At 45.1% G+C, this 288358-nt stretch overlaps 2 protein-coding genes across 2 annotated transcripts in view; both read left to right on the top strand.

Annotated features, from left to right (window-relative positions):
* Positions 1-154840, top strand: part of LOC148474693 (cytochrome P450 4B1-like) — a 358486-nt gene extending 203646 nt beyond the window's left edge. The window contains exons 4-12 of the mRNA XM_088458234.1: positions 365-492; positions 4562-4686; positions 81196-81347; positions 94492-94598; positions 114221-114411; positions 118310-118443; positions 123196-123260; positions 125116-125198; positions 154615-154840. Coding sequence (XP_088314360.1) covers positions 365-492; positions 4562-4686; positions 81196-81347; positions 94492-94598; positions 114221-114411; positions 118310-118443; positions 123196-123260; positions 125116-125198; positions 154615-154792 — 1163 coding nt within the window. The 3' untranslated portion in view covers positions 154793-154840. The remainder of the gene's footprint in view (positions 1-364; positions 493-4561; positions 4687-81195; positions 81348-94491; positions 94599-114220; positions 114412-118309; positions 118444-123195; positions 123261-125115; positions 125199-154614) is intronic.
* A 10545-nt stretch (positions 154841-165385) lies between these two features.
* On the top strand, positions 165386-285400 carry LOC148474692 (cytochrome P450 4B1-like). Its single transcript, XM_088458235.1, has 12 exons — positions 165386-165580; positions 181994-182138; positions 187035-187079; positions 194972-195099; positions 200597-200721; positions 213366-213517; positions 214885-214991; positions 222974-223164; positions 235441-235574; positions 241790-241854; positions 246289-246371; positions 284015-285400. The coding sequence occupies exons 1-12, from the start codon at positions 165386-165388 to the stop codon at positions 284190-284192; spliced, it is 1548 nt and encodes a 515-aa protein (XP_088314361.1). The 3' UTR covers positions 284193-285400.
* The last annotated feature ends 2958 nt before the right edge of the window (positions 285401-288358 follow it).

Below are 288358 nucleotides of genomic sequence, written 5' to 3'. Positions count from 1 at the left end.
TCCTAACACTGCTTAGTAAATAGACCCCTAAAATACAATGTAGTGCACATCACAGATGTTCCCCCACCCCCAGGGTGTAATAACTTACCTATCCCTCACCTGAGGGGTCACCTGGAGCTGTGTTACTAGGACTCAGGGGGACGATATATTTATAATACATGTTACTATACACAGCCTGTACATGCCCGCCTCGATTCTTCTCTAACAGCACAAAGACATAAATGCAAGTTACACTCATCTGTAATTCTATTACATAAAGCAAATGGACGGTCTTCTGACTGTTTATCAAACCATGCGTCTTATTTTACCCCAGTTCTGCTGGTTGTATATCTACGCAGTCTAACTACTACGTCTGTGTCCTCAGGGAAAGGGTTACTGGTGTTATCGGGACAGAAATGGTTCCAGCACCGCAAACTGCTGACTCCGGCCTTCCACTACGATGTCCTGAAGCCGTATGTCAGGCTAATGTCAGACTGTGCCAACACCATGCTGGTAAGGAGATGACTGGACTGACTATAATTTATTGATAATGTAATAGCTGAGGCAGTCTGGCACATGGACCCAGCAGTGTGATAGAGACTTTGCTATATGATGTGTCCTCCACCCAGAGAGACTACTGACAGGTGATACTTACCTTGGCGGAATGTGTGCACATGTTACTCTCCTTCGGTTCATGTCGGCAGCTAGGAGAATGGGTGGAGGCTCCTGTGCTGGTGGTTCTGATTCTCTTAAAGGTGTCCAGAGTAAAGTGGGGGAACTAGTTCCTGTGTCCTGGTAATCGTGGTTGACCATTACCCAGAGACCAGGTCCTACTTGTTTACCCTCAGCACCACTCGAACATAGGGCCCGATTCAGACCTGCTCGCTAGGCTGTGGTCGCACGCAGCCAGACAATTTTTGCAATCTGCGCATGCGTATACATCGCAGTGCATGAACTAGTCCATGCGATCGGGAAGTGTTCGCTCGCTGCGCATAGACAGCTCGCTAGCTAGAGTGACAGGAGAAGCCGTTTGTGGGTGGTGACAGGGGATGGTTCATGAAAACGGGGGAGTGGTGGTGCGAACACAGGCGTGCCAGAGGGTCTCAACGCTGTTTTAGAGGTGTGCATAATGAAGACGCAGCGTCATAGTACACTTCACCTGGCTGAATATTACACTGAAGCACTCGCAGTGCTTGTGGTAGGGTATGGTCAGCCACAACTGCTGCGATCACTTCCGACGGTACTCGATGGTACCGATGATTGCATACACTTCCTGAACATGACGTGGGAAAGTGGGTATCATAAGACAGGCTGGTGGGTGTCTGCATACACAGAGCGATCGCACGCTAAGACATAGTAGACATGCTATTGCCTTGCCGTACGATCGCGGATTTGCATACTTTCGCTGCGTGTGAACGCATCTAGCGAGTGGGTCTGAATGGAGCCCATAGGCCAGAAGATCAGGATTTACCTTTACAACACTTTCCCCTTTCCTGAAGATCTACAACCAAAGTGTCACAAAACGCATTGATCCAACCCAACACTCCAGCACAACAACATGCTAAATATATCCATGCATGTTGTGTGGGTACCGGGTGTTAGAGCAGTAGTTTGCTAGGTGTGCCCACTGCCGGGATCCTTAGGTTCAGCAATCACACAGGAAAGGAGGAGAGGAACGGTACAATGGCACCATTATTGCATAATAATGTATAACACGTGCAATAAAATAGTCTCAATAAACACTAAAACTGCAACACATTAAATAACTTGCCAGGGTATTACCAGTCTCATTAACATCTCCAAGTAAGTCCAGAGGCAAGCCAGCATGTAGCAGGGAGAGTCCAGAGGATATAAGGATAAACCTGTGGATGGGATCACTGCTGCCCTCCTGTGCTGACTCCTGTTCCAGTCTTTGGGGGAGGGTTACGGCCACTTGGCCAAGTTCTCAACCAGTGTGGTGGGGCTCTGGGTCTCAGTCACCCTGCTCCAGCAGGCACACCAAATACCACAGAGCCAGCGAGCTACTCCAAATGGAGCGATGCCAGTACAGCTCCTCAATGGTGACACAGCTTTACCAGTAATACAGCAGAATGTCTCCCATGTATGTCCTACATGCTGGTGACAATCAACATCTCAACACCAGACTGGATCTTCACTTCCCACATGTATGTGAGTGTGTGTGTGTGGGGGGGGTAAACCTGCCTTCTAGCACAGTCCTAGGGTGGTGGTCACTGCTGATTGGAGCTGCAGGATTTGGGGCTGGAGATGGGAGGGAGGAAGGCCAGGTTCTGTCACAACTCTCGGGTAGATAATGAATTCAACCCATATTTGGGGATTGGCGTAACCTATTTCTGAGGTGCAGAGTCTAATGTGCCGGCGGTGTTCACCAGGTAGCCTCACAGGTAGGTATGGACATGGCTGCATTTGACACACAGGTTGCATCCCTCAGAATAGGTTCCCCTATACTGGTGAAACTCTGGATGGACGGAGAAGACTTTCAGCGTAGTCAACGGGCCGGGTCAGAACCCAATGGACAAGACGGTACCAGGGAGCAGACATTTGCCGGTCACAAGGAATAGCCGAGGTCAGGAACCAGATATCAAAACGCGGTACCAGGGATCAAACAAAAATGGGTCAGGAACAAGCCAATGTCAGGAAAGGATAGCAAATATACACAGGAATGCTGGAGTAAGGTAATGGAGCCTATACTCTGGCACCTGTCTGTTGCCAGAGACTCCCTCTTATAGGGAGGGGTTCAACTCTCACGCCAAATGTGAAGTCAATTTGGTGCGTCTGTCCCTTTAAATTTTCCTGCAGGTCGGTGCACGCGCTCCTAGGGGATCCGCGGCCATCTGCACTGCAGCCGCACAGCGAGGGGGACCAGGAGCAGACGCCTCAGCTGTTGACGCTGGGGACTCCCTGTCTGCTGGCTGGGTTTAAAGTGCTGCCCGGCCCGGTAAGTAATAGCCGGTGTCCGGCGCACTGTGACATTATTCCCTCTTAGGGGTGGGCACTGAACACCCCACAAATGGCTTGTTAGGAAACTTCCAGTGCAACTTCTGAAGGAGCTGAGGCGCATGCATATCTGAGGCCTTTACCCAGCAGTGTTCCTCAGGTCCGTACCCCCCCCAATCCACCAAGAACTGGACAGCTCCTCTAGAAACCCTGGAGTCCAAAATCTGATTCACTTCATATTCCTCCTGGTGGTCTACCGGAATCGCAGGAGGAGGGCTGCAAGGTGTTGAGAAATGATTAAGTACCAGGAGTTTGAGAAGGGAAACATGAAACACATTTGGTATTCTGAGAGTGCCTTGAAGCTTCAAATGATATGCCACTGGGTTGATCACTTATAGAAGCAGGGACCAATGAATCTGGGAGCGAATTTCATGGTAGGAACTTTCAATCGCAAGTGCTTGGTTGACAGCCAGACTTTATCACCAGGACTCAGTACCAGACCCCTCGTCCTCTTTCTGTCCGCAAACCAATTATACCTTGAAGAGGCTTTACATAAATTCCTCTTTGCCTTCTTCCAAATCTTAAAGAACGAAGACCTGGTAACTCCGGTAAAATAGGATGCAAACTGTACTGAGTAAAAAATTTAGCATGCCCCAACGTCTCATGATACAGATTATTGTGGGCAAATTCAGCCCATGGCAGCAGAGAGACTGTCATCCTGATTGGCTGAAACATACATCCGAATGAACTTCTCCAAATCCTGGTTTACTTAGGGGTTGGAGATGGGAGGGAGGAAGGCCAAGAATAAAATAAAATAATCATAATATACCCCTTCAGCGGTCCTGCACCATCTCTCCACATGCTTCCATACAGTGAATGACTGTCAGCACTCTGATTGGTTGATTACGTCCAGCCATCCACCAATCAGCATGCTGTCAGCCATTCCCCATCTGGCTACACAAAGCTGCCCCCGGCCGCTCTGACGGTGATTACACACAATCAGGGCAGCACATGTTACCTTATGGAAAGTCTGATGGGAGTTATACAAGCTATGCACGCCCCAGCACTTTATCAGTATAGTGTTCCCTGTTTTCCCGCAGTTACACGAGGGCTTGGTCCAGAGCAGGTGATTGGGGGAGTGGGGCATATTGAAGGGGCAGGGGTATCTCTCATTGGCACTTCTGGGCATACACCAACTTCCCTGCATACTACAAGGGGATCTCGCTGCTGCCCAGCACAGCACAGCGGAGGTGACCAGCATTTCCACAGACCCTTCCAGCACATCTTCAAAGACCCCCGTAATCATGAGTCCCAGTGTGCCCATATATTAAGCTGGCTCTGGTCCTGCATAATCCTACAATGTGTCACTATTATCCCAAAGCAGCTGTTAGGCCAAAGGCTGGTGATAGCGGAGCACACAGAATACTGTAACAGCTGTTACTCTCAGTGTACACTTATTAACTTCAGCTGTTGTGTTAATATATAGTATATTATAGTGTGTGTGTGTGTGTGTGTGTGTGTGTGTGTGTGTGTGTGTGTGTGTGTGTGTGTGTGTGTGTGTGTGTGTGTGTGTGTGTGTGTGTGTGTGTGTGTGTAATCTATTTATTGATATTGGCTTTTGTTTCAGGATAAATGGGAGAAGTTGGTCCCAGACCAGAAGCCGGTGGAGCTCTTCCATCATGTCAGTCTCATGACCCTGGACTCCATCATGAAATGCGCCTTCAGTTACCACAGCGACTGCCAGAATGACAGGTTGGTACATGGTATTTAGGGGTCTAGTTACTAAGCCTTGGATGGAGATAAAAGTCCTCACACAATATTCTGTCAGCAGTGTGATGCTCTAGGACGGGGATAGGCAATGTCTGGCACTACCGCTGCCGTGGAACTACACATACCAGCATGCGCTGCCACAGTTTTGTTGTTAGGGCATGCTGGAGGGTGTAGTTCTACAGCAGCTGCCTTTATGAATTTTTGTTATTTAAATCTCGCAGCTATTGTATATTTGCCAAAATCTCAGCCATTGCCCCACTGGTGGGCTCGGTTCTGGGGCTACTTTACAGAAATCTTGCTGCATTGACAAAATCCTTCTCATCTGCAGTCAGGCTTCTGCCCCCTACAGGCCATGGAGACTTTCCTCCCTAAAGTGGCCATTGCACCTGCTCACCGCTAATTATAGGGGGTCACTTCTCCCTACTCATCCTATCTGGCACATCCCCTCCTCCTCTCCTGCATCCTTTGGGGACCCTCAAACTCTGCTCCTGGCCTCTGCTGGCCTCTTTCCTTTGGTGAACTAATACATTTTCATGGCCTCTGCTACCATGTCTGTGCACAGATGTCTCCTCCGCTGACCTCCCTCGTTTTATTTTATTACTTCATTTAAACTTTTTCTCCTCCTTATCCAGTTGGTTGTTCCAATACTACCTAAATCATGTCCAGATCCAATCTCATCCTCATCCCAATGTGATTCCCCCGTCTTTTATTCTATCTCTCACTGGGGCCTCGCACCCAGTCCTCCATGCCAGCTTAATAGGTGTCATCATTAACCCTGGCTTCTGCTAGTTTCACACATGTGCTCGCTTGCTCTGTCATGTTGCTACTTTACAACATTAGCCATAACATGCCCCTTTCTCACACAGCTACTGGGTAGTAATAGCCTCTGGATTTGAAACAGGTATCCACAATTTTAAGCCATGCAAAACCGTCCTCATTTTTATTTAATGTTTTGACTAGTAACCACCCGATGTAGTAATTGCCCCCGGCCAGCATAATAACTGCAAAAAAATTAGCTATATTTTTAAGAAACTGTTGAACTGGGGCATGAAGGGCCCCCGGGGATGGGCAATGGTAGGGGCCCCGGGATTGGCAATGGTAGGGGCCCCCGGGGATGGGCAATGGTAGGGGCCCCCAGGGATGGGCAATGGTAGAGGCCCCCGGGGATGGGCAATGGTAGGGGCCCATTCTTAAAGAGGCTTGGCCAACCATTATAGAGGATGTAGCCTGCATGGATACTACATTGCCTGGTCTGTTCATCCATGTTCCTGCTCTACCAGGTAACTGACCCTGTAACAGTGTATTTACAGTAAGTGCACTGTCTGAAAGCTGACATTAGAAGAGGAGGTGGGGCCCACCAGGGATTTCCCCTGTATCCCTGTGGGCCAGTCCGAACTTGTCCCCACACCAAAAGCTATATAGAACTAGTGCCCAATACCCAATGCTAATAGCTGCAAAATCAGGAGAACAAACAGCGTAGTCCCCCAGAAGACAACACTATCAGCTCTAGGCCTTGACAGACTGGGCTTTAGAAGTCATAGTTTGAGGTCCCCCTGCCATGATGTCCAGCAGTCCCAGACTGTTCAGTTCAGGGTTGAACATCGTAGGACAGTGGTTCCAAAACTTTCTTGACTCACAGCGCTCTATAGGATCAATATTTATTTCACTGCACCCCTAAGCCCAAAGTAAATTGTACTTACCTGTCGCCCTTAGGGTCAGATATGTGATGGGGTCAGGGTTTAAATTCTGTTTCTTCCTGTATTTTATGATTGGCAGCCACCAGCACTGTCCTGCACCACCAATCCCTGGCACCTCTGCAAGTGCCCTGCGGCACCCCAGGGTTCCTCGGGACCCAGTTTGGAAACCACTGCCGTATAACCAGCCCTGTGCTGACAACACTAAGACTCCTCCCTTACTCGGGTAACAATAGGTGCAGGGCAATGAAAGAGTCAAAATACAGATTTTTATAAGTTCTTATAAATGTTATTTTTCCTGAATAGCTTCTGATGTCTCCAGCAGGTAGAGGCTTTGCCATCTGTGTTATATTTGTATTTACACGTCCATTTGCAGCCTATGGAGCCTGTGTGAGTGTAGAGGTTTGGTTGTTCCAATGCGTTTGTCCATCTCTTCTCTTCCCTTTCTGGAAGCTGAGTCCTGTTGTTAGTTCTTGTAAAGTAATTATACTTGTCTTTGTATGAGAGGTGTACAGGTGGTTTACCTTTGTTTTCCCTTGGTAAATACCCACCAGGTCTTGGCTTTGTACTCTCATCCATAGTGCCCAACCCTACGATGAATGTTTGTTCAGCAGATTTATTGTTGTATCTCTTCTGTTGCTCAGTTTAGCAGATGTATTGTTGTATCTCTTCTGTTGCTCAGTTTAGCAGATGTATTGTTGTATCTCTTCTGTTGCTCAGTTTAGCAGATGTATTGTTGTATCTCTTCTGTTGCTCAGTTTAGCAGATGTATTGTATCTCTTCTGTTGCTCAGTTTAGCAGATGTATTGTTGTATTTCTTCTGTTGCTCAGTTTAGCAGATGTATTGTTGTATGACTTCTATTGCTCAGTTTAGCAGATGTATTATAGTATCTCTTCTGTTGCTCAGTTTAGGAGATGTATTGTTGTATCTCTTCTGTTGCTCAGTTTAGCAGATGTATTGTTGTATTTCTTCTGTTGCTCAGTTTAGGAGATGTATTGTTGTATTTCTTCTGTTACTCAGTTTAGCAGATGTATTGTTGTATCTCTTCTGTTGCTCAGTTTAGCAGATGTATTGTTGTATCCCTTCTGTTGCTCAGTTTAGCAGATGTATTGTATCTCTTCTGTTGCTCAGTTTAGCAGATGTATTGTTGTATTTCTTCTGTTGCTCAGTTTAGCAGATGTATTGTTGTATGTCTTCTATTGCTCAGTTTAGCAGATGTATTGTTGTATCTCTTCTGTTGCTCAGTTTAGGAGATGTATTGTTGTATCTCTTCTGTTGCTCAGTTTAGCAGATGTATTGTTGTATTTCTTCTGTTGCTCAGTTTAGGAGATGTATTGTTGTATTTCTTCTGTTACTCAGTTTAGCAGATGTATTGTTGTATCTCTTCTGTTGCTCAGTTTAGCAGATGTATTGTTGTATCCCTTCTGTTGCTCAGTTTAGCAGATGTATTGTTGTATCTCTTCTGTTGCTCAGTTTAGCAGATGTATTGTTGTATCTCTTCTGTTGCTCGGTTAGGAGATGTATTGTTGTATCTCTTCTGTTGCTCAGTTTAGCAGATGTATTGTTGTATCTCTTCTGTTGCTCAGTTTAGCAGATGTATTGTTGTATCTCTTCTGTTGCTCAGTTTAGCAGATGTATTGTTGTATCTCTTCTGTTGCTCAGTTTAGCAGATGTATTGTTGTATCTCTTCTGTTGCTCGGTTAGGAGATGTATTGTTGTATCTCTTCTGTTGCTCAGTTTAGCAGATGTATTGTTGTATCTCTTCTATTGCTCAGTTTAGCAGATGTATTGTTGTATCTCTTCTGTTGCTTGGTTAGCAGATGTATTGTTGTATCTCTTCTGTTGCTCAGTTTAGCAGATGTATTGTTGTATCTCTTCTGTTGCTCAGTTTAGCAGATGTATTGTTGTATCCCTTCTGTTGCTCAGTTTAGCAGATGTATTGTTGTATCTCTTCTGTTGCTCAGTTTAGCAGATGTATTGTTGTATCTCTTCTGTTGCTCGGCTAGGAGATGTATTGTTGTATCTCTTCTGTTGCTCAGTTTAGCAGATGTATTGTTGTATCTCTTCTGTTGCTCAGTTTAGCAGATGTATTGTTGTATCTCTTCTGTTGCTCAGTTTAGCAGATGTATTGTTGTATCTCTTCTGTTGCTTGGTTAGCAGATGTATTGTTGTATCTCTTCTGTTGCTCAGTTTAGCAGATGTATTGTTGTATCTCTTCTGTTGCTCAGTTTAGCAGATGTATTGTTGTATCCCTTCTGTTGCTCAGTTTAGCAGATGTATTGTTGTATCTCTTCTGTTGCTCAGTTTAGCAGATGTATTGTTGTATCTCTTCTGTTGCTCGGTTAGGAGATGTATTGTTGTATCTCTTCTGTTGCTCAGTTTAGCAGATGTATTGTTGTATCTCTTCTGTTGCTCAGTTTAGCAGATGTATTGTTGTATCTCTTCTGTTGCTCAGTTTAGCAGATGTATTGTTGTATCTCTTCTGTTGCTCAGTTTAGCAGATGTATTGTTGTATCTCTTCTGTTGCTCGGTTAGGAGATGTATTGTTGTATCTCTTCTGTTGCTCAGTTTAGCAGATGTATTGTTGTATCTCTTCTATTGCTCAGTTTAGCAGATGTATTGTTGTATCTCTTCTGTTGCTTGGTTAGCAGATGTATTGTTGTATCTCTTCTGTTGCTCAGTTTAGCAGATGTATTGTTGTATCTCTTCTGTTGCTCAGTTTAGCAGATGTATTGTTGTATCCCTTCTGTTGCTCAGTTTAGCAGATGTATTGTTGTATCTCTTCTGTTGCTCAGTTTAGCAGATGTATTGTTGTATCTCTTCTGTTGCTCGGCTAGGAGATGTATTGTTGTATCTCTTCTGTTGCTCAGTTTAGCAGATGTATTGTTGTATCTCTTCTGTTGCTCAGTTTAGCAGATGTATTGTTGTATCTCTTCTGTTGCTCAGTTTAGCAGATGTATTGTTGTATCTCTTCTGTTGCTCAGTTTAGCAGATGTATTGTTGTATCTCTTCTGTTGCTCAGTTTAGCAGATGTATTGTTGTATCTCTTCTGTTGCTCAGTTTAGCAGATGTATTGTTGTATCTCTTCTGTTGCTCGGTTAGGAGATGTATTGTTGTATCTCTTCTGTTGCTCGGTTAGGAGATGTATTGTTGTATCTCTTCTGTTGCTCGGTTAGGAGATGTATTGTTGTATCTCTTCTGTTGCTCGGTTAGGAGATGTATTGTTGTATCTCTTCTGTTGCTCAGTTTAGCAGATGTATTGTTGTATCTCTTCTATTGCTCAGTTTAGCAGATGTAATGTTGTATCTCTTCTGTTGCTTGGTTAGCAGATGTATTGTTGTATCTCTTCTGTTGCTCGGTTAGGAGATGTATTGTTGTATCTCTTCTGTTGCTCAGTTTAGCAGATGTATTGTTGTATCTCTTCTATTGCTCAGTTTAGCAACATCCTGGGGGTTTCCCCTCCGGCATCCTGCGGGTTTCCCCTCCGGCTACATCTTCCGGCTACGTCCTCCGGCTCCGTCCTCCGGCTCCGTCCTCCGGCTCCGTCCTCTGGCTCCATCCTCCAGCAGGATACTGCGGGTTTCCCCTCCGGCTCCATCCTCCAGCAGGATCCTGCGGATTTCCCCTCTGGCTCCGTCCTCCGGCAGCATCCTCCGGGTCTCCCCTGCGGCTGTATCCTGCGGGTCTCCCCTCTGGCTCCATCCTCCGGCTGCATCCTGTGGGTCTCCCCTCCGGCTTCGTCCTCCGGCTGCATTCTCCGGGTCTCCCCTCTGACTCCATCCTCCGGCTGCATCCTCCAGATCTCCCATCCGGCTCCATCCTCTGGCTACGTCCTCCGGGTCTCCCATCCAGCTCTGTCCTCTGGCTGCATCCTGCGAGTCTCCCCTCCAGCTCCGTCCTCCGGCTGCATCCTGCGGGTTTCCACTCTGACTCCATCGTCCGGCTGCATCCTCCAGGTCTCCCATCCAGCTCCATCCTCTGGCTACGTCCTCTGGGTCTCCCATCCAGCTCTGTCCTCTGGCTGCATCCTGCGGGTCTCCCCTCTGGCTTCGTCCTCCAGCTGCACCCTCCAGGTCTCCCATCCGGCTCCATCCTCTGGCTACGTCCTCTGGGTCTCCCATCCAGCTCTGTCCTCTGGCTGCATCCTGCGGGTCTCCCCTCCAGCTCCGTCCTCCGGCTGCATCCTGCGGGTTTTCCCTCCGGCTCCATTCTCCGGCTACGTCCTCTGGGTCTCCCATCCGGCTCCGTCCTCCGGCTTCATCCTGCGGGTTTCTCCTCCGGCTCCATTCTCCAGCTACGTCCTCCGGGTCTCCCATCTGGCTCTGTCCTCTGGCCGCATCCTGCGGGTTTCCCCTCCGGCTCCATTCTCCGGCTACGTCCTCTGGGTCTCCCATCCGGCTCCGTCCTCCGGCTGCATCCTGCGGGTCTTCCCTCCGGCTCCGTCCTCGGGAAGTTCTGTTTTTAGAATTCCTATTTTAACTGATTGTTTAATAAAGAACAGTATAAATTGTATAAATAGAGGCAATAAACAGCCCCATCCCTATCCTTGACAAAGGACCCAGCGAGGTCCGAAGCGCGTTGGTGCAGGAGAGCTTGAAGTCACGCTGAGCAGTCCTCACTGGTAAGCCCGCACGATACCCGGCGGCTGACGTCACATCTACAGCACCGCAAGCAGAGTTGTGATCCGGACGGAGAAGGCACCCCGTGTAAGGGAGAAGATTGCCGCTACCACCGGACACTCTCAGGTATAGTAAGGGACAGTTAGGAGAGGAACGGGCACATGGACTTATCATTCACAGGAGCACTGGGAAGTTACCAGCAAGCCTCAACTCTCACACTTAGTCTCAAAAGACTATAAACATATATTTGTTGTTTGTTTGTCCGCTCAGTCTATTACAAGCGCTTAAATATTATTTTATACTGATAACAAGCGCCATTAGATGACGCTTGTTCTCGTATACCCACTCTTTCCTATGGGAAGGAGTTCCAGGGATGCAAAGAGGGATCTGAGCGGATCCCTCCACCGCCTCCTCAACATTTTCATGACAGCTTTGCGCATGCGCGACCTTAGGTTACGCATCCGCAGAAGCTGGCCACCGGGACAGGTAAGAAATGCAGCTACTTCTGTAGCTGCACTAATAGCGGAGACAGCGGCTTTTTGGAACAGTTGTCTCTGCACCGGAGCAATGATGAATCGCTAGAGTGTTAAGTATTCCCCGCAGCCCCCATTGAAGAATAGACCCCTAAGAGAGAATTGTATGAAATATTAGAGAGAGAAAGCGATGGTTGCTTTGGGCAAATTCACTCAGCTTCTGTCATGTTATAGACTGTACACAGAAGAAAAGAGATTTGCCCTACAGCACACTGCAGCAAAAACAATACTTAAATCCTACATGATAATAGAGATTTAGAGGTATTGGTTACACATATTTGCAAATATATGAATAAGCGCCAGGCCAATCATCAAGGCTCCTCTATACTGGCATCCCTAACATTAAGGGGCTCACGTCCGTGAAGCAAGGCACCCCAAAAAAATTCCAGTTAAGGGCCATCCCCAGGGCATCACACGAAAAAGGGGAAAAAGGTGATAGTGAAGTATAAAGAAAAGATGTGTAAGGATAAATCAATAAGTGTTAATGAAATGATAAAGAATTAAAATGACATAAATAATGTACAAAAGTGATAAAAGTATTATCTGTGAATTAAGTGGTGATGCCATGAGAAAGGTCCAGCCAGAACAACCCTGGGGGCCCCACTCCCAAATGCTCACCCCAAAATAATAATGGTACTACTCCCTCCTGCCTCAGCGGTGATACTACTCCCTTTTGCCTCAGTGGTGGTACTACTCCCTTTTGCCTCAGCGGTGGTACTACTCCCTTCTGCCTCAGTGGTGATACTACTCCCTTTTGCCTCAGTGGTGGTACTACTCCCTTTTGCCTCAGCGGTGGTACTACTCCCTTCTGCCTCAGTGGTGGTACTTCTTCCTTTTGCCTCAGTGGTGATACTACTCTCTTCTGCCTCAGCGGTGGTACTACTCCCTTTTGCCTCAGTGGTGCTACTACTCCCTCCTGCCTCAGCGGTGGTACTACTCTCTTCTGCCTCAGCGGTGGTACTACTCCCTTCTGCCTCTGCAGTGATTATCTCTTTCTGTCACTCATCATGTGACTTGTTTCTCCTGAAGCTCTGTGCCAGCAAAAATATAGGTGACCTCCTGCTGCATTAAAAGCAAGGCCTTCCCAGTAGGTAGTCATAGCACAAACCAGAGTAGTGAGCAGTGTAATAATGAACTAGCATGACAGAGTGGCAGATCCAGCATGGCAACGCTACATTCCACCACCCACAAGATGAAGCGAGCAGCCACATGACTGATAAAGTGCGATTGGTAAATAGACTTGGGATTTGTGCATGAGTCAGTGACTATGGTTTTAACTCAGAGCAATGTACAAATCAGTTAGAGTGCACAGAGATATGGCTACCATGTGGTTACATCCACCACTACTAATTGTCATTATTCTTTTTAGCCGTTACTGGTATAAACTCTAATATGCTGGCTATTTACTTTAGCTTTCCTTCTTTTCTCCCTTTGAAATACAGTGCCTAGTTACTCACATGAACTCTGCAGGTTTCACTGGAATATTTATTGTAGTATTTTTATTGTGCTGTACAGTATCTATACCCATTGCAGAATATGATATTTTGTCTAAACATTAATCTGCAAGAAAGATTGTGGGATGAAACTTTACTTTGACCATTACATGTAGTCTTCATAACATGTACTGTAGGATTAATAAAACAAGATTCTTAGAAGAGTTAACACAGTTATAACAAGGAATAACTACAATAGTGATGACTTCGGGCATAATGTCACCTGCTGTCCCTCTAGTACACTTTGCCTGAAGCTATTACTATTCTCTAACACTACCATCCCAGTGCTGGTTTCTCAGATTCCCTCTCCCTTTAGATTGTAAAGTCATTAACAGGCATCTCACAACTATCTGTTCAATATTCACACATTCCCCATCCACCTTGTACATTCTTGTCCTCTTTCCGTGTGTAGTGTGATTAGTTACTTCATACTGACTGTCAGTGTTTGGTGGCACCTTATAAATAATGATTTCCCACCACTGTGCTGCAGTGGTGTCTATAAAGCAACATGGCAGCTACTGACGTCACTGCTCCATTGACCATATTACTGACTTTGGCACCTGACGTCCCTAACATAGCGCTGTGCTGCTTCCTTTGTGTCTCTGTGCAGTAATAGTAACATAGCGCTGTGCTGCTTCATTTGTGTCTTTGTGCAGTAATAGTAACATAGCGCTGTGCTACTTCCTTTGTGTCTCTGTGCAGTAATAGTAACATAGCGCTGTGCTGCTTCCTTTGTGTCTCTGTGCAGTAATAGTAACATAGCGCTGTGCTGCTTCATTTGTGTCTTTCTGCAGTAATAGTAACATAGCGCTGTGCTGCTTCCTTTGTGTCTCTGTGCAGTAATAGTAACATTGCGCTGTGCTGCTTCCTGTGTGTCTCTGTGCAGTAATAGTAACATAGCGCTGTGCTGCTTCCTGTGTGTCTTTGTGTAGTAATAGTAACATAGCGCTGTGCTGCTTCCTTTGTGTCTCTGTGCAGTAATAGTAACATAGCACTGTGCTGCTTCCTGTGTGTCTTTGTGCAGTAATAGTAACATAGCACTGTGCTGCTTCCTCTGTGTCTCTGTGCAGTAATAGTAACATAGCGCTGTGCTGCTTCCTGTGTGTCTTTGTGCAGTAATAGTAACATAGCGCTGTGCTGCTTCCTTTGTGTCTCTGTGCAGTAATAGTAACATAGCGCTGTGCTGCTTCCTCTGTGTCTCTGTGCAGTAATAGTAAGATAGCGCTGTGCTGCTTCCTCTGTGTCTCTGTGCAGTAATAGTAACATAGAGCTGTGCTGCTTCCTTTGTGTCTCTGTGCAGTAATAGTAACATAGCACTGTGCTGCTTCCTGTGTGTCTTTGTGCAGTAATAGTAACATAGCACTGTGCTGCTTCCTCTGTGTCTCTGTGCAGTAATAGTAACATAGCGCTGTGCCGCTTCCTGTGTGTCTTTGTGCAGTAATAGTAACATAGCGCTGTGCTGCTTCCTTTGTGTCTCTGTGCAGTAATAGTAACATAGCGCTGTGCTGCTTCCTTTGTGTCTCTGTGCAGTAATAGTAACATAGCGCTGTGCTGCTTCCTTTGTGTCTCTGTGCAGTAATAGTAACATAGTGCTGTGCTGCTTCCTTTGTGTCTCTGTGCAGTAATAGTAAGATAGCGCTGTGCTGCTTCCTCTGTGTCTCTGTGCAGTAATAGTAACATAGCGCTGTGCTGCTTCCTTTGTGTCTCTGTGCAGTAATAGTAACATAGCTCTGTGCTGCTTCCTCTGTGTCTCTGTGCAGTGATAGTAACATAGCGCTGTGCTGCTTCCTTTGCGTCTCTGTGCAGTCATAGTAACATAGCTCTGTGCTGCTTCCTTTGTGCAGTAATAGTAACATAGCTCTGTGCTGCTTCCTTTGTGTCTCTGTGCAGTAATAGTAACATAGCGCTGTGCTGCTTCCTTTGTGTCTCTGTGCAGTAATAGTGACATAGCGCTGTGCTGCTTCCTTTGTGCAGTAATAGTAACATAGCGCTGTGCTGTTTCCTTTGTGTCTCTGTGCAGTAATAGTAACATAGCGCTGTGCTGCTTCCTTTGTGTCTTTGTGTAGTAATAGTAACATAGCGCTGGGCAGCTTCCTGTGTGTCTCTGTGCAGTAATAGTAAAATAGCGCTGTGCTGCTTCCTTTGTTTCTTTGTGCAGTAATAGTAACATAGCGCTGTGCTGCTTCCTTTGTGTCTCTGTGCAGTAATAGTAACATAGCTCTGTGCTGCTTCCTCTGTGTCTCTGTGCAGTAATAGTAACATAGCGCTGTGCTGCTTCCTTTGTGTCTCTGTGCAGTAATAGTAACATAGCGCTGTGCTGCTTCCTCTGTGTCTCTGTGCAGTAATAGTAACATAGCGCTGTGCTGCTTCCTGTGTGACTTTGTGCAGTAATAGTAACATAGCTCTGTGTTGCTTCCTTTGTGTCTTTGTGCAGTAATAGTAACATAGCTCTGTGCTGCTTCCTGTGTGTCTTTGTGCAGTAATAGTAACATAGCGTTGTGCTGCTTCCTGTGTGACTTTGTGCAGTAACAGTAACATAGCGCTGTGCTGCTTCCTGTGTGACTTTGTGCAGTAATAGTAACATAGCGCTGTGCTGCTTCCTGTGTGACTTTGTGCAGTAATAGTAACATAGCTCTGTGATGCTTCCTTTGTGTCTTTGTGCAGTAATAGTAACATAGCTCTGTGCTGCTTCCTGTGTGTCTTTGTGCAGTAACAGTAACATAGCGCTGTGCTGCTTCCTGTGTGACTTTGTGCAGTAATAGTAACATAGCTCTGTGTTGCTTCCTTTGTGTCTTTGGGCAGTAACAGTAACATAGCGCTGTTCTGCTTCCTGTGTGACTTTGTGCAGTAATAGTAACATAGCTCTGTGTTGCTTCCTTTGTGTCTTTGTGCAGTAAAAGTAACATAGCGCTGTGCTGCTTCCTTTGTTTCTTTGTGGAGTAATAGCAACATAGCTCTGTGCTGCTTCCTTTGTGCAGTAATAGTAACATAGCGCTGTGCTGCTTCCTGTGTGTCTTTGTGTAGTAATAGTAACATAGCGCTGTGCAGCTTCCTTTGTGCAGTAATAGTAACATAGCGCTGTGCTGCTTCCTCTGTGTCTCTGTGCAGTAATAGTAACATAGCGCTGTGCTGCTTCCTTTGTGTCTCTGTGCAGTAATAGTAAAATAGCTCTGTGCTGCTTCCTTTGTGTCTCTGTGCAGTAATAGTAAAATAGCTCTGTGCTGCTTCCTTTGTGTCTTTTGTGCAGTAATAGCAGACCCTTCAACATGACCCGTTCCATTAGGTACAAAATGCTCTGCTCCTGTACTTCCTTATTAATTGATGATTGCAACCACGTGTGTAGAAACACTTGTCTCATCAATCACCTACCTCACCACAGGTGACTGCAATCATTAATTATGTGGGAAGTCCAGGAACAGAGCATTTTGTACCTAATGGATCGGGTCATGTTGGAGGGTAGGCAATAGTAACATAGCGCTGTGCTGCTTCCTGTGTGACTCTGTGCAGTAATAGTAACATAGCGCTGTGCTGCTTCCTGTGTGACTCTGTGCAGTAATAGTAACATAGCGCTGTGCTGCTTCCTTTGTGTCTCTGTGCAGTAATAGTAAAATAGCTCTGTGCTGCTTCCTTTGTGTCTCTGTGCAGTAATAGTAAAATAGCTCTGTGCTGCTTCCTTTGTGTCTTTTGTGCAGTAATAGCAGACCCTTCAACATGACCCGTTCCATTAGGTACAAAATGCTCTGCTCCTGTACTTCCTTATTAATTGATGATTGCAACCACGTGTGTAGAAACACTTGTCTCATCAATCACCTACCTCACCACAGGTGACTGCAATCATTAATTATGTGGGAAGTCCAGGAACAGAGCATTTTGTACCTAATGGATCGGGTCATGTTGGAGGGTAGGCAATAGTAACATAGCGCTGTGCTGCTTCCTGTGTGACTCTGTGCAGTAATAGTAACATAGCGCTGTGTTGCTTCCTGTGTGACTCTGTGCAGTAATAGTAACATAGCGCTGTGCTGCTTCCTTTGTGTCTCTGTGCAGTAATAGTAACATAGCGCTGTGCTGCTTCCTATGTGTCTCTGTGCAGTAATAGTAACATAGCGCTGTGCTGCTTGCTTTGTGTCTCTGTGCAGTAATAGTAACATAGCGCTGTGCTGCTTGCTTTGTGCAGTAATAGTAAAATAGCGCTATGCTGCTTGCTTTGTGCATTAATAGTAACATAGCGCTGTGCTGCTTCCTTTGTGTCTCTGTGCAGTAATAGTAACATAGCTCTGTGCTGCTTCCTGTGTGTCTTTGTGCAGTAACAGTAACATAGCGCTGTGCTGCTTCCTGTGTGACTTTGTGCAGTAATAGTAACATAGCTCTGTGTTGCTTCCTTTGTGTCTTTGGGCAGTAACAGTAACATAGCGCTGTTCTGCTTCCTGTGTGACTTTGTGCAGTAATAGTAACATAGCTCTGTGTTGCTTCCTTTGTGTCTTTGTGCAGTAAAAGTAACATAGCGCTGTGCTGCTTCCTTTGTTTCTTTGTGGAGTAATAGCAACATAGCTCTGTGCTGCTTCCTTTGTGCAGTAATAGTAACATAGCGCTGTGCTGCTTCCTGTGTGTCTTTGTGTAGTAATAGTAACATAGCACTGTGCAGCTTCCTTTGTGCAGTAATAGTAACATAGCGCTGTGCTGCTTCCTCTGTGTCTCTGTGCAGTAATAGTAACATAGCGCTGTGCTGCTTCCTTTGTGTCTCTGTGCAGTAATAGTAAAATAGCTCTGTGCTGCTTCCTTTGTGTCTTTTGTGCAGTAATAGCAGACCCTTCAACATGACCCGTTCCATTAGGTACAAAATGCTCTGCTCCTGTACTTCCTTATTAATTGATGATTGCAACCACGTGTGTAGAAACACTTGTCTCATCAATCACCTACCTCACCACAGGTGACTGCAATCATTAATTATGTGGGAAGTCCAGGAACAGAGCATTTTGTACCTAATGGATCGGGTCATGTTGGAGGGTAGGCAATAGTAACATAGCGCTGTGCTGCTTCCTGTGTGACTCTGTGCAGTAATAGTAACATAGCGCTGTGCTGCTTCCTGTGTGACTCTGTGCAGTAATAGTAACATAGCGCTGTGCTGCTTCCTTTGTGTCTCTGTGCAGTAATAGTAAAATAGCTCTGTGCTGCTTCCTTTGTGTCTCTGTGCAGTAATAGTAAAATAGCTCTGTGCTGCTTCCTTTGTGTCTTTTGTGCAGTAATAGCAGACCCTTCAACATGACCCGTTCCATTAGGTACAAAATGCTCTGCTCCTGTACTTCCTTATTAATTGATGATTGCAACCACGTGTGTAGAAACACTTGTCTCATCAATCACCTACCTCACAACAGGTGACTGCAATCATTAATTATGTGGGAAGTCCAGGAACAGAGCATTTTGTACCTAATGGATCGGGTCATGTTGGAGGGTAGGCAATAGTAACATAGCGCTGTGCTGCTTCCTGTGTGACTCTGTGCAGTAATAGTAACATAGCGCTGTGTTGCTTCCTGTGTGACTCTGTGCAGTAATAGTAACATAGCGCTGTGCTGCTTCCTTTGTGTCTCTGTGCAGTAATAGTAACATAGCGCTGTGCTGCTTCCTATGTGTCTCTGTGCAGTAATAGTAACATAGCGCTGTGCTGCTTGCTTTGTGTCTCTGTGCAGTAATAGTAACATAGCGCTGTGCTGCTTGCTTTGTGCAGTAATAGTAAAATAGCGCTATGCTGCTTGCTTTGTGCATTAATAGTAACATAGCGCTGTGCTGCTTCCTTTGTGTCTCTGTGCAGTAATAGTAACATAGCTCTGTGCTGCTTCCTTTGTGACTCTGTGCAGTAATAGTAACAAAGCTCTGTGCTGCTTCCTTTGTGTCTCTGTGCAGTAATAGTAACATAGGACTGTGCTGCTTCCTGTGTGTCTCTGTGCAGTAATAGTAACATAGCTCTGTGCTGCTTCCTCTGTGTCTCTGTGCAGTAATAATAACAGCGCTGTGCTGCTTCCTTTGTGCAGTAATAGTAACATAGCGCTGTGCTGCTTCCTTTGTGTCTCTGTGCAGTAATAGTAACATAGCGCTGTGCTGCTTCCTTTGTGACTCTGTGCAGTAATAGTAACATAGCGCTGTGCTGATTCCTTTGAGTCTCTGTGCAGTAATAGTAACATAGCCCTGTGCTGCTTCCTTTGTGACTCTGTGCAGTAATAGTAACATAGCGCTGTGCTGCTTCCTTTGTGTCTCTGTACAGTAATAGTAACATAGCTCTGTGCTGCTTCCTGTGTGACTTTGTGCAGTAATAGTAACATAGCCCTGTGCTGCTTCCTTTGTGACTCTGTGCAGTAATAGTAACATAGCCCTGTGCTGCTTCCTTTGTGACTCTGTGCAGTAATAGTAACATAGCCCTGTGCTGCTTCCTTTGTGACTCTGTGCAGTAATAGTAACATAGCGCTGTGCTGCTTCCTGTGTGTCTCTGTGCAGTAATAGTAACATAGCGCTGTGCTGCTTCCTGTGTGACTTTGTGCAGTAATAGTAACATAGCGCTGTGCTGCTTCCTTTGGGACTTTGTGCAATAATAGTAACATAGCTCTGTGTTGCTTCCTTTGTGTCTTTGTGCAGTAAAAGTAACATAGCGCTGTGCTGCTTCCTGTGTGTCTTTGTGTAGTAATAGTAACATAGCGCCGTGCTGCTTCCTTTGTGCAGTAATAGTAACATAGCGCTGTGCTGCTTCCATTGTGTCTCTGTGCAGTAATAGTAACATAGCGCTGTGCTGCTTCCTTTGTGCAGTAATAGTAACATAGCACTGTGCTGTTTCCTTTGAGTCTCTGTGCAGTAATAGTAACATAGCGCTGTGATGCTTCCTATGTGTCTTGTGCAGTAACAGTAACATAGCGCTGTGCTGCTTCCTTTGTGTCTCTGTGCAGTAATAGTAACATAGCGCTGTGCTGCTTCCTCTGTGTCTTTGTGCAGTAATAGTAACATAGCACTGTGCTGCTTCCTCTGTGTCTCTGTGCAGTAATAGTAACATAGCGTTGTGCTGCTTCCGTTGTGTCTCTGTGCTGTAATAGAAACATAGCGCTGTGCTGCTTCCTTTGTGTCTTTGTGCAGTAATAGTAACACAGCACTGTGCTGCTTCCTGTGTGTCTTTGTGCAGTAATAGTAACATAGCTCTGTGCTGCTTCCTGTGTGTCTCTGTGCAGTAATAGTAACATAGCGCTGTGCTGCTTCCTTTGTGTCTCTGTGCAGTAATAGTAACATTACGCTGTGCTGCTTACTTTGTGTCTCTGTGCAGTAATAGTAACATAGCGCTGTGCTGCTTCCTTTGTGTCTCTGTGCAGTAATAGTAACATAGCCCTGTGCTGCTTCCTTTGTGACTCTGTGCAGTAATAGTAACATAGCCCTGTGCTGCTTCCTTTGTGACTCTGTGCAGTAATAGTAACATAGCGCTGTGCTGCTTCCTGTGTGTCTCTGTGCAGTAATAGTAACATAGCGCTGTGCTGCTTCCTGTGTGACTTTGTGCAGTAATAGTAACATAGCGCTGTGCTGCTTCCTTTGGGACTTTGTGCAATAATAGTAACATAGCTCTGTGTTGCTTCCTTTGTGTCTTTGTGCAGTAAAAGTAACATAGCGCTGTGCTGCTTCCTGTGTGTCTTTGTGTAGTAATAGTAACATAGCGCCGTGCTGCTTCCTTTGTGCAGTAATAGTAACATAGCGCTGTGCTGCTTCCATTGTGTCTCTGTGCAGTAATAGTAACATAGCGCTGTGCTGCTTCCTTTGTGCAGTAATAGTAACATAGCACTGTGCTGTTTCCTTTGAGTCTCTGTGCAGTAATAGTAACATAGCGCTGTGATGCTTCCTATGTGTCTTGTGCAGTAACAGTAACATAGCGCTGTGCTGCTTCCTTTGTGTCTCTGTGCAGTAATAGTAACATAGCGCTGTGCTGCTTCCTCTGTGTCTTTGTGCAGTAATAGTAACATAGCACTGTGCTGCTTCCTCTGTGTCTCTGTGCAGTAATAGTAACATAGCGTTGTGCTGCTTCCGTTGTGTCTCTGTGCTGTAATAGAAACATAGCGCTGTGCTGCTTCCTTTGTGTCTTTGTGCAGTAATAGTAACACAGCACTGTGCTGCTTCCTGTGTGTCTTTGTGCAGTAATAGTAACATAGCTCTGTGCTGCTTCCTGTGTGTCTCTGTGCAGTAATAGTAACATAGCGCTGTGCTGCTTCCTTTGTGTCTCTGTGCAGTAATAGTAACATTACGCTGTGCTGCTTACTTTGTGTCTCTGTGCAGTAATAGTAACATAGCGCTGTGCTGCTTCCTTTGTGTCTCTGTGCAGTAATAGTAACAGCGCTGTGCTGCTTCCTTTGTGTCTCTGTGCAGTAATAGTAACATAGCGCTGTGCTGCTTCCTCTGTGTCTCTGTGCAGTAATAGTAACATAGCGCTGTGCTGCTTCCTGTGTGTCTTTGTGCAGTAATAGTAACATAGCGCTGCGCTGCTTCCTTTGTGTCTTTGTGCAGTAATAGTAACATAGCACTGTGCTGCTTCCTCTGTGTCTCTGTGCAGTAATAGTAACATAGCGCTGTGCTGCTTCCTTTGTTTCTTTGTGCAGTAATATTAACATAGCGCTGTGCTGCTTCCTTTGTGTCTCTGTGCAGTAATAGTAACATAGCGCTGTGCTGCTTCCTTTGTGTCTCTGTGCAGTAATAGTAACATAGCGCTGTGCTGCTTCCTCTGTGTCTCTGTTCAGTAATAGTAACATAGCGCTGTGCTGCTTCCTTTGTGTCTTTGAGCTGTAATTGTAACATAGCGCTGTGCTGCTTCCTTTGTGTCTATGTGCAGTAATAGTAACATAGCGCTGTGCTGCTTCCTGTGTGACTTTGTGCAGTAATAGTAACATAGCGCTGTGTTGCTTCCTTTGTGTCTTTGTGCAGTAATAGTAACATAGTGCTGTACTGCTTCCTTTGTGTCTATGTGCAGTAATAGTAACATAGCGCTGTGCTGCTTCCTTTGTGACTTTGTGCAGTAATAGTAACATAGCGCTGTGCTGCTTCCTGTGTGACTTTGTGCAGTAATAGTAACATAGCGCTGTGTTGCTTCCTTTGTGTCTTTGTGCAGTAATAGTAACATAGTGCTGTACTGCTTCCTTTGTGTCTTTGTGCAGTAATAGTAACATAGTGCTGTGCTGCTTCCTCTGTGTCTTTGTGCAGTAATAGTAACATAGATCTGTGCTGCTTCCTGTGTGTCTCTGTGCAGTAATAGTAACATAGCGCTGTGCTGCTTCCTTTGTGACTTTGTGCAGTAATAGTAACATAGCACTGTGCTGCTTCCTGTGTGACTTTGTGCAGTACTAGTAACATAGCGCTGTGCTGCTTCCTTTGTGACTTTGTGCAGTACTAGTAACATAGCGCTGTGCTGCTTCCTTTGTGACTTTGTGCAGTAATAGTAACATAGCACTGTGCTGCTTCCTGTGTGACTTTGTGCAGTACTAGTAACATAGCGCTGTGCTGCTTCCTGTGTGACTTTGTGCAGTAATAGTAACATAGCCCTGTGCTGCTTCCTTTGTGACTCTGTGCAGTAATAGTAACATAGCGCTGTGCTGCTTCCTTTGTGTCTCTGTACAGTAATAGTAACATAGCTCTGTGCTGCTTCCTGTGTGACATTGTGCAGTAATAGTAACATAGCCCTGTGCTGCTTCCTTTGTGACTCTGTGCAGTAATAGTAACATAGCCCTGTGCTGCTTCCTTTGTGACTCTGTGCAGTAATAGTAACATAGCCCTGTGCTGCTTCCTTTGTGACTCTGTGCAGTAATAGTAACATAGCGCTGTGCTGCTTCCTGTGTGTCTCTGTGCAGTAATAGTAACATAGCGCTGTGCTGCTTCCTGTGTGACTTTGTGCAGTAATAGTAACATAGCGCTGTGCTGCTTCCTTTGGGACTTTGTGCAATAATAGTAACATAGCTCAGTGTTGCTTCCTTTGTGTCTTTGTGCAGTAAAAGTAACATAGCGCTGTGCTGCTTCCTGTGTGTCTTTGTGTAGTAATAGTAACATAGCGCCGTGCTGCTTCCTTTGTGCAGTAATAGTAACATAGCGCTGTGCTGCTTCCATTGTGTCTCTGTGCAGTAATAGTAACATAGCGCTGTGCTGCTTCCTTTGTGCAGTAATAGTAACATAGCACTGTGCTGTTTCCTTTGAGTCTCTGTGCAGTAATAGTAACATAGCGCTGTGATGCTTCCTATGTGTCTTGTGCAGTAACAGTAACATAGCGCTGTGCTGCTTCCTATGTGTCTCTGTGCAGTAATAGTAACATAGCGCTGTGCTGCTTCCTCTGTGTCTTTGTGCAGTAATAGTAACATAGCACTGTGCTGCTTCCTCTGTGTCTCTGTGCAGTAATAGTAACATAGCGCTGTGCTGCTTCCGTTGTGTCTCTGTGCCGTAATAGTAACATAGCGCTGTGCTGCTTCCTGTGTGTCTTTGTGCAGTAATAGTAACACAGCACTGTGCTGCTTCCTGTGTGTCTTTGTGCAGTAATAGTAACATAGCTCTGTGCTGCTTCCTGTGTGTCTCTGTGCAGTAATAGTAACATAGCGCTGTGCTGCTTCCTTTGTGTCTCTGTGCAGTAATAGTAACATTACGCTGTGCTGCTTACTTTGTGTCTCTGTGCAGTAATAGTAACATAGCGCTGTGCTGCTTCCTTTGTGTCTCTGTGCAGTAATAGTAACAGCGCTGTGCTGCTTCCTTTGTGTCTCTGTGCAGTAATAGTAACATAGCGCTGTGCTGCTTCCTCTGTGTCTCTGTGCAGTAATAGTAACATAGCGCTGTGCTGCTTCCTGTGTGTCTTTGTGCAGTAATAGTAACATAGCGCTGCGCTGCTTCCTTTGTGTCTTTGTGCAGTAATAGTAACATAGCACTGTGCTGCTTCCTCTGTGTCTCTGTGCAGTAATAGTAACATAGCGCTGTGCTGCTTCCTTTGTTTCTTTGTGCAGTAATATTAACATAGCGCTGTGCTGCTTCCTTTGTGTCTCTGTGCAGTAATAGTAACATAGCGCTGTGCTGCTTCCTTTGTGTCTCTGTGCAGTAATAGTAACATAGCGCTGTGCTGCTTCCTCTGTGTCTCTGTTCAGTAATAGTAACATAGCGCTGTGCTGCTTCCTTTGTGTCTTTGAGCTGTAATTGTAACATAGCGCTGTGCTGCTTCCTTTGTGTCTATGTGCAGTAATAGTAACATAGCGCTGTGCTGCTTCCTTTGTGACTTTGTGCAGTAATAGTAACATAGCGCTGTGCTGCTTCCTGTGTGACTTTGTGCAGTAATAGTAACATAGCGCTGTGTTGCTTCCTTTGTGTCTTTGTGCAGTAATAGTAACATAGTGCTGTACTGCTTCCTTTGTGTCTTTGTGCAGTAATAGTAACATAGTGCTGTGCTGCTTCCTCTGTGTCTTTGTGCAGTAATAGTAACATAGATCTGTGCTGCTTCCTGTGTGTCTCTGTGCAGTAATAGTAACATAGCGCTGTGCTGCTTCCTTTGTGACTTTGTGCAGTAATAGTAACATAGCACTGTGCTGCTTCCTGTGTGACTTTGTGCAGTACTAGTAACATAGCGCTGTGCTGCTTCCTTTGTGACTTTGTGCAGTACTAGTAACATAGCGCTGTGCTGCTTCCTTTGTGACTTTGTGCAGTAATAGTAACATAGCACTGTGCTGCTTCCTGTGTGACTTTGTGCAGTACTAGTAACATAGCGCTGTGCTGCTTCCTGTGTGACTTTGTGCAGTAATAGTAACATAGCTCTGTGTTGCTTCCTTTGTGTCTCTGTGCAGTAATAGTAACATAGCTCTGTGTTGCTTAGTGTGTGTCTCTGTGCAGTAATAGTAACATAGCGCTGTGCTGTTTCCTTTGTGTCTCTGTGCAGTAATAGTAATATAGCGCTGTGCTGCTTCCTTTGTGTCTCTGTGCAGCAATAGTAACATAGCGCTGTGCTGCTTCCTCTGTGTCTCTGTGCAGTAATAGTAACATAGCGCTGTGCTGCTTCCTGTGTGTCTTTGTGCAGTAATAGTAACATAGCGCTGTGCTGCTTCCTTTGTGTAGTAATAGTAACATAGCGCTGTACTGCTTCCTGTGTGTCTTTGTGCAGTAATAGTAACATAGCGCTGTGCTGCTTCCTGTGTGTCTTTGTGCAGTAATAGTAACATAGCGCTGTACTGCTTCCTGTGTGACTTTGTACAGTAATAGTAACATAGCTCTGTGCTGCTTCCTGTGTGTCTTTGTGCAGTAATAGTAACATAGTGCTGTACTGCTTCCTGTGTGACTTTGTACAGTAATAGTAACATAGCTCTGTGCTGCTTCCTGTGTGTCTCTGTGCAGTAATAGTAACATAGCGCTGTGCTGCTTCCTTTGTGTCTCTGTGCAGTAATAGTAACATAGCGCTGTGCTGCTTCCTTTATGTCTCTGTGCAGTAATAGTAACATAGCTCTGTGCTGCTTCCTTTGTGTCTCTGTGCAGTAATAGTAACATAGCGCTGTGCTGCTTCCTTTATGTCTCTGTGCAGTAATAGTAACATAGCTCTGTGCTGCTTCCTTTATGTCTCTGTGCAGTAATAGTAACATAGCGCTGTGCTGCTTTCTCTGTGTCTTTGTGCAGTAATAGTAACATAGCTCTGTGATGCTTCCTTTGTGTCTCTGTGCAGTAATAGTAACATAGCGCTGTGCTGCTTCCTCTGTTTCTCTGTGCAGTAATAGTAACATAGCGCTGTGCTGCTTCCTGTGTGTCTCTGTGCAGTAATAGTAACATAGCGCTGTGCTGCTTCCTGTGTGTCTCTGTGCAGTAATAGTAACATAGCTCTGTGCTGCTTCCTGTGTGTCTCTGTGCGGTAATAGTGACATAGCGCTGTGCTGCTTCCTTTGTGTCTTTGTGTAGTAATAGTAACATAGCTCTGTGCTGCTTCCTTTGTGCAGTAATAGTAACATAGCGCTGTGCTACTTCCTTTGTGTCTTTGTGCAGTAATAGTAACATAGCGCTGTGCTACTTCCTTTATGTCTCTGTGCAGTAATAGTAACATAGCTCTGTGCTGCTTCCTTTGTGTCTCTGTGCAGTAATAGTAACATAGCTCTGTGCTGCTTCCTGTGTGTCTCTGTGCAGTAATAGTAACATAGCTCTGTGCTGCTTCCTTTGTGACTCTGTGCAGTAATAGTAACAAAGCGCTGTGCTGCTTCCTTTGTGTCTCTGTGCAGTAATAGTAACATAGGACTGTCCTGCTTCCTGTGTGTCTCTGTGCAGTAATAGTAACATAGCTCTGTGCTGCTTCCACTGTGTCTCTGTGCAGTAATAATAACATAGCGCTGTGCTGCTTCCTTTGTGCAGTAATATTAACATAGCGCTGTGCTGCTTCCTTTGTGTCTCTGTGCAGTAATAGTAACATAGCGCTGTGCTGCTTCCTTTGTGACTCTGTGCAGTAATAGTAACATAGCGCTGTGCTGATTCCTTTGAGTCTCTGTGCAGTAATAGTAACATAGCCCTGTGCTGCTTCCTTTGTGACTCTGTGCAGTAATAGTAACATAGCGCTGTGCTGCTTCCTTTTTGTCTCTGTGCAGTAATAGTGACATAGCGCTGTACTGCTTCCTTTGTGTCCCTGTGCAGTAATAGTAACATAGCTCGGTGCTGCTTCCTGTGTGTCTCTGTGCAGTAATAGTAACATAGCGCTGTGCTGCTTCCTGTGTGACTTTGTGCAGTAATAGTAACATAGCGCTGTGCTGCTTCCTTTGTGACTTTGTGCAATAATAGTAACATAGCTCTGTTTTGCTTCCTTTGTGTCTTTGTGCAGTAAAAGTAACATAGCGCTGTGCTGCTTCCTGTGTGTCTCTGTGCAGTAATAGTAACATAGCGCTGTGCTGCTTCCTGTGTGACTTTGTGCAGTAATAGTAACATAGCGCTGTGCTGCTTCCTTTGTGACTTTGTGCAATAATAGTAACATAGCGCTGTGCTGCTTCCTGTGTGTCTTTGTGTAGTAATAGTAACATAGCGCTGTGCTGCTTCCTTTGTGCAGTAATAGTAACATAGCGCTGTGCTGCTTCCTTTGTGTCTCTGTGCAGTAATAGTAAAATAGCGCTGTGCTGCTTCCTTTGTGCAGTAAGAGTAACATAGCACTGTGCTGTTTCCTTTGAGTCTCTGTGCAGTAATAGTAACATAGCGCTGTGATGCTTCCTATGTGTCTTGTGCAGTAACAGTAACATAGCGCTGTGCTGCTTCCTTTGTGTCTCTGTGCAGTAATAGTAACATAGCGCTGTGCTGCTTCCTCTGTGTCTTTGTGCAGTAATAGTAACATAGCGCTGTGCTGCTTCCTCTGTGTCTCTGTGCAGTAATAGTAACATAGCCATGTGCTGCTTCCGTTGTGTCTCTGTGCTGTAATAGTAACATAGCTCTGTGCTGCTTCCTGTGTGTCTTTGTGCAGTAATAGTAACACAGCACTGTGCTGCTTCCTGTGTGTCTTTGTGCAGTAATAGTTACATAGCTCTGTGCTGCTTCCAGTGTGTCTCTGTGCAGTAATAGTAACATTACGCTATGCTGCTTACTTTGTGTCTCTGTGCAGTAATAGTAACATAGCGCTGTGCTGCTTCCTTTGTGTCTCTGTGCAGTAATAGTAACAGCGCTGTGCTGCTTCCTTTGTGTCTCTGTGCAGTAATAGTAACATAGCGCTGTGCTGCTTCCTCTGTGTCTCTGTGCAGTAATAGTAACATAGCGCTGTGCTGCTTCCTGTGTGTCTTTGTGCAGTAATAGTAACATAGCGCTGTGCTGCTTCCTTTGTGTCTTTGTGCAGTAATAGTAACATAGCACTGTGCTGCTTCCTCTGTGTCTTTGTGCAGTAATAGTAACATAGCGCTGTGCTGCTTCCTTTGTTTCTTTGTGCAGTAATATTAACATAGCGCTGTGCTGCTTCCTTTGTGTCTCTGTGCAGTAATAGTAACATAGCGCTGTGCTGCTTCCTTTGTGTCTCTGTGCAGTAATAGTAACATAGCGCTGTGATGCTTCCTCTGTGTCTCTGTTCAGTAATAGTAACATAGCGCTGTGCTGCTTCCTTTGTGTCTTTGTGCTGTAATAGTAACATAGCGCAGTGCTGCTTCCTTTGTGTCTATGTGCAGTAATAGTAACATAGCGCTCTGCTGCTTCCTTTGTGACTTTGTGCAGTAATAGTAACATAGCGCTGTGCTGCTTCCTGTGTGACTTTGTGCAGTAATAGTAAAATAGCGCTGTGTTGCTTCCTTTGTGTCTTTGTGCAGTAATAGTAACATAGAGCTGTACTGCTTCCTTTGTGTCTTTGTGCAGTAATAGTAACATAGTGCTGTGCTGCTTCCTCTGTGTCTTTGTGCAGTAATAGTAACATAGCTCTGTGCTGCTTCCTGTGTGTCTCTGTGCAGTAATAGTAACATAGCGCTGTGCTGCTTCCTTTGTGACTTTGTGCAGTAATAGTAACATAGCACTGTGCTGCTTCCTGTGTGACTTTGTGCAGTACTAGTAACATAGCGCTGTGCTGCTTCCTTTGTGACTTTGTGCAGTAATAGTAACATAGCGCTGTACTGCTTCCTGTGTGACTTTGTGCAGTAATAGTAACATAGCTCTGTGTTGCTTCCTTTGTGTCTCTGTGCAGTAATAGTAACATAGCTCTGTGTTGCTTAGTGTGTGTCTCTGTGCAGTAATAGTAACATAGCGCTGTGCTGCTTCCTTTGTGTCTCTGTGCAGTAATAGTAATATAGCGCTGTGCTGCTTCCTTTGTGTCTCTGTGCAGCAATAGTAACATAGCGCTGTGCTGCTTCCTCTGTGTCTCTGTGCAGTAATAGTAACATAGCACTGTGCTGCTTCCTGTGTGTCTTTGTGCAGTAATAGTAACATAGCGCTGTGCTGCTTCCTTTGTGTAGTAATAGTAACATAGCGCTGTACTGCTTCCTGTGTGTCTTTGTGCAGTAATAGTAACATAGCGCTGTGCTGCTTCCTGTGTGTCTTTGTGCAGTAATAGTAACATAGCGCTGTACTGCTTCCTGTGTGACTTTGTACAGTAATAGTAACATAGCTCTGTGCTGCTTCCTGTGTGTCTTTGTGCAGTAATAGTAACATAGCGCTGTGCTGCTTCCTTTGTGTCTCTGTGCAGTAATAGTAACATAGCGCTGTGCTGCTTCCTTTATGTCTCTGTGCAGTAATAGTAACATAGCTCTGTGCTGCTTCCTCTGTGTCTCTGTGCAGTAATAGTAACATAGCTCTGTGCTGCTTCCTTTGTGTCTCTGTGCAGTAATAGTAACATAGCGCTGTGCTACTTCCTTTATGTCTCTGTGCAGTAATAGTAACATAGCGCTGTGCTGCTTCCTGTGTGTCTCTGTGCAGTAATAGTAACATAGCTCTGTGCTGCTTCCTGTGTGTCTCTGTGCAGTAATAGTGACATAGCTCTGTGCTGCTTCCTTTGTGTCTCTGTGCAGTAACAGTAACATAGCTCTGTGCTGCTTCCTTTGTGACTCTGTGCAGTAATAGTAAGAAAGCGCTGTGCTGCTTCCTTTGTGTCTCTGTGCAGTAATAGTAACATAGGACTGTGCTGCTTCCTGTGTGTCTCTGTGCAGTAATAGTAACATAGCTCTGTGCTGCTTCCTCTGTGTCTCTGTGCAGTAATAGTAACATAGCGCTGTGCTGATTCCTTTGAGTTTCTGTGCAGTAATAGTAACATAGCGCTGTGCTACTTCCTCTGTGTCTCTGTGCAGTAATAGTAACATAGTGCTGTGCTGCTTTCTCTGTGTCTTTGTGCAGTAATAGTAACATAGCTCTGTGATGCTTCCTTTGTGTCTCTGTGCAGTAATAGTAACATAGCGCTGTGCTGCTTCCTCTGTTTCTCTGTGCAGTAATAGTAACATAGCTCTGTGCTGCTTCCTGTGTGTCTCTGTGCAGTAATAGTAACATAGCGCTGTGTTGCTTCCTTTGTGACTTTGTGCAGTAATAGTAACATAGCACTGTGCTGCTTCCTGTGTGACTTTGTGCAGTACTAGTAACATAGCGCTGTGCTGCTTCCTTTGTGACTTTGTGCAGTAATAGTAACATAGCGCTGTACTGCTTCCTGTGTGACTTTGTGCAGTAATAGTAACATAGCTCTGTGTTGCTTCCTTTGTGTCTCTGTGCAGTAATAGTAACATAGCTCTGTGTTGCTTAGTGTGTGTCTCTGTGCAGTAATAGTAACATAGCGCTGTGCTGCTTCCTTTGTGTCTCTGTGCAGTAATAGTAATATAGCGCTGTGCTGCTTCCTTTGTGTCTCTGTGCAGCAATAGTAACATAGCGCTGTGCTGCTTCCTCTGTGTCTCTGTGCAGTAATAGTAACATAGCGCTGTGCTGCTTCCTGTGTGTCTTTGTGCAGTAATAGTAACATAGCGCTGTGCTGCTTCCTTTGTGTAGTAATAGTAACATAGCGCTGTACTGCTTCCTGTGTGTCTTTGTGCAGTAATAGTAACATAGCGCTGTGCTGCTTCCTGTGTGTCTTTGTGCAGTAATAGTAACATAGTGCTGTACTGCTTCCTGTGTGACTTTGTACAGTAATAGTAACATAGCTCTGTGCTGCTTCCTGTGTGTCTTTGTGCAGTAATAGTAACATAGCGCTGTGCTGCTTCCTTTGTGTCTCTGTGCAGTAATAGTAACATAGCGCTGTGCTGCTTCCTTTATGTCTCTGTGCAGTAATAGTAACATAGCTCTGTGCTGCTTCCTTTGTGTCTCTGTGCAGTAATAGTAACATAGCGCTGTGCTGCTTCCTTTATGTCTCTGTGCAGTAATAGTAACATAGCGCTGTGCTACTTCCTTTATGTCTCTGTGCAGTAATAGTAACATAGTGCTGTGCTGCTTCCTGTGTGTCTCTGTGCAGTAATAGTAACATAGCTCTGTGCTGCTTCCTGTGTGTCTCTGTGCAGTAATAGTGACATAGCTCTGTGCTGCTTCCTTTGTGTCTCTGTGCAGTAACAGTAACATAGCTCTGTGCTGCTTCCTTTGTGACTCTGTGCAGTAATAGTAAGAAAGCGCTGTGCTGCTTCCTTTGTGTCTCTGTGCATTAATAGTAACATAGGACTGTGCTGCTTCCTTTGTGTCTCTGTGCATTAATAGTAACATAGCTCTGTGCTGCTTCCTGTGTGTCTCTGTGCAGTAATAGTAACATAGCCCTGTGCTGCTTCCTTTGTGACTCTGTGCAGTAATAGTAACATAGCGCTGTGCTGCTTCCTTTTTGTCTCTGTGCAGTAATAGTGACATAGCGCTGTACTGCTTCCTTTGTGTCTCTGTGCAGTAATAGTAACATAGCGCTGTGCTGCTTCCTGTTTGTCTTTGTGCAGTAATAGTAACATAGCGCTGTGCTGCTTCCTTTGTGACTCTGTGCAGTAATAGTAACATAGCGCTGTGCTGCTTCCTGTGTGTCTCTGTGCAGTAATAGTAACATAGCTCTGTGCTGCTTCCTGTGTGTCTCTGTGCAGTAATAGTGACATAGCGCTGTGCTGCTTCCTTTGTGCAGTAATAGTAACATAGCGCTGTGCTACTTCCTTTGTGACTCTGTGCAGTAATAGTAACATAGCGCTGTGCTGCTTCCTGTGTGTCTCTGTGCAGTAATAGTAACATAGCTCTGTGCTGCTTCCTTTGTGTCTCTGTGCAGTAATAGTAACATAGGACTGTGCTGCTTCCTTTGTGTCTCTGTGCAGTAATAGTAAAATAGCTCTGTGCTGCTTCCTTTGTGTCTTTTGTGCAGTTATAGCAGACCCTTCAACATGACCCATTCCATTAGGTACAAAATGCTCTGCTCCTGTACTTCCTTATTAATTGATGATTGCAACCACGAGTGTAGAAACACTTGTCTCATCAATCACCTACCTCACCACAGGTGACTGCAATCATTAATTATGTGGGGAGTCCAGGAACAGAGCATTTTGTACCTAATGGATCGGGTCATGTTGGAGGGTAGGCAATAGCAACATAGCGCTGTGCTGCTTCCTGTGTGACTCTGTGCAGTAATAGTAACAAAGTGCTGTGCTGCTTCCTGTGTGACTCTGTGCAGTAATAGTAACATAGCGCTGTGCTGCTTCCTTTGTGTCTCTGTGCAGTAATAGTAACATAGCGCTGTGCTGCTTCCTTTGTGTCTCTGTGCAGTAATAGTAACATAGCGCTGTGCTGCTTCCTGTGTGTCTCTGTGCAGTAATAGTAACATAGCTCTGTGCTGCTTCCTGTGTGTCTCTGTGCAGTAATAGTGACATAGCGCTGTGCTGCTTCCTTTGTGTCTTTGTGTAGTAATAGTAACATAGCTCTGTGCAGCTTCCTTTGTGCAGTAATAGTAACATAGGACTGTGCTGCTTCCTGTGTGTCTCTATGCAGTAATAGCAGCATAGCGCTGTACTGCTTCCTTTGTGTCTCTGTGCAGTAATAGCAGCATAGCGCTCTACTGCTTCCTTTGTGTCTTTGTGCAGTAATAGTAACATAGCGCTGTGCTACTTCCATTATGTCTCTGTGCAGTAATAGTAACATAGCTCTGTGCTGCTTCCTTTGTGTCTCTGTGCAGTAATAGTAACATAGCTCTGTGCTGCTTCCTTTATGTCTCTGTGCAGTAATAGTAACATAGCGCTGTGCTGCTTCCTCTGTGTCTCTGTGCAGTAATAGTAACATAGCACTGTGCTGCTTCCTGTGTGACTTTGTGCAGTAATAGTAACATAGCGCTGTGCTACTTCCTTTATGTCTCTGTGCAGTAATAGTAACATAGTGCTGTGCTGCTTCCTTTGTGTCTTTGTGCAGTAATAGTAACATAGCGCTGTGCTACTTCCTTTATGTCTCTGTGCAGTAATAGTAACATAGCTCTGTGCTGCTTCCTTTGTGTCTCTGTGCAGTAATAGTAACATAGCTCTGTGCTGCTTCCTTTATGTCTCTGTGCAGTAATAGTAACATAGCGCTGTGCTGCTTCCTCTGTGTCTCTGTGCAGTAATAGTAACATAGCACTGTGCTGCTTCCTGTGTGACTTTGTGCAGTAATAGTAACATAGCGCTGTGCTGCTTCCTTTGTGACTTTGTGCAGTAATAGTAACATAGCTCTGTGCTGCTTTCTGTGTGTCTTTGTGCAGTAATAGTAACATAGCGCTGTGCTGCTTCCTGTGTGACTTTGTGCAGTAATAGTAACATAGCGCTGGGCTGCTTCCTGTGTGACTTTGTGCAGTAATAGTAACATAGCTCTGTGCTGCTTCCTGTGTGTCTTTGTGCAGTAATAGTAACATAGCGCTGGGCTGCTTCCTGTGTGACTTTGTGCAGTAATAGTAACATAGCTCTGTGCTGCTTCCTGTGTGTCTTTGTGCAGTAATAGTAACATAGCGCTGGGCTGCTTCCTTTGTGTCTTTGTCCAGTAAAAGTAACATAGCGCTGTGCTGCTTCCTGTGTGTCTTTGTGCAGTAATAGTAACATAGCGCTGTGCTGCTTCCTGTGTGTCTTTGTGTAGTAATAGTAACATAGCGCTGTGCTGCTTCCTCTGTGTCTGTGCAGTAATAGTAACATAGCGCTGTGCTGCTTCCTTTGTGTCTCTGTGCAGTAATAGTAACATAGCGCTGTGCTGCTTCCTTTGTGTCTCTGTGCAGTAATAGTAACATAGCTCTGTGCTGCTTCCTTTGTGTCTCTGTGCAGTAATAGTAACATAGGACTGTGCTGCTTCCTGTGTGTCTCTATGCAGTAATAGCAGCATAGCGCTGTACTGCTTCCTTTGTGTCTCTGTGCAGTAATAGCAGCATAGCGCTCTACTGCTTCCTTTGTGTCTTTGTGCAGTAATAGTAACATAGCGCTGTACTACTTCCATTATGTCTCTGTGCAGTAATAGTAACATAGCTCTGTGCAGCTTCCTTTGTGTCTCTGTGCAGTAATAGTAACATAGCGCTGTGCTGCTTCCTTTATGTCTCTGTGCAGTAATAGTAACATAGCGCTGTGCTGCTTCCTCTGTGTCTCTGTGCAGTAATAGTAACATAGCACTGTGCTGCTTCCTGTGTGACTTTGTGCAGTAATAGTAACATAGCGCTGTGCTGTTTCCTTTGTGACTTTGTGCAGTAATAGTAACATAGCTCTGTGCTGCTTTCTGTGTGTCTTTGTGCAGTAATAGTAACATAGCGCTGTGCAGCTTCCTGTGTGACTTTGTGCAGTAATAGTAACATAGCTCTGTGCTGCTTCCTGTGTGTCTTTGTGCAGTAATAGTAACATAGCGCTGTGCTGCTTCCTGTGTGACTTTGTGCAGTAATAGTAACATAGCTCTGTGTTGCTTCCTTTGTGTCTTTCTGCAGTAAAAGTAACATAGCGCTGTGCTGCTTCCTGTGTGTCTTAGTGCAGTAATAGTAACATAGCGCTGTGCTGCTTCCTTTGTGTCTTTTGTGCAGTAATAGCAGACCCTCCAACATGACCCGTTCCATTAGGTACAAAATGCTCTGCTCCTGTACTTCCTTATTAATTGATGATTGCAACCACGTGTGTAGAAACACTTGTCTCATCAATCACCTACCTCACCACAGGTGACTGCAATCATTAATTATGTGGGAAGTCCAGGAACAGAGCATTTTGTACCTAATGGATCGGGTCATGTTGGAGTGTAGGCAATAGCAACATAGCGCTGTGCTGCTTCCTGTGTGACTCTGTGCAGTAATAGTAACATAGCGCTGTGCTGCTTCCTGTGTGACTATGTGCAGTAATAGTAACATAGCGCTGTGCTGCTTCCTTTGTGTCTCTGTGCAGTAATAGTAACATAGCGCTGTGCTGCTTCCTTTGTGTCTCTGTGCAGTAATAGTAACATAGCGCTGTGCTGCTTCCTTTGTGTCTCTGTGCAGTAATTGTAACATAGCGCTGTGCTGCTTCCTTTGTGCAGTAATAGTAACATAGCGCTGTTCTGCTTCCTTTGTGTCTCTGTGCAGTAACAGTAACATAGCTCTGTGCTGCTTCCTTTGTGACTCTGTGCAGTAATAGTAAGAAAGCGCTGTGCTGCTTCCTTTGTGTCTCTGTGCAGTAATAGTAACATAGGACTGTGCTGCTTCCTGTGTGTCTCTGTGCAGTAATAGTAACATAGCTCTGTGCTGCTTCCTCTGTGTCTCTGTGCAGTAATAGTAACATAGCGCTGTGCTGATTTCTTTGAGTTTCTGTGCAGTAATAGTAACATAGCCCTGTGCTGCTTCCTTTGTGACTCTGTGCAGTAATAGTAACATAGCGCTGTGCTGCTTCCTTTTTGTCTCTGTGCAGTAATAGTGACATAGCGCTGTACTGCTTCCTTTTTGTCTCTGTGCAGTAATAGTAACATAGCGCTGTGCTGCTTCCTGTGTGTCTTTGTGCAGTAATAGTAACATAGCGCTGTGCTTCTTCCTTTGTGACTCTGTGCAGTAATAGTAACATAGCGCTGTGCTGCTTCCTGTGTGTCTCTGTGCAGTAATAGTAACATAGCTCTGTGCTGCTTCCTGTGTGTCTCTGTGCAGTAATAGTGACATAGCGCTGTGCTGCTTCCTTTGTGACTCTGTGCAGTAATAGTAACATAGCACTGTGCTGCTTCCTGTGTGTCTCTGTGCAGTAATAGTAACATAGCTCTGTGCTGCTTCCTTTGTGTCTCTGTGCAGTAATAGTAACATAGGACTGTGCTGCTTCCTTTGTGTCTCTGTGCAGTGATAGTAAAATAGCTCTGTGCTGCTTCCTTTGTGTCTTTTGTGCAGTAATAGCAGACCCTTCAACATGACCCGTTCCATTAGGTACAAAATGCTCTGCTCCTGTACTTCCTTATTAATTGATGATTGCAACCACGTGTGTAGAAACACTTGTCTCATCAATCACCTACCTCACCACAGGTGACTGCAATCATTAATTATGTGGGAAGTCCAGGAACAGAGCATTTTGTACCTAATGGATCGGGTCATGTTGGAGGGTAGGCAATAGCAACATAGCGCTGTGCTGCTTCCTGTGTGACTCTGTGCAGTAATAGTAACATAGTGCTGTGCTGCTTCCTGTGTGACTCTGTGCAGTAATAGTAACATAGCGCTGTGCTGCTTCCTTTGTGTCTCTGTGCAGTAATAGTAACATAGCGCTGTGCTGCTTCCTATGTGTCTCTGTGCAGTAATAGTAACATAGCGCTGTGCTGCTTCCTTTGTGTCTCTGTGCAGTAATAGTAACATAGCTCTGTGCTGTTTGCTTTGTGCAGTAATAGTAAAATAGCGCTGTGCTGCTTGCTTTGTGCATTAATAGTAACATAGCGCTGTGCTGCTTCCTTTGTGTCTCTGTGCAGTAATAGTAACATAGCTCTGTGCTGCTTCCTTTGTGACTCTGTGCAGTAATAGTAACAAAGCGCTGTGCTGCTTCCTTTGTGTCTCTGTGCAGTAATAGTAACATAGGACTGTGCTGCTTCCTGTGTGTCTCTGTGCAGTAATAGTAACATAGCTCTGTGCTGCTTCCTCTGTGTCTCTGTGCAATAATAATAACATAGCGCTGTGATGCTTCCTTTGTGCAGTAATAGTAACATAGCGCTGTGCTGCTTCCTTTGTGTCTCTGTGCAGTAATAGTAACATAGCGCTGTGCTGCTTCCTTTGAGACTCTGTGCAGTAATAGTAACATAGCGCTGTGCTGATTCCTTTGAGTCTCTGTGCAGTAATAGTAACATAGCCCTGTGCTGCTTCCTTTGTGACTCTGTGCAGTAATAGTAACATAGCGCTGTGCTGCTTCCTTTTTGTCTCTGTGCAGTAATAGTGACATAGCGCTGTACTGCTTCCTTTGTGTCTCTGTGCAGTAATAGTAACATAGCTCGGTGCTGCTTCCTGTGTGTCTCTGTGCAGTAATAGTAACATAGCGCTGTGCTTCTTCCTGTGTGACTTTGTGCAGTAATAGTAACATAGCGCTGTGCTGCTTCCTTTGTGACTTTGTGCAGTAATAGTAACATAGCTCTGTGTTGCTTCCTTTGTGTCTTTGTGCAGTAAAAGTAACATAGCGCTGTGCTACTTCCTGTGTGTCTTTGTGCAGTAATAGTAACATAGCTGTGTACTGCTTCCTGTGTGTCTTTGTGTAGTAATAGTAACATAGCGCTGTGCTGCTTCCTTTGTGCAGTAATAGTAACATAGCGCTGTGCTGCTTCCTTTGTGTCTCTGTGCAGTAATAGTAACATAGCACTGTGCTGCTTCCTTTGTGTCTTGTGCAGTAACAGTAACATAGTGCTGTGCTGCTTCCTTTGTGTCTCTGTGCAGTAATAGTAACATAGCGCTGTGCTGCTTCCTCTGTGTCTTTGTGCAGTAATAGTAACATAGCGCTGTACTGCTTCCTTTGTGTCTTTGTGCAGTAATAGTAACATAGTGCTGTGCTGCTTCCTATGTGTCTTTGTGCAGTAATAGTAACATAGCTCTGTGCTGCTTCCTGTGTGTCTCTGTGCAGTAATAGTAACATAGCGCTGTGCTGTTTCCTTTGAGTCTTTGTGTTGTAATAGTAACATAGCGCTGTGATGCTTCCTATGTGTCTTGTGCAGTAACAGTAACATAGCGCTGTGCTGCTTCCTTTGTGTCTCTGTGCAGTAATAGTAACATAGCGCTGTGCTGCTTCCTCTGTGTCTTTGTGCAGTAATAGTAACATAGCGCTGTACTGCTTCCTTTGTGTCTTTGTGCAGTAATAGTAACATAGTGCTGTGCTGCTTCCTATGTGTCTTTGTGCAGTAATAGTAACATAGCTCTGTGCTGCTTCCTGTGTGTCTCTGTGCAGTAATAGTAACATAGCGCTGTGCTGCTTCCTTTGTGCCTTTGTGCAGTAATAGTAACATAGCACTGTGCTGCTTCCTGTGTGACTTTGTGCAGTAATAGTAACATAGCGCTGTGCTGCTTCCTTTGTGACTTTGTGCAGTAATAGTAACATAGCGCTGTACTGCTTCCTGTGTGACTTTGTGCAGTAATTGTAACATAGCTCTGTGTTGCTTCCTTTGTGTCTCTGTGCAGTAATAGTAACATAGCTCTGTGTTGCTTAGTGTGTGTCTCTGTGCAGTAATAGTAACATAGCGCTGTGCTGCTTCCTTTGTGTCTCTGTGCAGTAATAGTAATATAGCGCTGTGCTGCTTCCTTTGTGTCTCTGTGCAGTAATAGTAACATAGCGCTGTGCTGCTTCCTCTGTGTCTTTGTGCAGTAATAGTAACATAGCGCTGTGCTGCTTCCTCTGTGTCTCTGTGCAGTAATAGTAACATAGCGCTGTGCTGCTTCCGTTGTGTCTCTGTGCTGTAATAGTAACATAGCGCTGTGCTGCTTCCTGTGTGTCTTTGTGCAGTAATAGTAACACAGCACTGTGCTGCTTCCTGTGTGTCTTTGTGCAGTAATAGTAACATAGCTCTGTGCTGCTTCCTGTGTGTCTCTGTGCAGTAATAGTAACATAGCGCTGTGCTGCTTCCTTTGTGTCTCTGTGCAGTAATAGTAACATTACGCTGTGCTGCTTCCTTTGTGTCTCTGTGCAGTAATAGTAACATAGCGCTGTGCTGCTTCCTTTGTGTCTCTGTGCAGTAGTAGTAACAGCGCTGTGCTGCTTCCTTTGTGTCTCTGTGCAGTAATAGTAACATAGCGCTGTGCTGCTTCCTCTGTGTCTCTGTGCAGTAATAGTAACATAGCGCTGTGCTGCTTCCTGTGTGTCTTTGTGCAGTAATAGTAACATAGCGCTGTGCTGCTTCCTTTGTGTCTTTGTGCAGTAATTGTAACATAGCGCTGTGCTGCTTCCTCTGTGTCTCTGTGCAGTAATAGTAACATAGCGCTGTGCTGCTTCCTTTGTTTCTTTGTGCAGTAATATTAACATAGCGCTGTGCTGCTTCCTTTGTGTCTCTGTGCAGTAATAGTAGCATAGCGCTGTGCTGCTTCCTTTGTGTCTCTGTGCAGTAATAGTAACATAGCGCTGTGCTGCTTCCTCTGTGTCTCTGTGCAGTAATAGTAACATAGCGCTGTGCTGCTTCCTTTGTGTCTTTGTGCTGTAATAGTAACATAGCGCTGTGCTGCTTCCTTTGTGTCTATGTGCAGTAATAGTAACATAGCGCTGTGCTGCTTCCTTTGTGACTTTGTGCAGTAATAGCAACATAGCGCTGTGCTGCTTCCTGTGTGACTTTGTGCAGTAATAGTAACATAGCGCTGTGTTGCTTCCTTTGTGTCTTTGTGCAGTAATAGTAACATAGCGCTGTACTGCTTCCTTTGTGTCTTTGTGCAGTAATAGCAAGATAGTGCTGTGCTGCTTCCTCTGTGTCTTTGTGCAGTAATAGTAACATAGCTCTGTGCTGCTTCCTGTGTGTCTCTGTGCAGTAATAGTAACATAGCGCTGTGCTGCTTCCTTTGTGCAGTAATAGTAACATAGCACTGTGCTGCTTCCTGTGTGACTTTGTGCAGTAATAGTAACATAGCGCTGTGCTGCTTCCTTTGTGACTTTGTGCAGTAATAGTAACATAGCGCTGTACTGCTTCCTGTGTGACTTTGTGCAGTAATTGTAACATAGCTCTGTGTTGCTTCCTTTGTGTCTCTGTGCAGTAATAGTAACATAGCTCTGTGTTGCTTAGTGTGTGTCTCTGTGCAGTAATAGTAACATAGCGCTGTGCTGCTTCCTTTGTGTCTCTGTGCAGTAATAGTAATATAGCGCTGTGCTGCTTCCTTTGTGTCTCTGTGCAGTAATAGTAACATAGCGCTGTGCTGCTTCCTCTGTGTCTTTGTGCAGTAATAGTAACATAGCGCTGTGCTGCTTCCTCTGTGTCTCTGTGCAGTAATAGTAACATAGCGCTGTGCTGCTTCCGTTGTGTCTCTGTGCTGTAATAGTAACATAGCGCTGTGCTGCTTCCTGTGTGTCTTTGTGCAGTAATAGTAACACAGCACTGTGCTGCTTCCTGTGTGTCTTTGTGCAGTAATAGTAACATAGCTCTGTGCTGCTTCCTGTGTGTCTCTGTGCAGTAATAGTAACATAGCGCTGTGCTGCTTCCTTTGTGTCTCTGTGCAGTAATAGTAACATTACGCTGTGCTGCTTCCTTTGTGTCTCTGTGCAGTAATAGTAACATAGCGCTGTGCTGCTTCCTTTGTGTCTCTGTGCAGTAGTAGTAACAGCGCTGTGCTGCTTCCTTTGTGTCTCTGTGCAGTAATAGTAACATAGCGCTGTGCTGCTTCCTCTGTGTCTCTGTGCAGTAATAGTAACATAGCGCTGTGCTGCTTCCTGTGTGTCTTTGTGCAGTAATAGTAACATAGCGCTGTGCTGCTTCCTTTGTGTCTTTGTGCAGTAATTGTAACATAGCGCTGTGCTGCTTCCTCTGTGTCTCTGTGCAGTAATAGTAACATAGCGCTGTGCTGCTTCCTTTGTTTCTTTGTGCAGTAATATTAACATAGCGCTGTGCTGCTTCCTTTGTGTCTCTGTGCAGTAATAGTAGCATAGCGCTGTGCTGCTTCCTTTGTGTCTCTGTGCAGTAATAGTAACATAGCGCTGTGCTGCTTCCTCTGTGTCTCTGTGCAGTAATAGTAACATAGCGCTGTGCTGCTTCCTTTGTGTCTTTGTGCTGTAATAGTAACATAGCGCTGTGCTGCTTCCTTTGTGTCTATGTGCAGTAATAGTAACATAGCGCTGTGCTGCTTCCTTTGTGACTTTGTGCAGTAATAGCAACATAGCGCTGTGCTGCTTCCTGTGTGACTTTGTGCAGTAATAGTAACATAGCGCTGTGTTGCTTCCTTTGTGTCTTTGTGCAGTAATAGTAACATAGCGCTGTACTGCTTCCTTTGTGTCTTTGTGCAGTAATAGCAAGATAGTGCTGTGCTGCTTCCTCTGTGTCTTTGTGCAGTAATAGTAACATAGCTCTGTGCTGCTTCCTGTGTGTCTCTGTGCAGTAATAGTAACATAGCGCTGTGCTGCTTCCTTTGTGACTTTGTGCAGTAATAGTAACATAGCACTGTGCTGCTTCCTGTGTGACTTTGTGCAGTAATAGTAACATAGCGCTGTGCTGCTTCCTTTGTGACTTTGTGCAGTAATAGTAACATAGCGCTGTACTGCTTCCTGTGTGACTTTGTGCAGTAATTGTAACATAGCTCTGTGTTGCTTCCTTTGTGTCTCTGTGCAGTAATAGTAACATAGCTCTGTGTTGCTTAGTGTGTGTCTCTGTGCAGTAATAGTAACATAGCGCTGTGCTGCTTCCTTTTTGTCTCTGTGCAGTAATAGTAATATAGCGCTGTGCTGCTTCCTTTGTGTCTCTGTGCAGTAATAGTAACATAGCGCTGTGCTGCTTCCTCTGTGTCTCTGTGCAGTAATAGTAACATAGCGCTGTGCTGCTTCCTGTGTGTCTTTGTGCAGTAATAGTAACATAGCGCTGTGCTGCTTCCTTTGTGCAGTAATAGTAACATAGCGCTGTGCTGCTTCCTGTGTGTCTTTGTGCAGTAATAGTAACATAGCGCTGTACTGCTTCCTGTGTGACTTTGTACAGTAATAGTAACATAGCGCTGTGCTGCTTCCTTTGTGTCTCTGTGCAGTAATAGTAACATAGCGCTGTGCTGCTTCCTTTATGTCTCTGTGCAGTAATAGTAACATAGCTCTGTGCTGCTTCCTTTGTGTCTCTGTGCAGTAATAGTAACATAGCGCTGTGCTGCTTCCTTTATGTCTCTGTGCAGTAATAGTAACATAGCTCTGTGCTGCTTCCTTTGTGTCTCTGTGCAGTAATAGTAACATAGCTCTGTGCTGCTTCCTTTGTGTCTCTGTGCAGTAATAGTAACATAGCGCTGTGCTGCTTCCTCTGTGTCTCTGTGCAGTAATAGTAACATAGCGCTGTGCTGCTTCCTGTGTGTCTCTGTGCAGTAATAGTAACATAGCTCTGTGCTGCTTCCTGTGTGTCTCTGTGCAGTAATAGTAACATAGCACTGTGCTGCTTCCTGTGTGTCTCTGTGCAGTAATAGTGACATAGCGCTGTGCTGCTTCCTTTGTGTCTTTGTGTAGTAATAGTAACATAGCTCTGTGTTGCTTCCTTTGTGCAGTAATAGTAACATAGCGCCGTGCTACTTCCTTTGTGTCTTTGTGCAGTAATAGTAACATAGCGCTGTGCTACTTCCTTTATGTCTCTGTGCAGTAATAGTAACATAGCTCTGTGCTGCTTCCTTTGTGTCTCTGTGCAGTAATAGTAACATAGCTCTGTGCTGCTTCCTTTATGTCTCTGTGCAGTAATAGTAACATAGCGCTGTGCTGCTTCCTCTGTGTCTCTGTGCAGTAATAGTAACATAGCACTGTGCTGCTTCCTGTGTGACTTTGTGCAGTAATAGTAACATAGCGCTGTGCTGCTTCCTTTGTGACTTTGTGCAGTAATAGTAACATAGCTCTGTGCTGCTTTCTGTGTGTCTTTGTGCAGTAATAGTAACATAGCGCTGTGCTGCTTCCTGTGTGTCTCTGTGCAGTAATAGTAACATAGCTCTGTGCTGCTTCCTTTGTGTCTCTGTGCAGTAATAGTAACATAGGACTGTGCTGCTTCCTTTGTGTCTCTGTGCAGTAATAGTAAAATAGCTCTGTGCTGCTTCCTTTATGTCTTTTGTGCAGTAATAGCAGACCCTTCAACATGACCCGTTCCATTAGGTACAAAATGCTCTGCTCCTGTACTTCCTTATTAATTGATGATTGCAACCACGTGTGTAGAAACACTTGTCTCATCAATCACCTACCTCACCACAGGTGACTGCAATCATTAATTATGTGGGAAGTCCAGGAACAGAGCATTTTGTACCTAATGGATCGGGTCATGTTGGAGGGTAGGCAATAGCAACATAGCGCTGTGCTGCTTCCTGTGTGACTCTGTGCAGTAATAGTAACATAGTGCTGTGCTGCTTGCTGTGTGACTCTGTGCAGTAATAGTAACATAGCGCTGTGCTGCTTCCTTTGTGTCTCTGTGCAGTAATAGTAACATAGCGCTGTGCTGCTTCCTATGTGTCTTTGTGCAGTAATAGTAACATAGCGCTGTGCTGCTTCCTTTGTGTCTCTGTGCAGTAGTAGTAACAGCGCTGTGCTGCTTCCTTTGTGTCTCTGTGCAGTAATAGTAACATAGCGCTGTGCTGCTTCCTCTGTGTCTCTGTGCAGTAATAGTAACATAGCGCTGTGCTGCTTCCTGTGTGTCTTTGTGCAGTAATAGTAACATAGCGCTGTGCTGCTTCCTTTGTGTCTTTGTGCAGTAATTGTAACATAGCGCTGTGCTGCTTCCTCTGTGTCTTTGTGCAGTAATAGTAACATAGCGCTGTGCTGCTTCCTTTGTTTCTTTGTGCAGTAATATTAACATAGCGCTGTGCTGCTTCCTTTGTGTCTCTGTGCAGTAATAGTAGCATAGCGCTGTGCTGCTTCCTTTGTGTCTCTGTGCAGTAATAGTAACATAGCGCTGTGCTGCTTCCTCTGTGTCTCTGTGCAGTAATAGTAACATAGCGCTGTGCTGCTTCCTTTGTGTCTTTGTGCTGTAATAGTAACATAGCGCTGTGCTGCTTCCTTTGTGTCTATGTGCAGTAATAGTAACATAGCGCTGTGCTGCTTCCTTTGTGACTTTGTGCAGTAATAGCAACATAGCGCTGTGCTGCTTCCTGTGTGACTTTGTGCAGTAATAGTAACATAGCGCTGTGTTGCTTCCTTTGTGTCTTTGTGCAGTAATAGTAACATAGCGCTGTACTGCTTCCTTTGTGTCTTTGTGCAGTAATAGCAAGATAGTGCTGTGCTGCTTCCTCTGTCTTTGTGCAGTAATAGTAACATAGCTCTGTGCTGCTTCCTGTGTGTCTCTGTGCAGTAATAGTAACATAGCGCTGTGCTGCTTCCTTTGTGACTTTGTGCAGTAATAGTAACATAGCACTGTGCTGCTTCCTGTGTGACTTTGTGCAGTAATAGTAACATAGCGCTGTGCTGCTTCCTTTGTGACTTTGTGCAGTAATAGTAACATAGCGCTGTACTGCTTCCTGTGTGACTTTGTGCAGTAATTGTAACATAGCTCTGTGTTGCTTCCTTTGTGTCTCTGTGCAGTAATAGTAACATAGCTCTGTGTTGCTTAGTGTGTGTCTCTGTGCAGTAATAGTAACATAGCGCTGTGCTGCTTCCTTTTTGTCTCTGTGCAGTAATAGTAATATAGCGCTGTGCTGCTTCCTTTGTGTCTCTGTGCAGTAATAGTAACATAGCGCTGTGCTGCTTCCTCTGTGTCTCTGTGCAGTAATAGTAACATAGCGCTGTGCTGCTTCCTGTGTGTCTTTGTGCAGTAATAGTAACATAGCGCTGTGCTGCTTCCTTTGTGCAGTAATAGTAACATAGCGCTGTGCTGCTTCCTGTGTGTCTTTGTGCAGTAATAGTAACATAGCGCTGTACTGCTTCCTGTGTGACTTTGTACAGTAATAGTAACATAGCGCTGTGCTGCTTCCTTTGTGTCTCTGTGCAGTAATAGTAACATAGCGCTGTGCTGCTTCCTTTATGTCTCTGTGCAGTAATAGTAACATAGCTCTGTGCTGCTTCCTTTGTGTCTCTGTGCAGTAATAGTAACATAGCGCTGTGCTGCTTCCTTTATGTCTCTGTGCAGTAATAGTAACATAGCTCTGTGCTGCTTCCTTTGTGTCTCTGTGCAGTAATAGTAACATAGCTCTGTGCTGCTTCCTTTGTGTCTCTGTGCAGTAATAGTAACATAGTGCTGTGCTGCTTCCTCTGTGTCTCTGTGCAGTAATAGTAACATAGCGCTGTGCTGCTTCCTGTGTGTCTCTGTGCAGTAATAGTAACATAGCTCTGTGCTGCTTCCTGTGTGTCTCTGTGCAGTAATAGTAACATAGCACTGTGCTGCTTCCTGTGTGTCTCTGTGCAGTAATAGTGACATAGCGCTGTGCTGCTTCCTTTGTGTCTTTGTGTAGTAATAGTAACATAGCTCTGTGTTGCTTCCTTTGTGCAGTAATAGTAACATAGCGCCGTGCTACTTCCTTTGTGTCTTTGTGCAGTAATAGTAACATAGCGCTGTGCTACTTCCTTTATGTCTCTGTGCAGTAATAGTAACATAGCTCTGTGCTGCTTCCTTTGTGTCTCTGTGCAGTAATAGTAACATAGCTCTGTGCTGCTTCCTTTATGTCTCTGTGCAGTAATAGTAACATAGCGCTGTGCTGCTTCCTCTGTGTCTCTGTGCAGTAATAGTAACATAGCACTGTGCTGCTTCCTGTGTGACTTTGTGCAGTAATAGTAACATAGCGCTGTGCTGCTTCCTTTGTGACTTTGTGCAGTAATAGTAACATAGCTCTGTGCTGCTTTCTGTGTGTCTTTGTGCAGTAATAGTAACATAGCGCTGTGCTGCTTCCTGTGTGTCTCTGTGCAGTAATAGTAACATAGCTCTGTGCTGCTTCCTTTGTGTCTCTGTGCAGTAATAGTAACATAGGACTGTGCTGCTTCCTTTGTGTCTCTGTGCAGTAATAGTAAAATAGCTCTGTGCTGCTTCCTTTGTGTCTTTTGTGCAGTAATAGCAGACCCTTCAACATGACCCGTTCCATTAGGTACAAAATGCTCTGCTCCTGTACTTCCTTATTAATTGATGATTGCAACCACGTGTGTAGAAACACTTGTCTCATCAATCACCTACCTCACCACAGGTGACTGCAATCATTAATTATGTGGGAAGTCCAGGAACAGAGCATTTTGTACCTAATGGATCGGGTCATGTTGGAGGGTAGGCAATAGCAACATAGCGCTGTGCTGCTTCCTGTGTGACTCTGTGCAGTAATAGTAACATAGTGCTGTGCTGCTTGCTGTGTGACTCTGTGCAGTAATAGTAACATAGCGCTGTGCTGCTTCCTTTGTGTCTCTGTGCAGTAATAGTAACATAGCGCTGTGCTGCTTCCTATGTGTCTTTGTGCAGTAATAGTAACATAGCGCTGTGCTGCTTGCTTTGTGTCTCTGTGCAGTAATAGTAACATAGCTCTGTGCTGCTTGCTTTGTGCAGTAATAGTAAAATAGCGCTGTGCTGCTTGCTTTGTGCATTAATAGTAACATAGCGCTGTGCTGCTTCCTTTGTGTCTCTGTGCAGTAATAGTAACATAGCTCTGTGCTGCTTCCTTTGTGACTCTGTGCAGTAATAGTAACAAAGCGCTGTGCTGCTTCCTTTGTGTCTCTGTGCAGTAATAGTAACATAGGACTGTGCTGCTTCCTGTGTGTCTCTGTGCAGTAATAGTAACATAGCTCTGTGCTGCTTCCTCTGTGTCTCTGTGCAGTAATAATAACATAGCGCTGTGCTGCTTCCTTTGTGCAGTAATAGTAACATAGCTCTGTGCTGCTTCCTCTGTGTCTCTGTGCAGTAATAATAACATAGCGCTGTGCTGCTTCCTTTGTGTCTCTGTGCAGTAATAGTAACATAGCGCTGTGCTGCTTCCTTTGAGACTCTGTGCAGTAATAGTAACATAGCGCTGTGCTGATTCCTTTGAGTCTCTGTGCAGTAATAGTAACATAGCCCTGTGCTGCTTCCTTTGTGACTCTGTGCAGTAATAGTAACATAGCGCTGTGCTGCTTCCTTTTTGTCTCTGTGCAGTAATAGTGACATAGCGCTGTACTGCTTCCTTTGTGTCTCTGTGCAGTAATAGTAACATAGCTCGGTGCTGCTTCCTGTGTGTCTCTGTGCAGTAATAGTAACATAGCGCTGTGCTGCTTCCTGTGTGACTTTGTGCAGTAATAGTAACATAGCGCTGTGCTGCTTCCTTTGTGACTTTGTGCAGTAATAGTAACATAGCTCTGTGTTGCTTCCTTTTTGTCTTTGTGCAGTAAAAGTAACATAGCGCTGTGCTGCTTCCTGTGTGTCTTTGTGCAGTAATAGTAACATAGCTCTGTACTGCTTCCTGTGTGTCTTTGTGTAGTAATAGTAACATAGCGCTGTGCTGCTTCCTTTGTGCAGTAATAGTGACATAGCGCTGTACTGCTTCCTTTGTGTCTCTGTGCAGTAATAGTAACATAGCACTGTGCTGTTTCCTTTGAGTCTCTGTGCAGTAATAGTAACATAGCGCTGTGCTGCTTCCTCTGTGTCTCTGTGCAGTAATAGTAACATAGCGCTGTGCTGCTTCCGTTGTGTCTCTGTGCTGTAATAGTAACATAGCGCTGTGCTGCTTCCTGTGTGTCTTTGTGCAGTAATAGTAACACAGCACTGTGCTGCTTCCTGTGTGTCTTTGTGCAGTAATAGTAACATAGCTCTGTGCTGCTTCCTGTGTGTCTCTGTGCAGTAATAGTAACATAGCGCTGTGCTGCTTCCTTTGTGTCTCTGTGCCGTAATAGTAACATTACGCTGTGCTGCTTCCTTTGTGTCTCTGTGCAGTAATAGTAACATAGCGCTGTGCTGCTTCCTTTGTGTCTCTGTGCAGTAATAGTAACAGCGCTGTGCTGCTTCCTTTGTGTCTCTGTGCAGTAATAGTAACATAGCGCTGTGCTGCTTCCTCTGTGTCTCTGTGCAGTAATAGTAACATAGCGCTGTGCTGCTTCCTGTGTGTCTTTGTGCAGTAATAGTAACATAGCGCTGTGCTGCTTCCTTTGTGTCTTTGTGCAGTAATAGTAACATAGCGCTGTGCTGCTTCCTCTGTGTCTCTGTGCAGTAATAGTAACATAGCGCTGTGCTGCTTCCTTTGTTTCTTTGTGCAGTAATATTAACATAGCGCTGTGCTGCTTCCTTTGTGTCTCTGTGCAGTAATAGTAGCATAGCGCTGTGCTGCTTCCTTTGTGTCTCTGTGCAGTAATAGTAATATAGCGCTGTGCTGCTTCCTCTGTGTCTCTGTTCAGTAATAGTAACATAGCGCTGTGCTGCTTCCTTTGTGTCTTTGTGCTGTAATAGTAACATAGCGCTGTGCTGCTTCCTTTGTGTCTATGTGCAGTAATAGTAACATAGCGCTGTGCTGCTTCCTTTGTGACTTTGTGCAGTAATAGTAACATAGCGCTGTGCTGCTTCCTGTGTGACTTTGTGCAGTAATAGTAATATAGCGCTGTGTTTCTTCCTTTGTGTCTTTCTGCAGTAATAGTAACATAGCGCTGTACTGCTTCCTTTGTGTCTTTGTGCAGTAATAGTAACATAGTGCTGTGCTGCTTCCTCTGTGTCTTTGTGCAGTAATAGTAACATAGCTCTGTGCTGCTTCCTGTGTGTCTCTGTGCAGTAATAGTAACATAGCGCTGTGCTGCTTCCTTTGTGACTTTGTGCAGTAATAGTAACATAGCACTGTGCTGCTTCCTGTGTGACTTTGTGCAGAAATAGTAACATAGCGCTGTGCTGCTTCCTTTGTGACTTTGTGCAGTAATAGTAACATAGCGCTGTACTGCTTCCTGTGTGACTTTGTGCAGTAATTGTAACATAGCTCTGTGTTGCTTCCTTTGTGTCTCTGTGCAGTAATAGTAACATAGCTCTGTGTTGCTTAGTGTGTGTCTCTGTGCAGTAATAGTAACATAGCGCTGTGCTGCTTCCTTTGTGTCTCTGTGCAGTAATAGTAATATAGCGCTGTGCTGCTTCCTTTGTGTCTCTGTGCAGTAATAGTAACATAGCGCTGTGCTGCTTCCTCTGTGTCTCTGTGCAGTAATAGTAACATAGCGCTGTGCTGCTTCCTGTGTGTCTTTGTGCAGTAATAGTAACATAGCGCTGTGCTTCTTCCTTTGTGTAGTAAAAGTAACATAGCGCTGTACTGCTTCCTGTGTGTCTTTGTGCAGTAATAGTAACATAGCGCTGTGCTGCTTCCTGTGTGTCTTTGTGCAGTAATAGTAACATAGCGCTGTGCTTCTTCCTTTGTGTAGTAAAAGTAACATAGCGCTGTACTGCTTCCTGTGTGACTTTGTACAGTAATAGTAACATAGCTCTGTGCTGCTTCCTGTGTGTCTTTGTGCAGTAATAGTAACATAGCGCTGTGCTGCTTCCTTTGTGTCTCTGTGCAGTAATAGTAACATAGCGCTGTGCTGCTTCCTTTATGTCTCTGTGCAGTAATAGTAACATAGCGCTGTGCTACTTCCTTTATGTCTCTGTGCAGTAATAGTAACTTAGCGCTGTGCTGCTTCCTCTGTTTCTCTGTGCAGTAATAGTAACATAGCTCTGTGCTGCTTCCTTTGTGTCTCTGTGCAGTAATAGTAACATAGCGCTGTGCTGCTTCCTCTGTGTCTCTGTGCAGTAATAGTAACATAGCGCTGTGCTGCTTCCTGTGTGTCTCTGTGCAGTAATAGTAACATAGCGCTGTGCTGCTTACTTTGTGTCTCTGTGCAGTAATAGTAACATAGCGCTGTGCTGCTTCCTTTGTGTCTCTGTGCAGTAATAGTAACAGCGCTGTGCTGCTTCCTTTGTGTCTCTGTGCAGTAATAGTAACATAGCTCTGTGCTGCTTCCTGTGTGTCTCTGTGCAGTAATAGTGACATAGCGCTGTGCTGCTTCCTTTGTGTCTTTGTGTAGTAATAGTAACATAGCTCTGTGCTGCTTCCTTTGTGCAGTAATAGTAACATAGCGCTGTGCTACTTCCTTTGTGTCTTTGTGCAGTAATAGTAACATAGCGCTGTGCTACTTCCTTTATGTCTCTGTGCAGTAATAGTAACATAGCTCTGTGCTGCTTCCTTTATGTCTCTGTGCAGTAATAGTAACATAGCGCTGTGCTGCTTCCTCTGTGTCTCTGTGCAGTAATAGTAACATAGCACTGTGCTGCTTCCTGTGTGACTTTGTGCAGTAATAGTAACATAGCGCTGTGCTGCTTCCTTTGTTACTTTGTGCAGTAATAGTAACATAGCTCTGTGCTGCTTTCTGTGTGTCTTTGTGCAGTAATAGTAACATAGCGCTGTGCTGCTTCCTGTGTGACTTTGTGCAGTAATAGTAACATAGCTCTGTGCTGCTTCCTGTGTGTCTTTGTGCAGTAATAGTAACATAGCGCTGGGCTGCTTCCTGTGTGACTTTGTGCAGTAATAGTAACATAGCTCTGTGTTGCTTCCTTTGTGTCTTTGTGCAGTAAAAGTAACATAGCGCTGTGCTGCTTCCTGTGTGTCTTTGTGCAGTAATAGTAACATAGCGCTGTGCTGCTTCCTTTGTGTCTTTGTGCAGTAATAGTAACATAGCTCTGTACTGCTTCCTGTGTGTCTTTGTGTAGTAATAGTAACATAGCGCTGTGCTGCTTCCTTTGTGCAGTAATAGTAACATAGCGCTGTGCTGCTTCCTCTGTGTCTGTGCAGTAATAGTAACATAGCGCTGTGCTGCTTCCTTTGTGTCTCTGTGCAGTAATAGTAACATAGCGCTGTGCTGCTTCCTTTGTGTCTATGTGCAGTAATAGTAACATTGCGCTGTGCTGCTTCCTTTGTGTCTCTGTGCAGTAATAGTAACATAGGACTGTGCTGCTTCCTGTGTGTCTCTATGCAGTAATAGCAGCATAGCGCTGTACTGCTTCCTTTGTGTCTCTGTTCAGTAATAGCAGCATAGCGCTCTACTGCTTCCTTTGTGTCTTTGTGCAGTAATAGTAACATAGCGCTGTGCTACTTCCATTATGTCTCTGTGCAGTAATAGTAACATATCTCTGTGCTGCTTCCTTTATGTCTCTGTGCAGTAATAGTAACATAGCGCTGTGCTGCTTCCTCTGTGTCTCTGTGCAGTAATAGTAACATAGCACTGTGCTGCTTCCTGTGTGACTTTGTGCAGTAATAGTAACATAGCGCTGTGCTGTTTCCTTTGTGACTTTGTGCAGTAATAGTAACATAGCTCTGTGCTGCTTTCTGTGTGTCTTTGTGCAGTAATAGTAACATAGCGCTGTGCTGCTTCCTGTGTGACTTTGTGCAGTAATAGTAACATAGCTCTGTGCTGCTTCCTGTGTGTCTTTGTGCAGTAATAGTAACATAGCTCTGTGTTGCTTCCTTTGTGTCTTTCTGCAGTAAAAGTAACATAGCGCTGTGCTGCTTCCGGTGTGTCTTTGTGCAGTAATAGTAACATAGCTCTGTGCTGCTTCCTTTGTGTCTCTGTGCAGTAATAGTAACATAGCGCTGTGCTGCTTCCTTTATGTCTCTGTGCAGTAATAGTAACATAGCGCTGTGCTACTTCCTTTATGTCTCTGTGCAGTAATAGTAACATAGAGCTGTGCTGCTTCCTCTGTGTCTCTGTGCAGTAATAGTAACATAGCGCTGTGCTGCTTCCTGTGTGTCTCTGTGCAGTAATAGTAATATAGCTCTGTGCTGCTTCCTGTGTGTCTCTGTGCAGTAATAGTGACATAGCGCTGTGCTGCTTCCTTTGTGTCTTTGTGTAGTAATAGTAACATAGCTCTGTGCTGCTTCCTTTGTGCAGTAATAGTAACATAGCGCTGTGCTACTTCCTTTGTGTCTTTGTGCAGTAATAGTAACATAGCGCTGTGCTACTTCCTTTATGTCTCTGTGCAGTAATAGTAACATAGCTCTGTGCTGCTTCCTTTGTGTCTCTTTGCAGTAATAGTAACATAGCTCTGTGCTGCTTCCTTTATGTCTCTGTGCAGTAATAGTAACATAGCGCTGTGCTGCTTCCTCTGTGTCTCTGTGCAGTAATAGTAACATAGCGCTGTGCTGCTTCCTCTGTGTCTCTGTGCAGTAATAGTAACATAGCTCTGTGCTGCTTCCTGTGTGTCTCTGTGCAGTAATAGTAAAATAGCTCTGTGCTGCTTCCTCTGTGTCTCTGTGCAGTAATAGTAACATAGCGCTGTGCTGCTTCCTGTGTGACTTTGTGCAGTAATAGTAACATTGCGCTGTGCTGCTTCCTTTGTGACTTTGTGCAGTAATAGTAACATAGCTCTGTGCTGCTTTCTGTGTGTCTTTGTGCAGTAATAGTAACATAGCGCTGTGCTGCTTCTTGTGTGACTTTGTGCAGTAATAGTAACATAGCTCTGTGCTGCTTCCTGTGTGTCTTTGTGCAGTAATAGTAACATAGCGCTGGGCTGCTTCCTGTGTGACTTTGTGCAGTAATAGTAACATAGCTCTGTGTTGCTTCCTTTGTGTCTTTGTGCAGTAAAAGTAACATAGCGCTGTGCTGCTTCCTGTGTGTCTTTGTGCAGTAATAGTAACATAGCGCTGTGCTGCTTCCTTTGTGTCTTTGTGCAGTAATAGTAACATAGCTCTGTACTGCTTCCTGTGTGTCTTTGTGTAGTAATAGTAACATAGCGCTGTGCTGCTTCCTTTGTGCAGTAATAGTAACATAGCGCTGTGCTGCTTCCTCTGTGTCTGTGCAGTAATAGTAACATAGCGCTGTGCTGCTTCCTTTGTGTCTCTGTGCAGTAATAGTAACATAGCGCTGTGCTGCTTCCTTTGTATCTCTGTGCAGTAATAGTAACATTGTGCTGTGCTGCTTCCTTTGTGTCTCTGTGCAGTAATAGTAACATAGGACTGTGCTGCTTCCTGTGTGTCTCTATGCAGTAATAGCAGCATAGCGCTGTACTGCTTCCTTTGTGTCTCTGTGCAGTAATAGCAGCATAGCGCTCTACTGCTTCCTTTGTGTCTTTGTGCAGTAATAGTAACATAGCGCTGTGCTACTTCCATTATGTCTCTGTGCAGTAATAGTAACATAGCTCTGTGCTGCTTCCTTTATGTCTCTGTGCAGTAATAGTAACATAGCGCTGTGCTGCTTCCTCTGTGTCTCTGTGCAGTAATAGTAACATAGCACTGTGCTGCTTCCTGTGTGACTTTGTGCAGTAATAGTAACATAGCGCTGTGCTGTTTCCTTTGTGACTTTGTGCAGTAATAGTAACATAGCTCTGTGCTGCTTTCTGTGTGTCTTTGTGCAGTAATAGTAACATAGCGCTGTGCTGCTTCCTGTGTGACTTTGTGCAGTAATAGTAACATAGCTCTGTGCTGCTTCCTGTGTGTCTTTGTGCAGTAATAGTAACATAGCGCTGTGCTGCTTCCTGTGTGACTTTGTGCAGTAATAGTAACATAGCTCTGTGTTGCTTCCTTTGTGTCTTTCTGCAGTAAAAGTAACATAGCGCTGTGCTGCTTCCGGTGTGTCTTTGTGCAGTAATGGTAACATAGCTCTGTGCTTCTTCCTGTGTGTCTTTGTGCAGTAATAGTAACATAGCGCTGTGCTGCTTCCTTTATGTCTCTGTGCAGTAATAGTAACATAGCTCTGTGCTGCTTCCTTTGTGTCTCTGTGCAGTAATAGTAACATAGCGCTGTGCTGCTTCCTTTATGTCTCTGTGCAGTAATAGTAACATAGCTCTGTGCTGCTTCCTTTGTGTCTCTGTGCAGTAATAGTAACATAGCGCTGTGCTGCTTCCTTTATGTCTCTGTGCAGTAATAGTAACATAGCGCTGTGCTACTTCCTTTATGTCTCTGTGCAGTAATAGTAACATAGAGCTGTGCTGCTTCCTCTGTGTCTCTGTGCAGTAATAGTAGCATAGCTCTGTGCTGCTTCCTTTGTGTCTCTGTGCAGTAATAGTAACATAGCGCTGTGCTGCTTCCTCTGTGTCTCTGTGCAGTAATAGTAACATAGCGCTGTGCTGCTTCCTGTGTGTCTCTGTGCAGTAATAGTAATATAGCTCTGTGCTGCTTCCTGTGTGTCTCTGTGCAGTAATAGTGACATAGCGCTGTGCTGCTTCCTTTGTGTCTTTGTGTAGTAATAGTAACATAGCTCTGTGCTGCTTCCTTTGTGCAGTAATAGTAACATAGCGCTGTGCTACTTCCTTTGTGTCTTTGTGCAGTAATAGTAACATAGCGCTGTGCTGCTTCCTTTATGTCTCTGTGCAGTAATAGTAACATAGCTCTGTGCTGCTTCCTTTGTGTCTCTGTGCAGTAATAGTAACATAGCTCTGTGCTGCTTCCTGTGTGACTCTGTGCAGTAATAGTAACATAGCTCTGTGCTGCTTCCTTTATGTCTCTGTGCAGTAATAGTAACATAGCGCTGTGCTGCTTCCTCTGTGTCTCTGTGCAGTAATAGTAACATAGCACTGTGCTGCTTCCTGTGTGACTTTGTGCAGTAATAGTAACATAGCGCTGTGCTGTTTCCTTTGTGACTTTGTGCAGTAATAGTAACATAGCTCTGTGCTGCTTTCTGTGTGTCTTTGTGCAGTAATAGTAACATAGCGCTGTGCTGCTTCCTGTGTGACTTTTGCAGTAATAGTAACATAGCTCTGTGCTGCATCCTGTGTGTCTTTGTGCAGTAATAGTAACATAGCGCTGTGCTGCTTCCTGTGTGACTTTGTGCAGTAATAGTAACATAGCTCTGTGTTGCTTCCTTTGTGTCTTTCTGCAGTAAAAGTAACATAGCGCTGTGCTGCTTCCTGTGTGCCTTTGTGCAGTAATAGTAACATAGCTCTGTGCTGCTTCCTGTGTGTCTTTGTGCAGTAATAGTAACATAGCGCTGTGCTGCTTCCTTTGTGTCTCTGTGCAGTAATAGTAACATAGCGCTGTGCTGCTTCCTTTATGTCTCTGTGCAGTAATAGTAACATAGCTCTGTGCTGCTTCCTTTGTGTCTCTGTGCAGTAATAGTAACATAGCGCTGTGCTGCTTCCTTTATGTCTCTGTGCAGTAATAGTAACATAGCGCTGTGCTACTTCCTTTATGTCTCTGTGCAGTAATAGTAACATAGCTCTGTACTGCTTCCTGTGTGTCTTTGTGTAGTAATAGTAACATAGCGCTGTGCTGCTTCCTTTATGTCTCTGTGCAGTAATAGTAACATAGCGCTGTGCTGCTTCCTTTATGTCTCTGTGCAGTAATAGTAACATAGCGCTGTGCTGCTTCCTTTGTGTCTTTGTGCAGTAATAGTAACATAGCTCTGTACTGCTTCCTGTGTGTCTTTGTGTAGTAATAGTAACATAGCGCTGTGCTGCTTCCTTTGTGCAGTAATAGTAACATAGCGCTGTGCTGCTTCCTCTGTGTCTGTGCAGTAATAGTAACATAGCGCTGTGCTGCTTCCTTTGTGTCTCTGTGCAGTAATAGTAACATAGCGCTGTGCTGCTTCCTTTGTGTCTATGTGCAGTAATAGTAACATTGCGCTGTGCTGCTTCCTTTGTGTCTCTGTGCAGTAATAGTAACATAGGACTGTGCTGCTTCCTGTGTGTCTCTATGCAGTAATAGCAGCATAGCGCTGTACTGCTTCCTTTGTGTCTCTGTTCAGTAATAGCAGCATAGCGCTCTACTGCTTCCTTTGTGTCTTTGTGCAGTAATAGTAACATAGCGCTGTGCTACTTCCATTATGTCTCTGTGCAGTAATAGTAACATATCTCTGTGCTGCTTCCTTTATGTCTCTGTGCAGTAATAGTAACATAGCGCTGTGCTGCTTCCTCTGTGTCTCTGTGCAGTAATAGTAACATAGCACTGTGCTGCTTCCTGTGTGACTTTGTGCAGTAATAGTAACATAGCGCTGTGCTGTTTCCTTTGTGACTTTGTGCAGTAATAGTAACATAGCTCTGTGCTGCTTTCTGTGTGTCTTTGTGCAGTAATAGTAACATAGCGCTGTGCTGCTTCCTGTGTGACTTTGTGCAGTAATAGTAACATAGCTCTGTGCTGCTTCCTGAGTGTCTTTGTGCAGTAATAGTAACATAGCTCTGTGTTGCTTCCTTTGTGTCTTTCTGCAGTAAAAGTAACATAGCGCTGTGCTGCTTCCGGTGTGTCTTTGTGCAGTAATAGTAACATAGCTCTGTGCTGCTTCCTTTGTGTCTCTGTGCAGTAATAGTAACATAGCGCTGTGCTGCTTCCTTTATGTCTCTGTGCAGTAATAGTAACATAGCGCTGTGCTACTTCCTTTATGTCTCTGTGCAGTAATAGTAACATAGAGCTGTGCTGCTTCCTCTGTGTCTCTGTGCAGTAATAGTAACATAGCGCTGTGCTGCTTCCTGTGTGTCTCTGTGCAGTAATAGTAATATAGCTCTGTGCTGCTTCCTGTGTGTCTCTGTGCAGTAATAGTGACATAGCGCTGTGCTGCTTCCTTTGTGTCTTTGTGTAGTAATAGTAACATAGCTCTGTGCTGCTTCCTTTGTGCAGTAATAGTAACATAGCGCTGTGCTACTTCCTTTGTGTCTTTGTGCAGTAATAGTAACATAGCGCTGTGCTACTTCCTTTATGTCTCTGTGCAGTAATAGTAACATAGCTCTGTGCTGCTTCCTTTGTGTCTCTTTGCAGTAATAGTAACATAGCTCTGTGCTGCTTCCTTTATGTCTCTGTGCAGTAATAGTAACATAGCGCTGTGCTGCTTCCTCTGTGTCTCTGTGCAGTAATAGTAACATAGCACTGTGCTGCTTCCTGTGTGTCTCTGTGCAGTAATAGTAAAATAGCTCTGTGCTGCTTCCTCTGTGTCTCTGTGCAGTAATAGTAACATAGCGCTGTGCTGCTTCCTGTGTGACTTTGTGCAGTAATAGTAACATTGCGCTGTGCTGCTTCCTTTGTGACTTTGTGCAGTAATAGTAACATAGCTCTGTGCTGCTTTCTGTGTGTCTTTGTGCAGTAATAGTAACATAGCGCTGTGCTGCTTCTTGTGTGACTTTGTGCAGTAATAGTAACATAGCTCTGTGCTGCTTCCTGTGTGTCTTTGTGCAGTAATAGTAACATAGCGCTGGGCTGCTTCCTGTGTGACTTTGTGCAGTAATAGTAACATAGCTCTGTGTTGCTTCCTTTGTGTCTTTGTGCAGTAAAAGTAACATAGCGCTGTGCTGCTTCCTGTGTGTCTTTGTGCAGTAATAGTAACATAGCGCTGTGCTGCTTCCTTTGTGTCTTTGTGCAGTAATAGTAACATAGCTCTGTACTGCTTCCTGTGTGTCTTTGTGTAGTAATAGTAACATAGCGCTGTGCTGCTTCCTTTGTGCAGTAATAGTAACATAGCGCTGTGCTGCTTCCTCTGTGTCTGTGCAGTAATAGTAACATAGCGCTGTGCTGCTTCCTTTGTGTCTCTGTGCAGTAATAGTAACATAGCGCTGTGCTGCTTCCTTTGTATCTCTGTGCAGTAATAGTAACATTGTGCTGTGCTGCTTCCTTTGTGTCTCTGTGCAGTAATAGTAACATAGGACTGTGCTGCTTCCTGTGTGTCTCTATGCAGTAATAGCAGCATAGCGCTGTACTGCTTCCTTTGTGTCTCTGTGCAGTAATAGCAGCATAGCGCTCTACTGCTTCCTTTGTGTCTTTGTGCAGTAATAGTAACATAGCGCTGTGCTACTTCCATTATGTCTCTGTGCAGTAATAGTAACATAGCTCTGTGCTGCTTCCTTTATGTCTCTGTGCAGTAATAGTAACATAGCGCTGTGCTGCTTCCTCTGTGTCTCTGTGCAGTAATAGTAACATAGCACTGTGCTGCTTCCTGTGTGACTTTGTGCAGTAATAGTAACATAGCGCTGTGCTGTTTCCTTTGTGACTTTGTGCAGTAATAGTAACATAGCTCTGTGCTGCTTTCTGTGTGTCTTTGTGCAGTAATAGTAACATAGCGCTGTGCTGCTTCCTGTGTGACTTTGTGCAGTAATAGTAACATAGCTCTGTGCTGCTTCCTGTGTGTCTTTGTGCAGTAATAGTAACATAGCGCTGTGCTGCTTCCTGTGTGACTTTGTGCAGTAATAGTAACATAGCTCTGTGTTGCTTCCTTTGTGTCTTTCTGCAGTAAAAGTAACATAGCGCTGTGCTGCTTCCGGTGTGTCTTTGTGCAGTAATGGTAACATAGCTCTGTGCTTCTTCCTGTGTGTCTTTGTGCAGTAATAGTAACATAGCGCTGTGCTGCTTCCTTTATGTCTCTGTGCAGTAATAGTAACATAGCTCTGTGCTGCTTCCTTTGTGTCTCTGTGCAGTAATAGTAACATAGCGCTGTGCTGCTTCCTTTATGTCTCTGTGCAGTAATAGTAACATAGCTCTGTGCTGCTTCCTTTGTGTCTCTGTGCAGTAATAGTAACATAGCGCTGTGCTGCTTCCTTTATGTCTCTGTGCAGTAATAGTAACATAGCGCTGTGCTACTTCCTTTATGTCTCTGTGCAGTAATAGTAACATAGAGCTGTGCTGCTTCCTCTGTGTCTCTGTGCAGTAATAGTAGCATAGCTCTGTGCTGCTTCCTTTGTGTCTCTGTGCAGTAATAGTAACATAGCGCTGTGCTGCTTCCTCTGTGTCTCTGTGCAGTAATAGTAACATAGCGCTGTGCTGCTTCCTGTGTGTCTCTGTGCAGTAATAGTAATATAGCTCTGTGCTGCTTCCTGTGTGTCTCTGTGCAGTAATAGTGACATAGCGCTGTGCTGCTTCCTTTGTGTCTTTGTGTAGTAATAGTAACATAGCTCTGTGCTGCTTCCTTTGTGCAGTAATAGTAACATAGCGCTGTGCTACTTCCTTTGTGTCTTTGTGCAGTAATAGTAACATAGCGCTGTGCTGCTTCCTTTATGTCTCTGTGCAGTAATAGTAACATAGCTCTGTGCTGCTTCCTTTGTGTCTCTGTGCAGTAATAGTAACATAGCTCTGTGCTGCTTCCTGTGTGACTCTGTGCAGTAATAGTAACATAGCTCTGTGCTGCTTCCTTTATGTCTCTGTGCAGTAATAGTAACATAGCGCTGTGCTGCTTCCTCTGTGTCTCTGTGCAGTAATAGTAACATAGCACTGTGCTGCTTCCTGTGTGACTTTGTGCAGTAATAGTAACATAGCGCTGTGCTGTTTCCTTTGTGACTTTGTGCAGTAATAGTAACATAGCTCTGTGCTGCTTTCTGTGTGTCTTTGTGCAGTAATAGTAACATAGCGCTGTGCTGCTTCCTGTGTGACTTTTGCAGTAATAGTAACATAGCTCTGTGCTGCATCCTGTATGTCTTTGTGCAGTAATAGTAACATAGCGCTGTGCTGCTTCCTGTGTGACTTTGTGCAGTAATAGTAACATAGCTCTGTGTTGCTTCCTTTGTGTCTTTCTGCAGTAAAAGTAACATAGCGCTGTGCTGCTTCCTGTGTGTCTTTGTGCAGTAATAGTAACATAGCTCTGTGCTGCTTCCTGTGTGTCTTTGTGCAGTAATAGTAACATAGCGCTGTGCTGCTTCCTTTGTGTCTCTGTGCAGTAATAGTAACATAGCGCTGTGCTGCTTCCTTTATGTCTCTGTGCAGTAATAGTAACATAGCTCTGTGCTGCTTCCTTTGTGTCTCTGTGCAGTAATAGTAACATAGCGCTGTGCTGCTTCCTTTATGTCTCTGTGCAGTAATAGTAACATAGCGCTGTGCTACTTCCTTTATGTCTCTGTGCAGTAATAGTAACATAGCGCTGTGCTGCTTCCTCTGTGTCTCTGTGCGGTAATAGTAACATAGCTCTGTGCTGCTTCCTTTGTGTCTCTGTGCAGTAATAGTAACATAGCGCTGTGCTACTTCCTTTGTGTCTTTGTGCAGTAATAGTAACATAGCGCTGTGCTACTTCCTTTATGTCTCTGTGCAGTAATAGTAACATAGCTCTGTGCTGCTTCCTTTGTGTCTCTGTGCAGTAATAGTAACATAGCTCTGTGCTGCTTCCTTTATGTCTCTGTGCAGTAATAGTAACATAGCACTGTGCTGCTTCCTCTGTGTCTCTGTGCAGTAATAGTAACATAGCACTGTGCTGCTTCCTGTGTGACTTTGTGCAGTAATAGTAACATAGCGCTGTGCTGCTTCCTTTGTGACTTTGTGCAGTAATAGTAACATAGCTCTGTGCTGCTTCCTTTATGTCTCTGTGCAGTAATAGTAACATAGCGCTGTGCTGCTTCCTCTGTGTCTCTGTGCAGTAATAGTAACATAGCACTGTGCTGCTTCCTGTGTGACTTTGTGCAGTAATAGTAACATAGCGTTGTGCTGCTTCCTTTGTGTCTTTGTGCAGTAATAGTAACATAGCGCTGTGCTGCTTTCTGTGTGTCTTTGTGCAGTAATAGTAACATAGCGCTGTGCTGCTTCCTGTGTGACTTTGTGCAGTAATAGTAACATAGCTCTGTGCTGCTTCCTGTGTGTCTTTGTGTAGTAATAGTAACATAGCGCTGGGCTGCTTCCTGTGTGACTTTGTGCAGTAATAGTAACATAGCTCTGTGTTGCTTCCTTTGTGTCTTTGTGCAGTAAAAGTAACATAGCGCTGTGCTGCTTCCTGTGTGTCTTTGTGCAGTAATAGTAACATAGCGCTGTGCTGCTTCCTTTGTGTCTTTGTGCAGTAATAGTAACACAGCTCTGTACTGCTTCCTGTGTGTCTTTGTGTAGTAATAGTAACATAGCGCTGTGCTGCTTCCTTTGTGCAGTAATAGTAACATAGCGCTGTGCTGCTTCCTCTGTGTCTGTGCAGTAATAGTAACATAGTGCTGTGCTGCTTCCTTTGTGTCTCTGTGCAGTAATAGTAACATAGCGCTGTGCTGCTTCCTTTGTGTCTCTGTGCAGTAATAGTAACATTGCGCTGTGCTGCTTCCTTTGTGTCTCTGTGCAGTAATAGGAACATAGGACTGTGCTGCTTCCTGTGTGTCTCTATGCAGTAATAGCAGCATAGCGCTGTACTGCTTCCTTTGTGTCTCTGTGCAGTAATAGCAGCATAGCGCTCTACTGCTTCCTTTGTGTCTTTGTGCAATAATAGTAACATAGCGCTGTGCTACTTCCATTATGTCTCTGTGCAGTAATAGTAACATAGCTCTGTGCTGCTTCCTTTGTGTCTCTGTGCAGTAATAGTAACATAGCTCTGTGCTGCTTCCTTTATGTCTCTGTGCAGTAATAGTAACATAGCGCTGTGCTGCTTCCTCTGTGTCTCTGTGCAGTAATAGTAACATAGCACTGTGCTGCTTCCTGTGTGACTTTGTGCAGTAATAGTAACATAGCGCTGTGCTGTTTCCTTTGTGACTTTGTGCAGTAATAGTAAAATAGCTCTGTGCTGCTTTCTGTGTGTCTTTGTCCAGTAATAGTAACATAGCGCTGTGCTGCTTCCTGTGTGACTTTGTGCAGTAATAGTAACATAGCTCTGTGCTGCTTCCTGTGTGTCTTTGTGCAGTAATAGTAACATAGCTCTGTGTTGCTTCCTTTGTGTCTTTCTGCAGTAAAAGTAACATAGCGCTGTGCTGCTTCCTGTGTGACTTTGTGCAGTAATAGTAACATAGCGCTGTGCTGCTTCCTGTGTGACTTTGTGCAGTAATAGTAACATAGCTCTGTGTTGCTTCCTTTGTGTCTTTCTGCAGTAAAAGTAACATAGCGCTGTGCTGCTTCCTGTGTGTCTTTGTGCAGTAATAGTAACATAGCGCTGTGCTGCTTCCTTTGTGTCTTTTGTGCAGTAATAGCAGACCCTCCAACATGACCCGTTCCATTAGGTACAAAATGCTCTGCTCCTGTACTTCCTTATTAATTGATGATTGCAACCACGTGTGTAGAAACACTTGTCTCATCAATCACCTACCTCACCACAGGTGACTGCAATCATTAATTATGTGGGAAGTCCAGGAACAGAGCATTTTGTACCTAATGGATCGGGTCATGTTGGAGGGTAGGCAATAGCAACATAGCGCTGTGCTGCTTCCTGTGTGACTATGTGCAGTAATAGTAACATAGCGCTGTGCTGCTTCCTTTGTGTCTCTGTGCAGTAATAGTAACATAGCGCTGTGCGGCTTCCTTTGTGTCTCTGTGCAGTAATAGTAACATAGCGCTGTGCTGCTTCCTTTGTGTCTCTGTGCAGTAATTGTAACATAGCGCTGTGCTGCTTCCTTTGTGCAGTAATAGTAACATAGCGCTGTGCTGCTTCCTTTGTGTCTCTGTGCAGTAACAGTAACATAGCTCTGTGCTGCTTCCTTTGTGACTCTGTGCAGTAATAGTAAGAAAGCGCTGTGCTGCTTACTTTGTGTCTCTGTGCAGTAATAGTAACATAGGACTGTGCTGCTTCCTGTGTGTCTCTGTGCAGTAATAGTAACATAGCTCTGTGCTGCTTCCTCTGTGTCTCTGTGCAGTAATAGTAACATAGCGCTGTGCTGCTTCCTTTGAGTTTCTGTGCAGTAATAGTAACATAGCCCTGTGCTGCTTCCTTTTTGACTCTGTGCAGTAATAGTAACATAGCGCTGTGCTGCTTCCTTTTTGTCTCTGTGCAGTAATAGTGACATAGCGCTGTACTGCTTCCTTTGTGTCTCTGTGCAGTAATAGTGACATAGCGCTGTGCTGCTTCCTGTGTGTCTTTGTGCAGTAATAGTAACATAGCGCTGTGCTGCTTCCTTTGTGACTCTGTGCAGTAATAGTAACATAACGCTGTGCTGCTTCCTGTGTGTCTCTGTGCAGTAATAATAACATAGCTCTGTGCTGCTTCCTGTGTGTCTCTGTGCAGTAATAGTGACATAGCGCTGTGCTGCTTCCTTTGTGCAGTAATAGTAACATAGCGCTGTGCTACTTCCTTTGTGACTCTGTGCAGTAATAGTAACATAGCGCTGTGCTGCTTCCTGTGTGTCTCTGTGCAGTAATAGTAACATAGCTCTGTGCTGCTTCCTTTGTGTCTCTGTGCAGTAATAGTAACATAGGATTGTGCTGCTTCCTTTGTGTCTCTGTGCAGTAATAGTAAAATAGCTCTGTGCTGCTTCCTTTGTGTCTTTTGTGCAGTAATAGCAGACCCTTCAACATGACCCGTTCCATTAGGTACAAAATGCTCTGCTCCTGTACTTCCTTATTAATTGATGATTGCAACCACATGTGTAGAAACACTTGTCTCATCAATCACCTACCTCACCACAGGTGACTGCAATCATTAATTCCAGGAACAGACCATTTTGTACCTAATGGATCGGGTCATGTTGCAGGGTAGGCAATAGCAACATAGCGCTGTGCTGCTTCCTGTGTGACTCTGTGCAGTAATAGTATCATAGCGCTGTGCTGCTTCCTGTGTGACTCTGTGCAGTAATAGTAACATAGCGCTGTGCTGCTTCGTTTGTGTCTCTGGGCAGTAATAGTAACATAGCGCTGTGCTGCTTCCTATGTGTCTCTGTGCAGTAATAGTAACATAGCGCTGTGCTGCTTGCTTTGTGTCTCTGTGCAGTAATAGTAACATAGCTCTGTGCTGCTTCCTTTGTGCAGTAATAGTAAAATAGCGCTGTGCTGCTTGCTTTGTGCAGTAATAGTAACTTAGCTCTGTGCTGCTTCCTTTGTGACTCTGTGCAGTAATAGTAACAAAGCGCTGTGCTGCTTCCTTTGTGTCTCTGTGCAGTAATAGTAACATAGCGCTGTGCTGCTTCCTGTGTGTCTCTGTGCAGTAATAGTAACATAGCTCTGTGCTGCTTCCTCTGTGTCTCTGTGCAGTAATAGTAACATAGCGCTGTGCTGATTCCTTTGAGTTTCTGTGCAGTAATAGTAACATAGCCCTGTGCTGCTTCCTTTGTGACTCTGTGCAGTAATAGTAACATAGCGCTGTGCTGCTTCCTTTTTGTCTCTGTGCAGTAATAGTGACATAGCGCTGTACTGCTTCCTTTGTGTCTCTGTGCAGTAATAGTAACATAGCACTGTGCTGCTTCCTGTGTGTCTTTGTGCAGTAATAGTAACATAGCGCTGTGCTGCTTCCTTTGTGACTCTGTGCAGTAATAGTAACATAGCGCTGTGCTGCTTCCTGTGTGTCTCTGTGCAGTAATAGTAACATAGCTCTGTGCTGCTTCCTGTGTGTCTCTGTGCAGTAATAGTGACATAGCGCTGTGCTGCTTCCTTTGTGCAGTAATAGTAACATAGCGCTGTGCTACTTCCTTTGTGACTCTGTGCAGTAATAGTAACATAGCGCTGTGCTGCTTCCTGTGTGTCTCTGTGCAGTAATAGTAACATAGCTCTGTGCTGCTTCCTGTGTGTCTCTGTGCAGTAATAGTAACATAGCTCTGTGCGGCTTCCTTTGTGTCTTTGTGCAGTAATAGTAACATAGCGCTGTGCTGCTTCCTTTACGTCTCTGTGCAGTAATAGTAACATAGCGCTGTGCTGCTTCCTCTGTGTCTCTGTGCAGTAATAGTAACATAGCTCTGTGCTGCTTCCTTTGTGTCTCTGTGCAGTAATAGTAACATAGCTCTGTGCTTCTTCCTTTATGTCTCTGTGCAGTAATAGTAACATAGTGCTGTGCTGCTTCCTCTGTGTCTCTGTGCAGTATAGTAACATAGCACTGTGCTGCTTCCTGTGTGACTTTGTGCAGTAATAATAACATAGCGCTGTGCTGCTTCCTTTATGACTTTGTGCAGTAATAGTAACATAGCTCTGTACTGCTTCCTGTGTGTCTTTGTGCAGTAATAGTAACATAGCACTGTGCTGCTTCCTTTGTGTCTTTGTGCAGTAATAGTAACATAGCTCTGTGCTGTTTCCTGTGTGACTTTGTGCAGTAATAGTAACATAGCTCTGTGCTGCTTCCTGTGTGTCATGGTGCAGTAATAGTAACATAGCGCTGTGCTGCTTCCTGTGTGACTTTGTGCAGTAATAGTAACATAGCTCTGTGTTGCTTCCTTTGTGCAGTAAAAGTAACATAGCGCTGTGCTGCTTCCTGTGTGTCTTTGTGCATTAATAGTAACATAGCTCTGTACTGCTTCCTGTGTGTCTTTGTGTAGTAATAGTAACATAGCGCTGTGCTGCTTCCTTTGTGCAGTAATAGTAACATAGCGCTGTGCTGCTTCCTCTGTGTCTCTGTGCAGTAATAGTAACATAGCGCTGTGCTGCTTCCTTTGTGTCTCTGTGCAGTAATAGTAACATAGCGCTGTGCTGCTTCCTTTGTGTCTCTGTGCAGTAATAGTAACATAGCGCTGTGCTGCTTCCTCTGTGTCTCTGTGCAGTAATAGTATCATAGCGCTGTGCTGCTTCCTTTGTGTCTCTGTGCAGTAATAGTAACATAGCGCTGTGCTGCTTCCTCTGTGTCTCTGTGCAGTAATAGTAACATAGGACTGTGCTGCTTCCTTTGTGTCTCTGTGCAGTAATAGTAACATAGCGCTGTGCTGCTTCCTTTGTGTCTCTGTGCAGTAATAGTAACATAGCGCTGTGCTGCTTCCTTTGTGTCTCTGTGCAGTAATAGTAACATAGCGCTGTGCTGCTTCCTTTGTGTCTCTGTGCTGTAATAGTAACATAGCTCTGTGCTGCTTCCTTTATGTCTCTGTGCAGTAATAGTAACATAGCGCTGTGCTGCTTCCTCTGTGTCTCTGTGCAGTAATAGTAACATAGCACTGTGCTGCTTCCTGTGTGACTTTGTGCAGTAATTGTAACATAGCGCTGTGCTGCTTCCTTTATGACTTTGTGCAGTAATAGTAACATAGCTCTGTGCTGCTTCCTGTGTGTGTGTCTTTGTGCAGTAATAGTAACATAGCGCTGTGCTGCTTCCTTTGTGTCTTTGTGCAGTAATAGTAACATAGCTCTGTGCTGCTTCCTGTGTGACTTTGTGCAGTAATAGTAACATAGCTCTATGCTGCTTCCTGTGTGTCTTTGTGCAGTAATAGTAACATAGTGCTGTGCTGCTTCCTGTGTGACTTTGTGCAGTAATAGTAACATAGCTCTGTGTTGCTTCCTTTGTGCAGTAAAAGTATCATAGCGCTGTGCTGCTTCCTGTGTGTCTTTGTGCATTAATAGTAACATAGCTCTGTACTGCTTCCTGTGTGTCTTTGTGTAGTAATAGTAACATAGCGCTGTGCTGCTTCCTTTGTGCAGTAATAGTAACATAGTGCTGTACTGCTTCCTCTGTGTCTCTGTGCAGTAATAGTAACATAGCGCTGTGCTGCTTCCTTTGTGTCTCTGTGCAGTAATAGTAACATAGCGCTGTGCTGCTTCCTTTGTGTCTCTGTGCAGTAATAGTAACATAGCGCTGTGCTGCTTCCTCTGTGTCTCTGTGCAGTAATAGTAACATAGCGCTGTGCTGCTTCCTTTGTGTCTCTGTGCAGTAATAGTAACATAGCGCTGTGCTGCTTCCTCTGTGTCTTTGTGCAGTAATAGTAACATAGGACTGTGCTGCTTCCTTTGTGTCTCTGTGCAGTAATAGTAACATAGCGCTGTGCTGCTTCCTTTGTGTCTCTGTGCAGTAATAGTAACATAGCGCTGTGCTGCTTCTTCTGTGTCTCTGTGCAGTAATAGTAACATAGGACTGTGCTGCTTCCTTTGTGTCTCTGTGCAGTATTAGTAACATAGCGCTGTGCTGCTTCCTTTGTGTCTCTGTGCAGTAATAGTAACATAGCGCTGTGCTGCTTCCTTTGTGTCTCTGTGCAGTAATAGTAAAATAGCTCTGTGCTGCTTCCTTTGTGTCTCTGTGCAGTAATAGTAAAATAGCTCTGTGCTGCTTCCTTTGTGTCTCTGTGCAGTAATAGTAAAATAGCTCTGTGCTGCTTCCTTTGTGTCTCTGTGCAGTAATAGTAAAATAGCTCTGTGCTGCTTCCTTTGTATCTCTGTGCAGTAATAGTAAAATGGCTCTGTGCTGCTTCCTTTGTGTCTTTCTGCAGTAATAGCAGACCCTCCAACATGACCCATTCCATTAGGTACAAAATGCTCTGCTCCTGTACTTCCTTATTATTTGATGATTGCAACCACCTGTGTAGAAACACTTGTCTCATCAATCACCTACCTCACCACAGGTGACTGCAATAATTAATTATGTGGGAAGTCCAGGAACAGAGCATTTTGTACCTAATGGATCGGGTCATGTTGGAGGGTAGGCAATAGCAACATAGCGCTGTGCTGCTTCCTGTGTGACTCTGTGCAGTAATAGTAACATAGCGCTGTGCTGCTTCCTGTGTGACTCTGTGCAGTAATAGTAACATAACGCTGTGCTGCTTCCTTTGTGTCTCTGTGCAGTAATAGTAACATAGCGCTGTGCTGCTTCCTTTGTGTCAATGTGCAGTAATAGTAACATAGCGCTGTGCTGATTCCTTTGAGTTTCTGTGCAGTAATAGTAACATAGCCCTGTGCTGCTTCCTTTTTGACTCTGTGCAGTAATAGTAACATAGCGCTGTGCTGCTTCCTTTTTGTCTCTGTGCAGTAATAGTGACATAGCGCTGTACTGCTTCCTTTGTGTCTCTGTGCAGTAATAGTAACATAGCGCTGTGCTGCTTCCTTTGTGTCTCTGTGCAGTAATAGTAACATAGCGCTGTGCTGCTTCCTTTGTGTCTCTGTGCAGTAATAGTAACATAGCGCTGTGCTGCATCCTGTGTGTCTCTGTGCAGTAATAGTAACATAGCTCTGTGCTGCTTCCTGTGTGTCTCTGTGCAGTAATAGTAACATAGCTCTGTGCGGCTTCCTTTGTGTCTTTGTGCAGTAATAGTAACATAGCGCTGTGCTGCTTCCTTTACGTCTCTGTGCAGTAATAGTAACATAGCGCTGTGCTGCTTCCTCTGTGTCTCTGTGCAGTAATAGTAACATAGCTCTGTGCTGCTTCCTTTGTGTCTCTGTGCAGTAATAGTAACATAGCTCTGTGCTGCTTCCTTTATGTCTCTGTGCAGTAATAGCAACATAGTGCTGTGCTGCTTCCTCTGTGTCTCTGTGCAGTAATAGTAACATAGCACTGTGCTGCTTCCTGTGTGACTTTGTGCAGTAATAATAACATAGCGCTGTGCTGCTTCCTTTATGACTTTGTGCAGTAATAGTAACATAGCTCTGTACTGCTTCCTGTGTGTCTTTGTGCAGTAATAGTAACATAGCGCTGTGCTGCTTCCTTTGTGTCTTTGTGCAGTAATAGTAACATAGCTCTGTGCTGTTTCCTGTGTGACTTTGTGCAGTAATAGTAACATAGCTCTGTGCTGCTTCCTGTGTGTCATGGTGCAGTAATAGTAACATAGCGCTGTGCTGCTTCCTGTGTGACTTTGTGCAGTAATAGTAACATAGCTCTGTGTTGCTTCCTTTGTGCAGTAAAAGTAACATAGCGCTGTGCTGCTTCCTGTGTGTCTTTGTGCATTAATAGTAACATAGCTCTGTACTGCTTCCTGTGTGTCTTTGTGTAGTAATAGTAACATAGCGCTGTGCTGCTTCCTTTGTGCAGTAATAGTAACATAGCGCTGTGCTGCTTCCTCTGTTTCTCTGTGCAGTAATAGTAACATAGCGCTGTGCTGCTTCCTTTGTGTCTCTGTGCAGTAATAGTAACATAGCGCTGTGCTGCTTCCTTTGTGTCTCTGTGCAGTAATAGTAACATAGCGCTGTGCTGCTTCCTCTGTGTCTCTGTGCAGTAATAGTATCATAGCGCTGTGCTGCTTCCTTTGTGTCTCTGTGCAGTAATAGTAACATAGCGCTGTGCTGCTTCCTCTGTGTCTCTGTGCAGTAATAGTAACATAGGACTGTGCTGCTTTCTTTGTGTCTCTGTGCAGTAATAGTAACATAGCGCTGTGCTGCTTCCTTTGTGTCTCTGTGCAGTAATAGTAACATAGCGCTGTGCTGCTTCCTTTGTGTCTCTGTGCAGTAATAGTAACATAGCGCTGTGCTGCTTCCTTTGTGTCTCTGTGCTGTAATAGTAACATAGCTCTGTGCTGCTTCCTTTATGTCTCTGTGCAGTAATAGTAACATAGCGCTGTGCTGCTTCCTCTGTGTCTCTGTGCAGTAATAGTAACATAGCACTGTGCTGCTTCCTGTGTGACTTTGTGCAGTAATTGTAACATAGCGCTGTGCTGCTTCCTTTATGACTTTGTGCAGTAATAGTAACATAGCTCTGTGCTGCTTCCTGTGTGTCTTTGTGCAGTAATAGTAACATAGCGCTGTGCTGCTTCCTTTGTGTCTTTGTGCAGTAATAGTAACATAGCTCTGTGCTGCTTCCTGTGTGACTTTGTGCAGTAATAGTAACATAGCTCTATGCTGCTTCCTGTGTGTCTTTGTGCAGTAATAGTAACATAGTGCTGTGCTGCTTCCTGTGTGACTTTGTGCAGTAATAGTAACATAGCTCTGTGTTGCTTCCTTTGTGCAGTAAAAGTAACATAGCGCTGTGCTGCTTCCTGTGTGTCTTTGTGCATTAATAGTAACATAGCTCTGTACTGCTTCCTGTGTGTCTTTGTGTAGTAATAGTAACATAGCGCTGTGCTGCTTCCTTTGTGCAGTAATAGTAACATAGCGCTGTGCTGCTTCCTCTGTGTCTCTGTGCAGTAATAGTAACATAGCGCTGTGCTGATTCCTTTGAGTTTCTGTGCAGTAATAGTAACATAGCCCTGTGCTGCTTCCTTTTTGACTCTGTGCAGTAATAGTAACATAGCGCTGTGCTGCTTCCTTTTTGTCTCTGTGCAGTAATAGTGACATAGCGCTGTACTGCTTCCTTTGTGTCTCTGTGCAGTAATAGTAACATAGCGCTGTGCTGCTTCCTTTGTGTCTCTGTGCAGTAATAGTAACATAGCGCTGTGCTGCTTCCTTTGTGTCTCTGTGCAGTAATAGTAACATAGCGCTGTGCTGCATCCTGTGTGTCTCTGTGCAGTAATAGTAACATAGCTCTGTGCTGCTTCCTGTGTGTCTCTGTGCAGTAATAGTAACATAGCTCTGTGCGGCTTCCTTTGTGTCTTTGTGCAGTAATAGTAACATAGCGCTGTGCTGCTTCCTTTACGTCTCTGTGCAGTAATAGTAACATAGCGCTGTGCTGCTTCCTCTGTGTCTCTGTGCAGTAATAGTAACATAGCTCTGTGCTGCTTCCTTTGTGTCTCTGTGCAGTAATAGTAACATAGCTCTGTGCTGCTTCCTTTATGTCTCTGTGCAGTAATAGTAACATAGTGCTGTGCTGCTTCCTCTGTGTCTCTGTGCAGTAATAGTAACATAGCACTGTGCTGCTTCCTGTGTGACTTTGTGCAGTAATAATAACATAGCGCTGTGCTGCTTCCTTTATGACTTTGTGCAGTAATAGTAACATAGCTCTGTACTGCTTCCTGTGTGTCTTTGTGCAGTAATAGTAACATAGCGCTGTGCTGCTTCCTTTGTGTCTTTGTGCAGTAATAGTAACATAGCTCTGTGCTGTTTCCTGTGTGACTTTGTGCAGTAATAGTAACATAGCTCTGTGCTGCTTCCTGTGTGTCATGGTGCAGTAATAGTAACATAGCGCTGTGCTGCTTCCTGTGTGACTTTGTGCAGTAATAGTAACATAGCTCTGTGTTGCTTCCTTTGTGCAGTAAAAGTAACATAGCGCTGTGCTGCTTCCAGTGTGTCTTTGTGCATTAATAGTAACATAGCTCTGTACTGCTTCCTGTGTGTCTTTGTGTAGTAATAGTAACATAGCGCTGTGCTGCTTCCTTTGTGCAGTAATAGTAACATAGCGCTGTGCTGCTTCCTCTGTGTCTCTGTGCAGTAATAGTAACATAGCGCTGTGCTGCTTCCTTTGTGTCTCTGTGCAGTAATAGTAACATAGCGCTGTGCTGCTTCCTTTGTGTCTCTGTGCAGTAATAGTAACATAGCGCTGTGCTGCTTCCTCTGTGTCTCTGTGCAGTAATAGTATCATAGCGCTGTGCTGCTTCCTTTGTGTCTCTGTGCAGTAATAGTAACATAGCGCTGTGCTGCTTCCTCTGTGTCTCTGTGCAGTAATAGTAACATAGGACTGTGCTGCTTTCTTTGTGTCTCTGTGCAGTAATAGTAACATAGCGCTGTGCTGCTTCCTTTGTGTCTCTGTGCAGTAATAGTAACATAGCGCTGTGCTGCTTCCTTTGTGTCTCTGTGCAGTAATAGTAACATAGCGCTGTGCTGCTTCCTTTGTGTCTCTGTGCTGTAATAGTAATATAGCTCTGTGCTGCTTCCTTTATGTCTCTGTGCAGTAATAGTAACATAGCGCTGTGCTGCTTCCTCTGTGTCTCTGTGCAGTAATAGTAACATAGCACTGTGCTGCTTCCTGTGTGACTTTGTGCAGTAATTGTAACATAGCGCTGTGCTGCTTCCTTTATGACTTTGTGCAGTAATAGTAACATAGCTCTGTGCTGCTTCCTGTGTGTCTTTGTGCAGTAATAGTAACATAGCGCTGTGCTGCTTCCTTTGTGTCTTTGTGCAGTAATAGTAACATAGCTCTGTGCTGCTTCCTGTGTGACTTTGTGCAGTAATAGTAACATAGCTCTATGCTGCTTCCTGTGTGTCTTTGTGCAGTAATAGTAACATAGTGCTGTGCTGCTTCCTGTGTGACTTTGTGCAGTAATAGTAACATAGCTCTGTGTTGCTTCCTTTGTGCAGTAAAAGTAACATAGCGCTGTGCTGCTTCCTGTGTGTCTTTGTGCATTAATAGTAACATAGCTCTGTACTGCTTCCTGTGTGTCTTTGTGTAGTAATAGTAACATAGCGCTGTGCTGCTTCCTTTGTGCAGTAATAGTAACATAGTGCTGTACTGCTTCCTCTGTGTCTCTGTGCAGTAATAGTAACATAGCGCTGTGCTGCTTCCTTTGTGTCTCTGTGCAGTAATAGTAACATAGCGCTGTGCTGCTTCCTTTGTGTCTCTGTGCAGTAATAGTAACATAGCGCTGTGCTGCTTCCTCTGTGTCTCTGTGCAGTAATAGTAACATAGCGCTGTGCTGCTTCCTTTGTGTCTCTGTGCAGTAATAGTAACATAGCGCTGTGCTGCTTCCTCTGTGTCTTTGTGCAGTAATAGTAACATAGGACTGTGCTGCTTCCTTTGTGTCTCTGTGCAGTAATAGTAACATAGCGCTGTGCTGCTTCCTTTGTGTCTCTGTGCAGTAATAGTAACATAGCGCTGTGCTGCTTCCTCTGTGTCTCTGTGCAGTAATAGTAACATAGGACTGTGCTGCTTCCTTTGTGTCTCTGTGCAGTATTAGTAACATAGCGCTGTGCTGCTTCCTTTGTGTCTCTGTGCAGTAATAGTAACATAGCGCTGTGCTGCTTCCTTTGTGTCTCTGTGCAGTAATAGTAAAATAGTACTGTGCTGCTTCCTTTGTGTCTCTGTGCAGTAATAGTAAAATAGCTCTGTGCTGCTTCCTTTGTGTCTCTGTGCAGTAATAGTAAAATAGCTCTGTGCTGCTTCCTTTGTGTCTCTGTGCAGTAATAGTAAAATAGCTCTGTGCTGCTTCCTTTGTATCTCTGTGCAGTAATAGTAAAATGGCTCTGTGCTGCTTCCTTTGTGTCTTTCTGCAGTAATAGCAGACCCTCCAACATGACCCATTCCATTAGGTACAAAATGCTCTGCTCCTGTACTTCCTTATTATTTGATGATTGCAACCACCTGTGTAGAAACACTTGTCTCATCAATCACCTACCTCACCACAGGTGACTGCAATCATTAATTATGTGGGAAGTCCAGGAACAGAGCATTTTGTACCTAATGGATCGGGTCATGTTGGAGGGTAGGCAATAGCAACATAGCGCTGTGCTGCTTCCTGTGTGACTCTGTGCAGTAATAGTAACATAGCGCTGTGCTGCTTCCTGTGTGACTCTGTGCAGTAATAGTAACATAACGCTGTGCTGCTTCCTTTGTGTCTCTGTGCAGTAATAGTAACATAGCGCTGTGCTGATTCCTTTGAGTTTCTGTGCAGTAATAGTAACATAGCCCTGTGCTGCTTCCTTTGTGACTCTGTGCAGTAATAGTAACATAGCGCTGTGCTGCTTCCTTTTTGTCTCTGTGCAGTAATAGTGACATAGCGCTGTACTGCTTCCTTTGTGTCTCTGTGCAGTAATAGTAACATAGCGCTGTGCTGCTTCCTTTGTGTCTCTGTGCAGTAATAGTAACATAGCGCTGTGCTGCTTCCTTTGTGTCTCTGTGCAGTAATAGTAACATAGCGCTGTGCTGCTTCCTTTGTGCAGTAATAGTAACATAGCGCTGTGCTGCTTCCTTTGTGACTCTGTGCAGTAATAGAAAGAAAGCGCTGTGCTGCTTCCTTTGTGTCTCTGTGCAGTAATAGTAAAATAGCTCTGTGCTGCTTCCTTTGTGTCTCTGTGCAGTAATAGTAAAATAGCTCTGTGCTGCTTCCTTTGTGTCTCTGTGCAGTAATAGTAAAATAGCTCTGTGCTGCTTCCTTTGTGTCTCTGTGCAGTAATAGTAAAATAGCTCTGTGCTGCTTCCTTTGTATCTCTGTGCAGTAATAGTAAAATGGCTCTGTGCTGCTTCCTTTGTGTCTTTCTGCAGTAATAGCAGACCCTCCAACATGACCCATTCCATTAGGTACAAAATGCTCTGCTCCTGTACTTCCTTATTATTTGATGATTGCAACCACCTGTGTAGAAACACTTGTCTCATCAATCACCTACCTCACCACAGGTGACTGCAATAATTAATTATGTGGGAAGTCCAGGAACAGAGCATTTTGTACCTAATGGATCGGGTCATGTTGGAGGGTAGGCAATAGCAACATAGCGCTGTGCTGCTTCCTGTGTGACTCTGTGCAGTAATAGTAACATAGCGCTGTGCTGCTTCCTGTGTGACTGTGCAGTAATAGTAACATAGCGCTTTGCTGCTTCCTTTGTGTCTCTGTGCAGTAATAGTAACATAGCGCTGTGCTGCTTCCTTTGTGTCTCTGTGCAGTAATAGTAACATAGCGCTGTGCTGATTCCTTTGAGTTTCTGTGCAGTAATAGTAACATAGCCCTGTGCTGCTTCCTTTGTGACTGTGCAGTAATAGTAACATAGCGCTGTGCTGCTTCCTTTGTGACTGTGCAGTAATAGTAACATAGCGCTGTGCTGCTTCCTTTTTGTCTCTGTGCAGTAATAGTGACATAGCGCTGTACTGCTTCCTTTGTGTCTCTGTGCAGTAATAGTAACATAGCGCTGTGCTGCTTCCTTTGTGTCTCTGTGCAGTAATAGTAACATAGCGCTGTGCTGCTTCCTTTGTGTCTCTGTGCAGTAATAGTAACATAGCGCTGTGCTGCTTCCTTTGTGCAGTAATAGTAACATAGCGCTGTGCTGCTTCCTTTGTGTCTCTGTGCAGTAATAGTAACATAGCTCTGTGCTACTTCCTTTGTGACTCTGTGCAGTAATAGTAAGAAAGCGCTGTGCTGCTTCCTTTGTGTCTCTGTGCAGTAATAGTAACATAGGACTGTGCTGCTTCCTCTGTGTCTCTGTGCAGTAATAGTAACATAGCGCTGTGCTGATTCCTTTGAGTTTCTGTGCAGTAATAGTAACATAGCCCTGTGCTGCTTCCTTTGTGACTCTGTGCAGTAATAGTAACATAGCGCTGTGCTGCTTCCTTTTTGTCTCTGTGCAGTAATAGTGACATAGCGCTGTACTGCTTCCTTTGTGTCTCTGTGCAGTAATAGTAACATAGCGCTGTGCTGCTTCCTGTGTGTCTTTGTGCAGTAATAGTAACATAGCACTGTGCTGCTTCCTTTGTGACTCTGTGCAGTAATAGTAACATAGCGCTGTGCTGCTTCCTGTGTGTCTCTGTGCAGTAATAGTAACATAGCTCTGTGCTGCTTCCTGTGTGTCTCTGTGCAGTAATAGTGACATAGCGCTGTGCTGCTTCCTTTGAGCAGTAATAGTAACATAGCGCTGTGCTACTTCCTTTGTGTCTTTGTGCAGTAATAGTAACATAGCGCTGTGCTGCTTCCTTTATGTCTCTGTGCAGTAATAGTAACATAGCGCTGTGCTGCTTCCAATGTGTCTCTGTGCAGTAATAGTAACATAGCTCTGTGCTGCTTCCTTTGTGTCTCTGTGCAGTAATAGTAACATAGCTCTGTGCTGCTTCCTTTATGTCTCTGTGCAGTAATAGTAACATAGTGCTGTGCTGCTTCCTCTGTGTCTCTGTGCAGTAATAGTAACATAGCACTGTGCTGCTTCCTGTGTGACTTTGTGCAGTAATAGTAACATAGCGCTGTGCTGCTTCCTTTATGACTTTGTGCAGTAATAGTAACATAGCTCTGTGCTGCTTCCTGTGTGTCTTTGTGCAGTAATAGTAACATAGCGCTGTGCTGCTTCCTTTGTGTCTTTGTGCAGTAATAGTAACAAAGCTCTGTGCTGCTTCCTGTGTGACTTTGTGCAGTAATAGTAACATAGCTCTGTGCTGCTTCCTGTGTGTCTTTGTGCACTAATAGTAACATAGCGTTGTGCTGCTTCCTGTGTGACTTTGTGCAGTAATAGTAACATAGCTCTGTGTTGCTTCCTTTGTGCAGTAAAAATAACATAGCGCTGTGCTGCTTCCTGTGTGTCTTTGTGCATTAATAGTAACATAGCTCTGTACTGCTTCCTGTGTGTCTTTGTGTAGTAATAGTAACATAGCGCTGTGCTGCTTCCTTTGTGCAGTAATAGTAACATAGCGCTGTGCTGCTTCCTCTGTGTCTCTGTGCAGTAATAGTAACATAGCGCTGTGCTGCTTCCTTTGTGTCTCTGTGCAGTAATAGTAACATAGCACTGTGCTGCCTCCTTTGTGTCTCTGTGCAGTAATAGTAACATAGCGCTGTGCTGCTTCCTCTGTGTCTCTGTGCAGTAATAGTAACATAGCGCTGTGCTGCTTCCTTTGTGTCTCTGTGCAGTAATAGTAACATAGCGCTGTGCTGCTTCCTCTGTGTCTCTGTGAAGTAATAGTAACATAGGACTGTGCTGCTTCCTTTGTGTCTCTGTGCAGTAATAGTAACATAGCGCTGTGCTGCTTCCTTTGTGTCTCTGTGCAGTAATAGTAACATAGCGCTGTGCTGCTTCGTTTGTGTCTCTGTGCAGTAATAGTAACATAGCGCTGTGCTGCTTCCTTTGTGTCTCTGTGCAGTAATAGTAACATAGCTCTGTGCTGCTTCCTTTATGTCTCTGTGCAGTAATAGTAACATAGCGCTGTGCTGCTTCCTGTGTGTCTCTGTGCAGTAATAGTAACATAGCGCTGTGCTGCTTCCTTTATGACTTTGTGCAGTAATAGTAACATAGCTCTGTGCAGCTTCCTGTGTGTCTTTGTGCAGTAATAGTAACATAGCGCTGTGCTGCTTCCTTTGTGTCTTTGTGCAGTAATAGTAACATAGCTCTGTGCTGCTTCCTGTGTGACTTTGTGCAGTAATAGTAACATAGCTCTGTGCTGCTTCCTGTGTGACTTTGTGCAGTAATAGTAACATAGCTCTGTGTTGCTTCCTTTGTGCAGTAAAAGTAACATAGCGATGTGCTGCTTCCTGTGTGTCTTTGTGCATTAATAGTAACATAGCTCTGTACTGCTTCCTGTGTGTCTTTGTGTAGTAATAGTAACATAGAGCTGTGCTGCTTCCTTTGTGCAGTAATAGTAACATAGCGCTGTGCTGCTTCCTCTGTGTCTCTGTGCAGTAATAGTAACATAGCGCTGTGCTGCTTCCTTTGTGTCTCTGTGCAGTAATAGTAACATAGCGCTGTGCTGCTTCCTTTGTGTCTCTGTACAGTAATAGTAACATAGCACTGTGCTGCTTCCTCTGTGTCTCTGTGCAGTAATAGTAACATAGCGCTGTGCTGCTTCCTTTGTGTCTCTGTGCAGTAATAGTAACATAGCGCTGTGCTGCTTCCTCTGTGTCTCTGTGCAGTAATAGTAACATAGGACTGTGCTGCTTCCTTTGTGTCTCTGTGCAGTAATAGTAACATAGCGCTGTGCTGCTTACTTTGTGTCTCTGTGCAGTAATAGTAACATAGCGCTGTGCCGCTTCCTTTGTGTCTCTGTGCAGTAATAGTAACATAGCGCTGTGCTGCTTCCTTTGTGTCTCTGTGCAGTAATAGTAAAATAGCTCTGTGCTGCTTCCTTTGTGTCTCTGTGCAGTAATAGTAAAATAGCTCTGTGCTGCTTCCTTTGTGTCTCTGTGCAGTAATAGTAAAATAGCTCTGTGCTGCTTCCTTTGTGTCTCTGTGCAGTAATAGTAAAATAGCTCTGTGCTGCTTCCTTTGTGTCTTAGTGCAGTAATAGTAACATAGCGCTGTGCTGCTTCCTTTGTGTCTTTCTGCAGTAACAGCAGACCCTCCAACATGACCCGTTCCATTAGGTACAATATGCTCTGCTCCTGTACTTCCTTATTAATTGATGATTGCAACCACCTGTGTAGAAACACTTGTCTCATCAATCACCTACCTCACCACAGGTGACTGCAATCATTAATTATGTGGGAAGTCCAGGAACACAGCATTTTGTACCTAATGGATCGGGTCATGTTGGAGGGTAGGCAATAGCAACATAGCGCTGTGCTGCTTCCTTTGTGTCTCTGTGCAGTAATAGTAAAATAGCGCTGTGCTGCTTCCTTTGTGTCTCTGTGCAGTAATAGTAACTTAGCTCTGTGCTGCTTCCTTTGTGACTTTGTGTAGTAATAGTAACATAGGGCTGTGCTGCTTCCTTTGTGTCTCTGTGCAGTAATAGTAACATAGCGCTGTGCTGCTTCATTTGTGTCTCTGTGCAGTAATAGTAACATAGCGCTGTGCTGCTTCCTTTGTGTCTCTGTGCAGTAATAGTAACATAGCGCTGTGCTGCTTCCTTTGTGTCTCTGTGCAGTAATAGTAACATAGCGCTGTGCTGCTTCCTTTGTGTCTCTGTGCAGTAATAGTAACATAGCGCTGTGCTGCTTCCTTTGTGTCTCTGTGCAGTAATAGTAACATAGCGCTGTGCTGCTTCCTTTGTGTCTCTGTGCAGTAATAGTAACATAGCTCTGTGCTGCTTCCTTTGTGTCTCTGTGCAGTAATAGTAACATAGCGCTGTGCTGCTTCCTTTGTGTCTCTGTGCAGTAATAGTAAAATAGCTCTGTGCTGCTTCCTTTGTGTCTCTGTGCAGTAATAGTAAAATAGCTCTGTGCTGCTTCCTTTGTGTCTCTGTGCAGTAATAGTAAAATAGTTCTGTGCTGCTTCCTTTGTGTCTTTCTGCAGTAATAGCAGACCCTCCAACATGACCCGTTCCATTAGGTACAATATGCTCTGCTCCTGTACTTCCTTATTAATTGATGATTGCAACCACCTGTGTAGAAACACTTGTCTCATCAATCACCTACCTCACCACAGGTGACTGCAATCATTAATTATGTGGGAAGTCCAGGAACAGAGCATTTTGTACCTAATGGATCGGGTCATGTTGGAGGGTAGGCAATAGCAACATAGCGCTGTGCTGCTTCCTGTGTGACTCTGTGCAGTAATAGTAACATAGCGCTGTGCTGCTTCCTGTGTGACTCTGTGCAGTAATAGTAACATAGCGCTGTGCTGCTTCCTTCGTGTCTTTGTGCAGTAATAGTAACATAGCTCTGTGCTGCTTCCTGTGTGTCTTTGTGCAGTAATAGTAACATAGCTCTGTGCTGCTTCCTCTGTGTCTCTGTGCAGTAATAGTAACATAGCGCTGTGCTGCTTCCTTTGTGTCTCTGTGCAGTAATAGTAACATAGCGCTGTGCTGCTTCCTTTGTGTCTCTGTGCAGTAATAGTAACATAGTGCTGTGCTGCTTCCTTTGTGTCTCTGTGCAGTAATAGTAACATAGCGCTGTGCTGCTTCCTTTGTGTCTCTGTGCAGTAATAGTAACATAGTGCTGTGCTGCTTCCTTTGTGACTCTGTGCAGTAATAGTAACATAGCGCTGTGCTGCTTCCTGTGTGTCTTTGTGCAGTAATAGTAACATAGCTCTGTGCTGCTTCCTCTGTGTCTCTGTGCAGTAATAGTAACATAGCGCTGTGCTGCTTGCTTTGTGTCTCTGTGCAGTAATAGTAACATAGCGCTGTGCTGCTTCCTTTGTGTCTCTGTGCAGTAATAGTAACATAGCGCTGTGCTGCTTCCTTTGTGTCTCTGTGCAGTAATAGTAACATAGCTCTGTGCTGCTTCCTTTGTGTCTTTGTGTAGTAATAGTAACATAGCGCTGTGCTGCTTCCTTTGTGTCTCTGTGCAGTAATAGTAACATAACGCTGTACTGCTTCCTTTGTGTCTCTGTGCAGTAATAGTAACATAGCGCTGTGCTGCTTCCTTTGTGTCTTTGTGCCGTAATAGTAACATAGCGCTGTGCTGCTTCCTTTGTGTCTCTGTGCAGTAATAGTAACTTAGCTCTGTGCTGCTTCCTTTGTGTCTCTGTGCAGTAATAGTAACATAGCTCTGTGCTGCTTCCTTTGTGTCTTTGTGTAGTAATAGTAACATAGGGCTGTGCTGCTTCCTTTGTGTCTCTGTGCAGTAATAGTAACATAGCTCTGTGCTGCTTCCTTTGTGTCTCTGTGCAGTAATAGTAACATAACGCTGTACTGCTTCCTTTGTGTCTCTGTGCAGTAATAGTAACATAGCTCTGTGCTGCTTCCTTTGTGTCTTTGTGTAGTAATAGTAACATAGCGCTGTGCTGCTTCCTTTGTGTCTCTGTGCAGTAATAGTAACATAGCGCTGTGCTGCTTCCTCTGTGTCTCTGTGCAATAATAGTAACATAGCGCTGTGCTGCTTCCTTTGTGTCTCTGTGCAGTAATAGTAACATAGCTCTGTGCTGCTTCCTTTGTGTCTCTTTGCAGTAATAGTAACTTAGCGCTGTGCTGCTTCCTTTGTGTCTCTGTGCAGTAATAGTAACATAGCGCTGTGCTGCTTCCTCTGTGTCTCTGTGCAGTAATAGTAACATAGAGCTGTGCTGCTTCCTCTGTGTCTCTGTGCAGTAATAGTAACATAGCGCTGTGCTGCTTCCTCTGTGTCTCTGTGCAGTAATAGTAACATAGCGCTGTGCTGCTTCCTGTGTGTCTCTGTGCAGTAATAGTAACATAGCTCTGTGCTGCTTCCTCTGTGTCTCTGTGCAGTAATAGTAACATAGCGCTGTGCTGCTTCCTTTGTGTCTCTTTGCAGTAATAGTAACATAGCGCTGTGCTGCTTCCTTTGTGTCTCTTTGCAGTAATAGTAACATAGCGCTGTGCTACTTCCTTTGTGTCTCTGTGCAGTAATAGTAACATAACGCTGTACAGCTTCCTTTGTGTCTCTGTGCAGTAATAGTAACATAACGCTGTACTGCTTCCTTTGTGTCTCTTTGCAGTAATAGTAACATAGCGCTGTGCTGCTTCCTTTGTGTCTCTGTGCAGTAATAGTAACATAGCGCTGTGCTGCTTCCTTTGTGTCTCTGTGCAGTAATAGTAACATAGCGCTGTGCTGCTTCCTTTGTGTCTCTGTGCAGTAATAGTAACATAGCTCTGTGCTGCTTCCTTTGTGTCTTTGTGTAGTAATAGTAACATAGCGCTGTGCTGCTTCCTTTGTGTCTCTGTGCAGTAATAGTAACATAACGCTGTACTGCTTCCTTTGTGTCTCTCTGCAGTAATAGTAACATAGCGCTGTGCTGCTTCCTTTGTGTCTTTGTGCCGTAATAGTAACATAGCGCTGTGCTGCTTCCTTTGTGTCTCTGTGCAGTAATAGTAACTTAGCTCTGTGCTGCTTCCTTTGTGTCTCTGTGCAGTAATAGTAACATAGCTCTGTGCTGCTTCCTTTGTGTCTTTGTGTAGTAATAGTAACATAGCGCTGTGCTGCTTCCTTTGTGTCTCTGTGCAGTAATAGTAACATAACGCTGTGCTGCTTCCTTTGTGTCTCTGTGCAGTAATAGTAACATAGCTCTGTGCTGCTTCCTTTGTGTCTTTGTGTAGTAATAGTAACATAGCGCTGTGCTGCTTCCTTTGTGTCTTTGTGCCGTAATAGTAACATAGCGCTGTGCTGCTTCCTTTGTGTCTCTGTGCAGTAATAGTAACATAGCGCTGTGCTGCTTCCTTTGTGTCTCTGTGCAGTAATAGTAACATAGCGCTGTGCTGCTTCCTTTGTGTCTCTGTGCAGTAATAGTAACATAGCGCTGTGCTGCTTCCTTTATGTCTCTGTGCAGTAATAGTAACATAGCGCTGTGCTGCTTCCTTTGTGTCTCTGTGCAGTAATAGTAACATAGCTCTGTGCTGCTTCCTTTGTGTCTTTGTGTAGTAATAGTAACATAGCGCTGTGCTGCTTCCTTTGTGTCTCTGTGCAGTAATAGTAACATAATGCTGTACTGCTTCCTTTGTGTCTCTGTGCAGTAATAGTAACATAGCTCTGTGCTGCTTCCTTTGTGTCTTTGTGTAGTAATAGTAACATAGCGCTGTGCTGCTTCCTTTGTGACTTTGTGCAGTAATAGTAACATAGGGCTGTGCTGCTTCCTTTGTGTCTCTGTGCAGTAATAGTAACATAGCTCTGTGCTGCTTCCTTTGTGTCTCTGTGCAGTAATAGTAACATAACGCTGTACTGCTTCCTTTGTGTCTCTGTGCAGTAATAGTAACATAGCTCTGTGCTGCTTCCTTTGTGTCTTTGTGTAGTAATAGTAACATAGCGCTGTGCTGCTTCCTTTGTGTCTCTGTGCAGTAATAGTAACATAACGCTGTACTGCTTCCTTTGTGTCTCTGTGCAGTAATAGTAACATAGCGCTGTGCTGCTTCCTCTTTGTCTCTGTGCAGTAATAGTAACATAGCGCTGTGCTGCTTCCTTTGTGTCTTTGTGTAGTAATAGTAACATAGCGCTGTGCTGCTTCCTTTGTGTCTTTGTGCCATAATAGTAACATAGCGCTGTGCTGCTTCCTTTGTGTCTCTGTGCAGTAATAGTAACATAGCTCTGTGCTGCTTCCTTTGTGTCTTTGTGCAGTAAAAGTGATTACATTAATGCGGTGTATGAACTGACCTTCCTGGTGGGCCAAAGAGCTCGCTGCTTCCCATATCATAATGACCTGATCTACTACCTGAGCCCGCACGGGTTCCGCTTTCGGAGAGCTCTGGAAATTGTTCACCAACACACATGTGAGTAAAAAGTTATTTAAATTTCACTTTTTCATGTGCTGGGAATGTTGGGCCATTATATTTAAATTAGCTTATAAAATGTAAATATTTTATATGTTATATCAAATTATCATCTACAATATTATAAGATCTACAACATTGGGTTAGGAGCAGTGCTGTCTTAACAGCAGTGTGGGCCCTGGGCAAAGCGATGCTCTGGGGCCCCTACCCACCCACCCACACACACAGTATACACATAACATATACACAGACAGTATACACATAACATACACAGTACACATAACACACACACTATACACATAACACACACAGTATACACATAACACACACACACACACAGTATAAACATAACACACACAGTATACACATAACATACACACACAGTATACACATAACATACACACTATACACATAACATACACAGAACATACACACACAGTATACACATAACACACACAGTATACACATAACATACACACACACAGTATACACAAAACATACACACACACAGTATACACATAACACACACAGTATACACATAACATACACACAGTATACACATAACACACACAGTATACACATAACACACACAGCATACACATAACACACACAGTATACACATAACACACACACACACACACAGTATACACATAACACACACACAGTATACACATAACACACACACACAGTATACACATAACACACACACAGTATACACATAACACACACACACACACACACACAGTATACACATAACACACACACAGTATACACATAACACACACACACACACACACAGTATACACAACACACACACACACACACAGTATACACATAACACACACACAGTATACACATAACACACACACACACAGTATACACATAACACACACACACACACACACACACACACACAGTATACACATAACACACACACAGTATACACATAACACACACACACACACACAGTATACACATAACACACACACAGTATACACATAACACCCCCCCTCCCCCCCCCCCCCTCTGCCTGCCGACCCCGGAAAAAGTTCCTTCTGCATGATTCACTTACTGAGGAGATTCGGCATCCTGTTGATTGCGCGCTGCTCCGGCTCCTCCGCTCTTCTTCTCGGGCAGTGGGCACTCGGTCAGACACAGCGTGACATCGTCATGTCACCTGCGCCGCACAGGCTGCGCATCATCTGCAGAAGGCCCATTGATTTGAGGAAGCGGGCAGGGAAGGTGGAGCACGGGTAGGGAGGGTGCAGCTGTCATAGCCAACTTAGTAAGAGCTCCCGGAAGGTCCGGGGGGGGGAGGTTTGGGGGTCTGGCGGATCGGAACACAGTGATAATAAAAAAAAAAAAACATTTAACAACTGAGCGGCTGCAGGGGGGCTGGCGGGCCCCTTGGAGCTTCGGGCCCTTGGGCAGCTGCCAAAAAGCCCAAAGGAAGAGACGGCCCTGGTTAGGAGTTTGGGTGGGGAAATAGTGCAAAAGAGAGAGAGAGCTCTCAGCATTTACCTCCCCGTAGAGGAGTACACCCCCTTCAGCGTCAGAAGAGGGATTCCGATGGATACAGCAGGATGTGGCCACACCCCCAAATGCTTGCAAACACCACCTATAGCATCAGAGGTGACCAACTGTTCGCACTGCGGCAGAGCCCAATACTCACATGTATCCCTATAATCTCGTGCTTCTCCTGCGTTTAGTTGCTAAGACCCCTATTTACTAAAATTCGCATTTCAAATGCGGATTGTAGTGTGATAAGTTCACCTAAATTTGCATCGTGAATTTAGGAATTATCATGAAAATGTATCAACATTATCTAGCAGGGATAGAACTTGTGTCAAAGCTCTGTCCCTGCGTATTCTTATAGCACAATACAGTGATCAGTTTGGGGTTTATTTAGACTACAAAGCTGATCACAGGGGGGCGGGCTTCTGACTCTTCCTATCAGAGCGGAGCAGGAGCCTGGGAACCGGGGAGAACCCTGGATAACGCCATTTTCAGATGGCGATGTTATAGCAGGGCTCCCAAACGGTATTTATCACAATTCCCCCTTAGTACATTTCAGGCAGATTGCGTTCTCCATTACATGTATAGGAAAAGTGATTTGCTGCTAAAGAAATGAGAATGAAAGGGCTTGGAGTAGTTTTTCACGAAAATTACCACAATTGCCCTTTAATACATTTCAGTCAAACTAAAATAATGTGAAAAAGGTGTGAAAACAAAATACTTGATAAATAGAGAAATGTGTAAATACTTTATGGAGTGTTTCCAGCACATTGGCGTTTAGTGCATTTAGCCGAATCCCCCAGTAATCCAATTTTGGCAGACCTGTCTTGATTTTCTGCTCTCCTTTTGGGTGTAGCCTGTCAGAGAGTGGGTGCTTGGGCAGATTGGAGCCAGAGTATGGGATGAATAGTGGATGTGGTATTTCTTGTCCAAATTTTGCTTTTTAAAATATTTGGAGATATGCATTAAACCACAGGTTCTCAAACTCGGTCCTCAGGACCTCAAACGGTGCATGTTTTCCTGGTCTCCTCACAGAATCACAAGTGAAATAAATAGCTCCACCTGTTGATCTATTAAAATGTGTCAATGAGTAATGAGCACACCTGTGCTCCTGCTGGGTGAAACTATATAATAGCAAGAACCATGGTCATTGGGATCCGCGACCCTTTAGCTACATTCTAGAAGCAGCATTAAAGAGCAGCAACTGTATGTGGAGCCACAGAGGCTGACACTACCATGTAACATCTAGCTGTATTCGGTGCTCCAGAAGCCGACACTTCCATGTAACTTCTAGCTGTATTGGGTGCTCCAGAGGCCGACACTACCATGTAACATCTAGCTGTATTGGGTGCTCCAGAGGCCGACACTTCCATGTAACATCTAGCTGTATTGGGTGCTCCAGAGGCCGACACTTCCATGTAACATCTAGCTGTATTGGGTGCTCCAGAGGCCGACACTTCCATGTAACATCTAGCTGTATTGGGTGCTCCAGAGGCCGACACTTCCATGTAACATCTAGCTGTATTGGGTGCTCCAGAGGCTGACACTTCCATGTAACTTCTAGCTGTATTGGGTGCTCCAGAAGCCGACACTTCCATGTAACATCTAGCTGTATTGGGTGCTCCAGAGGCTGACACTACCATGTAACATCTAGCTGTATGTGGAGCCACAGAGGCCGACACTTCCATGTAACATCTAGCTGTATTGGGTGCTCCAGAGGCCGACACTTCCATGTAACATCTAGCTGTATTGGGTGCTCCAGAGGCCGACACTTCCATGTAACATCTAGCTGTATTGGGTGCTCCATAGGCCGACACTTCCATGTAACATCTAGCTGTATTGGGTGCTCCAGAGGCCGACACTTCCATGTAACATCTAGCTGTATTGGGTGCTCCAGAGACTGACACTTCCAGGTAACTTCTAGCTGTATTGGGTGCTCCAGAAGCCGACACTTCCATGTAACATCTAGCTGTATTGGGTGCTCCAGAGGCTGACACTACCATGTAACATTTAGCTGTATTCGGTGCTCCAGAAGCCGACACTTCCATGTAACATCTAACTGTATGTAGCACCCCAGAGGCTGACACTTCCATGTAACTTCTAGCTGTATTGGGTGCTCCAGAGGCCGACACTACCATGTAACATCTAGCTGTATTGGGTGCTCCAGAGGCTGACACTTCCATGTAACTTCTAGCTGTATTGGGTGCTCCAGAGGCAGACACTTCCATGTAACAAATAGCTGTATGTGGAGCCACAGAGGCCGACACTTCCATGTAACATCTAGCTGTATTGGGTGCTCCAGAGGCCGACACTTCCATGTAACATCTAGCTGTATTGGGTGCTCCAGAGGCCGACACTTCCATGTAACATCTAGCTGTATTGGCTGCTCCAGAGGCTGACACTACCATGTAACATCTAGCTGTATTGGGTGCTCCAGAAGCCGACACTTCCATGTAACTTCTAGCTGTATTGGGTGCAACAGAGGCAGACACTACCATGTAACATCTAGCTGTATTTGGTGCTCCAGAAGCCGATACATCCATGTAACTTCTAGCTGTATTGGGTGCTCCAGAAGCCGACACTTCCATGTAACATCTAACTGTATGTAGCACCCCAGAGGCTGACACTTCCATGTAACATCTAGTTGTATTGGGTGCTCCAGAAGCCGACACTTCCATGTAACATCTAGCTGTATTGGGTGCTCCAGAGGCAGACACTTCCATGTAACATCTAGCTGTATGTGGAGCCACAGAGGCCGACACTTCCATGTAACATCTAGCTGTATTGGGTGCTCCAGAGGCCGACACTTCCATGTAACAACTAGCTGTATTGGGTGCTCCAGAGGCCGACACTTCCATGTAACATCTAGCTGTATTGGGTGCTCCAGAGGCTGACACTTCCATGTAACTTCTAGCTGTATTGGGTGCTCCAGAAGCCGACACTTCCATGTAACATCTAGCTGTATTGGGTGCTCCAGAGGCTGACACTACCATGTAACATTTAGCTGTATTCGGTGCTCCAGAAGCCGACACTTCCATGTAACATCTAACTGTATGTAGCACCCCAGAGGCTGACACTTCCATGTAACATCTAGTTGTATTGGGTGCTCCAGAAGCCGACACTTCCATGTAACTTCTAGCTGTATTGGGTGCTCCAGAGGCAGACACTTCCATGTAACATCTAGCTGTATGTGGAGCCACAGAGGCCGACACTTCCATGTAACATCTAGCTGTATTGGGTGCTCCAGAGGCCGACACTTCCATGTAACATCTAGCTGTATTGGGTGCTCCAGAGGCCGACACTTCCATGTAACATCTAGCTGTATTGGGTGCTCCAGAGGCTGACACTACCATGTAACATCTAGCTGTATTGGGTGCTCCAGAAGCCGACACTTCCATGTAACTTCTAGCAGTATTGGGTGCAACAGAGGCAGACACTACCATGTAACATCTAGCTGTATTCGGTGCTCTAGAAGCCGACACTTCCATGTAACTTCTAGCTGTATTGGGTGCTCCAGAAGCCGACACTTCCATGTAACATCTAACTGTATGTAGCACCCCAGAGGCTGACACTTCCATGTAACATCTAGTTGTATTGGGTGCTCCAGAAGCCGACACTTCCATGTAACTTCTAGCTGTATTGGGTGCTCCAGAGGCAGACACTTCCATGTAACATCTAGCTGTATGTGGAGCCACAGAGGCCGACACTTCCATGTAACATCTAGCTGTATTGGGTGCTCCAGAGGCCGACACTTCCATGTAACATCTAGCTGTATTGGGTGCTCCAGAGGCCGACACTTCCATGTAACATCTAGCTGTATTGGGTGCTCCAGAGGCTGACACTTCCATTTAACTTCTAGCTGTGTTGGGTGCTCCACAGGCTGACACTTCCATGTAATATCTAGCTGTATTGGGTGCTCCAGAGGCCGACACTTCCATGTAACTTCTTACTGTATTGGGTGCTCCAGAGGCTGACACTTCCATGTAACATCTAGCTGTATTCGGTGCTCCAGAAGCCGACACTTCCATGTAACTTCTAGCTGTATTGGGTGCTCCAGAAGCCGACACTTCCATTTAACATCTAACTGTATATAGCACCCCAGAGGCTGACAATTCCATGTAACATCTAGTTGTATTGGGTGCTCCAGAAGCCGACACTTCCATGTAACTTCTAGCTGTATTGGGTTCTCCAGAGGCAGACACTTCCATGTAACATCTAGCTGTATGTGGCACCCCAGAGGCTGACACTTTCATGTAACATCTAGCTGTATTGGGTGCTCCAGAAGCCGACACTTCCATGTAACTTCTAGCTGTATGTAGCACCCCAGAGGCTGACACTTCCATGTAACATCTAGTTGTATTGGGTGCTCCAGGAGCCGACACTTCCATGTAACTTCTAGCTGTATTGAGTGCTCCACAGGCAGACACTTCCATGTAACATCTAGCTTGTCACGACCAGGGGTGACAGGCTGCTGAGATCACAGCGCTTACCGCTCCGGGCGCTGTGGCATGGTGTTTCCAGCAGAGGTGCAGGTTCCTGGAGAATAGCGCTGGGTGCCGTGAGTCTCCGCAGACCAAGGGCTTCCATCTGGAGGCAGGTGAGAGGGGTTGAGACTGGCAGAGCTTCCATGCTGTGACTACTGGGCGCGGCCATCTTGGATTTGGGTCACATGTCGTTTCTGGCCAATCAGGTTCAGTTTGGGCAGGGGAGGCTAGCAACCAATCCTGCACTACCTGAGGGTACTAAAGGGCTGTCCAGAGGCTCTTTAGTTGCCAGTGCAACGTCTATCACAGCGCAAGCTGTGAGCTAGTTCTCTGTGCTCCTTTGCTCATTTAAAGTGTCAGTACCAGTGTGTTTCTGCAGACTCCCCTCTCAGCCTTGGTGCAGTTTGCTCCTGTTACTACCTGTCTCCTGATCCCATCTACCTGCTACACCCAGCCTACCCCGGGTCTCTAAGTTCCGTCAGTGTCTCGCAGCCTGGTTCTGATCCCGTCGCGTGCCACTGCTTCATGAGTCATACTCCCCTAAGGCCGGCTGCCTTCAAGTACCAGCAAACAAGTCCTCATTCCTCATCCGATTCCACTCCGGGTCCAAGCGCACGCCAAGCCGTGACAGTTTGCACTGGCCAGATGGATTCGGCCAGTGGACAGGATCTGAGGGCCGACTTGCTCCAGGGTATCGCCAGTCGCCTAGAGGTACTAGAGGCATCTCAGCGCCAAATGTCTCAGTTCCTGCAGGAAATGTCTCTTCGTCAGGATACGCTGCAAGCTTCCCTGGTTACTGTTAATTTGCCTGCCACCACCAACCAGCCAGCAGCTCCAGCTGTCCCTGTTCCACCTGCACCATCTCATTTGCACCTTCCGACTCCAAATAAGTTTGACGGGAACCCCAAGTTGTGCCGAGGGTTTCTCAACCAGTGTGACGTCCACTTCACACTACAGCCTGCGAACTTTCCATCTCCAAAATCCAAAGTGGCATATATAGTGTCTCTACTGACCGGTTCTGCCCTGGACTGGGTTTCGCCTCTCTGGGAGAGGTCCGACCCATTACTAGACAACTACTCTGGATTCCTCACGTCCTTCCGGAGGATTTTCGACGAGCCCGGCAGAACAACCTCCGCGGCGACGGAAATCCTGCGACTTCGCCAAGGGAACCGACCAGTCAGTCAGTATATCATTAAATTTCAAATGCTGGCTTCGGAACTAAAATGGAATGAAGAAGCCCTGACTTCCACCTTTTGGAATGGATTGACAGATCGCATAAAAGATGACCTCGCCACTCGTGATCCGCCGGCTACCCTCAAAGAGCTTTTCTCCCTTTGCAATAAAGTGGATTTGCGGTACAGAGAACGCCAGAGTGAAAAAACTAGGGGAGATCGCTTTAGGTTCCGGCCGACCACTACTCCAACCCTCCCTCCGTCTGAACCTGCGGGTGATGAACCCATGCAGATTAACCGGGCCCGCCTCATGGTAGAACGGCAAAGACGCCGACGAGATAATCTATGCATGTACTGCGGGGAGACCGGTCATATGGTTGCAGCCTGCCCACGTCGTCCGGGAAACTCCCGATCCTAATCTGTGCCGGAGATACCAGCTTAGGAGTGATGTCTCCGTCTCCATCAAAAAATGAATCTACCCTCTCCATTACTTTTGAGATCTCCACTGGTTCTAAAACTGTTCTTTCTCTCCTCGATTCAGGGGCCGCTGAAAATTTTATCACCGCTGAACTTGTCCAGAGGCTCCGGCTTCCTGTCTCCTCTCTCGACCACACCATCACTCTATCTGCTGTAGATGGCACTCAGATTACCAACGGAATCGTCTCTCAACGTACCTTTCCTGTGCCAGTTCGTATCGGAGCTCTCCACACTGAAACTATCCGATTCCTAGTAATTCCCAAAGCCTCCCATGAAGTCATCCTTGGATACCCCTGGTTACGCAAGCACTCCCCCAATATTGATTGGGGCACCATGCAGATCTTGTCCTGGGGAGAAACTTGTCAAGTACCTGCCTTCCTCAAATCAAACCCGTCAAAGGTAGTTACATTGCAACCACTACTCCAATTCCCTACCAGTATTGCTCCTTCTCCGATGTCTTCTGTAAGACCGGAGCCGATATTCTGCCTCCTCATCGGGAGTGGGACTGTCCTATTGAGTTGATTCCTGGTAAAACTCCTCCGCGAGGTCGTACTTACCCACTCTCCCTACCCGAGACTGAAGCCATGTCAGCATACATCCAGGAGAACCTGCAAAAGGGGTTCATTCGACCATCCTCCTCACCGGCAGGGGCAGGATTCTTTTTTGTGTCAAAGAAGGATGGAGGCCTGCGTCCTTGTATCGATTACAGGGGCTTAAACGATATAACCATCAAAAATCGCTACCCGATACCCCTCATTACCGAACTTTTCGATTGAGTAAAAGGTGCTACTGTTTTTACCAAGCTGGATTTAAGAGGGGCCTACGAGCCGGGGACGAATGGAAAACAGCATTCAATACTCGAGACGGGCATTTTGAATACCTGGTAATGCCTTTTGGTCTCTGTAATGCTCCTGCTGTGTTCCAAAACTTTGTGAATGAGATCTTTCGGGACTTACTATATATCTCTGTGGTAGTATACCTCGACGATATTCTGATATTCTCCTCCAACATTGTCAGACATCGATCCCAAGTCAAGGAGGTGTTAACTCGCCTACGAAAGAACCACCTGTACTGCAAAGCTGAAAAATGCGTATTTGAAGTTCCCTCAGTTCCCTTTTTAGATTACATCGTTTCAGGTGCCGGCCTTGAAATGGATCCCCAGAAAGTTCAGGCAATATTGGACTGGTCTCGTCCGAATTCTTTGAAGGCAGTACAAAGATTTTAGGGCTTTGCAAATTATTATCAAAGGTTTATCAAAGGATTTTCCACTCTCATGGCACCCATTTCCACCCTAACTTGCAAGGGGGCAAATCCATCCCGATGGCCTCCAGAGGCTGAAACTGCCTTTCAACTCTTAAAGCAAGCCTTCATTTCCGCCCCCGTGCTGAAACAACCCAACATTAACTACCCATTCTTTCTTGAGGTAGATGCCTCTTCTGAAGCGGTAGGGGCAGTACTATCCCAGAAACTCGAGGATAGCAAGTTTCATCCCTGTGGCTTCTTCTCAAAGAAATTTTCCCAAGCAGAAAAGAATTATCCCATTGGAGAGCAGGAATTATTGGCTGTGAAACTAGCTTTTAAAGAGTGGCGTTATCTTCTTGAGGGCACGATGTATCCCATCACCGTTTATACAGATCATCGGAATCTCCTATATCTAAAAAATATTCAGTGCCTGAGTTCCCGCCTGGCTCGATGGTCAATATTCTTTTCTCGTTTCAATTTTACTTTAACTTTTCGCCCAGGCTCACTAAATCAAAAAGCAGATGCCCTCTCTCGATCACTCTCCTCCGACGCATCTTTTCCGAAAGTCATAAGGAAACTCCAGTTCTAAACTCCAGAGTATTCACTACAACTTGCATTCAGCCTCCTCCCGGGAAGACATTTGTGGCCTCAGATGTGCGCAAGCAGCTTTTGAAGTGGGCTCATACCTCTCGTTTTGCCGGACACCCGGGCATACGCAAGACCTTGGAATTCCTGCAACGATCATACTGGTGGCCTGCTATGAAGTCGGAAATTGAAGCTTTTATCGCCTCCTGTCCACAGTGTGCTCAACATAAAACATCCAGACAGGTTCCTGCCGGCACACTCCTACCTCTGTCAGTACCAACCCATCCTTGGACACACCTTTCCATGGACTTTGTAATGGATCTACCTGTTTCTAATGGGTTTACCACCATCTGGGTAGTAGTGGATCGTTTCTCCAAAATGGTTCATTTTGTTCCCCTCAAGAAGTTGCCGTCTGCTCCAGAGTTGGCTCAGTTATTCGTCGACAACATCTTCCGTCTCCATGGACTTCCAACTGAGATTGTTTCTGATAGAGGGGTACAGTTCGTAGCCAGATTTTGGAGAGCTATATGTTCTATCTTTCAAATCAAACTGAATTTTTCAACAGCTTACCATCCTCAGTCTAACGGGTCTACAGAGAGGGTCAATCAAGACCTTGAGACTTTCTTAAGAATTCACATGTCTTCATCACAAGACAACTGGGCGGACACCTTACCCTGGGCCGAATTTGCCCATAACAGCTCCTATCATTCATCTACGGGGCAAACCCCATTCTTTGTAGTTTTTGGACTGTATCCCAGAGTACCAGAGTTTCAAGAATTGCCAGTCTTCGATGTACCAGCAGTGACCTCCACCCTACAGAAATTCTCTCAGATTTGGACTCAGGTCCATTCCTCCTTACAAAAAGCCTCTCTTCGATATAAATTAACAGCGGACAAAAAAAGGAGAGCGGTGCCCAACCTAAAAACAGGTGACTTAGTATGGCTATCCACTCGTAATCTTCGCCTTAAAGTGCCGTCTATGAAATTTGCTCCTCGTTTCATCGGTCCTTTTCCCATCGTTCAAGTAATCAATCCAGTAGCCTATAAATTAAAACTTCCGTCCTACCTCAAAATACCAAATTCCTTTCATATTTCCCTGCTGAAACCTCTCATCCTGAATCGCTTTCGCAAGACTCTACCACGCTCCCCCAAAGTCTTGACTGAGAGGGGTGTAGAGTTCGAGATCAAACAGGTCCTGGACTCTCGTTTTCGTTATGGACAACTCCAATATCTACTGGATTGGAAAGGTTACGGTCCCGAAGAACGTTGCTGCGTGAAAGCTGAGGATGTCTACGCTCCTCGCCTAGTGCTTAAGTTTCACTCTGAGAATCCTGGTAAACCCAAGAAGTGTCCAGAGGCCACTCCTAAAGGAGGGGGTACTGTCATGACCAGGGGTGACAGGCTGCTGAGATCACAGCGCTTACCACTCCAGGCGCTGTAGCATGGTGTTTCCAGCAGAGGTGCAGGTTCCTGGAGAATAGCGCTGGGTGCCGTGAGTCTCCGCAGACCAAGGGCTTCCATCTGGAGGCAGGTGAGAGGGGCTGAGACTGGCAGAGCTTCCATGCTGTGACTACTGGGCGCGGCCATCTTGGATTTGGGTCACATGTCGTTTCTGGCCAATCAGGTTCAGTCTGGGCTGGGGAGGCTAGCAACCAATCCTGCACTACCTGAGGGTACTAAAGGGCTGTCCAGAGGCTCTATAGTTGCCAGTGCAATGTCTATCACAGCGCAAGCTGTGAGCTAGTTCTCTGTGCTCCTTTGCTCATTTAAAGTGTCAGTACCAGTGTGTTTCTGCAGACTCCCCTCTCAGCCTTGGTGCAGTTTGCTCCTGTTACTACCTGTCTCCTGATCCCATCTACCTGCTACACCCAGCCTACCCCGGGTCTCTAAGTTCTGCCAGTGTCTCGCAGCCTGGTTCTGATCCCATCACGTGCCACTGCTTCATGAGTCATACTCCCCTAAGGCCGGCTGCCTTCAAGTACCAGCAAACAAGTCCTCATTCCTCATCCGACTCCACTCCGGGTCCAAGCGCACGCCAAGCCATGACATAGCTGTATGTGGCACCCCAGAGGCTGACACTTTCATGTAACATCTAGCTGTATTGGGTGCTCCAGAAGCCGACACTTCCATGTAACTTCTAGCTGTATTGGGTGCTCCAGAGGCAGACACTTCCATGTAACATCTAGCTGTATGTGGCACCCCAGAGGCTGACACTTTCATGTAACATCTAGCTGTATTGGGTGCTCCAGAAGCCGACACATCCATGTAACATCTAGCTGTATGTGGCACCCCAGAGGCTGGCACTTTCATGTAACATCTAGCTGTATTGGGTGCTCCAGAAGCCGACACTTCCATGTAACTTCTAGCTGTATTGGGTGCTCCAGAGGCAGACACTTCCATGTAACTTCTAGCTGTATTGGGTGCTCCAGGAGCCGACACTTCCATGTAACATCTAGCTGTATTGGGTGCTCCAGAGGTTGACACTTCCATGTAACATCTAGCTGTATTGGGTGCCCCAGAGGCCGACACTTCCATGTAACTTCTAGCTGTATTGGGTGCTCCAGAGGCTGACACTTCTATGTAACTTATAGCTGTATTGGGTGCTGCAGAGGCCGACATTTCCATGTAACTTCTAGCTGTATTGGGTGCTCCAGAGGCTGATACTTCCATGTAACATCTAGCTGTATTGGGTGCTCCAGAGGCTGACACTTCCATGTAACATCTAGCTGTATTGGGTGCTCCAGAGGCCGACACTTCCATGTAACATCTAGCTGTATTGGGTGCTCCAGGAGCCAACACTTCCATGTAACATCTAGCTGTAATGGGTGCTCCAGAGGCCGACACTTCTATGTAACTTATAGCTGTATTGGGTGCTGCAGAGGCCGACATTTCCATGTAACTTCTAGCTGTATTGGGTGCTCCGGAGGCCGACACTTCCATGTAACATCTAGGTGTATTGGGTGCTCCAGAGGCCGACACTTCCAAGTAACATCTAGCTGTATTGGGTGCTCCAGGAGCCAACACTTCCATGTAACATCTAGCTGTATTGGGTGCTCCGGAGGCCGTCACTTCCATGTAACATCTAGCTGTATTGGGTGCTCCGGTGGCCGACACTTCCATGTAACATCTACCTGTATTGGGTGCTCCAGAGGCCGATACTTCCATGTAACATCTAGCTGTATTGGGTGCCCCAGAGGCTGACACATCCATGTAACATCTAGCTGTATTGGGTGCTCCAGAGGCCGACACTTCCATGTAACATCTAGCTGTATTGGGTGCTCCTGAGTCTCTGTATACTGTCTGCAGTTCCTGCTTTCTTGTGGAATCTGAACTTGATATTTAAAAATATAAGCTTCAAATCCTGTTCTGTGCATGTGTTAGTGATGTACAGTACCGATATTGGAACGTGCTGTCGCCATGCCCCATAGCGCATTCTGTGGTAAGGCCCGGCAAAGCTGCTCCAGTCTCCTGGTTCTTTTCAGCATGCCACATACACTATGCTCAGTAGAGGCTCACTCTATTCTTCTATTAGTGGAAGGGTGACCCGTTAATGCCAGGACCCCAGGGCCCCATAGCAGCCGCACCTCATACAGTGCCAGCAGTTTCACCACTGTACAGTATGGATATTTTATTTTCTCACTTAATAACTACATCACTTTCTTCACTATAGATAAAGTGATTAAAATGAGGAAAGAATCTCTTAAGCAGGAGACAGAGCTGGAGAAGATCAAGCAGAAGAGACACCTGGACTTTCTGGACATTCTATTATGTGCCAAGGTACTGACAGCTCCATTCCCTTATCCCTGCACTAATACCGCACAGCACACTAACTACTGACAGCTCCATTCCCTTATCCCTGCACTAATACCGCACAGCACACTGACTACTGACAGCTCCATTCCCTTATCCCTGCACTAATACCGCACAGCACACTAACTACTGACAGCTCCATTCCCTTATCCCTGCACTAATACCGCACAGCACACTGACTACTGACAGCTCCATTCCCTTATCCCTGCACTAATACCGCATAGCACACTGACTACTGACAGCTCCATTCCCTTTTCCCTGCACTAATACCACACAGCACACTGACTACTGACATCTCCGTTCCCTTATCCCTATACTAATACCACAGAACACACTGACTACTGACAGCTCCATTCCCTTATCCCTATACTAATACCACAGAACACACTGACTACTGACAGCTCCATTCCCTTTTCCCTGCACTAATACCGCACAGCACACTGACTACTGACAGCTCCATTCCCTTATCCCTATACTAATACCACAGAGCACACTGACTACTGACAGCTCCATTCCCTTATCCCTGCCCTAATACTGCACAGCACACTGACTACTGACAGCTCCATTCCCTTATCCCTGCACTAATACCGCACAGCACACTGACTACTGACAGCTCCATTCCCTTATACCTGCACTAATACCGCACAGCACACTGACTACTGAAAGCTCCATTCCCTTATCCCTGCCCTAATACTGCACAGCACACTGACTACTGACAGCTCCATTCCCTTATCCCTGCCCTAATACTGCACAGCACACTGACTACTGACAGCTCCATTCCCTTATCCCTGCACTAACACCGCACACCACACTGACTACTGACAGCTCCATTCCCGTATCCCTGCCCTAATACTGCACAGCACACTGACTACTGACAGCACCATTCCCTTATCCCTGCCCTAATACTGCACAGCACACTGACTACTGACAGCTCCATTCCCTTATCCCTGCACTAATACCGCACAGCACACTGACTACTGACAGCTCCATTCCCTTATCCCTGCACTAATACCGCACAGCACACTGACTACTGACAGCTCCATTCCCTTATCCCTGCACTAATACCGCACAGCACACTGACTACTGACAGCTCCATTCCCTTATCCCTGCACTAATACCGCACAGCACACTGACAGCTCCATTCCCTTATCCCTATACTAATACCACACAGCACACTGACTACTGACAGCTCCATTCCCTTATCCCTGCCCTAATACTGCACAGCACACTGACTACTGACAGCTCCATTCCCTTATTCCTGCACTAATACTGCACAGCACACTGACTACTGACAGCTCCATTCCCTTATCCCTTCACTAATACCGCACAGCACACTGACTACTGACAGCTCCATTCCCTTATACCTGCACTAATACCGCACAGCACACTGACTACTGACAGCTCCATTCCCTTATCCCTGCCCTAATACCGCACAGCACACTGACTACTGACAGCTCCATTCCCTTATCCCTGCCCTAACACTGCACACCACACTGACTACTGACAGCTCCATTCCCTTATCCCTGCCCTAATACTGCACAGCACACTGACTACTGACAGCACCATTCCCTTATCCCTGCCCTAATACTGCACAGCACACTGACTACTGACATCTCCATTCCCTTATCCCTGCACTAATACCGCACAGCACACTGACTACTGACAGCTCCATTCCCTTATCCCTGCACTAATACCGCACAGCACACTGACTACTGACAGCTCCATTCCCTTATCCCTGCACTAATACCGCACAGCACACTGACTACTGACAGCTCCATTCCCTTATCCCTGCACTAATACCGCACAGCACACTGACTACTGACAGCTCCATTCCCTTATCCCTATACTAATACCACACAGCACACTGACTACTGACAGCTCCATTCCCTTATCCCTGCCCTAATACTGCACAGCACACTGACTACTGACAGCTCCATTCCCTTATTCCTGCACTAATACTGCACAGCACACTGACTACTGACAGCTCCATTCCCTTATCCCTGCACTAATACCGCACAGCACACTGACTACTGACAGCTCCATTCCTTTATACCTGCACTAATACCGCACAGCACACTGACTACTGACAGCTCCATTCCCTTATCCCTGCCCTAATACCGCACAGCACACTGACTACTGACAGCTCCATTCCCTTATCCCTGCACTAATACCGCACATCACACTGACTACTGACAGCTCCATTCCCTTATCCCTGCACTAATACCTCACAGAACACTGACTACTGACATCTCCGTTCCCTTATCCCTATACTAATACCACAGAACACACTGACTACTGACAGCTCCATTCCCTTTTCCCTGCACTAATACCGCACAGCACACTGACTACTGACATCTCCGTTCCCTTATCCCTATACTAATACCACAGAACACACTGACTACTGACAGCTCCATTCCCTTTTCCCTGCACTAATACCGCACAGCACACTGACTACTGACAGCTCCATTCCCTTATCCCTATACTAATACCACAGAACACACTGACTACTGACAGCTCCATTCCCTTTTCCCTGCACTAATACCGCACAGCACACTGACTACTGACAGCTCCATTCCCTTATCCCTATACTAATACCACAGAGCACACTGACTACTGACAGCTCCATTCCCTTATCCCTGCCCTAATACTGCACAGCACACTGACTACTGACAGCTCCATTCCCTTATCCCTGCACTAATACCGCACAGCACACTGACTACTGACAGCTCCATTCCCTTATACCTGCACTAATACCGCACAGCACACTGACTACTGAAAGCTCCATTCCCTTATCCCTGCCCTAATACTGCACAGCACACTGACTACTGACAGCTCCATTCCCTTATCCCTGCCCTAATACTGCACAGCACACTGACTACTGACAGCTCCATTCCCTTATCCCTGCACTAATACCTCACAGAACACTGACTACTGACATCTCCGTTCCCTTATCCCTATACTAATACCACAGAACACACTGACTACTGACAGCTCCATTCCCTTATCCCTGCACTAATACCTCACAGAACACTGACTACTGACATCTCCGTTCCCTTATCCCTATACTAATACCACAGAACACACTGACTACTGACAGCTCCATTCCCTTTTCCCTGCACTAATACCGCACAGCACACTGACTACTGACATCTCCGTTCCCTTATCCCTATACTAATACCACAGAACACACTGACTACTGACAGCTCCATTCCCTTTTCCCTGCACTAATACCGCACAGCACACTGACTACTGACAGCTCCATTCCCTTATCCCTATACTAATACCACAGAACACACTGACTACTGACAGCTCCATTCCCTTTTCCCTGCACTAATACCGCACAGCACACTGACTACTGACAGCTCCATTCCCTTATCCCTATACTAATACCACAGAGCACACTGACTACTGACAGCTCCATTCCCTTATCCCTGCCCTAATACTGCACAGCACACTGACTACTGACAGCTCCATTCCCTTATCCCTGCACTAATACCGCACAGCACACTGACTACTGACAGCTCCATTCCCTTATACCTGCACTAATACCGCACAGCACACTGACTACTGAAAGCTCCATTCCCTTATCCCTGCCCTAATACTGCACAGCACACTGACTACTGACAGCTCCATTCCCTTATCCCTGCCCTAATACTGCACAGCACACTGACTACTGACAGCTCCATTCCCTTATCCCTGCACTAACACCGCACACCACACTGACTACTGACAGCTCCATTCCCGTATCCCTGCCCTAATACTGCACAGCACACTGACTACTGACAGCACCATTCCCTTATCCCTGCCCTAATACTGCACAGCACACTGACTACTGACAGCTCCATTCCCTTATCCCTGCACTAATACCGCACAGCACACTGACTACTGACAGCTCCATTCCCTTATCCCTGCACTAATACCGCACAGCACACTGACTACTGACAGCTCCATTCCCTTATCCCTGCACTAATACCGCACAGCACACTGACTACTGACAGCTCCATTCCCTTATCCCTGCACTAATACCGCACAGCACACTGACAGCTCCATTCCCTTATCCCTATACTAATACCACACAGCACACTGACTACTGACAGCTCCATTCCCTTATCCCTGCCCTAATACTGCACAGCACACTGACTACTGACAGCTCCATTCCCTTATTCCTGCACTAATACTGCACAGCACACTGACTACTGACAGCTCCATTCCCTTATCCCTTCACTAATACCGCACAGCACACTGACTACTGACAGCTCCATTCCCTTATACCTGCACTAATACCGCACAGCACACTGACTACTGACAGCTCCATTCCCTTATCCCTGCCCTAATACCGCACAGCACACTGACTACTGACAGCTCCATTCCCTTATCCCTGCCCTAACACTGCACACCACACTGACTACTGACAGCTCCATTCCCTTATCCCTGCCCTAATACTGCACAGCACACTGACTACTGACAGCACCATTCCCTTATCCCTGCCCTAATACTGCACAGCACACTGACTACTGACATCTCCATTCCCTTATCCCTGCACTAATACCGCACAGCACACTGACTACTGACAGCTCCATTCCCTTATCCCTGCACTAATACCGCACAGCACACTGACTACTGACAGCTCCATTCCCTTATCCCTGCACTAATACCGCACAGCACACTGACTACTGACAGCTCCATTCCCTTATCCCTGCACTAATACCGCACAGCACACTGACTACTGACAGCTCCATTCCCTTATCCCTATACTAATACCACACAGCACACTGACTACTGACAGCTCCATTCCCTTATCCCTGCCCTAATACTGCACAGCACACTGACTACTGACAGCTCCATTCCCTTATTCCTGCACTAATACTGCACAGCACACTGACTACTGACAGCTCCATTCCCTTATCCCTGCACTAATACCGCACAGCACACTGACTACTGACAGCTCCATTCCCTTATACCTGCACTAATACCGCACAGCACACTGACTACTGACAGCTCCATTCCCTTATCCCTGCCCTAATACCGCACAGCACACTGACTACTGACAGCTCCATTCCCTTATCCCTGCACTAACACTGCACACCACACTGACTACTGACAGCTCCATTCCCTTATCCCTGCCCTAATACTGCACAGCACACTGACTACTGACAGCACCATTCCCTTATCCCTGCCCTAATACTGCACAGCACACTGACTACTGACATCTCCATTCCCTTATCCCTGCACTAATACCGCACAGCACACTGACTACTGACAGCTCCATTCCCTTATCCCTGCACTAATACCGCACAGCACACTGACTACTGACAGCTCCATTCCCTTATCCCTGCACTAATACCGCACAGCACACTGACTACTAACAGCTCCATTCCCTTATCCCTGCACTAATACCGCACAGCACACTGACTACTGACAGCTCCATTCCCTTATCCCTGCACTAATACTGCACAGTACACTGACTGCTGACAGCTCCATTCCCTTATCCCTGCACTAATACCGCACAGCACACTGACTACTGACAGCTCCATTCCCTTATCCCTGCACTAATACCGCACAGCACACTGACTAATGACAGCTCCATTCCCTTATCCCTGATGTCCACATCTTGCTTCATTTTGGGTATCTGCTGTGTAATCACATTTTACCGAAAAACTAGAAAAAGTAAGAGTGAGGAATATAGCAATATGGCACATAGGGCTCTATTTACTACAATCCGCATATTGATATTACCGAGTGAATTCGCATTGTGAATTCAGGCAATATCACAGGGATTTACTATAAATCCCTTGCAGGGACAGAGCTTGCGATAAAGCTCTGTCCCTACGGATCCCATCCGCACTCTAGTCACGGTGTTTTCGGAAAAAATACCGCGACTAAGAGCCCGCCCATGCGCCGACCGACCACCGCTATTACCCCCCCACCGACGCTAAGCCCCGCCCCCCACGACTGCGGACCCCCGCGACCCCCCCTCCCCGCCGCGACCCCCCCCTCCCTTCATTACACTTACCTGCATCCTCCTGGCCTCCGGTGATCTTCTCCGGGCTTCCCGATCAGGTAATCTCCCATACTGCACTGGGGCCTGATCACCTGATGACCGGGCCCCAGTGCACTGTGGGAGACCAGCTGACCGGAGAGGAGCCATCACCGGAGACCCAATCACCGGTCCCTGGATTCAGGTAAGTAAAAAAAAAAAAATTGTTTATTTTTTTTTACTTTTTTTTACAGCAATCAGCTTGCGGTCTGCTTAGACCACACAGCTGATTACTGGTACCGGCTCCCGCCTCTGCTCTCCCAGTTAGAGCAGAGTGGGAGCCTGGTAACCGGGGGAGACCCTGGATAACGCCACCTCCAGGTGGTGTTATTATCACAGGGCTTTCCCTGCTATTTTTTTACAATTTATTTTCAGTAACTGTGGTCGGATCACATTTCCCATTACAGTTATGGGAAATGCGATCTGATTACTAAAAATAAGTGATACTTAGGGGTTGGAGTAGAATTTTACTAATTCTACTCCAATTGCCCTGTAATAACTACAGGTGATACTAACATAAAGTGAAAAGGGTGTGACAACACAAAACAGCCTTTATCACTTTATTGTAGTAAAAATAATGTTAATAAATAGAGCCCATAGTGCGAATTATAGTTTTCACATCATAACAGACTGGTATTTAAAAGCCATAAAATAACTGGTTTTCTAAATGTGAGGGCAGGAGAGCTGACTGTTGTTATTAGGTCGTGTATCCAATGAGTCCTGTTACAGGAAAAAAGGCAGGAAAGATGGAAAGCTAATTATGTAACATGCAAATGGCACCTAGCTCTGTATGTTCCTGAAAGGGCCTAATTTCACATTTCGGACCCACAGCTTAATTTTAAGAATTGTTAAATGTCATAGGACCCACATGATAATTATTCTTACAAGTGTACAATGCAGGAAACCTTTTGGTTAGAGTCTTGCCCAGGTAATGAAATTAAGAGGTTCCCACAAGCCTGTTAATGAAATTAGGAAATACTACATAGATTTGTCTAGCTCAGAGCCCCTCTGTGTGTCCACTCAGTTATGGTAACATTGTCACCAGGACATGTGTATTGCTCAGCATTTGTGTCTGCATCTATAGACTCAGCACCATAGGGGGGTAAAACAAATAGTAACCAGGCTGACATTCAGGTGTGATGGGAGATGGCCAGATCAAACAAAGTCATATTTGGATGGTTTATGTGACAATATTGTCACATCAGTGATAGCTGGAAGCTTGGAAAATTATAGACATATAACGGGACCAAGGTTGTGTGCGATTAGGAGATCACTGAGACATACAGTTTTAAAGATATGAGATATCTCAAAAAGGCAACATTACAACCCCATCCTATTTACACTTTTATAACAGATAAAATAGGGACCAGTACGATGAACACCCCGTACTGTAGGTAATTCATCCACAGGGGAAGTTATTAGGCTTATTCTGTTTTAAATTTAAAGGGATTTAAACGTAGCTAGGAGGTTCCTGTCCTCCAGTTATCTAAGCCACCAATCAGAGTGGACTGGGATGACATCACCTGAGGGGTCAATGCTACATTGAGGTTTTAACCCTGTCCCTTCCAGGCAAATTAGCTGAGTGTTAATTTGTAAGTATTCCATTATTATTAAATATTGCTATACATGTACTGTATGTAACTTTGTAACAATCTTTTCTTTGTAACATTCTTTTTAAGCATTGTCCGCCTTTTGTAAATAAAGTCTTCTTTATTAGTTTATTTCATATATGCTCCGAAACCTAGTCTTTGAAGAGATTATTATTCCGCTATGGTGACGCTACCCCTATTGTTAAGTACGGGAAGCAAAGTGTTGGTCTCAGCGAACTGTGTGGTCTTCTGGGACGCTGAGTCTGCGCAAATGTGGAGAGGTTATGCAATAACTGTGATAATTGCTAGAAGCAGGAGGCAAACAGATTAACTGCGTGGGAATCTTGTTGCCGAGCCTTATTGGGTAACTAGAGGATCGGTGGCCTCTTTAAATCGTTTCCATCGGTGGTGGCAGTTTGGTAAGTAAGGTATTTGTATTACGGCGCTCTGTCTATAGCATAGGTGCACCCCCCCACATCAGGGATACTGGGTACGGGTCCCTGACAGTGAGTTTGAGTTAAATGGTATAAATATGTAATTTGTGTGCAATAATTACACCATTTTCTGCAAAAGTGTTTTGTGTTTGTCACATTTTCTAGTATTAGATATGATCTGCTAAGGATGTCAGTTTGTATGAAAATAATAGTAAGATGACCTCAGAGTCCAAACAAAGTTGTGTTTCCACCAAGAAAAGAAAATGCAGGCTAGTACAATGTACATGTTGTGGCTTTTCTAGAGATGCACAAAAGTTTTCATACTGCAGATGTACAAATGAAACCTAATGTCTGCACCTGCAGTGATGGATCGGGGACATACGTGTTACTGTACAATAAGGGCTAGTTAGAGTTTATCTCCTCTGTAGAAACGCCTCTTGTCATCTATTATAAAGATACGTACTGATCATCCTTTGTATGTTTCATTAAACAAAGCACTAAATCTTCTCCCCTAATAGTGTAACCAGTGTTTATTGTCTGGGCGTTACACTAGTAATACAGAGGGAGCAAAGAGAATAGGTTCCTTCATAATGGTCCCGGACTGGTCAGACAGTGAGGAATTCTGGAGGGGGAGGAGGGGATGTGCTCTCTCCCATCTCTGCGTAATCAGAGCTTTATATGTAAGGTGCAATTCCTGGCGATCATGGCCTGTGGTTGCCAGAGTCATAGTTAAAAGTTATAAAAACAGTATAGGAACTACAAGTTCCAACAAACCCTTGCAGAAAATAACTGTGTTCAGTATGCTGGCACTTGTAGAACTACAAGTATCAGCATTCCCATGGTTATGACAGCATGGTGGCGCTTGTTGAGTTAAAATCGCCAGTCACGAGCTGCTGGATCATGTAGTTCCACAAATCTACCTAATAGTAAATAAATGCGCGCACTGTGTTTTGTAATCCTTTGTCCTTTGCTCCTAAATCCATAGTAAATCTTCTCCCCTTCCGCCCTGTAGTAATTTAATAAGGGAAAAAACTCTAATGAGTTGACCGATCCAACCATCTTTTTTTTCTGGGGGGGGGGGGGGGGGTTTCTTGTGCCCCCTGGCATGTTTCATTTGTTTTTGTTTTAAAATTCCCTTACTTTAACTTAAACGTCATGTGGTCACATAATTACACAGTATGTTGTGTTACATGTACTGTACCCTCACAGGCCCTGGGTTTTGTCTTGTTTTTGGCTTTTTGATGTGATAAATGAACATTTTACTTATGGACACTCTCAGTATGGAGCATTATTTATGGCAAAATGTAGCCGATACTATAAAAAATGATTTGGTTTTGATATTAGTGTAACCAATTTTGCCTTGTTAATATTTTAACTTGCACAACTTAATGATGACGGACATGGTGTTATTATTTATAGAACATGACTGGCGGCTAAAGTAACTTTTTATGTTACTTTTTATTTATAAAATGTAGTATTTTTATTTGTTTATGAAACATACAAAATAAAAAGATAAAAACGTTTTGTAGAATCACGTCACAATTAGGGGTGAGCGGGTTCGGATTTCTGAAATCCGAACCCCCCCGAGCCCCCCCGATCCGAGTCCGATCCGAGTCAGGCTCGACTTTTCCCGCCTGACTCGGATCTGAAATCGAGGCAAAACGTCATCTTCCCGCCTTCCGAGTCTCGCGGGTTTTGGATCCTATATAAGGTACACACGTCAGCGCCATTTTCTCACTCGGCTGTGGACAGTGAAGAGGGAGGGTGGGAGTTAGGGCTGTGTAGTGTAGTGTAGTGTAGTGCTGCTGTTGTCCACTACTTCAAAGTCCATAGGGGCTGGCTGTGTTGTGCTGTGCTGCTGTTGTTAATAGGGGCTGTGTCCACTACTTCAAAGTCCATAGGGGCTGGCTGGACTGTGTTGTGCAGTCAGTTCTCCATAGGGGCTGTGTCCACTCCAAAGTCCTGTGCAGTGTCCCAGTCCTAAAGGAGTGCTGTAGTGTTGTCCAGGGGGTGCTCTGTCCATCAGGGGTGCTCCCCCCAAGTGCTAAAAAAATAATATATTTTCTGTGTTTGTGAATTGTGTGCGCAGTAGCCGCACGTGCATCAACAAAGTAGTGCCAAGCGTGCGCCTGTGTCATAAGTAAAGGGCCGGCTGGCTTGACCGTTAAGGGTGCTGTAACCCCCGAAAGTACACTCCAGTCCAAACCAAAAAAAAAATTATTTTCTGTGTTTGTGAATTGTGTGCGCAGTAGCCGCACGTGCATCAACAAAGTAGTGCCAAGCGTGCGCCTGTGTCATAAGTAAAGGGCCGGCTGGCTTGACCGTTAAGGGTGCTGTAACCCCCGAAAGTACACTCCAGTCCAAACCAAAAAAAAAATTATTTTCTGTGTTTGTGAATTGTGTGCGCAGTAGCCGCACGTGCATCAACAAAGTAGTGCCAAGCGTGCGCCTGTGTCATAAGTAAAGGGCCGGCTGGCTTGACCGTTAAGGGTGCTGTAACCCCCGAAAGTACACTCCAGTCCAAACCAAAAAAAAAATTATTTTCTGTGTTTGTGAATTGTGTGCGCAGTAGCCGCACGTGCATCAACAAAGTAGTGCCAAGCGTGCGCCTGTGTCATAAGTAAAGGGCCGGCTGGCTTGACCGTTAAGGGTGCTGTAACCCCCGAAAGTACACTCCAGTCCAAACCAAAAAAAAAATTATTTTCTGTGTTTGTGAATTGTGTGCGCAGTAGCCGCACGTGCATCAACAAAGTAGTGCCAAGCGTGCGCCTGTGTCATAAGTAAAGGGCCGGCTGGCTTGACCGTTAAGGGTGCTGTAACCCCCGAAAGTACACTCCAGTCCAAACCAAAAAAAAAATTATTTTCTGTGTTTGTGAATTGTGTGCGCAGTAGCCGCACGTGCATCAACAAAGTAGTGCCAAGCGTGCGCCTGTGTCATAAGTAAAGGGCCGGCTGGCTTGACCGTTAAGGGTGCTGTAACCCCCGAAAGTACACTCCAGTCCAAACCAAAAAAAAAATTATTTTCTGTGTTTGTGAATTGTGTGCGCAGTAGCCGCACGTGCATCAACAAAGTAGTGCCAAGCGTGCGCCTGTGTCATAAGTAAAGGGCCGGCTGGCTTGACCGTTAAGGGTGCTGTAACCCCCGAAAGTACACTCCAGTCCAAACCAAAAAAAAAATTATTTTCTGTGTTTGTGAATTGTGTGCGCAGTAGCCGCACGTGCATCAACAAAGTAGTGCCAAGCGTGCGCCTGTGTCATAAGTAAAGGGCCGGCTGGCTTGACCGTTAAGGGTGCTGTAACCCCCGAAAGTACACTCCAGTCCAAACCAAAAAAAATATTATTTTCTGTGTTTGTGAATTGTGTGCGCAGTAGTCGCACGTGCATCAACAAAGTAGTGCCAAGCGTGCGCCTGTGTCATAAGTAAAGGGCCGGCTGGCTTGACCGTTAAGGGTGCTGTAACCCCCGAAAGTACACTCCAGTCCAAACCAAAAAAAAAATTATTTTCTGTGTTTGTGAATTGTGTGCGCAGTAGCCGCACGTGCATCAACAAAGTAGTGCCAAGCGTGCGCCTGTGTCATAAGTAAAGGGCCGGCTGGCTTGACCGTTAAGGGTGCTGTAACCCCCGAAAGTACACTCCAGTCCAAACCAAAAAAAATATTATTTTCTGTGTTTGTGAATTGTGTGCGCAGTAGTCGCACGTGCATCAACAAAGTAGTGCCAAGCGTGCGCCTGTGTCATAAGTAAAGGGCCGGCTGGCTTGACCGTTAAAGGGTGCTGTAAACCCCAAGTACACTCCAGTCCAAACCAAAAAAAAAATTATTTTCTGTGTTTGTGAATTGTGTGCGCAGTAGCCGCACGTGCATCAACAAAGTAGTGCCAAGCGTGCGCCTGTGTCATAAGTAAAGGGCCGGCTGGCTTGACCGTTAAGGGTGCTGTAACCCCCGAAAGTACACTCCAGTCCAAACCAAAAAAAAAATTATTTTCTGTGTTTGTGAATTGTGTGCGCAGTAGCCGCACGTGCATCAACAAAGTAGTGCCAAGCGTGCGCCTGTGTCATAAGTAAAGGGCCGGCTGGCTTGACCGTTAAAGGGTGCTGTAACCCCCGAAAGTACACTCCAGTCCTAACCAAAAAAAAATTATTTTCTGTGTTTGTGAATTGTGTGCGCAGTAGCCGCACGTGCATCAACAAAGTAGTGCCAAGCGTGCGCCTGTGTCATAAGTAAAGGGCCGGCTGGCTTGACCGTTAAGGGTGCTGTAACCCCCGAAAGTACACTCCAGTCCAAACCAAAAAAAAAATTATTTTCTGTGTTTGTGAATTGTGTGCGCAGTAGCCGCACGTGCATCAACAAAGTAGTGCCAAGCGTGCGCCTGTGTCATAAGTAAAGGGCCGGCTGGCTTGACCGTTAAGGGTGCTGTAACCCCCGAAAGTACACTCCAGTCCAAACCAAAAAAAATATTATTTTCTGTGTTTGTGAATTGTGTGCGCAGTAGTCGCACGTGCATCAACAAAGTAGTGCCAAGTGTGCGCCTGTGTCATAAGTAAAGGGCCGGCTGGCTTGACCGTTAAGGGTGCTGTAACCCCCGAAAGTACACTCCAGTCCAAACCAAAAAAAAAATTATTTTCTGTGTTTGTGAATTGTGTGCGCAGTAGCCGCACGTGCATCAACAAAGTAGTGCCAAGCGTGCGCCTGTGTCATAAGTAAAGGGCCGGCTGGCTTGACCGTTAAAGGGTGCTGTAACCCCCGAAAGTACACTCCAGTCCAAACCAAAAAAAAATTATTTTCTGTGTTTGTGAATTGTGTGCGCAGTAGCCGCACGTGCATCAACAAAGTAGTGCCAAGCGTGCGCCTGTGTCATAAGTAAAGGGCCGGCTGGCTTGACCGTTAAAGGGTGCTGTAACCCCCAAAGTACACTCCAGTCCAAACCAAAAAAAAATTATTTTCTGTGTTTGTGAATTGTGTGCGCAGTAGCCGCACGTGCATCAACAAAGTAGTGCCAAGAGTGCGCCTGTGTCATAAGTAAAGGGCCGGCTGGCTTGACCGTTAAAGGGTGCTGTAACCCACAAAGTACACTCCAGTCCAAACCAAAAAAAAAATTATTTTCTGTGTTTAGCCGCACGTATATATCAAATCGATATAACATAAATGGAGGACCAAACTTTCTCCGATAAAAATAAAATAGAGAAAGATCAAGAACCACTTCCTCCTAGTGCTGAAGCTGCTGCCACTAGTCATGACATAGACGATAACATGCCATCAACGTCGTCTGCCAAGGCCGATGCCCAATGTCATAGTAGAGGGCACATACAATCCCAAATGGCAAAGTTCAGGAAAATGACCTTGAAAAAGACATTTAAATCAGCTGAAGAGAAACGTAAACTTGCCAATATGCCATTTACGACACGGAGTGGCAAGGAACGGCTAAGGTCGATCCCTAGTATGTTCATGACTAGTGGTTCAGCTTCACATGACGATGGAAGCACTCCTCCCACTAAAAAAATCAAAAGAGTTAAGCTGGCAAAAGCACAGCGAAGAACTGTGCTTTCTAAGAAGATATCACAAATCCCCAAGGAGAGTCCAAGTGTGGTGGTGGTTGCGATGCCTGACCTTCCCAGCACTGGACGGGAAGAGGTGGCTCTTTCCACCATTTGCACGCCCCCTGCAAGTGCTGAAAGGAGCACCCACAGTCCACTTGCTGATATGCAAATTGAAGATGTCACTGTTGAAGTACAACAGGATGAGGATACTGGTGTAGCTGGCGCTGAGGAGGAAGTTGGCGAGGAGGATTCTGATGGTGATGTGGTTTGTTTAAATCAGGCTCCGGGGGAGACAGTTGTTGTCCGTGGGATGAAAAAGCCCATCACGGTCATGCCTGGGCAGAAGACCAAACATTCCACCTCTTTGGTCTGGCAATATTTCTATCCAAATCCGGACAACAACTGTCTTGCCATATGTACCATATGTAAAGGTGAAATAAGTAGGGGTAGGGACGTCAACCACCTAGGAACATCCTCCCTTATACGGCACCTGCAGCGCGTTCATAAAAAGTTACTGTCAAGTTCAGAAACTTTGGCTCAGACCGTAAGCAGTCCAGGGACACCTAAATCCCGTTGTCCTGTTGTATCCAAGCGCCTGCAAACCACACCGTCAACTCCCTCCTCGTCAATTTCCTCCTTAGTCAGGATCGGAAGTAGTCCTGCAGGCCATATCACTGGCATGACTGACTCTCCTATCCGGGATTCCTCCGGAGGATCCTGCATTGCTACGCCTACTGCTGCCGCTGCTGCTGTTGCTGCTGCTGCTGGGAGTCGTTCATCATCCCAGAGAGGAAGTAGGAACACCACTACTTTTACTAAACAATTGACCCTCCAACAGTCCTTAGCGAGGAGGATGAAGTACGACAGCAGTCATCCTGAAGCAAAACGTATAACTGAGGCCTTGACTGCTATGTTGGTGTTAGACGTGCGTCCGGTATCCGCCATTAGTGCAGTGGGATTTAGACAATTGATGGAGGTAGTGTGTCCCCGGTTCCAAATCCCGTCTAGATTCCACTTCACTAGGCAGGCGATACCGAGACTGTACAGAAACGTCAGAAAAAGTGTCCTCAGTGTCCTGAAAAATGCCGTTGTACACAATGTCCACTTAACCACGGACATGTGGACAAGTGGAACAGGGCAGACTAAGGACTATATGACTGTGACAGCCCACTGGGTAGATGTATCACCTTACGCAGCAACAGCAGCAGCGTCACCAGTAGCAGCATCTCAGAAACGCCAGCTCGTTACAAGGCAGGCTACGCTGTGTATCACCGGTTTCAGTAAGAGGCACACCGCCGACAACCTCTTAGAGAAACTGAGGGAAATCATCGCCCAGTGGCTTACCCCACTTAGACTCTCCTGGGGATTTGTGATATCTGACAACGCCACCAATATTGTGCGGGCATTACATCTGGGCAAATTCCAGCACGTCCCATGTTTTGCTCACACAATAAACTTGGTGGTGCAGAATTTTCTGAAAAGCGACAGGGGCGTGCAGGAGACGCTTTGGGTGGCCCGAAAAATTTCTGGCCACTTTCGCCATTCAGCGACTGCGTGCCGAAGACTGGAGCGCCAGCAAACACTCTTGAACCTGCCCCGCCATCACCTGAAGCAAGAGGTTGTGACGCGGTGGAACTCAACCCTCTATATGCTTCAGAGGATGGAGGAGCAGCAAAAGGCCATACAAGCCTATACATCCACCTATGACATAGGCAAAGGAGGGGGTATGCACCTGACTCAAGCGCAGTGGAGAATGATTTCCGTGTTGTGCAAGGTTCTTCAGCCCTTCGAACTTGCCACACGTGAAGTCAGTTCAGACACTGCCAGCTTGAGTCAGGTCATTCCCCTCATCAGGCTTTTGCAGAAGCAGCTGGAGAAAGTGAAGGAGGAGCTAAGACGGAGCGATTCCGCTCGGCATGTGGGACTTGTGGATGAAGCCCTTCATTCGCTTTGCCAGGATTCCAGGGTGGTCAATCTGTTGAAATCAGACCACTACATTTTGGCCACCGTGCTCGATCCTAGGTTTAAAGCCTATGTGGTGTCTCTCTTTCCGGCCGACACAAGCCTGCAGAGGTGCAAAGACCTGCTGGTGAACACACTGTCAGCTGAAGCGGAACGTGACACGTCAACGGCTCCTTCTTCATTTTCTCCCGCAACTGGGGCTGCCAGGAAAAAACTTAGGTATCCTAAGCAACCCGCTGGCGGTGATGCAGGGCAGGCAGGACCAAGTTTGGACATCTGGTCCGGACTGAAGGACCTGGCAACAATTTCTGACATGTCTACTGTCACTGCATATGATACTGTCACCATTGACAGAATGGTGGAGGATTACATCGGTGACAGCATCCAAGTAGGCATGTCAGACAGTCCATACCTGTACTGGCAGGAAAAAGAGGCAATTTGGAGGCCCCTGTACAAACTGGCTCTATTTTACCTGAGTTGCCCCCCCTCCAGTGTGTACTCCGAAAGAGTGTTTAGTGCAGCCGGGAACCTTGTCAGCGAAAGGCGTAGGAGGTTGCTTCCACAGAATGTGGAGAAGATGATGTTCATCAAAATGAATTATCAGCTCTTCCAGGGAGACCAGCCTCCAGAACGTACAGAGGGACCTGTGGTGGTGGATTCAAGTGGGGACGAGTTAATACTTTGTGAGGATGAGGATGTACACACTGAAGAGGGTGAGGAATCGGTGGATGAGGAGGATGAGGATGACATCTTGCCTCCGTAGAGCCAGTTTGTGCAGGGACACATTAATTGCCAGCTTGTTTTGTGGGGGCCCAAACGAACCAATCATTTCAGCCACAGTTGTGTGGCAGACCCTGGCGCTGAAATGATTGATTTGTTAAAGTGTGCATGTCCTGTTTATACAACATAAGGGTGGGTGGGAGGGCCCAAGGACAATTCCATCTTGCACCTCTTTTTTTCTTTGCATTATGTACAGTTTGGGGCCTAGTTTTTCTAACTGCCATCCTGTCTGCCACTGCAGTGTCACTCCTAGATGGGTCACGTGTTTGTGCCGCCCACTCGTGTCGCTTAGCATAGTCATCCAGCTACCTCGGTGCAACCTTTTGGACATAAAAACACTATTGTGAGGTGTGAGGTGTTCAGAATAGACTGGAAATGAGTGGAAATTAAGGTTATTGAGGTTAATAATAGCATAGGAGCAGAAAAACCTACAAATTCTGTGATTTTAGCTGTTTTTATGCTTTTTTTCAAAAAAATACAGATCCAAAACACAAAACCCAGAACCCAAAACACGGAAGGGTGGTTTTGGCAAAACCAATCCAGATCCAAAACACGAAGAAAGATCCAGATCCAAAACCAAAACACAAAACACGAAAAGTGGCCGGTGCACACCCCTAGTCACAATATATGAGAGTCCATATAAACATCAGGGGGTATCTTAGCTAGGGAAGCAGTCAGGGTAATGGTGGACGGGATGCCGGACGTCAATATACTGACACCGGAATCCCAACGCCCGTCAGAATGCCGACTCCAGAAGAGATCAATATACTGATGTCGGCATCCTGACCACAGCATACCAATGGTAAGTATGAGGGTTAGGGGGCATTAGGTATAGGGACCTCCAGGGGGGGGGGATAGGGTTAAGCACTGACCGGAAAAGGTTAAGGTGGGGAGGTTGGGGTTAGGCACCACTCGGGGAGGGTTAGGTTTTGGGTGCGGGATGAGGGGCTAGGTACCACCAGGGGAAGGTTAGGGTGGGGAGGTTGGGGTTAGGCACCACTCGGGGAGGGTTAGGTTTTGGGTGCGGGATGGGGGGCTAGGTACCACCAGGGGAAGGTTAGGGTGGGGAGGTTAGGGTTAGGCACCACTCGGGGAGGGTTAGGTTTCGTGTGCGGGATGGGGGGGTTAGGGTTAGGTACTACCACGGGGGAGGTTAGGATTATGCACCACCGGGGGAAGCTTAGGCTACTTACCGGCCCCTGTCGGGATCATGAACATCGGGATGTTGCTGTCGGTCTTCTGACAGCCGACATCCTGACCGTCTGTCAATCATATGTTTTCCCTTAGATAACAAATTGAAACATAATAATAATAACAAACCACAGAATAAGTAATCCAGTACATATAATATAAATATCAACACCCCCAACATAAATGTATAGAAATCCTGATAGACCCATATAATAAAAGTACGGTGACTAAAAGAAAAAACAAAATATAAAATGTAAAATAACATAAAATTTACTGGCAGGAGGCAATAAAATAAAAGTTAACTGTCTATTTATAGCTGCACTATCTAGCCTTCATATCAATTAAGGTGATCTCGCCAAAGGCGACGAAACACAGGCCGCAACTGTAAAAACACAGGAAACCGGCCTCAGCCAATATAATCGTATACATACAAGGACATAGAGTAACCTTTGGGAGCCTAGAAGTACTCAGTCTCTGACATAATCCAGCCATCTATCCTGTATGCAAATGACGTTCATGCTGGACAGTGACTCGTACTAGTGACAACCAGGAGGCCCCCAGGAGCGAGCCACACACACTCTGGCTAGTGTACACATGCTAACTACATAGATGTTGCTATATTTATCTATAATGTGCACCTATATAAGGCATACCACAGGCGTAATCGCTATGAATACCAGTATCACAGAGTACTTGCCTGACTTTACCCCAAAAAGTAATGAGCACAGAATATACCCAGAGGAGATGAGAAAGGGATGCAATCGGGAAACCGGCTGACATTATACCGGCAGTCGGCTACCCGACTGTCATATCTCAGTGAGGGTGAAATGCCCGGCGCTCATTTCACCGATGCCGGGAGACCAGCACCCGGCATCCCGATCGAAGGGATGCCGGGCGCTGCGAGCGGACAGCCACGGTGGTGGGGGGAGGGTTAGGTTTAGGGCTCCCGGGGGGGACTTGGGATTAGGCACCCCCCTGGGAGGATAGGGTTAGGCTAGGGGGAGGGAGGGCTAGGGTTAGGCACCCCCGGGGGGGACTTAGGGTTAGGCAGCGGGGAAGGGTGGTTAGGTTTAGGCACTTAGAGGGGGGATTAGGGTTAGGCACTTGGGGGGGAGGTTAGGGTTAGGTACCCCTAAGGGAGGGGTAGGGTTAGGGGGGTAGGTTAGGTTAGTTAATACTTACCTAGGGACGATCAGGATTTTCAGCGCTGTCGGGCTGCCACTGACGGGATCTGTTCCAGTGTCGGGCTGCCGCTGCTGGGAATCGAACCGCTGCCCATACGGCCGGGGGTATTTCATACCGATTCCATGAGAAAAGGTAACACTGCTAGCACTACACTTAGGGCAGGTGCCAGATGCTCGACCCCCAAATTTCACCATATGCACAAGAGTTTAATATGGGCGGTGTGGAAAAAAAGTTCAATCTGCTGAAATCTTATAGAAGTCATGGAGATCTGTGAAGATTCAAGGGCCCTATACCAAATGTCATCATCCAGGGGTCCAACATCAGCCTCCCATTAAATATTGCAAAATGTCATCATGATGAGGTGATAAAAATGTGTATGAACAGGAGAGGGACGTACGAGGACATAACGCCAGAAGGAATATCTTCAACGAAAACACTTGAATGTCTGGGGGTCCCACAGGAAAGTGGGGTGATGAGGCATGCCTAGGCTGTAGGTATCTATAAAATTACATGTTAGGCACCTGATAAGAATTCCGTAACTGAGCAATGGATCTTAGGACAACAGAGTCAACTGTACAAGTGACAAGACGTGGTAATACCCCTCGGTCTCCACACCAGACCCGGGTGTATCAGGACGTATATTAGAGCAGTACAAGGAGGTGTCCAGATCCGCAAAACTGTAGACACCAGTTTCCAAATTTTTGTGGCTCGCGTAAGCAAGGGAGGACCAGACTGGACAATTATCCCAATTTTTATGTTACTTTTACTAAACTTTGATCTATGTCAACTCTATAGAATAACTCAGCGATGAATAAAACATTACCAGGGATGTGTAGGAGCTGGGCCTAATGTACATGTTCTTTATAACTCCCCAGGATGAGAGCGGTCAGGGCCTGTCTGATGAGGACCTGCGGGCAGAGGTGGACACATTCATGTTTGAGGGACATGATACCACAGCCAGCGGGGTCTCCTGGATATTATACTGTATGGCCAAGTACCCCGAGCACCAGGAGAAATGCCGGGAGGAGATCCGAGAGGTCCTGGGAGAGCGGAACACAATGGAGTGGTGAGAACTTGTTGTCTTTCTTTTTTAAGATAATGTGTAAACAGCTTATTTACTTACTGTAGCATGATGGCACAGTGGTTAGAATTGCTGCATCACTGAGTCCTGTAGGAGAAAAGCGCTATATAAATAACATATTTAATATTATTATTATTATTATTATTGTCATCACTGTTCTAGGGTTATGGTTTATATTCCAACCAGATCCTAGCGGAGTTTGCAATTTGTATCTTCTACCCGGATTAATGTGGTTTTGCTTAGATTTTTCTTGTTTTCTCCCCGGGACCAAAAACATACTGGCATGGTAATATTGTGTGTGTGGTGCTGAATGGGACTGTAAGCTCCATTGGAAAGTGTCTGATTACTCATTCTCTGTGGAATATGTGGGAATATGTATTAATCAGGGTAAATAATAATAATAATTAGCTGAGGTCAGGACCCAGAAAACCGCAACAAAATGCTAATGTACTTTACACCACAGGGTAACCTGCGTCATAGACAAGGGGGGGAGAAGAGAGCCAAGGGTGCAATAATGATAATTTATACAGCACAGAGGACACAGGGCAGGTATACAGCAGAGAACTGGAGAAAGAAATAACTATAAGCCTTAGGTGGCAGAGATATACAGCAATGAATATAATGAGAATAAGACTCAGCCAGAGGCTCGTATGTAACATATCATAGATCAGCCCTGTGTACTGTGCCTTTAGTCACAGACTAATGAGGCCCCTAGTCACAGAGTAATGAGGCACCTAGTCACAGAGTAATGAGGCCCCTAGTCACAGACTAATGAGGCCCCTAGTCACAGAGTAATGAGGCTTAGAGGCACCTAGTCACAGACTAATGAGGCCCCTAGTCACAGAGTAATGAGGCCCCTAGTCACAGAGTAATGAGGCCCCTAGTCACAGAGTAATGAGGCCCCTAGTCACAGACTAATGAAGCTTAGAGGCCCCTAGTCACAAAGTAATGAGGCTTAGATGCCCATAGTCACAGAGTAATGAGGCTTAGATGCCCCTAGTAACAAAGTAATGAGGCTTAGATGCCCCTAGTCACAGAGTAATGAGGCCTAGATGCCCCTAGTCACAAAGTAATGAGACTTCGAGGCCCCTAGTCACAGAGCAATGAGGCTTAGATTCCCCTAGTCACAGAGTAATGAGGCTTAGAGGCCCCTAGTCACAAAGTAATGAGGCTTAGATGCCCCTAGTCACAGAGTAATGAGGCTTAGAGGCCCCTAGTCACAGAGTAATGAGGCTTAGATGCCCCTAGTCACAGAGTAACGAGGCTTAGAGGCACCTAGTCACAAAGTAATGAGGCTTAGATGCCCCTAGTCACAAAGTAATGAGGCATAGATGCCCCTAGTCACAGAGTAATGAGGCTTAGAGGCCCCTAGTCACAGAGTAATGAGGCTTTTAGGCCCCTAGTAACAGACAATGAGGCTTAGAGGCCCCTAGTCACAGAGTAATGAGGCTTAGAGGTACCTAGTCACAGAGCAATGAGGCTTAGAGGCCCCTAGTCACAGAGTAATGAGGTTTAGAGGCCCCTAGTCACAGAGTAATGAGGCTTAGAGGCCCTAGTCACAGACAATGAGGCTTAGATGCCCCTAGTCACAGAGCAATGAGGCTTTGAGGCCCCTAGTCACAGAGTAATGAGGCTTAGAGGCCCCTAGTCACCGAGTAATGAGGCTTAGAGGCCCCTAGTCACAGACAATGAGGCTTAGAGGCCCCTAGTCACAGAGTAATGAGGATTACAGGCCCCTAATCACAGACAATGAGGCTTAGAGGCCCCTAGTCACAGAGTAATGAGGCTTAGAGGCCCCTAGTAACCGAGTAATGAGGCTTAGAGGCCCCTAGTCACTGAGTAATGAGGTTTAGAGGCCCCTAGTCACAGAGTAATGAGGCTTAGAGGCCCCTAGTTACAGAGTAATAGGGCTTAGAGGCCCCTAGTCACAGAGTAATGAGGCTTAGAGGCCCCTAGTCACAGAGCAATGAGGCTTAGAGGCCCCTAGTCACAGACAATGAGGCTTAGAGGCCTCTAGTCACAGACTAATGAGGCCCCTAGTCACAGAGTAATGAGGCACCTAGTCACAGAGTAATGAGGCCCCTAGTCACAGACTTATGAGGCTTAGAGGCCCCTAGTCACAAAGTAATGAGGCTTAGATGCCCATAGTCACAGAGTAATGAGGCTTAGATGCCCCTAGTCACAAAGTAATGAGGCTTAGATGCCCCTAGTCACAGTGTAATGAGGCTTAGATGCCCCTAGTCACAGAGTAATGAGGCTTAGATTCCCCTAGTCACAGAGTAATGAGGCTTAGAGGCCCCTAGTAACAGACAATGAGGCTTAGAGGCCCCTAGTCACAGAGTAATGAGGCTTAGAGGCCCCTAGTCACTGAGTAATGAGGTTTAGAGGCCCCTAGTCACAGAGTAATGAGGCCCCTAGTCACAGAGTAATGAGGCCCCTAGTCACAGAGTAATGAGGCTTAGAGGCCCCTAGTCACTGAGTAATGAGGTTTAGAGGCCCCTACACACAGAGTAATGAGACCCCTAGTCACAGAGTAATGAGGCACCTAGTCACAGAGTAATGAGGCCCCTAGTCACAGAGTAATGAGGCTTAGAGGCCCCTAGTCACAAAGTAATGAGGCTTAGATGCCCCTAGTCACAAAGTAATGAGGTTTAGTGGCCCCTAGTCACAGAGCAATGAGGCTTAGAGGCCCCTAGTCACAGAGTAATGAGGTACCTAGTCACAGAGTAATGAGGCTTAGAGGCACCTAGTCACCGAGTAATGAGGCTTAGAGGCCACTAGTAACAGACAATGAGGCTTAGAGGCCCCTAGTCACAGAGTAATGAGGCTTAGAGGCCCCTAGTCCCAGAGTAATGAGGCTTAGAGGCCCCTAGTCACAAAGTAATGAGGCTTAGAGGCCCCTAGTCACAGAGTAATGATGCTTAGAGGCACCTAGTCACAGAGTAATGAGGCTTAGATGTCCCTAGTCACAGAGTAATGAGGCTTAGAGGCACCTAGTCACAAAGTAATGAGGCTTAGATGCCCCTAGTCAAAGAGTAATGTGGTTTAGTGGCCCCTAGTCAAGGAGTAATGAGGCTTAGAGGCCCCTAGTCACAATGAGGCTTAGAGGCACCTAGTCACAGAGTAATGAGGCGTAGATGCCCCTAGTCACAGAGTAACGAGGCTTAGAGGCACCTAGTCACAAAGTAATGAGGTTAGATGCCCCTAGTCACAAAGTAATGAGGCTTAGATGCCCCTAGTCACAGAGTAATGAGGCTTAGAGGCCCCTAGTCACAGAGTATTGAGGCTTAGATGCCCCTAGTCACAGAGCAATGAGGCTTAGAGGCCCCTAGTCACAGAGTAATGAGGCTTAGAGGCCCCTAGTCACCGAGTAATGAGGCTTAGAGGCCCCTTGTCACAGACAATGAGGCTTAGATGCCCCTAGTCACAGAGCAATGAGGCTTAGAGGCCCCTAGTCACAGAGTAATGAGGTTTAGAGGCCCCTAGTCACAGAGTAATGAGGCTTAGAGGCCCCTAGTCACAGAGTAATGAGGCTTAGAGGCCCCTAGTCACAGAGCAATGAGGCTTAGATGCCCCTAGTCACAGAGTAATGAGGTACCTAGTCATAGAGTAATGAGGCTTAGAGGCCCCTAGTCACAGAGTAATGAGGCTTAGAGGCCCCTAGTCACATGGTATTGAGGTTATATACCTGGGGTGTTCCCTCTAGCCTCACACAGACTAGCGCAGAGCCCCCTTCCAGCTATAGTACAGTCGTTACTCTCCTACCCAGCTCACACATTACAGTCACGTATCTGTAGGAAATCACTAATGGATACACTGTCACACTATAATACTGAGCAGTATACTGTATGTGTAACATTACTCATCCTTTGTGTGTGACCAGGGACGATCTGGGTAAGATGCCGTACACCACCATGTGTATTAAGGAGACTATGCGGCTCTATCCCCCCGTACCAGGAGTGGGTCGTGAGCTCAGCGAGCCAATCACATTCTGCGATGGGAGGAGCCTGCCCAAAGGTCAGTCGCTATTTGTACCTGAGATTCCCATATATACATATAATCTACACTATAATGTTATATACTAGGTATAAGCACTGGTCCCCACCATCATGGCTGCACATAGCTGTAATTGGGATTAGCACCTGTAGGAGATACTGTATTACCCTGTGGTAGATCCTAATGTTTGGAATCATTGTTGCTGCAATTTCTGGGATATTACCTTTTGGGATTATTGTTATTTACTTGAATCCATCGTTTACTGAGCTCAGATTGTGCTTCTGACTAAGAGACAGACGCAGATCAGGTGATTGATGCACAAAGCGAGTGACGGGTAGTCAGCGTTTGGGGGGAGGTAACGCATACGACTGGTGCTCTTTAGTGAGAATTTACATTAAATATGTGTCTGAATGTTTCATCCCATGTTTATATACCACTAGTTGCTTCTTAACAATTGATTATTAGTCTTATTATGCGCTATTTAACTGCATATTTGGTACAATAAATTGTCTTTATTAGATATACTTGAGTCTGTGGGCCTGATTCAGACCCACTCGCGAGCGGCTGTCCGCTCGCAAGTGGGTCGATGTTATGGACTGAGCATGCGCACGACGGAGGGAGCTCCGTCGTGCGCATGCGCCAGATGCGATGAGCGAAGGAAAGTCCTTCGCTCGTAGTGTCTGATCAAAGGGGGCGTGCTGTCGATGTTGATTGACAGCATGCCCCCTTTGGTAGGCGTGCCGGAGGCATGCCTCCCTGACGGGGGCGTTCCCAAGGGAACGCCTCCCGTCAGAAGCCGGCCCACTGACATCACTAGTGATGTCAGTGGGAGTGATTTTGGCTCTGATAGAGCCAAAATCACTCCGGAGCTTGCGGTTGAAAACCTCAACCGCAGGCTCCGGCTCGCAATTTCGATGGTCGCGATGGTCTCGACCATCGCGGCCATCAAAATGCACGCTCGTATAGCCTGAGGGTGGTGACCCACAGCTATACGAGCGTCCAGAAGGATGCTCCATTTTCATGGAGGCCGGCCCTCATTCAGAGCGTGCGCTCTGCTCAGAGCGTCCGGCTCTGAATGAGGGCCTCTGTCTCCTGGGTCCGGGATAGACTCTGTGGCGCTATCCTGTATTTATTTGCTTAATTATCTACTTGGATGTTAGGGTGTTGGGAGACCCCTAGGAGAGCTGCCTGTCACGACTCTACTGCAGGGAGGTGGGGGCCCTTGAGCTTTTGTTTGTATTACACCTATAGGAAGTTTCAAGTTGATGCGCAGCCTCAGTAGGAGGTGTACTTACTGTGGCTTCACTTGGGTGCACCAAGATGGCAGGTCAGTGCGGGCGGTTGCAGTGGTGGGCTCCTGGTAAGGAAGCAGCCATAAGTTATGGCCAGAACCCGGGGGGCAGCAGGCGTTAGCTGTGGCCGGGACCCGGGGGCATTAGCGGCGGCGGTGGTGCAGGCGGAAGTCCCCAGGGGGAGGTAGCAGGAGACAGATGCAGGCTCGGATCTGAAAGATCCGTGATACCTGTATCTGTGTATAAATAAACACAGAAGCATGGATGGAATCATTGAGACCCGTCTGTGCTTCTGTGTTTAAAAAAAAAAACCCTGTGTAAAAAAAACAAACAAATGGCGTGCCCCCCTCCCCAAAGGACAACCAGCACCAGGCTTTGGAGACCCAGTACTGGTTGTGCTAAATAAAGGGGACAAACAATGTAGGGGTCCCCCGTATTAAGCACAACCAGCACCAGGCTTTTCAGAACCAGTCATGGTTGCCAAAATATGAGTGACAAATAACGTAGGGGTTCCCCGTATTCAACGCAACCAAGACTGGGCTCTGAGCCAGTCCTGGTTCTGGAAATACATGGGGAAAAAATGTGTAGTGGCCTTTAAGCTCTTTTAAATGGCTGCGGCTCCCCCTGGACTTCCACAACATCTTCACCTGGAGGGCGGTGGCCTTTAAGCTCTATTACATGGCTGCTGCTCCCCCAGGACTTCCATGATGTCTTCACCTGAAGGGCGACGGCCTTTAAGGTCTTTTGCGTGGCCGCTGCCCATACAGGGCTTTCGCAGCATCTTCATGCTTCAGCTGGTCTTCTCTCCAGCTACCCGGATGACGTACTGACTGGACGGTGCCTCGCGCTGGCTTTAGATAAGCCAACCGAGGGGGCGGTGACGCCGTGAGCCATGACTGGCTCGCAGCGGCCATCTCTGAATTTCAACAATGGAGTGAGGCACCATTTTTGAAATGTGCATGCTCGGTTCTCACCATTGAGTCAATGGTGAGAACCGCTCATTGGCTGAGAGGCGGAAGCTCACCTCTCTCTGCACCGGGATTTCTGTACTGAAATTCCGTACGGACCTGTCATTCAGGTAGTAGTGTCCTTAGAGGACACTACTAATGTTCGTGGGTCCGGGTATTTTGCTTTTTTTTTTTTTTTGGCAAGACCCAGGATTTGCCTACTTTGGAACTAAGAAGACAGATCCACGCATAGGAGGAGGTGAGTATGGAATTACAGGTACTCCATAGGATTATCTAGTGGAGAAGAGGACAAATTGACTTCAGGGATACATAGGTGAGTATGTGATATAGTGTGTGCATGTGTGTGTGCATGTGTGTGTGCATGTATGTTTTAATAAAATTATACTTTTCTATGGTGTGTGTGTTGTGTCATTTTTTAATATTGCTTTTGCTGTGGAACTACAGGTACCAGCAGGCCCGTAATGCCCTGCATGCTGATACAGTACTTGTGGTTCTCCAAGTAGCATCATGTGGTGGAGGCTTGATGGGAACTGTAGTTCAACAGCAAAAGACAATATTTTAATTCTTTCTTTGCACCACACTTTACATAATCAAACCTGCACCCTCCGGCCAGGGGTGCCGGGGATACCTCCGGGTTATCAGTCTGGGCCTGGAGAGGGGGACCCCTTTATTGGGGGGCTCCCAGCTCCCCAAGGATGCCTGGCCTGGGCTGACTAGTGGTCAGGGGTGATGCTTTGGCTGTGGCATTACCCCCCGCCTGCTAGAAAGGGTCCAGTGCTGGTTCTGGTAAATACAGGGGGACCCTATGCAGGGCCCAGTGCTGGTTGCGCTGAATACGAGGGACCCCTACATAATTTGTCCCCCGTCTTATGGCAGCCAGGACTGGTTCTGAAAAGCCTGGTGCTTAATACAGGGGACCCCTATGTTGTTTGTCCCCTGTATTTAGCACAACCAGTACTGGGTCTCCAAAGCCCGGTGCTGGTTGTTTTTTTGTGGGCGGGACCACACCATATATATGGGGTTTTTTTTAGCTGCAGCCCCTTAAACACCATGCCCCCCCTCCGGAATGCTCTATCGGAGAATTGCAGTTTTTTAGATGCAGCCTTAATATATATAGATGATTCTACTGTACATTTCAAATCACTTTGAAAAAGGTCAGAGGAGTGACCGAAACGCGTTGTTGCTCCAGGACCTTACAGACCCTCCTCCGGTGTATGCAGCTCCAGATGCCCTGAGTGATCAGCGGTGCGGTTATTCCAACACTGACACCAGCCCGCAGGACAAGGACATGAGCCGGCCTATGGGAACAGGTGCGCCTATACGGAGCAAGCATGGCTGCCGGCGAGTGTCTGTGAGGAGAGGATCTTATTCAAACCCAATTGAGACCCCTGGCATAGTGCGGGGACTCTCGGGATCGGTGCTCCAAGTGCACCAGATGCGTTACTTGCTGGGTTGCAGAACGGAGATATTTGAAATCTAAGCCGGAGGTAATTATCATTTATCACAGTAGCCCTACTTAAACAAATAAATGCGGGGGCTCTCTTATTATATATATATATATATATATATATATATATACATATATATATATATATATATATATATATATATATATAAAGTGACTTATTTTTCATGATTTGCTTGGTGGAATAGGAAACAAAAGGAAATAACAACTAACTTGTATTGAGCATCACTCTACAGCTGTAGTTAATTTTTAATTCCATCTGTTACTATGTTACAATTAACTTTTTATACACAAGTGAGTAAAACTGTTTACAAGTAAATGTTTTCAAGCTGATGTGTTTAGGCTGTGCAGCTTTTCATGTGTGTTACTTATATGTTTCTTATGCCTCTTTCTTAAATGTGTGTAATAAATACAGCATATTGCATCTTATACCCCAGTGCAGAATCTTTATCTGTTATACCCCTTTTACACCAGAGCAAAAACCTGGGTTTTTGCTGGGTCTACTCGGGTCGCAGCTCAGTGTAAAAGGGTCCCTGAAAAATAACCTGGGTCAAGTGACCCTGCAATCCAACCCAGGTAGCTACCAGGGTTGGACCCAGGATGGACCCAGGTAATTGTGCAGTGTAAACGGTGCAACCCGTGTTATATGACCTGGATCATGCCTAAAATGAGCGGATTGGTGGTTGTGGAACAATCACCTCCCACTTTTTATGGCCTCACAGGTTTAGCAGGCCAGGCCTGAGTTCAGTGTGAACATGGCTGACCTGGGAGTAACCCAGATCAAAGGTGCAGTGTAAATGGGCCTGACCTGAGTCTGACCACGGTTGGAACCATGTCCAAAAACCCAGGTCGGACCTGGGTTTTTGGTGGAAAAGAGGTATAAGTGTGTTTCAATGTGAGATGGGCACCACCTCTTGTATTCTGCAGCAGGTGTATACGTGACTTTATCAGCTTAGACAGGGGAGAACCTTTCTCGTACACTCCATTATTTCCCATAACCGCCTGAGTTGTGTTAAATTTGTTGTGAAAACTTTTTTTATTATTACAGGTGCGAATGTTTTACTGAGCATATATTCCATTAATAGAAATCCCAGCATGTGGGACAATCCAGAGGTAACTAGAGGTGCTTCTTAACATGACTTTTTTGGGAGGAGGGGTACTCTGTAACTGTAACTGGGATACATTTGGTGGAGGAAAGTAGAACTAATTTGCATGATTTTAAATTTCACCATTGTGTGGAGCCTCAAGTGACGTAATCTATAAACCAACATTACTTCTCTGTATTTTGGCTAATGGGCCCCATACATTAGAGATGGACTTCCGTGATCCCGCGATGCTTCAACCTGGCATCACAGGATCGCAGAAATCCAACATGTTAGATTTCGGCGATTTGACGATCGCGATAAAAAAATTATCACAATTGTCAAATGTCGGACATCTAACATCTCAAATTTCTGCGATCTGGCAACGGATAGCAGAACATCGATGGTGGGCGATCCGTCGCAGATGTATGGCCAACTTAAGATCAGGCGTGGATGTTCACGTACTCTGTGGGGCTTAAAGGTTCCCGCCAGTTGGTGATAGGCCATCTCCTGGTCCTCTAGCCAAGAGGCTGGCTGCCTGAAGCCCAACATGCTATGTGCCCCTGATGCCGTCTGAGCCAGGGGTGCCTGTACTAATGATGGAGCACACCTTTTAATTTATACCCAATTCAGACCCGCTCGCTAGATACGTTCGCACGCAGCCATAGTATGCAAATCCCGAGATCACATGGCAAGGCATTAGCACGCCCACTATGTCTTGGAGTGCGATCGCGGTGTGTATTTAGATGCCCACCAGCCTGTCTTAAGATGCCCACTTATACATGTCATCTTCAGGATGTGTATGCAACAATCGGTAACATCGAGTACCATCGGAAGCAAACGCAGCACTTGTGGCTGACCATACCCTTCTGCAAACACTGCGAGTGCTTCAGTATGTAAAACAACCATGTGACGTGTATCATGATGCTGCGTCTTAATTATGCACGCCTCTGAAATGGCACTAAGACGCTCAGACACGCCTGCGTTCGCACCACCACTCCCCCGTTTTTATTAATCATCCCCTGTCACCACCCACAAACGCCTCGTCCTGTTACTCATTCTAGCGAGCTGGCTATGTGCAGCGAACGAAAGCTTCCCGATCACAAGGACTACATCGCACGCATTGCAAACATGGGCAGGCTCCGTGCGAATGCAGCCTAGTGAGCGGATCTGAATCGGGCCCTTAGTACGGCACTTTGCACTGAGCGCTTAAGTTTTCAGGTGGCACCATTTTTCCTTTGCCAATGGCTTTTGACCAGGGACTAGGACACGGGTAATTTTTATATTGCCGGCTGAAAGGCTGAGGCTTATATGGCAAAATGTATTTATTTTTTGCACTGACAGTTTTTTTGCACCAAGCCTCGCAACGCAGGGAAGCCTGAAGACCCCTGCCCCCTAAGGGGCATTCTGACTCAAGAGGTTGGGGATGTCAAGGGAACCCCCTAGCTTCGGCAAAGTGGGACCTGAAGATTCCAATTTCCCCTCAATAGGGTCTTTTGACACCAAGGAAAGGAAAGAAACAAGGTCCTTCTCCTTTTGGGGAGAGTCTAAAGACCCAAGTCCTTCAATAAAATTAATAAAAGAATCTGTAAAGCAACATCCATACAGACCGTTCAAATTTCAAATTGTACTCAGTGTTACATACCCACTGCCATTCAATCCTGTATTTTACATGCATTTATAAATATTATGTATTGTGTTTGCGGGTAGTTACCTCACTTAGGTGCATTTAAAAGAATTTTTGATCATCTCTAATTCTTTAGTGAAAACATAAACCAAATTTATCCTAATTATCAGCTTGGTAATTAGTTTAAAGGAATTTTTTTACTTGAAATTATTTAATGAGTTTAAATTCATAAATAGTGTTATTCATGTCTTATTTTCAGGTTTTTGACCCACTGAGATTTTCGCCTGAGAATTCAACCAAGAGACACGCGTACACATTCCTTCCCTTCTCAGCCGGAACCAGGTATAACTCCTTCTACACAGCTACTCTCCAACATATGTGTTATTATATAGGCACTAATTCCATTACCTGTGAGACACACCTACACCTTCCTTCCCTTCTCAGCCGGATCCAGGTATAACTCCTTCTACACAGCTACTCTCCAACATATGTGTTATTATATAGGCACTTATTCCATTACCTGTGAGACACGCCTACACCTTCCTTCCCTTCTCAGCCGTATCCAGGTATAACTCCTTCTACACAGCTACTCTCCTACATATGTGTTATTATATAGGCACTTATTCCATTACCTATGATACATGCCTACACCTTCCTTCCCTTCTCAGCCGGATCCAGGTATAACTCCTTCTACACAGCTACTCTCCTACATATGTGTTATTATATAGGTTACTTATTCCATTACCTATGAGACATGCCTACACCTTCCTTCCCTTCTCAGCCAGATCCAGGTATAACTCCTTCTACACAGCTACTTTCCAACATATGTGTTATTATATAGGCACTTATTCCATTACCTGTGAGACACGCCTACAGCTTCCTTCCCTGCTCAGCCAGATCCAGGTATAACTCCTTCTACACAGCTACTCTCCAACATATGTGTTATAATATAGACACTTATTCCATTACCTGTGAGACACGCCTACACCTTCCTTCCCTTCTCAGCCAGATCCAGGTATAACTCCTTCTACACAGCTACTCTCCTACATATGTGTTATTATATAGGCACTTATTCCATTACCTGTGAGACATGCCTACACCTTCCTTCCCTTCTCAGCCGGATCCAGGTATAACTCCTTCTACACAGCTACTCTCCAACATATGTTATTATATAGGTTACTTATTCCATTACCTATGAGACATGCCTACACCTTCCTTCCCTTCTCAGCCAGATCCAGGTATAACTCCTTCTACACAGCTACTCTCCAACATATGTGTTATTATATAGGCACTTATTCTATTACCTGTGAGACACGCCTACACCTTCCTTCCCTTCTCAGCCGGATCCAGGTATAACTCCTTCTACACAGCTACTCTCCAACATATGTGTTATTATATAGGCACTTATTCCATTACCTGTGAGACACACATACACCTTCCTTCCCTTCTCAGCCGGATCCAGGTATAACTCCTTCTACACAGCTACTCTCCTACATATGTTATTATATAGGTTACTTATTCCATTACCTATGATACATGCCTACAGCTTCCTTCCCTTCTCAGTCGGATCCAGGTATAACTCCTTCTACACAGCTACTCTCCAACATATGTGTTATTATATAGGCACTTATTCCATTACCTGTGAGACACGCCTACAGCTTCCTTCCCTTCTCAGCCGGATCCAGGTATAACTCCTTCTACACAGCTACTCTCCTACATATGTTATTATATAGGTTACTTATTCCATTACCTATGATACATGCCTACACCTTCCTTCCCTTCTCAGCCAGATCCAGGTATAACTCCTTCTACACAGCTACTCTCCAACATATGTGTTATTATATAGGCACTTATTCTATTACCTGTGAGACACGCCTACACCATCCTTCCCTTCTCAGCCGGATCCAGGTATAACTCCTTCTACAGAGCTACTCTCCAACATATGTGTTATTATATAGGCACTTATTCCATTACCTGTGAGACACGCCTACACCTTCCTTCCCTTCTCAGCCGGATCCAGGTATAACTCCTTCTACACAGCTACTCTCCAACATATGTGTTATTATATAGGCACTTATTCCATTACCTGTGAGACACGCCTACAGCTTCCTTCCCTTCTCAGCCAGATCCAGGTATAACTCCTTCTACACAGCTACTCTCCAACATATGTGTTATTATATAGGCACTTATTCCATTACCTGTGAGACACGCCTACACCTTCCTTCCCTTCTCAGCAGGATCCAGGTATAACTCCTTCTACACAGCTACTCTCCTACATATGTTATTATATAGGTTACTTATTCCATTACCTATGATACATGCCTACAGCTTCCTTCCCTTCTCAGTCGGATCCAGGTATAACTCCTTCTACACAGCTACTCTCCAACATATGTGTTATTATATAGGCACTTATTCCATTACCTGTGAGACACGCCTACAGCTTCCTTCCCTTCTCAGCCGGATCCAGGTATAACTCCTTCTACACAGCTACTCTCCAACATATGTATTATTATATAGGTTACTTATTCCATTACCTATGATACATGCCTACACCTTCCTTCCCTTCTCAGCCGGATCCAGGTATAACTCCTTCTACACAGCTACTCTCCTACATATGTTATTATATAGGTTACTTATTCCATTACTTATGATACATACCTACACCTTCCTTCCCTTCTCAGTCGGATCCAGTTATATCTCCTTCTACACAGCTACTCTCCAACATATGTGTTATTATATAGGCACTTATTCCATTACCTGTGAGACAGGCCTACACCTTCCGTCCCTTCTCAGCCGGATCCAGGTATATCTCCTTCTACACAGCTACTTTCCTACATATGTGTTATTATATAGGCACTTATTCCATTACCTGTGAGACACGCCTACACCTTCCTTCCCTTCTCAGCCAGATCCAGGTATAACTCCTTATACACAGCTACTCTCCAACATATGTGTTATTATATAGGCACTTATTCCATTACCTGTGAGACATGCCTACACCTCCTTCCCTTCTCAGCCGGATCCAGGTATAACTCCTTCTACACAGCTACTCTCCAACATATGTTATTATATAGGTTACTTATTCCATTACCTATGAGACATGCCTACAACTTCCTTCCCTTCTAAGCCAGATCCAGGTATAATCTCCTTCTACACAGCTACTCTCCAACATATGTGTTATTATATAGGCACTTATTCTATTACCTGTGAGACACGCCTACACCTTCCTTCCCTTCTCAGCCGAATCCAGGTATAACTCCTTCTACACAGCTACTCTCCAACATATGTGTTATTATATAGGCACTTATTCCATTACCTGTGAGACACGCCTACAGCTTCCTTCCCTTCTCAGCCAGATCCAGGTATAACTCCTTCTACACAGCTACTCTCCAACATATGTGTTATTATATAGGCACTTATTCCATTACCTGTGAGACACACATACACCTTCCTTCCCTTCTCAGCCGGATCCAGGTATAACTCCTTCTACACAGCTACTCTCCTACATATGTTATTATATAGGTTACTTATTCCATTACCTATGATACATGCCTACAGCTTCCTTCCCTTCTCAGTCGGATCCAGGTATAACTCCTTCTACACAGCTACTCTCCAACATATGTGTTATTATATAGGCACTTATTCCATTACCTGTGAGACACGCCTACAGCTTCCTTCCCTTCTCAGCCGGATCCAGGTATAACTCCTTCTACACAGCTACTCTCCTACATATGTTATTATATAGGTTACTTATTCCATTACCTATGATACATGCCTACACCTTCCTTCCCTTCTCAGCCAGATCCAGGTATAACTCCTTCTACACAGCTACTCTCCAACATATGTGTTATTATATAGGCACTTATTCTATTACCTGTGAGACACGCCTACACCTTCCTTCCCTTCTCAGCCGGATCCAGGTATAACTCCTTCTACAGAGCTACTCTCCAACATATGTGTTATTATATAGGCACTTATTCCATTACCTGTGAGACACGCCTACACCTTCCTTCCCTTCTCAGCCGGATCCAGGTATAACTCCTTCTACACAGCTACTCTCCAACATATGTGTTATTATATAGGCACTTATTCCATTACCTGTGAGACACGCCTACAGCTTCCTTCCCTTCTCAGCCAGATCCAGGTATAACTCCTTCTACACAGCTACTCTCCAACATATGTGTTATTATATAGGCACTTATTCCATTACCTGTGAGACACGCCTACAGCTTCCTTCCCTTCTCAGCCGGATCCAGGTATATCTCCTTCTACACAGCTACTCTCCAACATATATGTTATTATATAGGCACTTATTCCATTACCTGTGAGACACACCTACACCTCCCTTCCCTTCTCAGCCGGATCCAGGTATATCTCCTTCTACACAGCTACTCTCCAACATGTGTGTTATTATATAGGCACTTATTCCATTACCTGTGAGACACACCTACACCTCCCTTCCCTTCTCAGCCGGATCCAGGTATAACTCCTTCTACACAGCTACTCTCCAACATATGTGTTATTATATAGGCACTTATTCCATTACCTGTGAGACATGCCTACACCTTCCTTTCCTTCTCAGCCAGATCCAGGTATAACTCCTTCTACACAGCTACTCTCCAACATATGTGTTATTATATAGGCACTTATTCCATTACCTGTGAGACAGGCCTACATCTTCCGTCCCTTCTCAGCCGGATCCAGGTATATCTCCTTCTACACAGCTACTTTCCTACATATGTGTTATTATATAGGCACTTATTCCATTACCTGTGAGACACGCCTACACCTTCCTTCCCTTCTCAGCCAGATCCAGGTATAACTCCTTATACACAGCTACTCTCCAACATATGTGTTATTATATAGGCACTTATTCCATTACCTGTGAGACACGCCTACAGCTTCCTTCCCTTCTCAGCCGCATCCAGGTATAACTCCTTCTACACAAGCTACTCTCCTACATCTGTTATTATATAGGCACTTATTCCATTACCTATGATACATGCCTACAGCTTCCTTCCCTTCTCAGTCGGATCCAGTTATATCTCCTTCTACACAGCTACTCTCCAACATATGTGTTATTATATAGGCACTTATTCCATTACCTGTGAGACAGGCCTACACCTTCCTTTCCTTCTCAGCCAGATCCAGGTATAACTCCTTCTACACAGCTACTCTCCAACATATGTGTTATTATATAGGCACTTATTCCATTACCTGTGAGACATGCCTACACCTTCCTTCCCTTCTCAGCCGGATCCAGGTATAACTCCTTCTACACAGCTACTCTCCTACATATGTTATTATATAAGTTACTTATTCCATTACCTATGATACATGCCTACACCTTCCTTCCCTTCTCAGCCGGATCCAGGTGTAACTCCTTCTACACAGCTACTCTCCTACATATGTTATTATATAGGCACTTATTCCATTACCTGTGAGACAGGCCTACACCTTCTGTCCCTTCTCAGCCGGATCCAGGTATATCTCCTTCTACACAGCTACTTTCCTACATATGTGTTATTATATAGGCACTTATTCCATTACCTGTGAGACACGCCTACACCTTCCTTCCCTTCTCAGCCGGATCCAGGTATAACTCCTTCTACACAGCTACTCTCCAACATATGTGTTATTATATAGGCACTTATTCCATTACCTGTGAGACACGCCTACACCTTCCTTCCCTTCTCAGCCGGATCCAGGTATAACTCCTTCTACACAGCTACTCTCCTACATATGTTATTATATAGGTTACTTATTCCATTACCTATGATACATGCCTACAGCTTCCTTCCCTTCTCAGTCGGATCCAGGTATAACTCCTTCTACACAGCTACTCTCCAACATATGTGTTATTATATAGGCACTTATTCCATTACCTGTGAGACACGAATACAGCTTCCTTCCCTTCTCAGCCAGATCCAGGTATAACTCCTTCTACACAGCTACTCTCCAACATATGTGTTATTATATAGGCACTTATTGCATTACCTGTGAGACATGCCTACACCTTCCTTCCCTTCTCAGCCGGATCCAGGTATAACTCCTTCTACACAGCTACTCTCCTACATATGTTATTATATAGGTTACTTATTCCATTACCTATGATACATGCCTACACCTTCCTTCCCTTCTCAGTCGGATCCAGTTATATCTCCTTCTACACAGCTACTCTCCAACATATGTGTTATTATATAGGCACTTATTCCATTACCTGTGAGACAGGCCTACACCTTCCGTCCCTTCTCAGCCGGATCCAGGTATATCTCCTTCTACACAGCTACTTTCCTACATATGTGTTATTATATAGGCACTTATTCCATTACCTGTGAGACACGCCTACACCTTCCTTCCCTTCTCAGCCAGATCCAGGTATAACTCCTTATACACAGCTACTCTCCAACATATGTGTTATTATATAGGCACTTATTCCATTACCTGTGAGACACGCCTACAGCTTCCTTCCCTTCTCAGTCGGATCCAGGTATAACTCCTTCTACACAGCTACTCTCCAACATATGTGTTATTATATAGGCACTTATTCCATTACCTGTGAGACATGCCTATACCTTCCTTCCCTTCTCAGCCGGATCCAGGTATAACTCCTTCTACACAGCTATTCTCCAACATATGTGTTATTATATAGGCACTTATTCCATTACCTGTGAGACATGCCTACACCTTCCTTCCCTTCTCAGCCAGATCCAGGTATAACTCCTTATACACAGCTACTCTCCAACATATGTGTTATTATATAGGCACTTATTCCATTACCTGTGTGACATGCCTACACCTTCCTTCCCTTCTCAGTCGGATCCAGTTATATCTCCTTCTACACAGCTACTCTCCAACATATGTGTTATTATATAGGCACTTATTCCATTACCTGTGTGACATGCCTACACCTTCCTTCCCTTCTCAGTCGGATCCAGTTATATCTCCTTCTACACAGCTACTCTCCAACATATGTGTTATTATATAGGCACTTATTCCATTACGTGTGAGACATGCCTACAGCTTCCTTCCCTTCTCAGTCGGATCCAGTTATATCTCCTTCTACACAGCTACTCTCCAACATATGTGTTATTATATAGGCACTTATTACATTACCTGTGTGACATGCCTACAGCTTCCTTCCCTTCTCAGTCGGATCCAGTTATATCTCCTTCTACACAGCTACTCTCCAACATATGTGTTATTATATAGGCACTTATTCCATTACCTGTGAGACAGGCCTACACCTTCCGTCCCTTCTCAGCCGGATCCAGGTATAACTCCTTCTACACAGCTACTTTCCTACATATGTGTTATTATATAGGCACTTATTCCATTACCTGTGATACATGCCTACACCTTCCTTCCCTTCTCAGCCGGATCCAGGTATAACTCCTTCTACACAGCTACTCTCCAACATATGTGTTATTATATAGGCACTTTTTCCATTACCTGTGAGACACACATACACCATCCTTCCCTTCTCAGCCGGATCCAGGTATAACTCCTTCTAAACAGCTAATCTCCAACATATGTGTTATTATATAGGCACTTATTCCATTACCTGTGAGACACGCCTACAGCTTCCTTCCCTTCTCAGCCGGATCCAGGTATAACTCCTTCTACACAGCTAATCTCCAACATATGTGTTATTATATAGGCACTTATTCCATTACCTGTGAGACACACCTACACCTTCCTTCCCTTCTCAGCCAGATCCAGGTATAACTCCTTCTACACAGCTACTCTCCTACATATGTTATTATATAGGTTACTTATTCCATTACCTATGATACTTGCCTACAGCTTCCTTCCCTTCTCAGTCGGATCCAGTTATATCTCCTTCTACACAGCTACTCTCCAACATATGTGTTATTATATAGGCACTTATTCCATTACCTGTGAGACAGGCCTACAGCTTCCTTCCCGTCTCAGCCAGATCCAGGTATAACTCCTTCTACACAGCTAATCTCCAACATATGTGTTATTATATATACACTTATTCCATTACCTGTGAGACATGCCTACACCTTCCTTCCCTTCTCAGCCAGACCCAGGTATATCTCCTTCTACACAGCTACTCTCCAACATATGTGTTATTATATAGGCACTTATTCCATTACCTGTGAGACATGCCTACACCTTCCTTCCCTTCTCAGCCAGACCCAGGTATAACTCCTTCTACACAGCTACTCTCCAACATATGTGATATTATATAGGCACTTAATCTATTACCTGTGAGACACGCCTACACCTTCCTTCCCTTCTCAGCCGGATCCAGGTATAACTCCTTCTACACAGCTAATCTCCAACATATGTGTTATTATATAGGCACTTATTCCATTACCTGTGAGACACGCCTACAGCTTCCTTCCCTTCTCAGCCGGATCCAGGTATATCTCCTTCTACACAGCTACTTTCCTACATATGTGTTATTATATAGGCACTTATTCCATTACCTGTGAGATACACCTACACCTTCCTTCCCTTCTCAGCCGGATCTAGGTATAACTCCTTCTACACAGCTACTCTCCAACAACATATGTGTTATTATATAGGCACTTATTCCATTACCTGTGAGACATGCCTACACCTTCCTTCCCTTCTCAGCCAGACCGAGGTATATCTCCTTCTACACAGCTACTCTCTTACATATGTGTTATTATATAGGCACTTATTCCATTACCTGTGAGACACTCCTACACCTTCCTTCCCTTCTCAGCCAGATCCAGGTATAACTCCTTCTACACAGCTACTCTCCAACATATGTGTTATTATATAGGCACTTATTCTATTACCTGTGAGACACGCCTACAGCTTCCTTCCCTTCTCAGCCAGATCCAGGTATAACTCCTTCTATACAGCTACTCTCCAACATGTGTGTTATTATATAGGCACTTATTCCATTACATGTGAGATACGTCTACACCATCCTTCCCTTCTCAGCCGGATCCAGGTATAACTCCTTCTACACAGCTACTCTCCAACATATGTTATTATATAGGCACTTTTTCCATTACCTGTGAGACACGCCTACACCTTCCTTCCCTTCTCAGCCGGATCCAGGTATAACTCCTTCTACACAGCTACTCTCCAACATATGTGTTATTATATAGGCACTTATTCTATTACCTGTGAGACACGCCTACAGCTTCCTTCCCTTCTCAGCCAGATCCAGGTATAACTCCTTCTACACAGCTACTCTCCAACATGTGTGTTATTATATAGGCTCTTATTCCATTACATGTGAGATACGTCTACACCATCCTTCCCTTCTCAGCCAGATCCAGGTATAACTCCTTCTACACAGCTACTCTCCAACATATGTGTTATTATATAGGCACTTATTCTATTACCTGTGAGACACGCCTACACCTTCCTTCCCTTCTCAGCCGGATCCAGGTATAACTCCTTCTACACAGCTACTCTCCAACATATGTGTTATTATATAGGCACTTATTCTATTACCTGTGAGACACGCCTACAGCTTCCTTCCCTTCTCAGCCGGATCCAGGTATAACTCCTTCTACACAGCTACTCTCCAACATATGTTATTATATAGGCACTTTTTCCATTACCTGTGAGACACCCCTACAGCTTCCTTCCCTTCTCAGCCAGATCCAGGTATAACTCCTTCTACACAGCTACTCTCCAACATGGGTGTTATTATATAGGCACTTATTCCATTACCTGTGAGACATGCCTACACCTTCCTTCCCTTCTCAGCCAGACCGAGGTATATCTCCTTCTACACAGCTACTCTCTTACATATGTGTTATTATATAGGCACTTATTCCATTACCTGTGAGACACTCCTACACCTTCCTTCCCTTCTCAGCCAGATCCAGGTATAACTCCTTCTACACAGCTACTCTCCAACATATGTGTTATTATATAGGCACTTATTCTATTACCTGTGAGACACGCCTACAGCTTCCTTCCCTTCTCAGCCAGATCCAGGTATAACTCCTTCTACACAGCTACTCTCCAACATGTGTGTTATTATATAGGCTCTTTTTCCATTACATGTGAGATACGTCTACACCATCCTTCCCTTCTCAGCCGGATCCAGGTATAACTCCTTCTACACAGCTACTCTCCAACATATGTTATTATATAGGCACTTTTTCCATTACCTGTGAGACACGCTATACAGCTTCCTTCCCTTCTCAGCCAGATCCAGGTATAACTGCTTATACACAGCTACTCTCCAACATATGTGTTATTATATAGGCACTACTTCCATTACCTGTGAGACACGCCTACACCTTCCTTCCCTTCTCAGCCGGATCCAGGTATAACTCCTTCTACACAGCTACTCTCCTACATATGTTATTATATAGGTTACTTATTCCATTACCTATGATACATGCCTACAGCTTCCTTCCCTTCTCAGTCGGATCCAGGTATAACTCCTTCTACACAGCTACTCTCCAACATATGTGTTATTATATAGGCACTTATTCCATTACCTGTGAGACATGCCTACACCTTCCTTCCCTTCTCAGCCGGATCCAGGTATAACTCCTTCTACACAGCTACTCTCCTACATATGTTATTATATAGGTTACTTATTCCATTACCTATGATACATGCCTACAGCTTCCTTCCCTTCTCAGTCGGATCCAGTTATATCTCCTTCTACACAGCTACTCTCCAACATATGTGTTATTATATAGGCACTTATTCCATTACCTGTGAGACATGCCTACAGCTTCCTTCCCTTCTCAGTCGGATCCAGTTATATCTCCTTCTACACAGCTACTCTCCAACATATGTGTTATTATATAGGCACTTATTCCATTACCTGTGAGACAGGCCTACACCTTCCGTCCCTTCTCAGCCGGATCCAGGTATAACTCCTTCTACACAGCTACTTTCCTACATATGTGTTATTATATAGGCACTTATTCCATTACCTGTGATACATGCCTACACCTTCCTTCCCTTCTCAGCCGGATCCAGGTATAACTCCTTCTACACAGCTACTCTCCAACATATGTGTTATTATATAGGCACTTATTCCATTACCTGTGAGACACACATACACCTTCCTTCCCTTCTCAGCCGGATCCAGGTATAACTCCTTCTAAACAGCTAATCTCCAACATATGTGTTATTATATAGGCACTTATTCCATTACCTGTGAGACACGCCTACAGCTTCCTTCCCTTCTCAGCCGGATCCAGGTATAACTCCTTCTACACAGCTAATCTCCAACATATGTGTTATCATATAGGCACTTATTCCATTACCTGTGAGACACACCTACACCTTCCTTCCCTTCTCAGCCAGATCCAGGTATAACTCCTTCTACACAGCTACTCTCCTACATATGTTATTATATAGGTTACTTATTCCATTACCTATGATACTTGCCTACAGCTTCCTTCCCTTCTCAGTCGGATCCAGTTATATCTCCTTCTACACAGCTACTCTCCAACATATGTGTTATTATATAGGCACTTATTCCATTACCTGTGAGACAGGCCTACAGCTTCCTTCCCGTCTCAGCCAGATCCAGGTATAACTCCTTCTACACAGCTAATCTCCAACATATGTGTTATTATATAGACACTTATTCCATTACCTGTGAGACATGCCTACACCTTCCTTCCCTTCTCAGCCAGACCCAGGTATATCTCCTTCTACACAGCTACTTTCCTACATATGTGTTATTATATAGGCACTTATTCCATTACCTGTGAGACATGCCTACACCTTCCTTCCCTTCTCAGCCGGATCCAGGTATAACTCCTTCTACACAGCTACTCTCCAACATATGTGTTATTATATAGGCACTTATTCCATTACCTGTGAGACATGCCTACACCTTCCTTCCCTTCTCAGCCAGACCCAGGTATAACTCCTTCTACACAGCTACTCTCCAACATATGTGTTATTATATAGGCACTTAATCTATTACCTGTGAGACACGCCTACACCTTCCTTCCCTTCTCAGCCGGATCCAGCTATAACTCCTTCTACACAGCTAATCTCCAACATATGTGTTATTATATAGGCACTTATTCCATTACCTGTGAGACACGCCTACAGCTTCCTTCCCTTCTCAGCCGGATCCAGGTATAACTCCTTCTACACAGCTACTCTCCAACATATATGTTATTATATAGGCACTTATTCCATTACCTGTGAGACATTCCTACACCTTCCTTCCCTTCACAGCCAGACCCAGGTATATCTCCTTCTACACAGCTACTTTCCTACATATGTGTTATTATATAGGCACTTATTCCATTACCTGTGAGATACACCTACACCTTCCTTCCCTTCTCAGCCGGATCCAGGTATAACTCCTTCTACACAGCTAATCTCCAACATATGTGTTATTATATAGGCACTTATTCCATTACCTGTGAGACATGCCTACACCTTCCTTCTCTTCTCAGCCGGATCCAGGTATAACTCCTTCTACACAGCTACTCTCCAACATATGTGTTATTATATAGGCACTTATTCCATTACCTGTGAGACACGCCTACACCTTCCTTCTCTTCTCAGCCGGATCCAGGTATAACTCCTTCTACACAGCTACTCTCCAACATATGTGTTATTATATAGGCACTTATTCCATTACCTGTGAGACACACCTACACCTTCCTTCCCTTCTCAGCCAGATCCAGGTATAACTCCTTCTACACAGCTACTCACCAACATATATGTTATTATATAGGCACTTATTCTATTACCTATGAGACATGCCTACAGCTTCCATCCCTTCTCAGCCAGATCCAGGTATAACTCCTTCTACACAGCTAATCTCCAACATATGTGTTATTATATAGGCACTTATTCCATTACCTGTGAGACACGCCTTCACCTTCCTTCCCTTCTCAGCCAGATCCAGGTATAACTCCTTCTACACAGCTACTCTCCAACATATGTGTTATTATATAGGCACTTATTCCATTACCTGTGAGACATGCCTACACCTTCCTTCCCTTCTCAGCCAGACCGAGGTATATCTCCTTCTACACAGTTACTCTCCAACATATGTGTTATTATATAGGCACTTATTCCATTACCTGTGAGACATGCCTACACCTTCCTTCCCTTCTCAGCCGGATCCAGGTATAACTCCTTCTACACAGCTACTCTCTTACATATGTGTTATTATATAGGCACTTATTCCATTACCTGTGAGACACTCCTACACCTTCCTTCCCTTCTCAGCCAGATCCAGGTATAACTCCTTCTACACAGCTACTCTCCAACATATGTGTTATTATATAGGCACTTAATCTATTACCTGTGAGACACGCCTACAGCTTCCTTCCCTTCTCAGCCAGATCCAGGTATAACTCCTTCTACACAGCTACTCTCCAACATGTGTGTTATTATATAGGCTCTTATTCCATTACATGTGAGATACGTCTACACCATCCTTCCCTTCTCAGCCGGATCCAGGTATAACTCCTTCTACACAGCTACTCTCCAACATATGTTATTATATAGGCACTTTTTCCATTACCTGTGAGACACGCCTACACCTTCCTTCCCTTCTCAGCCGGATCCAGGTATAACTGCTTATACACAGCTACTCTCCAACATATCTGTTATTATATAGGCACTACTTCCATTACCTGTGAGACACGCCTACACCTTCCTTCCCTTCTCAGCCGGATCCAGGTATAACTCCTTCTACACAGCTACTCTCCTACATATGTTATTATATAGGTTACTTATTCCATTACCTATGATACATGCCTACAGCTTCCTTCCCTTCTCAGTCGGATCCAGGTATAACTCCTTCTACACAGCTACTCTCCAACATATGTGTTATTATATACGCACTTATTCCATTACCTGTGAGACATGCCTACACCTTCCTTCCCTTCTCAGCCGGATCCAGGTATAACTCCTTCTACACAGCTACTCTCCTACATATGTTATTATATAGGTTACTTATTCCATTACCTATGATACATGCCTACACCTTCCTTCCCTTCTCAGTCGGATCCAGTTATATCACCTTCTACACAGCTACTCTCCAACATATGTGTTATTATATAGGCACTTATTCCATTACCTGTGAGACAGGCCTACACCTTCCGTCCCTTCTCAGTCGGATCTAGGTATATCTCCTTCTACACAGCTAATTTCCTACATATGTGTTATTATATAGGCACTTATTCCATTACCTGTGAGACACGCCTACACCTTCCTTCCCTTCTCAGCCAGATCCAGGTATAACTCCTTATACACAGCTACTCTCCAACATATGTGTTATTATATAGGCACTTATTCCATTACCTGTGAGACATGCCTACACCTTCCTTCCCTTCTCAGCCGGATCCAGGTATAACTCCTTCTACACAGCTACTCTCCAACATATGTGTTATTATATAGGCACTTATTCCATTACCTGTGAGACATGCCTACACCTTCCTTCCCTTCTCAGCCGGATACAGGTATAACTCCTTCTACACAGCTACTCTCCTACATATGTTATTATATAGGCTACTTATTCCATTACCTATGATACATGCCTACAGCTTCCTTCCCTTCTCAGTCGGATCCAGTTATATCTCCTTCTACACAGCTACTCTCCAACATATGTGTTATTATATAGGCACTTATTCCATTACCTGTGAGACAGGCCTTCACCTTCCATCCCTTCTCAGCCGGATCCAGGTATATCTCCTTCTACACAGCTACTTTCCTACATATGTGTTATTATATAGGCACTTATTCCATTACCTGTGAGACATGCCTACACCTTCCTTCCCTTCTCAGCCAGATCCAGGTATAACTCCTTATACACAGCTACTCTCCAACATATGTGTTATTATATAGGCACTTATTCCATTACCTGTGAGACACGCCTACACCTTCCTTCCCTTCTCAGCCGGATCCAGGTATAACTCCTTCTACACAGCTACTCTCCTACATATGTTATTATATAGGTTACTTATTCCATTACCTATGATACATGCCTACACCTTCCTTCCCTTCTCAGTCGGATCCAGTTATATCTCCTTCTACACAGCTACTCTCCAACATATGTGTTATTATATAGGCACTTATTCCATTACGTGTGAGACATGCCTACAGCTTCCTTCCCTTCTCAGTCGGATCCAGTTATATCTCCTTCTACACAGCTACTCTCCAACATATGTGTTATTATATAGGCACTTATTCCATTACCTGTGATACATGCCTACACCTTCCTTCCCTTCTCAGCCGGATCCAGGTATAACTCCTTCTACACAGCTAATCTCCAACATATGTGTTATTATATAGGCACTTATTCCATTACCTGTGAGACACACCTACTCCTTCCTTCCCTTCTCAGCCAGATCCAGGTATAACTCTTTCTACACAGCTACTCTCCTACATATGTTATTATATAGGTTACTTATTCCATTACCTATGATATATGCCTACAGCTTCCTTCCCTTCTCAGTCGGATCCAGTTATATCTCCTTCTATACAGCTACTCTCCAACATATGTGTTATTATATAGGCACTTATTCCATTACCTGTGAGACATGCCTACACCTTCCTTCCCTTCTCAGCCGGATCCAGGTATAACTCCTTCTACACAGCTACTCTCATTCATATGTTATTATATAGGCACTTATTCCATTACCTATGATACATGCCTACAGCTTCCTTCCCTTCTCAGCCAGACCCAGGTATAACTCCTTCTACACAGCTACTTTCCTACATATGTGTTATTATATAGGCACGTATTCCATTACCTGTGAGACATGCCTACACCTTCCTTCCCTTCTCAGCCGGATCCAGGTATAACTCCTTCTACACAGCTACTCTCCAACATATGTGTTATTATATAGGCACTTATTCCATTACCTGTGAGATATGCCTACACCTTCCTTCCCTTCTCAGCCAGACCCAGGTATAACTCCTTCTACACAGCTACTCTCCAACATATGTGTTATTATATAGGCACTTATTCCATTACCTGTGAGACATGCCTATACCTTCCTTCCCTTCTCAGCCAGATCCAGGTATAGCTCCTTCTACGCAGCTACTCTCCAACATATATGTTATTATATAGGCACTTTTTCCATTACCTGTGAGACATGCCTATACCTTCCTTCCCTTCTCAGCCAGACCCAGGTATAACTCCTTCTACACAGCTACTCTCCAACATATGTGTTATTATATAGGCACTTATTCCATTACCTGTGAGACATGCCTATACCTTCCTTCCCTTCTCAGCCAGACCCAGGTATAACTCCTTCTACACAGCTACTCTCCAACATATGTGTTATTATATAGTCACTTAATCTATTACCTGTGAGACATGCCTATACCTTCCTTCCCTTCTCAGCCAGATCCAGGTATAGCTCCTTCTACACAGCTACTCTCCAACATATATGTTATTATATAGGCACTTAATCTATTACCTGTGAGACATGCCTACAGCTTCCTTCCCTTCTCAGCCGGATCCAGGTATAACTCCTTCTACACAGGTACTCTCCAACATATATGTTATTATATAGGCACTTATTCCATTACCTGTGAGACACACCTACACCTTCCTTCCCTTCTCAGCCGGATCCAGGTATAACTCCTTCTACACAGCTACTCTCCAACATATGTGTTATAATATAGGCACTTATTCCATTACCTATGAGACATGCCTACATCTTTCTTCCCTTCTCAGCCGGATCCAGGTATAACTCCTTCTACACAGCTACTCTCCAACATATGTGTTATTATATAGGCACTTATTCCATTACCTGTGAGACACACCTACACCTTCCTTCCCTTCTCAGCCAGATCCAGGTATAACTCCTTCTACACAGCTACTCTCCAACATATGTTATTATATAGGCACTTATTCTATTACCTGTGAGACATGCCTACACCATCCTTCCCTTCTCAGCCGGATCCAGGTATAACTCCTTCTACACAGCTACTCTCCAACATATGTGTTATTATATAGGCACTTATTCCATTACCTGTGAGACATGCCTACACCTTCCTTCCCTTCCCAGCCAGATCCAGGTATAACTACTTCTACACAGCTACTCTCCAACATATATGTTATTATATAGGCACTTATTCCATTACCTGTGAGACACACCTACACCTTCCTTCCCTTCTCAGCCAGACCAAGGTATAACCCATTGTACAGAGCTAATCCCCGTGTTATTATATAGGCACTCATTCCATTACCAGTGAGACACGCCTACACCTTCCTTCCCTTCTTAGCCGGATCCAGGTATAACTCCTTCTACACAGCTACTCTCCAACATATGTGTTATTATATAGGCACTTATTCCATTACCTGTGAGACACGCCTACAGCTTCCTTCCCTTCTCAGCCGGATCCAGGTATAACTCCTTCTACACAGCTACTCTCCAACATATATGTTATTATATAGGCACTTACTCCATTACCTGTGAGACATGCCTACACCTTCCTTCCCTTCTCATCCAGATCCCGCTATAACTCCTTCTACACAATCTACTCTCCTACATATGTTATTATATAGGCACTTATTCCATTACCTGTGAGACATGCCTGTACCTTCCTTCCCTTCTCAGCCAGATCCAGGTGTAACTCCTTCTACACAGCTACTCTCCAACATATGTGTTATTATATAGGCACTTATTCCATTACCTGTGAGACATGCCTACACCTCCCTTCCCTTCTCAGCCGGATCCAGGTATAACTCCTTCTACACAGCTACTCTCCATCATGTGTGTTATTATATAGGCACTTATTCCATTACCTGTGAGACACGCCTACACCTTCCTTCTCTTCTCAGCTGGATCCAGGTATAACTCCTTCTACACAGCTACTCTCAATCATGTGTGTTATTATATAGGCACTTATTCTATTACCTGTGAGACCAGCCTACACCTTCCTTCCCTTCTCAGCCGGATCCAGGTATAACTCCTTCTACACAGCAACTTTCCTACATATGTGTTATTATATAGGCACTTATTCCATTACCTGTGAGACATGCCTACGCCTTCCTTCCCTTCTCAGCCAGATCCAGGTATAACTCCTTATACACAGCTACTCTCCAACATATGTGTTATTATATAGGCACTTATTCCATTACCTGTGAGACACGCCTACACCTTTCTTCCCTTCTCAGCCAGATCCAGGTATAACTCCTTCTACACAGCTACTCTCCTACATATGTTATTATATAGGTTACTTATTCCATTACCTATGATACATGCCTACACCTTCCTTCCCTTCTCAGTCGGATCCAGTTATATCTCCTTCTACACAGCTACTCTCCAACATATGTGTTATTATATAGGCACTTATTCCATTACGTGTGAGACATGCCTACAGCTTCCTTCCCTTCTCAGTCGGATCCAGTTATATCTCCTTCTACACAGCTACTCTCCAACATATGTGTTATTATATAGGCACTTATTCCATTACCTGTGATACATGCCTACACCTTCCTTCCCTTCTCAGCCAGATCCAGGTATAACTCCTTCTACACAGCTAATCTCCAACATATGTGTTATTATATAGGCACTTATTCCATTACCTGTGAGACACACCTACACCTTCCTTCCCTTCTCAGCCAGATCCAGGTATAACTCCTTCTACACAGCTACTCTCCTACATATGTTATTATATAGGCACTTACTCCATTACCTGTGACACACGCCTACACCTTCCTTCCCTTCTTAGCCGGATCCAGGTATAACTCCTTCTACACAGCTACTCTCCTACATATGTGTTATTATATAAGCACTTATTCCATTACCTGTGAGACATGCCTACACCTTCCTTCCCTCCTCAGCCAGACCAAGGTATAACCCATTGTACAGAGCTAATCCCCGTGTTATTATATAGGCACTTATTCCATTACCTGTGAGACACGCCTACAACTTCCTTCCCTTCTCATCCAGATCCCGGTATAACTCCTTCTACACAATCTACTCTCCTACATATGTTATTATATAGGCACTTATTCCATTACCTGTGAGACATGCCTGCACCTTCCTTCCCTTCTCAGCCAGATCCAGGTGTAACTCCTTCTACACAGCTACTCTCCAACATATGTGTTATTATATAGGCACTTATTCCATTACCTGTGAGACATGCCTACACCTCCCTTCCCTTCTCAGCCGGATCCAGGTATAACTCCTTCTACACAGCTACTCTCCATCATGTGTGTTATTATATAGGCACTTATTCCATTACCTGTGAGACATGCCTACTCCTTCCATCCCTTCTCAGCCAGATCCAGGTATAAATCCTTCTACACAGCTACTTTATTACATATGTGTTATTATATAAGCACTTATTCCATTACCTGTGAGACATGCCTACACCTTCCTTCCTTCCCTCCTCAGCCAGACCAAGGTATAACCCATTGTACAGAGCTAATCCCCGTGTTATTATATATGCACTTATTCCATTACCTGTGAGACACGCCTACAACTTCCTTCCCTTCTCATCCAGATCCCGGTATAACTCCTTCTACACAATCTACTCTCCTACATATGTTATTATATAGGCACTTATTCCATTACCTGTGAGACATGCCTGCACCTTCCTTCCCTTCTCAGCCAGATCCAGGTGTAACTCCTTCTACACAGCTACTCTCCTACATATGTGTTATTATATAGGCACTTATTCCATTACCTGTGAGACACGCCTACACCTTCCTTCTCTTCTCAGCCGGATCCAGGTGTAACTCCTTCTTCACAGCTACTCTCCTACATATGTTATTATATAGTCACTTATTCCATTACCTGTGAGACATGCCTATACCTTCCTTCCCTTCTCAGCCGAATCCAGGTATAACTCCTTCTAGACAGCTACTCTCCAACATATGTGTTATTATATAGGCACTTATTCCAATACCTGTGACACACGCCTACACCTTCCTTGTCTTCTCAGCCAGACCAAGGTATAACCCATTGTACAGAGCTAATCCCCGTGTTATTATATAGGCACTTATTCCATTACCTGTAAGACATGCCTACACCTCCCTTCCCTTCTCAGCCAGATCCAGGTATAACACCTTCTACACAGCTACTCTCCAACATATGTGTTATTATATAGGCACTTATTCCATTACCTGTAAGACACGCCTACACCTTCCTTCTCTTCTCAGCCGGATCCAGGTATATCTCCTTCTACACAGCTACTCTCCAACATTTGTGTTATTATATAGGCACTTATTCCATTACCTGTGAGACATGCCTACACCTTCCTTCCCTTCTCAGCCGGATCCAGGTATAACTCCTTCTACACAGCTACTCTCCTACATATGTGTTATTATATAGGCACTTATTCCATTACCTATGATACATGCCTACAGCTTCCTTCCCTTCTCAGCCAGATCCAGGTATAACTCCTTCTACACAGCTACTCTCCTACATATGTGTTATTATATAGGCACTTATTCCATTACCTGTGAGACACACATACACCTTCCTTCCCTTCTCAGCCGGATCCAGGTATAACTCCTTCTACACAGCTACTCTCCTACATATGTGTTATTATATAGGCACTTATTCCATTACCTATGATACATGCCTACAGCTTCCTTCCCTTCTCAGCCAGATCCAGGTATAACTCCTTCTACACAGCTACTCTCCTACATATGTGTTATTATATAGGCACTTATTCCATTACCTGTGAGACACACATACACCTTCCTTCCCTTCTTAGCTGGATCCAGGTATAACTCCTTCTACACAGCTACTCTCCAACATATGTGTTATTATATAGGCACTTATTCCATTACCTGTAAGACATGCCTACACCTTCCTTCCCTTCTCAGCCGGATCCAGGTATAACTCCTTCTACACAGCTACTCTCCAACATATGTTATTATATATGCACTTATTCCATTACCTGTAAGACATGCCTACAGCTTCCTTCCCTTCTCAGCCGGATCCTGGTATAACTCCTTCTACACAGCTACTCTCCAACATATGTTATTATATATGCACTTATTCCATTACCTGTGAGACACGCCTACACTTTCCTTCCCTTCTCAGCCAGATCCAGGTATAACTCCTTCTACACAGCTACTCTCCAACATATGTGTTATTATATAGGCACTTATTCTATTACCTGTGAGACATGCCTACACCTTCCTTCCCTTCTCAGCCGGATCCAGGTATAACTCCTTCTACACAGCTACTCTCCATCATGTGTGTTATTATATAGGCACTTATTCCATTACCTATGATACATGCCTACAGCTTCCTTCCCTTCTGAGCCAGATCCAGGTATAACTCCTTCTACACAGCTACTCTCCAACATGTGTTATTATATAGGCACTTATTACATTACCTGAGAGACATGCCTACAGCTTCCTTCCCTTCTCAGCCGGATTCAGGTATAACTCCTTCTACACAGCTACTCTCCAACATATGTTATTATATATGCACTTATTCCATTACCTGTGAGACACGCCTACACCTTCCTTCCCTTCTCAGCCAGATCCAGGTATAACTCCTTCTACACAGCTACTCTCCAACATATGTGTTATTATATAGGCACTTATTCTATTACCTGTGAGACATGCCTACACCTTTCTTCCCTTCTCAGCCGGATCCAGGTATAACTCCTTCTACACAGCTACTCTCCATCATGTGTGTTATTATATAGGCACTTATTCCATTACCTATGATACATGCCTACAGCTTCCTTCCCTTCTGAGCCAGATCCAGGTATAACTCCTTCTACACAGCTACTCTCCAACATGTGTTATTATATAGGCACTTATTACATTACCTGAGAGACATGCCTACAGCTTCCTTCCCTTCTCAGCCGGATCCAGGTATAACTCCTTCTACACAGCTACTCTCCAACATATGTGTTATTATATAGGCACTTAATCTATTACCTGTGAGACATGCCTACACCTTCCTTCTCTTCTCGGCCAGACCAAGGTATAACCCATTGTACAGAGCTAATCCCCATGTTATTATATAGGCACTTATTCCAACACCTGAGACACACCTACACCTTCCTTCCCTTCTCATCCAGATCCCGGTATAACTCCTTCTACACAGCTACTCTCCTACATGTGTGTTATTATATAGGCACTTATTCCATTACCTATGATACATGCCTACAGCTTCCTTCCCTTCTGAGCCAGATCCAGGTATAACTCCTTCTACACAGCTACTCTCCAACATGTGTTATTATATAGGCACTTATTACATTACCTGAGAGACATGCCTACAGCTTCCTTCCCTTCTCAGCCGGATCCAGGTATAACTCCTTCTACACAGCTACTCTCCAACATATGTGTTATTATATAGGCACTTAATCTATTACCTGTGAGACATGCCTACACCTTCCTTCTCTTCTCGGCCAGACCAAGGTATAACCCATTGTACAGAGCTAATCCCCATGTTATTATATAGGCACTTATTCCAACACCTGAGACACACCTACACCTTCCTTCCCTTCTCATCCAGATCCCGGTATAACTCCTTCTACACAGCTACTCTCCTACATGTGTGTTATTATATAGGCACTTATTCCATTACCTATGATACATGCCTACAGCTTCCTTCCCTTCTGAGCCAGATCCAGGTATAACTCCTTCTACACAGCTACTCTCCAACATGTGTTATTATATAGGCACTTATTACATTACCTGAGAGACATGCCTACAGCTTCCTTCCCTTCTCAGCCGGATCCAGGTATAACTCCTTCTACACAGCTACTCTCCAACATATGTGTTATTATATAGGCACTTAATCTATTACCTGTGAGACATGCCTACACCTTCCTTCTCTTCTCGGCCAGACCAAGGTATAACCCATTGTACAGAGCTAATCCCCATGTTATTATATAGGCACTTATTCCAACACCTGAGACACACCTACACCTTCCTTCCCTTCTCATCCAGATCCCGGTATAACTCCTTCTACACAGCTACTCTCCTACATGTGTGTTATTATATAGGCACTTATTCCATTACCTATGATACATGCCTACAGCTTCCTTCCCTTCTGAGCCAGATCCAGGTATAACTCCTTCTACACAGCTACTCTCCAACATGTGTTATTATATAGGCACTTATTACATTACCTGAGAGACATGCCTACAGCTTCCTTCCCTTCTCAGCCGGATCCAGGTATAACTCCTTCTACACAGCTACTCTCCAACATATGTGTTATTATATAGGCACTTAATCTATTACCTGTGAGACATGCCTACACCTTCCTTCTCTTCTCGGCCAGACCAAGGTATAACCCATTGTACAGAGCTAATCCCCATGTTATTATATAGGCACTTATTCCAACACCTGAGACACACCTACACCTTCCTTCCCTTCTCATCCAGATCCCGGTATAACTCCTTCTACACAGCTACACTCCTACATGTGTGTTATTATATAGGCACTTATTCCATTACCTGTGAGATACCATCCTTCCCTTTTCAGCTGGACCAAGGTACAGTATAACTCATTCTAGACAGCTACTTATATAGGCACCTATTACATTATTTGTGAGACAGCAAATTGAATCCTACAGCCCCTACCAGAAACATCACACTCTAATTGCATGACAAAAGCAACAGTTTAAAAGATGATTAATACGCCCCTTCTACACAGCTACTCTCCAGCTCTGATACTGGTTTGAGATTCTCATAAATTTAACACACATTAATATGTGAAGTTAAAAAGTGAGGACAAGCACCCAATAGTGTTGTATCTCATGATATAATTGGAAATTGGACAAAAATAGAGAAGAATTGGCTGTTGCCCATACCCTAAGTATGCTTGTTAAATAAGCGTATAATGCAGAAACTTTGGACAGGAACCTTTATGAGTGAATGGTGTCCACAACATGATGTAGTTAGCATCCAGTTTTATTCATATTAATGTTAAACACAATTTTTACATACGGGTAAAAATAAAAAAAATAGAGGTGGCTTATCTGAAAGGGGTGGTGGCTGGTCTTTAAGGGGAGACCCGTAGGCACACATCAGGTAAGTAGTGGTAGTTTTAGCAGAGGGGCATCTAACCGTATGCGATTCACCAATATAGGCTTCCTCAGGGGTGAGGGATGTGTTCACAGAGACTCCTTATATACTAGTAATGGGCCTCAAGCCCGCCCAGTGTGGTTTTGGCACCAAAATTAAGTTGCTTCTGGTTTATTGGCGCCAAAATGGTGTCACGTCCAGTTTTAGTGGCAAAATGAAAACCATAAGTGACCATCATATGGAGACTACAGGCTCCTAATGGTGCTTCTACATGAGGGCATAGCGCCCAATGTCCACTACAGCTAAAACTGCTCTGGTGTTACTACAGGGCTACTGCATCTTAATAAGATTTATTTTAATTCATAACACAGGTCTGTTATGAAAAAGGTTTTTTAATGAATTTATGTGATACTTATAGATTTTTGGCTTCTGAACACGAAAATAACTCCCAATTTTGCATATCACATCACGTTTTTCTGCAATACGTGTATTTATGAATAAGACATTTTTTTCATATTCCTTAAAGTAATAAATGTATTCTGCCTACAGTTATTATAAAACATTGTCCTAAATTAATTCAGTCGGTAGTATAGAACGTTGCAATTCAGTTCTTGTCATAAAACTTCCCCCCCCCGCCCGGTGCCGAAACTTCATACTGTCTAAAGCAGGGGTTCCCAAACACGGTCCTCAAGGCACACTAACAGTCCAGGTTTTAAGGATAGCCATAGTTGAGCACAGGTGACTTAATTAGTACCTTAGTTGTTTTGATTTAACAATCTGTGCTTAAGCATGGATATCACTAAAACCAGGACTGTTAGTGTGCCTTGAGGACCGAGGTTGGGAATCACTGGTCTAAAGGAACATTGCACACGCACAACTACAAGGTGAGCTGGCGAAGGTGGAACCAAATGCAACAGATGCTATAGAGTTTTGCCCTGTGCCGGCTCATTTTAACCCCTGCCTACCACCACATACATACACAGTACACACTACACGCACATAGTACATATACAGTACACACCACTCAGAGTACAAGTGATTTAAAAATGTATGACAAGGATCCAAACTACAAAGAGATTGTCAGGGAAATTTTTTTAATTCCCATATTGAGCATTTCCCGAATAATCTCAGAGACTACAGTGAAGAATAGAGTGAACGGTTTCAACAAGACGTTAAAGATGTAGAAAGAAGATACCAGGGTCGTTGGGACATCAGCATGATGGCTGACTACTGCTGGATGATACACAGAGATGACACAGAAAAATCTTATAAGCAAAAAGCGACAAAACAAAGTTTGAAGACAAAAAAACAAGATATTAACGATTTTTTTCAATAAGGATGGTTTGGTTTCTATTATTCTTTGATATTATTTGTTATTTTATTATGTAATTAAGACAAAAACAGTGATATCATCTACACTTCTGTGTATTTCACAATAAATATGTCAAAAAATTCAACTTGTTTTTTTCTTAAAAATGTATGTAACTCCCATATAGGTAAATGTGATGTGGTATTTTTTTAATATACTATTTCTTGATGTACACAGGAGTATAATTAAGAATATAAAAGTATTATTAAAAAAGCTTTCAATATCTTAAATTTGGCAGACCTGTGTTATTATTTTAAGTTATTGGATCAGTTTTACTTGCAGGTATGTGGGACTGCAATGGGTAGGCACTATTTTCATACCAAGTTATGCTAAATATCTTTATGGGCATGTGGGAGGAGAATATATTTATAACAACAACCCACATAAGGCCAAAATCTGGCTATATAAGAGGTATATTGATGATATTATCATTATATGGGATTGAGATGAGGAAGATTTACTACAATTTTAATACTCACAATGCTGAATTCTTGGACTTGGTCCTTTCCAGTGAAGACAACAAAGTTACAATATAACCAAAAACTTTACCAATGAAGTAGGCACAAATAGCTACCTTCACTACTGGAGCAATCATGCCAAAATGTGAAAGAATAACATCCCTTATTCACAACTTTAATGTATCAAAAGAAACTTCTCAAAACAAGAGCCTATCATGAACAAGCCAAGATTTATATGGACAGGTTCAGAGAGAGAGGTTACCCTGAGAACATCCTGCGAGAGGCACTATCCAATGGGGACGTACTGAATAGGGAATCTCTCCTGACAGATGATCATAAGAGGGATCAGAGGAATAATAGAAGCACAGAATTCATCCCATTCATTACACAGTATAACAAGAAGAAGGGAGAATTAAGAAAATCCTCAACAAAGATTGGGATATCCTGAAAATGGATCCGGCTCTGGGAGACTTACTACCCACAAAACCAGATGTGGTATTCAATAAATCCAAAAACCTTAAGGACATCCTAGCACCGAGTAGATTGAGGAAGAAAGATAGCCCAAAAAAAGAAGGAATCATTTATAAGGTGTTCGGGCTCTTACAAGTGCGGACATTGCAATGTTTGTAAATTTGTTCATCCAAATAGAAGGTGTTTTCATAATTTTAATGACACCAAGAAATATAAACTTAAACAGTTTACGAATTGTAACACTACCTGAATCATATATATTATAGAGTGTGGCTGCAAGATGAAATACGTCGGGAAGATGAAAAGACAACTAAAATTAAGGATCCAAGAACATTTCCGGAACATAAAGTATAAAGCGGAGAGTCATCCACTTTCAAGACATTTTTGCACCCACCATAATTCCTCAACAGACAGTTTCACGTACGTACATACAAGGCTATTGTACAGGTGAGTTTAGGACCTAGAGGTGGAGACCTGCTAAAACGCCTGTTACAATGAGAAATGTACTGGATTTATGAACTGAATACGCTAACCCCCCATGGACACAATGAGAGCTATGAGAGAGCACCATTTTCATAATCTCATTATCTGACCCTTTTATATCCTCTTCCTCCAGTCTTATAATGCACTTTTATCTGGTTATATCATTCCACCTATTTTATTTACCACATGAGTTCTAAACTTATTTTATACAGTTTTATAATGACAGATATTATATATATATAGACACACTCTAACACTAAACAAGCTAACAGCCCTTAGTGTAGAAAAAACAGCAACTCACGTTTAGATGAAAAAATTCACAGGTTTATTCACATGAAGAGAAGTGGAATATGCAGCATTGTCCCTGCTAGCCACCTCTCTTTTGTGTATGTATGTATGTATGTATGTATATGTGTATATATATATATATATATAGTATATAAACATACATTTTTTATGTATTCTTAATCATATTGGATTATTTTAATATCCTGCATAGTTTTGTGGTCACGCTATTGTTATAATTATTTCACTTACATTGTCCTCAGTACTTGATTTAAGTATGTTGTGTTAACCTTTTGTATTTATTGTGTACCCCTTGTTATTATAGTGCGTATCTGGGTGCAGTTTTATTAGCCCTGATCTAATTGTATATTAGATAAGCATCTTCTTGTTGATTTCCATGAATGGACAATAATAGAATACAGATTTATTCTGCAGATAGTCTCTATGTGGATTTAAAGTAATATCCCCTTATATATTTACGTATAAATATTCATAGTATGTATAGTCTCCCTTATCTAACCAACAAAATGGCGCTGATTGTATAGGAGACATATATGAATATAATGGCAGTAGCCCTGTAGTAACGCCAGAGCAGTTTTAGCTCTAGTGAACATTGGGCACTATGCCCTCATGTAGAAGCTCCGTTAGGAGCCTGTAGTCTCCATATAATGGTCACTTCCGGTTTTCTGAGGCCGCAAACCAGAAGTGACATCATTTTGGTGCCAAAACCACACTGGGCCGGCTTGGGGCCCATTACTAGTATATAAGGAGTCTCTGTGGACACATCCCTCACCCCTGAGGAAGCCTATATTGGTGAAACGCATAAGTAATTGATGCCCCTCTGCTACAACTACCACTACTTACCTGATGTGTGCCTAGGGGTCCCCCCTGCAAGACCAGCCACCACCTCTTTCAGATAAGCCACCTTTTTCTTTCTTTACATTTTAACCATATGTAATAATTGTGTCTCACATTTATATGAATAAAACTGGATGCTAACTACATCAGGTTGTGGACACCATTCACTCATAAGGTTAGTGTCCAAGGGTACACTTGGGGCGTTCTGGAGTCTGAGGGTTCCCCAAGGCCGCTTCATCACTCCGAACTGTGTTTGGATGACGGGATTCTGCATTATATGCTTATATAACAAGCGTACTTAGGGTGCGGGCAATAGCCAATTGTTCTTTATTTTATCCGACTGTAACACGAGATACCGCACTATTGGGCGCTTGTCCTCTCTTTTTTACTTCATCCGTAGACTATACCACCTAACCTAACGGTGACCAGGACTGAGCTGCCGCTTCTGATAAGAAGGATTCTAGTGTGAAATACTAATTGTATTGGAATATGTAACTGGAATTAGGATCAAGTGCCACAATCCTATCATCTATCAATTCATATATACCGTATATACTCGCGTATAAGTCGACCCGAATATAAGCCGAGGTGCCTACTTTTACCACAAAAACTGGAAAAACTTATTGACTTGAGTATAAGCCTAGGGTGGGAAATGCAGCAGCTGGTAGTAATCCCCCCCCTGGTAGTGCCCCCAGTAGTAATCCCCCCTTTCAGTGCCCCAGTAGTATTCCCCCTGGTAGTGCCCCCAGTGGTAATCCCCCCTTTCAGTGCCCCCAGTAGTATTCCCCCCTGGTAGTGCCCCCAGTGGTAATCCCCCCCTGGTAGTGCCCCCTGTAGTAATCCCCCCCCTGGTAGTGCCCCCTGTAGTAATCACCCCCTGGTAGTGCCCCCTGTAGTAATTGCCCCCTGGTAGTGCCCCCTGTAGTAATCGCCCCCTGGTAGTGCCCCCTGTAGTAATCGCCCCCTGGTAGTGCCCCCTGTAGTAATCGCCCCGTGGTAGTGCCCCCAGTAGAGAGAGACGTAATAAAAATAAAAAAATAATCACTTACCTGAATCTCCAGCTCCTGGTCCCGCCGCTAACAGCTCCTCCGGCCGCTTTGCATGTGAGAGACGTCATTACTCATGACGTCTCTCCCATTACCCACTGCGGGAGCCGGAAGATGGCTCCCGCAGTGGGAGCAGCGGCAGCCAATGAGAGTCTGACAGACTCTCAGCGGCTGCTGATTACAGCAAACACACAGCTGCCGGCTCTGGCGGCTGTGTGTTTGTGCTCCGTCCGGTCAGCGCTACACTTCACTCAAGTATAAGCCGAGGGGGAACTTTTTCGGGACAAAAAATGTGCTGAAAAACTCGGCTTATACTCGAGTATATACGGTATATATATATATATATATATATATATATAGATATTTTTTATATTTTAACTAATAGTTGAAGTTAGTCATTATGAAGTTGAGCTGACTCACACATTCAAAAATGCTCAAACATGATCTGAGAAACTCTAAGATGCTTCTACATGTATGATTTTTTTAAAGTGGTCTAAAATGTAAAATAAATTGTCGTATTGGTTTGAGAAATCATTTAGCTTCTTTGTTTGCCTCTTCCGACACTGAATCACTGGGTAATTCAGCTGTTATATAGATCCTATCACATCCTGAGACTGGTGCAATCAGGGACACTTTAGATGCAACATTCTCATGACTGATACAGAGGCCTCGTGTACTAAGTGCATTGGATGTACAGCACTAAATATCTTGGTGTCCTTTGATCTCCCTAGTGCGGTATGCGCACTCCACTCACGGGAGATGACCACATGCTGAGTACTGTGTGACAGGTGAAATAATATATATAATATAATGTATAGAAAAGAGTGTAACCTTTGTATCCTACTTTCCAGGAACTGCATTGGACAGAACTTTGCTATGAATGAGATGAAAGTCGCCCTCGCTCTGACATTACAGAGATTTGCGCTGAGTCCAGATCCAGACAATGAGCCCCTGAAACTTCCCCAGATAGTCCTGCGCTCTGTGAATGGCATTCACCTAAATCTGAAGAAGATACAAAGAAAAGCCTGAGCATAGGAGACTATTGTACATTTGTACACGTATTGCCTGAGAACATAATAAATCACTAAATAAATAAGTTTGACCTATTATTTGATGCTTGAGTGCAGCAGTAGACTCTGGGCATTCGTCTGTGGCACAGTCTACTGAGGATGCACAGGTCACTGTGGAAATGGCACGGCAGTCATCTTCCCAGCGGTTTCCCTCCTGAGCATACACAAAACGCCATTAAAATGGCCACGGCACCCATTATAGATACGCCCTGCACCCATTATAGACACGCCCTGCACCCAGTATAGATACGCCCTGCACCCATTATAGACACGCCCTGCACCCATTATAGATACGCCCTGCACCCATTATAGACACACCCTGCACCCATTATAGATACGCCCTGCACCCATTATAGACACGCCCTGCACCCATTATAGAAACGCCCTGCACCCATTATAGATACGCCCTGCACTGAAGGGGAGGTTGTGACACAATGAGCTACATGGTAATTATTAATATCGGTATTACGTGTGAGCGTTGTTGCGCCCGCCTATTTCCTCCTCCTGTCATGTCCCTGACAGCTCTCTCTTTCCTCAATACCTATTACCCCATAATAACGACAATGAAAAAAAACACGTATATAGGTTTCAAACATACATGTAGCTTTGCACTGGGCCATTATATGCCAAAATGGAGCCCAGAGCAGGAATTAATGTGACTGCTGGTCTGGCAGGGCCAGATTAACCATGTGGCAGTTTGGACTCAAGCCCCACTCTGCCAAATAAACATAGGCCCATCATTATATCAATATGATGATGTCAATCTGCCCAGGTGGCCACAGATCAGCCATAAATCAAATTATATTATATTTTATTTTAATCACAAAATGATGCACTTGTTCTACTATAACCCAATTCAGGGGACACTGGCCACACCCACACAACACAGCCCTTGGCATCATGACACTGGCCACACCCACAACACTGACCATGTCCTCATGACATTGGCCACACCCACACAGCACTGACCATGCCCTCATTACACTGGCCACACCCACACAGCACAGACCATGCCCTCAGGACACTGGCCACACCCACACAACACTGAACATTCCCTCATGATCATAGGCGAAACTAGAGATCTGGTAATGGGTGGTCCCAGTTTTATCTTATGAGATTTTATATATATATATATATATATATTCCATAGACAAAAAACCTTGTACGTGTTCCTTGTGCAATACAGATATGGTATGCCATCACACCCTGTGGTTAACTGCAGATTCAGCACTCTCACAGAATGAGATTGCTGTCACTCACAAAATGGTGGAGCTGCTAATTCACAGAATTGTGTGTTCATTGGAATACACACATGGAGTCTATGCAACTGAGGTCAAAGCATAAAATAGAGCTGTGCAGATGGCATAAAATTGGTGTGGATGGGGGAAGAGACACAGCAGCGTGGATAGGTGAGACACAAAGGCGTGTAGAGGAGGGAAGGTTAAGCAGTATAGAAGGGGGGGTAGCCAAAGTAATGCAGATGGATGGAAAACAGTGGTGTTGATGGGGGGAAACAGTGGCACAGTTTTGGGGGACAGCGATGTGGATGGGGGAAGAGAGTGGCATGGACATGGGCAGACAGAGCAGTGTAGATGGGTAAAGACAGATTGGTGCGGATAAGGGAATACAGACTAGCACAAATAGGAAAACACAACAGTAGGGATTTGGGAAGACAGATTAGTGTGGATGGGTAGGAAGACAGAGTAGTGCGGGTGGGGGAGGATACAGCATTGCACAGTTGGGGGTACAGAGTGGTGCAGATGGAGGAGAGAACACAGACTACCATAGTTCAGAGACCACACAGCAGTAGGGATTGGGGAAGACAGAGTGGTGCGGGTCGTGGTGGGAGACAGAGTTGCACAGTTGGGGGACCAGAGTAGTGCAGATGGAGGAAGAGAGAGTGCCACAGATGACAGAAAGACAGCAGTGTGGCTGTGGAGAAGGCACGGATGCACGGCGGTGCAGCTGGGAAAAAACATTGGTGCGGATGAGGGTGTCACGGCCAGGGTATTTCAGCATGGCGCTAGGCGAGTGTTACCTGTGAGGTGATTGTTGCCCGGTCTGTCTGGTGGCGGAGCTGGTGTCTGGCGGGGGGCTTTGGCTGTGCGCATTGTTGTGCGGGCCTGTTGTCACTCTGCGCTGGTAAGGCCTGGCGGCATCTCCATTCCGTTTGGCATGGGCGCCGCCATCTTGCCTTCTGGCCATGTGATGCGGCTGGCCAATCCTGGTGAGTCACATGTTCCCTCCAGCCAGTAACAGCATGGCATGGGGTATTTAGGAAGGGTCAGTGCCTTCCTTCTTTGCCAGTGCAACGTGTATCTCAGCCTAGCTGAGAGGGAGTTCTCTGTGCTTATCCTGTTCCTGTGAATTTGCTGTCTGCCAGTCTGCCTGTCAGCTCCTAGCTCCCACTGGACTACCCCGCTTCCTCCATCACCCTTGCCCATACCTGAGTGCCTGAGCCTGCTGACATCCTGCGCTTCAGTTCACTACCTGCATACCTGGCTTGTTTATTTTCAGTTCACTACCTGCATACCTGGTTTGATTATTTTCAGTTCACTACCTGCATACCTGGCTTGATTATTTTCACTCTCTAATTGCACACCAGGACAGCTCTAATTGTTTCTACTTGGACATTAACCCTTTTACTCCCACCACTGAACTCTTGTGCACATTTATATATTCCTGGACTTTTATTTCCTGCCACATTATATGTCTACTCAAGCACTTATTAAAAATCGTAATTTTATTTTCAAATCTGCTTCTGTGATCGCTCCTGCTACCACCCCGGGTCCACAAACAACCCAGAACATAACAGAGGGTACATAGACTATCACAGTTGGGAGACCAAACAGCAGTAGGGATTGGGGAATATATAGCAGCATGGAGGCATATAGGGGAAGAAAGTGTACATGCATAGACAGAGTATGATAGTTTTAGCAATTAGGAAGCTGAATGTGTATAATGAATGAGATAAATGTATGCAGTGAGAAGGCTGTTGGAAGCCAGTGGGATTGTTGTGGTGACTGAATGGGAAGATTGTGGGCACTGAGTGGGATGTGGGAGCCACATAACTGCTCAAACCTCAGTTGCATAGACTGCATGTGTGTATTCCAATGAGCACACAATTCTGTGAATTAGCAGCTCCACCATTTTGTGAGTGATAGCAATCTCATTCTGTGAGAGTGCTGAATCTGCAGTTAACCACAGGGTGTGATGGCATACCATATCTGTATTGCGCAAGGAACACGTCCATTAAGGCGTTGGCCTTAATTATCGTAATTTCATTGCTTTTTGGAGTTTGAGTGGCAGAAATTCAATAGGTTTTGTGAAATTTCAGATCATGTCTAAGCAGCCTTAATGGGACATGTGAAACCGTAAGGTTTTTTGTCTATGCAATATTATATCATACTTATCCGTCACATGAGCCACTCTGAGGAATGGATTGTTACCTGTAATATTATATCATACTTATCCGTCACAGGAGCTACTCTGAGGAATTGTGTTTGTTATCCTGAGAGTATTTCAGTAAACAGGCGGCTTATAGTCCACCAAAAATCGCTGTAGTAAACAGCTACATACAATATACTTACCTTTACTCTATGCTTAGGGGTCTATTTACTAAGCAGTGTTAGGAGACAGAGTGAAAAGTGCGAAGGTACCAGCCAATCAGCTCCTAACTGTCATTTTTCAAACACAGCCTGTGACATGACAGTTAGGAGCTAATTGGCTGGTACCTTATCTCATTTCACTCTGTCTCCTAACACTGCTTAGTAAATAGACCCCATAATGAGGTAGTTATTACTTTGTTGTTCTATTTTACATACTGTATATATTGATCAACTACTTTCAACCTATATTTCATCTAAATGCCGTTGGTTTACCACATGTGATAAGACATTACACACTTACTTTAATGATTATTTTTTGGCAAAAATCAGATTTTAAAAACATTCTATTGTACTGTACTGTCCATTTTGTGTGTTTACAGGGAGGAACTGACATTGGGAGTAATATCTAACCCTGTATTTTTACTAAAGATTACACTAAAAATTCTTCCCCTCAGTCACAGCTCACACTAGAAGCAGCAGCAGCAGAGACTGTAACTCACTGCAGCACACACACAGAGATAAGAAGACACAGAGATCATCCTGTTGGGAACCACCATGGGGCTCATGAGCAAGGACAGCAGATGCTCCTAACTGACAACAGCAGTTACAGTGACTGTCTTTGCTCAGCAACTCCATGGTGGTCCCTTGGCAGGCTGAGTTAACCTGTAGTGAAGAATCCATGGCAGCAGGAGAGAAGACAGTGACCGGGAAGTCTCTCGATGGATACAGGAGGGTAGGGATCTATGGTTGGAAGCAAAGCAACAGAAGTTATTTTTTGCCCGATTCTGAGATGGCTGCAATGCCGATATTTGCACAGATTGAGCGATTATTTGCCATTATGCATGCAAGCCTCACTGTGCAAAAACCGCAACTGAATTGTGAATACACTCACACAAAGGATTCAATCGAAAGTCAGTGTTTGGGGGAGGTAACGGTGGGTGGTTAGAAAAATGCCGGCATTTCGGTAGCATTTAATCACTGTTTTCAGGGATTGCGGAACTTAGCGACTGCATTCTTGCTGGCAGCAGGAGAGCCCTCTGCGTGGCCGGAGACCAACTGTGTCTGCGGCAGCTTAGACTTACTCAGAAGGCTGATGGCCGCCTGATCTGTGCGCAATGTTTCCGGTTTTGTACATGAGTGGCAGATTTGAGATGCTGTCAGTGGGGCGTCTCTTAGCCCTGGACAGCAAGTAAGTCATTAGCATATGAGGAATGACAACTGTGATGGTATTTGTGAATCAGGCCCTTTGCACTGCAGGTGAGGCAGACGTAAAATGTGCAGAGAGTTACATTTGTGAGGGGCGTGTCCAAGCTCATTTACAGTGCCTTGAAAAAGTATTCATGCCCCTTGGCTTTTTACCTTTTTTGTTACATTACAACCTGTAATTAATTTATTTTTTTAATCTGAATTGTATGTGATGGATCTGCACAAAATAGTCTAATTTGGTGAAGTGAAATGAGAAAAAGATATCTAAAAAAGAATCTTTATAAATACAATTCTGAAAATTGGCATGTGCATATGTAATCACCCCCTTTGCTATGAAACCCCTCAAAAGTTCTGGTGCAACCAATTCCCTTCAGAAGTCACATAATTAGTGAAATGAAGTCCCCCTGTGTGACATCTAAGTGTCACATGATCTGTCAGTATAAACTAGGGGTGAGCGGGTTTTGATTTCTGAAATCCGAATCCCCCCGAGCCCCCCCGATCCGAGTACGATCCGAGTCAGGCTCGACTTTTACCGCCTGACTCGGATCTGAAATCGAGGCAAAACGTCATCATCCCGCCTTCCGAGTCTCGCGGGTTTTGGATCCTATATAAGGTACCCGCGTCGGCGCCATTTTCTCACTCGGCTGTGGACAGTGAAGAGGGAGGGTGGGAGTTAGGGCTGTGTAGTGTAGTGTAGTGTAGTGCTGCTGTTGTCCACTACTTCAAAGTCCATAGGGGCTGGCTGTGTTGTGCTGTGCTGCTGTTGTTAATAGGGGCTGGCTGGACTGTGTTGTGCAGTCAGTTCTCCATAGGGGCTGTGTCCACTCCAAAGTCCTGTGCAGTGTCCCAGTCCTAAAGGGGTGCTGTAGTGTTGTCCAGGGGGTGCTCTGTCCATCAGGGGTGCTCCCCCCAAGTGCTAAAAAAATAATATATTTTCTGTGTTTGTGAATTGTGTGCGCAGTAGCCGCACGTGCATCAACAAAGTAGTGCCAAGTGTGCGCCTGTGTCATAAGTAAAGGGCCGGCTGGCTTGACCGTTAAAGGGTGCTGTAACCCCCAAAGTACACTCCAGTCCAAACCAAAAAAAAATTATTTTCTGTGTTTGTGAATTGTGTGCGCAGTAGCCGCACGTGCATCAACAAAGTAGTGCCAAGCGTGCGCCTGTGTCATAAGTAAAGGGCCGGCTGGCTTGACCGTTAAAGGGTGCTGTAACCCCTGAAAGTACACTCCAGTCCAAACCAAAAAAAAAATTATTTTCTGTGTTTGTGAATTGTGTGCGCAGTAGCCGCACGTGCATCAACAAAGTAGTGCTAAGCGTGCGCCTGTGTCATAAGTAAAGGGCCGGCTGGCTTGACCGTTAAGGATGCTGTAACCCCCGAAAGTACACTCCAGTCCAAACCAAAAAAAAAATAATTTTCTGTGTTTGTGAATTGTGTGCGCAGTAGCCGCACGTGCATCAACAAAGTAGTGCCAAGCGTGCTCCTGTGTCATAAGTAAAGGGCCGGCTGGCTTGACCGTTAAAGGGTGCTGTAACCCCCAAAGTACACTCCAGTCCAAACCAAAAAAAAAATTATTTTCTGTGTTTGTGAATTGTGTGCGCAGTAGCCGCACGTGCATCATCAAAGTAGTGCCAAGCGTGCGCCTGTGTCATAAGTAAAGGGCCGGCTGGCTTGACCGTTAAAGGGTGCTGTAACCCCCGAAAGTACACTCCAGTCCAAACCAAAAAAAAAATTTATTTTCTGTGTTTGTGAATTGTGTGCGCAGTAGCCGCACGTGCATCAACAAAGTAGTGCTAAGCGTGCGCCTGTGTCATAAGTAAAGGGCCGGCTAGCTTGACCGTTAAAGGGTTCTGTAACCCCAAAAGTACACTCCAAAACAAAAAAATATATATTTTCTGTGTTTGTGACTTGTGTGCACTGTGGCTGCACGTGCATCAACAAAGGAGCAGCGCCAAGCGAGCGCCTGTGTCCCATAAGTAAAGAGCCGGCTGGCTCATTTCTTAAAGGGTGGTGTAACCCACAAAGTGCACTACTCTCCAGCAAAAATAAAAAAATATTTTCTGTGTTTGAGTGCGCTTTAGCCGCACGTATATATCAATATAACATAAATGGAGGACCAAACTTTCTCCGATAAAAATAAAATAGGAAAAGATCAAGAACCACTTCCTCCTAGTGCTGTTGCTGCTGCTGGGAGTTGTTCATCATCCCAGAGAGGAAGTAGGAACATCACTACTTTTACTAAACAATTGACCCTCCAACAGTCCCTAGCGATGAGGATGAAGTACGACAGCAGTCATCCTGAAGCAAAACGTATAACTGAGGCCTTGACTGCTATGTTGGTGTTAGACGTGCGTCCGGTATCCGCCATTAGTGCAGTGGGATTTAGACAATTGATGGAGGTAGTGTGTCCTCGGTTCCAAATCCCGTCTCGATTCCACCTGCATCCTCAAAGCAGCAGCGACAAGCGTGCGTCTGTCTGTTAAAGGGTGGTGACACCCTCAAAGTGTGCTACACAAACAATTAAAATATTCTTCTTTTTTTTTCGGCCTTTGTGAAATGTGTGGGCTGTAGCCGCACCTGCATCCTTAAAGCAGCAGCGACAAGCGTGCGTCTGTCTGTTAAAGGGTGGTGACACCCTCAAAGTGTGCTACACAAACAATTAAAATATTGTTCTTTTTTTTTCTGTCTTTGTGAATTGTGTGGGCTGTAGCCGCACCTGCATCCTTAAAGCAGCAGCGACAAGCGTGAGTCTGTCTGTTAAAGGGTGGTGTAACTCTCAAAGTGCTCCAAAAAATAAAAAACAATTTTTTTAATGTGTTTGTGACTTGTGTGCGATGTAGCCGCACTTGCATCCTCAAAGCAGCAGCGACAAGCGTGTGTCTGTCTGTTAAAGGGTGGTGACACCCTCAAAGTGTGCTACACAAACAATTAAAATATTGTTCTTTTTTTCTCGGTCTTTGTGAAATGTGTGGGCTGTAGCCGCACCTGCATCCTTAAAGCAGCAGCGACAAGCGTGCGTCTGTCTGTTAAAGGGTGGTGACACCCTCAAAGTGTGCTACACAAACAATTAAAATATTCTTCTTCTTTTTTTCTGTCTTTGTGAATTGTGTGGGCTGTAGCCGCACTTGCATCCTCAAAGCAGCAGCGACAAGCATGCGTCTGTCTGTTAAAGGGTGGTGTAACCCTCAAAGTGCGCTCCACAAACAATAAAAATATTCTTTTTTTTTTTCTGTCTTTGTGAATTGTGTGGGCTGTAGCCGCACTTGCATCCTCAAAGCAGCAGCGACAAGCGTGCGTCTGTCTGTTAAAGGATTACATCGGTGACAGCATCCAAGTAGGCATGTCAGACAGTCCGTACCTGTACTGGCAGGAAAAAGAAGCAATTTGGAGGTCCCTGTACAAACTGGCTCTATTTTACCTGATTTTGCCCCCCTCCAGTGTGTACTCCGAAAGAGTGTTTAGTGCAGCTGGGAACCTTGTCAGCGAAAGGCGTAGGAGGTTGCTTACACAAAATGTGGAGAAGATGATGTTCATAAAATGAATTATCAACTCTTCCAGGGAGACCAGCCTCCAGAACGTACAGAGGGACCTGTGGTTCCAGCAGGGACGAATTAATACTCTGTGAGGATGAGGATGTACACACTGAAGAGGGTGAGGAATCGGTGGATGAGGAGGATGAGGATGACATCTTGCCTCCGTAGAGCCAGTTTGTGCAGGGACAGATTAATTGCCAGCTTGTTTTGTGGGGGCCCAAACGAACCAATCATTTCAGCCACAGTTGTGTGGCAGACCCTGGCGCTGAAATGATTGGTTTGTTAAAGTGTGCATGTCCTGTTTATACAACATAAGGGTGGGTGGGAGGGCCCAAGGACAATTCCATCTTGCACCTCTTTTTTTTCTTTGCATTATGTACAGTTTGGGGCCTAGTTTTTCAAACTGCTATCCTGTCTGCCACTGCAGTGCCACTCCTAGATGGGCCACGTGTTTGTGCCGCCCACTCGTATCTCTTAGCATAATCATCCAGCTACCTCGGTGCAACCTTTTGGACATAAAAACACTATTGTGAGGTGTGAGGTGTTCAGAATAGACTGGATATGAGTGGAAATTAAGGTTATTGAGGTTAATAATAGCATAGGAGCAGAAAAACCTACAAATTCTGTGATTTTAGCTGTTTTTATGCTTTTTTTCAAAAAAATACAGATCCAAAACACAAAACCCAGAACACAAAACACGGAAGGGTGGTTTTGGCAAAACCAATCCAGATCCAAAACACGAAGAAAGATCCAGTTCCAAAACCAAAACACAAAACACGAAAAGTGGCCGGTGCACACCCCTAGTATAAACTCACCTTTCCTGAGAGGCCCCAGAGGCTGCAACACCACTAAGCAAGAGGCATCACACCATGAGGACCAAGGAGCTCTCCAAACAAGTCAGGGACAAAGCTGATGAGAAGTACAATTCTGGTTTGTGTTATAAAAAAAAAAATATATATCTTTGATGATCCCCCGAAGCCAGGGACGTCTTAAGAGAGGAGGGGGCCCGTGTGCACTCCCTGTGTGGGGCCCCCTCCTCTCACCCCAGTGTCCGGCAGCCGACTGACGTGGCTGGCCAGCCACCAGAGCATTAGTAGACTCCATGCACTAGAATGTGCCCAGAGTCTACTGCGCATGCGCAGAAAACCGGGAAAATGGCCGCGGCGGCCATTTTCTGTGGCCATCTTCCGGTGTTCTGAGCAGCGCAGACACCCGATGCGGGACATCGGACAGGTAAGTTTAAATTAATATGGGTGCAGGGTGTGCGGTGTGGGGCCCCCCTGGACCCATTATAGATACACCACTGCCCGGAGCACCGTCAAATCCATCATCATCACATGGAAAGAACATGGTTCCACAACAAACCTGCCAAGAGAGGGTCGCCTACCAAAACTCACAGACCGGGCAAGGAGGGCATTAATCAGAGAGGCAGCACAGAGATCAAAGGTAACCCTGAAGGAGCTGCAGAGTTCCACAGCAGAGACTTGAAGATTGCGGTTCACAAGCGGAAACCATCCAACATGAAGGAGCTGGAGCCGTGTTGCCTTGAGGAATGGGGAAAAATCCCAGGGGCCAGATATGGCAAGCTCATAGAGACTTATCCAAAGCGACTTGCAACGGAAAGTCGCAGGAGAAGCAGCACAATGGGGCTTGGTGTGAGGAAAAGCCGCAGCCTCTCGTATCAGAGCTCTTTTTACCCAGATTCAGACTCAGTTGCGCACAGATGTACACTTGTCGCACATCCCAGTAGTCAGCGCACGGTACCAATGCAGCTTTGTCGCTTCCAGGAATTTTATTTATGCAAATAAAAAGTATATTTTGAATGAAAAAGACACTGGACCTGGTGCGCCAAAAGCGGCTACTTGGCATATCGAGTCACAGTATAAAACTACACATCTGTAACCTGCATCCAAACACAATACATATATATACACTCCTTGGTGCGGCCAGGTGCAAAGTTACTCCTTTACTTTGCTGTATTTTATATTGATATAACTTAGACCTGAGAAATCTATTACACCGTATTGCAACACACAAATGATTGCAATCCAGCTACCCTTTATGTAATGTGTGTGTGTGTGTGTGTGTGTGTCCACACACCCAGCTGCAGCGTTATCTCCTCCTACTCTATACATTGACCTGTCCTTTACCTGTCACTGGCACATTACTTATATCCCTGCATGTGTATAGTGCAGTGTACAGCAGACATGGCTTCCTCCTCTGTGCTGTCCGGGCTCCTCTCTCTCAGTGTCTCTGAGCTCTGTAACTGGGCTGTCTGGATCTGCGCCCTGTATCTGCTGTACACAGCATCTAAGCTCTATCTGAGGTGGCAGCAATTGCACAGGATGTTCTCTGCTTTCCCAGGACCTAAGCGTCACTGGTTTTATGGCAATGCTCATGAGGTAAGTGCCCGGCTGTGCCTCCTGTATGTGCTGTACACAGACTCTAAGCTGTACCTGAGGTAAGTGCCCGGCTGTACCTCCTCTAAGCCAGAAGTTCCCAAACTTGAGGCCCAATGGTCGGGAATCTGCGCAGGCGCCGGCATGTTCGCACGAAGTTTGGCAGCAGACTGTCAGTGATTGACAGTCTCCTGCCGTTTGTGGGCTGGAGGCTGTGGCGACTGTTTCTCGAAATGGAGGTGTGCTGCCGACTTTGGGGGGGAGGTAGGAGGCCAGGATCTCCATCGGCTGACAGAGATATCCCGGCCTCTTTTTTGTATCTGTGGCGGTCAGCAGAAGATGGGGTGTAGAATTATCTCCCCTGATAGGATGTGCTGCGCAGACATGATGGGGAAGCTGATTCCACTCATTACGGTGTCTGTTTTATAACATACTGAGAACAGTTCCGGGTCACCGGTCCAACTGTTGCCTAACATTGTTCTAGTAAGTAGCCAAGATTTTAATTAAGACTGGGTTCTAAATTAATCTGAATGATCACATATAATGATATATATCCCACTACAACAGCTGATTGAAGATTCCCTTATATAAATGTACACTGGCAGAGAGAAGCGTCAGCGTTTGCTGCATACGGAATGAGCGATGTGATATTGTGCACTAATATATATATCCAGGAAAAGCAGAAGTCGCACTGCGCAGGGGCAAATCTGGGGCTGTGATGTCGCTCGCAGCGCCCCAAACACCGCAGAATGATTGACATGCTCCTGGGCGTGTAGGGGGCGACAGGGCGGCGACACGGAGCTCCCACATCAGCCACATTTATGAGGCGTGCCGAAGACTGTGGCTGCGTCCTTGGACTCAGTATCACTGGCCCAGTTGTATGATTTACCCGGCCATCCTGAGTGACCAGAGGGTTACACAAATGTCTAATGTTCCCGCATTGATCCGACGGCTGCGTCCTCCAGCGCAGCATCGGATCAGAGAAGCCGGCAATGGGCGGCTTTTTCATATTACAGCGTCCTACTGTGTCCATCTCTGAATAAGGCCCAAATATGGCTACTGAGAATGTTTATGTACTACGTAAGGCGCTGCGGAAGACTTGTGGCGCCATATAAATAAACAAAAATTATTATAATAGTAAAAAAAAATATCTTTTTCATTATGAAGGAAAACTATTTTGAATTCATTCTATCTTATTATAACGCCTAAAAGAAGATAATATAATAGGGTTAAATAAACAAAGCTCGTAAATATAAAGGAGACCATTATAGGAAAAGGATACGATGAGAACATAATAAACGTGAGAACTATTATAAGACACTTTATTTTTCCCGGCACTTTTCTTTTCATGCTTTTTATTTCAGTTTTTAATAAACAAGTTTGAGTAATAAATGAAATCAACACAATACACATAAAAGTTACAGCGTGTTCTCAGCGGACTAATGCGTCAATTTATCTGACTTCCTTTCATCTCAGGAAATAAAGTGCTACAGTCCCAGGTTATTATACAACATACACTACACATATTATTTATTCTTAGGTTAGTGGCAACATTTATTGCAACAATAGTAAATCACTGGTAACAGAAGGATACAGAGTCTTTTTGAGACCAATTTATTTGTAATAGGACTATTTATCCCAGTGATTATAATTCATTATCAGTGTATTGTTGTAATAATACTGCCACGCATTTTATTGAACATTATACAATGTATGTAGGGTTATAGTGGTGTTATGATTTTATAAATTATATTCATTTTTAAGTAGGATAATAAAAGTTATATTTTAATTTGTTGTGACCTAGTGCACTAACAAACTATATATGTTGTTGGTGCTAAATTCCTTTCATCTGTATTAGAACTTTACCCATAAATTGAGATAAGAAATAATATGTAACTGTAAACTCGGAATTACACTTATACCGAAATTCCGGGTCTGACCCAGAGGTTGGAACAGGGTTCCTATCCAGATCAGACCCAGAATTTCCCCCGAAGCTGACCCAGGATATTCAGCGCCGTTCACACCGGAGTCTGGTCTGCATAAATCCAGCTATTTCCGGCATTGAAGTGGACTCTAGGAGATGACGTCACCTCCAAGCGCCACTGAAGTCAGCCTGTCGGCCAGGGAGGCGGCGCGCTCCAGGTCACCGTGACCCGGAGCTCGCCGTTTACACCGCAGGGATTCACGGGTTAGTCCCGTGTTGAACCCTGCAAGTTACCTGAGTTGGATTGTCGGGTCATTCGAGCGATCCAACCCTCTCCCCTTTTACACCAAGGAGCTACCTGCAATAACCCAGGTTTTAGCTCTAGTGTAAAAGGGGAATGATTTTATGTGTCAGCCCAAAAGCATGGTGGCGTTACGGTGAACCACATTGTGAAATATAAACCTCTAGTGTGGGAGTTTGATTTAAATAACATAAGGGGTTTTTTTTTATTTACCTTGCACCCCAAGGGTTAATGCGGTCATTCTGTATTACTAAGGACATGTATCTCTGCGTTTATTCTTAAACAATAGTTCTTTTATTTCCTCTAGCATTAGGATGAAGGTTTATAGCCAAAGTTTTTGCTTAATCCTCTATGAGGCTCAGATCACTGCTAGTTTTTTTTTGCAATAAATTTGGGAATTATTGCTAATTATCTTCCATAGGATCAGAGATTAGAATACTGAGTCTTTGGGTGATTAATAAACACTTATTTAATTAGAAAGCGCTTAGAGCCCATTGTATTTTACTAACTACACTTGTTCTCAATCAAATAATTACTTAACAAATGTAGTTAATTTAAGCAACGTGGTTTCAGCTATACTGTAGTTACTTAATCTCTCCCAGGTGATAGAACGCTATGTGCACAATGTGTAATGTAATAGGCGGCACATATTTAATACTGATGGAGAAAGTTGTCCTGTCTGGTGTGAAAAAAAAATATCTGGGGTATAGTCCTAAAGCTGGGTACACACCTGTCAATATATCATTTGTTTGATCGATAAACGGTATAACGATAGTGCATCTGCGGTTTTGTATGCTCAGTATGTGTAAACTACGCCATTCACCACCAGCATCAGATCATCCCTGCAGCGCAGCCAATCAGGGGTGCCGAGAGGGGGGGGGAGCGGGTACAGATTACCCGGGCCCGGGCTTTCTGAGGGCCCCCCCTCACAGCAGCCCAGCACACAGCGTGTGAGGAGCAGCCACAGCACTCCTATGCCTGTGCGGGGGAGCGATCACACTGATCGCGCCCCCCCTGGCTTTGCGCCGGGCTGAGGGGGCTCAGAGCGCCCACCCCCACCCCAGCGCGCAGTGCCGCTTTGCGGCGCTGCAAATCCTTTTTTTTTATATCGGCAAGGGGGCATAGCCACACCTCCAGCTGTTAGGCCACGCCCCATATTACCGGGGCCCCCCACCACACCTCCTATTCTGTGCCCTCCTCCTTAGGGGTCCAGATGAAAAGTGTATTTCTTTGACAAAAATAGGGACAGGTCCGCAGACCAACGTTACTCCAACCATCCAACTAGATGGTTGGTTGGAATGAAAATCCGGTAATGTATGGTGGTAAATGACAATCGGCAATTTGCTCCCAAACACCGGAAAACACGAAAAAAAGGTCTCTCAGGCACGTTGGTTATATCTGTTTGATTTAAACAACTTGTCTGAATAGCAGCTTTCTCCCGTTGTTCGGCTGATTGTCATTTGTTCCCATACATTACCGGATTTTCATTCCAATCAACGATCTACAGTAGTTGAATGGTTGGAGGTCAGTTGGTCCGGTGTATGGGTTGGTCCGGTGAATGGTTGGAGGTCAGTTGGTCCGGTGTATGGGTTGGTCCGGTGAATGGTTGGAGGTCAGTTGGTCCGGTGTATGGGTTGGTCCGGTGAATGGTTGGAGGTCAGTTGGTCCGGTGTATGGGTTGGTCCGGTGAATGGTTGGAGGTCAGTTGGTCCGGTGTATGGGTTGGTCCGGTGAATGGTTGGAGGTCAGTTGGTCCGGTGTATGGCTTGGTCCGGTGAATGGTTGGAGGTCAGTTGGTCCGGTGTATGGCTTGGTCTGGTGAATGGTTGGAGGTCAGTTGGTCCGGTGTATGGGTTGGTCCGGTGAATGGTTGGAGGTCAGTTGGTCCGGTGTATGGGTTGGTCCGGTGAATGGTTGGAGGTCAGTTGGTCCGGTGTATGGGTTGGTCCGGTGAATGGTTGGAGGTCAGTTGGTCCGGTGTATGGCTTGGTCCGGTGAATGGTTGGAGGTCAGTTGGTCCGGTGTATGGCTTGGTCTGGTGAATGGTTGGAGGTCAGTTGGTCCGGTGTATGGGTTGGTCCGGTGAATGGTTGGACGTCAGTTGGTCCGGTGTATGGGTTGGTCCGGTGAATGGTTGGAGGTCAGTTGGTCCGGTGTATGGGTTGGCCCGGTGAATGGTTGGAGGTCAGTTGGTCCGGTGTATGGGTTGGTCCGGTGAATGGTTGGAGGTCAGTTGGTCCGGTGTATGGGTTGGTCCGGTGAATGGTAGGAGGTCAGTTGGTACGGTGTATGGGTTGGCCCAGTGAATGGTTGGAGGTCAGTTGGTCCGGTGTATGGGTTGGCCCGGTGAATGGTTGGAGGTCAGTTGGTCCGGTGTATGTCCAGCTTAGTATACAGTATAACCAGAAAGATTCAGGTTGCTCTGACCTGTACCAAAATCGGAGTCAGGAATGTACAAAACTTAGCATTTATTTCTCAAAGTAAAAAACATAAAATTGTTAATTCACTGTGAGAAATAGCGTAAAAAACACAAATAAAAACAGATAAATAACAATGTACTAATATGCTGCTCATGAATATAAATGTGTCGCCTAAAGCCCAATATGAGGAGCACAGTCTCTGAGACTATGGACCGATTCAATTAGTTTCGCGCTGACGGAAAAGTTTTGCATGCCGTATTCTTCACCAACATCATGTGTTTTGGACGCAAAAACTTTCCGTGTGCGCCCCCACTATTCGCCGTATTCGATGCCAAAACACGCGAAAATGCATCCCGGCGAATGTGAACCAGGCGAAAAAAGTGCTGTCGGAATTGGGGAAATCAGCCTGACACCCCCAAAAAAATGCACTAACATTGGGGATCAATGTACAGTAGATGCCCCCAAATAGCCCTATTAAAGCTATTTTGGGTACTTAAGTTGTGTCAGTAAGTACTAATTAGCGTCTGTACACTAGTGGTGAAGAATGGCGTTACGCAGTATTTCTTTCTGAAAATAAGTAGTCCTGTCAAATTTGGGGTACATGAGGGGGGGTAGCATATTTTAAAGTCGCTAAAGTGAAGTTTTAAAAAACGTAAAAAACCCAACTGCTGCAAGCACCTGCATTCAAAAAACCCCTCACCCATACTTGCGGACCCCCCAACAGTCTATTTCGCTAGTTTTTATGTTAGTGCCCCCACTTTGTACTTTTTCACCCTGAAATTCAAAGTACTTTTTTGGGGGTGTTCTTCAATTTTTTTTTAGGGATTTTTTGACGCAGTTATCCTTTGGGGGGCTGAGTAGTTTCCCCACCTTTGCACCCCAAATTAACGATTTTGCACTTTGTTTCTCCACCTATTCAGAGGCGAATTTTATTTGCATATTAAATGTAGGCCTGCCAAGAGCCGTGGCGGTCCCTGGTAATAGGGGGCATGGCCTAATAGCGGGAGGCGTGGCCACGCCCCCTTGCCGATAGAAAAAAAAAAGATTTGCAGCGCTGCGCACTAGGGGAGGGGGGGGCGTTCTGAGCCCCCTCAGCCCGGCGCAAAGCCAGGGGGGCGCGATCAGTGTGATCGCTCCCCTGCACAGGCATAGGAGACTGCTGTGGCTGCTGCTGCACACGCTGTGTGCTAGGCTGCTGTGAGGGGGGGAGGGGGAGCGGCGCCGGACCCGGGCCCCTCAGAAAGCCAGGGCCCGGGTAATCTGTACCCACTCCCCCTCCCCCTCTCAGCGCCCCTGATTACATGGCATTGACGCTCCGCGTACACGAAAAGTATTTGGAATTGAATACGAAGATAAGTTTCCGACTGGCAAAAAGTCGCTGTCCAAGATACTTCTTCGCGGATCTCGGCTTTTCGTGGCTAATTGAATATGGGCCTATGTATCTCTTTAAAGAAAGACTTATGTCAGCGTAAGCAGTAATTCTTCCAGGCTGTATAGCAGAAAACCAGTCACTTGGTTATGGAATGAATGAATAAATGGAAAATCATCCAAAAAACTTATTAGAAGGCATATTAAATGTTTAAAAAGAGATTCATCCTGCCAGCAGACCATTTCATTAATATACCCACTAATACTTTGATCCTGCAGGCTTTATATAAGTGTCCAAACAACATATATGCATTCTGGCTAATTAACGGTCTGCAGACCACCTCCCGTCCTCTCACTGGCTACCCGCAGGTTACACAGCAGGTTGTGATGGTGATACAGTAAGTGTGAGCTTTGTAAAAGGGAGCCCGTTGTGAACAGCACATCCAATATACAGCCGGTGACTGAGAGCCCGCAGTCGGTGACCATTGCTGTGACTCGGGCTGAGCGTGGCAACATAGATGGTCAGCGTCCTGAGTGCTCACAGTATGGCTGATTGGCTGCAGCGTGTGACTACATGACACTGACATTATGGTTGATTGGCTGCCTGTGTGACTACATAACACTGACAGTATGGCTGATTGGCTGCAGCGTGTGACTACATAACACTGACAGTATGGCTGATTGGCTGCAGCGTGTGACTACATAACACTGACAGTATGGCTGATTGGCTGCAGCGTGTGACTACATAACACTGACAGTATGGCTGATTGGCTGCAGCGTGTGACTACATAACACTGACAGTATGGCTGATTGGCTGCAGCGTGTTACTACATGACACTGACAGTATGGCTGATTGGCTGCCTGTGTGACTACATAACACTGACAGTATGGCTGATTGGCTGCCTGTGTGACTACATAACACTGACAGTATGGCTGATTGGCTGCAGCGTGTGACTACATGACACTGACAGTATGGCTGATTGGCTGCCTGTGTGACTACATAACACTGACAGTATGGCTGATTGGCTGCAGCATGTGACTACATGACACTGACAGTATGGCTGATTGGCTGCCTGTGTGACTACATAACACTGACAGTATGGCTGATTGGCTGCCTGTGTGATTACATGACACTGACAGTATGGCTGATTGGCTGCAGCGTGTGACTACATAACACTGACAGTATGGCTGATTGGCTGCCTGTGTGACTACATAACACTGACAGTATGGCTGATTGGCTGCAGCGTGTGACTACATGACACTGACAGTATGGCTGATTGGCTGCCTGTGTGAATACATGACACTGACAGTATGGCTGATTGGCTGCCTGTGTGAATACATGACACTGACAGTATGGCTGATTGGCTGCGTGTGTGACTACATAACACTGACAGTATGGCTGATTGGCTGCCTGTGTGACTACATAACACTGACAGTATGGCTGATTGGCTGCAGCGTGTGACTACATGACACTGACAGTATGGCTGATTGGCTGCCTGTGTGAATACATGACACTGACAGTATGGCTGATTGGCTGCAGCGTGTGACTACATGACACTGACAGTATGGCTGATTGGCTGCGTGTGTGACTACATAACACTGACAGTATGGCTGATTGGCTGCCTGTGTGACTACATAACACTGACAGTATGGCTGATTGGCTGCAGCGTGTGACTACATGACACTGACAGTATGGCTGATTGGCTGCCTGTGTGACTACATAACACTGACAGTATGGCTGATTGGCTGCAGCGTGTGACTACATAACACTGACAGTATGGCTGATTGGCTGCCTGTGTGACTACATAACACTGACAGTATGGCTGATTGGCTGCCTGTGTGACTACATAACACTGACAGTATGGCTGATTGGCTGCAGCGTGTGACTACATAACACTGACAGTATGGCTGATTGGCTGCCTGTGTGACTACATAACACTGACAGTATGGCTGATTGGCTGCAGCGTGTGACTACATAACACTGACAGTATGGCTGATTGGCTGCAGCGTGTGACTACATAACACTGACAGTATGGCTGATTGGCTGCAGCGTGTGACTACATAACACTGACAGTATGGCTGATTGGCTGCAGCGTGTGACTACATAACACTGACAGTATGGCTGATTGGCTGCAGCGTGTGACTACATGACACTGACAGTATGGCTGATTGGCTGCGTGTGTGACTACATAACACTGACAGTATGGCTGATTGGCTGCAGCGTGTGACTACATAACACTGACAGTATGGCTGATTGGCTGCAGCGTGTGACTACATAACACTGACAGTATGGCTGATTGGCTGCAGCGTGTGACTACATGACACTGACAGTATGGCTGATTGGCTGCAGCGTGTGACTACATAACACTGACAGTATGGCTGATTGGCTGCATGTGTGAATACATGACACTGACAGTATGGCTGATTGGCTGCAGCGTGTGACTACATAAGACTGACAGTATGGCTGATTGGCTGCAGCGTGTGACTACATAACACTGACAGTATGGCTGATTGGCTGCATGTGTGACTACATAACACTGACAGTATGGCTGATTGGCTGCAGCGTGTGACTACATAACACTGACAGTATGGCTGATTGGCTGCCTGTGTGACTACATAACACTGACAGTATGACTGATTGGCTGCGTGTGTGATTACATGACACTGACAGTATGGCTGATTGGCTGCGTGTGTGATTACATGACGTATGTGTACAGACCATTTGCCCTTTACTCTAGTTTCACTTAAAAAGTGTTATCTCTGCTGTTTGCTCTCAGGTTCCAATTCCACAGATGTCGCTTTCTGATAACTTTGTTCTGCTCTGTGCACTGGTTTGATCTCTGGGCGTGATTAAGCAAGGATCACAGATGCTAATATGCACGCAACTGGGCGATTGTTGTGTTCTGCGCACGCCTATGCATCGCAGTGCGCAGAACTAGCCACTGTGAACGGGACTACAATCGCAGAGGCTACGCAGACCCATAGCAGAGTGATTGACAGGAAGCACCGTTTGTGGGTGGTGACGGGGGGGTGGTCGGGTGAAAGCAGGCGTGTCTGAGTTCGCACGCGATTTCAGGGGTGTCCATAAATTAGCCACTGCGATGCCCTACACAGCCTGAGGTCTCATAGAGTACGTGGCTGTTAGTAATTTTTGAGTAAGGCCAGGGCTTGTGCAAGTGTGCGCATGGGTCCGATGTTACCGATTGTTTCGCTATATTGCTAAGTATTACGGATGTGAGACAGAGGAAAGTGGGCGTCCTTATGTGTGGCTGCGATCGCAATGCTATACTGCGATCGCAATGCATATGCATATCACCACTGATATAGCAACTGCATTGCGTGCGCAATAGCAAAATAGCGATCCTTGCTCTGTCTCTATATAGGGGGATTTGGTGACAGATTGGAGCCGTCACTTAGCTGTAGTCATTTTATTGACAATGATCAGTTTATGGCACAAAGTCTGGTCATGTTTATTTACAGTATTAGTTACCTGGGTAATAGGATGAGGTCATTATTCACAATAGTATAAAGTACAGTTCTACAGGAGACTTAGGGCCATATTCCATTTCAGGCGAAAAGTCATTTGCCGGACTTTTAGCCGCCATCGGAGCTTTTCTGGGTGAAAAAGTATTGGGTGCGTGCCCGCGTATTCCCGTATTAAATTTAAATAGGCGAAAACGGGACCCGGCGAAAAGGTAATTAGCGAAAAGTTCTGTCATTTTTGGGGAAATCAGCCTGTTACCCCCCCCAAAAGATGCACTGACATGGGGGATCATTATGGGTACCCCTGAATAGCCCTGCCGCAACCAACCACAATAAAAAAAACACCTGGGGCACACTTGGAGACCCCCCCACCATCAATTTCACATTTTTTGGGGTGTCCTGTGGAACTTTGAATTTTTTTTTTGACATAGAATACCTTTGGGGGACAGTCCAAGGGGTGCATGGTACGTTTTTTTAGTTTGTTCCCCAAAACCCCAATTCTGCAGTTTTTTTCGCCAACTTTTCCCTGGATTTTTTTAATATGGGGAAAAGTGAAAACGGTAAAAATGATGTCATAGGCGAAAATTATTTGCCGATAATGGCTTTTCGCTCCAAATTGCATACGGCCCTTAGAGCAAGTGGCCTGTAACCTGACGAGACCCAGTTACTGTAAATTTTGTAAGATGTAATATAATATTCATACTACATGCAGGTATTTCCAGAAATGTGCACGTACAGGTGGGCCCAGCTAATTTGTTGCTCAAAGCGCACCATGGAATGTTACGTGATGGCTAGACTTTGATGTACCGTGGTATTCTTCAACGAAAGATACGCTACGGCATGTAATACAGCGCTTAACTGCTGGGTGGCGAGTGCTCCACTGTTGTAATTTGTACTGAATACCAGACTGTAAAATTGGATGGATATCACATTCACGCAGTGTATTTGCATGTTCGCACAACCAATCTTTTTAATATCACATAACCTCTTAGAACGGGCCGCAAATCAGAACACATACAGTATATAACTGTACAGCAGTGTAGTTGCCGTGTTGTTATGACGGTATAACCGATACTGTAGATTAATGAGATGAATGCACAGCTTTCAATGAGATGGGATGAATTATTCTCTAATGGTCGGGTACTGTGTATATACTGTGTATTATTGTACTAGTATAATATTTTATAATATTTTGAAAGGAATACACTTTTTTATTATTAAAAACAGCAGTGGGTGGGCGAGTGTACAAGGATGAGCCCGCTATGTGCGGTTCTTGATATAGCTGGCGTGTGGGCTAGAGGTTAGGTGATCGCTTTGCAACAGTGCTTGTCCCGGGTTTGAGCCCTGGAAAAGGACCCATACGCAATTTTTTCCCCCTATATTTAAAACCAGCACTGGCCCATAGCCCGGTGGTGGTTCCTAAAATACAGGTGAACCCTACTCGTTTTGTTCCACGTAATTTTAGGAACCAGGACTGGCTGATCAGTCCTGGGCTGGTTAGGATTTTGGGGTGAGGACTCTACGTGTATTTTTTTATAAAAGATTAACCCTAAAAAAAATACTTTTCATTATTAAACATACACAAATCACACTGATTTCTGTATGTTTGATGGCAACTCGCAGATCAGGAGGTGGTGCATTTGAAACGTCTATTGACTCCCCGATTTGGCTGTAAAATGAGTATAGCAAAAAGCATAATGATAAAATCCCGATTTAGGCATAAATGAATGAAAAGTACTTCCGATTTGAGCCAATGGTGAATTCATTTTGGAAAAAATGGGCGAATTTGCGGGATCAACCCCAAAAGATGATCAAATCATCCGAGTTTAATGATAGTAAATTTCAGATTTGGAAAAAGTGATTTTTTTTCACCCGAGATAGCGATCTCTGATCAACACAAATCTTACTAAATTTACCCCCAGAGTAAGGTGGCATTGCACCCGTATATAGCAGTAATAACTACACACATATAACACACCCAGAGTAAGGCGGCATCACACCTGTATACAGCAGTAATAACTACACACATATAACACACCCAGAGTAAGGCGGCATCGCACCCGTATATAGCAGTAATAACTACACACATATAACACACCCAGAGTAAGGCGGCGTCACACCCGTATACAGCAGTAATAACTACACACATATAACACACCCAGAGTAAGGCGACGTCACACCCGTATACAGCAGTAATAACTACACACATATAACACACCCAGAGTAAGGCGATGTCACACCCGTATACAGCAGTAATAACTACACACATATAACACACCCAGAGTAAGGCGACGTCACACCCGTATACAGCAGTAATAACTACACACATATAACACACCCAGAGTAAGGCGGCGTCACACCCGTATACAGCAGTAATAATAATAGGATACAATTAAGTGTGGTTATACATGTTCTTAAAATGTAAACATATTACCAAAAAGACACCAGAAAAGTCTGGGATCTGCCACAGGGCCTGATTCAGACCCGCTCGCGAGCGCGTCGATGTTTGCCCACTGCGCATGCAAACACCGGAGCCGGCTCTGACGTGCGTATGCGCGAGACCTGGCTAGCGACGGGCTCTCCGTCACTCCTGGTCTCGCACCAAAAGGGGGCGGCTGTCGATTTTGATCAACAGCTTGCACCGTTTAGGAGGCGGGCGGGGGGGTGGCTGGCCAAACTGAGGCATTCCCGATGGAACGCCTGCTGTTTGGGGGCGGCCCCACTGACATCACGAGTGATGTCAGTGGTAAGCTTCCAGCTCTATTAAGAGCCAGAAGCTCACTGGGGCTTGCGGGAACGAGACCCTACCGCAATGGTCTCGTCGCAAACCCCGATAGTCGCGATGGTCGAGACCATCGCGACCATCACATGGCCGCACGCAATAGCTGTGGGTGGTCACCCACAGCTAAGCGAGCGGCCAGGAGGCCGCACACACAAAAAACGCCCTGATTCAGAGCGAGCGCTCTTTCAGAGCGTCCGGCTCTGAATCAGGCCCAGAGTTCCATCACATAATGGCGCCTGCACCTGCGACCAGCAGACCAGTTCTTGTCTAGTGTAAATCTTGCATCATGTTCTTGCACGTCTGTGACATAAGAAATTCAATGCTTAATCCGTGGTCGGACCGTGTAATTAAATGCATTGTATGGCCCACTAATCTCCGTCCCTGCACTGTATGATACACTAATCTCCCTCCCTGCACTGTATGATACACTAATCTCCCTCCCTGCACTGTATGATACACTAATCTCCCTCCCTGCACTGTATGATACACTAATCTCCGTCCCTGCATTGTATGATACACTAATCTCCGTCCCTGCACTGTATGATACACTAATCTCCATCCCTGCACTGTATGATACACTAATCTCCCTCCCTGCACTGTATGATACACTAATCTCCGTCCCTGCACAGTATGATACACTAATCTCCGTCCCTGCACTGTATGATACACTAATCTCCGTCCCTGCACTGTATGATACACTAATCTCCCTCCCTGCACTGTATGATACACTAATCTCCGTCCCTGCACTGTATGATACACTAATCTCCGTCCCTGCACTGTATGATACACTAATCTCCGTCCCTGCACTGTATGATACACTAATCTCCCTCCCTGCACTGTATGATACACTAATCTCCCTCCCTGCACTGTATGATACACTAATCTCCCTCCCTGCACTGTATGATACACTAATCTCCCTCCCTGCACTGTATGATACACTAATCTCCGTCCCTGCACTGTATGATACACTAATCTCCGTCCCTGCACTGTATGATACACTAATCTCCCTCCCTGCACTGTATGATACACTAATCTCCCTCCCTGCACTGTATGGTAAACTAATCTCCCTCCCTGCACTGTATGATACACTAATCTCCGTCCCTGCACTGTATGATACACTAATCTCCCTCCATGCACTGTATGATACACTAATCTCCCTCCCTGCACTGTATGGTAAACTAATCTCCCTCCCTGCACTGTATGGTAAACTAATCTCCCTCCCTGCACTGTATGATACACTAATCTCCGTCCCTGCACTGTATGATACACTAATCTCCCTCCCTGCACTGTATGATACACTAATCTCCGTCCCTGCACTGTATGATACACTAATCTCCCTCCCTGCACTGTATGATACACTAATCTCCCTCTCTGCACTGTATGGTACACTAATCTCCCTCCCTGCACTGTATGGTACACTAATCTCCGTTCCTGCACTGTATGATACACTAATCTCCCTCCCTGCACTGTATGGTACACTAATCTCCCTCCCTGCACTGTATGATACACTAATCTCCCTCCCTGCACTGTATGATACACTATTCTCCATCCCTGCACTGTATGATACACTAATCTCCATCCCTGCACTGTATGATACACTAATCTCCCTCCCTGCACTGTATGATACACTAATCTCCCTCCCTGCACTGTATGATACACTAATCTCCCTCCCTGCACTGTATGATACACTAATCTCCCTCCCTGCACTGTATGATACACTAATCTCCCTCCCTGCCCAGTATGATACACTAATCTCCCTCCGTGCACTGTATGATACACTAATCTCCCTCCCTGCACTGTATGATACACTAATCTCCCTCCCTGCACAGTATGATACACTAATCTCCCTCCGTGCACTGTATGATACACTAATCTCCATCCCTGCACTGCATGATACACTAATCTCCATCCCTGCACAGTATGATACACTAATCTCCGTCCCTGCAAAGTATGATACACTAATCTCCCTCCGTGCACTGTATGATACACTAATCTCCATCCCTGCACTGCATGATACACTAATCTCCATCCCTGCACAGTATGATACACTAATCTCCGTCCCTGCAAAGTATGATACACTAATCTCCGTCCCTGCACAGTATGATACACTAATCTCCGTCCCTGCACTGTATGGTACACTAATCTCCCTCCCTGCTCTGTATGGTACACTAATCTCCGTCCCTGCACAGTATGATACACTAATCTCCGTCCCTGCACTGTATGGTACACTAATCTCCCTCCCTGCACAGTATGGTACACTAATCTCCGTCCCTGCACAGTATGATACACTAATCTCCGTCCCTGCACTGTATGGTACACTAATCTCCCTCCCTGCACTGTATGGTACACTAATCTCCGTCCCTGCACAGTATGATACACTAATCTCCGTCCCTGCACTGTATGGTACACTAATCTCCGTCCCTGCACTGTATGGTACACTAATCTCCCTCCCTGCACTGTATGATACACTAATCTCCGTCCCTGCACAGTATGATACACTAATCTCCGTCCCTGCACTGTATGATACACTAATCTCCCTCCCTGCACTGTATGATACACTAATCTCCCTCCCTGCACTGTATGATACACTAATCTCCCTCCCTGCACTGTATGATACACTAATCTCCGTCCCTGCACTGTATGATACACTAATCTCCCTCCCTGCACTGTATGATACACTAATCTCCCTCCCTGCACTGTATGATACACTAATCTCCCTCCCTGCACTGTATGATACACTAATCTCCATCCCTGCACTGTATGATACACTATTCTCCCTCCCTGCACTGTATGATACACTAATCTTCCTCCCTGCACTGTATGGTACACTAATCTCCGTCCCTGCACTGTATGATACACTAATCTCCGTCCCTGCACAGAATGATACACTAATCTTCCTCCCTGAACTGTATGGTACACTAATCTCCGTCCCTGCACTGTATGGTACACTAATCTCCGTCCCTGCACTGTATGGTACACTAATCTCCCTCCCTGCACTGTATGGTACACTAATCTCCCTCCCTGCACTGTATGGTACACTATTCTCTGTCCCTGCACTGTATGGTACACTAATCTCCGTCCCTGCACTGTATGGTACACTAATCTCCGTCCCTGCACTGTATGATACACTAATCTCCCTCCCTGCACTGTATGATACACTAATCTCCCTCCCTGCACTGTATGATACACTAATCTTCCTCCCTGCACTGTATGGTACACTAATCTCCCTCCCTGCACTGTATGTACACTAATCTTCCTCCCTGCACTGTATGATACACTAATCTCCCTCCCTGCACTGTATGATACACTAATCTCCGTCCCTGTATTGTATGATACACTAATCTCCGTCCCTGCACTGTATGGTACACTAATCTCCCTCCCTGCATTGTATGATACACTAATCTCCCTCCCTGCACTGTATGATACACTAATCTCCGTCCCTGTATTGTATGATACACTAATCTCCCTCCCTGCACTGTATGATACACTAATCTCCGTCCCTGTACTGTATGATACACTAATGTCCATCCCTGCACTGTATGGTTCACTAATCTCCCTCCCTGCACTGTATGATACACTAATCTCCCTCCCTGCACTGTATGGTACACTAATCTCCGTCCCTGCACTGTATGATACACTAATCTCCGTCCCTGTATTGTATGATACACTAATCTCCGTCCCTGCACTGTATGGTACACTAATCTCTGTCCCTGCACTGTATGATACACTAATCTCCGTCCCTGTATTGTATGATACACTAATCTCCGTCCCTGCACTGTATGATACACTAATCTCCGTCCCTGCACAGTATGATACACTAATCTCAGTCCCTGCACTGTATGATACACTAATCTCCCTCCCTGCACTGTATGATACACTAATCTCCATCCCTGTATTGTATAATACACTAATCTCCCTCCCTGCACTGTATGATACACTAATCTCCGTCCCTGTATTGTATAATACACTAATCTCCCTCCCTGCACTGTATGATACACTAATCTCCCTCCCTGCACTGTATGATACACTAATCTCCCTCCCTGCACTGTATGATACACTAATCTGCCATGGACAGAATACTGGGAGCAGTAGACACATTTTTGTACTTAGATTTCTTTCTTCTTTTGTATTTTACCAGTTTAAACAAGATGGAAAAGATTTGGACCTTGTGGCTGGGTATGGAAAGCAGTATGGCTATGGATTCCCTATATGGTTTGGAAAATTCTTTGCTTCACTAGTTGTCTGTCACCCGGACTATGCAAAGACCATTCTGACCCGACAGGGTGAGGAATAATCCTGGTTTATTGTATGTTTCTATATGTATATGAAATCTGTGCATAATTCTAGACTGTAAGCTCTCACAGGCAGGGCCCTCCACCCCCTTGTTCTCTCCCTGCACTATATCTGTCTCCAGTACGCACCCGCACGCACGCAGCAGCTATGATCCTTTCTGCTTCCGATTTGGGTCACTGACTGCCAGTGTTACTGTATTAACTCACTTTGCTGTCTTTATATTTCACTGTTTGATTTTTCCCCTCTGTACTGTCTGATTGAACCTATATGGAATTGTTTGTGTATCTTTGTAAGTTTTCACTTCAGGGTTATATGGACAACTGGTGGCGCTGCCTAAATAAAATAATAATAATAATAATAGTAATAATAATAATAATAATAATTATACATGGGTTTGTATTGGTTTTCACCATACTTTCGATGCATTTTTACAAGTACCACAAATTTGTATCACAGAAGTTTAACATCATATTTTGGTTACTATTCCACTTACCATGGGTCATCATAATCCTCTATAGACCAGGAGGGTAGGGGAAATGTATTGTGAGCTGAATCATATTAATATACTAGGACCTAGGGGCCTATTCGTCATGTTTCTGCAAATGTTCTACATCTGCGTCCCCTGTCCTACAAGCCCTCCGCTGGCTCCCTGTTACAGTCCCCTAGGAATCACCGTGTAAGACCCCTAGAACAACACTGGTGAGGTCTTCTGCCAATAGCAGCCACCCACTGTTCCCTTAGAGCATGATGTGCTCACTGGTACTTTTGTGGCCACCTGGTCTCACACTCGGGATAGTAGGGGCTTTCAAGGCTATCCTGAGGGCTACTAGATGTTATGCGGCTGGATGGTTCTGACACTAGATTTGGCCTAAATGGTCTTGATGTTACTTAGTAGGACAAGCTGCGGCTTGGAGAGCTGGGGTGTGACTTGGAGAGCCGAGGTGCGTCTTTGAGAGCCAAGGTGCTGCCTCGAAGGCGTAGGTGCGGCCTTGATGGCCGAGGTGTGGCCTTGAGGGAGGAAATCCGGCCTTGAGAGCTAAGGTGTGGCATTGAGAGCTGAGGTGCAACCTTGAGGGCCGAAACGTAGCACGACCTTGAGGGTCATGTTGCAGCCTTGAAGGCCGATGTGCAGCTTTGAGAGCTGAGGTGCGGCCTTGAGGGCCAAGACATGGCATGACTTTGAGGTTTGAGTTGCGGCCTTGAGGGCTTAGACAGGAAGGTGCAACATAAGGGTCAAGGTGCGGCGCTGATGGCAAGGTGCGACCTGGAGGGCCGAGGTGACCAGAAATAAATAGAGGCCAATTGATGGAGTAGCTGCATAAGCGGCAAGGCCGCACACACAGATCAGACAAGAGATAACTGCAGCTTGTTGTACACCTCCCATACACAGATTCAAAGCTCTGGATATTACAGCGAGAGCAGAGTGTAGGAATAGCAACAGAGCAGAGGTCATATACAGACTACAGGAACACACAAACAGAGTCTTAACTGGCAGGAACCGGGCGGATATGTACGGTTATGCTATAGCCAGCTTATAAAAGGTAAGGCACCAATGATGTGCAAGACAACAAATTGAGTATTAGCCAACAGGTGAGAGAGAACACATCAGCCAGTGTTCCCAAGATTGCATACAGCAGCCCAGCATCTCGATCTCCTAGCAACTGCAGGTGCTGTCCCAGTACAGCATCTACGTTGCCTGGCAACTGAGGGAACTGTCTGGAGATGCGACCAGAGAACAGGTTGTCATGGAAGATGAGTGACAACTGGGGCATGAGAGAGTAACAAGGTATGATGTCGACTTATAACAGTACCCCCCCTTCTTGATGAGAGGTTAAGAAACCCCTAGAATCAGAGTTGTTGGGGAAATTCTTGAAAGAGGCCTTCTTCAGCTCCAGAGCATGATGAAACTTCTCAGGTACCCAAGAACACATATCCCTTCTAATGGACAAAAAAGTGTAACTGTGCCATCTTGCTAAAGCGGTTCACCACTGTCCAAATAATGGTACAACATGAGGAAGGAGAAAGATCCACTACAGAATCCATGGCGATATGGGCCCAAGGTTTTGAAGGCACCGAAAGAGGCAACAGCTGTCCAGTAGGAGCAACACAGTGAATCTTATTCCTGGAGCAGATGTCACAAGCCAGAATTAACTCACAGACATATTGAGTGAGAGATGGCCATCATACCATAAGAGACTCAAGAGTCTTAGAGATCCCCAAATGACCTGCTGTCCTGTTGGAATGAAAGTCCAACAAAACTGCTCCACTCAATCTTTCAGGGACAACAACAATCCTTGAGGTTTACCGGGAGGGGTCTTAACTGAAGAGACTCTGCCAGATTTTGTGTCCAGCCAGCATGAATCCGGGAGCAAGGAATGATGGGCTTGTCGAAGGAAACTGATTGCTTGACTGGGAAAAAACTTCGGGAGAGAGCATCAGCTTTAAGTTTCTTGGATCCAGGCTGGAAATAAATAACATAATTCAAGCGGGTGAAGAACAATGCCCAGTGAGCCTGCCTAGAGTTCAATTTCTTTGTAGCCTCGAAGTAAGATATGGTCAGTCAGGACTATGATCTGATGTTTGGCCCCTTCAAGCCAGTGTATCCAATCCTCAAAAGCCCTTTTGAGGCCAGCAACTCATGATTGCCCTCATTGTAGTTCTTCTTGGCAGGGGAGAACTTTTGAAAGAAATCACATGGTTGTAGTCCTGAGGATCCTTCTGAGACAAAATGGCCCCAACTCCAACCTGAGAAGCATCCACCTCCACAACAAACAGAAGCTCCGGATTCAGGTGCTGAATGATGGGGGCAAGGGTTAAAGCTGTCTTCAGGTCATCAAAGTCCTGGATAGCCTGTGTAGACCAGTTAGCTGTATTGGCCCCCTTCTTGGAAAACTCCACTATTGGTGCCATGATAGTGGAGAATGATTTGATGAACCTCTGATAATAATTGTCGAATCTGAGGAAGCATAGGATTGCCTTGATTGTTGTTGGTCAGACCAATCTAAGACTGCCTTCTCTTTGCTGGGATCCATGGAAAATCCAAAAAGGAGACTTTCTTTCCTCAAATTCACATTTCTCGAGTTTCGCATAATGGCGGCTTTCACAAAGTTTCTGTAGTACCAGTCTGACATGACGACATGATCCAGTGTCTGGGAATAGATAAATATGTAGCCAAGGTAAACTAGCTTATGCAAAAACTCATGGAGGACATAATTAATAATGTCCTGGAAGACAGTCAGTGCATTGGCGAGTCCAAATGGTTTTACCAAATCCTTGTAAGGCCCCGAAATGGTGTTAAATGATGTCTTCCATTTGTGACTGTTAGGTCCCAGAATAGACCCCTCCTGCCACAATTATAATCATGCCCCATAACTGTCCCTCCTCCTTCATTAATTATGTCAGATAGTAGCCCCAATCCTCAAACAATTATGTCCCATAGCTGCCCACCTCCGCAGTGCCCCAAGTAGTGCACCTTTTTAGTGCCCCAGTAAGAATCCCTCCTATGCATTGCCCCCAGTAGTGCCCCTTATATGGTGCCCCCAGTAGTAGTCCCCCAGTAGTGCCCTTTGAATAATGTCCCCTGTAGTAGCCCCCTCTATGTAGTGCCCTAGTAGTGGTCCCCCCTAGGCAGTGCCCCCAGTAGTGCCCCCACCCCAATGCAGTGCCCCTTACATATATAGGACAAAGACATACACAAAAACAACAACACTTACCTGAATCCCTGCGCCTGCCACTGTTCAATCCTCAGTCCTCCTGGCCTGCTCTGCACTATTGGAGATCTCTCATCACCCAGTGCAGGAGCCAGAAGGCGGAGCCAGTCATTGGCTGCCAAAATAAACACACACCCACCGGGTAGTACGACCCTTTGCCAGCGGCGGTGTTTGTATCTGTTTAGTGCGGACCACACTCACTGCGGTCTGCACTACACTAACCATTGGCGGGGCACAGGTAAACAGCTCCATGGGCCACGGGCCATGGGTTGAAGACCCCTGCCTTAGAGCTTGATGTGCTCACCGGTACTTAGGTGGCCTCCTGGTATTATGCCCGGAATAGTAGGGGTGCAGCTATACTGAGGGCCACTAGATGTTATGCGGCTGGTGACTGATCTGACACTGGATTTGGCCTTGGCTGACCTGACATTTGGACTTGAGGGTCAAGTTGCAGACTTGGGGGCCGAGATGCAGCACCAGCAGCAAGGTGTAACCAATCAGCTTGTAACTGTCAGTTAATAGCCTGTGCTAGATAAATGAAAGCTAGAAACTGATTGGTCGCTATGCAAGGTTTGATACATTTCCCCCTCTGTGTTCTTGATTGGACAGTTTATGCACCAGGTGGTCATTTACTTGGCACAAGAGTGATATTGCCAGGATACTGCTTCTGACCTGTCCTATTGTACAGCAGAGAAAGCTCAGTGAGACTGATAATTACACTTCATTGCTCATTATCACAATAAAATGTTGCTTAAGATAAGACAGGCAAACAATGTGTGTGAGTGACATTGTAGTTCTTGTTATGTACCATTATTTATTTATTAAGTTTCTTATATAGCGCAACATATTCCATAGCACTTTACAATTGGAAACATATAAATATATAATAGAACAAAACTGGGTAAAAACAGACAGACATAGCGGTAGGAAGGCTCTGCACACAAGCTTACAATCTAAAGGGAGATAGGCATTGATACACAAGGATTGGTGCTATATATTTCATCTTGGTCCAGCCTTGCAGAGGTTCTTGGTGGCTGTATGATCCAGTCACTCAGTAATGTTGCCAAGAGTCAGGAAAATGTGAAAGTGAAGGTTATGTGTTGACTGTGGGAGGGGATGTAACTAGATATGGAAGCTATGAAAGTTATGTACCATGATTATGTTATGTCCTTACAGATCCAAAGGATAGCTTCGCCTACTTCTTCATAACACCATGGATTGGTAAGTTACAGGAGACACTCATTGTAGACATTGTACTGGACATTCCCCACAACTCTGTCCACCAACTGCCAATAGTTCCGGTGACCTACATAGGTAAATGCTGTACTAATTGAAAGAATCTCCCCTATATTTGTAAAAGTCCCCTAGAGTCACTCTAGTGAGGGCTTCTGCCCATAACAACCACCTGTTGTTCCCATAGAGTACGACCCACTCACCAGTACTTAGGGTGCCGCCAGGTCTTAATCGCCAGACAGTAGGGGCTTATGCAAACAGCGGGAGTTCACAAGGTACAACTGGAGAAGTAGTGCTCAGGTAATATTAACATAAAGAGCAGCCTGTAGCCATGGACACAAGCAAGATAGAATGCACACTAATACACAGGTAGTGTGAATATAATTAAAATGAACTAAAAGTGTCTGCTGCTCTCAAAGACAAGGGGATTACTCGATCCTAATATATAAACTATAGAAATGAAAAATAAGAGAGTGCTAACACACAGTTCTAAAATAAAAATATATTGATTTATTGATGCCTTTCCTAAATAGGAATTACCAGCTCTTTAGCACAAATATATATAACTATTGTTAATAGTCCAATAATATATATCAATGCATATGATTTAAAAAATACTATGACATTATCTATGTAGTACAATCAATTAGAAAAAATTATTATTAAATATCTAAATTTTCATGACCACATAGATCTCTAATCAAACAGGTAAAAAAAAACACACCCTCTAACTAGATTGTTACATCTAGATATTAAACACCACTGTGTCTTAGAGATTGAATACCATAACGCTTAGTTAAATTGATTTTATATATTTGTTGCACTGGTAACACTGTAGAGAGAATTAGATATTTATGTGTCAGTTTGTTTGGACAATGCAGAGTTTTTTTGCTGTTATATAGACAACACGACTCCCCACAGTAAGAGTTACTATCTTTGAACTCCTGAATAGTTCCCATAAGATCATACACTTATTTGTGCAAACAGATTGAATTCTTGGCATTCAGCTATTTGTGTTTCAATAGTCAGTAAAATAACTGCTCAGTGATCACATTGGGATTGATGCATACAGTACATATATCAAAAAATTACGGCCATGAAAAATCTGTATAAAAATTATTATTATTTACCACGTCCTCCTGATATAACAGGGATAATTGATTATGTCATTTTCCAGCTTGTTCTCCCTTTTCTTTTTAGCCTCCGCTCTGTGACTTATACACTGCGGCTCTATCCACAATTCAGCAGCCAAAGTGCCGGGGGGTAAGGAGATTCCGGGAGGCAGGGAGACGGCCAGTTTGTATCCCTGTTGTAGGTATGGGGAATGAGCGTGATGCATTATTAGTGGTGTTCTCCTCCCCATCAGCTCCGTACAGCTCTGTAATTAGCGGCTGCCTCTCAGGTCTTTATGGCCAAATCCCGGAGCACCGGGGGAGACAAGGGCTCTCAGAGATGTGGATAGGATCAGCTGGTCCCTCAGGCAATGAATCGGAGCATAAAACGCGTTTCTCCGCCTCTGTAAAACATCAGCGGCTTCCTCAGTCAGCATGTTCTATGTGTTCTCTCACCAGCTCCTTTATTTGCGCCTAAATAGTCAGCACATGTACAGGCAATGTACTAATCAGGTTTCTTTTTCTGATTGTCGATGTAAAGTTAGCTCTTAATTATATGATGTCTGTCAGGGATTTTTTGTTTTTTCTACAAAATATATATTTTCATCTTTTTTGCATCTGTGATTGTTACTAAGTTCTTTTTATTCCCAAAAAATCTAGGATTTATGGACATTGGAAATATTTCTTATATATTAATATGTAACATACAGAAAGAGAAAAAGTGTAAAATAAATAAATAAAACCATGAGGTTACTATAGACAGAGAGATATTTGTATATATAAAAACCTATAATCATATATGCACCAACATATACATACATAATTACAGGCCATCACATACCATCCTAACATATATAGTTGGACATATAGCCAAAGTTAGCGATAATATTCCCTTTTGTGTATATAACTAAAAATAAAAAACACACAACCATTATATCTCATAACATATAGATAGATACATATGTATATTATGAATGAAAAAGTCAGAAACTATATGTATTCCACAGCGTTTGGTTCAGATACTTATAGCTATAATATCCTATTTCCTTCATTGTCAGATAGTCTGAATTAGCAGCATATTCATACAAAGAATAGTAACAAATAAATAAAATTCAAGGAGTTATAATTTCATCAGGTCAGACTGTTATTAGTATAATTGATAAAGGTATAAATGACTCTATCCTTCCTAGTTTACCTGGCCCAAAGGCACCTCTGGTAACCATACATCATACATCTCTATAGTTGGATGGATAGAACCACCTTCAGATTATACTAAATATTATTTCATTCTATAGTGTCATTTAGAGCATTAGGTAAAAGTGTACCAAGCCTATAGATCCAGAAGCCTCTCTCCGACACAGCACACTGAACCCATCTCCTCCCCTTGATGTTCATTTAATTTGTTCTATACCTTTTATAGAGATTTCTTTTTGGGGAAGACTTTTGCATTGTGTATGTGGCTAGACAGAGGATGGGTTTTTATCCCTTCATTAATATTTCGCCGATGCTCCATAAGTCTTGTATGGAGGATTCTTGTGGTCCGTCCCACATATTATTATTATTATCGTTTATTTATATGGCGCCACAAGTGTTCCACAGCGCCTTACACAGTACATAAACAAATAGATTGATTTACAGTGACTTACAGTACAGTACAGTACAGGACATGGATAATATACGTACATACTGTATCCCACATCTACACTGTATTATATATATAACGAAAGTTGCTTCTGCAGGTGATAAAATCCTTTATATAGAATTTGTCACCATTATAACATGAGGAGAATTCAGTTTCTGTTCTTGTTGTGTGTAGACATGTGTTACATGAGGTCTTTCCGCACCTATGACATCCTGGAAACCAGTTATTCACGTTTTCTGTTTGTTATAATTCTTCCTTAAAGTGACTAGAAATAGAAACAAATGTAGATTTGCTGTTATCTGCCCTCCTAAAAATCACTTTTCCCTGTAATTCTACTGCGCCTCTAAGTATTGTGTCCAATTTTAGTAGTGATGAATTTTTCTTTATTATAGTTTTAATTTTTTGTGCGCAACTATTATATGTTGTTGTGAATAGTGATGATCTATCTTCTTTATTTTCATATTTTATTTCTAAAAGATCCTCTCTATCTAATTTCTCTGCCTCATATCTAGTCACTTTAAGCGAGAATTATAACAGAAAACGTGAATAACTGGTTTCCAGGATGTCATAGGTGCGGAAAGACCTCATGTAACACATGTCTACACACAACAAGAACAGAAACTGAATTCTCCTCATGTTATAATGGTGACAAATTCTATATAAAGGATTTTATCACCTGCAGAAGCAACTTTCGTTATATATATAATACAGTGTAGATGTGGGATACAGTATGTACGTATATTATCCATGTCCTGTACTGTACTGTACTGTAAGTCACTGTAAATCAATCTATTTGTTTATGTACTGTGTAAGGCGCTGTGGAACACTTGTGGCGCCATATAAATAAACGATAATAATAATAATATGTGGGACGGACCACAAGAATCCTCCATACAAGACTTATGGAGCATCGGCGAAATATTAATGAAGGGATAAAAACCCATCCTCTGTCTAGCCACATACACAATGCAAAAGTCTTCCCCAAAAAGAAATCTCTATAAAAGGTATAGAACAAATTAAATGAACATCAAGGGGAGGAGATGGGTTCAGTGTGCTGTGTCGGAGAGAGGCTTCTGGATCTATAGGCTTGGTACACTTTTACCTAATGCTCTAAATGACACTATAGAATGAAATAATATTTAGTATAATCTGAAGGTGGTTCTATCCATCCAACTATAGAGATGTATGATGTATGGTTACCAGAGGTGCCTTTGGGCCAGGTAAACTAGGAAGGATAGAGTCATTTATACCTTTATCAATTATACTAATAACAGTCTGACCTGATGAAATTATAACTCCTTGAATTTTATTTATTTGTTACTATTCTTTGTATGAATATGCTGCTAATTCAGACTATCTGACAATGAAGGAAGTAGGATATTATAGCTATAAGTATCTGAACCAAACGCTGTGGAATACATATAGTTTCTGACTTTTTCATTCATAATATACATATGTATCTATCTATATGTTATGAGATATAATGGTTGTGTGCTTTTTATTTTTAGTTATATACACAAAAGGGAATATTATCGCTAACTTTGGCTATATGTCCAACTATATATGTTAGGATGGTATGTGATTGCCTGTAATTATGTATGTATATGTTGGTGCATATATGATTATGGGTTTTTATATATACAAATATCTCTCTGTCTATAGTAACCTCATGGTTTTATTTACTTTTATCTTTTTCTCTTTCTGTATGTTACATATTAATATATAAGAAATATTTCCAATGTCCATAAATCCTAGATTTTTTGGGAATAAAAAGAACTTAGTAACAATCACAGATGCAAAAAGATGAAAATATATATTTTGTAGAAAAAACAAAAAATCCCTGACAGACATCATATAATTAAGAGCTAACTTTACATCGACAATCAGAAAAAGAAACCTGATTAGTACATTGCCTGTACATGTGCTGACTATTTAGGCGCAAATAAAGAGGCTGGTGAGAGAACACATAGAACATGCTGACTGAGGAAGCCGCTGATGATTTACAGAGGCGGAGAAACGCGTTTTATGCTCCGATTCATTGCCTGAGAGACCAGCTGATCCTATGAGAGCCCTTGTCTCCCCCGGTGCTCCGGGATTTGGCCATAAAGACCTGAGAGGCAGCCGCTAATTACAGAGCTGTACGGAGCTGATGGGGAGGAGAACACCACTAATAACGCATCACGCTCATTCCCCATACCTACAACAGGGATACAAACTGGCCGTCTCCCTGCCTCCCGGAATCTCCTTACCCCCCGGCACTTTGGCTGCTGAATTGTGGATAGAGCCGCAGTGTATAAGTCACAGAGCGGAGGCTAAAAAGAAAAGGGAGAACAAGCTGGAAAATGACATAATCAATTATCCCTGTTATATCAGGAGGACGTGGTAAATAATAATCATTTTTATACATAATTTTCATGGCCATGATTTTTTGAAATGTTTTAGAAATTTAGATATTTAATAATATTTTTTTCTAATTGATTGTACAACATAGATAATGTCATAGTAATTTTTAAATCATATGCATTGATATATATTATTGGTCTATTAACAATGGTTATATATATGTGCTAAAGAGCTGGTAATTCCTATTTAGGAAAGGCATCAATAAATCAACATTTTTTTATTTTAGAACTGTGTGTTAGCGCTCTAATTTTTCATTTCTATAGTGTGAATATTAGCAATACTAGGCAATAATATTGCAGGGTAATTACCACAAATCAGCATGCACGGTGGACTAGAACAGAATACGATTGTATATAAACACCGCTACATAAAATAGTGGCATTCACAAACAATGGATATATTGCAAGATGTTATAGCAATAAACTCAGATACACATGCAACTGGCAGTATGGAATTGCAAGAGATATGTACATATATTGCAGGATGGAAGAGCAACAGTACACAACACAAATAGCTTGCAGAGTGGATCTTTAGCACAATGAATGTTCCAGGTACAGGTAATGCAAGGCAGAGCCAGGACAGGAACCAGGAATAGCAAGCAGCAAATACAGGAACAGGGACCGGATATCACGACTTCCACAAGAAACTACCTAAAGCAAGGCAGGAATTGGCTGGCTGCCCTATAACAGAACTCTGGTCATTTTATACAATATTTTTTATAATTTTGCCCCTGAAGGAAAGTTTGTGTACATTGAACCATCAAAAAGCAAATGTTTCACTCTCTCAGTCATGCTAAAAAATGTATTTCGGAATATTTGGATATGGGAGATTCAACCGGTACTGGGAAGTGTTGTGCTGGAAAATGGTATACAGGTTGTATGGAATATTCCGAAATATGGAATGAAACCTTTAATTTTTGATGGTTCAATGTACACAAACTTTGTCTAAGGCACAAATTATTAATAATATTGTATAAAATTACCTTCACACTATCTGTATAAGGTGTATATATAAGATAAATGAATTTCATGTATGTACACAAACTCTGTTTGAGCCACAAAATGATTGAATATATTGTATAAAATGACCTGCAGGCTGTGTGTATAAGGTGTATATAACACATAAATGCAGGCTGTGTGTATAAGGTGTATATAACACATAAATGCAGGCTGTGTGTATAAGGTGTATATAACACATAAATGCAGGCTGTGTGTATAAGGTGTATATAACACATAAATGCAGGCTGTGTGTATAAGGTGTATATAACACATAAATGCAGGCTGTGTGTATATTGGGGTCCTATTTCCAAGATATTTCATTATGATATGCAAATATTCCGTTATCCATAATACCCCTGGTCCCAAGCATTTTGGATATGGGAGACTCATCCTGTGCTAGGAAATATTGTACAGGGTGATGGTGTACGAGGAAATGGTGTACTGGGGAATAGTGTTCTGGGGATAGAGTACTGGGGAATAGTGTTCTGGGGATAGAGTACTGGGGAATAGTGCTCTGGGGATAGAGTACTGGGGAATAGTGTTCTGGGGATAGAGTACTGGGGAATAGTGTTCTGGGGATAGAGTACTGGGGAATAGTGTTCTGGGGATAGAGTACTGGGGAATAGTGTTCTGGGGATAGAGTACTGGGGAATAGTGTTCTGGGGATAGAGTACTGGGGAATAGTGTTCTGGGGATAGAGTACTGGGGAATAGTGTTCTGGGGATAGAGTACTGGGTGTTGTCCTTGGAAATAATGTACTGTAAAGCTGAAATAAACTTCCCTTTATTCAATGTACTATTATATATATATAGCAACCCTTCTGTAATTCCAGTACCCTCATAAAATGGGAGCTATAATGCACAAATAAGTAAATACATAAGAAGCTCTGGGTATCCCCATTGGATGCAGGTAATGGACTCTGGTGTAATAAATGCCTCCCTGTCACCCTAGGGAATCACCTGGAGCTATGTGGAGGCAACAGGGGTGAGGTGATAGTCCCAGCACCTTCTGAAACATACTGGGCTGGGGAGTCATTGTCCTGGGGCATTGTCCGAAAATGTAACCAAAATGGCTCACAGCCTAGTACCGAGCGCTAGACCCAGAGCCAAGGCTCCTTGCGTCATGTCATTAGGGATAATGTGGCACTGGCTCGCATATAGCTGGTGATATGGTGACCAGTCTGCCCTGGCAAAGCTGATTACCGCATGTTCATGAGGACTGTGTGCCTAATATAGAGAGATTACGCAATGCCGATATGTACACAGAGCGAGCAGGTGTTAGCCGTTGCTAGGATACGCTTTGGAAGACATTAGCATATGTTAGTAACTGCGATCCGTAAGAGATTGCAGTAGCAATTCTCGGAATCAGGCCCTATGATCACTGTAACCAACCCAAATTATTGCAATGGGGCTGGTCGTGCATTCAAGGGGTACATGGTGCACCCCATTTTTCATTTAAATATATTTGATTTACAGTATATACAGTAAGATATGTGCAGTATTGGTACTGCTGTTATTGTCATTATGTACTTTATGCTAGTCCTGGGGAAAGGGATAATAATACACCTCCCGAGAGTTATATTAGCACCTGCAGGGGGCAGGTTACAGTTACGCCCCCGGCCTAACGCTATAGGGCCATAGAAGTGATTTATGTGTGTATTCATGGCATGAGGAGCAAATGGATTTCCCATCAACTCTATATGAAGCCCTACGTCTGTGTCCTCAGGGAAAGGGTTACTGGTGTTATCGGGACAGAAATGGTTCCAGCACCGCAAACTGCTGACTCCGGCCTTCCACTACGATGTCCTGAAGCCGTATATCAGGCTGATGTCAGACTGTGCCAACACCATGCTGGTAAGGAGAGAATGTATACACCGTGCTGGTAAGGAGAGAATGTATACACCGTGCTGGTAAGGAGAGAATGTATACACCGTGCTGGTAAGGAGAGAATGTATACACCGTGCTGGTAAGGAGAGAATGTATACACCGTGCTGGTAAGGAGAGAATGTATACACCGTGCTGGTAAGGAGAGAATGTATACACCGTGCTGGTAAGGAGAGAATGTATACACCGTGCTGGTAAGGAGAGAATGTATACACCGTGCTGGTAAGGAGAGAATGTACACACCGTGCTGGTAAGGAGAGAATGTACACACCGTGCTGGTAAGGAGAGAATGTATACACCGTGCTGGTAAGGAGAGAATGTATACACCGTGCTGGTAAGGAGAGAATGTATACACCGTGCTGGTAAGGAGAGAATGTATATACACCATGCTGGTAAGGAGAGAATGTATACACCGTGCTGGTAAGGAGAGAATGTATATACACCATGCTGGTAAGGAGAGAATGTATACACCGTGCTGGTAAGGAGAGAATGTATATACACCATGCTGGTAAGGAGAGAATGTATACACCGTGCTGGTAAGGAGAGAATGTATACACCGTGCTGGTAAGGAGAGAATGTATACACCGTGCTGGTAAGGAGAGAATGTATACACCATGCTCGTAAGGAGAGAATGTATACACCGTGCTGGTAAGGAGAGAATGTATACACCGTGCTGGTAAGGAGATAATGTATACACCGTGCTGGTAAGGAGAGAATGTATACACCGTGCTGGTAAGGAGAGAATGTATACACCGTGCTGGTAAGGAGAGAATGTATACACCGTGCTGGTAAGGAGAGAGTGTATACACCGTGCTGGTAAGGAGAGAGTGTATACACCGTGCTGGTAAGGAGTGAATGTATACACCGTGCTGGTAAGGAGAGAATGTACACACCGTGCTGGTAAGGAGAGAATGTATATACACCGTGCTGGTAAGGAGAGAATGTATACACCGTGCTGGTAAGGAGAGAATGTATACACCGTGCTGGTAAGGAGAGAATGTATACACCGTGCTGGTAAGGAGAGAATGTATACACCGTGCTGGTAAGGAGAGAATGTATACACCGTGCTGGTAAGGAGAGAATGTACACACCGTGTATACACCGTGCTGGTAAGGAGAGAATGTACACACCGTGCTGGTAAGGAGAGAATGTACACACCGTGTATACACCGTGCTGGTAAGGAGAGAATGTATACACCATGCTGGTAAGGAGAGAATGTATACACCGTGCTGGTAAGGAGAGAATGTATACACCGTGCTGGTAAGGAGAGAATGTACACACCGTGTATATACCGTGCTGGTAAGGAGAGAATGTATACACCATGCTGGTAAGGAGAGAATGTATACACCGTGCTGGTAAGGAGAGAATGTATACACCGTGCTGGTAAGGAGAGAATGTATACACCGTGCTGGTAAGGAGAGAATGTACACACCGTGCTGGTAAGGAGAGAATGTACACACCGTGCTGGTAAGGAGAGAATGTACACACCGTGCTGGTAAGGAGAGAATGTACACACCGTGCTGGTAAGGAGAGAATGTACACACCGTGCTGGTAAGGAGAGAATGTACACACCGTGCTGGTAAGGAGAGAATGTACACGCCGTGCTGGTAAGGAGAGAAAGTATACACCGTGCTGGTAAGGAGAGAATGTATACACACCGTGCTGGTAAGGAGAGAATGTACACACCGTGCTGGTAAGGAGAGAATGTATACACCGTGCTGGTAAGGAGAGAATGTATACACCGTGCTGGTAAGGAGAGAATGTATACACACCGTGCTGGTAAGGAGAGAATGTACACACCGTGCTGGTAAGGAGAGAATGTTTACACACCGTGCTGGTAAGGAGAGAATGTATACACCGTGCTGGTAAGGAGAGAATGTATACACCGTGCTGGTAAGGAGAGAATGTATACACCGTGCTGGTAAGGAGAGAATGTATACACCGTGCTGGTAAGGAGAGAATGTATACACACCGTGCTGGTAAGGAGAGAATGTATACACACCGTGCTGGTAAGGAGAGAATGTATACACCGTGCTGGTAAGGAGAGAATGTATACACCGTGCTGGTAAGGAGAGAATGTATACACCGTGCTGGTAAGGAGAGAATGTATACACACCGTGCTGGTAAGGAGAGAATGTATACACCGTGCTGGTAAGGAGAGAATGTATACACCGTGCTGGTAAGGAGAGAATGTATACACCGTGCTGGTAAGGAGAGAATGTACACACCGTGCTGGTAAGGAGAGAATGTATACACCGTGCTGGTAAGGAGAGAATGTATACACACCGTGCTGGTAAGGAGAGAATGTATACACCGTGCTGGTAAGGAGAGAATGTATACACCGTGCTGGTAAGGAGAGAATGTATACACCGTGCTGGTAAGGAGAGAATGTATACACCGTGCTGGTAAGGAGAGAAAGTATATACCGTGCTGGTAAGGAGAGAATGTATACACCGTGCTGGTAAGGAGAGAATGTATACACCGTGCTGGTAAGGAGAGAATGTATACACCGTGCTGGTAAGGAGAGAATGTATACACCGTGCTGGTAAGGAGAGAATGTATACACCGTGCTGGTAAGGAGAGAATGTATATACACCATGCTGGTAAGGAGAGAATGTATACACCGTGCTGGTAAGGAGAGAATGTATACACACCGTGCTGGTAAGGAGAGAATGTATACACCGTGCTGGTAAGGAGAGAATGTATACACACCGTGCTGGTAAGGAGAGAATGTATACACACCGTGCTGGTAAGGAGAGAATGTATACACCGTGCTGGTAAGGAGAGAATGTATACACCGTGCTGGTAAGGAGAGAATGTATACACCGTGCTGGTAAGGAGAGAATGTATAAGGAGAGAATGTATATACACCGTGCTGCTAAGGAGAGAATGTATACACCGTGCTGGTAAGGAGAGAATGTACACACCGTGCTGGTAAGGAGAGAATGTATACACCGTGCTGGTAAGGAGAGAAAGTATACACCGTGCTGGTAAGGAGAGAATGTATAAGGAGAGAATGTATACACCGTGCTGGTAAGGAGAGAATGTATACACCGTGCTGGTAAGGAGAGAATGTACACACCGTGCTGGTAAGGAGAGAAAGTATACACCGTGCTGGTAAGGAGAGAATGTATAAGGAGAGAATGTATACACCGTGCTGGTAAGGAGAGAATGTATAAGGAGAGAATGTATACACCGTGCTGGTAAGGAGAGAATGTATACACCGTGCTGGTAAGGAGAGAATGTATACACCGTGCTGGTAAGGAGAGAATGTATATACACCATGCTGGTAAGGAGAGAATGTATACACCATGCTGGTAAGGAGAGAGTGTATACACCGTGCTGGTAAGGAGAGAGTGTATACACCGTGCTGGTAAGGAGAGAATGTATACACCGTGCTGGTAAGGAGAGAATGTATACACCGTGCTGGTAAGGAGAGAATGTATACACCATGCTGGTAAGGAGAGAATGTATACACCGTGCTGGTAAGGAGAGAATGTATACACCGTGTATACACCGTGCTGGTAAGGAGAGAATGTATACACCGTGCTGGTAAGGAGAGAATGTATACACCGTGCTGGTAAGGAGAGAATGTATACACCGTGCTGGTAAGGAGAGAATGTATACACCGTGTATACACCGTGCTGGTAAGGAGAGAATGTATATACACCATGCTGGTAAGGAGAGAATGTATACACCATGCTGGTAAGGAGAGAATGTATACACCATGCTGGTAAGGAGAGAGTGTATACACCGTGCTGGTAAGGAGAGAATGTATACACCGTGCTGGTAAGGAGAGAATGTATACACCGTGCTGGTAAGGAGAGAATGTATACACCGTGCTGGTAAGGAGAGAATGTATACACCGTGCTGGTAAGGAGATGACTGGACTGACTATAATGTGATTGTGGCTAGTTAATAGCTGGGAGAACATAGAATACTTTACATAAATCTATTATTAGACATACAGTAGTGTGATAGCCCTTTATGCTTTGCTACAATACAGTGGTGTGTGCAGGGCCCTAACTGGGGTGCTGCGTCTTGTGGCACAGCACAGGACACCACAGGGCAGGGGCACTATACTGCGGCACCTGTACATTTTCAGTTTATAATCATTCTCAATTGAGACCTCCTGTACTTTTATCCCCAGCATCTCTTGGCCCTATCACCCCCCTATCTGCCCCCCTAACTGACTCCCCCTCCATCTGGCCACCTTCCTCAAGCACCATTAGTCAAACCCTCCTTTATTTAACAGACACATTTCAAAATACTGTCATAGCCGGGACTGAACCCAGCACCTCTCACGTGGCAGTCAGACGCCTCTCACATGGCAGTCAGGCACCTCTCACGTGGCAGTCAGACGCCTCTCATGTGGCAGTCAGACGCCTTACACATCCAGTTACTGCATACTTGCCTACACTCCTGATTCAGTTGGGAGCCTCCCGAAAATCAGGAGTCGCTCCTGGCCCCCAAGAAAGGCAGGCAAGCGACTCATCCACCTCCCACTGCACTTACTGTAAAAATCCCGGCAGCGGAGGAGCCAGTGACGTGATTCGCGCTGAATCACGCCATCGTGGCCCTGCCCCCTGCTGCACAATGCCATTAACAACGGCATTGTGAAGAGGGGGCGGAGCCGCGATGACGTGATCACGATTCACACCCCATGCTCCATCCTCTAATACGCATCACCGCTTGGCCACGACCCTGCTCCTGTGATTCCAACTGTATGAGACACAATATACTTTTGTAAAAAAATAATCAGCATTGCAGCTCTATGTAGTGTGTGGCTGCAGGGGATTGGGCGTGTGGCTGCAGGGGATTGGGCGTGTGGCTGCAGGGGTTTGGGCGTGTGGCTGCAGGGGATTGAGTGTGTGGCTGCAGGGGATTGAGTGTGTGGCTGCAGGGGATTGGGCGTGTGGCTGCAGGGGATTGGGCGTGTGGCTGCAGGGGATTGGGCGTGTGGCTGCAGGGGATTGGGCGGGTGGCTGCAGGGGATTGGGCGTGTGGCTGCAGGGGATTTTCGGGAGGCTCCAAACAGCAATCCACGGTAACAACAAGCTAAATAAGGGGTCTATGTACTAAGCCTTGGATGAAGATACTGAGAGGGAGAGAATGTACCAGCCAACCAGCTCCTAACTGTCATTTATCAAACACAGCCTGTGACATAGCAGTCAGAAGCTGACTGGCTGTTATCTTATCTATGTTCACTATATCTCTATCCAAGGCTTAGTCAATAGACGATTCAGTCCTTACTGTACCAAGATGGCAGATATTCATGCCGGGGACTACAGTATGTTTCTAGAACAGTCATTAATTGCTCTCAGTTGATATAGAATAATACTGTATATGTATGTTCTTGTGTTCATACATAGTATATTATCAGCGATGTGTTGATGTACAGATAGCCAGGCTTCTAGGTTCATATAGAGATTATTTAATATTTGGATCGATATTGGCTTTTGTTTAGGATAAATGGGAGAAGTTGGTCCCAGACCAGAAGCCGGTGGAGCTCTTCCAACATGTGAGTCTCATGGCCCTGGACACCATCATGAAATGCGCCTTCAGTTACCACAGCGACTGCCAGAATGACAGGTTGGTACCTGTGGGCATTAAGTGCTCCTCGTACAGTGCTCTGCCAGACGAGTGGTGCTCTAGAGACAGCACCAAACACATCTCTTCAGAAAAACATATCTACAGCAAAGAGGAAGGGATCTCTCTAATATTAGCCATGTCCATCCAGATCAGGGAGAACAGACGGACAGTGGGACTACTTTATGTAAATCCTTGTGTACTAATGTCAGGACTTGTCAATCCTTTTAAAAGGATCCTGTTATTTAGAGCCCTAGTTCTTAACTTGGCTACTATGTGTATCTACAGTCATTGTACCTGACCTGGTTACTATGTGTATATACAGTCATTGTTCCTGACCTGGTTACTATGTGTATCTACAGTCATTGTACCTGAGCTGGTTACTTTGTGTATATACAGTCATTGTTCCTGACCTGGTTACTATGTGTATATACAGTCATTGTACCTGACCTGGTTACTATGTGTATATACAGTCATTGTTCCTGACCTGGTTACTATGTGTATCTACAGTCATTGTACCTGACCTGGTTACTATGTGTATATACAGTCATTGTTCCTGACCTGGTTACTATGTGTATATACAGTCATTGTACCTGACCTGGTTACTATGTGTATATACAGTCATTGTTCCTGACCTGGTTACTATGTGTATATACAGTCATTGTATCTGACCTGGTTACTATGTGTATATACAGTCATTGTACCTGACCTGGTTACTATGTGTATATACAGTCATTGTTCCTGACCTGGTTACTATGTGTATATACAGTCATTGTTCCTGACCTGGTTACTTTGTGTATATACAGTCATTGTACCTGACCTGGTTACTATGTGTATATACAGTCATTGTTCCTGACCTGGTTACTTTGTGTATATACAGTCATTGTACCTGACCTGGTTACTATGTGTATATACAGTCATTGTTCCTGACCTGGTTACTTTGTGTATATACAGTCATTGTACCTGACCTGGTTACTATGTGTATATACAGTCATTGTACCTGACCTGGTTACTATGTGTATATACAGTCATTGTTCCTGACCTGGTTACTATGTGTATATACAGTCATTGTACCTGACCTGGTTACTATGTGTATATACAGTCATTGTTCCTGACCTGGTTACTATGTGTATCTACAGTCATTGTACCTGACCTGGTTACTATGTGTATATACAGTCATTGTTCCTGACCTGGTTACTATGTGTATATACAGTCATTGTACCTGACCTGGTTACTATGTGTATATACAGTCATTGTTCCTGACCTGGTTACTATGTGTATATACAGTCATTGTATCTGACCTGGTTACTATGTGTATATACAGTCATTGTACCTGACCTGGTTACTATGTGTATATACAGTCATTGTTCCTGACCTGGTTACTATGTGTATATACAGTCATTGTTCCTGACCTGGTTACTTTGTGTATATACAGTCATTGTACCTGACCTGGTTACTATGTGTATATACAGTCATTGTTCCTGACCTGGTTACTTTGTGTATATACAGTCATTGTACCTGACCTGGTTACTATGTGTATATACAGTCATTGTTCCTGACCTGGTTACTTTGTGTATATACAGTCATTGTACCTGACCTGGTTACTATGTGTATATACAGTCATTGTACCTGACCTGGTTACTATGTGTATATACAGTCATTGTTCCTGACCTGGTTACTTTGTGTATATACAGTCATTGTACCTGACCTGGTTACTATGTGTATATACAGTCATTGTACCTGACCTGGTTACTATGTGTATATACAGTCATTGTTCCTGACCTGGTTACTATGTGTATATACAGTCATTGTTCCTGACCTGGTTACTATGTGTATATACAGTCATTGTTCCTGACCTGGTTACTATGTGTATCTACAGTCATTGTACCTGACCTGGTTACTATGTGTATATACAGTCATTGTTCCTGACCTGGTTACTATGTGTATCTACAGTCATTGTACCTGACCTGGTTACTATGTGTATATACAGTCATTGTACCTGACCTGGTTACTATGTGTATATACAGTCATTGTACCTGACCTGGTTACTATGTGTATATACAGTCATTGTACCTGACCTGGTTACTATGTGTATATACAGTCATTGTTCCTGACCTGGTTACTATGTGTATATACAGTCATTGTATCTGACCTGGTTACTATGTGTATATACAGTCATTGTACCTGACCTGGTTACTATGTGTATATACAGTCATTGTACCTGACCTGGTTACTATGTGTATATACAGTCATTGTTCCTGACCTGGTTACTATGTGTATATACAGTCATTGTACCTGACCTGGTTACTATGTGTATATACAGTCATTGTACCTGACCTGGTTACTATGTGTATCTACAGTCATTGTTCCTGACCTGGTTACTTTGTGTATCTACAGTCATTGTACCTGACCTGGTTACTATGTGTATATACAGTCATTGTACCTGACCTGGTTACTATGTGTATATACAGTCATTGTTCCTGACCTGGTTACTATGTGTATATACAGTCATTGTACCTGACCTGGTTACTATGTGTATATACAGTCATTGTTCCTGACCTGGTTACTTTGTGTATCTACAGTCATTGTACCTGACCTGGTTACTATGTGTATATACAGTCATTGTACCTGACCTGGTTACTATGTGTATATACAGTCATTGTTCCTGACCTGGTTACTATGTGTATATACAGTCATTGTTCCTGACCTGGTTACTATGTGTATATACAGTCATTGTTCCTGACCTGGTTACTATGTGTATATACAGTCATTGTACCTGACCTGGTTACTATGTGTATATACAGTCATTGTACCTGACCTGGTTACTATGTGTATATACAGTCATTGTTCCTGACCTGGTTACTATGTGTATCTACAGTCATTGTACCTGACCTGGTTACTATGTGTATCTACAGTCATTGTATCTGACCTGGTTACTATGTGTATATACAGTCATTGTTCCTGACCTGGTTACTATGTGTATATACAGTCATTGTTCCTGACCTGGTTACTATGTGTATCTACAGTCATTGTACCTGACCTGGTTACTATGTGTATATACAGTCATTGTTCCTGACCTGGTTACTATGTGTATATACAGTCATTGTTCCTGACCTGGTTACTATGTGTATCTACAGTCATTGTACCTGACCTGGTTACTATGTGTATATACAGTCATTGTTCCTGACCTGGTTACTATGTGTATATACAGTCATTGTACCTGACCTGGTTACTATGTGTATATACAGTCATTGTTCCTGACCTGGTTACTATGTGTATATACAGTCATTGTTCCTGACCTGGTTACTATGTGTATATACAGTCATTGTACCTGACCTGGTTACTATGTGTATATACAGTCATTGTTCCTGACCTGGTTACTATGTGTATATACAGTCATTGTATCTGACCTGGTTACTATGTGTATATACAGTCATTGTATCTGACCTGGTTACTATGTGTATATACAGTCATTGTTCCTGACCTGGTTACTATGTGTATATACAGTCATTGTATCTGACCTGGTTACTATGTGTATATACAGTCATTGTTCCTGACCTGGTTACTATGTGTATATACAGTCATTGTTCCTGACCTGGTTACTATGTGTATATACAGTCATTGTACCTGACCTGGTTACTATGTGTATATACAGTCATTGTACCTGACCTGGTTACTATGTGTATATACAGTCATTGTACCTGACCTGGTTACTATGTGTATCTACAGTCATTGTACCTGACCTGGTTACTATGTGTATATACAGTCATTGTACCTGACCTGGTTACTATGTGTATATACAGTCATTGTTCCTGACCTGGTTACTATGTGTATATACAGTCATTGTACCTGACCTGGTTACTATGTGTATATACAGTCATTGTACCTGACCTGGCTACTATGTGTATATACAGTCATTGTACCTGACCTGGTTACTATGTGTATCTACAGTCATTGTTCCTGACCTGGTTACTATGTGTATATACAGTCATTGTTCCTGACCTGGTTACTATGTGTATATACAGTCATTGTTCCTGACCTGGTTACTATGTGTATCTACAGTCATTGTACCTGACCTGGTTACTATGTGTATATACAGTCATTGTACCTGACCTGGTTACTATGTGTATATACAGTCATTGTACCTGACCTGGTTACTATGTGTATATACAGTCATTGTACCTGACCTGGTTACTATGTGTATATACAGTCATTGTACCTGACCTGGTTACTATGTGTATATACAGTCATTGTTCCTGACCTGGTTACTATGTGTATATACAGTCATTGTTCCTGACCTGGTTACTATGTGTATATACAGTCATTGTTCCTGACCTGGTTACTATGTGTATATACAGTCATTGTTCCTGACCTGGTTACTATGTGTATATACAGTCATTGTACCTGACCTGGTTACTATGTGTATATACAGTCATTGTATCTGACCTGGTTACTATGTGTATATACAGTCATTGTTCCTGACCTGGTTACTATGTGTATATACAGTCATTGTACCTGACCTGGTTACTATGTGTATATACAGTCATTGTACCTGACCTGGTTACTATGTGTATATACAGTCATTGTTCCTGACCTGGTTACTATGTGTATATACAGTCATTGTACCTGACCTGGTTACTATGTGTATATACAGTCATTGTACCTGACCTGGTTACTATGTGTATATACAGTCATTGTACCTGACCTGGTTACTATGTGTATATACAGTCATTGTACCTGACCTGGTTACTATGTGTATATACAGTCATTGTTCCTGACCTGGTTACTATGTGTATATACAGTCATTGTACCTGACCTGGTTACTATGTGTATATACAGTCATTGTATCTGACCTGGTTACTATGTGTATATACAGTCATTGTTCCTGACCTGGTTACTATGTGTATATACAGTCATTGTACCTGACCTGGTTACTATGTGTATATACAGTCATTGTTCCTGACCTGGTTACTATGTGTATATACAGTCATTGTACCTGACCTGGTTACTATGTGTATATACAGTCATTGTACCTGACCTGGTTACTATGTGTATATACAGTCATTGTATCTGACCTGGTTACTATGTGTATATACAGTCATTGTTCCTGACCTGGTTACTATGTGTATATACAGTCATTGTTCCTGACCTGGTTACTATGTGTATATACAGTCATTGTTCCTGACCTGGTTACTATGTGTATCTACAGTCATTGTACCTGACCTGGTTACTATGTGTATATACAGTCATTGTTCCTGACCTGGTTACTATGTGTATATACAGTCATTGTTCCTGACCTGGTTACTATGTGTATATACAGTCATTGTTCCTGACCTGGTTACTATGTGTATATACAGTCATTGTACCTGACCTGGTTACTATGTGTATATACAGTCATTGTTCCTGACCTGGTTACTATGTGTATATACAGTCATTGTTCCTGACCTGGTTACTATGTGTATATACAGTCATTGTTCCTGACCTGGTTACTATGTGTATATACAGTCATTGTACCTGACCTGGTTACTATGTGTATATACAGTCATTGTTCCTGACCTGGTTACTATGTGTATCTACAGTCATTGTACCTGACCTGGTTACTATGTGTATATACAGTCATTGTTCCTGACCTGGTTACTATGTGTATCTACAGTCATTGTACCTGACCTGGTTACTATGTGTATATACAGTCATTGTACCTGACCTGGTTACTATGTGTATATACAGTCATTGTTCCTGACCTGGTTACTATGTGTATATACAGTCATTGTTCCTGACCTGGTTACTATGTGTATATACAGTCATTGTTCCTGACCTGGTTACTATGTGTATATACAGTCATTGTTCCTGACCTGGTTACTATGTGTATATACAGTCATTGTACCTGACCTGGTTACTATGTGTATCTACAGTCATTGTTCCTGACCTGGTTACTATGTGTATATACAGTCATTGTACCTGACCTGGTTACTATGTGTATATACAGTCATTGTTCCTGACCTGGTTACTATGTGGATCTACAGTCATTGTTCCTGACCTGGTTACTATGTGTATCTACAGTCATTGTACCTGACCTGGTTACTATGTGTATCTACAGTCATTGTACCTGAGTTGGTTACTATGTATATCTACAGACATTGTTCCTGACCTGGTTACTATGTGTATCTACAGTCATTGTATCTGACCTGGTTACTATGTGTATCTACAGTCATTGTATCTGACCTGGTTACTATGTGTATCTACAGTCATTGTATCTGACCTGGTTACTATGTGTATCTACAGTCATTGTATCTGACCTGGTTACTATGTGTATCTACAGTCATTGTTCCTGACCTGGTTACTATGTGTATATACAGTCATTGTTCCTGAGCTGGTTACTATGTGTATCTACAGTCATTGTATCTGACCTGGTTACTATGTGTATCTACAGTCATTGTATCTGACCTGGTTACTATGTGTATCTACAGACATTGTTCCTGACCAGGCTACTATGTGTATATACAGTCATTGTTCCTGAGCTGGTTACTATGTGTATCTACAGTCATTGTTCCTGACCTGGTTACTATGTGTATCTACAGTGTATTGTGTTAGAAGCACTGGAGAAGTGTGGAATGGCTTCTATATATGTCCTAGATTCCTGTCTTATGTCTTTTAAAACCCCCAGGAGAAGTCTGTTAGATAAAGCAGACTAGAAATGTCAGCTTCTGTGAAAAGCCGGAATGGATCCTGGGAGTGTGGATGTGAGGAGAGGGAGGGCTCCATCCACAGGCCACTCCAGGTGTTGGGCCTTTCATCCTGGTAGCAGGCTCATTATGGCTTGCACCTGGAATTGGCTGATTTATGCTGGGTTTAGTTAGGGCTCAGTGTCTCATACCTCAGGCCCACAGGTTAGCTGTACCTGACCTGGCTACTATGTGTATCTACAGTCATTGTACCTGACCTGGCTACTATGTGTATCTACAGTCATTGTTCCTGACCTGGTTACTATGTGTGTCTACAGTCATTGTTCCTGACCTGGTTACTATGTGTATCTACAGTCATTGTTCCTGACCTGGTTACTATGTGTATCTACAGTCACTGTACCTGACCTGGTTACTATGTGTATCTACAATCATTGTTCCTGACCTGGCTACTATGTGTATCTACAGTCACTTTTCCTGCCCTGGTTACTATATGTATCTACAGTCATTGTTCCTTTCCTGGCTCTTTTATGTCTTGTTCCTTGTGCCATGGTCTCCATTAGGGATCTGACTCTCTGCTGTTTGTATTCCACCCATATTGGCCTCTGCATCACTTTGGACTCCTCAACTTTGTGTGAAAATGGGGTGTTTTAAAGATCCTTATACTGTAACGATATGTTTTGCTGATCTAGTGACACCTTTATTTTGTGACAGCTGGATACCTTTGAATATTTTGAATTGACTGGAAATAGGGCTTCCACCCTGAATAGTCCATATATACTTTCCTCACCAAGTGATCAGAGATCAACACTCAGCTAACAGAAGGATCACTTCTCCCTACTCATCCTCCTTCACTTTATTGTTACTTTCAAAGCTAGTGACCACCCTCTTCTCCTGCACACCTGTCACTTTCCTGTCCTTCTCCGCACTCTTCTCTCCCTGGTCACATCCTGCCTTTCTCAGGGTCACGTCACTGTCTCTGCTCGCTCTATGATTTGGAGTACATCAAGACTCTGTCCTTGGCCCTCTTATTCTCTCTCCTGAGTTGGTGGGCTAATACACTGCTTTGGTCCCCACTATCTGAACTCTGCAGATAACACCTAAATGTATGTCTCCTCCCCTACAGCCCACTCTCTCCTGTCACCCATGCCAGCTGTGTTGGTGTCATCCTTGACTCTGACATCAGATTTTCTTTTTGATATAATGAAGGCTCCTATTAATGGAAATAAACACGTTGTATAGGATCAGGGCCCTAGATAATTAAATGTTTATTTCAAAAAGTGGTGGTGCTATCTCAGACTACAAGGTAACACAGGGAGCAAGTATTGTCTGATCACTCTCTTCTGCTCTCCCTGATATTCTCCTTCTCCAGCAATATTCAACTTTCATCTGCCCTAAATGCCCTGGCAAACTGGGCCTGCACTCTGCAGTTACCTACACTGCCTCCCTTTTGTTGAAGCTGGATAGTGCTATCGTGCACACTCCATATCAGTTCCTCCAGGGAGACTTCAAATCGCTTACCAAGATGGCCACCATCTGCAGTTCTATGCATTCACTGCTCCACCTTCTAAATTGTGTTAGTGCACCACAATGAGAGATGGACATCGTCCATTGAACTCCTCATTGACCCTGCAATATTTCCATCCCTACTAGAAGTTCTGAAACCACCTGCATCCAGCACCACTACCCACATACACCCTGCAAGTGTTTGCATACATACAGTAACTGAGTATTCCTGTATATTCCCATTGCCACTAAATAAACCACCCCACTGGTTAAGTACTGGACTGTTTGGTGTCTCAAAGCATCTGCTGTTGTGTACAAATACTCTGCCATACCGATACCCCCTTTATACAAATATTCCAACAGGTAACCGACCCAAGCATGTAAGTTACAGTTTCACAGACCCCAAGATACTAGAATGCCCAGCAGTACACAGACACCAACTTAGACACCTGCAAACACAAAGTGAAGACAGCACAGAGTATTTTCATTGCAGTGTGTCAGCTGTGAAACTAATCAGTGCACAGAAGCTGCATAATTATGTAAGTGAGAAATACTCTATGCACACAGGAGATACACCAATACTGGAATTTATCAAACTTAAAGGTGCAAAGAATTACACCACAAGGAAGTTTGCTATGGAGATGTATCGAAAGATTGAAAGGTTATAGAAAGTATTAGTGGATCCTGGTAACAATTCAAACTAGATGATGTAATCAGCCCTGAGTGTCACAGACCGCCGCAGAAAGGATTGTTGGTATATTTATTCAGGTGCTACTAGGCATTTCAGCTGCAATGAAGAGTGGTTCACCAAGTTAACCACATGTGATCCTATTACAATCAAAGGAATTGAAGTAAAGTGCTTACAGCTCCACAACGTGGATCAATTAAAGCCTGCTTGAAAATTGGGACTAAAACTAGAGTCACAGCTATCCAAGAGTTGCTTTATGTACTAGAGATGGGAACAAATCTTCTAGCCATTAATATCCTGGAGCAAAGAGGCCATAGAGTTCATTTCACCAAAGGAAAGTGTATTGTACAGAGCAGAAAAGGGACCGTAATAGGGACAGGTATCCAATGTCATCAATTATATCTCTCTGATACACAATATTGTAAAGCAATGATAACTACTGTGTTTCAGTCACTAGAACTCTGGCATAGAAGATTTGATCACCTTCGATATGACAGTGTTCAAATGCTACTGAACAGGTTGGTCACAAAAATGTCGCTGACTGATACAGAGAAACCCATATGTGAAAGTTGTATAACAGGAACACAAAGATGTCAGCCTGAGCTGAAGCACCACTAGTACATACCCCTCTAAATAAACCACCTTACTGGTTAAGTACTGGGCTGTTTATTATCTCAGTGGATCCACTGGTGTGTAATAAGGATGTGTGCTGACCCCTGTGTTTTGGTTTTGGATCTGTATCTGCTCGTGTTTTGGATCTGGATTTGGTTTTGCCAAAACCACCCCTTGCATGTTTTGGTTTTGTATTTTTTTAAAAAAATTTATATAAACTGCTAAAATCACATTTTATTTGTTCCTACAGTATCATTAACCTCAATAACATTTAATTTCTACTTCTTTCCAGTCAATTTTGACCGCCTCACAATATTGTTTTCATCCGGTTTAGGCCCTAAATTTGCACCAAGCTAGCTGGCTGACTAAGCTAAGCGGCAGCAGTGGGCCGCACAAACACATGGCAGTTCATCTTCCAACATGGCACATAAGGAAACATATGTATTTATTAATCAAGAGGCCTGATGGAGTTGGAGTATGTATGTAGTTGAATGCAGGGACAGGAAGGGTTGATTGGTAGTAAATGTAATTTATTTTTTTGATTCCAAAGTAAATTTATGAGGGAGGAGGGGAGAGCATGGGTGAACAATATGTCCCTTGTTTTGCCCACAAAATAAACTTGGTAGTTCAAAATATTTTTTTTAAATTAAGGGGGCATGCAGGAGATGCTGTCTGTGGCCATAAACATTTCTGGACATTTTTGGCATTCAGCAACTGCATGTCAAAGATAGCAGCAGCAGTGGCAGTTCAACTTCTAACATGGCACATTAGGAAACAAATGTTTTTTATTATTCAAGAGGCCTGAGGGAATTGGAGTATGTATGTAGTTGAAGGCAGGGAAAGGAAGATTTGATTAGTAGTAAATGTAATTACATTTTTTGATTCGGAAGCAAATTTATGAGGGAGGAGGGGAGGGGAGGAGAGAAGGAATTTACAAAAAATATTTAAATCATTCACATCAGTCCTTGCCCCAGAAGAATTATTGAGCGCTATGCCTGCTGCTGCTGGGAGTGGATTTCATCCCAGAAGGGGACCAAGAAGACTACTAGTAGTACTTTAAAAAACAATTAACTATTAAACAATCCTTTGCAAGGGGGAGCAAGTATGACAGCAGTCACCCAGTTGCACAGCAGATCACTGACACCATAACATCTATGCTGGTATTGATGTGAATCCAATATCCGCCAATAATGCAGTGGGTTTTAGACAGTTAATTGAGGTCCTGTTTCCCCACTTCCAAATCCCATCAAGATTCCACATCACTAGAAAAGCAATTCCCAACCTGTACAGGGACATTAAAAAAACACACAGATATGTGGACAAGCTGAACAGATTTAAGATACAAAGTCATACTTTGTGTCTTTCTTCCCAATGGACACAGATATGAAGAGATGCAAAAGAGCTGTTGGTAAGCAAATTGTCAGCTCAAGTGGCACGTGATGCAACGATGACTTCTCCTTCAGTTTCTCCAGCAAGTGCATTTGCAGAGAAATAGCTAAACTTTCCCAAAAGTCCCACTGTTGATGCAGATGAGTCGCCACAAAACACAAAACCTTTTGGATGGATGCGCTAATGTAACAGGGAGGAGATTCCTAGATGGTTGAGGTTCCTACCTCTACTTACTCTGGATTTACAAAGGGTACAGATGAATGGACAATTGTTATCTGGATTTGGGTAGAAATAATTCCACACATAAGAAGTGGATTTTTTTGTCTTGTGCCCAGGCATGACAATGGGCTTTTCCTTATCATGGGCAATAACTGTTTCTTCCACTGGTCCCTGATTTACACAAACAACATCCTCGATTTCTATGTCAGAATATTCACTTTTGCTTACATCACCATTAGAGGCAGAACCACTAGTCATACTTCACTTCATGTGGTGAAAGGCATATTGCCAATTTTATTTCTTTCTGCAGCTAACTTTCCCTTTGATGTTTTTTCTTTACCACTGTAAAAGATTGGTTCTTGATTTTAGATGCCCTGATTTAAGCCCTGTATGCACTTGAACATCAGCTTTAGTAGAGGATGTAGATGGACTAGTATCGTCATGACTGGTGGCACTGGCAGCAGCTCCAGCACAAAAACACACACACAAAAAAAAGAAAGAATAAAAGTACTTTATTTTTTTTATACTGGGGAAGAGCACCCCTAATTAACAGAGCACCCCCCCTGGACAACACAGCACCCCTTTATGGACTGGAGCCCTAGCCTGATGGACAGGACAACACAGCAGCAGCCACAGCTAATTGACAGGACAAGTGACACAGCAGCTGCAGCACCCACTGAAGGAAGCCCCCCTTTATATACTGCAGCCTAAGCCCCTTTATGGACAACACAGCAGCAGCAGCCTTCAGCCCAAGACCCCGAATGGACACACACTGGGGGACTCACAGTGACGGACTACATCTGCTAGCTTCTCTCCCTACAGCCGGAGTAAAAATGGCGCAGATCGCAGGGACCTTTATATAATCCTAAACCCGCGAGAATCAGACAGCGGGAGGATGACGCATTTTGCCTCGTTATTGGATCTGAGTCAGGTGGGAAAACCCAAGCCGGCCTCAGATCTCACCTCGCAACACAAAGTTCAGGTTGGTCCGGTTCTCGGAGAACCAGACCCGCTCATCTCTAGGGTGTACATACCCTCTGCCTCTACCACTGCAAGCTGTATATTCATATTCCAACACAATTTACCTAGTGATCCAAAATCCACGGCCTGTTACTAAGTCCTCACCCTGACTACGATGTGCTGCCGTCCCACCAGCTGCCACTTTCTCACATTTTCTCCCTTTAGAAGCTTCCAGAGCAGCATCCTGTCTACAGACGGCGTCATGTCTGCACTTTCTCCACCAACCTCTTATGTCTTTGTTCTGTTTTCACATACGTGTTGTATGATTGGTTGCACTGACTGTCAGGCAGCGCTGAGCATTGTGACACCTTATAAATAAACGATGATGATGATGATGATGATGATGCTTTGAAGAAAATCCAAAACAACATTTTATGATTATCTTGATGCCCCATCACTTTGCTGTCACGATCAGGAAATTACTGTCTTGAATGCACCATAGACAATAATAATCAACTATGACACCTGGTGTCCATAACAAAGTGCTCATTCCACCGCTTGGCATTTACTTCCTTTGTCTCCTCCCCGTGCAGCGAGAATGATTACATTAAAGCTGTGTATGAGCTGACCTTCCTGGTGGACCACAGGACTCGCTTCTTCCCGTATCATAACGGCCTCATCTACTACCTGAGCCCACACGGATTCCGCTTTCGGAGAGCTCTGAAGCTCGTTCATCAGCACACAGGTAAGTCAAATTTTTTAAATTGCCAAGGACTGTGGGACGTGTGGAAGGGAACCCAATATTCTGATAGACATAGAAACTTGAAGTAGTATCACTGTTATATTACTGCTTTCATACAATACTGCAATATTATTATTTACAGGCCCAGGTTTACAGTAACAGAAAGGGCTAGGGAGGTAGAGCAAAAACAAAAGGGGGGGGGGACAATTTACGAGAGACCGACCAACATTTATGTATATTACTGTATAGTAACTTGGGGCGAGGCCTGAGTGCATTATGTGTGATCGGGGCATATTGTGTGCTTGTCAGGGGATTACGGCTGGGTGGTCTGTGGTTATACTGTACCTCTGCCGCATCACAGGAGTGTCCTGAGCTTTGCAAAGTCATTTTTAAGAGGTATTGATAAAATATCAGTAAAAATATGTTTTTTATTACCAAGATACAGAATGGAGAGAAAGCGAATTACACAAAGGAAGACAGAAGGAGAAAGGAAAACATAAAACACTGAAGACATACAGTAGAAATGGGGCATAGGATAGAGACAAGGGGAAGAGACACAGATGAGAGAGACACACATACATATGGGAGAGAGACAGATGAGAGAGACACACATACATGGGGGAGAGAGACAGATGAGAGAGACACACATACATGGGGGAGAGAGACAGATGAGAGAGACACACATAGATGGGGAGAGAGACACAGATGAGAGAGACACACGTACATGGGGGAGAGAGACACAGATGAGAGAGACACACGTAGATGGGGGGAGAAAAAAGTCAGGGGTGGGCATAACAACTTGTGGGGGAAGGAAAGTTCTTTTGAGAATCCAAAGTTATCAGTGCAGAGGTAAGGGAACATGCGCAGTGTAATAAGCTTCTGTCAGGGGCACAGAGAGGGGGGGGAGTGGGTACTAATTACCCGGGCTTGTTGGAGTGACCTGGTGGGAGCCCGGGAGCAAAGCCGCCCCCCCTCCCTCCCTCTTTCCTGTCAGTAGCCCAGCACACACTGATTGCACCCTCCCCCCATTGATTTGCGCAGGGCTAAGGGGCTCATAGCACCCCCAGTGCTCAGCGGTGATGAAAACGGGGGCTCTCTCTAAGGGGCATGACCACGCCTCCCACAATTAGGCCATGCCCGCTTCCCCCCCAGGCCAGCTCTTAACAGCCCTGCCTGATGCCACTGGACTAAGAAAACCTCAGGTGAGTTCAAATATTGGCCTCTGCATGCTGAGGGTGGAGACGGTAATACAAGCAAGGGGTGAGTTTATGGGCTACTGGAAACTCCCCCTAAGTATGCACCTGTGTACAGTACTGATGTTCTCTTATCTTATTACCTGAGGCAATAACTGTATCACTTTTTCATTACAGATAAAGTAATTAAACAGAGAAAACAATCTATTAAACAGGAGACGGAGCTTGAGAAAATAAAGCAGAAGCGACACCTGGACTTTCTGGACATTCTCTTATTTGCCAAGGTAGTGAGCGCCTGATTCAGAGCTGGACAGAATTGCGCAGCCGCAGGGAAGCGCAGAGAAGCGGCTGTGCATTACCATGCAACTAAAATGCAAATGCAGCAGGTGGTGTCTGTAGGAAATAGCATTTGCGATCTGAGTGCAGATTCCATAGACGCTGCTTCAGATCACCATTGTGACCATCGGTGGTCGGTGCTTTGGCCAGGCTGCATAAGCCAAAAGTTTCTCAACCTGGCCGTTGGAACTGGACAGCAGGGTCCATGAAGTCTGCATCCAACGACCCAGACCCTGAGCTCGGCACGCCTCCAAAGCATCATGCCCCCGTTTTGGAGAATGGTCCTTTTGTCCCCTCCTGCTTCACCCCCGAAATGCTGCAGCATGTCAATCACGCTGCGGCTAAGAGGACTGTGGGCCCATTTCAGACCCGCTCGCTAGGATGCGTTCGCACACAGCCTGCTGATGTTTGCAATGTGCGCATGCATCACAGTGCGAGTGCGTAAACTAGTCCAATCGAGCGGGTCTGAATCGGGCCCCTAGGAGCGATCACGAAGAAACCCGCGTTACATGCGTAACCCCCAACAATCGGAGATGAATGCAAACCATGAATTAGTTTCCTGAGCTAAATGCTGCGTACACACAGTCAGATATTCTGGTCGATATAAACGATAACGATATCGTTTACTGATTGATCGTGTATAACGACCAGAATATTACCCCTTTCAACGACCAAACAATGCGTGAGCATGAATGGTAAATATAGATATCGACCATCGCACGTGCATGCAGGCCATCATCGATATCAACCATGTTTGCCTGTTTACTATAGGGACCTGCAATCGTTGAACGTAGGTCATTATAGTAGTTGGGGGGTTGCTGCATGTGCTGGATGTTCGATCCAGCACATGCAGGACGATCAGATACCGATCGTTATAGTTATCTGACCGTCGAGCAGTCTGACCCTATGTACCCTCGGGATTCCCGGCAGCCCGACAAATAGATCCTGGCAGTGCCAGCCCGACAGCGTTGGAATTCCCGATCGTCCTCAGGTAAGTATATATTAACCTAACCCCCCCTAACCCTCCTTTAGGGTGCCTAACCCTAACCTCCCCCCAAGTGCCTAACCCTAATCCCCCCTGTAAGTGCCTAACCCTAACCCCCCCCTTCCCCGCTGTCTAACTATAACCCTCCCGGGGGGGTGCCTAACCCTAAGTCCCCCCCCGGGTGCACTAAAACTAACCCTCCCCCACCTTCGATCGGGATGCCGGGCGCCTGTCTGCCGGCGTCGGGAAAATGACAGGCGTCTAGATATAGATGTCTGTCATTTAACCCACGACGGGATAAAGCAATCGGGAAGCCGGCTGTCGGGATCACGTCAACAGGTTTCCCAATTGCATCCCGTACCCTCCATAAGATTCACAAATCTTTTAAGTCTGCAGTTACACAACAAACCACAAGATGGCACTATTTATCAGAGCTACTTTGCCTATGAGTAGTTTCAAAACTATGAATTTTCCGCATTTAAGGCCTGATTCTGACCCGCTCGCAAGCGGGCCGATGGTGGGCCAGTGCGAAGTTGATCGACAGCTCGCCCCGTTTGGAAGGCGGGGAGGGGGGGGTGGCTGGGCAAATGGAGGCGTTTGTGGGCGGCCCTACTGACATCACTCGTGATGTCAGTAGGTGGACTTCTTGCTATAAGAGCAGGACATTCACTGGGGCTTGCGGCCACAAGACCCTACCGTAAGGGTCTTGTCGCAAGCCCGATGGTCGCGATGGTCTTGACCATCACGACCATCACCTGGCAGCTTGCATAAGCTGTGAGTGGTCACCCACAGATATGAGAGCGGCCAGGAGGCCGCAACTTAAAAAACAAGCGCCCGCCCTGATTCGGAGCGAGAGCTCACTTTTTGCGAGCGGCTCTGAATCAGGCCCTTGGCTCCACGCACACAATGCAAGTGTAATTACACCTGACTTGCCTGGAACTCTGATTCTGAACCAGCCACAGAGATTAAGGGGTAAATTTACGAAGATGGGAGTTCTATTAAAAAGTGATGTTGCCCATAGCAACCAATCAGATTCCAGGTATTATCTTCTAGAAGGTGCTAGATAAATGAGAAGTAGAATCGGATTGGTTGCTATGGGCAACATCACTACTTAAAAAGAACTCCCATCTTAGTAAATTTACCCCTAAAGATCTTTTGTGTTTAGTTGGAATTACACCATTTACTATAAAAAGCGTGGTTTGTCCTAAAATCAGAGTTTCTGATAAGATCCATTCTGCGGTTGATGTTATGTTCTTTAGAAATAATTATAAAACCACTTCCATACAATTTAAAAAAAATAAACAAGCTTTAAGCGCATTACAAGTGTTTTTCCACCAAGAAAAGAAAAATGTTCCGTACAGAGCACAATTTATGGTTGATGTCCCTATGCCTTGCTGCAGTGCACTTGCACGAGCTAAACGTAGCTTGTACTTTCTGGAGCTCTGTGCCCAGGGAGATGGACGACAGCACAAGTTGCTTACAGTTGTGGCACGCATTTTAATTGTAGTTAAAAACATTAATTAATAAAGAGTTATAACAGGTGCCCTCCCCCATATAATGGGAGCCACCACCAGTGTTTTTAGCCTGGACTTACCGACTGCTAAGTACATGAGGTGCCTCATACATAGCGTGCGCCAGCCTCAGCCAGGTAGGAATAGGGCGGAATATTGGGAATCAGAGCCTGCAGAACACGTGCTGCTTCCCCATCCCTGAGAGAACCAGACCCGTGGGATTGAGCACAGGGATCTTCCGGCCTGTTGTAGGCCGAGGCCGTCATGGGAATAACTAAAAGTTAGGAAATGACATGTCCTGACTCCTAGCAAACTCTGCAGAAAAAGTTACTACATTATCACAAAACATTATTCATATATTTATTATTTTAACTTAAACATCAGTCATCATCATTACCATCATCAAGTTGGTTGCGCTGATTGTTATTCCGGCCGCTGTGATAGTTTTGCAGTTTTATGAGGCATCTGATCTTATTTTTCACTTTTTTATGCTGCGTATTACAAGAATAAAGAACCAGGTTACTTATAAACGCTAAATGAGAGAGTATTATGTGCGACATACGGTCATTCTTTTCCTTATAAATGATATGCCGGTACCATAACAATTTATGTGATTTCAGTACTGACGTAGACCACAAACATTGAGCCTTGTTAGCATTTAGGGTGGGATGTACTAAGCATCACAACCGCAATGAGGTACATACCAGCATTAATAATGCCGGTATGTACTTAGAAATGCGATTAAAATGGCAAAGGGCAGCTCTCCCGATAAGAGCTGTCCTATGCGATACCTATATGCTAGAGGGAATTCCGGGTTTATTACCCAGAAGTACCTCTGCGCATGCAAAGAATGGCGCGCGCAACCGTGGGGGGCACTGGGAGGGATTCGATTGAATCCCTCTCAGAAGAAACCTGGTAAGAAGTCCACAGGCATTTATTAGATAATGCCCCCACCGGGTTTGACCGCATGTTACCCCTTAGGAGGGCATCCAATTAGATGCGATATTTACGCTATTCTCCGATAATTTCGTTATCGCAGCTATCACGAGAAAACTACTACTTTCGGCTTCATAGTTTTCGCAGTATCCAATAGCTAGCGAGCTTCCGTAACGATCTCCTGAATACAGACCAATCGTGCGATTGGGAACTTATCACACTATTTAAGGGCTACTGGGGCGTAGTTCTTGCACCATAATGACCAGCGTGTTTCTACTGCTTCCTACAAAAGTTCCCAACATTGCATCATTTTCCCTGAAAATGTTTATTCCACTCGAGTATATTGTATGTGTTTTCTTGCAAGAGTAATGTTCTTTTTAAATTAGGGGTGAATGGAGTGTATACAAATGGATTTAAGTATATATTTGGGGCATTTTAAACCACTTTTAAAAAATCTTAAAATACTTAAACACCCACCTGCAATGTTAAATACACCTGTCCCATTCATACAGCACCCCAATATACCTGTCCCATTCATACAGCACCCCCATATACCTGTCCTATCCATACAGCACCCACATATACCTGTCCCACTCACAGTACCCCCATATACCTGTCCCACACATACAGCACCCCCATATACCTGTCCTATCCAGACAGCACCCCCATATACCTGTCCCACCAATACAGCACCCCCATATACCTGTCCCACAAATACAGCACCCCCATATACTTGTCCCACCAATACAGCACCCCCATATACCCGGCCCACACATACAGCACCCCCATATACCTGTCCTATCCATACAGCACCCCCATATACCTGTCCCACTCACAGTACCCCCATATACCTGTCCCACTCACAGCACCCCCATATACCTGTCCCACCCATACAGCACCCCCATATACTTGACCCACCCATACAGCACCCTCATATACCTGTCCCACTCATACAGCACCCCCATATACTTGTCCCACACATACAGCACCCCCATATAACTGTCCCATTCATACAGCACCCCCATATACCAGTCCCACACATACAGCACCCCCATATACTTGTCCCACCCATACAGCACCCCCATATACCTGTCCCACTCATACAGCACCCCCATATACTTGTCCCACCAATACAGCACCCCCATATACCTGTCCCACACATAGAGCACCCCCATATACCTGTCCCACCAATACAGCACCCCCATATACCTGTCCCACTCATACAGCACCCCCATATACCTGTCCTATCCATACAACACCCCCATATACTTGTCCCACTCATACAGCACCCCCATATACCTGTCCCACTCATACAGCACCCCCATATACCTGTCCCACCCATACAGCATCCCCATATACCTGTCCCACCCATACAGCATCCCCATATACCTGTCCCACCCATACAGCATCCCCATATACCTGTCCCACCCATACAGCATCCCCATATACCTGTCCTATCTATTCAGCACCCCCATATACCTGTCCCATTCATATAGCACCCCCATATATATGTCCCACTCATACAGCACCCCATATACCAATCCCACTCATACAGCACCCCATACACCAATCCCACTCATAGCACCCCCATATTGCTATCCATACAGCACCCCCATATACCTGTACCATTCATACAGCACCCTCATATACCTGTCCTACTCATACAGCACCCCTATATACCTGTCCTATCCATACAGCACCCCTATATACCTGTCCCATTCATACAGCGCCCCCATATACCTGTCCTATCTATTCAGCACCCCCATATATCTGTCCCATTCATACAGCACCCTCATACCTGTCCCATTCATACAGCACCCTCATATACCTGTCGTATTCATACAGCACCCCTATATACCTGTCCCATTCATACAGCACCCTCATATACCTGTCCTACTCATACAGCACCCCCATATACCTGTCCCATTCATACAGCACCCCCATATACCTGTCCCATTCATACAGCACCTCCATATACAGCACCCCCATATACCTGGCCCTTCATACAGCACCCCCATATACCTGTCCTACTCATACAGCACCCCATATATCTGTCCCATCCATACAGCACCCCCATATACCTGTCCTACTCATACAGCACCCCCATATATCTGTCCCATCCATACAGCACCCCCATGTACCTGTCCTATCCATACAGCACCCCCATATACCTGTCCCACTCATACAGCACCCCCACATATCTGTCCCATCCATACAGCACCCCCATATATCCGTACCATCCATACAGCACCCCCATATACCTGTCCTATCCATACAGTACCCCCATATACCTGTCTCACATCAATTAACCCATTTTCCTGCACTTTCACCCCCAAAATGACCTGTCATTATTGGTCAAATTAAGCTAATTAAAAAAATATTAGTCATCATCAAGTGTCCCAGCGGTTCTGCACCAAGGGGGTCATTCTGATCCGCTCGTGAGCGGGTCGATGTTCCCCACTGCGCATGCGCACGACGGAGGGAGCTCCATCGTGCGCATGCGCGAGACCCGGGGAGCGACGGGCTTTCCATCGCTCCGGGTCTCGCACCAAAGGGGGCTTGCTGTCGATGTTGATTGACAGCATGCCCCCTTTGGTGGGCGTGCCGGGGGCGTGCCTGCCAGACGGAGGCGTTCCCATGGGAACGCCTTCCGTCTGAAGCCGGCCCCACTGACATCACTAGTGATGTCAGTGGGAGTGATTTTGGCTCTGATAGAGCCAAAATCACTCCAGGGCTTGTGGCAGCGAGACCCTACCGCAGGGTCTCCGTCGCAAGCCTGATGGTCGCGATGGTCAAGACCATCGCGACCATCTTTTTGGCCGCTTTTTGGCCCCTGATGGTCACCCACAGCTATACGAGCGGCCAGGAGGCCGCTCCATTTTCATGGAGTAGGGCCCTGATTCAGAGCGAGCGCTCTGGTCAGAGCGTTCAGCTCTGAATCAGGCCCCAAGTCCTGACATTTTTAGCCAAAAATAGGGGTTTTGCATAATTTACCACCTGCTCAGAGGTGGTGAAAAGAAAATCGCTGATAATATAAGCCCATAACCCCGAGAAATTCTCGCTTGCTTGTCATTGGATAGCATTTCCATAAAGTGTTTTACTATGGAGATTTAGAGCTATTTCACACACTCCGGTTCTGGCCGGTCAGGGAAGAACCGGGCGGTAGCCGGACGGCTTTTTTCCGGCACTCCGTGCCTTTCATAAGCAGCGGCTTTGAGCCGCTTTTTGTGTCAGGTTTTTGTTTTTTTTTCTTATTGGGCATACGCAGCAGCAGCAGCACAAGCCCGGCCGGCAGAAGCCCGTGTGTGTGACAGGAAACATTGGCCCTCATTCAGAGCCACTCGCTAGCGGCAGAACGCTCGTTCCGAGCGATGTTCGCACATCTGCGCATGCGTACGGATCGTTATACGCATGCGCGAACCAGTCAGTGTGGCCGAAATTCATGTGCTCGCAAATAAGCGAATGCCTGCTATTTTGAGTGACAGAATGAGGCGTTTGTGGGTGGAAACAGGGGAAGGTGCTTGAAAACGGGGAGTGGAGATCAGAACGCAGGCGTGCTTAAAGGTCAAAACGGGCGTTTTATGGGAGTGCATAATTAATACAGCAGCGTCATTGACCACGTCACTGGGTTATTTTATAGCCAGAACTGCTCGCAAAATTGTGGTAGCAAAAACCAACCACAAGAATAGCGAGCAGTTCATACGCTGGTCGATGTACTCGATTAACCTAATAAATAGCGGACATGACGTATGGTGCGAGCGGCCAGGGGGCGTTTTTAACAAATAAACGAGCGTATGTTTTGTTCGCTCGTTCAGACTTAGAGGTGTGAACAGACTGCAATTTGCGAACGGATCATTTGAATAGCCACCCCTTGTTTTTGAACGAGCGAGCGCAAATAGCGACCGGCTCTGAATCAGGGCCATTGTTTCCTTCACACTACTGGCGTGCAGGGACGGCATGGCGACGGCACCGTCCTGCATAGTACTTTTTCCGGCTATATCACGGTGACTGTGCCGTGACCGTGCTGTGTGAAAGGAGCCTGTCCGTTCCCTGCAGTTCTACATTTCACAGCCTGTTAAATACCGGGCAGCTTTTTGCCGCCCGGTCAAAACCGGCATGTGTGAAGTCGCTCTTTTTTTCCAGAGAATAGTAGAATTGGAGAAAAATAATCTGGAGAAAAATTACGAAGTTTTCTCTAAATACACGTAATAAAGAAAGATAAGGAGAAAAGTTCTCCCATGAAAATTATACCACGTGACCGCGGGTTTACGGGAGAAAATGGGTTAACACATCTAATTGGATAACCCCTTAGTATATTCCGCCCTTTATCTTACCAATGACTAATGTGATGTAAAAGACTCACAGTTACAACATATTTCACTAACTTTTTGGTCTGTGTCTACTCTATAGAATAATAGAATAACTCAGCGATGAATAAAACATTACCAGGGATGTGTAGGAGCTGGGCCTAATGTACATATACTTTATAACTCCCCAGGATGAGAGCGGTCAGGGCATGTCTGATGAGGACCTGCGGGCGGAGGTGGACACATTCATGTTTGAGGGACATGATACCACCACCAGCGGGATCTCCTGGATATTATACTGTATGGCCAAGTACCCCGAGCACCAGGAGAAATGCAGGGAGGAGATCCGAGAGGTCCTGGGTGACCGGAACACAGTGGAGTGGTGAGAACTTGTTGGTCTTTCTTTTTATCAGATAATGTTTAAATGGCTTATCTTCCTATCACGGTGGCACAGTGGTTAGAACTGCTGCATCACAGTGCTAGGGCTATAGAGTAGCTTCTATTCCAACCAGGTCACTCTCTGTGTGGAGTTTGTATCATACTGCCGGCACTGGGGTGCTGGTCCCGGCATTCTCACCGATGTTGGGATTAGGGCACTGGGGTGCTGGTCCTGGCATAATCACCCCTGATGGTTGGGATTACGGCGCTGGTCCCTGCCTTCTCTCCCCTGATGGTTGGGATTATGGTGCTGGTCCCATCATTCTCACCCTTGTTGGTTGGGTTTACAGTGCTGGTCCCATCATTCTCACCCTTGTTGGTTGGGATTACAGTGCTGGTCCCATCATTCTCACCCTTGTTGGTTGGGATCACAGTGCTGGTCCCATCATTCTCACCCTTGTTGGTTGGGATTACAGTGCTGGTCCCATCATTCTCACCCTTGTTGGTTGGGATTACAGTGCTGGTCCCATCATTCTCACCCTTGTAGGTTGGGATTACAGTGCTGGTCCCGGCATTCTCACCCCTGTTGGGATTATGGTGCTGGGGTGCTGGTCCCAGCATTCTCACCCCTATTAGGATTACGGCGCTGGGGTGCTGGTCATGGCATTCTCACCCCTGTTAGGATTAGGGTGCTGGTCCCGGCATTCTCACCCCTGTTGGGATTACGGTGCTGGTCCTGGCATTCTCACCCCTGTTGGGATTATGGCATTGGGGTGCTGGTCCTGGCATTCTCATTCCTGATGGTTGGGATTACGGCGCTGGGGTGCTGGTCCCGGTGGCATTCTCACCACTGTTGGGATTAGGGCGCCGGGGTGCTGGTCCCGGCGGCATTCTCACCCCTGTTGGGATTACAGTGCTGGGGTGCTGGTCCCGGCGGCATTCTCACCCCTGTTGGGATTACGGTGCTGGGGTGCTGGTCCTGGCATAATCACCCCTGATGGTTGGGATTACAGTGCTGGTCCCATCATTCTCACCCTTGTTGGTTGAGATTACAGTGCTGGTCCCATCATTCTCACCCTTGTTGGTTGGGATTACAGTGCTGGTCCCATCATTCTCACCCTTGTTGGTTGGGATTACAGTGCTGGTTCCATCATTCTCACCCTTGTTGGTTGGGATTATGGTGCTGGTCCCATCATTCTCACCCTTGTAGGTTGGGATTAAAGTGCCGGTCCAGGCATTCCCACCCCTGGTGGGATTATGGCGCTGGGGTGCTGGTCCCAGCATTCTCACCCCTGTTGGGATTACGGTGCTGGTCCAGGCATTCTCACCCCTGTTGGGATTATGGCATTGGGGTGCTGGTCCTGGCATTCTCACTTCTGATGGTTGGGAATTCATGCGCTGGGGTGCTGGTCCCGGCGGCATTCTCACCCCTGTTGGGATTACGGCACCGGGGTGCTGGTCCCGGCGGCATTCTCACCCGTGTTGGGATTACAGTGCTGGGGTGCTGGTCCCGGCGGCATTCTCACCCCTGTTGTGATTACGGTGCTGGGGTGCTGGTTCCGGCGGCATTCCCACCTCTGTTGGGATTATGGTGCTGGGGTGCTGGTTCCGGCGGCATTCTCACCCCTGTTGGGATTACAGTGCTGGGGTGCTGGTCCAGGCATTCTCAGCCCTGTTGGTTGGGATTAAGGCACTGGGAAACTGCTGCGCTAATCACTTAGGTGTTGTCTAATATAGAGACTTGCTGCTGACACCAGAGGGATACCTGCAAATCACCCCTGTTGGGATTACGGTGCTGGTCCCGGCGGCATTCTCACCACTGTTGGGATTATGGCGCTGGGGTGCTGGTACCGGCTGCATTCTTACCCCTGTTGGGATTACGGTGTTGGGGTGCTGGTCCCGCATTCTCACCCCCGATTGGTATTACGGCACTGGGGTGCTGGTCCTGGCATTTTCACCCCTGTTGGTATTACGGTGCTGGGATGCTAGTCCTGGGATTCTCACCCCTGTTGGTATTACGGTGCTGGGGTGCTGGTCCCGGCATTCTCACCCCTGTTGGGATTACTGTGCTGGGGTGCAGGTACTGGCATTCTCACCCCTGTTGGTATTATGGTGCTGGGGTGCTGGTCCTGGCATTCCCACCCCTGTTGTATTAGGATGCTGGAGTGCATGTACTGGCATTCTCACCCATGTTGGTATTACGGCGCTGGGGTGCTGGTCCTGGCTTTATCACACTTTATGGGATTAAGGTGCTGGGGTGCTGGTCCCGGCATTCTCACCCCTGTTGGGATTAAGGTGCTGGGATCCTGGTCCTGGCATTCTCACCCCTGTTGGTTTACGGTGCTGGGGTGCTGGTCCCGGCATTCTCACCCCTATTGGTATTACGATGCTGGGGTGCTGGTCCCGGCATTCTCACCCACGTTGGTATTACAGTGCTGGGGTGCTGGTCCTGGCATTCTCACCCCTGCTGGTATTTCGGTGCTGGGGTGCTAGTCCCAGCATTCTGACCATTGATGGGATTACGGCAATGGGATGCAGGTCCCGGCATTCTCACCCCTGTAGGGATTATGGTGCTGGGGTGCTGGTCCCGGCATTCTCACCCCTGTTGGGATTAAGGTGCTGGGTTCCTGGTCCTGGTATTCTCACCCCTGTTGGTCTACGGTGCTGGAGTGCTGGTCCTGGCATTCTCACCCCTGTTGGCATTAGGGTGCTGGAGTGCAGGTACTGGCATTCTCACCCCTGTTGGGATTATGGTGCTGGGTTCCTGGACCTGGCGTTCTCACCTCTGTTGGGATTACGGTGCACTGGGGTGCTCGTCCCGGCATTCTCACCCCTGTTGGGATTACTGTGTTGGGGTGCTGGTCCCGCATTCTCACCCCCGATTGGTATTACGGCACTGGGGTGCTGGTCCTGGCATTCTCACCCCTGTTGGTATTACGGTGCTGGGATGCTAGTCCTGGGATTCTCACCCCTGTTGGTTGGGATTACAGTGCTGGTTCCATCATTCTCACCCTTGTTGGTTGGGATTATGGTGCTGGTCCCATCATTCTCACCCTTGTAGGTTGGGATTAAAGTGCCGGTCCAGGCATTCCCACCCCTGGTGGGATTATGGCGCTGGGGTGCTGGTCCCAGCATTCTCACCCCTGTTGGGATTACGGTGCTGGTCCAGGCATTCTCACCCCTGTTGGGATTATGGCATTGGGGTGCTGGTCCTGGCATTCTCACTTCTGATGGTTGGGAATTCATGCGCTGGGGTGCTGGTCCCGGCGGCATTCTCACCCCTGTTGGGATTACGGCACCGGGGTGCTGGTCCCGGCGGCATTCTCACCCGTGTTGGGATTACAGTGCTGGGGTGCTGGTCCCGGCGGCATTCTCACCCCTGTTGTGATTACGGTGCTGGGGTGCTGGTTCCGGCGGCATTCCCACCTCTGTTGGGATTATGGTGCTGGGGTGCTGGTTCCGGCGGCATTCTCACCCCTGTTGGGATTACAGTGCTGGGGTGCTGGTCCAGGCATTCTCAGCCCTGTTGGTTGGGATTAAGGCACTGGGAAACTGCTGCGCTAATCACTTAGGTGTTGTCTAATATAGAGACTTGCTGCTGACACCAGAGGGATACCTGCAAATCACCCCTGTTGGGATTACGGTGCTGGTCCCGGCGGCATTCTCACCACTGTTGGGATTATGGCGCTGGGGTGCTGGTACCGGCTGCATTCTTACCCCTGTTGGGATTACGGTGTTGGGGTGCTGGTCCCGCATTCTCACCCCCGATTGGTATTACGGCACTGGGGTGCTGGTCCTGGCATTTTCACCCCTGTTGGTATTACGGTGCTGGGATGCTAGTCCTGGGATTCTCACCCCTGTTGGTATTACGGTGCTGGGGTGCTGGTCCCGGCATTCTCACCCCTGTTGGGATTACTGTGCTGGGGTGCAGGTACTGGCATTCTCACCCCTGTTGGTATTATGGTGCTGGGGTGCTGGTCCTGGCATTCCCACCCCTGTTGTATTAGGATGCTGGAGTGCATGTACTGGCATTCTCACCCATGTTGGTATTACGGCGCTGGGGTGCTGGTCCTGGCTTTATCACACTTTATGGGATTAAGGTGCTGGGGTGCTGGTCCCGGCATTCTCACCCCTGTTGGGATTAAGGTGCTGGGATCCTGGTCCTGGCATTCTCACCCCTGTTGGTTTACGGTGCTGGGGTGCTGGTCCCGGCATTCTCACCCCTATTGGTATTACGATGCTGGGGTGCTGGTCCCGGCATTCTCACCCACGTTGGTATTACAGTGCTGGGGTGCTGGTCCTGGCATTCTCACCCCTGCTGGTATTTCGGTGCTGGGGTGCTAGTCCCAGCATTCTGACCATTGATGGGATTACGGCAATGGGATGCAGGTCCCGGCATTCTCACCCCTGTAGGGATTATGGTGCTGGGGTGCTGGTCCCGGCATTCTCACCCCTGTTGGGATTAAGGTGCTGGGTTCCTGGTCCTGGTATTCTCACCCCTGTTGGTCTACGGTGCTGGAGTGCTGGTCCTGGCATTCTCACCCCTGTTGGCATTAGGGTGCTGGAGTGCAGGTACTGGCATTCTCACCCCTGTTGGGATTATGGTGCTGGGTTCCTGGACCTGGCGTTCTCACCTCTGTTGGGATTACGGTGCACTGGGGTGCTCGTCCCGGCATTCTCACCCCTGTTGGGATTACTGTGTTGGGGTGCTGGTCCCGCATTCTCACCCCCGATTGGTATTACGGCACTGGGGTGCTGGTCCTGGCATTCTCACCCCTGTTGGTATTACGGTGCTGGGATGCTAGTCCTGGGATTCTCACCCCTGTTGGTATTACGGTGCTGGGGTGCTGGTCCCAGCATTCTCACCCCTGTTGGGATTACTGTGCTGGGGTGCAGGTACTGGCATTCTCACCCATGTTGGTATTACGGCGCTGGGGTGCTGGTCCTGGCTTTATCACCCTTTATGGGATTAAGGTGCTGGGGTGCTGGTCCTGGCATTCTCACCCCTGTTGGGATTAAGGTGCTGGGTTCCTGGTCCTGGCATTCTCACCCCTGTAGGTTTACGGTGGTGGGGTGCTGGTCCCGGCATTCTCACCCCTATTGGTATTACGGTGCAGGGGTGCTGGTCCCGGAATTCTCAACCCTGTTGGGATTGCTGTGCTGGGGTGCAGGTACTGGCATTCTCACCCACGTTGGTATTACAGAGCTGGGGTGCTGGTCCCAGCATTCCCACCCCTGTTGATATTAGGGTGCTGGGGTGCTAGTCCCAGCATTCTGACCATTGTTGGGATTATGGCAATGGGATGCTGGTCCTGGCATTCTCACCCCTGTTGGGATTATGGTGCTGGGGTGCTGGTCCTGGCATTCACACCCCTGTTGGGATTAAGGTGCTGGGGTGCTGGTCCCGGCATTCTCACCCCTGTTGATATTACGGTGCTGGGGTGCTGGTCCCGGCATTCTCACCCCTGTTGGGATTAAGGTGCTGGGTTCCTGGTCCTGGCATTCTCACCCCTGTTGGTTTATGGTGCTGGGGTGCTGGTCCCGGCATTCTCACCCCTGTTGGTATTACGGCGCTGGGGTGCTGGTCCTGGCTTTATCACCCTTCATGGGATTACGGTGCTGGGGTGCTGGTCCCGGCATTCTCACCCCTGTTTGGATTAAGGTGCTGGGGTGCTGGTCCCAGCATTCTCACCCCTGTTTTGATTAAGGTGCTGGGGTGCCGGTCCTGGCATTCTCACCCCTGTTGGTATTACGGTGCTGGGGTGCTGGTCCCGGCATTCTCACCCCTGTTAGGATTATGGTGCTGGGTTCCTGGACCTGGCGTTCTCACCTCTGTTGGGATTAGGGCACTGTTGTGTTGGTCCCGGCATTCTCACCCCTGTTGGGATGATTGTGCTGGGGTGCAGGTACTGGCATTCTCACCCACGTTGGTATTACAGTGCTGGAGTGCTGGTCCTGGAATTCTCATCCCTGTTGGGATTAGGGTGCTGGGGTGCTGGTCCTGGCATTCTCATCCCTGTTGGAATGACGGTGCTGGGGTGCTGGTCCCGGCATTCTCACCCCTGTTGGGTTTACGGTGCTGGGGTGTTGGTCCCGGCATTCTCACTACTGTTGGGATTATGGTGCTGGGGTGCTGGTCCTGGCATTCTCACCCCTATTGATATTACAGTGCTGGGGTGCCGGTCCTGGCATTCTCACCCCTGTTGGGATTATGGTGCTGGGGTGCTGGTCCTGGCATTCTCACCCCTATTGATATTACAGTGCTGGGGTGCTGGTCCTGGCATTCTCACCCCTGTTGGTATTACGGTGCTGGGATGCTGGTCCTGGCATTCTCACCCCTATTGATATTACGGCGCTGGGGTGCTGGCCCTGGTATTCTCACCCCTGTTGGGATTAGCGTGATGGGGTGCTGGTCCTGGCATTCTCACCCATGTTGGGATTTTGGAGCTGGGGTGCTGGTCCCGGCATTCTCACCCCTGTTGGTATTACGGCACTGGGGTGCAGATCCCAGCATTCTCACCCCTGTTGGGATTAGCGTGATGGGGTGCTGGTCCTGGCATTCTCACCCCTGTTGGGAGTACAGCGCTGGGGTGCTGGTCCTGGCATTCTCACCCCTGTTGGGATTAGCATGATGGGGTGCTGATCTTGGCATTCTCACCCATGTTGGGATTATGGTGCTGGGGTGCTGGTCCCGGCATTCTCACCCCTGTTGGAATTACGGCACTGGGGTGCTGGTCCCAGCATTCTCACCCCTGTTTGTATTACGGCCATGGGATGCTGGTTCTGGCATTCTCACTCCTGTTTGTATTACGGAACTGGGGTGCTGGTCCCAGCATTCTCACCCCTGTTGGGATTATGGCGCTGGGGTGCTGGTCCTGGCATTCTCACCCCTGTTGGGATTACGGTGCTGTGGTGCTGGTTCCGGCAATCTCACCCCTGTTAGTATTACGGTGCTGGGGTGCTGGTCCTGGCATTCTCACCCCTGTTGGGATTACAGTGCTGGGGTGCTGGTCCTGGCATTCTCACCCCTGTTGGTATTACGGTGCTGGGGTGCTGGTTCCGGCATTCTCACCCCTGTTGGTATTACGGCGCTGGGGTGCTGTTCCTGGCATTCTCACCCCTGTTGGGATTATGGTGCTGGGGTGCTGGTCCCGGCATTCTCACCCCTGTTGGGATTATGGCACTGGGGTGCTGGTCCTGGCATTCTCACCCCTGTTGGGATTATGGCGCTGGGATGCTGGTCCTGGCATTCTCACCCCTGTTGGGATTACAGCACCGGGGTGCTGGTCCTGGCATTCTCACCCCTGTTGGGATTACGGCGCTGGGGTGCTGGTCCTGGCCTTCTCACCCCTGTTGGGATTACGGTGCTGTGGTGCTGGTTCCAGCAATCTCACCCCTGTTAGTATTACGGTTCTGGGGTGCTGGTCCCAGCATTGTCACACCTGTTGGGATTATGGCGCTGGGATGCTGGTCCTGGCATTCTCACCACTGTTGGGATTACAGCACCGGGGTGCTGGTCCTGGCATTCTCACCCCTGTTGGGATCACGGCGCTGGGGTGCTGGTCCTGGCATTCTCACCCCTGTTGGGATTACGGTGCTGTGGTGCTGGATCCGGCAATCTCACCCCTGTTAGTATTACGGTTCTGGGGTGCTGGTCCCAGCATTGTCACACCTGTTGGGATTATGGTGCTGGGGTGCTGGTCCTGGCATTCTCACCCCTGATTGGATTACAGCGCTAGGGTACTGGTCCCGGGATTCTCACACCTGTTGGGATTACGGCACTGGGGTGCTGGTCCCGGCATTCTCACCGCTGTTGGGTTTATGGCAATGGGACGCTGGCCCTGGCATTCTCACCCCTGTTGGGATTATGGCATCGGGATGCTGGTCCTTGCATTTTCACCCCTGTTGGGATTACGGTGCTGGGGTGTTAGTCCCGGCATTCTCACCCCTGTTGGGATTACAGTGCTGGGTTGCTGGTTTTGGCATTCTCACCCCAGTTGGGATCACGGCGCTGGGGTGCTGGTTCCAGCAGTCTCACCCCTGTTGGGTTTCTGGGGTGCTGGTGCTGGCAGTTTCACCCCGGTTGGAATTACGGTGCTGGGGTCCTGGTCCTGGCATCCTCACCCCTGTTGGGATTAGGGCAATGGGGTGCTGGTCCTGGCATCCTCACCCCTGTTGGGATTATGGCACAGGGGTTCTGGTCCCTGCATTCTCACCCCCTGCTGGGATTAGGGTGCTGGGGTGCTGGTTCCGGCATTCTCACCCCTGTTGGGTTTCCAGCACTGGGATTCTGAGAGCCGGCATTCTCACCCCTGTTGGGTTTCCAGCGCTGGGATGCTGAGAGCCGGCATTCTCAGCCATGTTGGGTTTCCGGCGCTGGAATGCTGGGAGCCAGCATTCTCACTCCTGTTGGGTTTCCAGTGCTAGGATGCTGAGTGCTGGCATTCTCACCCTTGTTGGGTTTCCAGTGCTAGGATGCTGAGTGCCGGCATTCTCACCCCTGTTGGGTTTCCAGTGCTGGGATTCTGAGAGCCGGCAATCTCACCCCTGTTGGGTTTCCGGTGCTGGGATGCTGAGAGCCGGCATTCTCACCCCTGTTGGGTGTCTGGCGCTGGGATGCTGAGAGCCAGTATTCTCAGCCCTGTTGGGTTTCCGGCGCTGGTATTCTGAGAGCCAACATTCTCACCCCTTTTGGATTTCTAGTGCTGTGATTCTGAGAGCTGGCATTATCACCCCTGTTGGGTTTCCGGCACTGGGATGCTGAGAGCCGGCATTCTCATCCCTATTGGGTTTCCAGCACTGGGATGCTGAGAGCCAGCATTCTCACCCCTGTTGGGTTTCCAGCGCTGGGATGCTGAGAGCCAGCATTCTCACCCCTGTTCATTTTCCAGTGCTGTGATGCTTAGAGCCGGCATTTTTACACTTTTTGGGTTTGGATGCAGAGAGCCGGCATTCTCACCCCTGTTGGGCTTCCAGTGCTGGGATGCTGAGAGCTGGCATTATCACCCCTATTGGGTTTCTGGCACTGGGATGCTGAGAGCCGGCATTCTCACCCCTGTTGGGTTTCCGGTGCTGGGATGCTGAGAGCCGGCATTCTCACCCCTGTTGGGTGTCCGGCGCAGGGATGCTGAGAGCCAGCATTCTCAGCCCTGTTGGGTTTCCGGCGCTGGTATTCTGAGAGCCGGCATTCTCACCCCTTTTGGGTTTCTAGTGCTGGGATTCTGAGAGCCGGCATTATCACCCCTGTTGGGTTTCTAGTGTTGGGATTCTGAGAGCCGGCATTATCACCCCTGTTGGGTTTCCAGAGCTGGGATGCTGAGAGCCGGCATTCTCACCCCTGTTGGGTGTCCGGCGCTGGGATGCTGAGAGCCAGCATTCTCAGCCCTGTTGGGTTTCTGGCGCTGGTATTCTGAGAGCCGGCATTCTCACCCCTTTTGGGTTTCCAGTGCTGGGATGCTTAGAGCCGGCATTCTTACCCCTTTTGGGTTTGGATGCAGAGAGCCAGCATTCTCACTCCTGTTGGGTTTCAAGTGCTGGGATGCTGAGAGCCGGCATTCTCACCCCTGTTGGGTTTCCAGTGCTGGGATTCTGAGAGCCGGAAACCCCTGTTGGGTGTCTGGCGCTGGGATGCTGAGAGCCAGTATTCTCAGCCCTGTTGGGTTTCTGGCGCTGGTATTCTGAGAGCCATCATTCTCACTCCTGTTGGGTTACCAGTGCTAGGATGCTGAGTGCCGGCATTCTCACCCTTGTTGGGTTTCCAGTGCTGGGATTCTGAGAGCCGGCAATCTCACCCCTGTTGGGTTTCCGGTGCTGGGATGCTGAGAGCCGGCATTCTCACCCCTGTTGGGTGTCTGGCGCTGGGATGCTGAGAGCCAGTATTCTCAGCCCTGTTGGGTTTCCGGCGCTGGTATTCTGAGAGCCAACATTCTCACCCCTTTTGGATTTCTAGTGCTGTGATTCTGAGAGCTGGCATTATCACCCCTGTTGGGTTTCCGGCACTGGGATGCTGAGAGCCGGCATTCTCATCCCTATTGGGTTTCCAGCACTGGGATGCTGAGAGCCAGCATTCTCACCCCTGTTGGGTTTCCAGCGCTGGGATGCTGAGAGCCAGCATTCTCACCCCTGTTCATTTTCCAGTGCTGTGATGCTTAGAGCCGGCATTTTTACACTTTTTGGGTTTGGATGCAGAGAGCCGGCATTCTCACCCCTGTTGGGCTTCCAGTGCTGGGATGCTGAGAGCTGGCATTATCACCCCTATTGGGTTTCTGGCACTGGGATGCTGAGAGCCGGCATTCTCACCCCTGTTGGGTTTCCGGTGCTGGGATGCTGAGAGCCGGCATTCTCACCCCTGTTGGGTGTCCGGCGCAGGGATGCTGAGAGCCAGCATTCTCAGCCCTGTTGGGTTTCCGGCGCTGGTATTCTGAGAGCCGGCATTCTCACCCCTTTTGGGTTTCTAGTGCTGGGATTCTGAGAGCCGGCATTATCACCCCTGTTGGGTTTCTAGTGTTGGGATTCTGAGAGCCGGCATTATCACCCCTGTTGGGTTTCCAGAGCTGGGATGCTGAGAGCCGGCATTCTCACCCCTGTTGGGTGTCCGGCGCTGGGATGCTGAGAGCCAGCATTCTCAGCCCTGTTGGGTTTCTGGCGCTGGTATTCTGAGAGCCGGCATTCTCACCCCTTTTGGGTTTCCAGTGCTGGGATGCTTAGAGCCGGCATTCTTACCCCTTTTGGGTTTGGATGCAGAGAGCCAGCATTCTCACTCCTGTTGGGTTTCAAGTGCTGGGATGCTGAGAGCCGGCATTCTCACCCCTGTTGGGTTTCCAGTGCTGGGATTCTGAGAGCCGGAAACCCCTGTTGGGTGTCTGGCGCTGGGATGCTGAGAGCCAGTATTCTCAGCCCTGTTGGGTTTCTGGCGCTGGTATTCTGAGAGCCATCATTCTCACTCCTGTTGGGTTACCAGTGCTAGGATGCTGAGTGCCGGCATTCTCACCCTTGTTGGGTTTCCAGTGCTAGGATGCTGAGAGCCGGCATTTTCAGCCCTGTTGGGTTTCCGTCGCTGGGTTGCCGAGAGCCGGCATTCTCACCACTGTTGGGTTTCCGGCGCTAGGATGCTGAGAGCCGGCATTCTCACCCCTGTTGGGTTTCTGGCGCTGGGATGCTGAGAGCCGGCATTCTCACCCCTGTTGAGTTTCCAGTGCTAGGATGCTAAGAGCCAACATTCTCACCCTGTTGGATTTCCAGGGCTGGGAAGCTGAGAGCCGGCATTCTCACCCGTTGGGTTTCTGGTGCTGGGATGCTGAGAGCCGACATTCTCACCCCTGTTGGGTTTCCAGCGCTGGGATGGTGAGAGCCGGCATTCTCACCCCTATTGGGTTTCCGGTGCTAGGATGCTGAGAGCCGGCATTCTCACCCCTGTTGGATTTCCGGGGCTGGGAAGCTGAGAGCCAGCATTCTCACCCCTTCACTTCTCCTCTGGGAGCCGGGAGACTGTTTGCTGACCACAAATTTGCTAGTGCTGAATGTCAGTAGCTTTTGCAAAGTGTGACCCATAGACTACAATGGCTAATGCCAAATCTGCCTCAGGCCCCTAGTCAGAGGTAATGAGGCTTAGAGACCCCTACTCACAGAGTAATGAGGCTTAGAGCCTCCTAGTCACAGAGTAATCAGGCTTAGAGGCCCCTAGTCACAGAGCAATGAGGCTTAGAGGACACTAGTCACAGAATAATTAGGTTTAGAGGCCCCTAGTCACAGAGAAATGAGGCTTAGAGGCCCCTAGTCACAGAGCAATGAGGCTTAGAGGCCCCTAGTCACATAGTAATGAGGCTTAGAGGCCCCTAGTCACAGAGTGATGAGGCTTAGAGGCCCCTAGTCACAGAGCAATGAGGCTTAGAGGCACCTAGTTACAGAGTAATGAGGCTTAGAAGCCCCTAGTCACAGAGTAATGAGGCTTAGAGGCCCCTAGTCACAGAGTAATGAGGCTTAGAGGCATCTAGTCACAGAGTAATGAGGCTTAGAGGCATCTAGTCTCAGAGTAATGAGGCTTAGTGGCACCTAGTCACAGAGTATTGAGGCTATATACCTGGGGTGTTCCCTCTAGCCTCGCACAGACTAGCGCAGAGCCCCCTTCCAGCTATAGTACAGTCGTTACTCTCCTACCCAGCTCACACATTACAGTCACATACAGGTCTGTGTAGGAAATCACTAATGGATACACTGTCACGCTATAATACTAAGCAGTATACTGTATGTGTAATATTACTTATCCTTTGTGTGTGACCAGGGACGATCTGGGTAAGATGCCGTACACCACCATGTGTGTTAAGGAAAGTATGCGGCTCTATCCCCCCGTACCAGGAGTGGCTCGTGAGCTCAGCCAGCCAATCACATTCTGTGATGGGAGGAGCTTGCCCAAAGGTCAGTCGCTATTTCAACCTGAGATTCTCATATACATATAATCTACACAGTGTCGGACTGAGGCATAAAGGGCCCACAAGGGGGTGCAGTGATAGGGGCCCATGCTTAAAGGATGTGGTCATCAACCAGAGGGGGTAAGTAACCCTCTAATAGAGTAACAATGTACAAGTCAGTGCACAGTCTGGAACATGACCCTTAGGGGAGTGTGTGGGTCCCCAGGCAGTATGTCCAACCGGGGATTTCCCCTGTGCCCCTGTGCGCCAGTCCAACCCTGAATCTACACTATAATGTTACATACTAGGTATAAGCACTGGTCTCCACTTAATCATGGCTGCACTTACTATAGCTGGAATTGTGATTAGCACCTGTAATGGTTTCATTTAGAAGTGGACATACCTCTTATTTTTCCTATTTCTGTACTGGACATGTGCTAATTAGGGATGAGCGGGTTCAGATTTAGGGAATCCGAACCCCCCCACGAGCCCCCACGATCCGAGTCGGATTCGAGTCAGACTCAAGTTTTTCCACCTGACTTGGACCTGAAATTGAAATCGAATCAAAACGTCATCATCCAGCCTTCTGGATCTCACGGGTTTTGGATTCAATAAAGGTCCCCGCGTTGGCGCCATTTTTCACTCCGGCTGTGGACAGTGAAGAGGGAGGGCTGGCTGGGCTCTGTTGTGCTGGTGTCATAGGGGCTGGCTGGGCTGTGTTGTGCTGTTGTCCATAGGGGCTGGCTGGGCTGTGTTGTGCTGCTGTTGTCCATAGGGGCTGGCTGGGCTGTGTTGTGCAGTCAGTTGTCCATAGGGGCTGTGTCCACTCCAAAGTCTATAGGGGCTGGCAGGACTGTGTTGTGCAGTGTCCCATAAAGGATGTACTCCTAAAGGGGTGCTGTAGTGTTGTCCAGCGGGTGCTTTGTCCATCAGGGGTGCTCCCACCAAGTGCAAAAAAGACAATTATTTTTTTTCTGTTTGTGTGCGCTGTATCCGCACGTTCATCAACAAAGTAGCGCCAACCGTATGCCTGTGTCATAAGTAAAGGGCCAACTGGCTCATCTGTTGAAGGGTGGTGTAACCCCCAAAGTACACTCCAAAAAAAAAATATATATATTTCTGTGCGCCTTAGCCGCACGTGCATCAATATCACATAAATGGAGGACAAAAATTTGTCCGATAAAAATAAAATAGGGAAAGATCAAGAACCACTTCCTCCTAGTGCTGAAGCTGCTGCCACTAGTCATGACATAGATGATGAAATGCCATCAACATCGTCTGCCAAGGCCGATGCCCAATGTCATAGTAGAGGGCATATAAAAGTTCAGGAAAATGACCTCAAAAAAATTAATTTAAATCATCTGAGGAGAAACGTAAACTTACCAATATGCCATTTACGACACGGAATGGGAAGGAACGGCTAAGGTTTTCCCCTATGTTCATGACTAGTTGTTCAGCTTCACATGACGATGGAAGCCCTCCTCCCGCTACAAAAATCAAACAAGTTAAGCTGGCAAAAGCACAGCGAAGAACTGTGCTTTCTAAGAAGATATCACAAATCCCCAAGGAGAGTCCAAGTGTGGTGGTGGTTGCGATGCCTGACCTTCCCAGCACTGGACGGGAAGAGGTGGCTCTTTCCACCATTTGCACGCCCCCTGCAAGTGCTGAAAGGAGCACCCACAGTCCACTTGCTGATATTCAAATTGAAGATGTCACTGTTGAAGTACAACAGGATGAGGATACTGGTGTAGCTGGCGCTGAGGAGGAAGTTGGCGAGGAGGATTCTGATGGTGAGGTGGTTTGTTTAAATCAGGCACTGGGGGAGACAGTTGTTGTCCATGGGATGAAAAAGCCCATCACGGTCATGCCTGGGCAGAAGACCAAACATTCCACCTCTTTGGTCTGGAAATATTTTTATCCAAATCTGGACAACAACTGTCCTGCCATATATACCATATGTAAAGGTGGAATAAGTAGGGGTAGGGACGCCAACCACCTAGGAACATCTTCCCTTATACGTCACCTGCAGTGCATTCATAAAAAGTTACTGTCAAGTTCAGAAACTTTGGTTAAGTCCGTAAGAAGTCCAGGGACACCTAAATCCCTTTATCCTGTTGTATCCAAGCACCTGCAAACCACACCGTCAACTCCCTCCTCATCAATTTCCTCCTTAGTCAGGATTGGAAGTAGTCCTGCAGGCCATGTCACTGGCATGACTGACTCTCCTATCCGGGATTCCTCGGGAGGATCCTGCATTGCTACGCCTACTGCTGCCGCTGCTGCTGTTGCTGCTGCTGGGAGTTGTTCATCATCCCAGAGAGGAAGTAGGAACACCACTACTTTTACTAAACAATTCACCCTCCAACAGTTCTTAGCGAGGAGATTGAAGTACGACAGCAGTCATCCTGAAGCAAAGCGCGTAACTGAGGCCTTGACAGCTATGTTAGACGTGGGTCCGGTATCCGCCATTAGTGGGATTTAGACAATTGATGGATGTAGTGTGTCCTCGGTACCAAATCCCATCTAGATTACACTTCACTAGGCAGGCGATACTGAGACTGTACAGAGACGTCAGAAAAAGTGTCCTCAGTGTCCTGAAAAATGCGCTTGTACCCAATGTCCACTTAACCACGGACATGTGGACAAGTGGAACAGGGCAGACTAAGGACTAAATGACTGTGACAGCCCACTGGGTAGATTTATCACCTTACGCAGCAACAACAGCAGCGTCACCAGTAGCAGCATCTCAGAAACTCCAGCTTGTTCCAAGGCAGGCTACTCTGTGTATCACCGGTTTCAGTAAGAGGCACACCGCCGACAACCTCTTAGAGAAACTGAGGGAAATCATCGCCCAGTGGCTTACCCCACTTAGACTCTCCTGGAGATTTGTGATATCTGACAACGCCACCAATATTGTGCGGGCATTACATCTGGGCAAATTCCAGCACGTCCCATGTTTTGCTCACACAATAAATTTGGTGGTGCAGAATTTTCTGAAAAACGACAGCGGCGTGCAGGAGATGCTTTGGGTGGCCCAAAAAATTTCTGGCCACTTTTGCCATTCAGCGACTGCGTGCCGAAGACTGGAGCGCCAGCAAACACTCTTGAACCTACCCCGCTATCACCTGAAGCAAGAGGTTGTGACGTGGTGGAACTCAACCCTCTATATGCTTCAGAGGATGGATGAGCAGCAAAAGGCCATTCAAGCCTATACATCCACCTATGGCATAGGCAAAGGAGGGGGTATGCACCTGACTCAAGCGCAGTGGAGAATGATTTTGTGCAAGGTTCTCCAGCCCTTCGAACTTGCCACACGTGAAGTCAGTTCAGACACTGCCAGCTTGAGTCAGGTCATTCCCCTCATCAGGCTTTTGCAGAAGCAGCTGGAGAAAGTGAAGGAGGAGCTGAGACCGAGCGATTCCGCTCGGCATGTGGGACTTGTGGATGAAGCCCTATATTTGTTTTGCCAGGATTCAGGGTAGTCAAACTGTTGAAATCAGACCACTACATTTTGGCCACCGTGCTCGATCCTAGGTTTAAAGCCTATGTGGTGTCTCTCTTTCTGGCCAACACAAGCCTGCAGAGGTGCAAAGACCTGCTGGTGAAAACACTGTCAGCTGAAGCGGAACGTGACACGTCAACAGCTCCTTCTTCATTTTCTCCAGCAACTGGGGCTGCCAGGAAACAACTTAGGTATCCTAAGCAACCGGATGGTGGTGATGCAGGGCAGACAGGACCAAGTTTGGACATCTGGTCTGGACTGAAGAAACTGCCAACAATTTCTGACATGTCTACTGTCACTGCATATGATACTGTCACCATTGACAGAATGGTGGAGGATTACATTGACGACAGCATCCAAAAAGGCATGTCAGAAAGTCCGTACCTGTACTGGCAGGAAAAAGAGGCAATTTGGAGGCCCCTGTACAAACTGGCTTTATTTTACATAAGTTGCCCTCCCTCCAGTGTGTACTCCGAAAGAGTGTTTAGTGCAGATGGGAACCTTGTCAGCGAAAGGTGTAGGAGGTTGCTTCCACAAAATGTGGAGAAGATGATGTTCATCAAAATTAATTATCAATTCTTCCAGGGAGACCAACCTCCAGAACGTACAATGGGACCTGTGGTGGGGGATTCCAGCGGGGACGAATTAATACTCTGTGAAGATGAGGATGTACACAACACTGAAGAGGGTGAGGAATCGGTGGATGAGGAGGATGAGGATGACATCTTGCCTCCGTAGAGCCAGTTTGTGCAGGGACAGATTAATTGCCAGCTTGTTTTTTGGGGGCCCAAACGAACCAATAATTTCAGCCACAGTCGTGTGGCAGACCCTGGCGCTGAAATTATTGGTTTGTTAAAGTGTGCATGTCCTGTTTATACAACATAAGGGTGGGTGGGAGGGCCCAAGGACAATTCCATCTTGCACCTCTTTTTATTCTTTGCATTATGTACAGTTTGGGGCCTAGTTTTTCAAACTGCCATCCTGTCTGCCACTGCAGTATCACGCCTAGATGGGTCACGTGTTTGTGCCGCCCACTCGTGTCGCTTAGCATAGTCATCCAGCTACCTTGGTGCAACCTTTTACACTATTGTGGAGGTGTGAGGTGTTCAGAATAGACTGGAAATGAGTGGAAATTAAGGTTATTGAGGTTAATAATAGCATATGAGCAGAAAAACCTACAAATTCTGTGATTTTAGCTGTTTTTATGCTTTTTTTCAAAAAAATACAGATCCAAAACCCAAAACCCAGAACCCAAAACCCGGAAGGGTGGTTTTGGCAAAACCAATCCAGATCCAAAACACGAAGAAAGATCCAGATCCAAAACCAAAACACAAAACACGAAAAGTGGCCGGTGCACACCCCTAATGCTAATAGTAGTTATATAATTAGCTGCTATTAAATTATTAATATAGGTGTTGGCTCCAGAGGTGAGGCTGCAGCACAGTTAAAAATTTAAATAGGGGAGTCACACCAACTGCCAGTGATGTTTAACAGCATTTAGGGTGGCAGTTGGTGTGACTCCCCTGTTTCAATTTTGAACTGGCTGCAGCCTCACCTCTGGAGCCGCCGGCAAAAAGATTCACTTTTGATTTTTGAAGGGTAAAAAAAGCGATGTTTGTATTTCATTTTATTTGTGAGCTTGAATTTAATTACATTTTATAATGAAACTGCATATATTACATTTATTTAAAATGGTCAAACCTAATTCTGACACTACATAACATTATTATATTGTGAACAAATAGGGAGGGGCATGTCCAAAACTGTAATCTAAACTGCAGTGTAACAATAATATATGTATTTATTTGCCCCCCTTGCATTGCTACATGGTTTGTCCAAGTGTCCAGTTACTGGCTCTATCTTACCCTATTCCCATTTCTTCCAAAACGAGCTTTGATACATTGGACTCTATTTATCAATCTTTTTTTTTACTAAAATAATGTGAAAACAGGTAATCTCACGCCCTTTTCACATTATTTTAGTTTCACTGAAATGCTTTAAAGGGCAATTGGAGCAGTTTTTGTTAAAAACGACTGAGTCCAAACCCTTTAATTCTTACTTCTTTGTTAGATCACATTTCCTATACTTGTAATGGAGAAGGCGATCTGCATGAAATGTACTAAGGGGGAATTGTGATAAAATACCGGTTGGGAACCCTGCTATAACATCGCCATCTGGAGATGGCGTTATCCAGGGTTCCCCCCGGTTCCCCGAGCCCTGATCCACTGTGACAGGCAGAGCTGGGATCCGGCCTCCTGTGATCAGCGTGTGGTATAAATAAACCACAGGCGCTAGTTGGCATTGGCGTATGAGCGGAGGCACTCTCACTATATTAGTGTGAAAATCCAATGAGAAGTGTGCGGTGGGGATTCGCAGGACGGAGCTTTCTCGCCAGCGCTGACCCTGCTGGATAATGTTGATACATTCTTGTGATAGTTTCTAAATTCACAATGTGAATTTAGGCATAAATATCACACTACAAATGCATTTGAAATGGGGGATTGTAGTAAATAGGGCCCGTAGTGAGACAAAAGTAAACCTAAAAATTACCTACAAAACGTTATTATATGATTATTAATATTTGTATTGAATTTCAATATTGGGATATGGGGAACCAGTGCATCATTTCATTGAATATGTTACATTTATGGTGTTTTACATGTTGGATATCTGACTACTCCCAATATTATGTCATTATATTTTCCATGTTTCTATGACAGGTGCGAATATATTCCTGAGCATATATACCATTAATAGACATCCCAGTATGTGGGAGGACCCAGAGGTAACACTTACTACTCTACCTCTATATTACTCTATCTCTATATTACTCTACCTCTATAATATTCTACCTCTATATTACTCTACCTCTATAATATTCTATCTCTATATTACTCTACCTCTATATTACTCTCTCTATATTACTCTACCTCTATATTACTCTACCTCTATATTACTCTATCACTATATTACTCTACCACTATATTAGTCTACCTCTATATTACTCTACCTCTATATTACTCTACCTCTATATTAGTCTACCTCTATATTACTCTACCTCTATATTACTCTCTCTATATTACTCTACCTCTATATTAGTCTACCTCTATATTACTCTATCACTATATTACTCTACCACTATATTACTCTACCTCTATATTACTCTACCTCTATAATATTCTATCTCTATATTACTCTACCTCTATATTACTCTCTCTATATTACTCTACCTCTATATTAGTCTACCTCTATATTACTCTATCACTATATTACTCTACCACTATATTAGTCTACCTCTATATTACTCTACCTCTATATTGGTACAGAGAACTTTGCAGTGATACATTTGGGGTATTGCTCATTCTACACAACTTTTACTGCAAGAGGTGAATAAAAGCAACAAGTCATTTACATCTCTCTATAGGAGTTGTCCTGTTTTAGTGAACTTTTTGGTAAGGTCCGGTACTACCCCATGTACAGTAGATAGAGGTCTATGCTTGGGACCCTCACTGCTACCTCTATAGAGCAGGAGGCATCACAGGCAGCATCCATGGACAGGAATTGTCTATCAGGATGGACCATGACTGCAGGACTCTCAGCAATATTAGCCCTGGGGCTCCCTGGGGAATCTGGAACATATGGGACCCCATTCCCTCTGGGAAGCACTGAGGTAGGGTCTACTCTTGGGCAGGGGTGCTGAGGGAGTGATTGGGTGGGTACCACATACAAAGGCCTCTCTGGCGGTTCCAGAAGTGTTAGAGGCATAACTACAACAAATAACATTCATGGGAATACAGACAATAAGTCTGAGAATGTGACTGTCCTTATTGGTTTATATGTTCTGATATTATTCTAATTATAATATTTAATTAAAGTTTCTTCTGAGATATATTGGCCCTAGGAAGACAGAAGACAGATATATTAAATACTAGAATTAGAATAATATCACAAGATATGAACCAGAATGGAGAATGAGGTGATTGTATCTTACTCACATTTTCAGACATTATGGTTTGTATTTCACATGAACGTTATTTATATCACTTATATTTGTAGATTTTACTGGAAGAGCATTTTTTCATTTTCAAATGTACTTAATAAAAGTTGTATTTTATAATACTTATAAGTGCGCTAGATAAATAGACAATCTCTTCCTTCTATTTCTGTATAGATGACAATTACTGTCTTTGGCTGCCCCTCATACAAGTAATCTGTATTGTACATTATAATTGATCATTTGGGGCAAACATTGGAAGATTTTTCTAAACCTATACCTAGTGCAGAAGTATTCCCTTTGTTCCGAACCCTTTCCGTATAATAACTACAACAACAGATGGTACAGACATGCCCCCCCTGTGGTGCGCCCTTGCCCTGCAGTGTAGCACAGCTGCCACATAGGGCCCCGATATGACGTAGCCTACACACGAGCATGTCCCCTCATCACTGGAGCCCTGCACAGCTCTTAGTGGCCCTGCTCCTGGGGCCCTCACTGTTACCTCCAGGAGAGCTGTCACCTAACACAGGTAGTGTCTATGGGCAGGAAATATCCATCAGTGTGACTGGAGGGGACCATGGTCATCAATCTGGATCTGAGTGACACCTCCTTGCCGCAGCAGGTGTATGGGGCTTATTTCTATCCTGTGGCTCTTTGGGGATTCTTTAGCACAGAGTGGCCTCACATTAATGCTGACTAGGGGTAAGAGTTACAGGACCCTAAACATGAGCAATCTTTGTAAGACAAAATTGAAAGAGCCTCCTCAAAATGCCAAAATATAGAATAATGTATTGGACAGACTGACAGGGCGATACACAATACAGTTACTTCAAATGATATACAGTATAATTTTATAATAATTCACTTCCTACTTGAATTATGGAATGGGAATGTAATACTGGCAGTCGGGATGCATTGCAGAAGGAAGTATGTACATCAGGGATGGCCATCGGTGGGGTAAACATTGATGGTACCATTGCGGCTTAACCTTGTTGGTAAGAAACTATTGAGAGGGAATCCATCAATGGTTTCACCCACCGATGGTCATCCCTGCTCTAATACTCACTGGGCAGTGGGCCAATCAGAGTTGTGGGCGGGGCTTCGTGGGTCACAGCAGGGGGTAGAGCTTTGTTCCATGTCCCAGAGCCGGGAAGAAGAGAAAACATTGTGGGGGTCTCTGCCATCGATGGCAGATAAACCATTATCCATTGGTTGTTAGCCATCGATGGTCAATGGCCATCCCTAATTTACATGTTCGAGGAGGGGGGAAATAGGGGCACCGGCTGTTCCATGATTGCCAGGTTACTGTAGTCAATGTGCAGATTACCCACTTATCAGAGAATGGTCTGGTCGGCGGTTGACAATTGCCCCCTCAGGTGTAGCTGAGAGCCGCACTCTTGCTCCCACAGGTTCCGTCACTATGTGAATAGTACTGATCAGTGCTGCTCACGTTGGTCCCAAATAACAACTTCCCTGCTTGGGTAGCGCTCTGCACTTATCCTGGCACCCAGAGTTCCTGCTGTGCCCCAGGCTGCGCCCTTGGTCCTGTAACAGTGACTTCTCGTAGCTTCAGTAATGTGAGGTGATTTACAGTAGAGGGCGTGTAACTCCTTATAATGTACAGACTGTGCTATAGTGTCATTATATGTTATGAGCTCCTACAGATCGAACGGAGTGACATTAATTCATTTACAGCGTATATAGAACGTCTACACATAATGTCTGACATCTGGATAAATCCCGTCTGACATTTTTCCACCTTTAATGTGTCTGGAAAGCAAAATATTTAGGTTAAACCCAAATAGCCCATTTTTAGGAAAAAGAAGAGAAAACCCAACCCTACAATACAGCGGCTGTGTACGTGTGTGCGAGAAGGTCTGACGTCATTTATCCTGTTATCCTGATCACAATAACCTGCAATCACAGTGAGGGCGTGAATACTTTACATTGCCACTGTATATTATATTACAATGTACATGTAGCAATATCACTTCTTTGGTGTATGACTGAGGAACTCGTCACCTCGGAGTCTGTCACATAGAAAGGATTACGCCCGTCAGAGCAGGATGAGAAGTATCAGCCTGGCAGCCAGGGTTGGTCAATGTCCATTCAGTCATTTCCAAATTAATGTCTTCCTTTCCTGTACCGTTAGTGCATAACAGGGCAGGTACAGTCATCTCTAAGGGCTCTATTTATTAACATTATTTTTACTAAAATAAAGTGATAAAGGCTGTTTTGTGTTGTCACACCCTCATCACATTATGTTAGTATCACCTGTAGTTATTACAGGGCAATTGGAGTACAATTCGTAAAATTCTACTCCAACCCCAAAGTATCACTTATTGTTAGTATTCAGATCGCATTTCCCATAACTGTAATGGGAAATGTGATCCGACCAGAGTTACTAAAAATAAAATGTGAAAAAATACCGGGGGAAGCCCTGTGATAATAACGTTACCTGGAGGTGGCGTTATCCAGGGTCTCCCCCGGTTACCGGCCTCCTGCCCTGCTCTAACGGGGAGAGCAGAGCCAGGAGTCGGTCCCAGTAATCAGCTGTGTGGTCTAAACAGATCACATGCTGATCAGTGCAAAAAAAAGTAAAAAAAAAAAAAATACTTACCTGACTCCAGGGACCGGTGATCGGGCCTCCGGTGATCACTCCCCTCCGGTCAGCTGGTCTCCCATAGTGCACTGCTGCCCGGTCATCAGGTGATCGGGTCCCAGTGCAGTATGGGAGATCACCTGACCGGAGGAATGGAGAACATCACCGGACGCCCGGATTATGCAGGTAAGTGTAATTAAGGGAGAGGGGGTCACGGGGGGGGAAGGGGGGTCGCGGGGGGTCCGCGAGCGCCGGGGGGTAGCAGCGGCGACTGGTCGGCACATGCGCGGGCACTTAATGACGATATTTTTTGCAAATATACCGTGATAAGGCTCCGAAGGGGATTCGCAGGGACAGAGCTTTATCGCAAGCTCTGTCCCTGCAAGGGATTTGTAGTAAATCCCTGTGATATTGCCTGAATTCACAATGCGAATTCACTCGGTAATATCACACTACAATCTGCATTCAATATGGGGACTGTAGTAAATAGAGCCCAAAGCCTGTAGTAATACAAACCAAATGCATCCTAGTAGTCAGTGGCTATATAGTATATAGGCTAAAGGAAATAATTATTTAATAAGTTTACATTGACATTTGTACTGTGATTATTGTGTTATTTTCAGGTTTTTAACCCACTGAGATTTTCACCAGAGAAAACCTCCAACAGAAACGCCTACAGCTTCCTTCCCTTCTCAGCCGGACCAAGGTGCAGTATAACCCATTGTACAGAGATAATCCCCAGTGTGTTATTAAACTTATTATATAGGCACATAAGAGCTCATTGAGACCCACTCGCTAAGATGCACACTCTCGCAGCTGCCAATGGTATGCAGTGTGTATGTAGTGTGTATGTAGTGTGTATGTAGTGTGTATGTAGTGTGTATGCAGTGTGTATGCATTGTGCCATACCTTAGTGAAAGTTCACAATGCGTGCACTCGCTGCACATATACAGCCCAGCAGAGTGAATGACAGGGGAAGCCGCTTGTAGGTGGTAACAGGGGATGGCCATTAGAGACAGGGGAGTGGAGGTGCAAACATAGGCGTGTCTGAGCATCTCAGCGGCGTGTTAGAGGCGTGCATAATTATAAGACAGCGTCATAGTACACATCACCTGGCTGGTTTTTACACTGTAGTGCTCGCAATGCTTGCGGGAGGGTATGGTCAACCTCAAGCACTGTGATAGCATCCGATGTACCGATGGTTGTGTACACTTCCTGGACATGACGTGCACAAGTGGGCATCTTATAATAGGCTGGTGGGTGTCTGCATACACTATGTGATCGCGCTCTAAGAAATACTGGGCGTAATAATGCATTGCTCTGCGGGAGCACTACCTACCATAGTTGCCTACCTTTCATTTCATCTCCCTGGGAGATCTCTGGGGAGTACAAGCAAATGAGTTGTGATGGGGGCGGGGCCTGACGGTTCGCATCAGTAAGCCCCGCCCCTTTGAGGAAAATAGCTGCGATTGGCGCACAATTACATAGGAGGTGGGGCTAAATGATGCAATTCATGAAGAATCGTGTCATTAAGCCCCGCCCCCTACACAGGGACCCGCGTTTGCTGCGGCAATATTCCCCAAAAATCGGGAGCCTCCCGCAAAAAAAACAGGAGGGTAGGCATGTATGCTGCCTACACAAATTGCATACACATGGTGCGAGCGATCGCATCTGGTGAGCGGCTCTGAATCATGCTCTTATTCCATTACCTGTGAGACAGGCCTACACCTTCCTTCCCTTCTCAGCCGGATCCAGGTATAACTCCTTCTACACAGCTACTCTCCAACATATGTGTTATTATATAGGCTCTTATTCCATTACCTGTGAGAAACTCCTACAGCTTCCATCCCTTCTCAGCCGGATCCAGGTATAACTCCTTCTACACAGCTACTCTCCAACATATGTGTTATTATATAGGCACTTATTCCATTACCTGTGAGACACTCCTACAGCTTCCATCCCTTCTCAGCCGGATACAGGTATAACTCCTTCTACACAGCTACTCTCCAACATATGTGTTATTATATAGGCACTTATTCCATTACCTGTGAGACACGCCTACACCTTCCTTCCCTTCTCAGCCGGATCCAGGTATAACTCCTTCTACACAGCTACTCTCCATCATGTGTGTTATTATATAGGCACTTATTCCATTACCTATGAGACAGGCCTACACCTTCCTTCCCTTCTCAGCCAGATCCAGGTATAACTCCTTCTACACAGCTACTCTCCAACATATGTGTTATTATATAGGCACTTATTCCATTACCTGTGAGACACACCTACACCTTCCTTCCCTTCTCAGCCAGATCCAGGTATAACTCCTTCTACACAGCTACTCTCCAACATATGTGTTATTATATAGGCACTTATTCCATTACCTGTGATACACGCCTACAGCTTCCTTCCCTTCTCAGCCAGATCCAGGTATAAATCCTACTACACAGCTACTCTCCAACATATGTGTTATTATATAGGCACTTATTCCATTACCTGTGAGACACGCCTTCACCTTCCTTCTCTTCTCAGCCGGATCCAGGTATAACTCCTTCTACACATCTACTCTCCAACATGTGTGTTATTATATAGGCACTTATTCCATTACCTGTGAGACATGCCTACACCTTCCTTCCCTTCTCAGCCGGACCCAGGTATTACTCCATCTACACAGCTACTCTCCAACATATGTGTTATTATATAGGCACTTATTTCATTACCTGTGAGACACACCTACACCTTCCTTCCCTTCCGAGCCGGATCCAGGTATAACTCCTTCTACACATCTACTCTCCAACATGTGTGTTATTATATAGGCACTTATTCCATTACCTGTGAGACATGCCTACAGCTTCCTTCCCTTCACAGCCGGATCCAGGTATAACTCCTTCTACACAGCTACTCTCCAACATATGTGTTATTATATAGGCACTTATTCCATTACCTGTGACACACGCCTTCACCTTCCTTCCCTTCTCAGCCGGACCCAGGTATTACTCCATCTACACAGCTACTCTCCAACATATGTGTTATTATATAGGCACTTATTTCATTACCTGTGAGACACACCTACACCTTCCTTCCCTTCCGAGCCGGATACAGGTATAACTCCTTCTACACAGCTACTCTCCAACATATGTGTTATTATATAGGCACTTATTTCATTACCTGTGAGACACACCTACACCTTCCTTCCCTTCCGAGCCGGATACAGGTATAACTCCTTCTACACAGCTACTCTCCATCATATGTGTTATTATATAGTTACTTATTCCATTACCTGTGAGACACGCCTACACCTTCCTTCCCTTCTCAGACAGATCCAGGTATAACTCCTTCTACACAGCTACTCTCCAACATATGTGTTATTATATAGGCACTTATTCCATTACCTGTGAGACATGCCTACACCTTCCTTCCCTTCTCAGCCAGATCCAGGTATAACTCCTTCTACACAGCTACTCTCCAACATATGTGTTAATATATAGGCACTTATTACATTACCTGTGAGATATGCCTACACCTTCCTTCCCTTCTCAGCCGGATCCAGGTATAACTCCTTCTACACAGCTACTCTCCAACATGTGTGTTATTATATAGGCACTTATTCCATTACCTGTGAGACATGCCTACAGCTTCCATCCCTTCTCAGCCGGATACAGGTATAACTCCTTCTACACAGCTACTCTCCAACATGTGTGTTATTATATAGGCACTTATTCCATTACCTGTGAGACACGCCTACACCTTCCTTCCCTTCTCAGCCAGATCCAGGTATAACTCCTTCTACACAGCTACTCTCCATCATATGTGTTATTATATAGGCACTTATTCCATTACCTGTGAGACACACCTACACCTGCCTTCCCTTCTCAGCCAGATCCAGGTATAACTCCTTCTACACAGCTACTCTCCATCATATGTGTTATTATATAGGCACTTATTCCATTACCTGTGAGACACACCTACACCTTCCTTCCCTTCTCAGCCAGATCCAGGTATAACTCCTTCTACACAGCTACTCTCCAACATATGTGTTATTATATAGGCACTTATTCCATTACCTGTGACACACGCCTACAGCTTCCTTCCCTTCTCAGCCGGATCCAGGTATAACTCCTTCTACACAGCTACTCTCCTACATATGTGTTATTATATAGGCACTTATTCCATTACCTGTGACACACGCCTACAGCTTCCTTCCCTTCTCAGCCGGATCCAGGTATAACTCCTTCTACACAGCTACTCTCCAACATATGTGTTATTATATAGGCACTTATTCCATTACCTGTGAGACACGCCTTCACCTTCCTTCTCTTCTCAGCCGGATCCAGGTATAACTCCTTCTACACATCTACTCTCCAACATGTGTGTTATTATATAGGCACTTATTCCATTACCTGTGAGACATGCCTACAGCTTCCTTCCCTTCACAGCCGGATCCAGGTATAGCTCCTTCTACACAGCTACTCTCCAACATATGTGTTATTATATAGGCACTTATTTCATTACCTGTGAGGCACACCTACACCTTCCTTCCCTTCCGAGCCGGATACAGGTATAACTCCTTCTACACAGCTACTCTCCAACATATGTGTTATTATATAGGCCTTTATTCCATTACCTGTGAGACACGCCTACAGCTTCCTTCCCTTCTCAGCCGGATCCAGGTATAACTCCTTCTACACAGCTACTCTCCAACATATGTGTTATTGTATAGTTACTTATTCCATTACCTGTGAGACAGGCCTACACCTTCCTTTCCTTCTCAGACAGATCCAGGTATAACTCCTTCTACACAGCTACTCTCCAACATATGTGTTATTATATAGGCACTTATTCCATTACCTGTGAGACATGCCTACAGCTTCCTTCCCTTCTCAGCCAGATCCAGGTATAACTCCTTCTACACAGCTACTCTCCAACATATATGTTATTATATAGGCATTTATTCCATTACCTGTGAGACATGCCTACACCTTCCTTCCCTTCTCAGCCGCATCCAGGAATAACTCCTTCTACACAGCTACTCTCCTACATATGTGTTATTATATAGGCACTTATTCCATTACCTGTGAGAGATGCCTACACCTTCCTTTCCTTCTCAGCCAGATCCAGGTATAACTCCTTCTACACAGCTACTCTCCAACATGTGTGTTATTATATAGGCACTTATTCCATTACCTGTGAGACACGTCTCCACCTTCCTTCCCTTCTCAGCCAGATCCAGGTATAACTCCTTCTACACAGCTACTCTCCAACATATGTGTTATTATATAGGCACTTATTCCATTACCTGTGAGACACGCCTTCACCTTCCTTCCCTTCTCAGCCAGATCCAGGTATAACTCCTTCTACACAGCTACTCTCCAACATATGTGTTATTATATAGGCACTTATTCCATTACCTGTGATACACGCCTACAGCTTCCTTCCCTTCTCAGCCAGATCCAGGTATAAATCCTACTACACAGCTACTCTCCAACATATGTGTTATTATATAGGCACTTATTCCATTACCTGTGAGACACGCCTTCACCTTCCTTCTCTTCTCAGCCGGATCCAGGTATAACTCCTTCTACACATCTACTCTCCAACATGTGTGTTATTATATAGGCACTTATTCCATTACCTGTGAGACATGCCTACACCTTCCTTCCCTTCTCAGCCGGACCCAGGTATTACTCCATCTACACAGCTACTCTCCAACATATGTGTTATTATATAGGCACTTATTTCATTACCTGTGAGACACACCTACACCTTCCTTCCCTTCCGAGCCGGATCCAGGTATAACTCTTTCTACACATCTACTCTCCAACATGTGTGTTATTATATAGGCACTTATTCCATTACCTGTGAGACATGCCTACAGCTTCCTTCCCTTCACAGCCGGATCCAGGTATAACTCCTTCTACACAGCTACTCTCCAACATATGTGTTATTATATAGGCACTTATTCCATTACCTGTGACACACGCCTTCACCTTCCTTCCCTTCTCAGCCGGACCCAGGTATTACTCCATCTACACAGCTACTCTCCAACATATGTGTTATTATATAGGCACTTATTTCATTACCTGTGAGACACACCTACACCTTCCTTCCCTTCCGAGCCGGATACAGGTATAACTCCTTCTACACAGCTACTCTCCAACATATGTGTTATTATATAGGCACTTATTTCATTACCTGTGAGACACACCTACACCTTCCTTCCCTTCCGAGCCGGATACAGGTATAACTCCTTCTACACAGCTACTCTCCATCATATGTGTTATTATATAGTTACTTATTCCATTACCTGTGAGACACGCCTACACCTTCCTTCCCTTCTCAGACAGATCCAGGTATAACTCCTTCTACACAGCTACTCTCCAACATATGTGTTATTATATAGGCACTTATTCCATTACCTGTGAGACATGCCTACACCTTCCTTCCCTTCTCAGCCAGATCCAGGTATAACTCCTTCTACACAGCTACTCTCCAACATATGTGTTAATATATAGGCACTTATTACATTACCTGTGAGATATGCCTACACCTTCCTTCCCTTCTCAGCCGGATCCAGGTATAATTCCTTCTACACAGCTACTCTCCAACATGTGTGTTATTATATAGGCACTTATTCCATTACCTGTGAGACATGCCTACAGCTTCCATCCCTTCTCAGCCGGATACAGGTATAACTCCTTCTACACAGCTACTCTCCAACATGTGTGTTATTATATAGGCACTTATTCCATTACCTGTGAGACACGCCTACACCTTCCTTCCCTTCTCAGCCAGATCCAGGTATAACTCCTTCTACACAGCTACTCTCCATCATATGTGTTATTATATAGGCACTTATTCCATTACCTGTGAGACACACCTACACCTTCCTTCCCTTCTCAGCCAGATCCAGGTATAACTCCTTCTACACAGCTACTCTCCATCATATGTGTTATTATATAGGCACTTATTCCATTACCTGTGAGACACACCTACACCTTCCTTCCCTTCTCAGCCAGATCCAGGTATAACTCCTTCTACACAGCTACTCTCCAACATATGTGTTATTATATAGGCACTTATTCCATTACCTGTGACACACGTCTACAGCTTCCTTCCCTTCTCAGCCGGATCCAGGTATAACTCCTTCTACACAGCTACTCTCCTACATATGTGTTATTATATAGGCACTTATTCCATTACCTGTGACACACGCCTACAGCTTCCTTCCCTTCTCAGCCGGATCCAGGTATAACTCCTTCTACACAGCTACTCTCCAACATATGTGTTATTATATAGGCACTTATTCCATTACCTGTGAGACACGCCTTCACCTTCCTTCTCTTCTCAGCCGGATCCAGGTATAACTCCTTCTACACATCTACTCTCCAACATGTGTGTTATTATATAGGCACTTATTCCATTACCTGTGAGACATGCCTACAGCTTCCTTCCCTTCACAGCCGGATCCAGGTATAGCTCCTTCTACACAGCTACTCTCCAACATATGTGTTATTATATAGGCACTTATTTCATTACCTGTGAGGCACACCTACACCTTCCTTCCCTTCCGAGCCGGATACAGGTATAACTCCTTCTACACAGCTACTCTCCAACATATGTGTTATTATATAGGCCTTTATTCCATTACCTGTGAGACACGCCTACAGCTTCCTTCCCTTCTCAGCCGGATCCAGGTATAACTCCTTCTACACAGCTACTCTCCAACATATGTGTTATTGTATAGTTACTTATTCCATTACCTGTGAGACAGGCCTACACCTTCCTTTCCTTCTCAGACAGATCCAGGTATAACTCCTTCTACACAGCTACTCTCCAACATATGTGTTATTATATAGGCACTTATTCCATTACCTGTGAAACATGCCTACAGCTTCCTTCCCTTCTCAGCCAGATCCAGGTATAACTCCTTCTACACAGCTACTCTCCAACATATATGTTATTATATAGGCATTTATTCCATTACCTGTGAGACATGCCTACACCTTCCTTCCCTTCTCAGCCGCATCCAGGAATAACTCCTTCTACACAGCTACTCTCCTACATATGTGTTATTATATAGGCACTTATTCCATTACCTGTGAGAGATGCCTACACCTTCCTTTCCTTCTCAGCCAGATCCAGGTATAACTCCTTCTACACAGCTACTCTCCAACATGTGTGTTATTATATAGGCACTTATTCCATTACCTGTGAGACACGTCTCCACCTTCCTTCCCTTCTCAGCCAGATCCAGGTATAACTCCTTCTACACAGCTACTCTCCAACATATGTGTTATTATATAGGTACTTATTCCATTTCCTGTGACACACGCCTTCACCTTCCTTCCCTTCTCAGCAGGACCCAGGTATTACTCCATCTACACAGCTACTCTCCAACATATGTGTTATTATATAGGCACTTATTTCATTACCTGTGATACACGCCTACACCTTCCTTCCCTTCCAAGCCGGATACAGGTATAACTCCATCTACACAGCTACTCTCCAACATATGTGTTATTATAAAGGCACTTATTCCATTACCTGTGAGACACGCCTACAGCTTCCTTCCCTTCTCAGCCGGACCCAGGTATTACTCCATCTACACAGCTACTCTCCAACATATGTGTTATTATATAGGCACTTATTCCATTACCTGTGAGACACGCCTTCACCTTCCTTCCCTTCTCAGCCGGACCCAGGTATTACTCCATCTACACAGCTACTCTCCATCATATGTGTTATTATATAGGCACTTATTTCATTACCTGTGAGACACACCTACACCTTCCTTCCCTTCCGAGCCGGATACAGCTATAACTCCTTCTACACAGCTATTCTCCAACATGTGTGTTATATATAAGCACTTATTCCATTCCCTGTGAGACACGCCTACAGCTTCCTTCCCTTCTCAGCAGGATCAAGGTATCTCCTTCTACACAGCTACTCTCCAACATGTGTATTATTATATAGGCACTTATTCCATTACCTGTGAGACACACCTACACCTTCCTTCCCTTCTCAGCCAGATCCAGGTATAACTCCTTCTACACAGCTACTCTCCAACATATGTGTTATTATATAGGCACTTATTCCATTACCTGTGAGACATGCCTACAGCTTCCTTCCCTTCTCAGCTGGATCCAGGTATAACTCCTTGTACACAGCTACTCTCCAACATATATGTTATTATATAGGCACTTATTCCATTACCTGTGAGACATGCCTACAGCTACCTTCCCTTCCGAGCCGGATCCAGGTATAACTCCTTGTACACAGCTACTCCCCAACATATATGTTATTATATAGGCACTTATTCCATTACCTGTGAGACATGCCTACAGCTACCTTCCCTTCCGAGCCGGATCCAGGTATAACTCCTTGTACACAGCTACTCTCCAACATATATGTTATTATATAGGCTCTTATTCCATTACCTGTGAGACATGCCTACAGCTTCCTTCCCTTCTCAGCCAGATCCAGGTATAACTCCTTCTACATAGCTACTCTCCAACATATGTGTTATTATATAGGCCTTTATTCCATTACCTGTGGGACACGCCTACAGCTTCCATCCATTCTCAGCCGGATCCAGGTATAACTCCTTCTACACAGCTACTCTCCAACATATGTGTTATTATATAGGCCTTTATTCCATTACCTGTGAGACATGCCTACAGCTTCCATCCCTTCTCAGCCGGATCCAGGTATAACTCCTTCTACACAGTTACTCTCCAACATGTGTGTTATTATATAGGCACTTATTCCATTACCTGTGAGACATGCCTACACCTTCCTTCCCTTCTCAGCCGGACCGAGGTATTACTCCATCTACACAGCTACTCTCCAACATATGTGTTATTATATAGGCACTTTTCTATTACCTGTGAGACACGCCTCCAACTTCCTTCCCTTCTCAGCTGGACCCAGTATTACTCCATCTACACAGCTACTCTCCAACATATGTGTTATTATATAGGCACTTATTCCATTACCTGTGAGACATGCCTACACCTTCCTTCCCTTCTCAGCCGGACCGAGGTATTACTCCATCTACACAGCTACTCTCCAACATGTGTGTTATTATATAGGCACTTATTCCATTACCTGTGAGACATGCCTACACCTTCCTTCCCTTCTCAGCCGGACCGAGGTATTACTCCATCTACACAGCTACTCTCCAACATATGTGTTATTATATAGGCACTTATTTCATTACCTGTGAGACACGCCTTCACCTTCCTTCCCTTCTCAGCCGGACCCAGGTATTACTCCATCTACACAGCTACTCTCCAACATATGTGTTATTATATAGGCACTTATTTCATTACCTGTGAGACATGCCTACAGCTTCCTTCCCTTCTCAGCCAGATCCAGGTATTCCTTCTACACAGCTACTCTCCAACATATGTGTTATTATATAGGCACTTATTCCATTACCTGTGAGACATGCCTACAGCTTCCTTCCTTTCTCACCCGGATCCAGGTATAACTCCATCTACACAGCTACTCTCCAACATGTGTGTTATTATATAGGCACTTATTTCATTAGCTGTGAGACACACCTACACCTTCCTTCCCTTCTCAGCCAGATCCAGGTATTCCTTCTACACAGCTACTCTCCAACATATGTGTTATTATATAGGCACTTATTCCATTACCTGTGAGACATGCCTAAACCTTCCATCCCTTCTCAGCCGGATCCAGGTATAACTCCTTCTACACAGCTACTCTCCAACATATGTGTTATTATATAGGCACTTATTCCATTACCTGTGATACACGCCTACAGCTTCCTTCCCTTCTCAGCCAGATCCAGGTATAAATCCTACTACACAGCTACTCTCCAACATATGTGTTATTATATAGGCACTTATTCCATTACCTGTGAGACACGCCTTCACCTTCCTTCTCTTCTCAGCCGGATCCAGGTATAACTCCTTCTACACATCTACTCTCCAACATGTGTGTTATTATATAGGCACTTATTCCATTACCTGTGAGACATGCCTACACCTTCCTTCCCTTCTCAGCCGGACCCAGGTATTACTCCATCTACACAGCTACTCTCCAACATATGTGTTATTATATAGGCACTTATTTCATTACCTGTGAGACACACCTACACCTTCCTTCCCTTCCGAGCCGGATCCAGGTATAACTCCTTCTACACATCTACTCTCCAACATGTGTGTTATTATATAGGCACTTATTCCATTACCTGTGAGACATGCCTACAGCTTCCTTCCCTTCACAGCCGGATCCAGGTATAACTCCTTCTACACAGCTACTCTCCAACATATGTGTTATTATATAGGCACTTATTCCATTACCTGTGACACACGCCTTCACATTCCTTCCCTTCTCAGCCGGACCCAGGTATTACTCCATCTACACAGCTACTCTCCAACATATGTGTTATTATATAGGCACTTATTTCATTACCTGTGAGACACACCTACACCTTCCTTCCCTTCCGAGCCGGATACAGGTATAACTCCTTCTACACAGCTACTCTCCAACATATGTGTTATTATATAGGCACTTATTTCATTACCTGTGAGACACACCTACACCTTCCTTCCCTTCCAAGCCGGATACAGGTATAACTCCTTCTACACAGCTACTCTCCATCATATGTGTTATTATATAGTTACTTATTCCATTACCTGTGAGACACGCCTAAACCTTCCTTCCCTTCTCAGACAGATCCAGGTATAACTCCTTCTACACAGCTACTCTCCAACATATGTGTTATTATATAGGCACTTATTCCATTACCTGTGAGACATGCCTACACCTTCCTTCCCTTCTCAGCCAGATCCAGGTATAACTCCTTCTACACAGCTACTCTCCAACATATGTGTTAATATATAGGCACTTATTACATTACCTGTGAGATATGCCTACACCTTCCTTCCCTTCTCAGCCGGATCCAGGTATAATTCCTTCTACACAGCTACTCTCCAACATGTGTGTTATTATATAGGCACTTATTCCATTACCTGTGAGACATGCCTACAGCTTCCATCCCTTCTCAGCCGGATACAGGTATAACTCCTTCTACACAGCTACTCTCCAACATGTGTGTTATTATATAGGCACTTATTCCATTACCTGTGAGACACGCCTACACCTTCCTTCCCTTCTCAGCCAGATCCAGGTATAACTCCTTCTACACAGCTACTCTCCATCATATGTGTTATTATATAGGCACTTATTCCATTACCTGTGAGACACACCTACACCTTCCTTCCCTTCTCAGCCAGATCCAGGTATAACTCCTTCTACACAGCTACTCTCCATCATATGTGTTATTATATAGGCACTTATTCCATTACCTGTGAGACACACCTACACCTTCCTTCCCTTCTCAGCCAGATCCAGGTATAACTCCTTCTACACAGCTACTCTCCAACATATGTGTTATTATATAGGCACTTATTCCATTACCTGTGACACACGCCTACAGCTTCCTTCCCTTCTCAGCCGGATCCAGGTATAACTCCTTCTACACAGCTACTCTCCTACATATGTGTTATTATATAGGCACTTATTCCATTACCTGTGACACACGCCTACAGCTTCCTTCCCTTCTCAGCCGGATCCAGGTATAACTCCTTCTACACAGCTACTCTCCAACATATGTGTTATTATATAGGCACTTATTCCATTACCTGTGAGACACGCCTTCACCTTCCTTCTCTTCTCAGCCGGATCCAGGTATAACTCCTTCTACACATCTACTCTCCAACATGTGTGTTATTATATAGGCACTTATTCCATTACCTGTGAGACATGCCTACAGCTTCCTTCCCTTCACAGCCGGATCCAGGTATAGCTCCTTCTACACAGCTACTCTCCAACATATGTGTTATTATATAGGCACTTATTTCATTACCTGTGAGGCACACCTACACCTTCCTTCCCTTCCGAGCCGGATACAGGTATAACTCCTTCTACACAGCTACTCTCCAACACATGTGTTATTATATAGGCCTTTATTCCATTACCTGTGAGACACGCCTACAGCTTCCTTCCCTTCTCAGCCGGATCCAGGTATAACTCCTTCTACACAGCTACTCTCCAACATATGTGTTATTGTATAGTTACTTATTCCATTACCTGTGAGACAGGCCTACACCTTCCTTTCCTTCTCAGACAGATCCAGGTATAACTCCTTCTACACAGCTACTCTCCAACATATGTGTTATTATATAGGCACTTATTCCATTACCTGTGAAACATGCCTACAGCTTCCTTCCCTTCTCAGCCAGATCCAGGTATAACTCCTTCTACACAGCTACTCTCCAACATATATGTTATTATATAGGCATTTATTCCATTACCTGTGAGACATGCCTACACCTTCCTTCCCTTCTCAGCCGCATCCAGGAATAACTCCTTCTACACAGCTACTCTCCTACATATGTGTTATTATATAGGCACTTATTCCATTACCTGTGAGAGATGCCTACACCTTCCTTTCCTTCTCAGCCAGATCCAGGTATAACTCCTTCTACACAGCTACTCTCCAACATGTGTGTTATTATATAGGCACTTATTCCATTACCTGTGAGACACGTCTCCACCTTCCTTCCCTTCTCAGCCAGATCCAGGTATAACTCCTTCTACACAGCTACTCTCCAACATATGTGTTATTATATAGGCACTTATTCCATTACCTGTGAGACACGCCTTCACCTTCCTTCCCTTCTCAGCCGGACCCAGGTATTACTCCATCTACATAGCTATTCTCCAACATATGTGTTATTATATATGCACTTATTCCATTACCTGTGACACACGCCTACAGCTTCCTTCCCTTCACAGCCGGATCCAGGTATAGCTCCTTCTACACAGCTACTCTCCAACATATGTGTTATTATATAGGTACTTATTCCATTTCCTGTGACACACGCCTTCACCTTCCTTCCCTTCTCAGCAGGACCCAGGTATTACTCCATCTACACAGCTACTCTCCAACATATGTGTTATTATATAGGCACTTATTTCATTACCTGTGATACACGCCTACACCTTCCTTCCCTTCCAAGCCGGATACAGGTATAACTCCATCTACACAGCTACTCTCCAACATATGTGTTATTATAAAGGCACTTATTCCATTACCTGTGAGACACGCCTACAGCTTCCTTCCCTTCTCAGCCGGACCCAGGTATTACTCCATCTACACAGCTACTCTCCAACATATGTGTTATTATATAGGCACTTATTCCATTACCTGTGAGACACGCCTTCACCTTCCTTCCCTTCTCAGCCGGACCCAGGTATTACTCCATCTACACAGCTACTCTCCAACATATGTGTTATTATATAGGCACTTATTTCATTACCTGTGAGACACACCTACACCTTCCTTCCCTTCCGAGCCGGATACAGCTATAACTCCTTCTACACAGCTATTCTCCAACATGTGTGTTATTATATAAGCACTTATTCCATTACCTGTGAGACACGCCTACAGCTTCCTTCCCTTCTCAGCAGGATCAAGGTATCTCCTTCTACACAGCTACTCTCCAACATGTGTATTATTATATAGGCACTTATTCCATTACCTGTGAGACACACCTACACCTTCCTTCCCTTCTCAGCCAGATCCAGGTATAACTCCTTCTACACAGCTACTCTCCAACATATGTGTTATTATATAGGCACTTATTCCATTACCTGTGAGACATGCCTACAGCTTCCTTCCCTTCTCAGCTGGATCCAGGTATAACTCCTTGTACACAGCTACTCTCCAACATATATGTTATTATATAGGCACTTATTCCATTACCTGTGAGACATGCCTACAGCTACCTTCCCTTCCGAGCCGGATCCAGGTATAACTCCTTGTACACAGCTACTCCCCAACATATATGTTATTATATAGGCACTTATTCCATTACCTGTGAGACATGCCTACAGCTACCTTCCCTTCCGAGCCGGATCCAGGTATAACTCCTTGTACACAGCTACTCTCCAACATATATGTTATTATATAGGCTCTTATTCCATTACCTGTGAGACATGCCTACAGCTTCCTTCCCTTCTCAGCCAGATCCAGGTATAACTCCTTCTACATAGCTACTCTCCAACATATGTGTTATTATATAGGCCTTTATTCCATTACCTGTGGGACACGCCTACAGCTTCCATCCCTTCTCAGCCGGATCCAGGTATAACTCCTTCTACACAGCTACTCTCCAACATATGTGTTATTATATAGGCCTTTATTCCATTACCTGTGAGACATGCCTACAGCTTCCATCCCTTCTCAGCCGGATCCAGGTATAACTCCTTCTACACAGTTACTCTCCAACATGTGTGTTATTATATAGGCACTTATTCCATTACCTGTGAGACATGCCTACACCTTCCTTCCCTTCTCAGCCGGACCGAGGTATTACTCCATCTACACAGCTACTCTCCAACATATGTGTTATTATATAGGCACTTATTCTATTACCTGTGAGACACGCCTCCAACTTCCTTCCCTTCTCAGCTGGACCCAGTATTACTCCATCTACACAGCTACTCTCCAACATATGTGTTATTATATAGGCACTTATTCCATTACCTGTGAGACATGCCTACACCTTCCTTCCCTTCTCAGCCGGACCGAGGTATTACTCCATCTACACAGCTACTCTCCAACATGTGTGTTATTATATAGGCACTTATTCCATTACCTGTGAGACATGCCTACACCTTCCTTCCCTTCTCAGCCGGACCGAGGTATTACTCCATCTACACAGCTACTCTCCAACATATGTGTTATTATATAGGCACTTATTCTATTACCTGTGACACACGCCTTCACCTTCCTTCCCTTCTCAGCCGGACCCAGGTATTACTCCATCTACACAGCTACTCTCCAACATATGTGTTATTATATAGGCACTTATTCCATTACCTGTGAGACATGCCTACACCTTCGTTCCCTTCTCAGCCGGACCGAGGTATTACTCCATCTACACAGCTACTCTCCAACATGTGTGTTATTATATAGGCACTTATTCCATTACCTGTGAGACATGCCTACACCTTCCTTCTCTTCTTAGCCGGATCCAGGTGCAACTCCTTCTACACAGCTACTCTCCAACATATGTGTTATTATATAGGTACTTATTCCATTACCTGTGAGACACGCCTTCACCTTCCTTCCCTTCTCAGCCGGACCCAGGTATTACTCCATCTACACAGCTACTCTCCAACATATGTGTTATTATATAGGCACTTATTTCATTACCTGTGAGACATGCCTACAGCTTCCTTCCCTTCTCAGCCAGATCCAGGTATTCCTTCTACACAGCTACTCTCCAACATATGTGTTATTATATAGGCACTTATTCTATTACCTGTGAGACATGCCTACAGCTTCCTTCCTTTCTCAGCCGGATCCAGGTATAACTCCATCTACACAGCTACTCTCCAACATGTGTGTTATTATATAGGCACTTATTTCATTAGCTGTGAGACACACCTACACCTTCCTTCCCTTCTCAGCCAGATCCAGGTATTCCTTCTACACAGCTACTCTCCAACATGTGTGTTATTATATAGGCACTTATTCCATTACCTGTGAGACATGCCTAAACCTTCCATCCCTTCTCAGCCGGATCCAGGTATAACTCCTTCTACACAGCTACTCTCCAACATATGTGTTATTATATAGGCACTTATTCCATTACCTGTGAGACATGCCTACAGCTTCCTTCCCTTCTCAGCCGGATCCAGGTATAACTCCTTGTACACAGCTACTCTCCAACATATATGTTATTATATAGGCACTTATTCCATTACCTGTGAGACATGCCTACAGCTACCTTCCCTTCCGAGCCGGATCCAGGTATAACTCCTTGTACACAGCTTCTCTCCAACATATATGTTATTATATAGGCACTTATTCCATTACCAGGGAGACACACCTACAGCTTCCTTCCCTTCCGAGGCAGATCCAGATATAACTCCTTCTACACAGCTACTCTCCAACATATGTGTTATTATATAGGTACTTATTCCATTACCTGTGACACACGCCTTCACCTTCCTTCCCTTCTCAGTCGGACCCAGGTATTACTCCATCTACACAGCTACTCTACAACATATGTGTTATTATATAGGTACTTATTCCATTACCTGTGACACACGCCTTCACCTTCCTTCCCTTCTCAGCCAGACCCAGGTATTACTCCATCTACACAGCTACTCTCCAACATATGTGTTATTATATAGGCACTTATTTCATTACCTGTGAGACACACCTACACCTTCCTTCCCTTCCGAGCCGGATACAGGTATAACTCCTTCTACACAGCTACTCTCCTACATATGTGTTATTATATAGGCCTTTATTCCATTACCTGTGAGACATGCCTACAGCTTCCTTCCCTTCTCAGCCAGATCCAGGTATAACTCCTTCTACACAGCTACTCTCCAACTTATGTGTTATTATATAGGCCTTTATTCCATTTCCTGTGAGACATGCCTACAACTTCCTTCCCTTCTCAGCCAGATCCTTGTATAACTCCTTCTACACAGCTACTCTCCAACATATGTGTTATTATATAGGCACTTATTCCATTACCTGTGAGACAAGCCTACACCTTCCTTCCCTTCTCAGCCAGATCCAGGTATAACTCCTTCTACACAGCTACTCTCCAACATATGTGTTATTATATAGGCCTTTATTCCATTACCTGTGAGACATGCCTACAGCTTCCTTCCCTTCTCAGCCAGATCCAGGTATAACTCCTTCTACACAGCTACTCTCCAACTTATGTGTTATTATATAGGCCTTTATTCCATTTCCTGTGAGACATGCCTACAACTTCCTTCCCTTCTCAGCCAGATCCTTGTATAACTCCTTCTACACAGCTACTCTCCAACATATGTGTTATTATATAGGCACTTATTCCATTACCTGTGAGACATGCCTACAGCTTCCTTCCCTTCTCAGCCGGATCCAGGTATAACTCCTTGTACACAGCTACTCTCCAACATATATGTTATTATATAGGCACTTATTCCATTACCTGTGAGACATGCCTACAGCTACCTTCCCTTCCGAGCCGGATCCAGGTATAACTCCTTGTACACAGCTACTCTCCAACATATATGTTATTATATAGGCACTTATTCCATTACCTGTGAGACATACCTATAGCTACCTTCCCTTCCGAGCCGGATACAGGTATAACTCCTTCTAAACAGCTACTCTCCATCATGTGTATTATTATATAGGCCCTTATTCCATTTCCTGTGAGACACGCCTACAGCTTCCTTCCCTTCCGAGCCGGATCCAGGTATAACTCCTTCTACACAGCTACTCTCCTACATGTGTGTTATTATATAGGCACTTATTCCATTACCTGTGACACACGCCTACAGCTTCCTTCAGTTCCGAGCCGGATCCAGGTATAACTCCTTCTACACAGCTACTCTCCAACATGTGTGTTATTATATAGGCACTTATTCCATTACCTGTGACACACGCCTACAGCTTCCTTCCCTTCCGAGTCGGATTCAGTAATACTCCTTCTACACAGCTACTCTCCAACATGTGTGTTATTATATAGGCACTTATTCCATTACCTGTGACACACGCCTACAGCTTCCTTCCCTTCCGAGTCGGATCCAGGTAAAACTCCTACACAGCTACTCTCCAACATGTGTGTTATTATATAGGAACTTATTCCATTACCTGTGACACACTCCTACACCTTCCTTCCTTTCTCAGTTGGATCCAGGTATAACTCCTTCTACACAGCTACTCTCCAACATGTGTTATTATATAGGCACTTATTCCATTACCTGTGAGACACGCCTACAGCATCCTTCCCTTCTCAGCCAGATCCAGGTATAACTCCTTCTACACAGCTACTCTCCAACATATGTGTTATTATATAGGCACTTATTCCATTACCTGTGAGACACGCCTACACCTTCCTTCCCTTCTCTGCCAGATCCAGGTATAACTCCTTCTACACAGCTACTCTCCTACATATGTGTTATTATATAGGCACTTATTCCATTACCTGTGAGACATGCCTACAGCTTCCTTCCCTTCACAGCCGGATCCAGGTATAACTCCTTCTACACAGCTACTCTCCAACATATGTGTTATTATATAGGCACTTATTCCATTACTTGTGACACACGCCTTCACCTTCCTTCCCTTCTCAGCCGGACCCAGGTATTACTCCATCTACACAGCTACTCTCCAACATATGTGTTATTATATAGGCACTTATTTCATTACCTGTGAGACACACCTACACCTTGCTTCCCTTCCGAGCCGGATACAGGTATAACTCCTTCTACACAGCTACTCTCCAACATATGTGTTATTATATAGGCACTTATTTCATTACCTGTGAGACACACCTACACCTTCCTTCCCTTCCGAGCCGGATACAGGTATAACTCCTTCTACACAGCTACTCTCCATCATATGTGTTATTATATAGTTACTTATTCCATTACCTGTGAGACACGCCTACACCTTCCTTCCCTTCTCAGACAGATCCAGGTATAACTCCTTCTACACAGCTACTCTCCAACATATGTGTTATTATATAGGCACTTATTCCATTACCTGTGAGACATGCCTACACCTTCCTTCCCTTCTCAGCCAGATCCAGGTATAACTCCTTCTACACAGCTACTCTCCAACATATGTGTTAATATATAGGCACTTATTACATTACCTGTGAGATATGCCTACACCTTCCTTCCCTTCTCAGCCGGATCCAGGTATAACTCCTTCTACACAGCTACTCTCCAACATGTGTGTTATTATATAGGCACTTATTCCATTACCTGTGAGACATGCCTACAGCTTCCATCCCTTCTCAGCCGGATACAGGTATAACTCCTTCTACACAGCTACTCTCCAACATGTGTGTTATTATATAGGCACTTATTCCATTACCTGTGAGACACGCCTACACCTTCCTTCCCTTCTCAGCCAGATCCAGGTATAACTCCTTCTACACAGCTACTCTCCATCATATGTGTTATTATATAGGCACTTATTCCATTACCTGTGAGACACACCTACACCTTCCTTCCCTTCTCAGCCAGATCCAGGTATAACTCCTTCTACACAGCTACTCTCCATCATATGTGTTATTATATAGGCACTTATTCCATTACCTGTGAGACACACCTACACCTTCCTTCCCTTCTCAGCCAGATCCAGGTATAACTCCTTCTACACAGCTACTCTCCAACATATGTGTTATTATATAGGCACTTATTCCATTACCTGTGAGACACGCCTTCACCTTCCTTCTCTTCTCAGCCGGATCCAGGTATAACTCCTTCTACACATCTATTATCCAACATGTGTGTTATTATATAGGCACTTATTCCATTACCTGTGAGACATGCCTACAGCTTCCTTCCCTTCACAGCCGGATCCAGGTATAGCTCCTTCTACACAGCTACTCTCCAACATATGTGTTATTATATAGGCACTTATTTCATTACCTGTGAGGCACACCTACACCTTCCTTCCCTTCCGAGCCGGATACAGGTATAACTCCTTCTACACAGCTACTCTCCAACATATGTGTTATTATATAGGCCTTTATTCCATTACCTGTGAGACACGCCTACAGCTTCCTTCCCTTCTCAGCCGGATCCAGGTATAACTCCTTCTACACAGCTACTCTCCAACATATGTGTTATTATATAGTTACTTATTCCATTACCTGTGAGACAGGCCTACACCTTCCTTTCCTTCTCAGACAGATCCAGGTATAACTCCTTCTACACAGCTACTCTCCAACATATGTGTTATTATATAGGCACTTATTCCATTACCTGTGAGACATGCCTACAGCTTCCTTCCCTTCTCAGCCAGATCCAGGTATAACTCCTTCTACACAGCTACTCTCCAACATATATGTTATTATATAGGCATTTATTCCATTACCTGTGAGACATGCCTACACCTTCCTTCCCTTCTCAGCCGCATCCAGGAATAACTCCTTCTACACAGCTACTCTCCTACATATGTGTTATTATATAGGCACTTATTCCATTACCTGTGAGAGATGCCTACACCTTCCTTTCCTTCTCAGCCAGATCCAGGTATAACTCCTTCTACACAGCTACTCTCCAACATGTGTGTTATTATATAGGCACTTATTCCATTACCTGTGAGACACGTCTACACCTTCCTTCCCTTCTCAGCCAGATCCAGGTATAACTCCTTCTACACAGCTACTCTCCAACATATGTGTTATTATATAGGCACTTATTCCATTACCTGTGAGACACGCCTTCACCTTCCTTCCCTTCTCAGCCGGACCCAGGTATTACTCCATCTACATAGCTACTCTCCAACATATGTGTTATTATATATGCACTTATTCCATTACCTGTGACACACGCCTACAGCTTCCTTCCCTTCACAGCCGGATCCAGGTATAGCTCCTTCTACACAGCTACTCTCCAACATATGTGTTATTATATAGGTACTTATTCCATTTCCTGTGACACACGCCTTCACCTTCCTTCCCTTCTCAGCAGGACCCAGGTATTACTCCATCTACACAGCTACTCTCCAACATATGTGTTATTATATAGGTACTTATTTCATTACCTGTGATACACGCCTACACCTTCCTTCCCTTCCAAGCCGGATACAGGTATAACTCCATCTACACAGCTACTCTCCAACATATGTGTTATTATAAAGGCACTTATTCCATTACCTGTGAGACACGCCTACAGCTTCCTTCCCTTCTCAGCCGGACCCAGGTATTACTCCATCTACACAGCTACTCTCCAACATATGTGTTATTATATAGGCACTTATTCCATTACCTGTGAGACACGCCTTCACCTTCCTTCCCTTCTCAGCCGGACCCAGGTATTACTCCATCTACACAGCTACTCTCCAACATATGTGTTATTATATAGGCACTTATTTCATTACCTGTGAGACACACCTACACCTTCCTTCCCTTCCGAGCCGGATACAGCTATAACTCCTTCTACACAGCTATTCTCCAACATGTGTGTTATTATATAAGCACTTATTCCATTACCTGTGAGACACGCCTACAGCTTCCTTCCCTTCTCAGCAGGATCAAGGTATCTCCTTCTACACAGCTACTCTCCAACATGTGTATTATTATATAGGCACTTATTCCATTACCTGTGAGACACACCTACACCTTCCTTCCCTTCTCAGCCAGATCCAGGTATAACTCCTTCTACACAGCTACTCTCCAACATATGTGTTATTATATAGGCACTTATTCCATTACCTGTGAGACATGCCTACAGCTTCCTTCCCTTCTCAGCCGGATCCAGGTATAACTCCTTGTACACAGCTACTCTCCAACATATATGTTATTATATAGGCACTTATTCCATTACCTGTGAGACATGCCTACAGCTACCTTCCCTTCCGAGCCGGATCCAGGTATAACTCCTTGTACACAGCTACTCCCCAACATAAATGTTATTATATAGGCACTTATTCCATTACCTGTGAGACATGCCTACAGCTACCTTCCCTTCCGAGCCGGATCCAGGTATAACTCCTTGTACACAGCTACTCTCCAACATATATGTTATTATATAGGCTCTTATTCCATTACCTGTGAGACATGCCTACAGCTTCCTTCCCTTCTCAGCCAGATCCAGGTATAACTCCTTCTACATAGCTACTCTCCAACATATGTGTTATTATATAGGCCTTTATTCCATTACCTGTGGGACACGCCTACAGCTTCCATCCCTTCTCAGCCGGATCCAGGTATAACTCCTTCTACACAGCTACTCTCCAACATATGTGTTATTATATAGGCCTTTATTCCATTACCTGTGAGACATGCCTACAGCTTCCATCCCTTCTCAGCCGGATCCAGGTATAACTCCTTCTACACAGTTACTCTCCAACATGTGTGTTATTATATAGGCACTTATTCCATTACCTGTGAGACATGCCTACACCTTCCTTCCCTTCTCAGCCGGACCGAGGTAATACTCCATCTACACAGCTACTCTCCAACATATGTGTTATTATATAGGCACTTATTCTATTACCTGTGAGACACGCCTCCAACTTCCTTCCCTTCTCAGCTGGACCCAGTATTACTCCATCTACACAGCTACTCTCCAACATATGTGTTATTATATAGGCACTTATTCCATTACCTGTGAGACATGCCTACACCTTCCTTCCCTTCTCAGCCGGACCGAGGTATTACTCCATCTACACAGCTACTCTCCAACATGTGTGTTATTATATAGGCACTTATTCCATTACCTGTGAGACATGCCTACACCTTCCTTCCCTTCTCAGCCGGACCGAGGTATTACTCCATCTACACAGCTACTCTCCAACATATGTGTTATTATATAGGCACTTATTCTATTACCTGTGACACACGCCTTCACCTTCCTTCCCTTCTCAGCCGGACCCAGGTATTACTCCATCTACACAGCTACTCTCCAACATATGTGTTATTATATAGGCACTTATTCCATTACCTGTGAGACATGCCTACACCTTCCTTCCCTTCTCAGCCGGACCGAGGTATTACTCCATCTACACAGCTACTCTCCAACATGTGTGTTATTATTTAGGCACTTATTCCATTACCTGTGAGACATGCCTACACCTTCCTTCTCTTCTTAGCCGGATCCAGGTATAACTCCTTCTACACAGCTACTCTCCAACATATGTGTTATTATATAGGTACTTATTCCATTACCTGTGAGACACGCCTTCACCTTCCTTCCCTTCTCAGCCGGACCCAGGTATTACTCCATCTACACAGCTACTCTCCAACATATGTGTTATTATATAGGCACTTATTTCATTACCTGTGAGACATGCCTACAGCTTCCTTCCCTTCTCAGCCAGATCCAGGTATTCCTTCTACACAGCTACTCTCCAACATATGTGTTATTATATAGGCACTTATTCCATTACCTGTGAGACATGCCTACAGCTTCCTTCCTTTCTCAGCCGGATCCAGGTTTAACTCCATCTACACAGCTACTCTCCTACATGTGTGTTATTATATAGGCACTTATTTCATTAGCTGTGAGACACACCTACACCTTCCTTCCCTTCTCAGCCAGATCCAGGTATTCCTTCTACACAGCTACTCTCCAACATATGTGTTATTATATAGGCACTTATTCCATTACCTGTGAGACATGCCTAAACCTTCCATCCCTTCTCAGCCGGATCCAGGTATAACTCCTTCTACACAGCTACTCTCCAACATATGTGTTATTATATAGGCACTTATTCCATTACCTGTGAGACATGCCTACAGCTTCCTTCCCTTCTCAGCCGGATCCAGGTATAACTCCTTGTACACAGCTACTCTCCAACATATATGTTATTATATAGGCACTTATTCCATTACCTGTGAGACATGCCTACAGCTACCTTCCCTTCCGAGCCGGATCCAGGTATAACTCCTTGTACACAGCTACTCTCCAACATATATGTTATTATATAGGCACTTATTCCATTACCTGGGAGACACACCTACAGCTTCCTTCCCTTCCGAGGCAGATCCAGGTATAACTCCTTCTACACAGCTACTCTCCAACATATGTGTTATTATATAGGTACTTATTCCATTACCTGTGACACACGCCTTCACCTTCCTTCCCTTCTCAGTCGGACCCAGGTATTACTCCATCTACACAGCTACTCTCCAACATATGTGTTATTATATAGGTACTTATTCCATTACCTGTGACACACGCCTTCACCTTCCTTCCCTTCTCAGCCGGACCCAGGTATTACTCCATCTACACAGCTACTCTCCAACATATGTGTTATTATATAGGCACTTATTTCATTACCTGTGAGACACACCTACACCTTCCTTCCCTTCCGAGCCGGATACAGGTATAACTCCTTCTACACAGCTACTCTCCTACATATGTGTTATTATATAGGCCTTTATTCCATTACCTGTGAGACATGCCTACAGCTTCCTTACCTTCTCAGCCAGATCCAGGTATAACTCCTTCTACACAGCTACTCTCCAACATATGTGTTATTATATAGGCACTTATTCCATTACCTGTGAGACAAGCCTACACCTTCCTTCCCTTCTCAGCCAGATCCAGGTATAACTCCTTCTACACAGCTACTCTCCAACATATGTGTTATTAACTTATTATATAGGCACTTATTCCATTACCTGTGAGACATGCCTACAGCTTCCTTCCCTTCTCAGCCGGATCCAGGTATAACTCCTTGTACACAGCTACTCTCCAACATATATGTTATTATATAGGCACTTATTCCATTACCTGTGAGACATGCCAACAGCTACCTTCCCTTCCGAGCCGGATCCAGGTATAACTCCTTGTACACAGCTACTCTCCAACATATATGTTATTATATAGGCACTTATTCCATTACCTGTGAGACATACCTACAGCTACCTTCCCTTCCGAGCCGGATCCAGGTATAACTCCTTCTACACAGCTACTCTCCATCATGTGTATTATTATATAGGCCCTTATTCCATTTCCTGTGAGACACGCCTACAGCTTCCTTCCCTTCCGAGCCGGATCCAGGTATAACTCCTTCTACACAGCTACTCTCCTACATGTGTGTTATTATATAGGCACTTATTCCATTACCTGTGACACACGCCTACAGCTTCCTTCAGTTCCGAGCCGGATCCAGGTATAACTCCTTCTACACAGCTACTCTCCAACATGTGTGTTATTATATAGGCACTTATTCCATTACCTGTGACACACGCCTACAGCTTCCTTCCCTTCCGAGTCGGATCCAGTAATACTCCTTCTACACAGCTACTCTCCAACATGTGTGTTATTATATAGGCACTTATTCCATTACCTGTGACACACGCCTACAGCTTCCTTCCCTTCCGAGTCGGATCCAGGTAAAACTCCTACACAGCTACTCTCCAACATGTGTGTTATTATATAGGAACTTATTCCATTACCTGTGACACACTCCTACACCTTCCTTCCTTTCTCAGTTGGATCCAGGTATAACTCCTTCTACACAGCTACTCTCCAACATGTGTTATTATATAGGCACTTATTCCATTACCTGTGAGACACGCCTACAGCGTCCTTCCCTTCTCAGCCAGATCCAGGTATAACTCCTTCTACACAGCTACTCTCCAACATATGTGTTATTATATAGGCACTTAATCCATTACCTGTGAGACACGCCTACACCTTCCTTCCCTTCTCTGCCAGATCCAGGTATAACTCCTTCTACACAGCTACTCTCCTACATATGTGTTATTATATAGGCACTTATTCCATCACCTGTGAGACACGCCTACACCTTCCTTCCCTTCTCAGCCGGATCCAGGTATAACTCCTTCTACACAGCTTCTCTCCAACATATGTGTTATTATATAGGCACTTATTCCATTACCTGTGAGACATGCCTACTGCTTCCAACCCTTCTCAGCCAGATCCAGGTATAACTCCTTCTACACAGCTACTCTCCAACATATGTGTTATTATATAGACACTTATTCCATTACCTGTGAGACATGCCTACACCTTCCTTCCTTTCTGAGCCGGATCCATGTATAACTCCTTCTACACAGCTACTCTCCAACATATGTGTTATTATATAGGCACTTATTCCATTACCTGTGAGACTCATCTACAGCTTCCTACCCTTCTCAGCCTGATACAGGTATAACTCCTTCTACACAGCTACTCTCCAACATATGTGTTATTATATAGGCTCTTATTCCATTACCTGTGAGACATGTCTACACCTTCCTTCACTTCTCAGCCAGATCCAGGTATAACTCCTTCTACACAGCTTCTCTCCTACATATGTGTTATTATATAGGCACTTATTCCATTACCTGTGAGACACTCCTACACCTTCCTTCCCTTCTCAGCCAGATCCAGGTATAACTCCTTCTACACAGCTACTCTCCTACATATGTGTTATTATATAGGCAATTATTCCATTACCTGTGAGACAGGCCTACACCTTCCTTTCCTTCTCAGCCGGATCCAGGTATAACTCCTTCTACACAGCTACTCTCCAACATATGTGTTATTATATAGGCACTTATTCCATTACCTGTGAGACATGCCTACACCTTCCTTCCCTTCTCAGCCAGATCCAGGTATAACTCCTTCTAAACAGCTACTCTCCTACATTTGTGTTAATATATAGGCACTTATTCCATTACCTGTGAGACACGCCTACACCTTCCTTCCCTTCTCAGCCAGATCCAGGTATAACGCCATCTACACAGCTACTCTCCAACATGTGTGTTGATATATAGGCACTTATTCCATTACCTGTGAGACATGCCTACACCTTCCTTCCCTTACCAGCCGGATCCAGGTATAAATCCTTCTAAACAGCTACTCTCCTACATATGTGTTATTATATAGGCACTTATTCCATTACCTATGATACATGCCTACAGCTTCCTTCCCTTCTCAGCCGAATACAGGTATAACTCCTTCTACACAGCTACTCTCCAACATATGTGTTATTATATAGGCACTTATTCCATTACCTGTGAGACTCATCTACAGCTTCCTTCCCTTCTCAGCCGGATCCAGGTATCACTCCTTCTACACATCTAATCTCCAACATATGTGTTATTATATAGGCACTTATTCCATTACCTGTGAGACTCATCTACACCTTCCTTCCCTTCTGACCCGGATCCAGGTATAACTCCTTCTACACAGCTACTCTCCAACATATGTGTTATTATATAGGCACTTATTCCATTACCTGTGAGACATGCCTACACCTTCCTTCCCTTCTCAGCCAGACCCAGGTATAACTCCTTCTACACAGCTACTCTCCAACATATGTGTTATTATATGGGAACTTATTCCATTACCTGTGAGACACACCAACACCTTCCTTCCCTTCCGAGCCGGATCCAGGTATAACTCCTTCTACACAGCTACTCTCCTACATATGTGTTATTATATAGGCACTTATTCCATTACCTGTGAGACACACCTACACCTTCCTTCCCTTCTCAGCCAGATCCAGGTATAACTCCTTCTACACAGCTACTCTCCTACATATGTGTTATTATATAGGCACTTATTCCATCACCTGTGAGACACGCCTACACCTTCCTTCCCTTCTCAGCCGGATCCAGGTATAACTCCTTCTACACAGCTACTCTCCAACATATGTGTTATTATATAGGCACTTATTCCATTACCTGTGAGACATGCCTACTGCTTCCTTCCCTTCTCAGCCAGATCCAGGTATAACTCCTTCTAAACAGCTACTCTCCTACATATGTGTTATTATATAGGCACTTATTCCATTACCTGTGAGACACACCTACACCTTCCTACCCTTCTCAGCCGGATCCAGGTATAACTCCTTCTATACAGCTACTCTCCAACATGTGTGTTATTATATAGGTACTTATTCCATTACCTGTGAGACAGGCCTACACCTTCCTTCCCTTCTCAGCCAGATCCAGGTATAACTCCTTCTACACAGCTACTCTCCAACATATGTGTTATTATATAGGCACTTAATCCATTACCTGTGATACATGCCTACACCTTCCTTCCTTTCCGAGCCGGATCCAGGTATAACTCCTTCTACACAGCTACTCTCCAACATGTGTGTTATTATATAGGCACTTATTCCATTACCTGTGAGACACGCCTACACCTTCCTTCCCTTCTCAGACAGATCCAGGTATAACTCCTTCTACACAGCTACTCTCCAACATATGTGTTATTATATAGGCACTTATTCCATTACCTGTGTGACACGCCTACAGCTTCCTTCCCTTCCGAGCCGGATCCAGGTATAACTCCTTCTACACAGCTACTCTCCTACATATGTGTTATTATATAGGCACTTATTCCATTACCTGTGAGACAAGCCTACTGCTTCCATCCCTTCTCAGCCAGATCCAGGTATAACTCCTTCTACACAGCTACTCTCCTACATATGTGTTATTATATAGGCACTTATTCCATCACCTGTGAGACACGCCTACACCTTCCTTCCCTTCTCAGCCGGATCCAGGTATAACTCCTTCTACACAGCTACTCTCCAACATATGTGTTATTATATAGGCACTCATTCCATTACCTGTGAGACATGCCTACACCTTCCTTCCCTTCTCAGCCGGATCCAGGTATAACTCCTTCTACACAGCTACTCTCCAACATATGTGTTATTATATAGGCACTTATTCCATTACCTGTGAGACATGCCAACAGCTTCCTTCCCTTCAGAGCCGGATCCAGGTATAACTCCTTCTACACAGCTACTCTCCTACATATGTGTTATTATATAGGCACTTATTCCATTACCTGTGAGACACACCTACAGCTTCCTTCCCTTCTCAGCCGGATCCATGTATAACTCCTTCTACACAGCTACTCTCCAACATATGTGTTATTATATAGGCACTTATTCCATTACCTGTGAGACAAGCCTACTGCTTCCTTCCCTTCTCAGCCAGATCCAGGTATAACTCCTTCTACACAGCTACTCTCCTACATATGTGTTATTATATAGGCACTTATTCCATCACCTGTGAGACACGCCTACACCTTCCTTCCCTTCTCAGCCGGATCCAGGTATAACTCCTTCTACACAGCTACTCTCCAACATATGTGTTATTATATAGGCACTTATTCCATTACCTGTGAGACAAGCCTACTGCTTCCATCCCTTCTCAGCCAGATCCAGGTATAACTCCTTCTACACAGCTACTCTCCTACATATGTGTTATTATATAGGCACTTATTCCATTATCTGTGAGACACACCTACACCTTCCTACCCTTCTCAGCCTGATACAGGTATAACTCCTTCTACACAGCTACTCTCCAACATATGTGTTATTATATAGGCTCTTATTCCATTACCTGTGAGACATGTCTACACCTTCCTTCACTTCTCAGCCAGATCCAGGTATAACTCCTTCTACACAGCTTCTCTCCTACATATGTGTTATTATATAGGCACTTATTCCATTACCTGTGAGACACTCCTACACCTTCCTTCCCTTCTCAGCCAGATCCAGGTATAACTCCTTCTACACAGCTACTCTCCTACATATGTTTTATTATATAGGCAATTATTCCATTACCTGTGAGACAGGCCTACACCTTCCTTCCCTTCTCAGCCGGATCCAGGTATAACTCCTTCTACACAGCTACTCTCCAACATATGTGTTATTATATAGGCACTTATTCCATTACCTGTGAGACATGCCTACACCTTCCTTCCCTTCTCAGCCAGATCCAGGTATAACTCCTTCTAAACAGCTACTCTCCTACATTTGTGTTAATATATAGGCACTTATTCCATTACCTGTGAGACACGCCTACACCTTCCTTCCCTTCTCAGCCAGATCCAGGTATAACGCCATCTACACAGCTACTCTCCAACATGTGTGTTGATATATAGGCACTTATTCCATTACCTGTGAGACATGCCTACACCTTCCTTCCCTTACCAGCCGGATCCAGGTATAAATTCTTCTAAACAGCTACTCTCCTACATATGTGTTATTATATAGGCACTTATTCCATTACCTATGATACATGCCTACAGCTTCCTTCCCTTCTCAGCCGAATACAGGTATAACTCCTTCTACACAGCTACTCTCCAACATATGTGTTATTATATAGTTACTTATTCCATTACCTGTGAGACAGGCCTACACCTTCCTTCCCTTCTCAGCCAGATCCAGGTAGAACTCCTTCTACACAGCTACCCTCCAACATATGTGTTATTATATAGGCACTTATTCCATTACCTGTGAGACATGCCTACAGCTACCTTCCCTTCCCAGCAGGATCCAGGTATAACTCCTTCTACACAGCTACTCTCCAACATATATGTTATTATATAGGCACTTATTCCATTACCTGTGAGACATGCCTACAGCTACCTTCCCTTCCGAGCCGGATCCAGGTATATCTCCTTCTACACAGCTACTCTCCAACATATGTGTTATTATATAGGCACTTATTCCATTACCTGTGAGACATGCCTACACCTTCCTTCCCTTACCAGCCGGATCCAGGTATAAATCCTTCTACACAGCTACTCTCCAACATATGTGTTATTATATAGGCACTTATTCCATTACCTGTGAGAAATGCCTACAGCTTCCTTCCCTTCTCAGCAGGATCAAGGTATCTCCTTCTACACAGCTACTCTCCAACATGTGTATTATTATATAGGCACTTATTCCATTACCTGCGAAACACGCCTACAGCTTCCTTCCCTTCCGAGCCGGATCCAGGTATAACTCCTTCTACACAGCTACTCTCCTACATATGTGTTATTATATAGGCACTTATTCCATTACCTGTGAGACACGCCTACAGCTTCCTTCCCTTCCGAGTCGGATCCAGGTATAACTCCTTCTACATAGATACTCTCCAACATATGTGTTATTATATAGACACTTATTCCATTACCTGTATGACACACCTACACCTTCCTTCCCTTCCGAGTCGGATCCAGGTATAACTCTTTCTACACAGCTACTCTCCAACATGTGTGTTATTATATAGGCACTTATTCCATTACCTGTGAGACATGCCTACAGCTTCCTTCCCTTCTCAGTCGGATCCAGGTATAACTCCTTCTACACAGCTACTCTCCAACATATATGTTATTATATAGGCACTTATTCCATTACCTGTGAGACATGCCTACAGCTTCCTTCCCTTCTCCGCCGGATCCATGTATAACTCCTTCTACACAGCTACTCTCCAACATGTGTGTTATTATATAGGCACTTATTCCATTACCTGTGAGACATGCCTACAGCTTCCTTCCCTTCTCCGCCGGATCCAGGTATAACTCCTTCTACATAGCTACTCTCCAACATGTGTGTTATTATATAGGCACTTATTCCATTACCTGTGAGACACCTACAGCTTCCTTCCCTTCTCAGCAGGATCCAGGTATAACTTCTACACAGCTACTCTCCAACATATGTGTTATTATATAGGCACTTATTCCATTACCTGTGAGACACACCTACACCTTCCTTCCCTTCTCAGCCGGACCCAGGTATAACTCCTTCTACACAGCTACTCTCCAACATATGTGTTATTATATAGGCACTTATTCCATTACCTGTGAGACATGCCTACAGCTTCCTTCTCTTCTCAGCCAGATCCAGGTATAACTACTTCTACAGAGCTACTCTCCAACATATGTGTTATTATATAGGCACTTATTCCATTACCTGTGAGACATGCCTACACCTTCCTTCTCTTCTCAGCCGGATTCAGGTATAACTCCTTCTACACAGCTACTCTCCTACATATGTGTTATTATATAGGCACTTATTCTATTACCTGTGATACACGCCTACAGCTACCTTCCCTTCCCAGCCGGATCCAGGTATAACTCCTTCTACACAGCTACTCTCCAACATATGTGTTATTATATAGGCACTTATTCCATTACCTGTGAGACATGCCTACAGCTTCCTTCCCTTCTCAGCCAGATCCTGGTATAACTCCTTCTACACAGCTACTCTCCAACATGTGTGTTAATATATAGGCAATTATTCCATTACCTGTGAGACACACCTACAGCTTCCTTCCCTTCCGAGCCGGATCCAGGTATAACTCCTTCTATACAGCTACTCTCCTACATATGTGTTATTATATAGGCCCTTATTCCATTACCTGTGAGACACACCTACACCTTCCTTCCCTTCTGAGTCGGATCCAGGTATAACTCCTTCTACACAGCTACTCTCCAACATATGTGTTATTATATAGACACTTATTCCATTACCTGTGTGACACGCCTACAGCTTCCTTCCCTTCCGAGTCGGATCCAGGTATAACTCTTTCTACACAGCTACTCTCCAACATGTGTGTTATTATATAGGCACTTATTCCATTACCTGTGAGACACGCCTACAGCTTCCTTCCCTTCTCAGTCGGATCCAGGTATAACTCCTTCTACACAGCTACTCTCCAACATATATGTTATTATATAGGCACTTATTCCATTACCTGTGAGACATGCCTACAGCTTCCTTCCCTTCTCAGTTGGTCCAGGCATAACTTCTACACAGCTACTCTCCTACATATGTGTTATTCTATAGGCACTTATTCCATTACCTGTGAGACATGCCTACACCTTCCTTCCCTTCTCAGCCGGATCCATGTATAACTCCTTCTACATAGCTACTCTCCAACATGTGTGTTATTATATATGCACTTATTCCATTACCTGTGAGACACGCCTACACCTTCCTTCCCTTCTCAGCCGGATCCAGGTATAACTCCTTCTACACAGCTACTCTCCAACATATGTGTTATTATATAGTTACTTATTCCATTACCTGTGAGACACGCCCACACCTTCCTTCCCTTCTCAGCCGGATCCAGGTATAACTCCTTCTACACAGCTACTCTCCTACATATGTGTTATTATATAGGCCCTTATTCCATTACCTGTGAGACACGCCTACAGCTTCCTTCCCTTCCGAGCCGGATCCAGGTATAACTCCTTCTACACAGCTACACTCCAACATATGTGTTATTATATAGACACTTATTCCATTACCTGTGATACACGCCTACAGCTTCCTTCCCTTCCGAGTCGGATCCAAGTATAACTCCTTCTACACAGCTACTCTCCAACATATGTGTTATTATATAGTTACTTATTCCATTACCTGTGAGACACGCCTACACCTTCCTTCCCTTCTCATCCGGATCCAGGTATAACTCCTTCTACACAGCTACTCTCCTACATATGTGTTATTATATAGGCCCTTATTCCATTACCTGTGAGACACGCCTACAGCTTCCTTCCCTTCCGAGCCGGATCCAGGTATAACTCTTTCTACACAGCTACTCTCCTACATGTGTGTTATTATATAGGCACTTATTCCATTACCTGTGAGACATGCCTACAGCTTCCTTCCCTTCTCCGCCGGATCCATGTATAACTCCTTCTACATAGCTACTCTCCAACATGTGTGTTATTATATAGGCACTTATTCCATAACCTGTGAGACATGCCTACACCTTCCTTCTCTTCTCAGCCAGATCCAGGTATAACTCCTTCTACACAGCTACTCTCCAACATATATGTTATTATATAGGCACTTATTCCATTACCTGTGACACATGCCTACAGCTTCCTTCCCTTCTCAGCCGGATCCAGGTATAACTACTTCTACACAGCTACTCTCCTACATATGTGTTATTCTATAGGCACTTATTCCATTACCTGTGAGACATGCCTACATCTTCCTTCCCTTCTCAGCCGGATCCAGGTGTAACTCCTTCTACACAGCTACTCTCCAACATATGTGTTATTATATAGGCACTTATTCTATTACCTGTGATACACGCCTACAGCTACCTTCCCTTCCCAGCCGGATCCAGGTGTAACTCCTTCTACACAGCTACTCTCCTACATATGTGTTATTCTATAGGCACTTATTCCATTACCTGTGAGACATGTCTACAGCTTCCTTCCCTTCTCAGCCGAATCCAGGTATAACTCCTTCTACACAGCTACTCTCCAACATATGTGTTATTATATAGGCACTTATTCTATTACCTGTGATACACGCCTACAGCTACCTTCCCTTCCCAGCCGGATCCAGGTATAACTCCTTCTACACAGCTACTCTCCAACATATGTGTTATTATATAGGCACTTATTCTATTACCTGTGATACACGCCTACAGCTACCTTCCCTTCCCAGCCGGATCCAGGTATAACTCCTTCTACACAGCTACTCTCCAACATATGTGTTATTATATAGGCACTTATTCCATTACCTGTGAGACATGCCTACAGCTACCTTCCCTTCTCAGTAGGATCAAGGTATAACTCCTTCTACACAGCTACTCTCCTACATATGTGTTATTATATAGGCACTTATTCCATTACCTGTGAGACATGCCTACAGCTTCCTTCCCATCTCAGCCAGATCCAAGTATAACTTCTTCTACACAGCTACTCTCCAACATATGTGTTATTATATAGGCACTTATTCCATTACCTGTGAGATACGCCTACACCTTCCTTCCCTTCTCAGCCGGATCCAGGTATAACTCCTTCTACAAAGTTACCCTCCAACATGTGTTTTAATATATAGGCACTTATTCCAGCTTCCTTCCCTTCTCAGCCAGACCGATGTATATGTACAGAGCTAATCCCAAATGTGTTATTATATAGCCACTTATTCCATACCTGTCACAATATATATAGTGGGATGTGTAACCCTTCACTACAGAACTTGACTATAGCAGTACTAAGTACTAAATAATTGTGGGGAAATTTTGTGCCAATTCCTCAGACCAGTTTGAGAAATTATACACGGCCAGTACATACCTCTCTAGAGTGACCCTCCCACCCACCACTATGTTGTATATTAAAATGGACATGCACAGTTTAACAAACCAAGCACTTCAGTGACAGGGACTGCCCCTTTAGTGGATGAATTACTTGGCTTGTTTCGGCCACCACAAAGCAAATTACCATTGGGCTTAAGGCAGCTAACAGTATTGCTAATCTTTGTCACATTTGGAAGGTGTCATTATCATCCTCATCATTACCCTAATCAATGTAGTTAATATCATCATCACACAATATTAGCTCATCCCCACTGGAATCCACCATTAGAGAAGTCTCTGTACTTTGTTGTAATTGACAGCAAAGGTCTTCCGCATAGAATTTGTAGCTCATTTTATCAGTTTTATCAGTGTTCCCCATTATTTCTGGAAGTGGCATGCTATGCCAATTGCTCAGAAGGTTCCTGGCTGTGCTAAACACACTTTTACACACTGTATGGTGGACAGCTTAAGTAAATCAAAGTTAGTTTGTACAAGGGGCTCCAATTTCCCCTTTTCCTACCAGTATTCAAAAGGTACTGTGTGACATGCATAATTTGTATCATTAAAATTAGGGGTGAGCGGGTTCGGTTTTACTCGGATCTTTTTATTGGCTATCGCCGAACACGTGTTTTGGATAGCGAATAAAATCGAGCCGAATTTGCGGTAAAGTGGCGATAAGAACCGAGTAAAACCGAACCCGCTCACCCCTAATTAAAATAATCCTCTGCCATTCTATTGATGCTTACTGTATCAGATTGAGTCATGGTAGAGGTGTCAATAATTGTGAGCAATACTTTTAAGCCTACCCAGATGTCATAATGTTTTACTCTTGTGTGCTGAGTTGACTCATCTTCATCACCAGTGGGAATTTGGAAAGGTCAGTTTTTTTTTCTGGCAGCAGCATTTTCAGGAGAAATTGAAGCATGTGCCACTTGAGCTGACAACTTGCTCATCAGGAGCTCTTTGCATCTTTTAAGATCTGTATCAGTTGGAAAGAAATACATTACATATGATCTTAACCTAGGATCATGTATGGTTGACAAAATGTTGCAAGATTGCATCTTGCATCAATTGCAAGATGTTGAAAACCTTTGTTGGCCCTGTCAAAACAAAAACAACTTTGATCTACAAGTCCAACAAACTTAGCGGAATTGCTTAGTTTCATCTGATCCTTCAGCTTCTCTAGCTGCTTTTCCAGGAGTATGACCTGACTCAGATTGGCAGTGTCTAAACTTACTTCATTGTTACAATTTCATATGGTTTCAGTAGCTTGCATAAAATGGAGGTTATTTCCATTGTGCAGTACTAAGGTAATATGCCCACCCCTTTCCTATATTGTGGTTTGCTGTTTATGCTTGGATGCCTTGTGGCTGTTTCTTCAGTCACTTAAGCGTATAAAGGGAGAAATTCCACCTGGTTAGTACAGTTGGTGGCATGGCAAATTATACTGTTTCTGCAGCTATGGCAAAAAAAAAAAAGAAGCCCATAATGAAATGCGGTGCATGATAGAATTGTGAGACTCTCACCAGTGGTGTAATTAGGAGGTGCAGGGAGTGCAGATTTCACCGGGTGTCACCCTCTGAGGGTGGCATGTAGGTTCCTCCTCAGTGACAGGGAGCTGGGCACTGCACACTTACATCACAGTGCATTGCCCAGCTCTCGGGCACTGAGGAGGAGCCTGCAGTGCAGGGAGAGTCTCTGTGGGCAACCTGGCATCTCCAGGACTGCAGGGCATGATGAAAATAGAGATGTGCCACAAGACCACACCCCTCCCAGCAAGACACACCCCTTTTTTGGGTTTAATTGCTGCACTGCATGTCACCGACCCCCAGGACACCACTGACTCACACACAACACTCGTGGACACCCTTAGACTCTCCTCAGGGATCTGTGAAGTTTGTGAACACACGGTTTGTTCTTCAGCCTTAGGCCGAGATGTACCAAATAGGAAAATGCAGTTAACCCCCCAAACATGCAGTTTTGGGGTTTTTTACCACATTCCCCATATGTACAAAGCACCGCAATGCATTGCATTTCTGTGCTTCATCCCGACAGGTGGGATGTACCGCATCGCTTATACGATGATACTACATCCCACCCTCAATGTTCTTTTTGTGCCCTGATTTGGGTGACACCTGTAGACTCAGAGCGAGAAGGTTCTGCATGTGAGTTTTCAGAAGATGCCTGACTGTGATTGGCCCCAGCACACGCAATAGGCATTCCGGTGCATGACAGCATTAGCAGGACCACCGCTCGCACAGGAATACCATGGTCTGAGCCTTTCCTTGCCAGTGCGTGTGGTGTATGGCATGTTGGCAACTGTTTTATGTTTTTTGGCAGTAAATTTTCCCTTCATAGTTAGAGGTGATGGTTTATTTATGATGTGAAATACTGTTTAGATTTCAGGTGCCCTTTACACCTTCTCTCCCCCTGACGTCCTTTTGTAGATGTTACTATAACTGGCAGCCCTGGTACTGTGTTGTTCCTGTTCTTCTATGGACTGATCCATGATTGAATGTGGACATCTCTACTTCTTATGCACCAGTCTAGTAGTGTTTTGTAACATCCTGAATGTAATCACCTACACTAGAGATACCCGAACTCAGCCATTACAGTCCAGGGTTTAAGGATATCCATGCTTGAGTCCAGATGGTTAAATCAAATTGACTGAGGTAATTAAGTCACCTGTGCTCAAGTATGAATATCCTTAAAACATGGACTGTAATGGCGGAGTTTGGGAACCTCTGACCCGCACCATTTTGTCCCTGGCCCTCTCACATACATGTGACTGCAGACCATCATTTCCCAGAGAATACTGAAGCAATATCAGGATAGCATTACTAATATACTGCAGGTTCAGCTCACAAAATGGCCGCCTCCACTACGTGTGGCTGACCAGCGCTGTGTGGTTAGTGAAATAACGTATTTGATAATTACATAGAATAAGGTGTAACCTTTGTATTGTACTTCCTAGGAACTGCATTGGACAGAACTTTGCCATGAATGAGATGAAAGTCGCCCTCGTTCTCACGTTACAGAGATTTAACTTATTTCCAGTTCCAGACAAAGAGCCATTAAAAGTACCTCAGCTCGTCCTGCGCTCTGTGAACGGCGTTCACCTGAAACTGAAGAAAATTCGCGGAAACGCCTGAGCATAGGAGACTATTGTACATTTGTACACATATTGCGCTGTATCATTGTACCTGAGAACTAAATAACTTAGTAGGAATTGAATAATTATTTTCTTGCTGGCATTAATATACTATTTATGTATTACATATATAATGCATTATATGGGGATTGAGGATTTTAGTGCAGGGCGGAGGGAAGTGAGCAATGCAACATGGGAATGATCAATATAATTATCATTAGTGCGCTCCCTTGTTTAGCCCCAATTCCTCCTCTGGCCATGCCCTGATAGACAGCACCACATAGCCAAGCCTGATTAAGAACAAATGGGGCCCCTGGCTGCAAACTGGCATGGGGCCCCTGGCTGCATACTGGCATGGGGCCCCTGGCTGCATACTGGCATGGGGCCCCTGGCTGCATACTGGCATGGGGCCCCTGGCTGCATACTGGCATGGGGCCCCTGGCAGCATACTGGCATGGGGCCCCTGGCAGCATACTGGCATGGGGCCCCTGGCAGCATACTGGCATGGGGCCACCTTTACCTCCTCCATTGGCCAAAACAGAACACATAGCAATGGGTTACAGTAATCTGGGCCCTAGGTGGTATGTTACGCTGTACAATGAAAGATCTGGGTACACAGATATGCCGCTCTTTACACCATATTTGCGGAAGACTTGCCCACTTTTCCAGGTTTGCCCGGGAGCGCCACCCAATATTCAGAAGCCCCCCAACCATTCAGGGAGTGTAGGCAAGTATGGCACATAGTCACTCCCCTGCATGCATAACACACAGAGGGGGAGGAACATCTTCACGTGTGCTGTATCCCTGAGGGCAGAAACGTAGTTACTATAGTAATTGGCGTTGGAAACAATGACACCAACACTGCTTCCACAATGATGTCATCTCTGCGACTTCCTTCCCGGGTGATGACAGTGCCCACGTGCTGCCCTCTGGGAGGATGACATCACCATAACACGTTAATGCCCATGAGAGCTTACCCAGGGCATTATTATCTTTACTTATGTGATGCTCTGGCAGTCTGTACAGTGCTGCACCACTAGCACCAGGTTCAGGTGTGCTCGGTATGTATCAGTGACCGATTTCCCCGTAGCTAAGGTAGGACCATGGCAGAGAGGCAATCCTGATATTCCCGTTCTGCAGACACAGTGACCAGACAGAACGGTACAATGCAATTTTATCATTGCCAATAAATGAACAATTACCACAGAAAATGTTACCATAAACAGAATAAATAAAATAATTTACACTTTTCAATACCAAGATATTTACTTATTACCTCCCTGTCCTCTACCGGTGACCCCAGCTGGCAAGTGAGGGTCAACAAAAAGAAACACAATTTATGCAGAACTTTACTTTCACTAAAAAAATGAGAAAGAACATGGAACCTGCAGGTCAAGCTTGTATCAGTAGTGCACCAGCAGGTTATAGCAATAAGATACAGTCTGTGCTAATATTCCAACTTTCACTGAGGAAACGTGAGTAACACATGCAGGCCAAGCTTGTATCAGTAGTGCACCAGCAGGTTATAGCAATAAGATACAGTCTGTGCTAATACTCCAACTTTCACTGAGGAAACGTGAGTAACACATGCAGGCCGAGCTTGTATCAGTAGTGCACCAGCAGGTTATAGCAATGAGATACAGTCTGTGCTAATATTCCAACATTTACTGAGAAACGTGAGTAACACATGCAGGCGAAGCTTGTATCAGTAGTGCACCAGCAGGTTATAGCAATGAGATACAGTCTGTGCTAATATTCCAACATTTACTGAGAAACGTGAGTAACACATGCAGGCGAAGCTTGTATCAGTAGTGCACCAGCAGGTTATAGCAATGAGATAAAGTCTGTGCTAATATTCCAACATTTACTGAGGAAACGTGAGTAACACATGCAGGCCGAGCTTGTATCAGTAGTGCACCAGCAGGTTATAGCAATGAGATACAGTCTGTGCTAATATTCCAACATTTACTGAGGAAACGTGAGTAACACATGCAGGACAAGCTTGTATCAGTAGTGCACCAGCAGGTTATAGCAATGAGATACAGTCTGTGCTAATATTCCAACATTTACTGAGGAAACGTGAGTAACACATGCAGGACAAGCTTGTATCAGTAGTGCACCAGCAGGTTAGAGCAATGAGATACAGTCTGTGCTAATATTCCAACTTTTACTGAGAAACGTGAGTAACACATGCAGGCCGAGCTTGTATCAGTAGTGCACCAGCAGGTTATAGCAATGAGATACAGTCTGTGCTAATATTCCAACTTTCACTGAGGAAACGTGAGTAACACCTGCAGGCCGAGCTTGTATCAGTAGTGCACCAGCAGGTTACAGCAATGAGATAAAGTCTGTGCTAATACTCCAACTTTTACTGAGGAAACAAGAGTAACACATGCAGGCCAAGCTTGTATCAGTAGTGCACCAGCAGGTTATAGCAATAAGATACAGTCTGTGCTAATATTCCAACTTTTACTGAGGAAACAAGAGTAACACATGCAGGCCAAGCTTGTATCAGTAGTGCAGCAGCAGGTTATAGCAATGAGATACAGTCTGTGCTAATATTCCAACTATAGCTGAGAAAACGTGAGTAACACATGCAGGCCGAGCTTGTATCAGTAGTGCACCAGCAGGTTATAGCAATGAGATAAAGTCTGTGCTAATATTCCAACATTTACTGAGGAAACATGAGTAACACATGCAGGCCAAGCTTGTATCAGTAGTGCACCAGCAGGTTATAGCAATGAGATACAGTCTGTGCTAATACTCCAACTTTCACTGAGAAACGTGAGTAACACATGCAGGCCGAGCTTGTATCAGTAGTGCACCAGCAGGTTATAGCAATAAGATACTGTCTGTGCTAATATTCCAACATTACTGAGAAACGTGAGTAACACATGCAGGCCAAGCTTGTATCAGTAGTGCACCAGCAGGTTATAGCAATAAGATACAGTCTGTGCTAATATTCCAACATTTACTGAGAAATGTGAGTAACACATGCAGGACAGGCTTGTATCAGTAGTGCACCAGCAGGTTATAGCAATAAGATACAGTCTGTGCTAATACTCCAACATTACTGAGAAAACGTGAGTAACACATGCAGGCCAAGCTTGTATCAGTAGTGCACCAGCAGGTTATAGCAATAAGATACAGTCTGTGCTAATATTCCAACATTACTGAGAAACGTGAGTAACACATGCAGGCCAAGCTTGTATCAGTAGTGCACCAGCAGGTTATAGCAGTGAGAAAGTCTGTGCTAATATTCCAACTTTTACTGAGAAACGTGAGTAACACATGCAGGCCAAGCTTGTATCAGTAGTGCACCAGCAGGTTATAGCAATAAGATACAGTCTGTGCTAATATTCCAACTTTCACTGAGGAAACCTGAGTAACACATGCAGGCCGAGCTTGTATCAGTAGTGCACCAGCAGGTTATAGCAATAAGATACAGTCTGTGCTAATATTCCAACTTTCACTGAGAAACGATAACAACCGTACATAGGCTATGCTTTGAGTAGTAGTTCTCCGGCCTATTGCAGCTAGTAAACACAGTCTTTGGCTAGCATGAGGGCCTTTGCTGGGAAAAATGAACACAGTCTATCTATGCCACAAATTATTACCACTAGAATTGCCAGCCGGTGTTACACAGGGTTAAATAGACATTAAATATACATTGCACCACAGAAATTGACAAGATAAAAGATTCACAGCAAATATACACATTGTTCTGAGAAACGACAGCGACAACTTAGGCAACGGCCAGGATGAATATACATTATATTAGCATGAACTGTCTTTGAAGTTGATCCCGGCAACAAGTAGTGCATTAAAAACAATTTGCATTAACACTAATACCAGCGAATACTCAAACATTTCATGGTAAGAAATACAATAATCAGCATTGACAATATTTAACAACAAAAATGCACAGTGCCTTGAGAGATAAGCGTTTAAATAAAAACATCACCAAGAATATATACAGATGGCATTGGATTCACAGCAACAGTTGACATTCCATACGATTGCATCAGACATGAGCCGACACAAATAAATCACATCCCCTCCCAGGCATGAGCTGGAGGTTCACAAAGAAGATAATACACCAAATAAGCCACGAATCTAGATAGAGGGGTGTCCTATCCTTTACTTCCCCCCTGTTTCAACACATTA

The sequence above is a fragment of the Taudactylus pleione genome, unplaced genomic scaffold (assembly GCF_031769625.1).
Source record: "Taudactylus pleione unplaced genomic scaffold, aTauple2 ptg000819l, whole genome shotgun sequence".
Taxonomy (NCBI): Eukaryota; Metazoa; Chordata; class Amphibia; order Anura; family Myobatrachidae; genus Taudactylus; species Taudactylus pleione.
Note: the sequence above shows the minus strand (reverse complement) of the source record. Positions and strands in the feature narration are given on the sequence as shown.

What these genes read in the sequence shown, in the direction of transcription:
- LOC148474692 (XM_088458235.1), top strand. Translation starts at nt 165,386, where the DNA reads ATGGCTTCCTCCTCTGTGCTGTCCGGGCTCCTCTCTCTCAGTGTCTCT. An exon ending in GACCATTCTGACCCGACAGG is followed by an intron (nt 182,139 to 187,034) that starts GTGAGGAATAAT and finishes ATGTCCTTACAG; the next exon opens with ATCCAAAGGATAGCTTCGCC. An exon ending in ACTGTGCCAACACCATGCTG is followed by an intron (nt 195,100 to 200,596) that starts GTAAGGAGAGAA and finishes GCTTTTGTTTAG; the next exon opens with GATAAATGGGAGAAGTTGGT.